This window comes from Strongylocentrotus purpuratus, unplaced genomic scaffold, assembly GCF_000002235.5.
Source record: "Strongylocentrotus purpuratus isolate Spur 01 unplaced genomic scaffold, Spur_5.0 spur5_contig_865, whole genome shotgun sequence".
In the NCBI taxonomy this organism is placed as follows: domain Eukaryota; kingdom Metazoa; phylum Echinodermata; class Echinoidea; order Camarodonta; family Strongylocentrotidae; genus Strongylocentrotus; species Strongylocentrotus purpuratus.
The window spans coordinates 1,000,141-1,288,498 of record NW_022145574.1 but is presented as its reverse complement, the minus strand read 5'-3'; the positions used below and the strand labels follow the sequence as shown (position 1 = coordinate 1,288,498).

Sequence of the window (288,358 nt, the reverse complement as noted above, 5' to 3'; positions counted from 1 at the left end):
ATGGATAGCGGTCCTTATGAATAGCGAGGTAAATATTGTCTATGGTTTGTTCGCTATTTATAAGGGCCGCTATTAAATAAAGGATCGCTATTCATTTTGTAACGAGTTATATGAATAATGGTTCTTATGAATGGCGGTCCTTATAAACAGCGAGGTAAATTGTCTATGGTTTGCTCGCTATCTGTAGGGACCGCTATTCATAAATAAGAACAATTCATTTTGTCGCGCGTTATGGATAGCGGTCCGTATTAATAATGGTTCTTATGAATGGCGGTCCTTATAAACAGCGAGGTAAATTGTCTATGGTTTGTTCGCTATCTGTAGGGACCGCTATTCATAAATAAGAACAATTCATTTTGTCGTGCGTCATGGATAACGGTCCTTCTGAATAATGGTCCTCATGAATAGCGGTCCTTATGGAGGAGGATACTTTGGATGGAGAGTCTGCAGAAATAGTTGGAAGGGAGAGGAGTGAAAGAACTGGGAGTGGTACTAATAGAGAAGGCTAGGAACCGAGGGTTGTGGAACAGCATGATTGCCAAAGTCAATCGATATGGCACTTTGGAGAGAGAGAGATAGAGAGAGAGAGAGAGAGAGAGAGATGGATAGCGAGCTTGACCCGGGAATACGACGGGAAACAAAACTTTCACTTTGCCAACCTCTGACGCAGAAAATCCCCCTTTCCGTTCGAAACGCAGCAAACCCTGAAACCCTGGGGGTGACGAAATGTGGGGCATTTACCAAATCATATTCCCCCTTCCTCTCCCCCAGCGCTGATTACCTCAAAAATATTGGATTTCGATAATTTATCTCAGCATACGGATACGAGGTGTAAATTGACAAGGGCTTAGCCTTGATCCGTGACTCAACGCATATATAGCACATCTTCATATGTAGCCAGCATGAATCGGCATACATGGGACACAACAAGAGAATGACTGTAACTTTTTTATGGGGAAAAAATATGCAAAGAGTTAGCGGGGTCCATAGAGGGACTATACTCATTTGTTTTACATTTAAAGGGGGGTTCCACCCGGATATTTTCTTGTTTAAATAAAAGCAGAAAGATGAGAGACATCAGTAAAAGTACGAGCAGTATCAGATTAAAATAGGAAAGTTTTGATGTTGTTTGAAGTTTTCATCAGTGAAACACAAACTGGCAATACTGTGACGTATCGTGTGAGCTACTCTTCCAGTTGCGCTAAATACAGATAATGTCATAAGTTTGTATTGTCTCAGTTATTTAAGACGTAATAAACTTTATACAGGGGTTGTATTAAAAAATTTAAAAAGATATTAAGGCAAATTTGTGACTTGATTGATCGCACCATGCTAAACTTTCTTATTTCGAATAGGCTTTTGCTCAAACTTTCACTGAGCTGTTTCTCTCATTTTTCTGCTTTTTATTAAAACCAACTTAATATCAGAGTGGACTTCCACTTTAAGGTGAATTTTTATCAATGATAGAAAGTTTAGTCTTATGTCAGTCGCTGACACTTCTTTTTACCGAGCTGATTTGAGGATATTTAAAATAGTTCCTTTAAACAAACTTGTTCCAGAGTTTGTAGTTGCAACAACCTTCAATACAATTTTTAGATAATGTTTGTATATTTATCTTTATAAATCATTGCTATTTACTGTTTCACTATGTATCCATGTACAAGTTGTGCGTCCGAACAGATTATTTCAAACAATAACTTGAAGAAGTTTCTTTAAACTCTTGTGCTGGATAATATTAAGTGTTATTTGATGAATATTATTCTTTATGTCTGAAGACAAACATAAGTGAGAGCTTTAATTGTCCTTAGCGTCCGGACACACAAACCGCAATTCTTGTTGGCGCTTTGCGTTGCCAAGTTGGATGATTTTCGAATAAAGATCGTCAGTTCCTGATCGCAAGTTGGATGATTTTCGAACAAAGATCGTCAGTTCCTGATCGCAAGTTGGATGATTTTCGAATAAAGATCGTCACTTCCTGATCAGAAATTTGCACAATACAATACATTAAAAAAATAAACATGAAATTGAAAGGGAAGGAGGGCCGACTAAAAAGCAGAGCTTGTAGGTTGTAAGCCCCCCTGTAAAAGTAATTATTATGAATTATTATTTTATGAGAAAAAAACAACAACAATAACAATAACTGATTCAGTAATACAAAAAATCACTTTTAAACGCAAAACATTGATAAATACATACATGTTTATAAAAAGAAACAATCAAAGTTGCATAAAGTCACACTACAAATTATATTTGATTGGGGAATGCAATAGCCTATAGTAACTATTCAGAAGAAAGCTTTTAAGTCCCCTTTTGAAAATTTGTATCGAATTACACTGTATAATATCATTTGAAAGTGAATTCCACAGTTTATTCCTTTAAACAATCTTGGTCCGGATTTGATGTTTGTAGTTTCAGCAACCTTTAATACAGCTCTTAAATCATTTTTGAATATACAACAATGCTATTCACTGTATCGTTAGGTATTCCTTTACAAGTCGTATGTCCGAACAGTTTATTTCAAACAGTAATTTGAAAAAAAGTTTCTTTAAATGCCTATGTTGGACAATATTGGGTGCTATTTGATGCCAGAGACAAACGTTAAGTGAAAGCTTTGATTTTCCTCAGCGTCCGGACACACAGCCCACTATCCTCTTAGCGCACTGCGTTGCCAAGTCTGGATGTTTGTCGAATGACTCGATCATCATTTCCTGCCAATGCCCTCGATCTGGGTGAACATTTGAGGTTTCACTAGTCTCAAGGAATTAGTCATTTATTTCATCTTGTTCTGTGCTCCGAAGTATTCTGAAGCAGACTTTTACGACACAACACACACATACACACGCACATACATATAACTCATGCACCTCCCCCCCCCCCCCCCCCCGAAAAAAAAATGAAGGTTGAAGAGTTGTCCAACTGTCCGTTAATAGGGACCTTTAGATTTGCACGCCGACATAATGGACTGCTACGTGTGACATCCTTTTAAGGCAATGTGACGTCTGTTGAGGTCTTAAAGTGTAACATGGTCTTAAAGTGTAACACGACTCCCTAGCTCCTGAAAAAATAGTCGCTGCGTGCGCGCGGCGCGTACGCACAGCTGTAGCTAGCTAGCTGTACATGATTGTATGTGTAATGCTCGCTCTCGCTTATGCTACGGTCACAAATGGTTCGTACGAACGATAATTTTGTACGAATCTCCCTGTTTTTCCATTGTCTTCTCGAATTTCCATTGTCTGAAAATCGTTCGTAATGGCATTTGTGACCGAGGCTTAAATTGGGCTAACTAGCTAGTTGGCAGCAATAATTCAACATCTTAAAAAAGAGGGGAATAAAGACCGATCAGAGCACATAGTTCCATGAGTAGGTATTTTTTGTTTATCCCATACACAAAACGTTGCCAATATAGGAGGGAAAATGAGATAGAAAAGAAAAGGAAGAATAGAAAGAAAGTAAAAAGAGTTAAAAAAACGAAGACACATAATTATAAAAAAAAAATTAATGGAAGAAATAAAGAATATGGGAAAAACGAACTACGAAAAAAAAGAAACATGAAATGTTTTATTAAAGAAAAAATGAAATGAAAGGAAAAGAAATAATATGAATGAAAGGAAGACGACAGAAGAAGGGAAACTATTCTTTTTATTTTATTTCTTTTATTCATTTTCAGTTCTGAATACAAAAAAACATCAGTATACACTAAAACATACATAAAGAAATATGAATATATTTTAAACAGAACTGGCCAGTGCTCCAAGATAAACAAATGTTAATGCCTTGTGAGCGCTGACAATTAAGTAGATGTTCAAGCAAAATGCATACATTTGGGAGTACCTGATAATGCAAACATACAGCAAACAGATTAAGAGAAGAATATTAGGTAGAAAGAATGAAACAAAATGCAAATGGCAAAGGACGGTGTTTCAAGTGCTGTGCAGAGCAGTGATATAACGAAATCTTTGCTATATAAGGTATAAAATTGATAAGAAGACGAAGGGGATGGAAGAGAATTGGTTTGCGTCAAAAAAAGATTATAGATAAAAGTAGGAATAATAAGCAGGGCCCAGGGAATGACTTCAGTAAGGATGCGAGGTGCTGACAAGCAAGGAAAAAGTAGGAAAAACACAGATCCTAAGATAATAGGTCCTGTAAATTTGCCTGAGTGTGAAAAACGAAAACAAGTCATTATAAAAAAAAGGAATTATATAGAAAGAGAAAAGGGTCCTCGTCTCTTGACAAACGTAGGCCTAAAAAGAGTTTCTAATACACTGGCCAGGATAGTAATGCAGCTGTTCGATGTGCTAGCTAGCTAGGTTTCAAAGTACAAAGTGCGTCTGCGAGCTCCACGTACGCATGTTCAACACAGGGACTATTTTTTCAGGAGCTAGGGAGTCGTGTTACACTTTAAGACCATGTTACACTTTAAGACCTCATTAGACGTCCTTTTAACCCTAATAAGGCCGGGGGGGCCATCATGCCCCCCCCCCCCCTCCACGATTTTTCTGATTGTTCGTGAACGCATATGGGTGGCGCCCCGCCGCTCGCTGACTTTTTTCTTTCGAGTCTAGCGCAACTTTTAAAACAATTTTTTTGAAAATCGGCCCTACGGTTACAAGGTCACGTGACCTTTTGTCTTTGCATGTCAGCCCGAAAATCGTTCATTTTCATGATTTGTGTACAAAACCTACGGAAAAGTCAGTTTTCCTAATAATAGATCAAACATGGGTTATTGGGTCTTGTTCAAAGTTTAAGTGGTTGTTTTGGCAGTCAAAAAGTTGCATTGTAGTTAGAAATGAAATAAAACAACAAAAACAATGAAATACATAAGTTAAAAAAACAATGAAATACATTAGAAATTACCAAAAAAAGAGATAACATAAGTAATAAGCTCGCTCTTCCAATTTTTTGTTTTGTATTATTATTCCGAATGGTCTAATGAATGAAAAAGAATGCTTAAATATGAATAATATATGATTTATGGTTAAAAATATGATTTTTATGACCTTATTAGCATAAATTACCATTATGAGTAAATTTTTCAAAAAATTGAAATTTCCATAGACATGTGTGCAATGCCCCCCCCCCCCCCCCCCCCCCCCCGGCCGTACTAAGACCTCAAATAGCCCGGCCTTTTTATGGTTTAGGCACTGCCGGGCACTGGGCAGTGCCTTAAAAGGATGTCACACGTAGCAGTCCACTATTTCGACGTGCAAATCTAAAAGTCCCTAATAATAGGGACTTTTAGATGTGCACGACGAGAACGTGGACTGCTCGTGTGACATCCTTTTAAGGCAATGTGACGTCACTGCCAGTGCCTTAAAAGGACATCACATTGCCTTAAAAGGATGTCAGACGAGCAGTCCACGTTCACGTCGTGTAAATCTAAAAGTCCCTATTAGCTCACTAATGATTGACGGATGCTGTCACAAGATGAATGAGATCCGGGGCATTTTTTGAGGGTGGAACTTAGCAGGTCTGAGAAAATTGCTTTAAAACATATTTTAGAATCTATGAAATATATTTAGATGTTTGAAAAACAAGATATGAGTTGTATGCAGCCCTACACATCAACAGGAATCAACTTATATTTGGAGGTCACCCGACCTTTACGAAAGCCAAGGAATCGCAAACTTTCCGAAATGGTAAACTGGTATACAGAATTCTGAATAGCAATGACATGAATTATATTATTATTATTTTGCCCAAATTTATACAAACTCCTAGATCCTTTATAATGTTGCACTCAACAATGGCTGGGCTTTAGATAATAGCGGAATATGATCGCCAATATTTTCGACAATTTCAAGCCCGGTTCAATTTCGAAACATTCCGGTTAATCCTATAGAAATAACGTTCGGATTACGTAAAACGTCATTGTCAGGTTCGCATTGTTCACGCAGCGCTATTGAAATAAGAATAAAGAATTTGAATAAAATTACATGTGGTAGCGTAGGACAAACATTAGAGACCACTCTAACCCAACTAACATAGCCTTTCAAAACATTAATACGCATTTTCTTATTAATATTCCAGCCTCTGATGTTTCAGAAAATCTCTAAATTGACAAAAAATGATAATAACCATCCATTCTTCACAGATCTCACGCCTGCTGAGCTACGCCCCTTGAAAAAAGGGTAATAGTTATTACGGTCAAGTGGCTTGATGACGCATTTGACGTCATTGCGGGAATATCCGATTTTTCCTACAAAATAGATCTTACGATCTCATTAATTAGGAATGGCGAAATTGCCAGAAACGTACTGGGATTATCAAGTGCATATTATTTTTCGGATGAATGTTTTTTTTCTTCCTTCAATTAATATCATGGTTTGCCTTTTAAAGAAATGTTAATGCCTAAATAACCCTCCTTTTCACCGGAGAGTCTCCTGCAGTGACGTCCTATGCTATTGCGCAATACAGCCACGAAACTGGACTTTTTTCTGAGCGTTCTGAGTCGTCATGTTTAAAGGTAGATTCCAGAATTATTTATAATTTCTAAGAAAATAATTGTCACGTTCGGAATCTCCGTCATAAATTATTCTAAATGTTTTTGTTTTTCCCTTCATTTTGTTAGCCTGTTTTGGTTAGAGTGGCCCTTTAAAGGCCCACTGCACTACTGGTAGCTACTTGCGCCCTCAATTATAACAAACAATGCCTAATCGGTGACCATTAGTCCCCCATGATCCTCTTTTTCTTATGTTAACTGAGAGCTGAGTTGATGAGATAACCACCTGTCCAGTGACCTTGCAGAGCGGTCTAATCCCTCCTGTAAACTACGGCAGATAAGCTTTAAGGCTTGTCTTAGCTAGCATCAATTATTGAATACAATATTATTCGTAACAGGTGATTGAAACGAGGCACTTATAAAAGTGTGCATTAAATTATACATTTCAAAAATGGTCTATTACATTACTTGATTATCGAAACTAGTTGTCATCGTGTTAGTTATTGGCTTGGCATCAGAAATGGCAAGATGAAGGTTGAATTCTTGAAAAAAAGACTTTTATGAGCTGGTTTGATTTCCGATCCAGCTTCCGTTGGGAAGCACACCAAAACGGATATAGGTCGAAGCGTTGTATGACTACTGCTACCTAAACATTATCATTCTTGGAAGTATATAATATCACGCGATATAATTCTGAACATTGTTCATACCTGTGCCATAGGTCTCCATGCAACTGATGTCACAACCGGTTCAGAACTGTTTAGTATACATTTTTTCTGGATATAAATCGGAACTACGGATATAAAGGTTTCAACGTGATCAATAGACTAGCGAAATGGAGAGACGCCTTAATACGATGAGCGTTAATGAGTGTTTTCAAATTTAGTTACCAAACAGTGTCTAAACAGTGTCTAGTAATGCCCTTATTGCATTGTGAGCGGCTTCATTCTGTTTGAGAGGATCTTGCTTGTATATTAACATTATTTTGTGATTAGGAACATGCCTAGAGCGAGGAGAACTTCGTTCACGTCAAGTTTAGACGTGAATTCCTTTTCTACCGATGTTTACACTTTGGAGAAGACCGGGCGGGAGGTTGCCCGAGGCCGGTGGATCACAGTCGAACCTCTGCTGATTCTCTCCAACATGGCTAGCGCCGGTCTCCTGGTGACGAGGTTGCAGTACCTCCGCGCCCGCATCGCGCATGATAAATTCAACCAGACTTCTGATTATGGCGCTAACGAGTCATCGGAATGCGACGCAGCCATCCAGAATAGCAGTAGTATTCAACTGCAGCAGGCGATTCAAGTCGAGTTATCGCTTTATTCGCTGATCTTGAACGCACTTAGTACTTTTCCCGCCATTTTCTCGACGATACTCCTTGGATCACTCAGCGATCGCATTGGACGGAGGATCGGTCTCGTCGTGCCGATCATTGGTCTGGTCATTCAGTGCGCGCTTTACGTCACCATCTTCTACGCGCATCTACCAATATGGGTGTGTTTTGTTGCTGATACGTTACAGGGCCTTGCAGGTATATCATGCATGCCTTCATTTTCTTTGTAACTATGGTAACAATGAACCAAACAACATTAAGGCCTTTTCAGACTTTTCGCATATCTTAACAAGCGCGTAATAGCCAACAACAATTTTTTTAATAGTAACATTGTGATATTCTGATTTCAGCCATTTTTGAATGCCTAAAACGCTTCAACTTTCTTCGCCCCCCCCCCCCCACCCCAAACAAAAAAATAGATGCATGAATGAAAAAAACAATGACGTCTTCAGCTAGTATACAGGGTGGCCAAAACAAGAACTCTACACCAGAGATCTGCAATTCCAACGTCATGATTGGCACAATGTCATCGATTTATTAATTTTGGAAGGAAATTCGTTTCCAAACAAAATGACACCAAGATCAACAATTTGGGGTAAGGCGATTTGAATCTATGGCTATTCTGTTGCTACCTTCTTTGCAACCGTATATAGTCATGCTTCAAGCAGGGAGAAATTTGCGCAGGATGACTACCCACACGATCAGCTGTGGTGATAAGCAGTGAGTCATTATACAGTGCGTCCCAGAAACAAACGAAACCGAGAATTTGCAATGTTTTATCATAACTTAATCACAATATAATTAATAAATGACACATATTTGTAAAGGTTAGATCCTCCTCTTTCATTTTGTAGCAACAGACACAGTCTTTCGTCAACTCTGTTTGTTGCTACGGCAGGCAGCCAATGAACGCGAATTCGTTTTTAAATCAAATTATGTAAATGCAAGTATTACCTTAAACAAACAAAACTTTGTTATTCCTGGCTCATTTTTCCTGATTGAGGTGTCATCTGAAAGGGCAAAAAATGAACTTACTAGAAGTGTGATTTTCTCTCTGAATTCAGATACAGCTCGCCAAATGACGTTTTGGTCCTCTCTTCAAATTGTTTTTAATCATTCATGCATGAAATATGCATCACTTGAGTTGCATCATTATGAAAGAGGAGGAGTTAACCTTTATAAATATGTGTCATTTTTTAATTATATTTGCGATTAAGTTATGATAAAACATCGACAATTCTTGGTTTCGTTTTTCTGGGACGCACTGTATATCGTTGAAATGTGTAGATCTTAGGTGTTGCCGTTTTTTTTTTTGCCCACCCTGTATATGTCTGGACTTTGATAAAAGGAAACATAGATCGATCATGGGATGTTGGTTTGTTATTGCCAAATTAATGTAAAAGAATTTCACCTTAATCAGGAAGGGCATTAAAGATATTTTATCCCTTTTGCAGCCAACATCAAAGTCTGTAGAACTTTGCGGGAATTATGAATATATCTGTCCTAACTGTGAAATTTAAACGTTAGCAGTTGAAATTATGCAAGGGAACCCGTTTAGTTGATTGCAATCACTTTTGTTGATTCGACAACTATTGGTCATTATTTCCCCACAAAAAGCCATTTTCAAACCCTTTTGTTTTGAGAGAAGTTCTAAATAATTATTGTCTTTCAAATGCCGTTGGAATTTAATCTTTACATTTTGATGACATGCAAATGGAACATAGCACCTTTAAAGATGGTTTTCTTTTAATAACGGTAACAAAATTATGTGGCGGAGTATCCCCATTGTATGTGAAGTCATGGTTGAAATATTTCTTCATCCAAATGGATTCCTGATTCAACTCAGTCTAACTTTACATGAAATTCTCATTCCAATTTTAAGGAATCGTCCTTTTTTCGTTATAATAAACAATTTACAATTTTGTAGTTCAGGAATCATAGACTATATTTTACTTTAATGAGAATAATAGAGATAACCTTTCAATCATAGATATCATCAAACTACATGAATTGTCTCAAAGCAATTGTGTATAAATATTTCACATTTCACCTGTCTTTCAACAACGTTCAGCAAAATATTTGTAGAAGATCAGGCATTAGGGACTTTTAGATTTGTACGAAGACAATGTGGATTGCTACGGTCGACGTCCTTTTAATGCACTGCCTTGAATGGACGTCACACGTATCAGTCCACGCAAATCTAAAAGTCCCTATTCATTTCCATACCCTCCCTTTTCTCTTAGAAATATGGTTAAAGAACTTTTTTGCAACGATCACCTCAAGGGGACCGGATATTCTTTGTCTATGTGAGATATAATATAACAATCTTAAAATATCATGAACTTCCTCCCGAAATGTTGCACTTCCGTCGAAAGGTTAAGCCGTCATTTCACCTGGGACTCTACATCCCCTTTCCTTCTCCCCTCCCCACCTACCCAGGCCCCTTGAAATATCTGCGTCAGCTGTGAGTCGAAAGTTTCCTCTTGAAATGGTTCGCTTCCGCCAAAAGGAAGGCTATTTCATGACCCCTTGACCCCACCCCTCAAAAAAGAAGAAGAAAAAAAAAAGACCTTTAGTTTGTATTGAGACCGACTAGCAAAACTACAAAGATGGAAGCATTAATGTAGAACGTATATACAAGCGTACTAGCGTACAAGCGTACTAGAATTAAAGTATTATCATTTAACTTAATCATAGAACTTGTGAGAAATGTAGAGAAACTGGATGCAGTTGCATGGGTTGTTCTTTTATTTTGTTAACTCGGCAGAGGCCACGGTCATGTTCAAGCATTTACGCTTACGACATGTGGTCTCCTGCTTTTCCTTTTGTATGAAACTTTTATTTCAACTAGAAACAAATTTTGTCAAACTTACATGTTATTCATTATATTTATTTGTATTTTTCTTTGTATTGATATGAAAAAGTGGAAATAAAACAAAACGAAACAAAAACAAAAACAAAATATTAGCTCCAGTCAGATATAACGCTTCTCATCCTCGTTGCGATGGTCATGTGACAGCATTTCGACCAATCGCACATCAGTATCGATATAGACAATTTAATATATTAAAATGTTCCATGTTTAATTGGCTGATTATTTACTTTAAAGACCAACCACTTGTCATTTCGCTGATCTCGCGTTCAGGTGGATATGGACTTTTGCTCAGTACAGCATCAGCATACATCGCTGACGTCACTAGTGTGGAGCAGCGAACATGGCGTCTCGTCATTGCGGAGGCGGCGCTTGTTCTAGGCTCCGGAGTTATCCAGCCAATCAACGGCTTCATTATACAATACTGCGGTATAGGCGTGGCCTTCTGCACTTCACTAGGCGTGGCGTTGCCAGGGTTACTTTATGCTGTTTGTCCATTGACCACGCCCGAAACGGTAGAGGAAGATACAGAGGAAACTTTGGGTGAATACATCAAAGGTGAAGAAATTGATTATCCTTATTGCAAATTTTCTCTTATAGTGGATACGTCGCCGGACTGCCGATCACAAGGTCCGCGGTTCAAGTCCCGACGCTGCACTAATGTCCTTTGGCAAGACATTGATCTACATTTGCCACACTCCACCCAGGTGAAGTAAATGGGTACCTGGTAGGAATGTATTCCTTGAAACGCAGCGCGCGTAACAGCTGCACTAATAAAGCCAGGGTAATTATGCTGCATTATAATTGTAGAGCGCTTAGAGACTTCTGACAAAGTAAGTGTTAGGCGCTATATAAGCACTGTAATTATTATTATTATTATGTTTTTGTGTGTTATTTGAATTGAATTTAAATATGGAATTCAATGTTTTCTATGTCATTATTTTCAAACATGGATTTTTCTATCCAAGAATGTAAATTTCATACTATTTTCTATTAATTGCAGTAAATGATTTGAACATGTACGTCTACATGATCAGATGAAATTAATTTTAACATTTTGAATTCATACAAAACATAACTGAGATATAAAAGGGTTACAACGTGTGTCCATACCTGAAACTCGATTATTTTGCTTACAACCCTTTTTGTTTTCGTTCTTCCAAAGTTTTTAAGTTTGTATATTGATGAATTATCGGAAACAGTGGACTCTGGTATAATAGAAGTGGCTGCTGAGAAGTCTGCCATCCATACTTTAAGTATATACTTTAAGTATGGATGACAGACGTAACTTGCGTAGCCCGTAATGTCTGTTTACAACAATAATTTGTGTATGATTATGATCACCAACTTCCTGGCGACTAGCACTGATCATTAGTTTCAACCAACAACAATATATAATGACATTATCTAAAAAATAAAATTGTCTATCCAACCCCCAAAAACTTTTCTTGATCATAATTTAAAAACTCATGTTGATCGCAGAACCCCCAAGCCACCCCCCCCCCCACAAGTAGTAATGATAAATAAAAATATATTTATGAATAAATTATATATAAAATCCTAATAATCGCGATTTGCATGATGGTTCATTTTTATTTCATACAGATATCTTTCGCGGGATTTACCGCTTGCTTTCCATCAACGTCAACGGCAGACGTTGGAAGATCGCTTTCCTCTTTATCGCCGAACTCTTCTTGAATACCGTGATCAACGGGCTTCAGATCGTCCCCACCTATGGGCTCGGTCCACCGTTCTGCTGGGGCCCGAGTATTGTGGGCTATTTTACCGCCGCTGTGGCTATCTTACCCGTCATCGGTACTACATTCATTTTATTTTTCAATAAACTAATAATGAATTATAATGGATGTATTTTTCTTTCATAAACACAAAAAGGGATGTTATTAATGTTTATTTACATGTATTATGAATATTTGTTCATTCTTTAAAAAACACAACTTCATCCTGTGTATCATAACCGATGTATAAACGAATAATGATTGCATAACTTTCATGATAAATGTACCCAGCATTCGTAATTTTCTTTTCGATGTGTTTTTCTGTTTTATACAAATTGTGTTTATTTCCCCCATCGCAGATAGTATATCCGAAATGGTTTCGGTTTAAAAAAATACTAATCAACAGAACTAGCCTGCATCACAGCTACACAATTCGGAAAATCTAGCTTAAAGGAAATCTATGGTAGCCCAAAAGGGACACCATGAAATTGCAGATAATTCGCGACCAAATTCAAAACGTGGCAAATTTTAAAATTCGCGACGAAATACGCGACGTCGTGAGTTTCGTCATGAATTATTCGCGACAGAATATGTCGCGTCGCATATTTCGTCGCGGATTTCGTCGTGAATGTTGTTCGTTCATTTGGTATTCTATTACTCTGTTCTCTTTCTCTCCCTCTATCTTTATATTTCTCACTTTCTATCCCCTCTTTCTCTCTCTCTCTCTCTCATTCCCTCTTATTCTCTCTATCCTGGTACATTTTGGAATGTAACGATTTAGGATTTAGCGCCTGTTGAAATTATACTCTCTTCCTTATTTGTTCTCATCCTCTTTCGAGGTATTCGAGGTAACATAAAAACAAAATCAAAGTTTTACAGCAACCATTGAACTGTACTCTATATCTTGCCATATGCACAGGTGTAACAGTAGCTGTGAAACTGTTCGGAATTTGTATGGATGATTTGTGGATGATCTTTTGCGGAACGCTGGCCATGGCAGCCTCCTGCGTGGCGACAGGTGTAGCGCCCTCTACGCCGTATCTATTCATAGGTAAGAGTGAATTTGTCGTATATGTGTTTATTTGTTTATTCCGTTTTGGTAAACGAATATACAAGAATAACAAGATATATAAATCAAATAATTTACATAAAATGATGTAATAAGTTTGTATCAGAGGCAAAATAGAATTATGACGAAGAAAAGGTTTTGTTGAATGGCTGCATCTTCCACTGACTCCTTTGTGCCTGCACCTTTCATCTTTTATTATTATTATTATAATTATAATCATGGTTTCCTTCGGAAACATTAAATATATTGAATAAAGGTAACTACTCACACAAGATACTAATACTTTTTATCATTTGTTTAAAAAATCTTTATATAGCACTGGTTCCATACAGCATAGGATGTCTCATCTCGCCTGTTATGAAAGGAGTCCTTTCTAAACTCGTGGATGAGCACGAACAGGGTAGGTTGGCCTGATAGGAATTAGAGTGATATTTAAAGAAGAATTTGTCTGATGGTGATGAGGAGAAGTTTTTTGATGATCATAATGACGACAATGAAAGGCCTATATGATGATGAGGATGGTGATGACAATAAAGAAGACGATATTGATTGATGACGATGGTGGTGGTAGTGATGTTGGTGTTGGTACAATTGTAGTGATGATGATGGTGATGATGATCGATTTGACAAAAAATGCTTAATGATAAAAGTAATGATCATGTATTGTGGCAATTACGAAAATGAAAATCAAGATGTCAAGAAAATTAAGTTGATAACATTTATGATTATGATCATCAATAGCATGATCATGTTGATGATACAAATTACTGTAATAGTCATCATGATGAATTTATACTTTACTTTCTAATTTCTCATTCATATCTACAACAGGGTCTGTCTTTGCTCTGGCTGGTTGTATGGTGAATATATCTCAGTTCGTTGGACCGGTTCTGGCAAACGCCCTTTACGCTTCAACAGTGTCATTCTTTTCGCCTCTAGCATTTTACGTTTTGGCTGGACTATTGATTTTTCCTACAATTCTGAACGGGTAAATTCCTTTCTCTTCTAGTTAATCACCTATAAGGCATACTGCAATTATCATGCAGTACCTTTTGATGGTTTGAATTTATCGAGAACAAAATAATGATGATAATGATAATGATAAAGTGCTAATATAAAATGTATTTAGTCTCAATAAAACGCCGGGTCAAAACGGCTTTCACGACCACAATATTGCATAAGATTCCCTGTCAATATAATTCCTCATATCTCGTCAAATTTTGAGCGTAATTTCTCATCGGCACCAATATCAAAGATACCTGCTCATAACTCTTTCATCGTTTTTCATGAAGTGATTGTGAGAACATTATTTATTCTTGATAGATAAAGTTTATTTCTTCTCAGAACTGAATTAATGAACTGAATCTAAAGAGTCATAGAGATGATCACTAAAGTTCTGAGAAGATATAAACTTTATCTATCAAAAATTAATCATATTGTCACAATCTCTTGATGTAAAAAGCTAAGAAATAATCATTCCAAGTTGATGTGCAACAGTATATATTAAATTTGAGGCCATCTTAGAAGGCTGACAGTCCAAGAGGCCGACATCTTAAGAAACCGACATCCCATGAGATCGACAAAACAAAGTTAGACATAAGCGATTTAATATAGAAAAATAAATGTCAGTTTTATGGATCTTTGTTCTAGTGCCTAGCTTTTAAGTAGGTTCACTTTTCTTTTCCGTAGTTAATGATTAAGAGAACTTTCTTTCATAATTATTCATTAGTATAATTTAATTCAATTTAATTCCATACAATTAAGACATTTTTTATCTAAACAAGTGTTAGTGTTTTGTAAAAATGTATTATGCTTTGTCATTTTAAATGGCAAAATTCTGCAACCAATCAATCATTTAAACAACAGTTGAACCATCTGGAAATGGCTAGAAGGCCTACGAGTCTGATCGTCGGTCTCTAGGGCTGTGGCCATTAAAGCCTCCCTATTCATGAACGAAAAAATCACAAGACAGTGCATGATGGTTCTCCAATTAAGAACGTTATAATATACATCTTTCTTCGTTGTACTCTTTTGCAGGATTGTTCAAAGTTATGGCACGGAAACTCACCTAGGCTACACGCAAATACCAGGTGATGACGATGGTTGATAAACAGAGACAGCGTTCAATTCGGATGGCATCCACTGGTTTCCATAGTAATCAGGAGCATCATCAGCATCATCGATGTCAAAACAGAGCTCATCAATTTGTGTCAATTTAGTGCATCCATCTCGGCCTCCATGTTGGTTTTTGGATGGATTCCCTAATCTCTTGGAGAAGAGTTTTGTGGATACATCATTTATCAAAAATTACGTTTACATCTTATTGTATAATGTAGCTCCGGTAGTCACGGTGAAAGTTGCCCGATGCGCTCCAATATTAGTCGGCTCCAGCTAGGCTACTGATTTTGGTACTCAATTCAACACCTTAGGTGGAGAGAGCAGTTCAAAGGCTAGGCAAAGTTAAAGGACCCTAGTGACGCGTGGGGGCTCGAACCCAAGACATTCGTCGCACCTCCTGTATATAAACCACTCGACTACGACGCAATATATCAAGAAATATATCTTTTTATACTATTTATACATACATTTATACTTAAAAGAAAGTTTTTAAAAAAGGAATAGCGCTTGGCGTAATATATTTTTTTTAATGGGGTGCTTGGGTATAGCGCTCATATCTGTCAGACTTGACACTCCTGGCGCTCCCGATTATAACCATGGCTTTGGCGCTCTAGCAGTTCAAGGAATTAATTCGTGCCAGGGACCTATTTGCATCACCTGGGTTGAGCGTGGCAAATGTAGATCAATGTCTAGCCAAAGGACATTAGTGCCGCGGCTGGACTCGAATCGTGGACCTTGTGATCCACTGTCCAGTGACGTATCCATTTGACCACGACACCCTCTATCCAGACCTAACTTTGAACCTTATATGATCATTATTCTGAAGGTTATGTAGGCCTTTAGGGCCCAGCCTAAAACTGTTTCGGAGATTTTTCATATTTGATTATTGTTTAGTAACATTGTTTCGCGAGTGCCGTATTTAACTCAACCGTTGGCGCCCCCTTCTATTAAATTGTCTAATTTCGTGAATAGCTAAGTCATTTATTTGTAGGAAACTATACAAATAATTCCACGCGTCTCTATCCCCCTTCTCAAACGCACACTCAAACGCACGCACATACAATCATATACACGATATTTCCTCACTCTTTCTCTATCTACTCATCTCTCATTCCCTTGATCTCTCTCTCTCTCTCTGTCTACTGTACTCATCTCTCTCTCTCTCTCTCTTTATCTACCACTCTCTCCCTTGCTCCCTTTCTATCTACACATCCTCTCTTTCTCTCTCTCTCTCTCTCTCTCTTCTCTCTTTTTACCCAGCGCTCCTTTTCAGGACTTCCTCCCTTCTCACATGTGAAACCGTAAACCAATTAAACATTGATGCAGTATCTATCTCATTATTCAAGGACATTTGATTGTCCTCTAAATGCGTCCGTCTCGAAGACTGATCAACTGGTATTCTTTCATACATGAGATATAGGAGGGTTACAATGTTTGCCTATACCTGAAATAAACTTGATTTGCTTATAACCCTCTATTGTACTCATTGTTTCAAAGTTTGTAAATGTATATATTTGATGACAGAGAAGAATATACAACAAGCTCTATTTTTGTTGTTGTTGCAATCTACACGTTTTATTCAGTACTGCTACATGACATGAACATAATGAAGTGTAGAGACATAAATTATTTGAGTCCCTGAAACTGAAAAAATTATGACCTCATGGCGAGCATAAAATCATAAGAAGTGACGGTGCTAGATTTACTAAGAATTAAATACTATTTTGCACTAAATGCTTCATGCACTATTGAACCATTAAAAGCAATACATGTCATCTTTTGACTGATAAAAGTCTACAAATCAAAATTGTACATGTACTCAGTTTCTATTGCTGTATAATTTAAAGAGATATATCTTGTATGGTGCTCATGATTTTGTGCAGTTCATCTCACTCCGTGTATGCGAATGTAAAAAAATTACAAATTGAAATTCTGAATACAATGATTATGTAAAAAGATGGACGTACTTATCATTTTTCTTATCGCTTGTATGTAAATTTCACCTTTTCTTCCTCTTTGTTTTTGTTTGTTTTTTATACATTAAAATTGATGAAATGTTCAGCAAATTTTCAGCTTGAAAATAAAATTCCATGTACTAAATACAGACCCGTTTTTTCTCAAAATCGTACAATGATTTCTTTTCAGTGTTATTTTCCTTAGCCCTTCATGAATATAATAAGTACACTTCAGCCTAAATTTCTACATTGATCAATTTACACTTTAAAAATAACCATTATCATATAAATACAAATAACATGCAAAGTACAGGCATTCATAATAGTGAGAGAATTGTATTGCTAAGTATCTAATGAATATACACAAAAATAGAAGGATGGAATTTAATAGAAAAAAGTAAAATCCTGAAAAAAAATGAATGTTTTTCTCAGCATTCTCAGCCACAATTAGTATTGAAATGAACCTTACCTCCCCTTAAATAAATAACAAAATAAAACACATGGTTTGTTGAGAGAAAGAAGGGTGTTAACTCAATGTCAAGCCTGTGTTACAGGGTATAAGTCAAGGCCCTTTTGGCTCTGAACAGTTGTTGTATCAGCCTAAGATTCAGCCTGAGAATTCAGAAGTAGAAAGACATTTCAGCAACTCTTGAGCATATAAAAAGGCAAACTCCCCCCCCCCCCCCAAAAAAAAAAAATGAATTCCCAGATTCCAACTAATTAGTACGGTAACCAATGTCAATAGAAACAGAAAGCCTGTCATTTCTTATCAGATTGGTCAAATTTAAAAATAAAGAGAACAAAGGAGCAATTCCAATGGGAAATTGGAATAAAAGAAAGATAAAAAGAAATTTGTTGGTATTTTTTAAAAGGAAGATGTGACAAAACCGGATGTATTTTGAAAAGCTACAAATGATGCAAAATATAAATTGCTATGAAGTGAATTATAGTCTGAGTTTGTAAGATATCTAGAATTGGGTAAAAAGGGGAAAATTCATAGTTAGGAGGCAAGTCTTTCTACTTGTTTTTACAAAAGAAATGTGATAGGAAACTAGACCTAAATTGTATTTGGTAAAATATGATATAAATAGGGATGCCTTGCATTTGAATTGCTGACAGAAATCAAAATGGAACATATTTTTGTATCCATGAAAATTTAGTTGCAGCAGTGCATTGGGGCTTGGCAAGTTTCAATTTATTAAATGGAGAAGAGAATCGCATCATAAAATTGTTAAAATTCAATTAATATTGGTAATTACCTTATGAATAAAAAATTAAAGCATTAAAAAAAAAATAATTGGCTGCCCCGTATACTCAATAATTTAACTTTCAATCATTTATGGACATAATCTTGTTTGGCGAGATTTTCATCATAAAAAAAGGCCAGTGAATTGACATTTCAAGACAATTTGTTGTCCCACCGAGGTCTAAGATATCAACTTCAGTTTCTAGACAGGCATTTTCCAAGCACATTCAGCAATTGAGTATCACTGAAAATTTATTTTACAGATGTGTAGAAGACAAGTTACTTATATATGAGATTATTTTCATCAGGCATGTTCAATAGCCTTCATATAGAGGTTAAATTCCAGGTAGAATTATGCAAATAGTGCTTCTCAGAAGTTCCCTTGAGAAGAGAAAGACCTAGATTATTGTAGAGTGGCCTCTAGAGGGAGCTGTTGTCCTTATAGACGCTTGCAGAGGCACAGTGCACAGGCCATTCCCATCAACTGCAGTGAGAGGGAAGGAGAGAGAGAGAGGGGGAGGGAGTGGAAGAGGGTTAGGGAGAGGGTGAAAAGGGGAGAGAGAGAGAGAGAGAGAGGGGGAGGGGAGAGAAAGAGAGGTAGAGAGGGAGAGATAAAAAGGTCAGAGATACGAGACATAGAAAAGAAGAAATGGAGACAGAGAGAGAGAAGAAGGAAATGAAGGAGGGGGAGGGAATAAAAAAGGGGAGAAATATTAATTAATTACATGAAATAAAACCAAGCAAACATGTATCATTATAATAATGACCGTTAAGGTAATTCATACACATATTAAAACAGAAATTCATGTTTACCATAACGAAAGAAAGACAGAAATAAAAATCATTGTTTCACCGGGTACCTGACAAATGGGCTTAAGCAGGGAACTCTCTACCACTTCTGTGCCAACAAACCATTTTGAATGAAACGTGCTGGGGGGGGGGGGGGGGGGGTGTCTGACCAATTCGCAGAATAGTTAGCTGACAATTTTCGAAATGCGGTCAAGTTATAAAAAAATACAGTAGTCTGGTTTTCATCTTTGCAGACATTTGTCCATATCATTCTCTCACAGCAAAAAAAAAGGTCCTCAAGTTCTTTATATTCCCCGACGGCCTATAAAATTGTTGACTTTGCCGACAGAATTTTTTTAATGGGGTGTGTTGCATCCTTACTTCTGTTGGTCAATACCCAATTTCTTTGGTGAGTTTTGCCAGCCATGACTGACGCCTTTTTGTCGGGCACGTCACCTTTTTTTTTACTCTAAAATTCACTTACCTGAATGATGGCGACAACGATTCCCACGCCACCGAGAACAGTTCCATATTGTGCAACTTTATTCTTCACGCCTTCAGAACAACCCTGAGATAAAAGAAAGGAAATGATTAATTAAGTCCGACTGCACTACTTATAGCTCCTTGCGCCCTCTATACAGCAAACAATGCCTAAGTGGTGACCGTTAGTCCCCCATAATCCTCTTTTCCTTATGTTAATTGAGAGCTGACTTGATGAGATAACCACCAGTCAGTGACCTCGCAGGAAGGTCTAATCCCCCTGGTCAAACTAGTACAGACGGGCTTTAAGGAGGCATGATGGCTCGGTGGTAGAGTAGTGGTGTCATCAATGGGAGGTCCCGGGTTCAAAACCAAGTCAATGCGCTAGTGCCCTTTGGTAAGGCATTGATCCCCATTATCAAGCCACTCAGAGCAGACTTACAGCTGTCTGTCCCCTGGTTGCTTACTTGCAAGCTAACACATGCTTTATCAACAAACCAAACAAATTATAATGATAAGATTGATAATATGGATAATAATATTGATAGCATACAGAAGCCTGAGAAATAAGAAGAGAAAATAATTATGATAATATGATTCATAATTATGATGAAAGCATCACCAAATCGGAGACATTAAGAAAGATAATCATAATGATAAGATTGATAATTATAGTATTAGTATAAACAACCCTAAGACATAAGAAAAGAATTTTAATGAGATTAATTATCATGGCAGCATACAAAGGTAGTATATGGGGGATGTTTTTTGTGAATATTGAATTATATGTCATTACAAAAAAAGGACCCTTTTATGAAAGAGGGAAAAAATTGTTAATAAGTGTCATATTCTCAAGACGATCCAAACAAATGAAAGTTTTTGTTCCCTTTTTCACCCCAAAAAAGGGTACCGGTACTTTAAGAAAATGTGTACTTGATAGGCCCAAAATAGGGCAATATTTAAGGCCACTTTGTACCTTTTCACGCAAAACGGGTCATATTCTTGGAAAACGTTCTTAAAAGTAGGCCACATACGAGGTCATTCTTGATTCTGTTAATGATCAGGGGGGCGTTTCACAAAACTTGTCATCAGTGACAAATGACAATTTTTGTTATTAGCTACTGAAATCCTTGCTTCTGATTGGTTATCAGCATATTTGTCACTGATTTTTGTCATTTGTCATTGAAAAAAGGCTTTGTGAAACACCCCCCAAGAGTTAAACTTTTAAAAATGGAGCGTCATTTTTAGGCATCTTAGATAAAGCCAGTAATCATATGGGAGTTCACTATTATTATCAACTTCATTAATTTGATTGCAGCAAATTGTTATTCATATATTCATGTATCAGACTCTTACAATTTCCTTGACTTTGTATACTACCATGGTTATCTATCTGTTTTTTGTTATTTTATTTGAAATTCAACCTCAAGTTTTGGTTCAAAAAAGAAATAATAATAACATTTAAAAAAAAAATAGTGTGTGCGATTGGGTTTTTACAGAGGTGTATCAATCAGATATGATTAACTACATCTGGGGGCCGACCTTTTAAAACGTCACCATCCAACGCGACTCATTTCGAACCGGGGTCGGCGTGAGTCCATTTGACCTACTCACATCTCCCTATTGATTCCCGCTTTTTTCCTCATTAAAACAAGCACAATGTTATACTTTCTAAACATTAAAGATAAAGTTGAGTTCTGGTCATGCGATTTCATTGTGAAAGAAACGTTCTGGAATCATCAAAATGATAAAAAATTTGGCCCAGTCTTGGTAAAGTTACAAGCACTGTACACAGGAAGATGTATATGGGACTACACAAACATGTGGCGTCAAATCTGTCCCGATTTTGTATGGTGTACATGCCATATTTAGAATACTAAGGCATTTGAAGAGTCATACTTTTCATGGATCATTTTTTATCTGATGTTCTTCCACACTTGCATAATACAATGAAAACGCTCACAAATTGTTTTTCACCTCTTCCCAGAACTCAACCTTCTCTTTAAATCAATAGTGTACCTGGTTGTAGATGTACGTGGCGTAGTTGCTTGTGGCCTGTTGACATACATCAAGACTGTCTTGGTCCATGCAACAAGATGCAGGCACGATATTTTTAGGTGAGTCAGTCTGGTTTTTGTACCACGTGGATTTCTCATAGAGGGTCACAGCTGAAGAGGCATTGCCCATTACTCCGCAGCATTCAAACTGTTGAAGAGAAAATACAAGTATTAGAACAGGTTAATAATAATAGGCATTTATATAGCGCCGTCTATCTAGACAATTCTATTCTGAGGCGCACAAGAAAAATGGAAAGAATAAGAGAGTTTGGATGAGTGTCATAGTGTCATTCATCTTGAATTTAAAGGTCTCTAAGGAAGTTATGATTCTCAAATTAAATGGTAAATTATTCCAAAGAGAAGGTGCTGCAGCTGAAAAGGCCCTTTCACCACAGGCTACTTGCGTCTTGGGGATCTTAAGCATATGCTGGTGTGATGATATTAGACTACGAGCTGGTGTATAAGGCAGGTTCTCATTAATGAAGGATGCAAATATAGATTTTATTATAATAGGGATTATTGATATTATTATCATTGTTATCATTATTATCATTATCAGTACAATTATCATCATTATCATAAACATTGTCATTATCATCAGTATCACTATCATTGGTATTATTATTATTATTATTATTATTATTATTATCATTATTATTATTATCATTATCATTACTATCTTTATTATTATTTTAATTAGTATCATTATTACTTCTACTAGTAGTAGTAGTCGAAGTAGAAGTGGTAGTAGTAGCAGTATTACTAATATGATTACTATTATTACTATTGTTATCTATAGTATACTGCTAGTACTTTTGGCAACTCAAGAAATAGCATTTCATGTTAAAAACTATTCTTCATAATTAATGAATGAATATTTTAAAAAGAGCTTCAGAGAATATAATAATGTGATTATCAAGAATATTACCATAACTATTATTATCATTATGATTATTATTCTATTTTTAAAATTTAGATGAAACAATCAATCCATTTTTGTATATACAGAATGGTATATAAACAGGGGAGTGTTTCACAAAACTTGTCATCAGTGACATATGACAATTTTTGTTATAAGCTACTGAAATCCTTGCTTCTTATTGGTTATTAGCAGATTTGTCACTGATTTTTGTCATTTGTCATTGAAAAGAGGCTTTGTGAAACAGGCCCAAGGACTTACTGAGGATTGGATGAAGTCCCAGGAATTTGTGATAGCCACGTCTCCACCATCCTCCCCTCCATAGTTGTTCGTCAATGTCCTGTTCAAGTCCTTCACAACATCAGTCTATAGAGGGCAGCAAACATATGTTATATGATTCAGGGAAGGGAAGGAAAGAGGCTCAAAGGTAATGGATACAAGATTTGAGTTACAGTCTAACTGTCTATAGCGAACCCCCCAGGGAAACACAAAGTTGTCTTTATAGACCGGTGGTCTTTGTCAGACAGATTCCTTTAGTACGTATTTTTCAATTAAAAGCCATTTTCATGGGAAACAAAAAATATGGTCTTTGTAGACAGGTGGTCACTAAACTTGGTTTGAATGATTGATATGATTTGACTGCGTTAGAATTCAGTATTGCAGCTAAAACATTATAAAATGCACAATGTGAAATAAATAGATAAAGTACGATACATTTACTTTAAATGCACAGCTAAACAATGGCTAATTGATGAATTAAAAAATGGACTCATACTTCAGCTATAATAATACTTTTGTGATAAAAGAATCTCAGGGGAGAATGAACTACAAAGCATTAATTATTAAAATATTATAAATATTTACCATCAAATCCATGGCTTTTTAAAAGTACACACTATGAACAAGTGACATGATATAATTGGCTTATTTTATTTATTATGTTATGCACATCTATAGAAGCTATTTATATCAGCCAAAGTTCAAAACTGATTTCCTCTCTTCAGTTAGGGGGGTCTGGGGTGTGCCATCCCCCGCTGAAAGGCCAACAAAATATCCCAGCCATTAAAGATAAAGGGAGATGGTCTTCGGTTTCCATGTGCAGAAGGCCATAATTCGCTGACACCAGACTAGGTGGAAAAATACCATTAACAGGTGTACAAGTCTTTGCACAGCGAACCTGTGGGCCAATCAAGAAATACACCCTAGCTAGTCTCCTGGAGGGTCTTCCGGGGAGGGAAAAGTCACAGCATTACGTAAGGTCTCTTATAAAACTGAAGGCTAATCCTGGTGATTGACAAGTGACGACACCTGTTATTGGGTAAACACCTGAACGGTATCGAATCCTCAGCCCACCTCTACTAGCATGCGTCTTTAATATAGAAATCTACTTCTGACCTTAAACGGCAATCCAACCTTCATAAAAATTCCCTTTTCTTTTGGAGTAGGGTTGGATTTGCCTTTCTATAACGTAAATTGAACAATATAGCACTGACCTTGACGTAAAAATAGAGGGCGATGCAGCCAGCAGCCAGCTCAATAATGAAAATGACAACCAGGAAGAAGACGTACTGTGGATAAAATCAAAGAAATAAATGTCAAAGTCGACGTAAACCCACTGTTTTCTATATTGGAACACAGGTGGTATCGCTTTATATTGTCTTGCATGACAGAAAGAAATTTCACGAAGAAAAGGGGTAATTTTCAGGAATTTTAACAAAGGTTTGGAAACAACAATACCTACTGTACTTTTTCATGGTTCACTTTTTCACTTATGGTTAACCTTTTATGTGCCAGCAAGTTCCCAAACACTTATTAAAAAAAACGTATCAGGCTGTATGTAAATTTTGGTCTCATTTTTAAAGATTTCACAATAAGTATCATCCATATACATAGCATGTAGTAGTAGTAGTAGTAGTAGTGATTATTTTACCTGACTGCTAAGAAAGCACAAATGCTGGTTAGTAAGCAACCAAGAACCGACGAATGTTTGTATCCTTTTGCGAATTTGTACCACCACGAATTGAGCAAAAACAATTTTTGTTCAAAATTTATATTAAACGCTTTTTTACATTCTTGGTCTTCAATTGCGATGAAACAGATTAACTTCCCATAATTTGAAATAAACGATGACCTACCATTCCGAGACAGCATTTATTTTCCATCTTGGCCCCGCAGAACCCAAAGATGGATACGATCATGACGAAGACGCCGGCGATGAGGAGGATGTAGGCCGCGGTGTGGTGGAGGTTGTCGGTCAAGATGGCGGTCAGATGCTTGGAGTCCTTGTCAACCAGAACCCAGATACCAAGAGCCATAAGAATGACGCCTCCTAACTGAAAGAGAAAAAAAATGGAGCAATAATAATAATAATAATAATAATACATAACATTTATTAGGCGCTTAATACAGGTGTTTCTAAGCACACCATTGTCTGACTTAAAATCACCGACTAAAATTTGTAATAAACACAAAAAATATAATCTGTTCTTTATTCAATAAATCATGCATATATAATAACAAAAATAAAAATGAGAGCAAACATAAGGTCAAACATATGATCAAACAAAAGATCAAACAAACAAAGAATAAGATTGTGTGCACCTCCTTTGACCGACTTACAACTGCAGTATAGCATTCATGAATTCAAAAGGTGGAAGTCACAAAGAATGATGACTATGATTTGGTATCGTGCACATTGTAATTGTTGTGGTACTATATGAACAACACCAATAGTTCATGAGACCGGGATTTGCGGAGGGATACCAGAATAAGGCACTTTCAAGATGGCAAGTTATACATGGACATTGTTTACAACGATCTCTTATTTATCTGTCCATCTGATCATTCAACAGTAATAATGGTCTATTTTTGTATAGCGTGCATCATATGGGAATCTGGCTGCAGTGCATGCGATGGGGTTTGTCAGTCAGATTCGCAGTAAAGGTTTATTATTATGACCATTTGTTGTGTGTTTCTGAGGGATCGTTTATCCAAAGGTTCATAATTCCAAAAGTAAAATAGGGTTCATAATTCCAAAGATTCATAATTTTGAAATGACAAAGGGTTCATTGATCCAAAGGTTCATAATTCTGAAAAAGAAATAGGCTACACAATTCCAGAAATAAAATATGTTTGGTTATTCTGAAGATTCATAATTCCAAAAAATGATAGAGCCTCCTCTGTCATTTTTTGTAATTACGAACAGCTTCTGGTATTACTGTACAGATATAGTGAAGTTATTATTTCAAGGGTATTTTCAAAGTGTGTATTTTTATGATACATACTATAGAGGACCCATATACTATTGGCAATTTAATTTAAACTTACCAAGAAGAAGAAGTTGAAGAAGCAGAGAATTCCGCGGCAGAAGTTTCCGCCCCACGAAAGCTTTTTCTTCAGGTCACCCATGATTTTGATAATTCCTCTCCTTCAAGAGCTTGATAAAAACTGAAGAGAAAAGAGAGAAAAGAGAGTTAAGAGACAGCAGACAAATTAGCAATTATAGTTTATTTTATTAAAGGTAAAGACCAGTATTGGAAACGCCCCAATTTCAAAAAATGAAATGGAAGCTCTCATTACCAATCATGTTGAAGAATGTTTTGAATAATACATGATCATAACAAATTTGCCGGGAAACCGCCTACTAATTCATATATTTGGTAAATTTGTTTCTCTCATGGTCTGTGAGAGATATAGGGTAGTCCCATATACATCTTTCTGTGTATAGTGCTTGTAACTTTACGAAGAATGGGCCAAATTTGTTATCATTTTGATGATTCCAGAACCTTGCAGATGCTAGATGCTAGATGATCAACCTTTTCTGATCGATTCCACAACGTTTCTTTCACAATGCAATTGCATGACCATAACTGGTCTTTACCTTTAAAGCCTTGCTTTGAAAATGGATGATGAGGGTTGTGTTTCCGGACACTTAACAAACATATTAATAATAATAATAATAATAATAATACTCAGTTTTTATATAGCGCTTTTTAGAATCGCTAAGCGCTTCCAAACTTGGAGATTATTACCCGGCTTTAGCTGTGCTGCCATTGCGGCGCTCTAGCATTTCAAAGAATTAATTCCTGCCAGGTACCCATTTACATCACCTGGGTTGAGTGTAGCAAATGTAGATCAACATTAAGGCTGCACAACAGTGTAATGAGGTACCCGAGTACACTCCCAAGCTTCCAAGCGAATACTCGATTATATTCGGAAGCCATGTTTTTTTTTGATTTTTTTGAATTTTTTGATTTTTTGATTTTTTTTTGCTGCCGAATATTCGAGTACGAGAAATCGTACTCGAGTAGTTGTCAACAGTGCGGGTACTCGAGCATTCGACTACTCGTCGCAGCCCTAATCAACATAGAGACTTCTCTTTTGCCTTCTGATTTAGAACAGAAAATATAGCACTAACCATCATGAATATTTGTCCTTCATTACATTGTCCAACATACATGTATGTCTCAGGAGATTTATGAAATATTGCTTTTTCAAATCAACTGTCCGGATACACAACCTGTTGGAACATACAACCTCCAGGGTTTACACGAAAACGCTGCAGTTGCCGAATCATTCCTGAACAAGGCCTAAGGCTAGGACCTATCAAGTGGAATACAAATCCTAGTGAAGACGGCCCTCTGTTTTAGATGCTGCAAATACATACAATGGAAGGGTATTTTCTAAAAGAGCATGAAGGCTATCCACACCAGCCCCTTGAAACGTTACCTCAAAGCCAGGCTATATGTCTTTTGAATCTTGGAATATTTTGAGTATTGATCTTTCTATCAAATTAAATTCATGACTATGATATCTGGGACCTGTTTCATAAAGCCTTTTTTGCAATGACAAATGAAAAAAAAATAGTGACAAATCTGCTGATGACCAATCAGAAGCAAGGATTTCACTATGTATATAACAAAAAGTTGTCATTGTCATTTGTCACTGATGACAAGTTTTGTGCAATGGGGCCCTGATCCATAGATATATCATGTAGCCTGATGATGGTCACATTAATCAGCAAGAATGTCTGGAAACTATAGACTACATGAATGAAAAGATGAACTACATCTCATCAGCACATGATACAAGGCCATTGAAACATTCATCTTTGGTTACATGGCTTCTATGGTATGCTGCTGGGACCAACCAGTGCAGTATCAAATTATGATACGGTTGTGTATTAGTTTATCATTAAAAAGCTAGTATCACCCTGTACATTTATAATCATGAGGCATATACATGTATAACTGAATACCGTATGTAGGCCTTAATAAAAATTCCCACTGTGACTCTTAAAGTGGCACGTTCCCGCCAGTGTAGTTATCGCTGCTCTAGTCATCGCCATCTTGGTTCCGAAGATCGACTTCTAATTTGCATACAGCTGTCAATCAAAGTACCCGCGGCCTGGCCTGCCTTCGCCAAGCCAGCTGATCGCTGACGATCGCGACGTCACGAAAGTGGGCGGAAACAGCAGCCGAATCTTAGAGTCGAACTGCGATTGGCATTACTTCGGCACATGTATGCGATAATCGGTATTGTCCGGGCATTCGGAACATGCCATCTGCGTAAGAGCCGTATTCTGTTGGTGTCAATAGGCAGCTAGCACCGTCCGCCAGCGGGTACGTATTTTGAACGCCCTCTGGAATACGGGGAACATGCCTCTTTAATTCTCTCACATCAATTGCCCCCTCCCGTTCAACCCGCCCCCACTGGCCCTCCCCCTCCCTTCCCCCCCCCCCCTCTCTCTCTCCCTCTCTGTCCAGGGACGTCTCCCTGTTCTGTCTTTCTCTCTGTCTCCTTCTACATGTATCTCTCTCAATGACTCTCAATTCCCTCCCCACCCCTCTTCTCTCTCTTTCTCACTCACTCTCTCTCCTCCCTCCCTCTTTCTCTCTCTCACCAATAATCCACCACATGTGCACTGCCAATGCTATGGTGTTAAAATCAATTCTATCAATTGCTCATCCAACTCGATACGGCTAAGCACAATGTACATGTACAGATGTACATCATATTTTCTATGGAGGATCTATGTACACATGTGACATTATCACTGTAGAAAACCTACGTACGTGTAATGAACAGGAACACAATACGCTTTTGAAAACGTGTGAATACAGAACTACACAGCCTTACATGCATCCTTGAAATATGATGGGACAATAATATTCAGCTCTTTTGAGTTAGAAGCTTGAGTACATTTTCTCACTTGTCTATTTTGAAAGGGTCACGCTACCCATAACAAAGATTGTTATGTTTATTGAAAATACATGTACCCTGGATGTGTGGCAACACTCAGAGCAGTTCAAGTTTGGGTCCTCTTTTCACATTTTCAGCACAAATATTGTTTCACTGTCACAGAAAGACTTTAGAGTTGAATATCACCTGGGCTTTTTTCGAGCATTATCTCGATGCCCTGCACAATTAGAATTGAATTTTTCCAAGAGTCCAATACATGTATGTGTAAATACGTGTAGGATAGTACCTTTAAGTATTATAAGAATTCAATGACAATTTGCCAACTACTTAATGAACGAAGGAAAGGAAGGGGAAAATCATTTCCTGTCTGTGTCGTAATATCATGTAATTATTGGCAAGTTGACCCAGGAGTCTGTTGATGCTATAAAGTATGGTATTAGAAGTTTCACATGTCACATACACAGGTTATTTTCAAATGGTTACATAAATTATAACCATTTTAATAATAATGTCCTTGTTTTAAGGAGAAAAAAAGGGAAACTTGTAAAAAATGTACAGTAATCAACTCCTGATTATGGCCATCCATGCAGTGTGTTGGCTCAGTCAGTAGAGCGTCCATCTCACAACCGGGAGGTCGTGGGTTCGAACCCCGGCGGTGCATACCAAAAGATGTTAAAAGACGGGAGTTGCTGCTACCTTGTTTGGTGTTCAACAATAAGGGATAGAGCAACGTCGATCTGACACTGCTCAGTGGCTGCCGGGCTCATGATCAATTGGGCAACAAGAATTTCCATTTTCGGTTTAATAAAATTTGGAGTGGACTTTAAAAGATTATTATTTTTATTATTATTATTATTATTATCAGTGGAAGACAAGCCAAGACATTCAATTACATCCTGTTGGTGTCACCCACTTCATGTTTAAAGGGAGAACGCATTGAATTGATTACCGTACTTGAAATGCTAGAGTGCCATAATTAATGGCAGCCATGCTAAAGATAGATTAATAATTGTGGAGTGTCCAATCTAAACAAGAACCCACCATCATGATCATCATTATCATGATGTGCTCTAAATATAACCTTATTTGGGCGTATCGAACAACATTTTCCCTAAATGTACTCTATTTGTCTTATGTTACACAAGTTGCAGGGTTCCTCTGTGAAATAAATTACTCTTCTTTATGAGATTTCTTGCTCTTTACATAAAATATAACCTTTCTTGAAATCCCTTAACATTGAAATGTTTGCGGACATCCCCCAAATTTACACTTTTTGTGCAAAATTTCTAACTACCATGCATACATGTACACCATGAAGAAGCAACACCTGGATAATGATATTCAAGTACCTGCACTATTTGTAATGGCAATAATTAATAGTCTGTTAAGCTTGACAGATTATATACGAAGCCATCGGAAGCTTTTGAAGCTCAGTCGAGAGGTGATGGCATGATTGGCATCAAACCAATTTTAACCCACATTGATAATTTGAATACTCTCTAATTAATGGAGTAGTCTGTTACTGGTACCTGCAGTAAACTCAATAATAGCAATCCAGTGCTCCATAAGACTCTAGTTATTCCACATCAATTAGGAGGAGATAGTTTAGGCCTAGCCCTACCCCACCGGATCGACACACCTCCATATCCCCTTCCCGTTTAGATCATGATCGGATGTAGAGAAATATCACCAGGACGGAAAAGAAGAAGCTACATGTATGTCACAAAAATAAAAAAACAGAATAACAAGAATATACGTTCTTATGCCCAAATAATCCACTCATTATCATTAACACTATTATCCCTACCCGTTTAGAATAGTTCATGATAGGATGTAGAGAAGTATCGCCAAGAAGGAAAAGAAGAAGCTATGTTACAAAATAATACTTCTTACGTTCTTATGCCAAAATATTCCTCTTTAACATGGTCATCAAAGCAATTACAATAATATGATTTCTATGAAGAAATATACTCACAATCAATCACTATATCTACTCGCAAGGTACAATCCAAAAACACGCTCCGATCTGCAAGACACCCTTTTAGTACGACAGCCACTACACATCTGTTTACTGCTCACACTATACTATCCGCGATCACTAGAGCAACACGGACTGAGGCTGCTTTGGAATTTTGTCAATAGCCCATCCCACTTAAAGGGCTATACTCCAATGATATCCTATCATACTCCTTTCATTTTAATGGCCCCACGTTCGGTTCATTGTATCTCCTACGCACATGCTTATGTGTATTAGCTGGTAGAGTGCCTAGTCTGTTTTTGCAGACTTTCTCCCATTACCTTTGTTATTGGAGGGTGATGTGATAAGAAGATGTGAGTTGGTCTAGGGGTAATGTTCATTTTGTTGTTGTTATTCTTATCAGTAGTAGTAGTAGTAGAAGTAGTAGTAGAAGTAGTAGTAGTAGAAGTAGTAGTAGAAGTAGTAGTAGTAGAAGTAGTAGCAGTAGTAGTAGTATCATCGTCAAATATCTTTATCATTATCATTATTACTATTACTATCACTATCCCTATTTATACTATTATTACTATTTCTTTATTGCAACGAATAATGAAGGTTGGATTTCAAATAAAAATGAAAATACAAACATATATAAAAATGGTATAAACTAGTTACACAAGTCAAAGAAAATGTAGAGTTTGATACATAAATGGTCAGCTCTCTGTGACTTTGCCTACAAACCAACTCAGATCGGACCCATCTGGTCTGAAAGTGAGTCACGTCTTTCGGATGGTGGTGTTAATGTTTGTTCCACACGTAAATAGTCATATCTAATTGCGTCTGTAAAAATCCAATCACACACACACATACACACTGTCACACTTTAGCACAGGTTATCGCAGGAAATACATTCTAGCAGATTCAAACTGAACTTACACTGAATGTTCAGATTGCAAATATGATTTGTGCCAAATGATATTTATCAATATTCAAAGCTGAGTAATAAATAGAAAGAGGGAGAAATTAAGCTAATAGTCCCAACCATATATTGAAGTTTCATATTGTGTTTGTACTATATGTTCAAATTTGAATTGTGCATCAGTGATTTTTCCACCATTTTCCCTTGATTTCATGAAAGTTTGCTGCTCCAAACGTCATGTAGGCGCAGTAGGTCCAGTATAATTCCGACTCACTTTAAAGGAGTTTTCTCTCGATAATATAATTACAATGCCAGAACTGTAGAGTGGAGATTAGATTAAACAGTCATGGAATTTTCCAGGCATATTGTGGCTAGCAGATTGGCAAGGACATTGTAATAATTGGTATAAACCAATAATTGTAGTATCTTTTTTCCCTCAATCCTTTTTTATGGCTACAGTGATTGGTTTTTATCTAATCTTCAGTTTTGTTGAATTTCTTATGATATTTACATTAATAAATAGTAATAATAATAACAACATTTATAATGCACACATATCCACCCCATGAGATGCTCAAGGCGCCTAACAAAGTAAATACATTAAGCCTAAGAAAGTACATGACTTCAATGAATATAAGTGCAAGCATATGTATGTATCTTTATTTACTAATTTAAATATATACTTCTGTAAATCTCTTCATTATTAATTGTAAAGTGCTACAAGACAATTGGTATTAGATGTAAGTGCTGTAAATCATACATGTATTAATATCATCATCATCATCATTTATTCCATTTTTTCTAATTGGTATTTCATTATTATTAATTATTTATTTAATTAGTAGTACAAGTAGTAGTAGTATTAGTCGTAGTAGTAGTAGCAGCAGTCGTAGTACATTTTCATAATTTTCATCATCATCATCCACCATCATCATCATCACCATCATCATCATTATCACCATCATCATCCATCATCATCATCGTTATCAATCACTTCTGAGGGATTTTCTCAAAATTTAAAGAGTTCCACTAATGACCCAAATAAAACCCCTTAAACATTACTTTGTAGGCCTACATGTAGGAACAAGGAGTTATTATCTAAACTTGAAGCTACTATACATGTGTATTAAGTAGGACATGATCATTGAAGTAGAACTACATGCCTCAGAAGCTTCCGTTAGGCGTTACCAATACCAGACCATGTATGACTCATTTTGCCATATCAAATGTCATCTAGATTTACAGAACATACATTGCCCGCCTACTACTCAGTCAATGACTATATTAAATATGATATAGATATACACTTTTTTTAGTACATGTACAGAGGCTCCATGAGTGAATGTGTCTAATTTCTCCCCCCCCCCCCCTCCCCCTCCCTCTCCCCCTAAAAAAAAGAAACATCACAAAAACATGAAAACAATCAATCTAGCATACCCTGTTCTAGAATACAGAATAATAAAATAAAAAATGTTTCAACTCTCTTGCTCTCTCCTTCTCTCTGCCTCTCCCCCTCTCTCTTTGGTCCTTTCCCTTCTAGATCTGTTTGTGTGTGTGTGTGTGTGTGTGTGTGTGTGTGTGTGTGTGTGTCTATCTCTCTACATATTACACTTCTTCATTAGCGTACAATGTACCAGTAGATAATAAACCATATACATGTAAAATAGACATCTTTCAAAGTTCAAACAAAGATCATACTATGGATACAGCATCCGGAGCATTTTACGAATGCAATTATTATTTTGTGAAATACAATTATTGTTTATTGAGCATAAATCATGTTTGTTTCCTACAAATAGCCTGACCTACAAATAAAAACCTAAAGGGGATTTCTAATCAATGACATTTTCCAAATACCTACCCTTTAAAAGATCAGTGGAGCATTTAGTAGGGATAGTAGTACACAATGAGTGGGAGAAAGTACTAGTCTTGACCATTTTAGACTCAGTTTAACAATTTTAATGAGAGGGGAGACAACTCGTCATTCATATTTAGCCTGTAATTTGGCTGAAAAAAGGAACCCACGAGATAAAGCCGAGAAGCACATGCATGCACAATATCTTTTTGGTAGCGCACATCATCAGTTGATCATTAATCTGCTAGAGAACAGTGCAGTAACACCCAGTGTTGTTTCTTTTTTAATTTAATTCATGTAGGGCTTGCTTTTATATCTACTTGCTTTTGTGTCATGCGATACCAGCTTTCTCCGATATAAGTGTACACTTTAATACATTGTGAGATCCACAAATTTCTTATGGTACATGTGTTAGAAATGTCTAGTTTCTTTATATTTTTAATGGATCAGTGCAACATAAAATCATCTGAACAATTTGATTGGCCAATTGGTGACACTCCTTTATACAGGAACTGCTGGTGGGCCAGCTGTCATCAATAATTATCTGTTGAAACCTGAACTGGCTGTTGTTTGGAATTACATTATACATTGAAATTTAAATAAACTCAAAGCAACTAGTTAGATTACCTGAAAGATTCTCCATTGCTGTTATAGTGTAAAACCAGAATTGATGAAAAAAAATTACAATTTGTGAATTGAAAAAAAAAGTGTTGTGTTTAAAGGTAAAGACCAGTTATGGTCATGCGATTGCATTGTGAAAGAAATGTTGTGGAATCGATCAGAAAAGGTTGATCATCTAGCATCTAGCATCTGCAAGGTTCTGGAATCATCAAAATGATAAGAAATTTGGCCCAGTCTTCGTAAAGTTACAAGCACTATACACAGAAAGATGTATATGGGACTACCCTATATCTCTCACAGACCATGAGAGAAATAAATTTACCAAATATATGAATTAGTAGGCGGTTTCCCGGCAAATTTTTTATCATCATGTATTAGTCAAAACATATTCTTTCACATGATTGGTAATGAGAGCTTCCATTTCATTTTTTGAAATTGGGGCATTTCCAATACTGTTCTTTACCTTTAAGCTATTTTTTCTGCAGTCAATTTTGAGAATCTTGACACCTGGACAAAGTGTTTAATCTTTTGTTTGTTGTACAGCAATTCGAATTGCTGATACATTTGTTTTCTCCCTTCCTCCCTTATTCCCTGCCCCCTTCCATCTATCTCGCTCTCTTTCTTCTATAGATGAACACATGAGCCAATGATAGGTTGAATGTAATCCATATTCCTGGAAAATGACATGTTTAGATGTTTTCATTGTTTTTATATCTCAAATATTCAATACTTTACACATACACTTACATGTATTTCATATTATGAACAACTTTTACAAGTATGTTTTATTGTGAATTTATATGTTATTCATACAATAATTCCCCTCCTGTGAAAAGGCTTGCCCAAGAGTGAATCCCATCTGCAATGGCCATAAAAGCAATTATCTTTATACATTTTTCACACTGGTTTTGCTTAACCCCGTACTTTGCTTAGCCCCACTATCCTTAACCCCGGACTATTTTTTTTTGCTTTTCACACACGTTGTTTTTAGTCCCGTACTAGCGCCTATTCCGGAATAAGAAAATTCATGCTGTTCTCAATGCAATTCTTAGCCCTAGACTATATGATTAGACAGTGGGCTCCTTACTTCGCATCTGGCCAGCTGCGATACGCTCCATTGCGTAGTACCGGACTATTTTTCGTTTCTGTTCTCATTCATTTGCTTGGCACCGCATTTGCGGGGCTAGCAGGAGTTAGCAACACAATTGTGGAGTTAGCCCTGCTATTTTGCAGGGTTAGTTAACCCCGTACTATAGGTGGGGTTAGCCCACTTTGGTAAATACGAGTCTGAACAGAAAGTGGAATAGGCTTAACCCCGGACTATAGGTGGGGCTAATTGTGGAGTTAGCCCTGCTATTTTGCAGGGTTAGTTAACCCCGTACTATAGGTGGGGTTAGCCCACTTTGGTAAATACGAGTCTGAACAGAAAGTGGAATAGGCTTAACCCCGTACTATAGGTGGGGCTAAGACCCCCCCCCCCCCCCCTTAACCCCACCTATAGTACGGGGTTAAGCAAAATTTTGCCAGTGTGAAAACAGTATTAGAGATTACTGAGTAGCTTAAAAGAAAATGAGTACGTACATTATGGCCAGGTATACACTCAATTACTCATAGTGGAGACGTTTGTTCTTGTCTTTCTCAAAAGGTTGCCAAAATGAAAAGCAAACACAGACAACAATGAAAAGAAAAAGTCTTTTATGGTAAAAGTTGATGTTCTATTTATCATTTTATTTGACTAAGGGGTTAATTAGGAAGGACACATCCACAAGCTTGTGTGCCAACAGTAAACACACCATAGAGAATGTGTGAACTATGAACTGTTTCTTTTCTGATCTAAGTTTCACACAATTCTAAAACACATATATGCTCCGGTCATAGTTGCTCTGCAGACAGCCTTTATGACATTAAATTTCATATTGTAAGACAAACAAAGTTCTTTTTGTCAACTCTGGTCTTTAACACTATAAATAAACCGGTACACACACGATAGAAAAGGTGTGAACTAGTTCCTTCCCTGATCTCTAAGCTTCACACAGTACTACAACACACAAACTCTGATCGTAGTTTCTCTGCAGATCGACAGCCTCTATGCCATTAAATTTTATTTTTGTATAAAACAAACAAAGTTCTTATAATCAACTCTGGTCTTTAACACTACCAGTACATACATAAACCCTCACCTTAAATTTTAACATCTCTCTCTCTCTCTCTCTCTCTCTCTGTTTTGTGAAAAGGAGGGCAGAAGGATCGAGTTTAAAACAGAAATGATTACAATTGAAACAGATAACGAACCTACTACCTAGTTGATCCATGCTGATGTGCAGACATTTCTCTTTTTTCATTACAATAAATCCTCAGGAACCATAAGGAAATGAGCTTTTTTGGTGAAAGGTAATGAAATACATTAAAATCACTGTTACAAAATTTCAATTTTCCACCTTTAAAAGTATTTCCATTTCCACACTACTGATGATACTTTTTATAATGAAAATACTAAATCCACAAATGAGTTCAGTATATGCTGGCATACCAGTAAATATCCCATTTGATTTGAGCAATCTCACTTTATTGTACTTGGCTCTCATTTCAATGGTGCAGCATTACTGAAATACAATTTAAAGGAAGTGGGGTTTGTTGGAAAGGTTAGTTGTAAAGATTGTCATTTTCTCAGATTGTATTTGTATACAATTTTGCAAAAAGCTATCCCTGAATGGCAGTTTTATAGTGGGAAATATAATTTTCTCTCTTCTTTGTCAATAAACTAAATACATTTTGAAAATACAGTGAAAACTGTATATGTTATAAAAAAACACTCAAGGGAGACCAGAAAAGTGGTCTTTATAGGCAGGTACGGTATTCATTGTATAGAGGTTCCTTTAGTACAGGTTTCTATGGAAACCATTGTCAAGAGAAACAAACAATGTGGTCTTTAAATACGGGTTGTCACTATTAAAAGCGGGTTTCTCTGTAATATATTAACAGTGAGGCCTGTAACTCACATTCATGACTTGTTCAAGGATACAACTGATGTTAGTGGTTATTGTGGGGGCTATGTAGGTGTATTAAAGTGTAGGCCTGTACAACACAAACCATTGACGGGGGTACTTGTTATCGTTACCATATAATAATAATAATACATTTTGATGTAGAATGCAGCAGGAGAGGAAACCGCTAATACCAGATCCTACAGAGTTTACAAGCCCACTCTCCGAATTACTCATCCCTCCCGACAATCTGTATTCCAATCAAAACCTCAAAGCTGGATTTCACATCACACATATACCAACACAAGAGGCCCGTCTTCACTATCTCGAGATTGCCAAATATCCAGCTATTTGAACTATCCCGATCGCAAACTATCCAGCTAATTGCGTCTTCATTAGAACGAAGTAGCAAATTAGCTGGATAGTTGGTCGGGATAATATCCCAAGATATCTCGGTCTAGTTTGCAAAATATCCCACTATTTCGCAACTAGCGGGATAATTTGCGACCGTCTTCATTAGACCGAAGTACGGAGTCAAATATCCCGATCCCATCATGCACCGCTGAGCGGTATAGATCGCATGTGCGCGCGCGCTAGTACAGCTAGTTAACACGGAAAACCGGAAATCGTTGTGCATGATGGGATCGGGATATTTGACTCCGTACTTCGGTCTAATGAAGACGGTCGCAAACTATCCCGCTAGTTCGAAAATAGTGGGATATTTTGCAAACTAGACCGAGATATCTTGGGATATTATCCCGACCAACTATCCAGCTAATTTGCTACTTCGTTCTAATGAAGACGCAAATTGGCTGGATAGTTTGCGATCGGGATAGTTCAAATAGCTGGATATTTGGCAATCTCGAGATAGTGAAAACACGCCTAAGGAGAAAAAGGAGAGAGAGGTGGAGAGGGAGTGGGCGAGAGAAGGTGAGAAAGAGGGAGAGTGGGATAATGAGTGAGAGAAAAAAATCAGAGGGACCTTGTTTAAAGGATAGAGAGGGGTTAACAGAAAGGAAAAAGAAAGGAAAGGAAAAAGAAAAGGAGAGAAAAGGAGATGACTAGGTTGTAGATAAAGGAGCAAAGCAAAATACAGAAAGGCAGGAAAAGAAAAAGAGAGGAGAGAGAGAGAGAGAGAGGGAGAGAGAGAGAGAGAGAAAGGGGGACGAAGTCACAAAGAGAGACCAGGGCCGTGTATTATAAAGAGTTATGATAGATCTTAAAGGCACACTGCCATACTTGTAGCTACTTGCTCCCTCTATATAGAAAACTTCCCCAATCGGTGCCTGTTGGTCCCCCATGATCCTCTTTTTCTTATGTTAAATGAGAGCTGAGTTAATGAGATAGCCACCTGTCACATTGACCTCGCTGGCTCGCTGTGTGGTCTAATCCCTTCTGGCTCAGTAGTGGTGACGGTCTTTAAGTTTGATCAATGCACGATCGAACCATAGACTTATGCTCAATATTAACCTAGTGATCAATCAAAAGGCTCTATAATACATGGCCCAGGGTTTGAGAGGTAGAGAGGGATAAACAGAAAGGAGGAAACAAAGAAGGAAAGAGATTGACAACAAGAAAGATACAGTACATGTAGAGCAACAGATAAAGAGACAGAGATAAGAGAGAGAGGCAGAGAAAAAAAATGCAGAAAGACAGAGAGGAAAGGGAAACTGAGAGAGACAGATATGGAGAAAGCCAGAAAGAGAGAGAGAGAGAGAGACATACACAGAGAGACACACAGAGAGGCAGTGAGACAGAGAGAGAGATAGAAAAGGTCATGATGGTCAACTGGGAAAGGGTGGGGACGCTAACTCAGCCGATGTAATATATTTCAACCTTTTTTCAATACCAATTTGGTGTAAAAACATGGAGTGATTTTTACTGCATGGAATTGGAGGAAGACTTAAACAAGAATTATTTTTTTTAAGTCAACTAAAAAATCAAATTAAGATATCACTACCCACTAGAGAAAGGATTATACCTAAAGATCTGACTGAATCTCTTGAGTCCAAGTAAAAAAGAAAATAAAGCAAATTGTAATGAATAATGTAGAATTTATGAACCTCTGAACTATAAACTGCTTAAAAAAACAAAGTGACATCAGATTTACACAAAAATAAAAAACATTGAAATCAAGAATCCAGAGGTGTTATTAGTACAGTACACAAGCACATATAAATGGAAATAGTGTATAATGTAATGCACAGAAGTGTAAAATATTGTTGTTGTTATTATTGTTCTTATTATCATTATCATTACTATCCTCATTTTACTGTTCTTTTTCTTCTTTTTAATTTCATTATTATAATTATTATTATTATTTTTAGTATTAGTATTATTTTTATTATTAACATTATTTTTACCTTCATCCTTACGAATATCACCATCACAATCATCAGTATCACCATTATCCATACACATTTACAAGTCTACTAGAGTAATACAAAATTTCCCCAGGGCAGCTAGAAAAGATGATGAATTAAAGACTAAAAATGATTTCTTTGTGAATACCGATGGTATCCTTCAGTTTTTCTACTCAGTTTTCCAAACGAAAAGATGCCCGTGCATTTATATAATCATTTTACCACAGAAGAGAATTTTTGTTGTTGCCATGGTTAAACCGAAGAAAAGCTGTCAATTTTTAATATCTCCATTCACAATGGATGATAAAACGTGTGATAAAAACGTGTGGCAACATAATAACAGACGTGACTGAACACGATTCCTATTCATAGTATTCTTTATGCAGTTCATGCTGCATTACTCTGTAACGACTTCCTTTCATCATAAAAGAAATTTTCTTTGATTTGTTCAGCTGAAACACATTTACCAGAGTCTTTTATAAATTTACAATGCTGTGAATTCATCAAGTATTATTGGAATATATTTTAGACATGAATGAATGCATGAATGAATGAATTATCATTCAAATATTTAATAGAAATATCAGTGACAAAGAGGAAATAAAGGCAGATTGTAAACCCTTTAGCTCTACAAAGCTGTAAGAATGCCATGGTAAAAAAAAACTGAGCTACATTAGTGTCCTTTTTTTAAGAAATGGAAATAATGCCCCTAAACAAAACCATAAATATACATGTAGATCATGTGAAAATGTGTGAAAATGCATTAAAAAATGAAATGTATTACTTTTTGATGAATGTTCAAGTCATTTTAAAGGATACTAAAAATTGTTCTACTACTACGCTGTAGGTATGTACATGTATATTCGGGGCTCCACTGCCCTTACTTTTGCTTTGAATATCAATTCAGTAAAATATATATTGCGATTTTCAACAATTTACGGTATAAAAACCATTGTCTTTCCTTGTTTATCATTTGACTACGGTATATGGTTGATAATCTTTATTGATGCTTTGAGATGATTTTCTTCCTTATCAAATTCTGTCACTATTCACAACCATGTCAAATATCGTTGGTGTACCACGCTTGAATATGTGAAATGAAATTTGTAGCATCTTTCTTACTAATCATTTGAATATCTGTTTGATAATCATTATTGATAGTGATACTTAAAATAGTTTATTTCTTCCTAATCAACTACTTGTTTCTATTTTCACAAAGTGACGGTAGTGAGGACAATCCTCACGCAAACTGAATGCGATTTTCCTCACTACCGTCACTTCGTGAAAATAGGGACGTACTATTCAAATATCAAAGGTGTACTACCTTCAAAAATACTTCATCATCTGATCCTCGTTAATCATTTGAATATCTGATCGATAATCAGTATTGATACTTTAAGGGATTTTTAAAAATCTGATCAACTACACTGTACTGTACAATTCACAACCATTTTAAGTACTAAATTGTGTATGGTGTACTAGATGTGAAATGAAATCCATGATCCCAAAATGTCAAGGTCTGAATACTATACTATGAAAGTGGGTGTCTGAGACTGAGTGAAGGAAATTGAACTTCCTCCGCTACCCACTCATAACAAAACAAACACTCCAAGACGAAAATGTGAAAAGGAAGGGGCAACTTTTGATGATCCGAATTAAGTGCCAGGTTCTAATTTCCTAAATCCTCTTCAAATTGATGTGGAAAACTAGACCTTGATCTACATTGCATTAAATACCCCCTCCCCCTCCCCTCTTCCTCTGTATACTATACGAGAGGCAAATCTGCCGCAAAAAAGGAAGATTAAAAGACAGGAGATGTCTTAGCTCTACATAATCTGTTAACTGTTGAGGAAATCTTGTTATAATTGGAATTAGAACACTTCACATGTAACACGAATGTAACTAATTTGCTCAAAACAACCAATAAGTGTTTTCTATGCAAGTTATGGATTAAAAGGATATGCAAATAGACTGAAAGTCGCTGAATAGCAACATTTATATTTAATTAAATATAATAATCATCCTCAATGTCAGTAAATAATACATCCTACATGTAGTATATCACCACATAAAGTTAATATTTTCATTCCTTATAAAAAATAAATCTTACAACAATATCAAGTCAATAAATTGTACGTGTACAAGTAAATTACACTCCTATTTCCCGAAATATGATAAGAATGTTTCTAAAATAAATAAATAAGATATTTCATTTTCAAACGAATCAATAAACATGAAGTCCAAAACGGCCCTTGACTTAATAATTACCCAGTATCAAATAATATATTTTCACTTTTCAGCATTTTTGTTTATTTGTATAGATCTTATTCTTCATCTTAAGACAATAGTTATACATCCGTAACCTTTTTCTTTTTAAAAGCATATCATGTCCATTTCCTGGTACTCTTTCTTTTTTCTTTTTTCTTTTAAAATATCCATTAGCCTATCAGAGTGTCCACACACAAGAATCGTCGTATAAATAATCATCGTATAAATTCCCGGATGTCCACACACAGAAGAAAGTAATCCTGAAACTCTACAGCGAAATGTCGTATAGGTGCGCAGTTTGCTACTGCGATCATGAAATGGAAGCGAAAATGAGAGGTCTGGTCTCCTTTCGCTCGAGGTCACGTTAAGCCCCGCCCAGTTAGTTACACTCCCCCTGTCCACACACAACATTTCCATGATTAGGCGTGATTAGGCATGATTCTTTATTGAGTTTCAGTTCGAAACGATGCCCAAACCTGCGTTTCGTTAGACTAGTTTCGTTATACGACGTATCGTTAGTGAGCGTCCACACACACAATTTTCATCGTAAAACTATCGTGAAACGGTATAGCTAATCACGGAAAATGTTGTGTGTGGACAGGGGGTATGATCTGTTCAGAGCAAGAGGGTGTTAACTCTGTGTTTACGGTAATAAAGTGAGTGAATTACATTGCAATATCCTTCTGACTCTAAAGAGCACTCTTTTGCACTCCGACTATTAAATTTGAATCGACTATTAAATTTGAATTGCCCATCAGACTTAGATTACACAACTCCGGATTTATAGTGATTGTGCCTTCTCTTCGTTTGCTTCAAGCCTCTAGAACTCCCGTTCTTTGAAACACTGACAAGCTAGAAAGCTTTAAAGCAGGCCTTAAAACTTTTTTTTCTAGCAAATGTGAAGTCCATAACTATTGGAGGAGCGGGTGCCTTTGAATGTTTGAAACAGATAAATGGCGCCATACTAGTGCTGTGGATCATTGTCATCATTATCATCAAATGATATGTAAATAAATTTGTAAATTTGTAAAATTGGAGATAATTGTTCTCAGCTTCTCCATTGTTAGATATAAAAATCAGTCTGCTTGGAGAATTTTTCAACATCTTTTCACTTTATTAATATTATTTGACGCTCAACTCCAAGAGGAGAGGGACTCGATAAATCCAGACATAGTTTCAGTGGAATAGGCAAAGACAGATTTTTTCGATCTACTCAATTGTGAAACTACAGGATTATAATCACATCAGATAAAGCTAAACATCCCTGATGGATATCTACTTCATTATACACTTGATAGTACGAGTCAAGGATGTTACACTTAATTACTGTTTACGACAGCGTCTAAGTGCTACATAAATATTACAAGAATTGTCACCATGCAACAGCCATATCAATATCATATTGCTTTTCTGCTTTTATTTATTCATGCATTTCATAAAGAACAGAGTGAGGCAGAACAGAGTGAGGCAGACTAGTATCAGGCAGACTGACTGAGCAACTCTAAAACAGTTTCCAGTTACTAAGATGCCCTCTCAATTACATTCAGGTAGCAGGTGGAGGTACATGATCACAGGATCATGTATTACAGAAGAATTTGGTGTTGGGAGGAAATTCTGTGGTAGGGGACACCTAATATACTCTCTAACAAATACCCTTGTTGAAAACTTGAAATTGTTTAAGATTTTACCTGACTGCGAAGAAAGCATGTGTATAATGCATTTAAGTAAGCAGTTAAGGGGCTGACGGCTTTAAGTCCTCTCCGAGGGACATGATAATGAGTCTTAATGCCTTAAGTTACCAAAGGGCACGAGCGCATCAAATGGATTTCGAACTTGGGACCTCCCGGTTACGAGACCACTGCTCGACCACCGAGTCACTGACCCATCGGGCCTCACCCTATTTTATATCAAAATATAGCAGACAATTATTTCTGTCTCATAACATCCTCAGTTATGATACTGTAAACATCACAAAACCAAAATGGCAAAAGCAATTGACCTCGAATCGAAACATACACGTACATTCCAACGCTCACTCTCCCTCCCCTCAGCTCCGCCAGATCAGAAGGCACAGTCCACAGTCCACAGTCCATGCACTACACCTTTCACTCTCGGCCTCGGACCTCACAAATGAAACTCATCGAGTGACAGATTTTGAATCATAACAAGTCTAAAACACTCTCTATCTGTCTTAATTGTTGATAAATTACTGGTAACCTAGACTTAGATGGTAACACACATCGCATATCATCACAAGGAGTATCAAAAAGTGGATTCTTACCTTGATTATATATAGAGCTGCTGACGAGATAGTCTAGATCTTCAAGTACGCCACTCTCCGTTCGTATACTACAAGTGTGTGTCTTTTAACACCTGTCGTGATGCGTTCGATCGTGTGTTTTTTGTTGGTATCAGCGTGTATTTTTTTTTTGAAGTCTCTAGCGTCGCACGTGTCAGCTGTTTTTTTTTTGTTTTGTAATATTCTTTATTGTATTCACTCAATAAATAATATTAATTCATACAAATTGTAATATATAACATATTGAAACCAATTACAGAGTACAAAATACAGTAATCTCAATTATATTGAATGAATTAATATTGTTATAACCCCCCCCCCCTCTATATTTTGTTCTGTGTTACTAGTATCCCTATTACATATTATAATTTATAACATATTGGAACAAAGTACAGACTACAATCAACTTAGTTATATCAAATGAATAAAGTTTGTTAAATCCCCTACCCCCGTTAAAAACAAAACCAACAACAACAAACACAAAACAAAAAAAACAAAAAAACAAAAAAAAAAAAAAAAAAAAAAACAACAAAAAAAAAAACAAAAAAAAAAAAAAAAAAAAACGATACAAGAAGACGTGGGCAGTCTATGGCAGTCGAGACCGGTCAATCACACACAGCTGTGAACCGGGCAGGCCCCCCCTTTCCTCATTCCTTGCATTTTCTTGCATATTATCCATGTTTACCTTGAGATGTTCCCATTTTTTATAGTGGAGCGTCAACGTATTTCGTTCAGTAGCACTCTTTCTTTCTTCCCGTTTACTTTTGAATATTTTCTCTCTTATTTCTTCAATACTTGGAGGCTTCTTTTTTTCCCTACTAATAAATATCAAATATTTAATTAATAAAACCACGTGATTAATCATTTGCCTATCTTCGGTTATTTCGTCTAATCCAATGTGAACTTCCTTCCAGCTCATATCTTTAAGGATTGGAATATCCAAACTATCACTACATTGATCCCATAATTTTCTCACCATTTCGCATTCAAAAAATATGTGCCTATATGTTTCCTCTTCTTTTCCACAAAATGAGCATTTATCACTTAATATGAATTGAAACCTGTATAAATAACGATTGACATAAACAATTTTATAAAGCAATTTGAATTGAAATTCTCTTAGTTTATTATCTAAAGTACTAATTCTTGGTCGGACAAAACCTTTTCAATTTCTTTAACCGACAGATTGTATGATGAATGTAAATTCTGAAAACTGACAGGGACGTCTTGCATTTTTTGTATGCATGCCCTGTACAGATTTTTCGAACAAACCGATTCAAATTGGAATGTTTTTTTTTGTAAATATAAATTCTATTTTTAGATCATGAAATGAAATTTGCCTCTTTGTTAATTCGATTTTCCATTCCTTTGGTATATTACCATAGATTTCTTTAAGCATTGATATTTCCTCTTCCTCTAGTCCCATACATCTGAAATAAGTTTCCGACTTTAATGTTCCTTTTCCATCTATAATATGGTACAATCTATAAGTATTTTTTAAGAAAAGATTTTCATTGAAGTATGTTTTTCCACTATTGTGTATATACCTATTATTTAAAAAAATTTCATTCCCTTTGTGAGTTGTATCTTTTTTAATAAAATCATTCATATCTAACCAAATGTTTATTAAATCCCGATAGTATTTTGGTAATTGTATATCGATCTTGTTAGGTAAATAGTTACAGTAAAAAATAAGATTTCCTCCGAAAGGTCTCATTAAAAATTTGAAATACTTTTTCCATTTAACTCTCTGGTTTCCTGTTACAAGTCTTTTAATCCACATCACTTTTTGTACTTTCACAAAAAGTTGAAAGTTGAGCATTTTTAATCCTCCTTGCTTGTAATCAAAATACATCGTACTTTTTTTAATTTTGTCTTTACCTCGCCATAGAAAATTAAAACAGATCTCATCAATTTCTTTTATAACCCATTCAGGCACTGGAGTCAAAGAGCTTACATAGATTAGTTTTGAATATGCGTATGTTTTCAGTAAATGAATTTTTCCTATCAAAGTAAGATCTCTTTGTTTCCACCAATTTAACAATTTCTTTATTTTGCTTAATATTTCTTTGTAATTCATCTCTTCCGCCACATTGGGATCTAATGTAAAATATATACCGAGTATTTTTAAAATGTGTGCCTCCTTTCCAAAAGGATACACAGTCGCAGAGCCAACAGAAGATCCTAAGGGTAAAATGAATGTTTTATTTCCATTAATCTTTAGTCCTGATATTTTCCTAAAATTTTCCATGATTACCTCTATTCTATTAATCGAGTTTATGTCTCGTACAAAAATTGACATGTCATCTGCATATAAGATCATCTTTATTTCTGTTTCTCCAAAACAAATACCTTTTACCAACTTATCATTTCTAATGCAGTGAGTTAAGCATTCTATGCATAAAATAAATAAATATGGAGATAACGGATCTCCTTGTCTTACACCCCTTTGAACTTTAAAATATCCGGTTGATTTACCCCCATTAAAAACACAACTTTGAGCATTGGTAAGTAAAATTGTAACCCATTCACAAAACATTGGCCCAAACCCGAAAGAAATGAGCACTTTCTGAAGAAAACTATGTGAAATCGAGTCGAAAGCTTTTTCATAATCTATTGCCAATAGGTACCCTGGTTTGTTAAAACAAGAAGTATGAAAAATCATATCATTGATTAATCTGATTGCATCACCGATGTTTCTATCTTTTAAATAACCTACTTGATCGACCGACACAATTTCATTCAAAACTTTTTTTTATTCTTTTAGAAAGTATTTTGGTAATAATCTTATAGTCTACGTTGAGTAGGGAGATAGGTCTATAATTACTAATGAAATTGGGGTCTTTACCATCCTTATGTATAAGCGTTATGATTGCTTGTTTTTGAGAAGGCGACAATTCCTTGAATTTCATGGTATCGTTAAATGCCTTAAGAACTAAGTCACCAACTACATGCCAGAATGTAATATAAAATTCTACATTTAATCCGTCATTTCCTGGGGATTTATTTAACTGCATTTCTTTTAAGATTTCAATACACTCTCCCTGGTTAATTTTTCCTTCACATAGCTTCCTCTGATTTTCTGTTAATTTGGGTAAGGTTTTGGGGAAAAAATTAATATTTTCGCATAATCCTTCTTCTGATTTAGCATACAGTTTAGAATAAAATCTTCTAATTTCTTGTATGATATCTTTTTCATCATCAGTTATATTTCCATCTACTTGTAATTCTTTAATAGCACTTTTTTTCTCTTTGAAATCTATTAGTTGCTTAAAATATGCCGTTTCTCTTTCTCCACTTTCAAACCATTGGGCTCGAGATCTGATTTTTACCCCTTCACTTATATAACCGTAAAGATTTTTCAATTCCCTTCTTTTCTTTTCCAAATCGTTAATCAAAGAATTGTCATTCACCTTCGCTGGTATTTGTAATTCTTCCTCTAACTTTGAAATTTCTTTTTCCAAACCAACAATCTTATCCTTTCTTTCTTTGGCTTTTTTCTTACAGTATTTTCTTGTAAAACTTCGTATCTCCATTTTAACATAATCCCATAATATTCTATTATCTATTATCTCTTTGGATAGATTGAGTTTCAACCGTGTTATTTCTTCTTTCATACTTTTCACATAATCTGCATCGTTACATAAACTGTTATTAAATTTCCAATATCCTGCTTTTATTACAGGATTAGTAGAAGAATGTAGTTTAATAATCAGTTCTACTGCTGAGTGGTCCGGTGAAATTGAAGTTAATATTTTGCAGCTAAATACCATATCTTCTATGCTCTCCGAAATAACCCAGTAGTCCAATCTACTATGCATTTTAGGATTCTGTTGGTGATATGTAAATTGTTTCTTTAAATTATTTTTGACACGCCATATGTCTGTGGCATTATAGTCAATTAAAAACTTTTCAAATTCATAGCTAAGCTTAGACTGTTTTTTATTAACATTATGTCCACTGTAATCTAAATGTACATCTCTAACCATATTAAAATCCCCTCCAATAATGAGAGGTTTATTTTTGAATTCATCTTTTTCCAAAATATTTCTAACTTTGCCCAGAAACTCCAATTGTTCCAACTCTTTGCTCCCAACAGGGAAGTAAACATTTCCGAATATTACCTCCTTATTCTGCAGAAAACCAACTGCAAAAATGTATCTGCCATTTTCATCGATAACTGTGTGTCGTATCTTAATATTTACTCCACTATCAAATAGTATCATAACCCCTTTACCATGATTAGTACCGTGGCTGTATATACATTCGCCTTCCCACATCGAATTCCAAGTATTAACTATATCTTGTGTGCTAAAGGTTTCCTGTAAAAAAATAATATTCCCACCTTTTTCTTTGCACCATTTGAAAATGCTTCTTCTTTTATTTTTCTCCCGAATACCTTTTACATTTAAGGATATCAAATTGCAGACGGAAATTTTAGTGTTACTCATCATGTGCGTGTTGAGTATATAATATAGGTGGATGAGAGATGGAAAGGTTGTTGCCCACATTCAAGCCATATAAAACTAACCAGATCAAAGGCTGCCACAAACTGTCCCCATTGAAAAAAAAAGAAGAATACATTAAACATTTACGTAACATATAACACACACAATAAAACCTATGTAGAAAAGACATGTCTACAAATAAAGTTGCACCTATTTCTCCTCCGCTTACAACCACCGCCTCCCCCCCCCCCCCCCCCCCCCCAGCTTCTATCCTTTCTACTACCTTCTTTATACAATCATTCCAATACCGGTTACATGCATGCGCTTCATTAAACCTAAACATCTTTGTATGCAGTAACCACTTCTGTAAATGAATGTCAATGAGCATCTATGTGTTTGACCAGCACAATGAACTCTTTCCTTTTTCTCTATATGAAGAAACCAAAACAATCATTAAAACATCTAGTATGGAGTAACCAATTTTATAAATGAATGTCAATGCATGCGTGCACTTCATTAAATCTAAACATCTTAGACTAAACTATCCTATTCCATCCCGGGCATTCTTTAATCGTCTAAAGAATCATTAGACCTTGGCATTCTTTAATCGTCTAAAGACCAATGTCCAATGGCTTCTATTGGTAAATCAATAATGATCAATCAGAATCGATTTTAGCAACTGTCCACCAAAAAAAAGTATGGGCGTGGTTTTTGATTGAAACGATCACCTTTTTTTTTATCACAAATGCAATGTGGTGGAAAGGTCACACCCAGGTATAGTTTATGGCATGGGCTATATTTGTACTCAATAAATTACTTCTAAAGTCTGTCTATTTTTATGAGGGGACATGTAGAAATAACTTTGATCTGGTAAATCTTTTGTAAATTATAAAGAGTAGAATATTCCAATAAAAGTTGTGTTTTGTGGTTGATCGAATTGTCATTTTCCTATAATCATGTACGTGCGATATAGCATTGCATTTTCCCCACAAAAGGGATTAGGAGTCATCAACCTGATTATCATTTCAAAAGTTTTCTAACCTACATTTATCCAACCTAAACCACATTCACTTCATGCAATTTCAACTTCATTGCATTTTTTATTTCTTAATCTTCTTCACCTTAATGTCTTTCTTTATTTCTCCTTCTGATTATGCTGATTATAGACCAAAAGCAATTCAGTCTCTCTATAAATTATCGTCGATTGTTCCACTGAGACTACGTCTGGCTCCACTAGACCTCTGTGTATGGGGAATGTCAACAAATGTCAGTTTTATTAAATAAATGACCCACACCAGACGGTTATTTCTGTCTACCTTCTGCTATGCATTTTCCGTTCAGGATATTCACTCTGTAATTTTCAATAGAGAGATATGTATAATTTATTTTCCCTTCTCTCTCTCTCTCTCTCTCTCTCTCTATCTCTCTCTCCAGGCTCCCCCTTTAAAAAAACACACCCACACACTATCTCTCTCTCTCCACTTTCCTTATCCCCCTTTTCTCTATTTTCATTTATATTCACGTTCATATAAAATATAGAACTAATTTCCTCTTAATTAATCTTCTATCTCGATCTCTCCTTCCTCTCCTCATTTCTATCACTATTCTAGTACTACATAATTAAAGCACTAATTATCTCTCAATTCCCTCCTTTCTCTCTCTCTCTCCCTCCCCTCTCTATTCTTTTATATTCATGTTATATAATTATAGCACTAATTTCCTATTCATTAATCTTCTCTCCCTCTCTATCCCTCCCTTCATCTTTATTTATATCATTATTTATATTCAATGTCATGTAGTACTACATCCTCTCTCTCTCTCCCTCTCTCTGTTTCTCTGTCTCTATCTCTGTCTCTCTCTCTGTCTCTCTCTCTCTCTCTCTCCCCTCTCTCTCTCTCTCTCTCTTCTCATCCCTGACAATATCTCCATCCTGCCTGTCCATCAAAGCTGACATCACAACATCCATAACAAAAACAGTGGAAAGGAAATGATGTATTATTGCAAATAAAACACCATATATGGCCATTTTAATATGTCTCATTCTTGATACAAACACAGACCGCTGATGTGAAGACTATTCTCATACGCAGCCTTCAACAACATACCATTTTATCAACATTCTTTGTTTTTGTTTTAGTACGTAATACATTCAAGGCACAAAATCATAAATGGGCAAAGTAGCTGTGTATGCTCATAAATTCAATATTCTACAAAATTGCATCTAGGAAGCTGAACTAACATAGACAGAAAATCAACAGATCAAACTAAACGAACCCCTTCTCCTTTTCAAAAAAATGTGTTTGGCAAGGTCTGGAGTTAGTAGTATGAAGACTCACCCCCTACCATCTTTCAAAGCAGAGGGATTAGTCTGCCTACTCCAGACTCGGCCAAACGCATTCACTATAAACATGACGGACAAAGAAAGCTGACAAAATATACAGTTCCTCATTCTACCCATAACAATTGCTATGGTAGACAAAGGAACATCCCTTCACTGCTATTATGTAAAAATGTGTAGAACAGGTGAATATGCATGTGACACCTGTTCTACAGATTTTTACATAAAAGCAGTGAAGGGATGTTCCTTTGTCTACCACAGCAATTGTTGAGGGTAGAATGAGGAACTGTATATTTTGTCCGCTTTCTTTGTCAATCATATTCATAGTGATTCCTGTAGAAAGCGTGTAAATTAATTTAGCCTGTAACACTGGTTTGAAAACGAACATTCAAACTCGTCTTAGTGGCTATCGCACTATAAATGCCACCTGTCCATAAAGGTCACCTAATTTTTTTCTCCTTCTAGGAAGAAAAAAAAAACTTTCAAAAAAGGACATCTGTCTTCAGTGGCCAATTTTCTGTTCTCTGGCATGGCCTTCATAGACAGGTTTGCCTGTACAAGCAACATATACAAATAACCAGGAGAGCAAATTTACAGGCACAACTTCCTAACTAAACCATTGAGCAAACAAAAATATTCTACCCTTGACAAATTATGTTTACCTTGTATGAAATACATTTCCCCTCTTCTCATTAATTTTTCTGTATCACTTTCTTTTTGCTCATCTTCCTTTCATCTCTAGTTCCTCTATCATCCCATCTTTCAACTCTTCAGACCTTCTATCCTTCCCTGTTCATTTCTCATTCTCCTTATCCATTATACTTTCTTTTCTACCTTATTCACAACTTAATAATTTGTACCCTGTTCTTCCCCTCCATCTAAAAATGATGAAAATATATAAAAATATGTTTTTTAGTGAATGAGTCCCCTGCATGTTTTTGTAACATTTCAATTTTATTTGCTTTTCCAAACTTTATTGTTGTTGAAACTTTTTCTTTTTGTTCCTCTTTACTTTTACTTTGCATCCCCCATTCCCTTTGTAAAAGCACTTCCCCTGTACAACAATATGCAATATTTGTGCAACTATGCAATATATGTGCTCTAACACACACACAGTTACTTGAATCACAAATCAATTGTGACAATCCACAATAATTTATCCATTGAGAGCTTGAAGGACATTAATTAACTCTGTGTAAAAGTATATGAGTTTAACACCCCTTCTGGCAGTCAACAGATAATATATACAATTACATTAAAGTCACATGACCATAAATGCAAACATAATGATATACATATTGAACACCAAGACATGCATTTAACAGTATTCATAAACTTTCTGATAAGGTCAAAGGTTATACAGTAATGACAAAAATCAAAAGGGATAACGAGATGATTTCTTTCACCTCAATTTCCTTGAGCTAATCTAGCAATACTGATCGTGTGTACGCATTTCTTAAATAAATCACATAAATAAAACCTGGGCCCAGTTTCACAAAACTTGTTATCAATAATTAATGCTAAATTTCTATGACAAATTTGCTCTCAGCCAATCAAATGCCACAATTTCAGTAGCTTATAACAGTTGTTGTTACTTGCTATTGATGACAAGTTTTGTGAAATGGGGCCCTGAAGGTACTCAAAACTAGGCAAAACTAACCGTGTTATTTCTAGAATATGGATGAGTTCAACAGACCATACATAATTTGATATGGAGAAATATGAAATTTGAGAGAAAAATGATGATTTGTCATCAGATTAAGGTTCCTTACAATTATAATTCACAATAGTTCAACAGACCATAATTCATTATAGAGAAAAGTGAGATTTAAGAGGAAAATTAATGATTTGTCATAAGATTAAGGTTCCTTACAAATTATAATTCACCACAGTTCAACAGACCATAATTCATTATAGAGAAAAGTGAGATTTAAGAGGAAAATTAATGATTTGTCATAAGATTAAGGTTCCTTACAAATTATAATTCACCACAGTTCAACAGACCATAATTCATTATAGAGAAAAGTAAGATTTGAGAGAAAAAAGGAAGATTTGTCATATGATTTAGGTTCCTTACAAATTATAATTCACCATAGTTCAACAGAACATATTTATTATAGAGAAAAGTGAGATTTGAGAGAAAAAATAACGATTTGTTTTGTGATTTAGGTTCCTCACAAATAATAATTCACAATAGTTCAACAAAACATATTTATTATAGAGAAAAGTGAGATTTGAGAGAAAAAAGGAAGATTCGTCATGAGATTTAGGTTCCTTACAAATTATAATTCACTATAGTTCAACAGAACATAATTTATTTTAGAGAAAAGTGAGATTTGAGTGATAAAAATGATGATTTGTCTCAAGATTCAGGTTCCTTACATATAACTCGACATGATATACATGTATGAGCAAAATAAATCAACTGTCCATATGTAGAGGCTATATTTATACAAAATGCAACATTACACAGTCTGTGCACACTTTTTATAACTTGAGTGTAAAGTACAATGTATATGGCCAACTCTATTGACCGTCATGCAATGGTAAGTATGCATAAACACCTACAGAAAACCAATATGAATATATTCAACAAACATTCCAAGAAATCATGTCTAAAGGAAAAAGAATATTTAGTTATTCACAAACTTACTTGCCCTATATGAACCACACGGCCCGCTCGATTACAAGAAAGTTTGAATGATTACTTGAATTTGGGGGATTTATACTTCTGGACAAGTCATATTCATGATCAAATGAACACATGAATGTTTCACTTTGTAAAAAGTTTTGATTTCATCCAGAATTGCCAATTTACTTGTGCTAACAACTTTTAATTTTGTAGTTGCTTGTTTGACTTACGACATATTACACATATATCTTTGACTTATCTCACCTAAATATTTATGCAACATTAAGCCTTTCAATTCAAATTTTCTTTTCAATAAATTTAATTCCATGTTCATTGGATTCTATACAATTTGGTTTAAATCATCGTTTTGATTCTCTTTGCATAGACGTTCTCGTCTCCATCAAATATACACAATTTACATTTGTAAGGAAGACCCCAATACAGCTGACATTTCAAATTTTCTACTTCAGTCCCATACATTACAAATAGTAACACTATTTGCAATGTATGGGACTGAAGTAGAAAATTTGCTAGTAATCTTTTGTATAGACTATACATTAAAATATCAAAACTTTTTAAACAGTTATCATGAAAGTAGAGCATGCCCTTCTCCCGATGGGGAAAATTCAAATCAGTTTCAGGTAAGATCATTTTGAGAGGAATTTTGACTTGCTGATACTTTTCAGGGTTCCCACAGAAATATGAAAACTAAAGTCCATGACTTTCCATGACACCTTTTTGCCTTTTGCTGTAACAAGACAATTTCACTTTTGGTATGGATTGCAGCATCTAAATACCACGCCCATTGTCAATTCAAACTTAAAGGCTGCTATAGCCACACACGGCCCACACCAACAATTAATTCACATGAATTTGGGTTTTTTGTTTCATGTTTTTCCATCACCATTGAAACCCTGACAAATCCTTCCCTACAATAAACAGACAAAGAGGTACACCATAATGATTAAGGCAGTGCATAACCGTGTACTGAGGTACTCGAATTCACTCCCATGCTTACAGGCAAATACTCAAATACTCGGAGGCCATGTTTTTTGCCTAAATTGTTCCGAGTATGATAAATTGTACTCGAGTAGTTGTCAACAGTGCGAGTACTCGAATATTTGAGTACTCTTTGCAGCCTTAATGATAATGAATGTTTCCACGTAGAAGGCTCGATCAGTTAACACGTACTTCACAATTTTGGCATTTCTGTAATGTCTCCCCGTATTATTTTCTACATAGTATATTTTGGCATGTTTTTTTTTTGTGCAAGCTTATAACGTATGCAATTGTAAGATGGATTTTTACAGCTAGAAATCTAGACCATAACGATGTATCTTTCCGCATGGAAGGCTCTATCAGCAAACATGTGTTCAGCGATTTTGGCATTTTTTTTTTTCCTCTACAGCTAATTCCTAAAAGGACATTTGTGCGTGGTGGTCTGCCATGCTCAACTTTTGTCACAAGTACACTGTATGTATAACGAGTATATATGTTTTTATATACTCTGAACAATGCGGCAGTATAGGGTTTTGCTCTACAGTGAATGTAGAATCAATTCCCTTTCAGCTCTAAACTGACAATACTATAACGTCTGTTTGGAGCCAGAAGGACGTTAAGTCTCTGTTAATACTTTAGCAACTGAACCGCCCGTCCGTTTACATCTGTTTTCAACGTGCTGTAGTATCTGATCATGGGGTCTACCATGACAATGATAAACGTGCGTGATCCTTACGATGTCTACAGTAGGATTCTGCATAGAAAAATAGCGCATGTTTCATATTGTTCAGAACAATATCAAACTGCTCTCAAAATGAGAGTAATATTGCAACATCTTCCAGTGAGTAATGGGCCATTTTTACAAAATCTCTAGTTGCTAATGGATTAAAGTTAATGAGGTAACGTCCTTCCCGTTCAAAACAGATGATAATCTACGCAATATAATCTACATGCTATAATCTATACAACTAAACTACAATTTTCGCGATCCTTTCTTGATCGGCACCTCCCCGACGGTGTTTAATCTCGGCCTCGGGAGGTCACCGAACATCTCCGTCCCGTCGTTAACGCTAAAGGACAGCGCCCTCATGCTGGCAACCATCCGATCAGGCTCCGGCATCGGCACCTAAAACAAGATAATAATAATAATAATAATTCGTTCTTTTATAGCGCATTTCAGGACCACAGGCCCTCTCAAAGCGCTTTACAGATGTCTTATTACCCCGGTCATTGGATTCAATACTTGCCTACACACTTTGTGTGCACAATCTCCACTCCCTGGGGAGCATTCCAGCCAGGTGTCATTTTTACAAGCGCACACTTGCTAATCTAAGCACATTAGCTTTCACATCCTACAGGGTACCTAATTAACACCTGGGTGGAGAGTGGCAAATGTAGATCAATGTCTTGCCAAAGGATATTAGTGCCACGGTGGGACTTGAACCGTGGACCTTGTGATCCACAGTCCGGTGACATATCCACTCGACCATGACACCTCTACACATACAAAGTAGATTATAGAGCTCTGGGTCTGTAGTATACATTACAATTTTCTCTTTCCTAACTCTACAAACACACTTTAATTCTTCTTGAGATACTGATCAGTGCTCTTTTACACATAGCTGGTCAAAGACTTTGGTATTTGGTATTTTATGACAACTTTTTCCTTAAATGTGTTTTTCCCACAATTTGAAGAGCCATGCTTTTCAGGGAACATGTCTTATCTGATGTTCCACACTTGCATAATAACAATGATAACGCTCACAAATTATTGTTCACCTCTCCCAAGAACTCAACCTTCATTTTAACAACGTCAATATTTGAATCCATACCTTCTCCTCTGCTACCTCTTCAAATGAGTGCTTCTCCTTCTTCCACATCGGCATGGAGATAGGGACGGAGGTTGCGTACTCGTGAAGCACTCTGTCTCTCGTCATGGGCGGGGCAAGGTTCTCATCATTCAGCGAGTTATCTGATCAGCGAAGCAAATAGAGGTGTCTTGGTTAATTGGTTATATCCCAACATCACTATTGTTAAAGGCATTGTTTATCAATATTTCCAGATTTGAGATCTGAGATGCATGGCCCTATGTGTTATCAGTGTCTGTGATATGGTGTAAAATTGAAGCCCTTAAAAAAAATGTGCTTCAAAGTGATCATGAAGTGCATCAAAAAAGTAAAAATCTTTGAGTGACCGGTTTTACCATACTCATTCTCCCCGGTAGACTGTAGTTATTAAAACCTTCTGCATCCACCTGGGTGAGGCCAGATGCTCTCATATATTTTTCTATTCTATCCCATGTTTTGTGTGGTCTGCCACATGGGCTTCAGCCAGGCAACATTCATTGCTTTCTGAAGCCAATGGCTTTGCTGCTTTCATCTGAATACCAACCGGGGGGCGGGGCCAAATGTCAGGGGGCAGTTATACTGTAGAGAGTAGGAGCAGGGGTCAAACTCTCATAAGGTCGGATTGTAGTTTTTCTGATACGATTCTTACCATTCGTATGGCTTTCATATGAATACCACCCTAGTAGAGGGAGGGAGGCATATGTGTGGGGGTAGTAATACTGGGTGGGAGGGGGGGGCAGACTCTCAAGGGGTCAGGGTTGTGGCATTTCAAATCCGATTCTTACCATCTGTATGGCTTTCATATGAATACCACCCCAGGGGGCCAAATGCCAGAGGGCATTTATACTGGAGGGGAGGGGTGTAAGGGGGGGGAGGGGTGCAGGGGGAGGGGTGTTGGGGGGAAGAGAGGTTGTGATATTTCTAATACAAGTCTTACCATCTGTACTGCTTTCATCTGATTCAAAGAATGGTTCTTCATCTTGGGTGAACCCCTCCAGATCAAACATGGCTGAAAAACAAAAGAAGTTGGATCATTTCAAAATTCCATTAACTGCACAATTGATATTTAACCGTGTTGGCATAAAATTTGAACTGGCTTTATGAAAAATTTGTGTTATATTAAAATAACATCAGATTTAACAGGTTAACTCCAGCTTTTATATTTCGTTTCAAGACCAAATTTGCAATAAATCAACGGAATAGCCAAATGAAAACTTATAAAGAATAGAAAAAGACACTATATCATGTTTATTTACATTGAATAAACAAGAAAAACAATCAACAATAAATGGAAATTTCTCCACATGCTTTGTACATAGTGCAAAATCATAGGAATATGAAATAATGAATTAGCGATAATTCCAAACAGTTTAAGACATGGAACATGTGTTACAAGATGCCCTATCCATGTGCCAAATAAAGAATTTTTCGTCACTCCCATGAACTAGATCAGAAAGGTCTTGGTTTTGTCACTCCATGACCAAGATCAGGGGGGGGGGGGGGGCATGGAATTCACCCTCTCTCTGGCTGAAAGACCAACAAAATAACCCATCTTTTCTAGGGCTAAGGCAAGCACACAGACAGCTTGTGATACGAGTGGCGCAATCCCTCTATTGAAAATCTGGAAAAATGGGAGACACTTACTATCTGCATCTGAGCTGGTTCTGGTGATATCTCGGTGTGCAGAATGGGCGGGAACGGATCTAGCAACACTGCTGTGCTGTAAACAGATAATGAAAAAGACAATGTCATAACTATTTCTGTATATGAACCTTCAAAATCAGAATTTCCTACCACCAGCATCATCATCCCCAACCCCACCACCACCGTCATCATCATCATTACCATTATCATCATCATCAACATCATCACCATCATCATCATCATTACCATCATCATCATCATCATTACCATCATCATTCTCATCACAATCATTATCAACATCATACGCATCATCACCAAAGTTTTGTGATCATACCTGCACTCTACGAGCTCGTTGTAAGATAAGACTGAATTCAGGCCTTGATGATAGCATAAAGTTACTGATACATGTACGTAGACTATCAAACATCACCTCCACCAATACCAACTCAGCACAATCACCATCATCATAATCCTCGTCGTCATCATCATCAACATCGTCATCATTACCACCACAGTATCTTGATCATACATGCACTCTACGAGCTTGTTGTGGGATAGGTCTGCTCTTAAAGGGATCGTTTAACAATGTTAAATCTGAGATACACGGCCCTACGTGTTATCAGTGTCTGTGATATGGTGTAATATTGAAGCCCTAAAAAAATCCCGCTTCGAAATGATCAAGAAATGCCTCAAAAAGTAAAATTCTTTGAGTGACCGGCTTTACCATACTCGTTTTCCCCAATAGACTGTAGTGTTATGAAAACCGTTCGGCGAACGGTTTTCAAAATTTGTAATTCCAATCATAAATATCTTGATAATCAGACAGGCGATCGACTTGTAAAAGTCATGGGGCTCTTGATTGACCTCAAGCTTTATAATTATCATTGCAGCATGAGCTAAATCCAGAATTTTGTTTAAGAATCTGAGACAAAGTTACCAGATCCCTTTAATAGGCATGGACGGACCAAAGTTACTGACAGATCGTTGATCATCATCATCATCATCATCATCTAACTCCACACTCATCACCACCACCATCATCATCACCAACACGAACACCACCACCATTACCATCACCATCACCATCAGCATCATTACCATTACCATCACCCTCACCGCCACCACCACCACCACCATCACATCATCACCAAAGTATCATGATCATACCTGCACTCTACGAGCTTGCTGGGGGATAGGTCTGCTCTTAATAGGCATGGACGGACCAAAGTTTCTGATAGGGGCTCTCGATGCTGGTACGGATGAGGCAAGTTTATCTGATGCTGCAACTAAAATAAATTTCACAAAAATCAGCACATATTAAAAACAAAAGATATAAACAGAGACTAAACAATAATCAAATAATAGGAGATAAATGTAAAACTGTAACTGATGCTGCAAGCTTAATGAGATAAACACAAAAATAATGAATACATTAAAAAACAATACTAGATAAACAAAAAACGCAGAAACTATATTGCGCATGGAAACATAACAACACCTTCAGGTTCTTAGTCAACTTTTTCCCCTAAGGAAATGAAAATTATTAAATTTGTGTTCGCAAAGTGTTATAATTCTGAGAAGAATACTGTTATACCAGAAATTTTCATTAATTTATTCATTATTGACTGTTTTGTGCTATTGAAACTTTCATGAATTTCAAAATTTCATCTAGTAATTGAATTGTTTACCACAACATAAACTTTAACAAACTCAACCACTCAAAAAATTTGGTGAAACTTTCTCTTCTCATTCTCACAGAGGCGGCGCGATAGCTCAAGCGGTAGAGCAGTGGTCAAAACCAAGTCGATGCACTAGTGCCCTTTGGTAAGGCATTAATCCTCATTACCAGGTCCCTCGGAGAGGACCTAAAGCCGTCGGTCTTCTGGTTGCTTACTAACAAGCATTTATTGCTTTCTTAGCTGTCAGGTAAAATAACCACCACAGTACTTGATTTCATGATATAATGACTCACATCTGGTTTGCACAGCCCCAGGCCTTGTAATTGGCGTGGTGGGTGGGGTTAGCGTATTATCCAACATAGCATCTGATAATGAATCTTCCAGGCTCCTCTCTTCAGCATTCAAGATGACACTGTAATGAAACGATAAATAATAATATTGGGTTTTTGTATAGCACTCGTATCTGTCTGACTTGACACTCCTGGTGCTTCTGATTATTACCCTTGCTTTAGCAAGGTTGCCATTACGGCGCTCTATTATTTAAGGAATTAAATCCTGCCAGGTACCCATTTACATCACCTGGGTTGAGTGTGGTGAATGTAGATCAATGTCTTGCCAAAGGCGGGACTCGAACCGCAGACCTTGTGATCCACAGTCCGGTGACGTATCCACTCGACCAAGACACCTCTACGATGAAAACCTACGTGTATTTATAAAGCACACCTTTTTAAGGTTAGTTGCGTTTCAATCTGTGAATTAGTCTTGACTGGAATTTCTCATCAAAGGCGAGCACACCTATGAGCCTCCATTCATTCAGTAGAATAAAAGAGCAAGAATGTTGATAAGCAACCCCAGAAAATGCAACAAATACAAACTCCCACTCGGTGAGACTAAGGAGCAAATTGCTGGCTACTATGATACAAACAAATGACACAATAGCCTGTAAATTGCCACAAGATCATAAACGTCTAGATCCCATCAAATGAAAGATATTGCACTGCGATGTTGGACTATCCCACTCACCCAATGCAATGCACTTGGTTATGATATAAACCCTGTACTCTCAAACCAATGAGGTCATGGTGAAAACATACAAATTCCTGCTCTTTACTGCTCTCTTACTTCTTACAAAAATAACAAAATACAGTTTTCCTCTCTTGGCCACAAGAGGGCAGCACATACGAAAAGTCATTAGATCCTACCATAAAACTAAAACAAATCACCAAGGGCAAAATGTAATGCTTTACTTGATTCTATCAGTTAGCTGGCAACCAGAGTTCTGGGCTATCCCAGAAAAGGTGCTGGAAAGTGCTATTCAACTTTCTATTCTTTTACACCTAGTACTTTTGATGCCTTAATGCACTATAGATTGTTATCTAGCAGAATTCTACATGTATTCTCTGTCTCTAGTTCCTACATGTAAATGGCTTTCAAGTGGACTACCTTACATTCTAAGAGCTATCCAATGTTGACGCAAACTGTCCATTCTCTATTTCATCATTTCAACATCAGTTTCATCCTCCAAACTTACCCAACCATGACATTCTTATCCTGGTATGCTCTCTTCTGCAGATTGCTGAATGCTGCTTTCTGCTCCTCGCTGTATCTCCTGAAAGAGTGAAATATTGAGGTGAAATGATAATATTCCGTTCTTGTAGAGCACTTATAACATTATGATATAACTTCTCCATGCGCTTCCAAAGGACCTAGGATATCTTAACCCTGGCTGGCAACTGTAATAATAATAATAATAAATATTTATAACGTGCACTTTTCTAATTAATTACTCAAGGTGCTATACAAAACAAAATACACAAATCTCTCTCCAGAATTTTAACAACATAATATCATTTGTAACTCTGAATAAATAAAACCGTTTTAACATGTTTCTGAAAGGTTTCTAGGCATTGAATGTAGTGCTGAGTGCATTCACCGAGTATCTTAAAGTTTAAAATAAAGTATGTATGTTACTCTGGACAGGTAAGACACATTTAAGTGAAGAAGAGTGATAAAATACGAGCTCTCCATCCAATAAAACCAACAAACCTATATCTATCTCTTCAAATTGGAATATACATGAAAGGCCTGTTTCAACAAAGAAGGGTGTATTAATATTAGCCCTTTATCCAAAAATACCAAAAAAATCACTAGTGTCTCACAAAAATTATGAAAGAAGTATGAAACTTAAGGGCTCTTTGAATGCAGGAGGGTGTACTTCTTAAAAGCAAAAAATCTGGAAAAGGAGGGACCCGTTTCACAAAGTCTTTTTCCAATGACAGTGACAAATCTGCTGATAACCAATCAGAAACAAGGATTTCACTAGCTTCCAACAAAACCTGTAATTTGTCACTGATGAAAAGTTTTGTGAGAAGGGGCCCATAACTGAGGCAATTTGGATTATTCAGACTTACACGGGCAGGTAGTCCTCAAACATGAAATGCTCCGAAGCCATATTAGACCTCAACATCCAATGGTAGTAACTCAAATTTAATTGAAGTTGCATGTAATCAAATGACAAGGAGTCCACGTATATACAAGATGTCACTCGCCTCCTGCAATCTACATGTACATGTACACCTATAACTATGCAACATACACATAACTATGCAACATACACTCCTCAATGTCAACAACGGAAAACTACCCTCTTCAAACTCCAAATTCCCTGCTCCGATATGAAAAAAACAACTTAACCACATCATCACCAGAACTTAATGCAATATACACTCAGTCAATCCAGAATTTTGAATCAAGGTGATGTGAGGGTTAATATGTAGAAGTTCTGTCAAGATCTTTGTTTGTTCAGATGACAATGCAAGTCTAGACATAACAAAATGCTGGGAATTTGAGATAATAAACAAAATGTTTTCACCAGATGCTAATGATAGCATGTGCAGCATTTTGATGCGTACATGAACATGTGTATGGAGGTGAATACCGGTCACAGGAATTTTGTAAACAACTAACAATAGATCATGTACATGTACATGAACATCAATAGGCCAGTTGGCACAATGCCTTCAGATTTTAAACATACTGCTCGACAAAAGATGCCGTTGACAACCGAAAGCTTGTATCAGGGACTTGCCTGACATTGCAACAGATCATGTTGACAATGTGGATTCTGTCCATACAAATACTGTCGTTCATAACATTTCAATACATATCTCAGCATCAAGGATTCTCTGAGAAAAAACAGTCATTATAACTCAACAGGTATACTTTTTTAAAGCTCACAAATTCAGTAAACTTTTTTTTCTTTCTCACTTGTTCTACATTTGATGGCAGCTTTTCTGGGCTTTCCTTTTTTTCTTTCTCTCTTCGTTTGTTTTATTCTTTCTTTCTTTAGTTTTTTCTCTCTCTCCCCCCCCCCCCCTCTCTCTCTCTCTCTCTCTCTCTCCCCCTCCGTTGCTCTCTCTCTCTTACCTTATTTCTTTGCTGATATATTTCTTGAGATGGTCTTAAAGCTACGCTACAGTCCTTCAATCTTTTCAAGTCCTACCCCCCCCCCCCCCTTTCCACATCCATCACTGGCCCATTTTTTTCTTTCTTTCTTTCTTTCTTTCTTTCTTTCTTTCTTTCTTTCTTTCTTTCTTTCATTCTTTCTTTCTTTCTTTCCCTCTCTCTTTCTCTTTCTCTTACCTTATTCTCTCTTCCATGGCTAGTTTTTCTCTGCTGATGTATTTGTTGAGATGATCTTGCAGCTGTGCTACGGTCTTTCTTATGACCTCCTGGTTCCCTGTCATCGGATGTACTGTTAAGAAATAAAAAATAGTTAACATCAATTATTTAAAAATGATATAGAGCCCAAAATGAAAATAAATTGCATTTCCTTGCAAAAATCTAAAGATACCCCAAACAAAAGGGTAAATACACATCTGATCCTACCAACATCATTTCCCTCCAAGTCATAAGACCTGCTAGACTTACGTACATAGAAGATTTAATTAACGCCATCTTAAACATAGGGCTTACACCTCTACAATAACCCCACCCCCCCCCTTCGACCTTAGCCACACTTGTCTTATTAACTACTTTTTTGCCATGGCACCTCCCCCCGACCTTTGCCGCACTTCTCTTAATGACTACCGATTCTCCTTAGCCCCCCACCCCCTCCCCTTTCTAATACATGTACCTCCGCCCCTCCCCTCTATAGCCCCCCATATAAAGTTATAATTGTTGCCTTAGCCGCACTTTTTTTATTAACTACTGATTATACTTAGCCCCCCCCCCCCCCCCTCCCTTTCTAATACATTTACCTCCGCCCCTCCAAAGCCCTCATATAAAGTTACAATTTGTTTCCACCCATTCCCACCATCCACATCCACATTCACACACAGACCGAATGCACTAACCTAATAACAATGCAGAGCTGCCAACCTGTCATTCTCAAAAAACATATTATTCAACTTGAAAAAGCATATTTTTAGGTGAAAAAACATATTTTGCCTGTTTTTAATTTTTTTTTGTTATTTTCCCTGTAAAATACTATTGCAACTATGTTTCTTTGATTAAAAATGTGTTCAATCATTGACATCTGAAAATAAAACGCTAAGTCAATGAATATGAGGGTCGAATCAATTTGTACACAAAGTCAATGCATCAGCAGGGTCCGGTGTTTGTTTTTCATTTGACTTTTTGAAGATACCATCACATTCGAAGGGCTTGCGATAATCGAAAAAACTTGTAATAAAATCACTGATTTCTTGATTTTTAGCGCTTTTTTGGAGAAACTGTTTCTTATAACTGGGCTAAGCCCCCGCATGCTTTGGAAATATGGCTCTGATTCCGCATTTTTGACGGCAAAATTTGGCTTTTAGGATGGATTTTTGGAAGTGACAACGGGACTTTCTTGTACTAGTTAGTGAGTGACAATGTGTGTAATGCATTGGTATGTATTTTGCGTGTGTTAAGGATATGGCAATTGGATTCGCTGGCTCGATACTCGGTACATGTACCGTACTGTATGCATGGACTGGGGAAATGTGCATGTCTTTGAGTGGTGTACATCCCCTGTGTTGTGTGCAATGCGGATGCGTGCGCGCTGCAGGAATCGCCAATACAAAACAATAGCACAACTCTGCATACGCTCGTTCTCACAGCCAGCCACGTTTGCACAGCCATACTCGAAACTTTCGAAAAACGTATTTTAGCACAGCAAAACGTACAAACGTATTTTACCCCCCAAAAACGTATTAATACGTTAAAAACGTACTACTTGGCAGCTCTGACAATGTAGTTATAATTTTTTCTACCCGTTCCCCTCTTCACCCCCCCCCCCCCTTCCACCACAATAATAATAATAATAATAATACATATGATTTATAAGGCGCCAAATCCACTTGACAGTCAAATGCTCAAGGCGCAGCTTGTGCAAAAGATGAAATACATACATGATACATTTATACAAAGTGCGATAGGAAAGGTACAGACATGAAAGGTAATGGTAATCAATTATAAGCTAAATCACATTAACACATTAACTAAATGCACTCACCTAATGATGAGCTGTTAGATTTTTCTCCGCTGTCGCCCAAGACCACCTTGTACAGGGATGAGAACGTATCCAATGACTGGATACTCTCCTGTCTCCTTTCATCGCTCTGTGAGGAAATAAAAATATATTACAAATGCATTCAAACCTATCGTAAGTCATTCGAGACAATGGACCACATTGTGTGGTTTGCCGTGTTTACAAGAAAACTAGAACATATGTTGACCTTAGAGTTTGTCAGACTCTGCAGAAAAATATTAGCCAATCAAAGCACTCTTTTAAAAGACCCATTAATTTAGTTGTTTCATTCAAAAACTGTACAAGCTTCCATTAACATTCATAGTTGGTATCATTATTGGGATACTTTATTTCATATTCAATTTAGGTTGTATAGCTACCCAACCTGGCCAGATTTCTCTTATATGCTTTTATGTTTAAGTAACGTTCAGCATTTAATGGATAAATGTCTATCCACTTGAGCATTCCAAAAAACATGAGAAGACTACAACAAATTCTTCCTCTCCTTCCGCTACCTATAGATCGAGGGAGTAGACTTACATGTATGCACACTCAAGAACTAAAGTAAACTCATTTTTATTTAGAAATGATTTCATAAAGTCATATCTATAAATAGGACAGAACATAGGGAAAGGCAGGGGGGAACTAAACTCCTGAAACAAAATGTCAACAGGATTTCATATTCCTGCGAAAGAAATCTATAAATAATGAGATCAACATGCATACGTTACTTGAGGTAGCAATGTTCTACACTAACAAAAAAAAGTTTGTCACAAAACACCTTGTTTTCTGTAAACACACTGCACGTAGACAAGAAAGAAAATCTAACCAGGGTAGCTGCATCAATAGATTTTGTGTTCATTATATTTATCAAACAAATATTGATTGCATGCAGACAAAACAAGTGATAAAACTACATCCATAGACTTGAAATGAAGAAAAGCAGGCACCATTTTATGTACCAGAAGAAGCTCTTTAATCCAGTGTTGTACTCCAGTCATATAAACAATACCTTTACCAGGTCTACCGACAACATACCTAACAGGAAACAAAACTAAATTTACTTTCTAATGTCTAAATGGCCAAGATAGATAGGAGTCAGTTTGGTGATAGGACAGAGATAATACAACAACATAGATGGGATGGATAGCAACTTTTCAGTGATTTGACTACACATGCTTAATGCTCAATTGCAACTACTCTAGTTTAGTCATGGCATGGAGAGTACGACAGTGTATTGCAGTTACTGCAGGTCCCAAAACACCACCAACTGATACTCACGATGTGAACAAACACCAACATCACACCAGCTCAGTAATCGGTGTGTTGACTCATCACTCAGAAACTAGAACACTCAAATTTTTCTGTCATCTTGGTTTGATTGTAATCTTTCTGATAGTTCTCAATATGTAGTTTCTAATAATAATTCCACCAATTTTTCTTCTATTTCACAGCGTACCACAAGGTTCTATCCTAGGTCCTCTACTGTTTTTTAATTTACACTAATGATCTTACACATTCAGCTGCACCTCGCAGTTAATGAAATGAAAGGCCTTCCCGCGTGGGTTTTTTTAAACAGATCTGGCTTGCTGCCGACAGAGTCGTTTTTAGTTTTTTTTAGGTCGAAAAAGAGGGGTGCGGTTAATACACGAGGGCGGTTTATACACTGTTAATTACGGTAGTTATACACCAATCATTGACACTCATTTTTTTTTTTTAAACAAACACCAACATTACACCAAATCTAAGCTTTATAGTACATACTTGTACAACTTACCACAAGTCTGGTGTTAACTAACACCCTCTCCAAACCCTTAGTAGCATGGGTAGCATATGATGGTGTCTTGCAGTTAACACAGGTCCTGATACACCAATCTCCAACTGTAGACTTGTGCACCAGGTACTTCTGCTCCTGTAGTGTAAAAAAGGTGTATAAAATTAATTAGTGTGCAAATAAAATAAAATAAAAGAATACAACAGGCTACAGTGTAAGCCGATTTTATGGCGTATGGATATGTTCACAAATTATAGGCCCAAAGACATTTTGATGACATGCTGTGTTAAATTTGCAGTCCTGAGAGATTTACAAAACTCAACCCCCCCCCCCCCCCCCCTGAAAAACAGCTTTAATATACACATACAGCATCTAAGAAACACTGGTTAAGGAGGTTTCAACCATTTGCAAGTTACATTAATCTAAAAGCTCTATACATGTTATAACAAGTGTATAATTTCTTCAACATAATCATGTAGCATGTCTGCAATTTCAGAACAAAGAGCACTTTAGAAGTAGCCTACCAGACATGTCAAAAGTTGAAAATGAAATTTTCCATACAGCAGCCCGAGCAGGAAGAGGATAACAGCTATAACAGGCAGGAAATATGTTTCACAGTTGGACATGAACACATGTGGCTGCCTGGTTAGCTGGTATAAAACTGCATGCCATTTTCTACTCCCATAAAATGTACGCTGAAGGATTTGTGTACTCATTGTCCAACTAGTTTTAAAAGAACATGTACTGTACAGTAGATCAACTACACATAACTTCTGTATGAAACATGTGTAGTCCAAAATGTACATTAAAATGTGAGTTTACACACAATTGACAAAATGATAATCCTAAACGAGGGAAGCGCTTCAGCTCACATGATTGGGGATACTTGATAACCCTATAGTCCAAGTTTCATTGACTAAGGACTTATACTTTCAAAATTATATCAAAAATTCAAAAACTTAACCTTAGGTTAAGTTTTTGATGTTGACGCCGCCGCCGTCACCGGAAAAGCGGCGCCTATGTCTCCCTTTTTTGCTACGCAGGCGAGACAAACACTAGACTTGTATATTTACTATCTGAAATGTGTAGTATATCATATATAAAATAATGTAGGTTTACACACCAGTTAATGATGAAACTATTTTCTTTTCAAATCTTACAATTTTATATGAATAGATCTGATACATGTGTAGTCCCACGTGTACACTTATGCTAACTGGAACACGAGATATGTTAGCAAGACAGAGATCTAGAACTGAGAATCCATGATGCAAATATTAGGAAGAAAAAGCATCTGAAGAGTTTTTTACTGACAGAAACCTTTCGGCAATGGCTCTCCATAAACTTTCTGAAAGTTTGTCACAAGGAATTTCTGAGAGGAAACATCCCTTCGTGAACTGCCTATCCTTTATCCAATAATCCTCCATCATCAAAAATAAACCAGTTCACGGTTAGCACTTGTCCCAAGTGAACCTGAATATCCACAGATATTTGAAAAATGAAGAGGTCCCACTTTGTACATTTTGAAATAATCACTCCTACAGCGATGGAGGTGCTACATAAATAAACTTTGTTTCCCCTGTGTATCATGGAGTGCATAAATGAATAATGATAACATAACTTTCATGAGCACGTATCCAGTATTTTGTTTCTGTGTATTTCAAATTTGGTCTGCAATGACCTTTATCTGCTCATGCTCAGACTGCAACTATGAACCAGCGTATTTACCTCTGTGACTCCACCCAGATCCAGCTGCACCTCGGCGATGTCCCGTTCAAAGAAGGGCTCCCTAAGCTGGTCGATGGATAGACCCAGGAGGGTGCGGTCCAGGGGTTGGAGGTCTTCTCCCTTGGTGTGGATGTTGATGTTGAGACACTCACATGTCAGTTTGCCCATGATCTACAAGCACACGGGGAAACAAATTGTTTCACGTAAAATGTATTACAAGACAAAACACTCAGGGGCCTTTCACATAGGTATTAGATTGATTGTGTGATACATTTTTACCATGACAATGAGAAAATTCTGTTATTATGTTAGAGAATACATTAATTTATCTTTGTAATGTATTTTTCTTTCGCTCCTATATTTGGTATACTATTAATGTTATTTTCAACCATCACTCATGTAAATTATTCTTTTTACTGTATAAATATGTTTCATGTTATATTTTATCATTTTAATTGTAAATCATGCAAAATTCAACTTTATGTTGCGACACATGATTTATTAATTTCTTTGAAATAAAAAACATTTTTAATGAATGAATTATTCTCCTACATGTACACTAATCAAATTGCTAACTTCAGCCCGGACCTGATCCCAATGCCAACCCTAAAGTTTCCTAAACCCAACTTAAAACCTAACTGCAACCTAACCCTGGACATTTGACGAAATAAAGCCCAGAGCAATTGTAGCCAGAGCAAATGAAAGAGCACTGTAGAGATAATATGAGAAAGGTATGTGCTTGGAGTGTCGCTAAATACATTAATCCCTATTGTCATCAGCATCCAATTTGCAACGCATAATCAGCCTTTCCAATTTTTACACCGGATCATTACTTGCATTAAATTCTGGCAATGCATGATCAACATCACAAGCTCTTGGCAGGGGTCAATGTTTATTTTCTTCATGAAAATCACATGTCAATCACATGTACCGAAATTAACGGTGTATAAAGCGCACCTTTTTGCCGCCAAATTTTTTTTTTTTTTTTTTTTTAAAGTTTCGATTTATGCCCCTCCATCTGGCGCTATGCCTGGCAATGTCTCCCAGCTCAGTAATGGTGTGTTGACTCACCACTCGGAAACAAGAACAACACTCAAATTTGTCTGTCATCTTGGTTTGAAAGTAATCTTTCTGATACTAGATTTCAATATGTAGTTCATAATAATAATTCCTCCAATTTTTCTTCTGTTACATGGCGTACCACAAGGTTCTATCCTAGGTCCTCTACTGTAAAAGAGGGGTGAGTTTAATACACGAGGGCGGTTTATAAAACGTTAATTACGGTATGTCTTGTCAGTTAACATAAACAGGATTTACAAGCAAGATAAGCAAAGCCCTGTGATGTGACTGTAACAAAAATTGACTTCTGTTTAAAAATCTGTTCACCGACTTTCAACGCGTGATGCATGAATGGATTTGGCCGTTAGAGAGAAGAATCGATTACGAAAAGTAATCTGCAAGGCCTGTGTGTAATTACAAATTTACAATCATATTTTTCATGTTCATCATTTTCATGTTTTTGTAGTGATTCAGCCAGAGCCAATACGGCTCTGGCGGTTATATGCGCGTAAGTCCCGCATTCGGGCGACACCCGCGGTAGTTTCCGCGGTCGGGTCGATTATTGGGTACATCAGATTGAACCTGAGACTGCACGCGACAAACACTGTTGATTGCCCGTCTCTTCTGTCTCTTCGGTCTACTACTACTAGCGACGGTGGAGCTCCACTCAACGAGCAACACTTCAAGCGCTTCTTGAGACAGACTTCAAGCAGTATAGTATACAGCCTATGGTAGGATAAATCCTTATTATAGTCGGTTTTGTAGTTATAGTTAAGATTTAGGCCCAGTAAGTTATATTCCGCTCCGTCACTACAATGGCGTAATCGCTCTTTTTCGGACCTGTAGGGGCTAGTTTTTTTTTATCGCGCACGTTTTTGAGCCGCCATCTTGTCGGCGTTCACTCGTGTGTTGAAGGGATTTTCTATTTTCGTAATTTCATTCGTAGGGCCTTGTAAGCTTGTTTATTCCCTATTGGTAGTTGATTAGTGCTGTAGATTAGTATTTTAGGGACTCGTAGAGTATTTTCAGTGCTGTATTCCGATTTTTGGGTACTCATTTCGGTGTTTTGGGGATAATTTTTTGTGGTCGCGCACATGTCCGAGCCGCCATCTTGGATACGTTGACTCGTGTGTTGAAGGGATTTTTTATTTTTGGAACTTTTTTCGTAGGGCCTTATAAGCTCATATTTTTTCATTTCTTGTCTACTTAGGGTTGTAGGATAGTTTTTTAGGGACTCGTTGGTATTTTTACGGCCGTATTTCGATTTTGACATCGGTTTCGGTCAGTTTTTGTACTTAAATTTGCTCGTTTTTTTTTTTTTTTCTACTCACTAGACTAGTTGTACAGCCGTTTTTTGTCGTGCTCGTAGTTTTGATCCTCTCGCCAGAGTTTTATACTGTGGAGATAATTCCACGGTGTTCTTTTTCGGTGAGGTATAGGGTCGGTTAAGTAGAACTTAGTAAGTAGGGGTAGGCTCTATTTAGACTAGTTTCAACCCTCTTGCCGAAGTATTATTACCGTGGAGATAATTCCACGGTGTTTTTTCGGTGAGGTATACCATGTATACTATGGGTATAGGGTTGTTTAAGTAGGAGTAGAATTAGTGAGTAGGAGTATAATTAATTTAGTTTCAACCCTCTCGCCGAGGTATTATTACCGTGGAGATAATTCCGCGGTGTTTTTTCGGTGAGGTATACTATGGGTATAGGGTTGTTTAAGTAGGAATTTTTTAGTAAGAAACTAAGTAAGATTATGAAAGAAACTAAGTAAGATTTTGGAAAGAAACTAAGTAAGTTCTTACTTTTTAAGTAGGCAATAGGTCTTTCCTGTAAGAAACTAAGTAAGAAACTAAATAAGCAAGTATTTTCCTTTAAGAAACTAAGTAGTCTAAGCAAGAAGTATTTTCCTTGAAGGAACTACGTACGTTAGTAAGTAAGCAAGAAGGAAGGATTGGGTAGGTACCTAAGTGGCATTTTTTGACTGTCAGTCTTGTTTTGGATATCTGTGGATTTTGGGTTAAATCGTGGGTGGTATTTAATTTCATCTTCATTTCATCATTACTAATATTGTACGGCCATCTCGCCGAGCATTATACCGTGGAGATAGTTCCGCGGTGTTTTTCGGTGAGGTATATTGCCGGTTTAAGTGTAGTCCTTTAGTGTTACTTAGTAGGGTTTAGTTTTGGCCCGCTCGCTGAAGCTGTTCACCGTGGAGATAATTCCGCGGTGTTTTTCAGTGAGGTTTAGGGTTTCAGTATTTACCTGTCAAGCACTTAGTAAGGAATTAGGAAACTAAGTAGGGTATTATTAAGTAAGCAAGAAGGAAAGAGTGTTTGTGTATTTAATTTTATCATTTGGCTATTTAATCGTTGCTGATTTAAAGCCGGTTATGGCCTCAGAGAAGGTTAAAGTGAATTATGGGACTGAGGAGGCTTTACTGGCCGTTGTCGATAAAACAAAGTCTGGCAAAATTATTAGTTGGAGGGAGCAATGTGGTAACTTAACAGAGGAATTATTTTTGCAGTGTCCCCGTCTCCATGAAGCCAAGGAGCTTTTACGTTTATTTGATTTTGAGCCTTATCAGGCTAAGATAGTTAAACCTACAGATGGAGGCCCAGCTGGGCCTGTAGCTAGTTCTACGGCTGAGCAACAGCAGGGGAGGAGCTCGCCGCAACCGGCCAGCTCCCCAGCCGAGCCCACAGCCGAGTATCGGCTTAGGGCCGTTGACTGTCCGCCGTCCCGGGAATCCCCGCCCGACAGGTCTTATCCTCCTAGGGAATCCCCGTCCAGAGAACCCCCACGTAGGGATTATTGTTATCCCTCTTCTAGGGATTTCCCTCCTAATAATCATGGTCCATCTTCCAGGGAACCCCCCCGTAGGGATTATTATTATCCCCCGTCTAGAGAATCCCCTTCTAGTAATTGTGGTCCGCTTTCCAGGGAACCCCCACGTAGGGATTATGTATATCCCCCTTCTGGGGAATCCCGACCTGACATTCAGTATCCTCCCAGGGAATCCTCACCTGTGGGTCAGGGAGAGTACCGGTCGCAGGGGCGCCGGGATTGGCCCCCCCGTCTGCCGAGGTCACTTAATTACGATGGGCGAACAAGTTGGCATTCCTTTCTCAGGAAGTTCACCAGTTATGCTGTATCGTGTCAGTGGAGTCCAAGCGAGTGTTTGGATGCGCTAGGCTGGTGTGTGGAGGGGTCGGCCTCAGATTGTTTTTCGAACCTTAGGGATATGGGCACTAATTCTTATTACCATATGTTAACAGCGATGGGGCGTCGGTTTGGGGCTACCCGATTTCCGGAGGAGGCCATAGCCGAATTTCGAACGGCTCGCCAACTCCCGGAGGAGTCTCTCCTTGGGTGGTCCGACCGGCTCCAAGCATTGTCCTTTGAAGCTTTTGGGTGGGACCAACGGGGTGACAGCACTCAAATGGTATTGCAGTTATGCCAGGGTTGTACGGATAAGGCGGCGGGTTTAACAGCTCTCAATACGCGCCCGAAGTCCGTCGAGGAGGCCCTGGAAGCCATCAGGTGGGCGCAACATACCCAACGTGTTGTTTATGGGAGCGAGGCTCGCCGTACGTATTCGGCTTCTCGGCAGCAGGTGCAGCAGACTTGCATGTACGATCAGGAGGTGGACAGGTATGATACGGTAATTTATCATCATAGGCAACCCCATCCCCTAAATCGTTCCCCAACAGTTTCCAAAGGTCAAGATGTTCCCCGTCCGGCTCCTGTGGAGGACCGGGGGAAGGTCACAACGCCTTTTGAAGTTCAGGCCAGGAATGACATTGGCTATTTAAAAGAGGAAGTCGCCAGTCTTAAGACGCATGCGTACAATACCGATTGTATGCTAGAAGAAATACTGAAGACTGTTAAGTCTTTGGAGTTTTCTATGCTTTCCAATGCCCGCCCTCTATCTCCCGTGGCTACTGGTGTTCCGGAAAACCTGGAGGGGTCGGAGAGCGAGGCCGATCTCCGATCTGGAAACCGAGAGGCCTACAATCGGTAAATACTGGGGTAGTTAATGTTAGTGACCCGCCGGACTCTTCGGTCGGTCCCTTGGACAAGGTAGTTAATGTTAGTGACCCGCCTGACTCTTCGGTCGGTCCCTTGGACAAGGTAGTTAATGTTAGTGACCCGCCTGACTCTTCGGTCGGTCCCTTTGTCAAGGTAAATAATGTTAGTGACCCGCCTGACTCTTCGGTCGGTCCCTTTGTCCAGGTAGTCGCTAGGACGGCCGTGGTGCCTCCTTCTAGTGGGAAGCGGGTAGGATGTAAGGTTGTTGGGAGTCCAGGGCTCCAGAGTAAGGACCTTTTCCTTTTCCAGCCCACCCACAGGCTCCCATTTTGGATTCCTCGGATCGTGTTTGATCGGGGGAAATAACATGTTAAGTATATATATTATGGTTCATTATCAAAGCCATTCACAACGGCTCGTCCGCGAGGACATGGTGCCTGTTCCTGTTCCTGGGAAATAATATGTTTGTCTTAAATATATATATTTTAGTTCACTTTTGTTTACACTGTTTAATTTCATTGTAAATCGTCCATTCTGAGTTCCTGAACTTTAAGTGTTGATGTTTTTAAACTGAATAGATAACAATTAAATAAAACTGAAAAGTTTCTGCTTCGGTTAGCGGAGTTATCTATGCTGAATTAGCTGCTCCGCTTTAAGAGCTGACTAGGAAGCATTCTTTCCACAGGGAGACAGAGCACTCATGTGTGTTCGAGGCCATAAAACGGCCGGCTTTTGATATCTCCCAAGTGACACTACGTGGTACTGGTTCCAATAATAAGTCAGAATATGATCATGTTTTGGGGGAGTAATTCCTCTGGAGTAATTCCTCTGGAGTAATTCCTCTGGATCAACAAAAGCCTTTTGAATTTGCTTGATGGTGTTACGGGCCTGGGTGCCCTGAATGATATCAGGAACTTGCCGGCAGTGGCTATTGTGCCCCCGGGTGCCGAGTGGCCCAGAGAATGTAATCTTATTTTGTTGGAAGTGTTTTCACCTTCTATATCATTTTCCATCTGATTTCAGTGATCTGCTTTTATCATTCTAATACTTCCTATATGCACCGTTTGGACTGCCTGTAGGGAGCCGTTTGGCTCTCATGTGGGACTGCCCAGTTTCTGGACATTGTACCATCCAAACTGCACTTGGGGAATGGAGAGCCATCGGGCTCTTCCCCTTTTCTGCACACTTATTGCCATTCATCGTTTATGTTGATCACTCACACTTTCATGCTCGGTCACCTTGGGAATTTAATGTAATGCCCCGGTTAATCCCTTATGCCTGTGCCAGGACGTTTTGCAATTTGTCATTATGTAATATGTATAACCGGCACGGTAAGGGTTAACTGGTATATTTCTGTTTCTTTATGCCTGTAATGCCCCGGTTAATCCCTTACGCCCGTGCCAGGACTGCTATTCTTTGTCATTTACACGTGACACCGGCACGGTAAGGGTTAACTGGTATATTTCTGTTTCTTTCTGTTCTTGATCCCTGGGACATTTCCGGGACTTGAATCCTATTTAGTACTTAAATATACCAAATTGTGGAATACAGTGCATTTTACATTTTACAGTGCATTTTACCTGTACTTTAAATAATATTTCCCGTACCAAAGTTTGGAATACAGTACGTTGTAAGGTATGATAAAGGCGCCCGCCCCCTGGAAAGACCAAGACTTCACTGGTGCTGGCAAGGAGGGTCCTTGACCCATCCACCAGCGGGAACGGCGTGACCCCGCACTGCGGTACGGGAGTAGTTTTAAGTTAGTTTTAGTTTAGTTTTAGTTAGAAGTAGGCTTCAAACTCATTAAGTGGGGAATAATGTAGTGATTCAGCCAGAGCCAATACGGCTCTGGCGGTTATATGCGCGTAAGTCCCGCATTCGGGCGACACCCGCGGTAGTTTCCGCGGTCGGGTCGATTATTGGGTACATCAGATTGAACCTGAGACTGCACGCGACAAACACTGTTGATTGCCCGTCTCTTCTGTCTCTTCGGTCTACTACTACTAGCGACGGTGGAGCTCCACTCAACGAGCAACACTTCAAGCGCTTCTTGAGACAGACTTCAAGCAGTATAGTATACAGCCTATGGTAGGATAAATCCTTATTATAGTCGGTTTTGTAGTTATAGTTAAGATTTAGGCCCAGTAAGTTATATTCCGCTCCGTCACTACATTTTCAAAACTTTTGTTTACATGTCTTTCCACACAGCTGCATGCAGGTACTACAAGTATGCATGCCAGACCCAAACAAGGCAAGTCTAAAGCTGGGTGATATCAATATCATATTTCATAACTGCTCCCATCAGCAAGCCTGTAACGTATTGCCTGGAATCTGGATGACAAAATCTAGCCTAGGCCTAGCTTGGCTTGTCCTTTGCCTTCACTGGCTTGTGCTTGATTTTTAAACAAAATTGGACTCACCAAACTGAGACTCAGTGACACTGACAGTAAGTCAGCCTCACAGTCACAAACTCAGTTTCACCTACACCAGTACTGGCAGTAGTACGAGTAATTTAGATCTCGATCAAACCATTTGCTCACTCTCACTGAAGTCAATGATAACTCTCATGCATGCAGATTCTTTAGTCATTCCGTCTGAGTGTGTATCACTTTTTCTATCACCAGCTCAGCTCAGTAGCTGATCACTCCCAAAACAAAATTAGTCAGCTCAAACTCAAAGTTAGTTAGCCTCAGCAGCACTCACTGTTTATTGCTCTTAAGTTATACAACTCATTCTAGCTTCATAATTATCAAATGCATTATAAAGATGATCATAAAACATGAATGCTTACCCTTTCAGCTTGCTGATCTAAGTAAATTATTGATAAATAAATCGCACTTCCATCAAATTTTGTCGTCAACACTGCGCTCGAAGTCTCAGCTGATTTATTTCGTCAGCAAAGGTACTAAACATTTCGGCCACAGTATTTACGGCCACCATTCAAATATTCGTCATACGTTATCTTACAGATGAATTTTTGAGAAATTCTGTATAAATATGTTCAAAATTATATATAATTCATGAAAATTGAGCAAAAGTATAAGTACTTACGCATTTATTTTTTGCGGGGGGGCAAACAAAACAAATATTTTCACTCAGTAAATGTTGTTGGCGAATAATTTATTACCGAAACCTTTTGTGGCGAGATGTTTGTGATCTCGGGGCATGTGAAGAGATTGCGAAACTTGTGTACACGGTTCATGCACGTATTTCTGAGGTTGAATCATGTGATACAGACACAACTCGTTTCTTTGAAAAATAAGCGGCGCCAAATGCTATTGAATATACAGTTTATTTACTTCAAGTATGTGGCTACTATCTCGTATTTTTGTCGCGCTCGGGTCGCAGGAAATTGAGCAGCGCACCTGTCGTCCTGTCCTGGGATTCCAGGCATTACAAAAATGCCTTGACCCAAATAAAAAGAATGGGTCGATATCGCTGTGACAAACTGCAAAAAATTAATAAAATCCACAGATGAGTGATCTTCAAATAGTCCAGTTCATAATCTCCTGACTAAGTTCACTGTGTCACAAGAAAACTTATCCATGTTGGCTTTGAATGTGTTCTTCTCGAAATAATTTTCTTATACCGATCGAGGTCTCGTCTTTCTTTATTCTATATTGTACTGTTATGATATATTACATTTTGTTACATGTGATTTCTGGAAGACAAATACACTTGATACTTGATACTTATTATTATCCAATCCAGTCGGGTACTTTGAAGAATAAAAATTATAATTTTCATAATCTTGCTTAATTATAAAGCCCTGTCTTCCGGCGAGTTTTTGATGCTGATAATGAGGGGCCGTATTTTGAAAATAACTTGATCAAGGTAAAAAGTATATACTTAGGCCTAATATTATTGTCATAACAAATTTAAACTGAGTGGATTAAGCATTTATTGGTGTTCTAGGTCTATATTTAGGCGTGTTTTGCAGTCATTAGACTCTATACTGCATGGTTCAGATTTGTTAGACAAACCATAGACCTACCAACACCGTAGTTCTATGGACAAACATATTTATCATGCCAACTGAAAAGGTAACATTATTTTCATAATATTGCCTCTCCAGTATAGGCTATACATGAACTCACTTCGCTATTTTACTAATCATCAAAATGTTGCAATTTAGAATGGGACGCTCTTTTATTTTGTGTGTTTGGTCTAGCCTGCATTGTTTTGTTTTTATTTGTGCTTTATATTTTTGTTTGTTTTTAATTATATATGTTTTTCTTTTTGTTCAGATGTCCTCCGTTATGGAGTCCTCGATATCACATTTATAATGCTGAACTGAACTATAATATTGACCATGTTTGGCTTGAGTCCAGAGAAAATCCAGTAATAAGTTTAAGTACAATGAAAAGTATACGTGTGAAGGGTCTCACCCCCACCCCCGCCCCTTTCCCGAACTTATGCCCTTTCCTCTTTTGGCATTTTCAGCAGGGGAAGACCTTGAGGCCGATCAAAGCCGTATGCTTTTGAAACAAACTATCTAATAAAGTCTACTACTACTATAGTATTATTCAGGCGCATACACAAGGGGGGGGGGTTGGGGGTTAACCCCCCCCCTTTGGTATTTTGTTGTGTGTAAACCCCCGGCCCCCCCTAACCCCCCCCCCCCCCCGCTTATTCAGCGGTGGGCTGAGTCGTTGCGATTTTTTGGGGACAAAAAAAAAAAATTAAAAAATGTCCTCTTACCCCCAACCCCCCCCCCCCCCCCCCGCTAATTCAGCGGCTGGCTGAGTGGTTGCGAAATTTTCGGCCCGATTATAAATGTTAACCCCCCCCCCCCCCCCCCTTGAAAAAATCCTGCGTACGCGCCTGGTATTATTTATACTTTCAACTTATTTCTATTATTTTCTGTCTCCCTTTCCCCATTGGAGCTGTACTGGCTGTTATCAGGTAATGTGAATTAACTGTACTTTACTGTACTGTGATTACAACTCAACAATTATTGATTTCTATCTTCGGTTTTGTCTGATTTTGTTAAAACTTTCACCAGTTTGGTTATCATATTTGTTATTGGGCAGTTTGATTCCCCTTAAACTATAATTAAAGTCTAGATATCATCTATGAACGAGACTTGAGTTAAATCATTTAATGTGATTGCAATCAATTCAGTAGACATAAGTAACTGTCTTAAATTACATGACTAACAAAATTGGGGCTGACAATTCGCATAACAAGGATTCTTTTTCTCTTTCGGTGGATACAATAATAATTGTTAATGCCACTGGTGTCGTCTAACATAATTTTACTTGAACATCACGCGCCGGAATGCCTCGAGGACTGTAGAAGAATATTTACGACCAAACCTATCTGTCTTAGCGGTCATCTATCTATAGGGCCACCTCATGTATTTTGCTTCTCTTGAGAAAGAAATATGGGGTAGAACCAAATGCGGATCCACGCCTCCCCCTTCTCTCCCCCTGGCATAAAAAAAACTTTAAAAAAGAGACGGGCCTCCACACCCGCAGGCACGTAACCATGGGGGGGGGGGGGGGCACGTGCCCCCTAAATTTCCAAGATCGGTTGTACTTTGTAGACCCCTTTTTTGACATCGATCGATTACATGTATGTGCCCCCCCCCCAAACATCAAACTCTGGCTACGTGCCTGCACACCCGGCCCCCATGCACTCAGAGTTATTTAGGGTACGCGTATGCGTGTTCCCAACAGCCCCCCCCCCTTTCAGCATAAGTCCTGTGTGTAAAGTCAATACGGGTAGACCTTTTTCTTTTGTTACTAGCCGGAGATTTTTGGAACACGCATGTGCGTACCTCCGTTTCCCGTAGTGTGAGGGGGGGGGGGCGGTCCACCACGCCGGCCGCGTCTTATTTTTTCGTATACAAAAAAATAAAACGCCCCCGGCCTGGCCTGGCCAAGGAAAACGTTTAAAAAAAAGATGGTTACCACAAATTTACTTTTTTGTGTGCTCTACCCCCCCCCTCCTCCGTTGAGCGAAAATAATGGTCTGCTCGATTTTCAAATTTCTGGCCCCCAGTGGATTTTCTCTGTTTATATAATGGCCTACATAGGAAGGTTGGACTGAAATATAAGTATAGAGGGCGACATATCCAAAGCAAAGAAGCTTGCAAAATTGAAAGAAGGCCAGTACAATTTCTATTTCAAATTTCAAGTACGTTGTCTGGACAAAATGACCCATTAGGGCGGCACCCCCGTATGTCTTACTATGTGAGTACCCCCAGTGTTTGACACCCCGCTCCTTTCAAAAGCTCTATCAACGCCCCTGCAGAAAATTTATTTGGAGGGGGGGGGGGGGGACTCAATCTGTTCACCCGATGCAAACTGGTGACCCGGCCTCTCGGGGGAATCTAAAGGCGCGCCCCTGAAATATAAGAAAGAGATGTGCAACAATTATTTATATTAAAACAAGTTTAGAATCACTGCATCATAGTGCAATAAAATTAGCCTGGTGAGCAAAATTTGATAAAAATTATATAATGACTATAAATACTGTATAATTTTTTTTATGAAGGCCGATTGTTTGCTTTGGAATTGTATTGAATGCAGACTTAGTCAAGATAATAATTTTTTTCGATAATATATATTTTTCAAAAAACCTGAACTGTAACAATTACAACAACAACAAAAAGAATAATGTAGTATATTGTGGCGGCCGCCCCCGCCTCCGTCTCCAACCTCGACCTCTACGTCGGGATTATTCTCTTTCCCAGCTGGGGAAACTGATTCTTTATATCTGTCAGGATATTCGTCAGCCGACATTATTTATAATGTCCGAGCGGTTAGAGTAATTAGATCTTATCTTTTATTTGAGGAAAGACGGGGGAAGCTACAATACTTATTTACGTTCGTTTCGTCGAAATATACGAGTCACTATGAAGGAGTACCAGTCAAGAAGAAAGACAAAGTGTTTATAGACTCATAATTTCAGTTTCAAGACAAAAGAAAATGGTCAATTTTTATTAATGCATGTACTTCAAATATTTACAACATCTTTATATCACCACTGTCACAAATACCTTGTGCTCATATAGTTATACTTAATGAATTTATACGATTGTCGTTATTATATTCGGATACATGTAATAAAGTAAAGGCAATGATTCATTGGGATTTATGGGACTTGGGAGTTTTCCTCTTAGTTTAATTCCATAGCGACATAGGGGGAGAGGTGGACTTAGAATATTCCTGCATCTTAATTATAGTGGTTCATTAATTCCAGCATCTTAATTCCAGCTTCCTTGTGTACCTTTATATTCCAGGGAGGGAGAGAGATCTTATGTGTGGTACCGGTTCCGACGAGCGCCCAATTCCAATACAAGTCCTTAGGTGGGGGGGATTTCCAGGGAGAGACTAATAGTTCTGATTCCGACGAGCGTCCAATTCCAACTCCTCGCGTTTCAGAAATGTTACGGGTTATAAAGGCATAATGCGGACGTGGGGGAAATCGATGCGCTAAGCGATCTTGGAAAGCACACGCGCAGCGAAAATGGACTTAACATGAAGACTGTGCTAGTTCAGAGCAAAATATCTAAGTAAATCTCTTATTTTCCCATTAATTATATACAACACTCTGAATGACATAGTTGCAGTAAATATTAACAAGTTACATTGTCTAAACAACTTTCCATCCAAATTCATGTGATAGATTGATAAACAATTACAGTATAACATCTTAAAGCATCTCAATAATGGATCCAAATGTCAATCGCTCGTATGCAAATTATTAACGTAAACATTGTGCGTCGGTGTATGATGACGCGCTTGAAAACAACAATCATTTAAGTTAGGCCTCTTTGTTACGTCACGACCGCGGAGCGGATCGTTACACAGCCCTCCTCCTTACAAAATGCGTCCTCGCATTTAAGACATTAGGTTTTCCTGGGCGATAACTTGTTACGATGCAACCTTGTCTAATTTCGATTGCAAGTATATACAAAAACAACAATAACTTCACTCAATATTATTACCAATAAGGTAGGTGACATTTGGAAGAAAACACTTGTCTTATTTTGCCCACTTTAATCTTCTCCTTCTCTGTTACATCACAATCTCTCTATCAACACCAGCATCAATCAAATATACATCTACAACATAAGACATCTGCTTTTCTTCCAAAACTTGTCAATTCTCTGTTCCTATGCAACATGGAACGTGCACTTATATATTCTTAAATTTTCATCGCCCTAGATTACCTATCACAAATAAATTCTAATTCTTAAACCTACTCAGTGGTGTTACAATGTCAATAATGTACATGTATATACAATACAAGCAATGGAATCTGTATAAGAAAGAGATATAGATGAGAAAACAGAGTTGAATAGAAGAAAGAAAGAAGTGAGATAGAAAGTTATAGAGAAGGAAAGAGGAGAAGGAAACAGATCCAAAGTAAAACAAATATTATTCTAAACTTTATTTCCACAAAACCATTTCTAATAAAAGAAATGTGCGGGTCTTCTATTCCTCAGTGGATAGCGTCGAGTATCTTCTTGTCTTCTATTTACAGTCACGTCAGGCGTTGAATCTTGATCAACCTCTTCAGAGTTGGACTCCATCTCTCTGGCATCACTTCCAGCGTCTTCCCGTCTAGTATGAGCTGTCTTCCATTCCATTGGCTCGTCTCCTTCACAAGGTTCCAGGGCTCTTTTGGATTCTGTATGTCACATCAGACAGCTTCGTCTTAATCTTGAATGGGCCATTCCATCTGTAACTTAGTTTGGGACTGATGCCTTTGTGTCTCTGATTATTTCGTAACCAAACGAAATTTCCTTCTTCGTAACTACTTCCAGTAATCTTCTTGTCGTAGTTTCTCTTCTGTCTTCGGAGATTCTTCTGACTGTGCTCAGTAATCCTTGTATAGACTTTATCCATCCTGTCTCGTAGTTCCTCGACGTAGTCTGTTCCAACTTCCATATCTGGTTGGATCATGTACTGATCTGAAAGCATTTTCAGTTCTCTTCCGAACATCATCATGTTTGGCGTTTCTCCTATTGTCTCATGAACTGAACTTCTGTATGCCGTTGTAGCTATGTGTACATACTTGTCCCAATCTCGCTGATTCTTTCCAGGCTCTATTAGCGTAACAAGCATATCGAGCAATGTTCTGTTGAAGCGTTCAATCATACCGTCTGATTTAGGGTTATATGCCGTCGTCCTTGTCTTCTTTATTCCCAGGATCTGGCAAACTTCTTTAAACAACTGTGACTCAAAGTTCCTTCCTTGGTCTGTGTGAATCTCAGTTGGAACCCCGTATCTACATATAAACTCTTCAACTAGTTTGGGTGCCACAGTACTTGCTTTCTCATTAGGTATGGGATAAGCTTCTACGAACTTAGTGTAGTAATCGGCTACTACCATTATGTACTTGTTTCCGTCATTCGTCTCTGGCAAAGGTCCTAGTATATCAAGAGCGATCCGTTCCATCGGACTTCCACTTCTTCTCTGCTGTAGAGGTGCTCGTCTCTTCTTACCAGCTGACTTCCGTCGAGCACAAGATTCACATTTACGGATGAAAGACCTCACATCTGCCTTCATTCCTACCCAGTAGTATCTCATCTGACTACTCTTCAGTGTCTTAGTTGCTCCCAAATGACCAGCTAAAACACTACCATGAAGTTCTTTCAAAACTTCATCTATTTTCCTTCCAGGTAATACTAGTCGCCACTTCACTTCTTTGCCATCTATTGATTCCCATCTACGGTAGAGTATTCCATCTCTGATTTCAAGTTGTTCCCAATGCTCTAACAAGACTTTAACTTTCTTAGACATTGCGGAAACTTCTTCCTTTGGTGGTCTGGTCTTCATTTCCATAGCCTCTAGCACAGGCTTTATATTTGGGTCGTCTAGTTGATCTTTCCTCATCTCAGACAGTCTCTTCTCATTTGTCATCATTATTACACGTGCTTTGGCTGTTTCTTCCTTGAACTCGCACTCCAGTCCTCTTCCACACTGGCCACATGGTCTTCTCGACAATGCATCTGCATTCCCATGACTTCTACCAGCCCTGTGAATGATCTCTATATCATAAGCTGCGATGACCTCAAGCCATCTTGCCAGCTGTCCTTCAGGGTTTTTGAAATTTGTTAGCCACCTTAAAGCTCCGTGATCCGTTCTCACCGTTACATGTCGACCGTAGAGATATTGTCTGAAATGCTTCAAGTAAACTACAACTGCAAGTAGTTCCCTTCTTGTAACGCAGTAGTTCCGTTCTGCCTTACTTAGCACTTTACTTCCGTAAGCAATTACTCTTTCCTTTCCATCTTGTACTTGTGACAACACTCCTCCAATCCCATCCTTACTGGCGTCTGTGTCAAGAATGAATGCACCTTCCGTATTCGGGTATCCCAGAATAGGTGCAGTAATCAATCTTCTTTTCAACTCTTCAAACGCATCCTGACAGACAGAGCTCCATTCGAACTGTCCGGCACGGCGCTTTTCCGTGAGTTGATGAAGAGGTTTGGCTATACTAGCAAAACCTTCAACAAAACGTCTGAAGTAGGATGCAAGACCGAGAAAACTTCTAACTTCCGTCACATTCTTCGGCGTCGGCCATGTTTTTACAGACTCAACCTTCTCTGGCTGTGTTGAGACTCCCTTGCTTGATACTTCGTGTCCGAGATAGGACACCTTCTTCCTGAACAGAAAGCATTTCTTTGGTTTTAACTTTAAGTTGGCTTGTCGTAGTCTATAGAATACTTGACGTAACCGTGAAAGTTCCTCTGGTATCGATTTACCAAAGATAATCAAATCGTCTAAGTAGACAAGTAATGTCTCCCAATGCAATCCGGTTAGTACTTTATCCATCAATCTCTCAAAAGTGGCTGGGGCGTTACAAAGTCCAAAAGGCATCACGTTCCATGAGTAGAGTCCACCATCAGCTACGAAAGCTGATTTTTCCTTAGCATCTTTGCTTAAGCCTACTTGCCAGTATCCACTTGCCAAGTCCAGGGTTGAAAACCACTGCGCTCCTGACAAAGCATCCAATGTTTCGTCTATACGAGGTAGGGGGTAGGCGTCCTTGATCGTGGCAGCATTCAGTTGCCGATAATCCACGCAAAATCTCTGAGTTCCGTCCTTTTTCTTTACGAGTACAATGTTTGAAGCCCATGGACTATCAGTTGGTTCAATAAGACCTTTCTGTAGTAGCCCTTCCACTTGCTCCTTGATTTCGTCTCTCAGCCCAAAAGGGTGCTTGCGTGGTCGTTGTCTAATTGGTCGCTGAGTTCCAGTATCTATCTTGTGTTGTACCAAATTAGTCCTTCCAATATCATCATCTCCTCTTGAGAATACATCCTGAAATTCCGTCAATAACTTTCCAACGTCTTGGCGATACTGATCTGGTATTCCTTTTGTACTTCTCTTTAGCAAATCCCTTAAATGTTCCGGAACTTTTCCATCACCAACAGTGGTGTACTTAGGGACTTCCTGTACTTCACTTGTATCTATAACGGTCATCATAGCGATTGGTGTGTTCTTCTTTATTACTTTGTTGGAAGTAGATGGGTTGAATACTCTAACAGGCACTAACTCCTCCCCTGTCTTGATTAGAGTTCTAGCTGTAATGAGTCCTTTCTTCACTAATTGTTGTTGAACATTTCCAGCCTCTATTAAACCTAGGGTGTTAGATTTAATTCGATCTCCTTCCTTCATTGATCCAAGTATTACAGCTTCATGTCCTGCGGGGATTGTAGTAGTTTCTGACGCAGTTATGCGGCAGGATAGTCTTTCTCCACTTTCATTCTTGCACTCTACTTTGCCCCATTTTGTGGTGAGTTGGAAATTAGTCAGATCAATGCTAGCCCCCATTCTTGTTAGATTGTCCAAGCCGAGGATTCCATCACTACTCACATCTGCTACCAAAACCGTAATTACTCCTTTATTTGGTCCTATATTCATCTCATGAGTTATTGCTTCATAAATGGCTAATGGTGAACCATCTGCTAATTGTGCACTTATGCTACGATGTTGCAGAGGGGGTCTATCTTTTTCATCTAATTGTTCATATGATCGTCTAGAAATGTAAGAATCTGAAGCACCAGTATCAACTAGAAATTTGTATTCCTTGTCCTGAATGTGCACTGGAACATAAAGACCATCAACATTTTGATTTATACTGGGTATGAAACTTGTCTTTGTTTTGCTAGTTTGGGTCTCAATTAATTTTGGACGATTGGCCGCGCCACGACCCTTTGGGGCGACCACTTGTCGTTTGACTGACGCTGGTATCTTTGTCTTGACCAGTTAGATTCATCACTTGGATAGTTCCTTCTTCTTCGATCCATTTGTTTCTCACGGCATTCCCTCGCGAAATGGCCAGGTTTCTCACAATAGAAACATGTTTGGGTTTTCACATCAAATCTTTCTTGCGCTGTTTGGCTTGGTCTTTGATTAGTTCCTGGTTTTTTCACATATCCCTGACATCTTTCCTTGTTAGGTTGACTTTCCATAGCTTGGCCTAGGACTTTGTTGACTTCATCTTTGATCATCTTCTCTAGATCCACTTCAGAGCCGATTCCTCTATTGTAAGTAGGCTTAACCTTCCATCCATTCCTCTCAGTCTCCGTCTGTAGAAATGTCTCAGTGGTTATTGCTGCTTGAATCACCTCATCTAAGCTTGTTGCCTTAGCATGAAATATTCCCATACGAATCTCACTACTACGAATAGCATCAGTAAAATGAATCCTAGCTAGTCTATCGACCCCTTGACTTTCAAAGTTTGGATATGCCTTATCAGTTAGTTCCCTAATATGACGTCCTAGTTCCTGGAGTGATTCTCCTTGTCGTCGCTTACGATTCCTCAGTTCCAACAGATAGCTTTCTGCCTGTTTGGCAGAAGAGAACCTAAATGACAGTTTACTCTGTATTTCTTCAAAGTTCCACTTGGTGCCTCTTTGTTCTTCTAGTAATCTCAGAGCTTGACCTCTCAAGCTAGCAGCTAGATACCTGGCAGATTCCTCATCTTTCCAGTTGTTGATTTCGCAACAAGATTCAAAGTGCGAAGCGTAATCTTTCCAGTCGGTACTTCCATCATACTTGTCCGGCATGATCAGTGGTCGATGAGTAGCTTCCCGAATTCTATCTTCTTTGGCATAGCGAATATCATCATTCTTCTTTTGTGTTTCCATCTGGTTAGTTTCTTCATTAAGTTTCCTCGTCTTTGATTCTTCGACATGAGATATTCCTTCCTCGTCTCTATTTTGGACTTTCATTCCTTCCAGTCGTCTATTTGGTTTGGAGTTGAATTCCACTTCATCATCTGAAGAATCAGATAGTTCTTCCGTGGAGGAGTCTGAGCCAACACTCCTCTTCCTAGGTTTCTTTGTCAACTTCATCATTTGCCCCATTAACTTCGTTAGTTGACTTAATATCCGACTTTGTAATTTCTCTGACCTACTCTTCTTTTTCTTTGAACTTTTTGTACTAGACATTGTCTCATCTGAGGAGCAACTTAGCTCATCTATTTCTTTCTTAGACTTTGGTACCTCCGCCATATTAATAATCCCACTTCTGACACCAAATTTGTGGCGGCCGCCCCCGCCTCCGTCTCCAACCTCGACCTCTACGTCGGGATTATTCTCTTTCCCAGCTGGGGAAACTGATTCTTTATATCTGTCAGGATATTCGTCAGCCGACATTATTTATAATGTCCGAGCGGTTAGAGTAATTAGATCTTATCTTTTATTTGAGGAAAGACGGGGGAAGCTACAATACTTATTGTGACGTGAGACCCTCCTCACCAAACTGGTAAATGCTGCCACCACATACTTTTATAGGGGTATGAACCCTCACAGACGATCTGATAATCAAACCGACTGTACGGGAATACAAAGTGACGTAAGACAACACATGAGCTCTGCGATTACAAAAAAAAGGGGGGGGGGGGGGTAATTCACTAGGGGCGAGGGTAAACTGAACACTGCACTGCGCATGACACACAATCAATCATACACACATCTGACTACTCAACTGCTCTCTACCGGACTGACCACCTAATCCGACCACGATACATCATCTCTTTCCCACTTGACCAGCACGTCAAACATCCAGGACATGACTGGTAAGTTAACTATTAAGTCCATCTAATATCTCAGTTACTAAGCCTAATTGAATACTAACTGGCCACATCAACATTCAATCAAGTATACATCTCAGCTCTCATCCAAGACAACGTACAGTGTACTCCGGCCTGCACACATACAACTTGTACAGTGTACAACATGCACTCTCATGTGTACGGCGAACATCTCTTGCATAAGTACAGCGTACATGGGCGCGCACGTGTACAGTGAACACCTGGCCTAACAACGGCAGTTGTTCAGTGCACTCGTACTCGCACATGAACAGTGAACATCATCAATCAGGCAGTGGTTCAGTGAACCTCAATCATTCAACAATAACACAGACGCTCAGCTCATCTCACATACTTCTGATTCCCACTCATTCTCGCCTCCTGTCTCACGAGTAGCATGGTAAGAATATTCTATTGTCGAGCGTCGATGACGGGAACGTTTGTTCGAAATATACGAACTCTCTTATTAAGTTACTTAAGTTACTCAATCACATCAACAGTCATATTCAGTTCATTCAGGCATCTGTGCAACTAAACCAGGCCTAAGTAATTTCTCGTTTTGGAAACCATAAATTCGGGTTGTACCCAATTCAAAACATTTATTAATGTAAACAATCTTTAACTAGGGTGTCTGATCGCGCACCCGATGTTGTGTGCTAAAATTCTTCCCATAGAGATTACACGCATCCCTATGCAGCCTACGTGCATTGCGCGACCATGCAAAAAAAGTCAATTTTTTTTTTTCAAATCGAGATTCAAACCTTTATCAGTTGTGATCCTGAAGGTGATAATCAATGAATGAGGTGTCATATGAAAGAGCAGGTGAATTCCAATATTTCCAAAGGGGCGTAGCCCCCGAAATTCTAAAAATATCTTGGTCAAAACAGCAATTTAAACATTGTGTCCTGGCTAACTCTGAGGTTTGTCACTTTTGAGATATGACGCCCCGATCGATAAGTAGTCCCAGTCCTAAGGAACAATTCTATGTGATTATATTTTCGCTAGCCCCCAGGGATCACAACTGATAACAGTTTAAAAATACCCTTCTCGCTATTTGGTGGATCAGCTAATTAGGAGGCGTGCGCTCCGCTCAGTCCAAACCATGGTTACATCGCGTAACATCTCCGCGCACGAACGAAACCCCAAATTCAATTACACATTATAGTGACTGAAATTATGGTTGGCAATTCCCTCGATAAACCCGGAAGTGAATACACGTTATAGTCAATGGCAATATCGCGGAGACAACGTGTGTTGTCTCCGCGATATTTCCATTGACTATAACGTGCATTCACTTCCGGGTTTATTGTGCGACGAACGCCAACCATACTAGTCAATCGCACATGTCGCGGAGACAGCGTAGCTCAAGCTGCAAGTCGCGGATTGGCTTAGCAGCATGCGTACGATATGCATACGCTTGCATATCGCGCGATACAGCTGTTTGGCTAAATTTAGCAAAACAACATCACTCTGCGTGGACGTCTTTTTCGTCGATTTTGACCAAAATGATATGAATATACCAGCGTGTTGGAGGGGCTGTAACTTTTGATAGAAACATCGGTGAGACTTGAAATTTGAAATGTATTATTCTGATAACATTTTTTATTCAAATATCAAACAAAAATGGTGAAAAACGATCCCAAATTGAAAATTGAAAAATCGTTCAGACACCCTACTTTAACATTGTAAAACTCAGCAATTCAAAACGCGTGAAGAGTAAAAGTGACCTGTTCGATCATAACTATTTATAACTTAGTATTTACATGTACATGTTTAAACTACGATCCTAGGTTACATGGATGTCCTTTAGAAATAAGTACAGTGTATAGCGACAATTTAATCGTCACTAAATCTACTATGCGTACAGTGTACACTTATTAGTTTTACATTAACTAACTTTACGGTTTGCCACTACTTGTCCAGAAATGACTGGGATAAGAGCAAGTGTCTCAAATGTATAAATATTAATCTTCCAATACCAGTATCACTAACAGATCCAAGCAATATATAAGTGTAGACCTTTGTTCTATTCTATTCTTCTCACCCTAATATCCTATGCCAGCATAGCGGTACATTCCATTCCCTAATAAACTTCTCAATCTGGCTAAGCATCCCGCCAACTCCGCCACTACTATGTTCCTGGCTCTCTACCACCCCGGCCTCTTTCCTGCCCCGAATCTACGTTGTAATGAAATAGCCTCGAGATTTTATCTCCTATAACATTAGACTAACAAAGTCTTAATATAAGCTTGTTCAACTGTTAACAACATTTTACGATAGAAGTAATAAATACAATAGGATACATGTGTGTGGTCAATAAATGAGTTACAGAAATAGGAAATCTAAAGGGGTCATTAAAAGGTAGGCTCGTAAGGTACATGTAGGCTCACGGTCTCGATCATAACATTCGTTCCTTATTCAGGATTGAACTGTTGCAGGTAGCAAGCTTCCATATCCACCGTAACGTTCTCTATTCGAGATTGTTACGGTGGATAGTCTCCAACCACAGCCAAGCAGAAATGGAAAGGGGGGAGGGGGGGGTAACATTCATGCACAATACAACTTCTCAAAAGTTGTAATAATCTACATTTATGTCATTACCATTTCGTATAACATTATAATCTAATCATGCAATAATATAAGTAGCATAATCCAATTATTATCTAGTGTAGATGTAGGCCTACACTTAAAAACTTATTGTACAGTGTACTTTACTCATGTTCAGTGTACTTCGTATATAACTTGTAAGTACAACATTCTACTAGTTACTGTCCAACTCGTACAGTACAATTCTTCAAGTACAATTCTAATATCTACAAGCTACAATTCCACATTCTACTGTCTTTAAGGTCTACTTATTATCTAATATAGTACAAGTACAATTCTACGAGTACAACTCAAGTCTTCAAAGCTTATTGTCTAATATCTACAAGTACAGACTACATTATTTATGAGGCACCCTTGAGTGACTACGTCACTCCTATTTCTTTCACTCTCTCCGGATGTTTCATTTTGTGTTCTTTTTGTTAAACTTCGTAATGAATAAAAGGGAATAGAAATAAACAAAATTCTGCTTTAGTTCCTTTTTTTTTGGTACCGCATACATTTTTAAAATCAGCCAGCGAATAATAACATTCGATAATAATTCCCACTCCATGAAGCAATTGATCAAACAATCAAATACAAAGTCGGGCTTAACCCCAAATAGATTCATCATTAATATTCTTTGTGGATAAATTCTCTAAATTTCCCTTTATATAAAATAGGAATAGATATTATGCAATAATATAACAAGAGATGAATATTAGAAATATATTTCATAACTCACTCTTTTTTTCTGTCTGGAACGAGATGGAAAACGAGATGGAACTTGAAATTGAACTTGAAATTGAACTTGACTAGGGATCGTCTTACAATGTTGAATTTGAGATGCAGTATAATATTTGTTACATTTTTCATCCCCTTTTATACTGGGACCCCGGGCCGTAAATCGGCTGAGAAAAATACTGCAGCCTCCCGCAATTTTAATTGGTCAAAAGTTGGTGACGTCACTATGCGCGAAGTCCAAAAATACCGGCTAATCCATTTTCAATAGGTGGAATTCACTTTTAGTGAACTAAATTACATTATTTAAGAAGTAGTCTTATCAGAAAAAGGGAAAATATGACACCAAGCAACTATTTAAGGAAACATTGACAAGGTAAGTGATTACATAAACGAATTATTCACCTTAGTTCAACATCGCACACGATGTTTCAGATACCCGGTCCCACATAGCAAATTCTGTGTATTTGAATGAATCTAAAAATAGCACTAATCGGCTGCCGTTACTACGCTCATTGATCGCTGTAGTAAACAATCATTTACGCCTATTTCATAAAAGATAAAATCAGGCTAGTCCTGGTATTGCTAAATGACAAATATAAAACGAAAATTAAGGGAAAAACAGGGGGGGGGGGGGTATTTCTTCACATTGTCCCCTCTCTTCCTAATCGCTGTCCCAGCGATAAAATTCTAAGAGTGCATTTTTTTTTAATTTTTTTTTTTTTAAATTAAATGCATTCCATATTCTAATTCATGCAACAACAACAAAATTATTAATACATGTACATGTGTATAGATTTTGCTTTGTTTTGTTAAATACACTTATCCTTAAACTTCAAGCTTACGTACTAATGCCAATAATACATGTTATTATTATTATTTACTTATTTTTTTTATACAACTTATTCAATCTTCTTCAATGAGCCCCTCATCAAAGTAGTGGATAGACTTTTTTTCCTCATGCAACCGCTTCCTTCCCTTGGTCACGATATACGTGGTCGTATAAACTTCGACCCTCGAAATTTGAATGTATCCGTGGTTTGGCCTTCGCACCTTGACCACGACTTCCAACGGCTCTTTCTTCTCACTGTCAATCAATACTGATGCTGGTTCTACCGTCTGTTCAACCTCGTCCTCTTGCTCCACTTTCTCCTTCACCGTCTCAATCGCCTCGTCCTCTTGCTCCACTTTCTCCTTCACCGTCTCCATCGCCTCGTCCTCTTGCTCCACTTTCTCCTTCACCGTCTCCATCGCCTCGTCCTCTTGCTCCACTTTCTCCTTCACCGTCTCCATGGCCTCGTCCTCTTGCTCCACTTTCTCCTTCACCGTCTCCATCGCCTCGTCCTCCTCTTCCGTCTCTGGGTGTATTTCGATCTCAGGAGCTTTCTGTAGCTGGTCCTTCCTTTTTCTCTCCAACCCTTCCTTCAGCTTTCTCTTCTCCTTTTCCAGTCTCCTTTCTCTCTTATGTTTCCTCTCCCTCTCGTCCTGTTTCTCCTCCTCCTCCTTCCTCCTTTCCCTCCTTCTTCTCTCTTCCTCCTCCGCATTTCTCTCGTTCACCTTCTCTAGCTTCTCCTTCCTTCTCCTCTCGTCCTCCTTCCTCTTCTCTAGATACCGCCGAGAGGCCACCTTAAAATTTAAATACTTGGCCTCTCCTCTGTGACTTGGGTGGCTCCTACCATAGTGGCGTGCCACCTCCGGTCTTCCCAACGTCTCAAACGTGCAATGAGTGCAGCTCAGTGTCAGCTCAGTTTTGTGTGTAAGTGCCATGTGGGCATCCAAGTCGCTCGCCCTCTCTCTTGTTGCGCTGCAAACAGTGCACTTGAACATCTGTGAAAATATTGGAATAAAAGGAATGGCACGTTCATGTGTTAGTAGCTTCTCTACTCCCGAAACCTATTTGGAGGTAACCTCACTCTACCCGGATTTCTGCGAGGTGGCTGTGGATTGTTCATTAACCAGTTGTTAAGTTCGGGACCAGTGTAGGCTTTTAAACGATCAAGATGAACCACCTTGGGCTTACACTTGGCTGATTGCTGTATGCGGTACACTACATCTGATAATCTATCCATAACCATATAAGGACCAGTCCACTTAAACATCAGTTTTGGGCATACCCCTCTTTTGCGCTGCACACCATGTAGCCATACCCAGTCTCCTTTATTAAATCTTCTAAGTGAGGTATTACGATCGTACATCCTAGCCTGCTTCTCGGCAGCTAACTCAAGTTTACTCCTAGCCATTTCGTGTGCATCTCTTATTCTATCTCGAAGTTGTTCTGAGTAATCCCCTCTCTCCTCTTCTCTCTCGACAGTTGACGGCTGAGTGAAGATGACATCTACCGGCAGTGTTACTTCTCTGCCTAACATCATCATTGCGGGAGACTCGCCCGTGGATTCTTGGACTGCTGACCTATACGCCAACATGGCATATGGAATTCGCTCATCCCAGTCCCTCTGATGGCGGTCCGGATCTAGAATCGAAGACACCATGGTAATTAAAGTTCTGTTAAATCTCTCTATGAAGCCATCACTCCTTGGGTGCAGTGGACATGTTCTAGTCTTCTTGATCCCCAACATCTCGCACACTTCCTTCATGAGGTTAGACTCGAAATTCCTCCCTTGGTCTGTATGTAGCTCCCTAGGAATGCCATATCGACAGATAAACTCCTCAACCACAACTCTTGCTACTGTCCTGGCCTCTTGATTGGGAAGTGCATAGGACTCTATCCATTTGCTGAAGTAATCACCTATTACTAAAACATATCGATTGCCTCTGTCAGTTTCAGGTAAAGGACCTAGGATGTCCATGGCTACTCTTTCGAGGGTGGCACCAATCCGGTACTTCTGTAATGGGGCTCTTGATTTCTTGGGTGGATTCTTCAGTCTCGAGCAGACGTCGCACTTCCGCACCAGTGATCTGACATCAGCTGCCAATCCCACCCAGTAATACCTCTGCTGTACCTTGTGCAGCAGCTTGTTTACTCCCAAATGACATGCCGTCTTGGAGCTGTGTAGTTCTGTTAGCACTGTATGACGAAGTGAGTGAGGAAGCACTACTTTCCAGCTGATCTCCTTTCCATCGCTGGATTCCCACCTCCTGACCAGAACGCCATCTTTCATCGTCAATAAGTCCCAGTTGACCCAATATGTTTTTGTGGCGGAAGACAGACTCGATACATCTTTCCACTCCGGCTTTTGAGTCAATTCTTCTTTCCAATTAAGGACATGTTTCACATCAACATCATGAAGTTGTGCTTCTCGTATTTCAGGATTAGTTATGCTTGGTGAAAGGCTGATTGCCTGAATTCTCTCCACCATGTCAGACTCCATCCATCAGTCTCTCTACAATGATTAAAAAATATAACACAACATAGAGTATTCCTACTGTAACTCTTAAACTAATTCTTCCTCTCTATTTGCAGATATCCTCCAATCTACCGCACTGGGAGCAGGGGCGACGCGACAATCCGTCTGCATTCACGTGCACCCGTCCAGGACGATGAATTAAGGTAAGTCTATACTGGCTAACCACCTCTAACCATCTTGCTAGTTGACCTTCTGGATTCTTGAATTGCATCAACCATGTAAGAGCTCCGTGATCTGTACGAACTGTTACCTCCTGTCCATACAAATAGTGTCTGAAATGTTTCAGAAACGTGACAATAGCAAGCAACTCCCTTCTGGTCACACAGTAATTCTGTTCTGCCCGGTTTAGAGTTCTACTTGCATATGCTGTTACTACTTCCTTGTCATCCTTCTCTTGTGATAGAACGGCTCCAATCCCAAACTTGCTTGCATCAGTGTCCAGCAGGAATTTAACACCTATCCTTGGGTATGAGAGTATGGGTGCTGTAGTTAGCCTCTCCTTCAGTGTAGTAAATGCAGCTGCACATTCTTCTGTCCACTCGAAAGGGCGATCCTTCTGAGTGAGAGCAGTTAAAGGCTTAGCAACATCTGAAAACTTCTTAATGAACCTCCTGTAATATGAAGCTAGACCTAGGAAACTTCGAACATCAGTTGGGTTGGTAGGTGTAGGCCAGCATGACACAGCTTCAATCTTTGCTGGATCCGTGCTAACCCCTTCTTCTGACACAACGTGTCCCAAGTACAACACCTTTTTCTGGAATAAGTGACATTTCTTCGGTTTGAGTTTCAGGTGAGCCGACCTCAGTCGATCTAACACAATTCTCAGTCTCTCCACCACTTCGTCTGCTGATGACCCGAAAATTATGATGTCGTCCAAGTAGATGAGAAGTATTTTCCACTGCAAACCAGAGAGCACTGCTTCCATCAGCCTTTCAAATGTTGAAGGTGCATTGCATAAGCCGAAAGGCATTACTTCAAACTGATACAGGCCGCCGGGAACTACGAAAGCAGATTTCAACTTCGCCTCTTCATCTAGGGGCACCTGCCAATAGCCTGCTGCGAGATCCAAAGTGCAGAAGTACTTGGCTCCATCTAGAGAGTCGATTGATTCGTCTATGCGGGGGAGGGGGAACGAGTCCTTGACTGTATGCTTATTGAGTAGTCTGTAGTCTATACAAAATCGTTTCGATCCATCCTTCTTGTTTGCTAGCACTACAGGTGAGGACCATGGGCTGGCTGATGGGATAATTATACCTCGCTCGAGCATGTCATTCACTTGTTTTTCTATTTCTCCTCTTTGACCCATAGGTGGACGCCTTGGACGTTGACGGATTGGTGCTGCACATGTTGTGTGAATGCTGTGCTGTACTTTATCAGTTCTACCAATGTCATGGTCTCCCTTGGAAAACACATCTTCATAGGCGGTAAGAAGTTCAATGATTTGATTTTCATGTCTCTCTCCTATGCTGCTCTTTGTTTTCTCATAGATGTCTTGAAGATGATCTGGCACTTTAGTGAGTTGGTTGACAGCTGCTGTTCGATGCGAAGACTTGAGGCTTTCTCCCTTCCGATCCGTACATGAGACGATTTCATTGTTGATTCTAACAAACATCTGATTACAGTTGATACTTGCATCTTTCTCTTGTAGGAAATCCATTCCCAGGATGCCATCATGTTCGATATCTGCTACCACTATCTTGACTCTGTGAAATGATGTCCCAATTTTCATCACAAGGAACGCCACTCCAATTACTTCAATAGGTGTGCCATCAGCCTGTAGCAATCTGACATTTGTCTCACTCAGCTGGATGGATTCTTGCATCCTGTTGTATGCTGTATTGGATAATATGGTGATTGTTGACCCAGTGTCTATAAGTAGCTGTAACCTCTGATTCTCAATAACTCCTGTTATGAACATGCTCTGATCAGTCTCGTTGATAGTACAAATTACTATATCATGTTGAAGTGAAGATCTTATACGTTGACCTATACTCGTGGACCTTGTCTGAAATTCGGCCTGGCCGCAGTCCGTCGGGAAGACCGGTTGTCGTTTCCCTGCCTTGTATTCACATGAGGGCACTCCCTTGCAAAGTGACCTACTTCTTGACAGTTGTAACACGCTCTGTCATCCTTGTTTTGGGTTCGATTAGTAGCCATATTTTCGATCATAGTAGTGAGCTGTCTCATGTTCATCTTCAACTCCTCAATTTCCTTTCTTGTTTTCTCATCCATAGGTGCTGGCTGGGCGTTGGGGAAAGCGTCCACTGCTCGAACATGACGAGAAGTTCTATTTCGCTCTCTAGCTCTCTCGGCCCTGAGGAAGGATTCCGTCGTCAGTCCAGCTCTGATAGCGTCATCTAGCGTCTGTGGATGGGCTCTGAAAATACCGGCGCGGGTCTCTGGATCGTCTATAGCGTCCGAAAAATGCCCCTTTGCGAGTCGATGTCTAGCATCTGTATTGAGTTCCGGATATGCAAGGCAAGTGAGGTCGCGAATGGCCTGTCCAAGTTCTTGAAGAGATTCGTCTTTATGTCTACGTCTCATTCGTAGTTCCAGCAGGAAATTCTCTGCTTGTTCACCAGGGCCAAATCGACTCTCCAAATGCAATACCAGCTCACTGTATGAGATGTGTCCACTGACTGGAAAGTTGCTCAGAATCCTCAACGCGGGACCTTGTAGTCTTGTTGCCAGAAACTGCCCAGCTTCTAAATCAGTCCAACCGTTCAGCTGCATGCAGACCTCGAAATGTCTCTTGTAATCTCCCCACGGCGTCTTCCCTCCGAACTTCTCTGGTAGAACATCCTTCCGATATCCAGAGCTGCCTTGCCTCACATCAGTCTTTCGAGTACTGGAGACGTACTTGGGATTTTCTCTGAATCCATGCGGCGTATAGACTTGTCCACTATTTTGACGCATATCTCCAGCTTCTCTAACGGCTATCTCGGGATCATCCGTCTCCACTGCCCAGCGTGATGGCAAGGCTGCTTGATCACCACCAGCTGCTAGCTCCAACATAGCCTCAGCTGCTACGCTTCCCTGTTCGCTATTCATCCTGAGCTTCTAAACTTAATGTTTAAGTTTTTGTAGCGTAAGATTTAGAAAATAGCCAGGAAGTTTTTGTTATCAAAAGTTGTTTTATTTTTTTTTTTTTTTTTTTTAAGTGCCAAGGGTACCTCTCACAAACTAAAGTATAGGAGTATATCTCCTTAATTACCTTATTACTATTCACTACTTCGTAAGTGTTTCTTATTAATGTAAGCTTAGGTACTACTACTGTAAGACATGTCACTCTTACTTTACGTTCGTAATTGAATTTCTAATTGATCTAATGCCTGGTTTACAAAGCACACATCCACTGTAACTGATTTATAAGACCGAACTCGACACCCAACTTCAAAGCAGCCACAGATCACCATTTCACTGTACTACTTGAATTTAACCTAACTTCAGACAAACAGACTCTTACTATTTTCCAAAGAAAAGTTCCAACCTTGTCGATTCAGACCCATAACATCAGATTCACACTTGCGGAACTAATTCCTCGCATTTAAATACTAGCTCTGTACCCAGCTAAAAATCGTCATGATTCTACCATCTCCACCAGAAAATGTAAGTTTACTGGTACACTTCAAAAAGAGTTTTATCCACCACCTCTGTCAGAAAATGTAAGTTTTCTGGTACACTACTAAAAAAAAAAGACAGAGAATCCCACCCGGCTGCCACCAAAATGTGACGTGAGACCCTCCTCACCAAACTGGTAAATGCTGCCACCACATACTTTTATAGGGGTATGAACCCTCACAGACGATCTGATAATCAAACCGACTGTACGGGAATACAAAGTGACGTAAGACAACACATGAGCTCTGCGATTACAAAAAAAAGGGGGGGGGGGTAATTCACTAGGGGCGAGGGTAAACTGAACACTGCACTGCGCATGACACACAATCAATCATACACACATCTGACTACTCAACTGCTCTCTACCGGACTGACCACCTAATCCGACCACGATACATCATCTCTTTCCCACTTGACCAGCACGTCAAACATCCAGGACATGACTGGTAAGTTAACTATTAAGTCCATCTAATATCTCAGTTACTAAGCCTAATTGAATACTAACTGGCCACATCAACATTCAATCAAGTATACATCTCAGCTCTCATCCAAGACAACGTACAGTGTACTCCGGCCTGCACACATACAACTTGTACAGTGTACAACATGCACTCTCATGTGTACGGCGAACATCTCTTGCATAAGTACAGCGTACATGGGCGCGCACGTGTACAGTGAACACCTGGCCTAACAACGGCAGTTGTTCAGTGCACTCGTACTCGCACATGAACAGTGAACATCATCAATCAGGCAGTGGTTCAGTGAACCTCAATCATTCAACAATAACACAGACGCTCAGCTCATCTCACATACTTCTGATTCCCACTCATTCTCGCCTCCTGTCTCACGAGTAGCATGGTAAGAATATTCTATTGTCGAGCGTCGATGACGGGAACGTTTGTTCGAAATATACGAACTCTCTTATTAAGTTACTTAAGTTACTCAATCACATCAACAGTCATATTCAGTTCATTCAGGCATCTGTGCAACTAAACCAGGCCTAAGTAATTTCTCGTTTTGGAAACCATAAATTCGGGTTGTACCCAATTCAAAACATTTATTAATGTAAACAATCTTTAACATTGTAAAACTCAGCAATTCAAAACGCGTGAAGAGTAAAAGTGACCTGTTCGATCATAACTATTTATAACTTAGTATTTACATGTACATGTTTAAACTACGATCCTAGGTTACATGGATGTCCTTTAGAAATAAGTACAGTGTATAGCGACAATTTAATCGTCACTAAATCTACTATGCGTACAGTGTACACTTATTAGTTTTACATTAACTAACTTTACGGTTTGCCACTACTTGTCCAGAAATGACTGGGATAAGAGCAAGTGTCTCAAATGTATAAATATTAATCTTCCAATACCAGTATCACTAACAGATCCAAGCAATATATAAGTGTAGACCTTTGTTCTATTCTATTCTTCTCACCCTAATATCCTATGCCAGCATAGCGGTACATTCCATTCCCTAATAAACTTCTCAATCTGGCTAAGCATCCCGCCAACTCCGCCACTACTATGTTCCTGGCTCTCTACCACCCCGGCCTCTTTCCTGCCCCGAATCTACGTTGTAATGAAATAGCCTCGAGATTTTATCTCCTATAACATTAGACTAACAAAGTCTTAATATAAGCTTGTTCAACTGTTAACAACATTTTACGATAGAAGTAATAAATACAATAGGATACATGTGTGTGGTCAATAAATGAGTTACAGAAATAGGAAATCTAAAGGGGTCATTAAAAGGTAGGCTCGTAAGGTACATGTAGGCTCACGGTCTCGATCATAACATTCGTTCCTTATTCAGGATTGAACTGTTGCAGGTAGCAAGCTTCCATATCCACCGTAACGTTCTCTATTCGAGATTGTTACGGTGGATAGTCTCCAACCACAGCCAAGCAGAAATGGAAAGGGGGGAGGGGGGGGTAACATTCATGCACAATACAACTTCTCAAAAGTTGTAATAATCTACATTTATGTCATTACCATTTCGTATAACATTATAATCTAATCATGCAATAATATAAGTAGCATAATCCAATTATTATCTAGTGTAGATGTAGGCCTACACTTAAAAACTTATTGTACAGTGTACTTTACTCATGTTCAGTGTACTTCGTATATAACTTGTAAGTACAACATTCTACTAGTTACTGTCCAACTCGTACAGTACAATTCTTCAAGTACAATTCTAATATCTACAAGCTACAATTCCACATTCTACTGTCTTTAAGGTCTACTTATTATCTAATATAGTACAAGTACAATTCTACGAGTACAACTCAAGTCTTCAAAGCTTATTGTCTAATATCTACAAGTACAGACTACATTATTTATGAGGCACCCTTGAGTGACTACGTCACTCCTATTTCTTTCACTCTCTCCGGATGTTTCATTTTGTGTTCTTTTTGTTAAACTTCGTAATGAATAAAAGGGAATAGAAATAAACAAAATTCTGCTTTAGTTCCTTTTTTTTTGGTACCGCATACATTTTTAAAATCAGCCAGCGAATAATAACATTCGATAATAATTCCCACTCCATGAAGCAATTGATCAAACAATCAAATACAAAGTCGGGCTTAACCCCAAATAGATTCATCATTAATATTCTTTGTGGATAAATTCTCTAAATTTCCCTTTATATAAAATAGGAATAGATATTATGCAATAATATAACAAGAGATGAATATTAGAAATATATTTCATAACTCACTCTTTTTTTCTGTCTGGAACGAGATGGAAAACGAGATGGAACTTGAAATTGAACTTGAAATTGAACTTGACTAGGGATCGTCTTACAATGTTGAATTTGAGATGCAGTATAATATTTGTTACATTTTTCATCCCCTTTTATACTGGGACCCCGGGCCGTAAATCGGCTGAGAAAAATACTGCAGCCTCCCGCAATTTTAATTGGTCAAAAGTTGGTGACGTCACTATGCGCGAAGTCCAAAAATACCGGCTAATCCATTTTCAATAGGTGGAATTCACTTTTAGTGAACTAAATTACATTATTTAAGAAGTAGTCTTATCAGAAAAAGGGAAAATATGACACCAAGCAACTATTTAAGGAAACATTGACAAGGTAAGTGATTACATAAACGAATTATTCACCTTAGTTCAACATCGCACACGATGTTTCAGATACCCGGTCCCACATAGCAAATTCTGTGTATTTGAATGAATCTAAAAATAGCACTAATCGGCTGCCGTTACTACGCTCATTGATCGCTGTAGTAAACAATCATTTACGCCTATTTCATAAAAGATAAAATCAGGCTAGTCCTGGTATTGCTAAATGACAAATATAAAACGAAAATTAAGGGAAAAACAGGGGGGGGGGGGGTATTTCTTCACATTATTTACGTTCGTTTCGTCGAAATATACGACTATGAAGGAGTACCAGTCAAGAAGAAAGACAAAGTGTTTATAGACTCATAATTTCAGTTTCAAGACAAAAGAAAATGGTCAATTTTTATTAATGCATGTACTTCAAATATTTACAACATCTTTATATCACCACTGTCACAAATACCTTGTGCTCATATAGTTATACTTAATGAATTTATACGATTGTCGTTATTATATTCGGATACATGTAATAAAGTAAAGGCAATGATTCATTGGGATTTATGGGACTTGGGAGTTTTCCTCTTAGTTTAATTCCATAGCGACATAGGGGGAGAGGTGGACTTAGAATATTCCTGCATCTTAATTATAGTGGTTCATTAATTCCAGCATCTTAATTCCAGCTTCCTTGTGTACCTTTATATTCCAGGGAGGGAGAGAGATCTTATGTGTGGTACCGGTTCCGACGAGCGCCCAATTCCAATACAAGTCCTTAGGTGGGGGGGGATTTCCAGGGAGAGACTAATAGTTCTGATTCCGACGAGCGTCCAATTCCAACTCCTCGCGTTTCAGAAATGTTACGGGTTATAAAGGCATAATGCGGACGTGGGGGAAATCGATGCGCTAAGCGATCTTGGAAAGCACACGCGCAGCGAAAATGGACTTAACATGAAGACTGTGCTAGTTCAGAGCAAAATATCTAAGTAAATCTCTTATTTTCCCATTAATTATATACAACACTCTGAATGACATAGTTGCAGTAAATATTAACAAGTTACATTGTCTAAACAACTTTCCATCCAAATTCATGTGATAGATTGATAAACAATTACAGTATAACATCTTAAAGCATCTCAATAATGGATCCAAATGTCAATCGCTCGTATGCAAATTATTAACGTAAACATTGTGCGTCGGTGTATGATGACGCGCTTGAAAACAACAATCATTTAAGTTAGGCCTCTTTGTTACGTCACGACCGCGGAGCGGATCGTTACAATATATTTGACTAATGAGGAAGTTTAATCTTTGCCTCCCGAAACCACACGCATAAACCCATACCACACAACAATCATAAAAAGTCCTCTAATTTTAAATGACAATATTGCTAATAATGAGATTTTCCGGCGGTTGCATCGTTAGGGTTCAGTAGGATGTTAGATCATGGACCGATCAGCACATTATGTAAACAAGAAACACGCGGCGTCAATGGAAAATTTTCAAGTGTAAGGGCAACATGTTGAGCAAACAGTGTAATCGCTCCGCGTAGTAAGCATTTAGCAACCTTCTTATCGAGAAACTAGTCTTTTTTCAGTCAAATCCATCGATCATTGGTTACATTTTAAATTGCACGTTCGCCCAATTTTTAAACTGGTCGTAATAATAAAACTCTTTTTTATTTATTCAACGGCCTATTAATAAAAAATATTTCAGTCTAGCTACTGTTAAATTATAGATATAAATTTCGAAGTTTCAAATAATTTGTGTCTGCGATCTAGAATAGCTGACATCACGGTTGGAAGGTTTTGCCGAGGGATATGTCTGGAAAAAAGAGGTGTCGGCTCTATAATGAGGCTTTGTGCCTTTTGATTGGCTGCTATCTTGGGGGCTCGTCAATACGTCACGATTGCCTGTCTGCAAGTTTATTACTATTTGATTTGGCGGGTTATCGCAAAGTAGACAAAAGTGCATGTTTGGTAAAAAAAAAAAAAAAAAAAAAAGAGAGAGAAGGACGAAAAAAGTAAAAGAAGGGAAAAATGAAAGGAAATAAAAGAATACAAACTTAAACGAATGAAAATATAGTTCACACTGTTTTTTCGCAGTTTCTCGTACAGACTTTTTTGGGGGGGCATATACCAATGCTCTGAAATTCTTTTCCCACTCCATCCCCAGGCTCCCACCCCCTCTCTCTCTCTCTCTCTCCCTCTCTTACTCCTCCTTTCTCTGTCTATATCTCTGTCTTTCTCTTTCTCCTCTCTCATTGTATTCTCCCTCTCTCAGCTCTCTCTCTCTCTCTTATATATCCGTCAATCTCAGTCTCACGCTCATCTTTCTCTGTTACTTGATCTCTCTCTCATTTGTTAGTTTCTGAATCACATTATGGGCATATTATAAATTATGGGCATATTAAGTTAGGCCTATTATAAAATATTTTTGTGTCATTACAGTGCACTTGGTGAAATCTTCTAAGTTCTAGACAAGCGAGATAGTTTTATCGATATTTAACTGAACAAATCAATCAACCAAAATAAGCTCCAGACCAGTATTCATAGCGATCGATTTAAAAAATCAATTGGTCAGTCAAGCGAAATGCAAGATGCTCAAAATGCCACCTGCATTTTAATGTGAATTTATCTAAATGGAGCCCTTTGGAAATTACAAGAAGAAGAAGAAGAAAAGAAGAACGAGAAGTAGAAGTAGAAGAAGAAGGAGGACTCGGGAGCCTGAAGGAGAAGAAGAAGAAGAAAAAGAAGAATGAAGAAGGAGGAGAGGGAGAAGAAGAATAAGAAGAAGAAGAAGAAGAAGATGCTGAAGAAGACTGATAAGAAGAGAAAGAAGAAGAAGAAGAAGAAAGAGAGGAAGAAGAAGAAGAAGAAGAAGAAGAAGAAGAAGAAGAAGAAGAAGAAGAAGAAGAAAAAAAAGGGAGAATAGGTCTACACGACTTTAAAAGAAAATATATGCCCATGCAGACCCTCTTAAATTTTTTCTCACCAACTTACTTCATGCCACATGGGGAAAATGTCATCATAGAAACATAGGATTAGGCTCACTAATTTTGTTTACATAATTTTTTAGAAAATATTTATTTATCCCATCCGTATTAAAATCCTGTTTCGTGACCACATGAACTGAAATAGTATTGCGTCACAGATGATGTCTCTCAAGTACGTGTGCCGTTCGTTCAAGTTATACACACACACACAATTCACAGTGCAGCTAGCTAGCTAGCAGAGAGTACCCGGTACCGGTTTACACAGAGATCCCGTATAGCTAGCTACAACTTTCGTTCTCGTGCGATATCACGTCTACGTTACGTCAACAAATTGATTGGAGATCTAAGATTCCGACTGTTTATCATCGAAATGGCTTTCTCCAGTGTGATCAAATCTATTGGAAAGTCAGGCAGACAGGTATGTATGATGTGGATAATGATTACAAGATAAATGTGGTGTTTGGTGAGTTTTTATCGTGGATGAAAAGTGATCAGATGCAAAGTCAAAGACCGGTCATAGCCGTGGAAAGTTACCGGCATCATACCGGTGAAACTGAATGCCACTCTGCTCAGCTCTGCAGCTGCAGCGCAGCAGTAAGAAGATGACGAACTCGATACTGTACACAACATATCCGCTGACAATGTTCTTTTCAATGTTCATGCTCTCGTATTTTGCCACACGTATCTCAAATATACCTTGATCTGATTTGAATGGTTTACATGTATTTATGTTTGATTTTAAAGCTCAAGGCAGTTAAAAAGACTAGGCCCTATGGCCTATGGCTATGCATTGAAAGTTTGACCTCCAGTTAAAAATTAATTTGTGAGCAGCCTTTTCAGCCTTTTCAGCCTTTTTAGGAGGCCCGGAGCTGAGGCCGAGGATAATCCAATTAGAATAGATTATTAGAACCTGGAGCCTGTTTCTCAAAACCGCCATGCCCATGACGGTTCCGAAACATAGATACATCACATGTGTTAATTCTAAAATAAAACATGTTTCAAAGTCTAACTTCATGGGCATCCCATTGAAACGTGTGCTACTAATACTATGCATGGGATGTCCACAAACTTAGACTTACATGTACTGTATGACGGTGTTAAGAAACTAGCCCAGGCCTAGGGCATGTTGCCATTGGGAGGTATGAACTATGATATTTTTTTCTCAGGCAAACTGACGTAGACTATTCATTGCTAAATTGACCTGCAACTATTTATGGAGAGTCGAACTCTAAACACTTTATGAAAATGCTACCCTGTTTGGCTGTGCTTGTGCAGTTGTATAGACTGTCAATCTGTACGGTTTGTTCATTTAATGTTATAATTATAACCTCTTAAAGGCAGGCTTTACTACTTCAGCTAGAAGGGATTAGACCACCCAGCGAGCCAGCGAGGTCACTGTGACAGGTGGCTATCTCATTAACTCAGCTCTCATTTTACATAAGAAAAAGAGGATCATGGGGGACCAACAGGCACCGATTGGGGAAGTTTTCTATATAGAGGGAGCAAGTAGCTACAAGTAGGACAGTGTGCCTTTAATATATATTGGATGAATTTACCCTGAAATTAGTAACTTTGCGTGTCACATTTATAGTTACATGGCATTGCTGCCAGATTTTGTTCAGACTTTTTAAACAATTATTCTGTAGAATATTAAGAATAATCCACACTGTAACTGTAACAATTAATCATGTTAAAGTTCCTCTAAAGTGTTGGGAGCCTCCACAATTTGATGGTAAAATTACACTCAAATTGTATCATAATGTGAAAGAGGATGTCATTCATTTAAGACACATTTCCAAATGGATCTTCAACACAAATGTGTTTGAAGTCTCATGTTTTTCTGTGTACAACAGAAAACCCAAATTACTGTTTTATCAATATTTGTCTTCAAACACTTCTTCTTCTTTTTTTTTTTTTGGGGGGGGGGGGATATTTGCAGAAGTGTGTCTTAAATTACATGTACATGTACATCCTCTTTCTCATTATGATGAAATTTTGCCATAATTTTTTTTGCAAATTTGGGTCTCCCAACACTTTAGAGGGGCTTTAAAGCCTGTAGGTCACTGTAGGTCACTAATATATATTTTACAAAATAACAATTTACAGCCCTATCATGCCTACCGTAGACTTAGACTTAGACTTAGAAGTGGCAACCAAAATAGACTGTTTTAGCAACAAAAATTAGTCATTATAATAAGATGGAAAATTTCAATGCTGAAATGGTTTCTTGCAGAGCAACCAATTTCTAAGAAACTTATGTTTACCAGCCTGCAGATTTCTCAAAACGTCTTACTCATACTATTTCCTGTTGTAACTTTATTTACATTGTGTTCTACGACATGTGAGTCCACTTGTTAACAGGCCAATTTCTTGTAACATGTCCTGTGCAAACATAGACCATCAAATCTGTGGAAACTTGTGGAGATCCTGTGATTGCAGCTGATACAAATATAAATCATTACAATGGGGGGGGGGGGGGGGAAGAAGAAGAAATTATGAATGTAAATCTCCAATGAGCCCTGAATACACAAGGGGGGGGGGCGTTTCACAAAGATCCTAAGTAAAACTTATCTCTGAGTTGGACTTCACAATTATGGAAAGCCATTATCATCTTTGAAAATATTTTGTAAAAGTTATTTTAAAAGGCATAAAATGTTGATTCAAATCATTCATATTTTCTATTATCATGGGAGATTTCATGTTCTTGATGTGGAATTTATGAAAAGTCTAAAATACTTGAATTTTTGCTTTTGAATATATTTTAAGCCTACAAATGGCTCTCCATAAGTTTTAAGTCCAACTTAGAGTTAAGTTCAACTTAGAATCTTTGTGAAACACCCCCCTGCATTCTGTACAAGTAGTCACTCCTACAGTGTTTTTATTATTAAAAACAGTTTATTGATTTTTTTTTGTTAAAGTCAGTAAAGGCTATGTGCTGGCTTCATTGGCTGGTATGCCGAATAACAGATTCTTCTACAATTTGTAGATAACATTTGTAAAATAAATACAAAAAATAAAGTACCGGTAGTACAAAACTATTATAAACCGTATGGTACAGTACATAAATTCATTATACAAGATTTAATGCCTTCAGGAATCATGAGATGTAAACTGAACATGTACAATGTAGTTGAGTTAAATTCTGAGATACCGTATTGCTTGGGTTCTAAACCACATTCAGCTTTGAAGTGGACAGTTTATGTATGTATGCAGGAATGAGGTTTCTCTGCGTTCCCTCAATCTAAATTTAGAATAGACTGCATAACAATGAGCATTCGATGCAGTAGAAACAGCTTGTGAATAGACTGCATGGATATAATTGTCGTACTGTGACCTTGTCTGGCAGAGAAAACCACGACTGCAATAAATGTATGTTTTGGGGAGGGGGTAAGGAATGAAAGGGAAACCTGTTATAAACCAGATGTGTCGGCCAATTTAAATTAAATCCAAAATCCAACGTGTAACAAGTTTTTCTCAGTTGCTTTCCTTTGTGACTTTTATTTTCTATTTGATAGGGTTTTTGTTTTAGACCTTAGGAGACTGAGGGAAAAATTGTACATGTACCGGTACATAGATAAATTGAGTGGGAAATTAACCATGCTTTTGTCGAATTTTGGTCGAAGTGAAAGCATAAAACTAGGCCGCTAAAACCCAAAGGAACAGTATTTGAATGTTTGGAACAAAATGGATTCTGTAACATCCCTTTTTAATTTGAATAATCTGTTTTGTTGAGTCTTGAAGTATCTCACATTTGCTCCACTTAAATTGTTAGTTTGTTTCTACTTTACTAATTGTTCTTGTTTGTGTACTGCCTTGTATGAATTATTGCAACCGTTGTTATTGTACATGTTTTCTACTTCGTAATTGAAACTCACTGTGAACCAACAAACTATTCCTTCACATATTATTACATGTACATTGTACATATTGGTTCATCATGAACTTTTGGCACTTAAACCTTGAAATCTTAATTATGAGTGTACCCTGCATGTACAAAATGTAGATTTGATGCTAATAAATGAGCTGTACAGAGTTGATGACCTGTTGAAGAAAGAAACAAAGCAGTAACTTTTACAGCTCTGAGGTTATCAATAAAGAATTTATTCAGATAAAATACCTTCTACAGGGTCTTGAAGTATTTGTCAATATTTATTAGTGATGTTTACATAATGATAACGAAATTCTCAGCTATCAGCTGTCTGTATTTATTCGTCAGGATCAAGTATTTGATAGTCATTCTGAAGTAAACATTGGCACTCGTGACTTGCATCAATGGAATGATAATGATGCAATCCACTGTGGTATTCTCCAGCCTGATTGGTCAGTTGTTATGCTAATGAGACAACGCCCACATATCCTGCGCTGTGATTGGTCCAGCCCAGAACGCGCCCACAGGATGTAATCGACGCTATATTTCCTGGTTGTTTCCTGAGGATAGTAAAGCTGCCCTATTAAACTGGTGAATTTGCAGAGTCATACATGCCCATGCAGACAAAAGGATGTGCTTTTCTGTATGTTTCTGTTTCTTTATTTAGCAATGATTGTGATATTTAACATGATTTTGCAATACATGTACATGCTTTGGTTCAATGCACACCCTATTTAATGCAAGTATGGTACGTAGGCGTGCGTCAAGTAATTATTAAAGAAGAGCTTTTTAGAGTTCACTGGGACTGTATTATCTTTTTGTAGAAGAAAAAGTTAAGAAGACATTTTTAAAGTTCACTGGGAGTGTATTATCTTTTTGTAGAAGAAAAAGTTAAGAAGAACTTTTTAGAGTTCACTGGGAGTGTATTATCTTTTTGTAGAAGAAAAAGTTAAGAAGACATTTTTAGAGTTCACTGGGAGTGTATTATCTTTTTGTAGAAGAAAAAGTTAGGAAGACATTTTTAGAGTTCACTGGGAGTGTATTATCTTTTTGTAGAAAAAATATTTGAAGCTCACAGTTTGGTTATGTACTGTATAGCAATGTAGACCCAAGAGCAAAACAGTTTTTGCTCCACTTTAACTCACAAATTTTTGGTATTTTATCACTTTATTGACACTAACAGACATCCGGAGCTCATGGGCAACCAAATCTAAGTCTGGACCCCTGAAATCTTGATGTTTTTACATCTAGGGCTCATGGAACCAGACAGTAAAAAGTTCTTTCTGGAATCCCTTTTAATAGTTTGTTGATATGGAGCCCTGTTGTATGACTCCAAAGGGCTCTGTTTCTTAGTAACGGGGGAGGGGGGGGGGGGGGGTATTCACATCTTAAGACATACAGTACAGGATGTGCCGCTCTAATGGGTCTCTTTTTCACACAAAAATCCCTAAACATGGGTCCCATTTTTGACAAAAATATCACTAAAGATGAGTCAGTTTTCCAAAAATTTCAAAACAGTGAAAAATGCAAAATGGGCCTATATTTTGACAAAAATCTGTCAAAATGACCCTTGAAATCGGGTAGGAGTTTCAAGGCTTGAGCAGCGCACCCCCGTCCAAACCTAATCCGAGTACAGAATCCCGGGCTTGGTTAAAACTTGTTATCAATAGCAAGTTGCGATAACTGTTATGAGCTACTGAAAACGTTGCATTTGATTGTCTGAAAGCGAATTTGGTGTAATACACTGTAGAAATGAGACTTTTGTATTGATAACAAGTTTTATGATAAATGTCTTGTATAATGTGCATGTACAGTACATGTACACATGTAGTACATGGTACCGGTGACCCCTCAGCATTTTCTCTTAATTGCTCCTACATGTACACACTCTCTCCAGAACATACTGTACATAAACTATAGGGAGTGCTGCAATATTTGCTCAGGTGACAATTGTCCCAGGTGTTTGGTCTTTTTCCCATAAAAAGTGAAGGGTTAGGGCAAGACCATGGTTAGGGTTAGGGTTGCAGTCAGGTGTTAGGTTATATCCAGCGATAGGGTTAATACGTGAATACTGTTGGGTCCATGGTGGAGGTTAAGAAGGTAGTTTAGTGTAGGAAATTACAGTGGAGCAATTGGTGCTGGAGCATATGTGTTGTCACTGTTGTGTATCTACCCTTTGACTGAATTCAGTTGTGTTTTCACTTTGAAGAGTCTGCTGTACTGTCCTGTACACACAGACATTGTACAGATCCACTATTCGACAGCATGAGCTAACAAAAACAGTGCTCAAATTCAGCTGTCGACAGCTTTGGACCAGATGTTTTAGTGTTCAGAAAATTGATTTAGTGTGTACATAGAGAGCCTCTTAAAGTTAAGAATGGTGCTGTTATTATTAAGGGGTACATTGAAGTTTGCTCTGTGTGATGAGGTTCCATATCAATTGCTAAACTTCTGTACATCCGAAATATGAGCTTCACATATTACTTAACGTGTATATTGCAAGTTTAAATACATGTAGACTCCCAATAAACATCTAAGCATCATTGATGAAGAACCTGAAAAACATTACTGCCAGGCGGAAATAATCTTTTCAGATTGGACAGCCTAAAAACCAAATAACACCATCAACAAGTTAAGTGACTTGTCCACATGTCCACAGTAATCTGTCTCCTGTAAACATGTTTCTGCTTTACAATTGTTATCTCATATATAATAATTATTTTAAAACTCTTTCTGGAGCTCTCTTGGGTTTTTCCAGAGCTACCCTATCATGTGACGGTGCTCTACTTTCTGGTGCCCTCTGCATGTACATTGTATATGTATGACCTTGTTAGGGAGGAGCCCTTGTTATTGATAATAAAATAATTAATTTTTGGGGTCTTGCATCAGGAATTTAACAGTCGTATTCTACTTATTGTCTGCCATGTGTTTGATAACTGGGCTTATTCATTGGCTATCCAAATTTAGATTCCGCGGTTGCAGATTACTGTACCGTGATTTACAACCAATAGCGAACAAAACATTTATTTCTTTGCGTTATGGATGATTAGTGATATGAACCTCAAAATCGTGCCCTGCTTTAAAAAAAAAAATTCTAGATTAAACGTTATGTTGTAATAGCATTTGTGCCTAGCATTTCATTGGTGTACCACTCTCTTTCATAAAAGAGTTAATTATGGAATCTTGCATCAGTAATTCAGCAGTTGTATCCTTTTGTCTGCAATGTTTGATAAATTGCATATTCAATGGCTTGCCGATTTGGATTCCGCGCTTGCAGATCACTGCACAGTGATTTACAATGTACAACCGATAGTGAACAAAACATTTATTTCTTTGCGTTATGGATGATTAGTGATGTGAACCTCAAAATCGTGCCCTGCTTTAAAAAAAAAAATTCTAGATTAAACGTTATGTTGTAATAGCATTTGTGCCTAGCATTTCATTGGTGTACCAATCTCTTCATAAAAAAATTAATTATGGAGTCTTGCATCAGCAATTCAGCAGTGTATTCTTTTGTCTGCCATGTTTGATAAATTGCATATTCAATGGCTTGCTGATTTGGATTCCGCCCCTGCAGGACACTGCACAGTGATTTAATAATATCTTTACAGAAGTGCAGTGTACTATTTGAAGCTCATATTTTGAATATATATTATGACACAATGGAAATACTGACATTACTGACATTAGCCTTCAGTTTTATGATTGACATGCTTTAAGTAATGCATTGCATTTTTCATCCATTCCCCTTATGGTAAAGCCATTATTCTACTTTTCACTTGCCCAAGACTCTCTAAATTAAGGCCTGCATGTCTTCATCAGAGCGAAGTGCCAGAATAACCCTCTATTTTCAGATTCGAAATTGCGTGTACCGGTAGATGAAAACGAGCGCAAAATAACCTGCTATTTCCCAAATATTTGGAAACAAGACCAAGATTTCTCAGGATAAGCTGGCTAATTTGAGATCAGGCTACTGCTAGCTAAAATAGCGGGTTATTTTGCAACTTTGGTCTGATGAGGACAGGCCTCAAGAAACTAGGGGATATTTCTTGATAGGCTTATTGGTTTGCTGTATGCAGACTTGTACACCCATTAATGGTACTTTCCCCCAAGTCTGGTGTCATCGGTTTATGGCCTTCTGCACACGGAACCTGACTACCAAAATCCCTTTAAGCTTTCCAAAGCTCTTGCCATTTCTTGGCTCTCCCTTTATTTATATTACACCTCTATTTTTAACACCAGCTTTTGTTCTCTCTCTCATTTTTATCCCTAGATCTTACGGCTGACGCACACAAACCAGACAGCTGTATCAGTATGTGCTGTACGATGTGTTCACTCCAATCACGACAGTTTCAAGGTGAGATCACATTCATGTAACACTGCGCCCCTATGAACTTAAATGTAGCGTACAAGGCTAAATATACACGGGGGCGACGGGTGAATCAATTCTGTCTGACAGTGAAGTCTAGAAATTAAACGTGTTTCCTTGTAGAATTTGAATAATAGGGCACTGCTAACGTTTAAATTTCACAGAGAGGACATACGTGACATATTAATTCCTGAAAAGTTCTACAGAATTTGGTGTTGGCTACAAATGGGATATAATGTAGTACCTTTAAAGAGAAAGCCAAGTTCGTGGAAAGATGTATAATTCCTGAACTTTTTTATTCTTTTTAAAGAGTGTCATAGAAAAAAAGTCCCCTGAAAAGGATGGCTCTTCAAATGCCTTCATATTTAAAATTCATGTCTGACAAGTAATAGCTAAAGGTTGTGGACAACAATTTCATGCCACGTGTTTGTGTAGTCCCATATACACATTTATGCGTAAAGTGCAAATGATGTATAGAAAGACTTCGCAAATTTGTTATTATTTTGATGATTCCAAAATTTCACAGCGTACTACACACAAACGTGCTACATGATCAAATTTTCCCAATCGTTTATACACATTTTCTTTTACAGTGCAATCGCTTGACCTCGGTACTGTTTCATAAACCTTATTAACAAGTGGTAAATCCAATATGGCTAATAAGCTCTTAGCCAATGAAATGCCACAATTTATGTAGCTTATGACAGTTATTGTAACTTATTATCGATATAGCAAGTTTGATGAAACATGGCCCTGAACTCTACTTTGCCTTTAATCATGCATTTTTGGCATGTGTCATGAATTTGTTTTCTGAGGGCTTCAAGTGTGTGACCTCGACCCGTATTCCTATTCATTAGGCCTGTGTTCATCAGCTTGAGTTTACAAAATAACCCGCTATTTTCAGACTCAGGATATTATCCCAAAGCTAGAAATTGCATCTGCACCAGACTGAGGAGCTCATCACAAACTAGCTCGGACGGCGCAAATTAGCCCGCTATTTCCCAAACAGCTGGATATTCTGGAAACAAGACGAAGATCTCTCTGGATATTTTCTCGACCAAATATCTCGCTAATTGCAACTGCGGGCTGAAGAGGATGCAAATTATCTGGCAAACTCGAGCTGATGAAAACAGGCCTAAATACTACATGTAGCGGTGATGTTTGAACATTGTACATTCAATGTAGAATGCAAATAAATGGCAGAAAGAGTAAAAACTTGTTTAATTTCAATTGCCATTATGTATGCAGCTTTTGCATAAAGCACGCACATCTGTTGACGTCAAATGCAGTCGTAAACAGGAAGAGAAAAAAATTGTTGAAGTTGAAAAGTACATTCTTTTGGCGCACAACTATCTTGTCTGTGTATTTCCCCTCCACTAATGTCCGCATAATACCAGGAAACTTGTTGTGATTATTGTGAAGGAGGAAGGTTAATAGGATGAGGGAAATAGTTAGTGGTTTCACTTACATGTAGGTTTCAATTCAATGAGTTATGTAAATCATAGAAGTATGGAATAAATTGTGCATATTACAATTAATCGAGTTTGATAGTTTTCGCTGACTATTGTACATGTGTGAAAAGATGTAACAGTTTTCCTGATACATGTACTTTCAAACCATTTACACAATTGAACAAAGGACTAAGCCATTTTAATTTCATTTCCCCCCTCACTTTATATCCGTCTTAATTTTTCTGATTTATTACATACCCTGTACATGTAATTAATGATAAATGACTGAAATAATTTCCATTGCAAATCTTTCAAAGTTAACTTATTTTTTTATCTCTTTCTCTTAATATGTTCCCTACTCCCTTCTATCTCCCTCTCTCTGTTCCACTACCCTCTTCTATCCCTCTCTCTCTGTCTGTATATCTCTTCCTCTTCTCCCTTCTACCCCCTCTCTCTCTCTTCCACTCTCTCTCTATTTCTCTTGCTATCTATCTCTTTCTCTCCCTCTCTCCAACCTCCAGTATTCTGAGGTTCAGATTGAGCATTCCAAGGTGCTGAAGCCCAAGCCTGACCAGGACAACCTTGTCTTCGGTCACAACATGAGTGACCACATGCTGACCGTTCCGTGGACGGAGAGGGACGGCTGGAGTACCCCTCGTATCACCCCTCTCAGGAACCTCTCACTTCATCCGGCCTGCTCAGTCTTTCACTATGCCATCTGTGTAAGTTCCTTATCATGAGAAGCACCCAAAAAACAGTCCAACCTGATAATAGTGGCCACCTGTCTATAAAGACCACATGTATTGTTTCCATAGTAATGATGCTTCACTTTGCTATCTGTGTAAGATCCTAATTATGATAAGCACCCCGAAAACAGTCAAACCTGCTTTAGTGGCCACCTGTCTATAAAGACCACATGTTAAGTTTCCATTTAAATGATGCTACACTTTGCTATCTGTTTATAAAGTTCTTATTAATTATGAGAAGCACCCCGAAAACAGTCAAACCTGCTTTAATGGCCACCTGTCTATGAAGATCACATGTTCAGTTTCCATTGTAATGATGCTCCATTTTGCTTTATGTATAAGTTTTGAATTATGATAAGCACCCCCAAAACAGTCAAACCTGCCTTGGTGGCGACCTGTCTATAAAGACCACATCTTAGTTTCCATTGTAATGGTGCTTCTTTTTTCTCTCAAAAACCAAGTGTCAAAGGGACTCACTTGTATAGAAAGACTATCTGGGTGCTAAGACCTCAAAGTTTCACTCAAATTTAAAGGCAAAAAAAATGGAAAATAGAAAATAAAGAGGAAGAAAGCTTTTGATGCCTTTATTTTCTCTACCATTTGAATTTATATTTATTTATGAGCATAGGAAGCAATCGCAATGCCTGTAATAAATGAAATGATTTGTTTGAATTAATAAACTAATTTAATTATTAATCCTTTTCTATTATTTCCTTGCAGCTCTTTGAAGGAATGAAGGCTTACAAGGGGGAGGACGGTAAAATTCGCTTCTTCAGACCGTATGATAACATGGAACGTATGAACAACAGTGCTGAACGGGCTTCATTACCGGTAAGTTAATGAAATCAGGGTTTCCGGCTGTCCGGCTGTCCTGAAATTTGGGGAAACCTGGAAAATAAGTTTGTTCCTTTTTTTTATCCAGTCACAGAAAAATAAAGTATTTCATTGGCCCCAAAACATTGTAGGATGTGCAATTTGTTTCTTAAGACCATATATGTAAAGGAACAACTGTGCAGAACGGGCTACATTACTGCTATAAAGTAGACAGGGGTTGCAGCTACATGTATCCTGAAAATGAGGGGGAAATCTGACAAACGAGCCATTCATTTTTGCAGTCAGGGAAGAAGAAAAAAAAATCCAAATTATTTTGGCCTTTTTATTTATGTGCCTGATTGTCAGTTTGATACAAATATCTAGTACAGCCTTTTCTTGCAATTAGGTAATTAAATACATGTGTTGAATTAAGGGAAAGAGTGCTTGCTTAGTAGAGAGCTGATATTTCTAAATAATAACTTTATTCAATTTCAAGAATTTAACATTACTCTATGTGTGTTTTTCCACACAGAGATTCAGTGGTGAAGAGATGATTCGATGTATGGCTAGACTCGTTCAAGCCGACAAAGATTGGGTACCGGATAGCAGGACTAGCTCCCTCTATATGAGGCCCACGTTCATCGGAACCGAGGTGAGATAAACAAAATTCTTTATACTGTCAAACCTGCTTTAGTGACAACCTGTCTACAGAGACCACATTTTTTGTTTCCCTTGAAAATGGTTTCTCTTTGAAACATGTACTAAAGGAACCTGTCTTCAAAGACCACTTTTTGTGTTTCCCTTGGGCGGTCTTTATAGACAGGTTTCACTGTACTTAAATATGTTGATTTACTTTGGTTGCTATAGACAGGTTTGACTGTACAACGTTATTCAGATTAGGGAAATAGTAATTTCCTATTGTCTAGCTAAAAGACACTGGGGGACACATGTAGAGCATGTGCATCAGCAGCTCGTTCTTTGTGGAGTAACTTTCCTTTTTTCTCATCTCTTTAAAGCCAATAGTAATACCCTTCTAATTTTCAAAACCATACTGAAGACCCACATAATGTTTGCAAGTTACAATTAAGTTTCCCTTTTTAGAGTTCAGCTATTTGTTCATTGACTTCATATAGTTATGTTGATTTACTTTGGAGCTTTTGAACTAAAATCATTCTAAAAGGCATCTCCAGAGATGATAATAATAACAATAATCTAGATTTATATAGCGCTTAATATGGAATACCGTTTCTAAGCACTTTACAGATATTATTACCACCGTCATCAGATTCATTCACGCACAATGTGCACCATCTCCACTCCCTGGGGAGCATTCCTACCCTGTGGTCACCATGGGAGCATAGGCAATTACTGACACAAATGCTTTCGTCTTCCTACCGAGTCCCCATTTCTATCTTGGGTATTGAGTGGTAAATGTAGATTAATTCCTTACCAAAGGACATTGGTGCCATGTCAGGGATTGAAATCCACCCTCTTTAAATTTGAAGTCACATGCTTTACCATGTGACTATGACACTTCTTGGATAGATGGATATGTGCACTTTATGAATATTTCAACAAATGTTGTAAATGTTTATTATCGATTTGTAATGTTTTTTTGGAAACATAAATAAATTGAAATTGAAAATTGAAATTGAATTATTATTCCAGCCAACCCTTGGTGTGAACTACCCCAAGCATGCGCTTCTCTACTGCATCGTGGGGCCAGTTGGGCCTTACTTCGAGACAGGTACATTCAGCCCGGTGACACTGTACGCTGATACTGCACACGTCAGGGCGTGGCATGGAGGCGTCGGCTATGCTAAGATGGGCAGGTAAGGACCACGCCCTATAGAGGGTATTTCAGGCCTGATAATTACTCTGATTTAAATCGTTTTGCGATTAAAAAAAAAAAAATCCCCCCCCTCCCTCCCATTTTTTTTCTTTTTTCTTTCCGTTTTCTTCCACCATTTATATATTTATAATTATGATGTATCATGAATAGTTTAACCTTTTTTTTTATTTTGATTGTTATGGAAATAAAAACAAATGAACAAGCAAACGGAGGGCAGGGTGAAAAGTTAATGAAATGAAAAATATTGTCTGGCTATGCAGACTAGCTCACAATCAGACATTCTTGTGTTGACTGAACTGTAAAAAGGCAAAATAGAGGATAATATAATTGGGGGGGGGGGGGGGGGGGGGAATGGTAATCAATAATTGATATTAATAATATTAATAATGATGATAATAATGATAATCATGATAGTAATGATAATCATGATAGTAATGATAATCATGACAGTAATGATAATAATGATAATTATGATAAAATTGGGAGTAACACCTAGATAGAGCTTATGATTTAATACTAATGTTTGTAAGCGATGTACTGTTATTACTCCCAGCATTAGCCGAGTGGCTCTGATATTGCGCTCTGGTATTTATGCTGGTAGTATATAGGGTATGATACAAATGACATTGTGTGGAAAGAATTAAGGGATGTTATATAATAATACAGACAGGAAATATGTGCTAGTAAATTTAATATGAGATTCCATTTTCAGGGTTCTAGCCTCCTTACTAATCAAAACTACATGCGGTCATCATAGTTATGTGTGGTGAATATAATACAATATAATACAATATGATAAGATATAATACAATATAATATAATACAATAATACAATTATATCATATTCAGGTGAATCTCCAGTAAAAATATGGCCAGTCTTACAGACACAATGTTAAAAGAATTAAAGAGAATAAAGAAATTTCTCTCATGTTTCTGCTTTCATAGTAATGAACCCATTACAAAGATTGGATACCCTTTAAACCTACATGTCATTCCAACTCTTTTCATAACCCTATATCTTTGAATAGCAAAATAAATCCTGTTGGAAATGTAATTGTAGCATGTATCAGAACACCCCCTCCTCACACACAAACCTTTTTTACACTCCATTTTAAACAATTATGCTTGAACTGTGAATGCCCAACTCCACACTTGGGTCAATGGCTGCCAGCAACTTTGATAGCTGGGTTTTTATTTCACTTCCTAATGAATGGGATGGATGATTATGGAGTTGATCTTAACCACCTTAATGACCACTTTCCAATGAGAAGCACGTTTTTAATTTTTTAATTTTATTTATTTGAACAGTACTGTAAACAAATTTAAACATTAACAAAAAAAACCTTCCCCCCCCCCCAACAAAAAAGGAAAGTGGATATTAAGACCAGCTATCTTTAGAGAGTAATGTTCTTTCCATTAAGAACTCTTTTATTTTGACTATTCTCTTGTCTTTTTATATTACTATTATTATAATCATTATTATTATTATTACTTTTAATATTATCATTATCATTATGATTGATATTATTATCATTATTATATTTATTATTAATAGTATTATTATCATTATTATTGATAGTATTATTATCATCAACGTAATTATCTTTATCATTATTTTGTTGTTGTGCAGAATAAAAATGTTACATGTACATGTAGATAACGCACATTGCCTTCTCCTCTCATCTTCAGCAACTACGCCCCCACCATCAAACCCCAACACGACGCGGAGGCCAAGGGCTGCCAGCAGATCCTATGGCTGTACGAAGAGGAGCACTACCTGACTGAAGTGGGCACCATGAACATCTTCATCTACTGGGATAACGAGGCGGGCGAGAGGGAGTTGATCACCCCACCCCTCGACGGAACGATCCTCCCCGGCGTGACCCGTCGTAGCTTGCTTGATCTTGCCAGGGAATGGGTGCGTATTTCTATTCGATTCGATTCAATAAATGTTTATTTCCTTCACAAAAACAAAATGAACACCTCATGAATATTGATGATATTTACGATGTTGTGTTGGAAGGAGGTGAAGTTCTCTAAAAGCAGGAGGCTTGTGGTGGGGTCGCCGTAACAAAACTAAACCATTGATACATGTGACCAACATGTATGTTTGCATCTTTCTGCTAGGCATGCAAGAAATTTATTTCTATTTCTTATCCTGGCTGTGGCTTTTGTATAAGTAGCATGGTATGGTCCACTTGTAAATAAACATTTTATTATTAGAGAAAACTTTCATTGGTTGGAGTAGTCATAGCATGTAGTTTTATTAACCGGCTTCTACCAAACTCAACATTTATTAGACAAGCTTGGTATTAACACACTCCTGGTCAGAAAAGGTGAAAGAATCTGTCTGGATACAAAAAGATTAATCCTTCAATGAATAGGGACTCTGGCAATTCATCGTCACCTATCTTCGCTCCAGTGATCTCGAGGCTGCAGACAGCAATAAATTGTTTGAATAATCTTTCATTATTGCTTTATCTCTTTCTTCTAACAGGGAGATTTCAAGGTGACTGAGCGCAGGATCACAATGGCTGAATTCCAGAAGGCTCTCGCTGAGAAGAGGGTAAGTTACGTACGATGATCTACTGCTATAGCCATTTTCAGACGTGGCTTCCTCGTCGGCATAAGTTTTTCCCTGCAGCAATAAATGTTCCATAAATATTTGACTTACACCATTAGTTGTCCTTTTAAGTGAACACGACCTTCCACCGACCCCGTCTTACTCGGCGTAACATTCGGAAGGGGTGGCGCCCGCACAAGTTGACCTCAACCCAGCACTCACATCTAAACCCTGCTAAATTCAATTTTCATTTTATTCCTAAACCATTCAGAAAATCGCTTTAAGACATCAAAAAATGTGCATATGGTGAACACTGTAGGTTCGACCCCGGAAGTTTTAAAAGTTAGGTTATACAATCCTTGTGAAAGGTCACAGATTCTCCAAGTGCCAAGCGAGAGCATCCACACGGTCAACTAACGCTACCCTCAAGTCGTCTTAGTGCGTTACTCCTGTCAAAATCCAGGAGTAAATCAGTCAGCGTAAAGGTCGACGTAGCTAACACAACTATCGTTCAGATGGTCACTACCTCGACCTTACCATACTCACGCTAACTAGCTTTAAAGACGACCTTTATGCCGAGCACAATTTGTGATTCAATAAGTATATGTTTTCTCATGTCATACAGATCGTAGAGTTCTTTGGTGCAGGTACTGCCTGCGTGGTGTGTCCCATCGGTAAGGTCTTGTTCAAGGGAGATATGATTGATATCCCAACCATGGATAATGGAGCAGAGCTGTGCAAGAGATTCTACAATACACTCATGGATATCCAGGTATGTACTGTACACCCTCTCTTTATCTCTTTCTTTCTCTTTCTTTCTCCTTATCTCTGTCTGTCTCTCTCTATCTCTTTCCTTCTCACTCTCAATCTCTCTCTCTCTCTCTGCCTTTATCTCTGTCTTATAGATATTCAGGTATGTACACCCTCACTTTATCTCTTTCTTTCTCCTTATCTCTGTCTGTCTCTCTCTCACTCACTCTCTCTCTCTCTCTCTCTTTCTGTCTTTATCTCTTTCTTTCTCTCCATCTATCTCTCTCTTTCTTTCTCTCTCTGTCTCACTCTCTGTCTCTCCCTATCTCTTTCTAATATCTCTTTGGTAAGGCATTTATCCTCATTATTAAGTTACTTAGAGAGGAGTTGAAGCCATTGGACCCCTAGTTTTTACTTACAAGCATATACATGCTTTCTTAGCAGTCGGGTAAAACAATCATCAATAATCATCGTCACTATTATTTCTGTGTCTTATTCTCCCCACAGTACGGTAGGGTCAGCCACCCCTGGGCCATGGAGATCGACGAGCTGATCGACCTCGAGCTCAGCGACGAGGAGACGACCAGCATCAAGGTCAACTGAATAGAAGCCCCTCCTCACCCCTGGAGGTCACTGACCTTTGATGTCAAAGGTCGTCGAGATGGGTCCAGTCCTTGCCACGGATGACCGTTTGTATATCGATGTAGTAACCGACTTCACCCCTGATCCAACATCTTGTTATCTCAAGTGCTTCAAGTTCAGTCAAGGCTCGTTCTTATAATGTACTATGCAGTTGCTTCATGACTTGGTTGTGCAATCTTTTTAGACTATTTATATTTTCCCTCTCTGTATTCATGGTGATAGGTTCCTTTAACTTTATCGGTAATATTCGATAGTTAAGGCTTTGTTTTTGCCTAGCTGCTAGGTCAGGCAATCTTTACATTTTCATGTCATATCTTTCTTCCAAGTATTCAGGCTATAATGCTTCTCTAACTTTTTCTCTCAATCCTTCGACTACTGAATCCTCTAATTCACGTAGTGTTCATACAGGGTATACCATGGGTTAGCGGGTAAACAAAACGTCAAAAATCATTGAAAGTTGCGCTTCTCAAGGTGGAGAAACGTCGGTTAACACGTCTGCTTTGGCCCTTTCTGTTTCCAAGGCCCCACACTAACTTTTTTTTGGATGTGGGTCTCGATTGAAATTGTTAAAGTCCTTACGGATGGGCCCTATGTAAAAAATTAAAAAAATTAATAATCTTGGGGGGCTCCGGACTTACATTGTAGACGCCCTTGAATCCGGGCACCTGTTAGCGTCGAACCCTGCTTTATCTATTTCTGGATATCGTATTTTGTATATAAAACCTGAAATAGCAATAAAAAATTATGTGATATCACATGCATTCATGTTTCCATTCACCTTACGTTTAGTTCAGACCTTTTTTAGTGACATGGTACTGGTTTTAACTTTTACTATAAATTAAGCTCACTGTAAAGTTGTTGCACAAAAGAATTGTTTATATTCATTGGTTTTTTGTTTGCATAAGAGAATTGTAGGAAATGAAACAAAAGTTGTTACAAATTGTGTTCTTGCCCTCTTGAAAGTATTTAACCTTTTTTTTTTATTTGAAGCTGTTTATTTTCAGTTGGAGTCATAAAAGTTTTTTTTCTTTTTGGCATATTTTTTTAGTTTAGCTGTGGGATTCTTCCATATAAAAAAGAGAAAGGCAAAGAAAATTGCATGAATTCTGAACTGCATTGAGAGTAAGCAACGTGTTTGTATCTTAGGATGTATCCTGAGTGCCAGAAGGGTATTAAATCATTTCCTTTATCACAGAGTTAACACCCTTCGGGTTCTCAACAGACGGTATGTTACGAAGAAGAGAAGGAAAGAGTGATGAAATTGTAAAAAGAATAGGTGAAGGCGATACCAAATAAAAAATATTGTTCCTTATTTCATCCTGATGTGTAGGCTTATAGAATTTGGAACAAGATGAGATAAATTTTATTTTTATAATGTATTTGTGCTCTCTGCGTGCTGTGCATCTTTTTTTGTGTGTCTCGATCTATTTGTTGTAACAGCTATATAATGATTTAAATATCATTATTATAGTCCCACGTTTGACCTTTTTATTGTTTAAATATCGAAAAGGCCTTGAATGATGTCAAGTTTCATGCTTATTTCAGCCACAAATCCTTCTTGAGGGTTAGTGCTTATTATCACCTCGACATGTATGACTGATTCATATTTGAATCACATGTTCCCCATCAGCCAATCAGGATCGAGCTTTCAGCAGGTCAAGGTTGAAATCTCGATTGTAATTTGTTTTTGGGAAGCATGTGATCGGTAACGTGCATTTAAGAGACACGCCCAAAGGCTCGTTCAGACATGCCGAGGTGAACTGCCTCAAAAAAGCCAGCAGTACGTTTTTAAAACGTGTAAATGAATGGCAACTGCGTGTAAAGGTCCTGCATGTACCCACTGAGCTCTATGGTACAGTGAAACCTGTCTATAAAGACCACCCAAGGAAGACAAGAAAAATGGTCTCTATAGGCAGGTGGTCTTTATGTACAGGGTCCTTTAGTACATGTTCCAATGAGAAACCATTTTCAAGGGAAACAAAACTGGTCTTTGTAGACAGGTGGTCTTTCTATACAGGTGCTCGCTAAAGCAGCTTTGACTGTATAAGATACAGAAATGTGAAGTGTATTACCTCATCATATTACGTCATTAAAACAAACAAAAAGATTTTGATGCGCCAAATGTGAACGAGGCTTCAAGATAATCATGAGTTTTGGTTTCCCATGGTCTGAATGTGTGCTTTGAAAGAATGCAATTAGAGAGTCTAAGGTTTTCTAAATGTGCTAGAAACCCTTTTTTTCCTTCAATTGAGCATATTCAAACTATAACAAAAGATAAAGGAGTATTGTATCTGGCATATATACATGTATTGATTCCTTGGAAGGGCATACATTATTTATGATTGAATGATTAAACACACTTGTGGTATAGTTAATCAGGGAATTATTGAGAGAAATCATTAGAAATTTGTTTTTAAATGCATTAGTGTAGCTGGGAAGTATGCCTTCAATGGGAAAAATGGAAACAACAATATTTTTTTTTATTTTTTTTATTTTTTTGAAATTGTTTTGTTATTATTGTTATATTCTTTTTTACATATTCATTATCTTGCACATGTATATGAAAAACAATCAAACTGTTTCTTTTATGTAAATGTGATCAGCGGATGTCATTGTGTGCTTTGCTGTTTGTTTGATTCAATCAAATGATTTAAATACCAACACACAACATTTTGAAAAATGGCAGGATCTCTCCAGGGTGGTCCACACACAGAAATTCAAAACATGTACATTTGCACCTCGGAAGAAGTATGAAATGGTTCGTGTGCAGCAATGGGGAAATGGACGGTTATTCTCATTTGATACATTGAATTCATTTGTCCTTCATTTATTTAAATATTTGTAACAGTCTCATATGGTTTGCGTTACAATATTTAAGTCGCCTTATGCACAAATTTGTTTTTAGTGTAGAAATAAGGAATTATCAAATAGTAATATATGAGGTTATTCTTGTCAAAAGTATTCAAGGTGGTCAATATTCTTTGCTAGTACTATTTCTGCTATATATTTGTTGCTAAATTGATTGCACAGTGTATTCTTACAAAAATATTTTGGTGTCCTGTTTTCATTTTTGTTGAGTACTAGTAGGCAAATAATTTAGAAAATCAGATGTTTTCATACCACAAACGTTCATGGAAAATCATATAATCAATTAGGAATTCAGATGAAATTCTACAAATATTCTGTAAGTATGGGTAGAATCTAGGGCACATAAGCAATTCTGATTTTTCCTTTCAGATCAAATTACCGGTACCACAATATTTGATTCACATCTGGTATGATCAACTGTCATTTTGTTGTATTAGACTCTTTTTTTTGGGGGGGGGGGGGGGAGGGATTCCCCTCTCCCCGGGTTTGTGTGCTTTGTGGCTTGGGCAAAAGTTCTGCAAATATGTTCTCAAAAAAATTTCTTTGCACAGCTGATAAAGTTTTTAGTGTGAATAAATCAATTTACAAGCAGCTAAAGAGGTTAATTCAATATTTTTATGTATTTATTTTACTTGATGGCAGCTATGATACAGCAAAGATTTTGATCTGAATAACGTTTGTATAATCAACCTTGTGTGTAGTTATAAGTTTTAGATATGTGTATCTAATATTTGAAGGGGAAAAAGAAAACAGTGGTCATATGTTCACTTCTCTTCCTCTATAATAAATGAATTAAACATTTAGTTGAATTTTGACGTCTATTAAGAACCTTTTCATGGAGGAAACAATATAGAGTCTGGGAAATTGATTTCATATTTTAATTAAGTTTGAGCTGTGGGGACTTGTATCCAACAATAATGGTAACAGTGTCATTTTACAATTATATGTGTGTTTATATGTGCCTAATTTACTTTTGTTATTATTTTCATGGGAAACTAGACTACAGTGTATCAAAAAGGAATATGAATTTCTTCTCTTTTTGTTTTATACGTTAATGTGTTTATGGAAAGGCTGAAAATGGAGATAAACGTTACAGATATTTTAAAGCTATTTATTTAGTTTTGTAGGTTAAATATAATGCTTATTACATTTTAAACAAGAAACAAGAATAAATTCAGATGTTCGTCAGATTATTGGTATTTTTGTGTCTTCAACTGTAAAGTATAAATTTATTTTCTCATTTTTCTCTGATATTTGTAACGATATGCTCATGCTTTAGATAAGGTAGAGGGGTTTCAATTCAAATGAGCTTTGTTGGTTTTATTTGTGTGTGTGCACTTGGCTGTGGTGAGACAATAATGTGTGCAAAATGCTGTATCACATATGGAAATTTTGAAAAAATAGAAGTAGATATAGAATGTAAAAAATGCCAAATCCTTCAAATATATGGGTGTAAACAAATCTTTATTCATGTGCTTTGTCTAAGACTCTGCCTGACATAACAGCAAGAATGTATATATTTGTCAGGGATTATATCTCCTTAATTTATCGATGAGGTCACATATACATGTCTCAGACATTCAACCAATCCTTTCGAGGCTGATATTGTCAGAGGTTTAGCCTGACATATCAACAAAACACAACTGAAAAGTACAAAGTGGCTGACTTAATGAATTACAATAGGTGTTTATTTAACTTGAGCAAGTGATATATTTTTGTGTGTAATATATGACATTGTGTCCTCCTAGGTGAATTATATACCACTTGCAATACCGTGGTTATGGTTTATTATAATTCATATTTTTAGCACACACTTGGTATCTTACACGCATTCTGATGACTGTATATATTTTACGTTTGCACTGCTGTCAAATAATGTGAGGGATGTGAAAAATAAAGAATATATATTTAATGTCATGCTGTATGATCATCTTTTCTTTTGCGACATGATTTTATATTGGTAAGGACAGTGGATAGTTGCCATATTTAAGAAAGTAGCTTGAAATGGGGATAGAGAAAGAGATATGGTGATACAAAATAGAGAGAGAAAGGAAGGCAGAGAATGAGGTATAGAGAGACAGAATACAGAGAGAGAGAGAGAAAGGGACTAGAGAGAGAGAGAAAAAAGAGGGACAGACAGAGACAGAGAGAGAGAGAGGGACAGAGAATAGGACAGAAGTAGAGAAAGAGGAAATAAGAAAGAGACTTACTGGGACAGACATACAGAGAAAATATAGAATATAGAGACATAACACAAGATGAAATAGAGACGGACAAATCAAGATTTGCAGTAGAAAAAGAAAGATCGGCAGACAAGATATAGTCAGAGGAAGAACGGTAAATATGTGATTGGAGATATTGTTCAGAAAGAGAGAAAGAGATCAGGTATTTGTTTTACATACCGGTAGTTAAAAAAAGATATTTGAAAGCATAGATGTATATGACAGACCAAAAAGCACAACAGAATATAGCTAGCTTTTACCTATGTTTCTGAAATGAGGCCGGGCTTATCAATAATTTTCAAGGAGATAAAAAGAAAAATGGGGGAGACAGAAAGAATGATAGCAATAATTTTAGGCATAAGATATGAAATCCATCTTTTGTTACGTCATCATAGAGTAGCATGTGAAAGGAAGAAATGAAATATGAAGGTCAATGAACAATTTATAGGGGAGGGGAGAGAATTATCAAAATGAACTAAAAACTAAACTAAGCTACAATAAAATATAATCATGCACTATATCCTCATTAGCAAATCATTATAAGTATTCGTATTAAAGGAAGGGAAACAGAACAAAATGCAATTTTGTCAATATGCAAGTGCTCTCTGTCGAATCTCAACTCGTCCTAACAACAACTTAGAGCGAAACTGTGAAGGCGAATCTACTTTGGGACTAGAGCTTGGTATAGAACAAGGATGCGACGCGTGACGATTCGTTTTATACATGTTACGTCAAGCCGACGTAATTTGGCCAAAGTGTATCCTGCTAAAAAAAGAGGCCATGAAACAGGAACAAGGATCATCAGCATGATGCAGCAATTTATCTTTTGAAAGGTAGATATTTAGCCACTCTGTTATTTCTATATTTTTGTAAAAATGTATCGGCTAGCTTATGAACTGAGATTGAGAATGAGAGAGGGGGAACTGAGCTGCCTACAGTGCAGTGCCAGTGACTGAGTGATCTGAGCTGAGTGTGTGTGTACCATTTTCTGTAGCATTTACTGTAACAGCATGCAGCAGTCCCTTTTCTTCGTCTCGTCATTTAGAACTTTTTGAATTGTGGCAGTTCCATGGAATGGTTTGATTTCTTGAAAATAACGAAAATGAGATGTTCGATCATAAAATTTTAAGCGTAGACCTAGTTCCAGAAAGAATAGTGCCTTTAATTGTCAAGATTGTGAATGTGATTGAATGTGAAGGTGAATTTTTGACAAAACTTGTCGCAAGGATGTTTATTTCACTGTCCCACACTCCCACTGTTTCAATTTTCAGCTTTTTTTTTTTTTTTCTTTTTTTTTTTCTTTTTTCTTTCTCCCATCTTACTTTGGAGAGAGAGAGTGTGAGTGAGGGAGAGACAAAAAATGGAGAGTCTACTTCAGTTCCTATAATAGTTTCAAACTTTAAAAACTTATTCGGAGCTGATTTTTTCCCTGGTGAAGTTCCCAGGGGAAAATCTTGAATTTGAAATCTCTGAATTTGTCAAGCTCAAATCGGGGAAGATACAGATTACCAGTAGGGGTGCTGGTCAGAGAATGAGGATCGTCCGCATCAATAAGGATATTCTCGTAAAATCGGACAAAATGCTTCCTGAAAAATGAAGATCCTCCGACTTTTTTTTGGGGGGGTGCTCTGCGAGTTTCGGGTTTCTGATCCGCGCGCTGGTAATGCAAAAAACGGATCTGGCGTAATAAAATACCCCCAGTTCACCGTCTACTTTTATGGGTTATCCGTCTTCCCAAGGATTTATCGCTCACAACATGAAAGTCTCTGTACAACTACAAAGTCAATGTGAAATGCATCAAGAAATCACTGTGGAATCTATTTTTCGCATCGCCAACGCGCGCATCAGAATCGTCGGCAAAAAATGCGGACAATCCTTATTTTTGCGGACGCATCTGTCCGCATTCACAAAAATGATCCTCGTTTATGCGGAAGATCCTTATTCTCGGACCAGCGCCCCTACTGAGTACTGATTACAGGAGCACCTTTCCCTCTGACTTTAGAATAGTGTAAAACATGAAACATGCATGCATGTATTCTTAAAAGATTAAGAAGCATTGCTTTTAAACATTTTTCAAAATTCCTGTTTAAAATCAAATGTCAGATAATCCTGTCTGGACACACAATGTGTTACTATACTAAAATAGGAGTTACTTTGAAAATTTCCTTCACCATATTTCCCCTGTGACTTCATTTTCACTGTGACTTCCTAAAGTTCTCTCTTCTTTTTGCTTCAACAGATGTCTTTAAGCCTTTAAAGCTCAACATCAGCGTGGATAAACAAGAAACAGCCGTCTCCAATCATCCCCGGCATGCAGGGTCTTAAAGTGAGTAGAGGGGAGGTAGAGATGAAGATGGAGGGACTGAGCTCCACCATTCCCGAAGGTCACCTTGATAATGGGTGAAGGTCACTTACATGGATGAAGATCACTTAGAGATGGGATGAAAGTCACCTTCATGTAGATGGGTGGTGCTCATTATGGCCTTGCCTAAGGAGGAAGTCAATTTCTCATCGCCTGCAAGCTGATTTTCTTTAAGGCTTTGTTCTTTCTCTCCCTCTATCTCTGTGTCTCTCTCACTCTTTGTCTCTCTCTCTCCCTCTCTTTCTCTCTGTCTCTCTCTATCTCTCTCTATTTCTCTCTGTCTGCCTGCCCCCCTCTCTCTCTCTTTCTGTCTCCTCTCTCTCTCTCTCTCCTCCCTTCTCTGTTTCTGCTCCAGTTCTCTTCATTAGGAAAGAAAAAAGAAAAAGTCCCTGACACAAAATTGAAAATTACGTTTCCCTCCATTTCTAGTCGAATTAAATCCTGTTTGATTTTCCAGGTTTTTTGCTAGAAGATAAGTTTTCCCCCTTTAGGGCATTGTTTGAAACTAGCATACTGTAATTCCAAAACTCTTAGAAACTGTATCTCTAAAACAGGAAAACTGCAACAGCTACATGTAACAACTACATGTATATGGACCCTATCCCCCAATCTAGATTGTTGACACAGATGTGTGGTCAAGCACATGTATGAGGAACAAACTTTATCAAATTAATATCCTATTATGTTTACATTGTAAAAATGCATGTGGAATGAGGTAAGTAAAGGGATCTTAAACATACTGTAAACTAGAGCACTTTATTTTTCCACTTTTTGTAAATGATGATCTAACTTATGATTAAAATTAAAATTTGGGCAGTTATTATGAAGGGAGATTGCACTAATAAAGAGGATTTTTGGAGCAGGCAAATAATTTTTGACCAGTATTAGAGAAATAATAATAATACAACGCAAGTGACACAACATTTTTTTAACTGCTTAATATCATATTTCTAAGGGCATAAGAGAAGATATCCTAATGAAGACATAATTTTCTATTGAATAAACTATGAGGGAATATGCAGCAGAGGTGAATTATATTGTAATATCTTAAGGAATTATGGATCTGGACGCTATTAAAGTAGTTCTGCCTAGAGCACTGGGGGTTGTGGTTTTTAAAGGACTGTTTATTGAGTAGAGAAGGGCTTTACAGTGTAGCACACATGGGGATGAGGCAAGTGTGAGTTCCAGCAATATCGAGGAAAATAAAAAATAAATTCGGAGAGTCCGATAATAGTTGAGCCGTTTGTAATTTGAAGCGAAATGTAGGGACACCGTATCAAAAGAGGCGGAGTGCCTTTACCGTAAATGAAGCCGCGTCTACCGCCCGGAAATGTCGCGATTTCTGTGTTTGGCCGTTGACATATAAATACATGCTACACATGTATGAAGCGAGAAATGGTAGCTTCAAGCAGACTTTGTGCGGCTTTCTAAAGAAGCCATAGACTTACTCGAGAAGCCCCACAGGCATCACCCCTGACAGTTGTGATACATCGAGCTTCCTCGTTTCTGTTATTGACCGTTGGCAAAAAGTGTTTCTATTCCTGGATTTACTGAAAAATAAAAACATGAAACCGACTTGCTGCAACTTTCTGAGGAATTGTGGACTGCAGTACTTGTGCGAGGGTACAACAAGCATTCAACCTGTGATTCTTTGGAAGTACGCAGGGGGCTTGTTGGCCAATGGACAACCATTGAGGAATCTGGAGAAACTTATCTTTTGAATAGAACATTGGAGTGGAATAGTGAATGCAACTTTTTTTTATTCTGCTGATCTACGGACATGTGATTGCTCAAATTTCACCTTCATTCAAAAGACATACTGCAAAGAACAGTCACCAATACAAAAATGCTGATCAAAAAGAAAAAATGTGGCATAAATTTGTAAGTTTGCTGACGACAGGCATTGTGCAAGTGTATATATTTGTACATGTGTGCAGGATAAACAGCTATAAATTTAGCAAGATTAGCAGCTATTAGCATCTATTTGTAATGTCACATCTACAAGCAATCGATGGCCTTCTAAGCCCTTGTCCAGTGACCAAACATGATGGGAACTGCTCTTTGAAGCATTTTAAAATTGGCAGTAACATGGTAGCACATGTCCACAAGCAGTTACCTACCCCAACGTATTTTGAAGGTGGCCAACCATTATTTTTGTTTGAAACGTAAAGTTGAAATTGATCAGCATCTACCCCGAACTGACTCTGACACTGTGTGAAAATTGGCCCCGATATCGCCCAAGAATTTGGGACATTCTGCTCGCAAAACTGAATCAATCATTATCAGGAATAACCGTTGTTAGCTTTGCTTCTGATAGTTCCGGTCAACCATGAACAAGTATTAGGTCGGTCGTTACCTGAGGTGTGATATACGCGTGAGAAGACCCGATCATTGTTCAACTTCTATCATGATCATTTTTAATATTTCTTATTTTTGTGATGGACAAAGTACGCATAGATTGACTAGGCTAAAGTTCATGCTCTTGTAGAAATAGTCTACTTTTACTACTCGTTCGTAATAGCTCACACTTGCCTCCAGAAGAAAGATCTTACAAATTTAAGAGAGTGATTTTATATTAACCTTGCACATTTTGTGGGGCAATCAATATATTTTAATCGCATTATGAACCGGATATAATTGATAAGATACCGCAGGGAATAGGGCATCCGTTACGCTGAACAACGCATATGATGTGAATAATACGCAAGTGGTAAACCTGCCGCGGGATCTTCAGAGCAGAAAGTCTTTCTGTCGCTTGTCGGTTTTGCGTTCTCACATCCTCGTGTTCCGCGTGCGCCTTTTGTACATTATGCATGTACATGTTACTGGGAAGAAAACCGCGTGTAAGGTTCCTCTTGGATAAATCGTATATATTTGGGAACCTTCAAAATTTGGAAGTAGCGATTGCGTTTCATCAGGCTAATCTTGAGACGTGAATGCGGAATATCGGAGTTAAATGTGCATCTCTATTAGTCGTAGGACTTTTACTGCGTAGCATTGGATCAAGATTCTTCATCACCTGTGTGGGGACCTGCCTAGCTTTGGATTCAGCCTGCTCAACATTGCTTTAAGGATCAGCATAGTCTGGGATTTAGCCAGCCCATGATTTAGTGAGGATCCACAGATTCATTTTGGATTCACCCCCTTTCTTTATTTGAGAACCTGCTTAATCTTGGATTCAACCTGATTTAACTTTAATTTTTGATGACCTGCTAGTCTTGGATTCATCCTGTTCATCATTTCTTCAAGGACCTGTTTCATCTTGAATTGTACCTGCTCAACTTTGAAGTTACATCTTTATGTAGACTTCAACCATTACTGTGAAGTTCATCCTACAGTGAAGTCTAGAATTCATTTGGAGATTATGCAACTGAACTTCATATCCTTGATACAATATTCACCTAGATATCTGTATGCAGTTTGACAACTTGGTAGTCTTCAAGTTGGATCTTGACCTTAACTAGAACAACTTCATCTCATTTGCAATCGGTGATACAAAGATTTGAAATCCCTCCCCCCCCCCTCCTCAAAAAAGAAACGAAGGAGAAGAAAAAAAAAAGTATGTACTGAACTTCTGCCTTGAGGATTCATCATCTGCCTTGGTGAAGTTACAGAACATCCAAACTCTCACACATCTTGTATTGTGTATTGTGGCAACAGACAGCATAGGCAGCATTAACAAAGGAGAACTCTTACTGGTGCAACCGATCAACAACATCAAAAGATTTGTTTTTTAAAGGATACATTGATCTTTGGCCTTGAGGGTTCATCATCTGCCTTCGTGAAGTTACAGCACATCCAAACTCTTTACCATTTTTAATCTTCTAAGGTAACATCTGAGAGCATATACCACACTGGACTCTTATCGTTAACAACCGATCAACACTCACTGGACAGCATTTGTCACAGACTTTAATTTTGTTGTGGGAAAGGAAGGTTGCTGCCACATCTGGATACCACCATCTATCATCTTGTGGTCAATCGGTCAAGTTCTCAGATCTCCAAAGTTACGGACTTCAAATCGGCAATTGACACCTGTTACATCTTGTTCCTGTCGTCATTCAGCTCTGAGGAAGGCATCAGCAGCTAGTCACTATGGCTACTACAGGAGATGACTGCTACTACTTCTACTACTCTAACTGTGCAAAGGTGAGGACCAGTCTCAGTAACACTTGAATTGGAAGTACATTAGGTTTAAACAGCATTAAAAGGATCAGAAATTACAAAATGTTATAAGTATGTTCACATATCTGTACTGTAATGTAAGTACTGAATGTTAGTTGCCCATGTTTTCCCTATGTTTTTGTTTAGAATTCATCATTTTGATTTTTTAAAGAATTATCTTTTCATATTTTTATTTCCAAAAATATTTCCTTCACCATTTTAAAATTTAAAGTAAAAATACTAAAAATGTAATGCATGTAAAGATGATCTACATTGTATTATTGTGAGTACACATTTGATGCTTATTTATTTTAATGAGTTAAAAAAAAAAGCTTTTTTGCTTAGTCTGGAATGGGAAGTAATTTGTTTAAATGCACTGTGATGAGATTTCTTGCTCATTCCCATCGATGGTGTTGAAAAGAATATTCTTGCATGAATGGAATCCCCTTTAATTTCTTCTTGAATCTTGATTACTATCATGATTAACGATGATGATGATGGTTTAACTTTAAGGCGTTTTCATTGTGATGTCATGTACTTTCATTGTGATGTCATGCACTTTCATTGTGATGTCATGTACTTTCATATTTTCTATGTAAACTTTTCTGTTTGACTGTGTAGGGCCCAGCCTGTCCTTACCGTCATGTTGAAGAAGCTCGAGGCAATGAAGTGACCTGTCTCAACTGGAAGCAAGGCTTCTGCTACAGACCAAGCTGTGCCTACAGACACATGGAGATAACGGTAAGTTTCTGATAGAATGCTGGATTGATAAACAATGATAGTATTTGGTTCTTGTATAGCGCTCATCGGACTTGACACTCCTGGTGCTCCCGATTATTACCGTGGCAATAGCATGGCTGCCATTACGGCGCTCTAGCTTTTCAAGGAATCAATTCCTGCCAGGTACCCATTTACATCACATGAGTTGAACGTGGCAAATGTGGATCAATGTCTTGCCAAAGGACATAAGTGTCGCGGCGGGACCTGAACCGCAGACCTTGTGATCCACAGTCAAGGGAGGTACCCACTCAACCACGACACCTCATTGCATAAAATTTGATGTACATACAACATGAGACTTTGTTCCGTTTTTGACCATTTACACGTACTAAATATCAGAAAAAACTATTGGTCACTGGTCAAATTGAGAGATTCATTTTTAGATGAATTTTTTTTGCCCCACAAGGCCCCCTAAAATGCAACATGGAGATAACAGTGAATTCAGAGGAATAATCCTCCAGGCATTTCTATAGTACTTATTGTATTTGCTATGTCTCACAATTGCTTTTAGTTATTACTCTGGTTTCCAGACTGATCCTCATTGCCAGACACATTTTTTTTCCTTCAGAAATCTAATCAAATATAATAATTCTGATTCTATTTTTTTTCTTACAATAAAAAAAAAAGTACATTATATTTTGAAAATTGTTGTTTGCATTTGTAGAAGAATCGTTCTGAGATAGCCTGCTTCTGGGAGAGTCAACCGACAGGATGTCAGAAACCCCACTGCCCATTCAGACATCTTAAGAGACAAACCACAGAATCAGGACCGTCGGCCTCCACATCCCTTATCAACAGGATACCAACCATTGTTGGTCCAGGTAATGTGAACATGGACAATGTTATGTTTACATTGACTAGAAGATAACAAAAAATGTACTGGTAAACCTTTGTTTAGACTTCCTAATGTATTATTTGTTTTAGTTTGATATTTTGAAATGAATATGAAATAAAAGTCTTCAGTTTATGAATAGATGCTATTGAAAGAAAAGAATTAAAAAAATTGCATTGTAAGTAATGAAATAACATTTATTTTGGCAAGTCCTAGCTATTTTGTCCTGTATGTTATCACCCACATCTCAGATTTCAGGATATGTGATGACTGTGAATCAGACAAAACATCAATAAAATGATATTTGATGTCAATTTATATTCAGAATTTCATAATACAAATCAAGAAATCTCTTTAGGTTAGTAACATATAGGACATGCCATGGACTTATCCATATAATGAACAAAATTGCTAATTTTTTTTGGCAGATGATAATGTGCAAAAAAGTTGAAATAAATTTATAAAAAAGTGACATTTATTCATGTATTGTGTGTAGAATGTCATACTATATTTGGTCAGTTTCCTACAAATTTTCCTTATAAAGTCAAACTGAATGTTAGCTTTAAAGCCTGTCTGTACTTGTTTGGCCAGGAGGGATAAGACCACCCAGCATGGTCACTGGCTATCTCATCAACTCAGCTCTCAATTAATATAAGAAAAAGAGGATCATGGGGGACCAACAGGCACCACTTAGGCAATGTTGTATACTTAGAGGGAGCAAATAGCTACAAGTAGTACAGTGGGGCTTTAACTGTAACATACTTCATCTAAATTTCCCCAGTGACCAAGCCCCTCCCACCAGCACTCAGTCCAGCCACCCCTGCGACCAGAATGGTAGCACCCAGTGTCCAGGCTCCGGCCGTCCAGTCCCTGGATGACCTGCCAGCCCTGCCAACGGTCAGTCCAGTCGTGTTCCATCCGATGGACAGTGAAGGTGAGAAACAAACAAAAAGAACAAATCTAGTCAGAGTAATCTTGTGTGTTGTTTGTGATCCGACATTCCTCGGACCTTATCATAAGGCCTGTCTTCATCAGCTCGAGATTGCCAAATAACCTGCTATTTCAACTATCCTGATCGCAAATTATCCAGCTTATTTGTGTCTTCATTAGCTCGCAGTTGCAATTAGTAGGATACGTGGTCGAGATTGTCATCCCAAGATATCTTGAGCTAGTTTGCAAAATATCCGGTTATTTGGCAAAATGTCCCGCTATTTGTCCTGTGCGTCTTCACCAGCCCGAAGACTCACACTATGCGTGAACGTTGAGCAAAATATCTCAAGCTAATTTCGCAAGCTCGAGTATCAAGTTTCGCAGTCGAGTCTCAAGCTGATGAAGACGCGATTTGTAGCTTCGGCCTTATTTCCCAAATCAGAAATAGCTGGCTATTTGGCAATCTCGAGCTGATGAAGACCGAAAGAGGGAACCTTGAAATGTTTAACTCTACAATACACATTGATAGATTTAAATTCAAACCATATTTTCCAAGCCTTGCTCGTCTATTTATCACAAATTAGTAGAATTATTTAATATAGTATGTAAATGTTATGGCTTGGATTGAACTGTTTAAAATTGTTGGTACACCCCCTGTTTGTTGCCATTTATCAGCAGACATAAAGGAAAAAGTTAATGGATTTTTTGTTTGTTTACAGTTCACTAAAACCATACGATTTGTTTGATTGAACCCATGTTGTTTAGATGACGAAAGCCTTGGTACGATGAGTGTCGATGGGAGCCCCAATAAGAAAGTCATCATCTCCCCACTCAGACCGTCGCTAGGTCAGGAGAAGATCTCACCCTGTCGACAACCTATGATGAGACCCACCATCAAAGCAAGACCAGTCGCCAATCAAGGTTAGATAAACAACTTTTGTTTTAAATAAAAAAATGGAAGTTAACGTCTGCCATCATCTTCTAAATAAGCCAATGTCTGCAAGATTTTGCCAGTTTCAGCAGAGTACAGGCCAATTTCCTCCAAATTACAAGCTAATCTGTGCAAATATAAGCCAGTTTCTGTAGAGTATACACCAATTTTTGTAAAATAGCCAGTTTTTACAAAGTATATTCACCAGTTTCTGCAGAATACAAGCCAATGTCTTCAAAATACAAGCCAATCTGTGCAAAATATAAGCCAGTTTCTGCAAAGTATATATTGTACACCAATTTATATGAATTAGCCAGTGTTTACAAAATATATCAACAAGTGTCTGCAGAATAATGTGAATTTATGTGAAATTGTCTTATGTCTCAACTCAGAAAATAGGAATTCCCTGAGAGGAAGTATTTCTGTTACTGAGCTGTAATGAATTGAGATTTATTGAATGTAATGGTCCAACTTAAAAGTAATAACCAGCAAATAACATTTCAGTTTTTACCCTTGATAATATGGATAGCATATCATTATCCCAGGCATCCAAAGTTGCTTAATTTTGATAATTTTTAATTAATTAAGTTCTTAGATTGAGATTGTGATAACTCAAGCTAATGGGGAAAGTAACAGCAAAAACTCATTTCTTACTCCTTGTTGCTTCATGTCTAATGCTGAATTGGTTTACTTGAGCAGAAAAGCCTAGTTCGTTCGGCATCAAGACTCTGGCTGAAATACGCCGAGCGAAGAACTTGGAGAGAGGGCACGTGGAAGAAGAGGAGGAGGAGGATGTAGAGATGGAAGATGCAGAAGATATAGAACAAGAAGAAGAAGAACAGATGTTCCTTTCTTCGTCGAGGAGAATCATTGCTGTCAGTAACAACAGTAAGTCATCTGATTTGAGGATTGTTGCCAATTTGATTTATAGTAACTAGAAGAAAATTATTTTTGCACTACTGGAAACGTGGAAATATTTGCGGTACATTAATTTTCACAGATTTCGTGCTAAGATCGGCAAGCGCGAAGTTTAGAACTCGCGGAAATATAAGCATGTCATCTTATGCATGTTTTGAACAGGCTGAATTTAGTGCAACACAAATTTAAGAACCCGCGAATATGTTTTGGGGTCACTCAGCACGAAAATTTAATCACACAAAAATAACAACGTTTACAGTATGTCAGAAAGTGTTTATGCAGAAATATGAGTTACCTAATTACATCTCTTATCAAAAATGAGAGTTTATTAATTATTATTTTTATGCCTCCGCCACTGAAGGTGGTGCCGGAGGCATCATGTTTTCGGGTTGTCCGTCCATACGTCCGTACGTCCGTCCCGTTTGACCGTTATCACAATATCTCAAGAACCATTTAAGATTTAAACTTAAGACTCGGGAATAGTATTTATCACCATAGGAAGACGATCTGATTAGATTTTGGAGTACGTAGGTCAAAGGTCACAGGTCACAGAGGTCAACTTATGAAATTCCTTGTATTGAGTTTGTTATGATATCTCAAGAACCATTTGAGATTTAAACTTCAAACTTAAGGATAGTATGTATCACCATAGGAAGACGATCTGATTAGATTTTGGAGCACGTATGTCAAAGGTCAAGGGTCACAGAGGTCAACTTATGAAATTCCATACATTGAGATTGTTATCATGATATCTCAAGAACCACTGGAGATGTAAAAACTTCAAACTTAAGGATAGTATGTATCACCATAGGAAGACGATCTGATTAGATTTTGGAGCACGTAGGTCAAAGGTCAAGGGTCACAGAGGTCAACTTATGAAATTCCATACATTGAGATTGTTATCATAATATCTCAAGAACCACTGGAGATTTAAACTTCAAACTTAATGATAGTGTGTATCACCATAGGAAGACAATCTGATTAGATTTTGGAGCACGTAGGTCAAAGGTCAAGGGTCACAGAGGTCAACTTATGAAATTCCATACATTGAGATTGTTATCATGATATCTCAAGAACCACTGGAGATTTAAACTCCAAACTTGTTTAAATTGCTCTATGGCGGAGGCATCATTTTCGACTGCGCGCAGTCAAAATTCCATCTAGTTATATTTATTGTTTTATTGTTCTACATATTACGTAACAAGATTGTCTCATCCATGAAGTTTAACAAGAGAATGCATAAATAATGATAGACATGTGACATTTATGAGACATCCTTGGTACCGCTGATTTGTATGCACAAATTGTGTGTTTAATGATATAAGAATGGGTTTAATAAACTTAGCAGGCAATATGACCTTGTAACTTTGATAGACCTGTTATTTGACTGAAACAGACGGCACTTTAGACATTTGATATTCAGTTTAATCTGTTTATGATACTTATTTTCTTAAAGGCAAATATTTGGTGAGACTGCTTTGTAGAATTTATATCTCTTTATTTTCCCATCATTTTGTTGGTATAGGTTCTCGCAAAACAAAGATAGAGGAGCATTTGGTGAAACCTGTCAGTCAGAAAGTTGTGAGTCTTTCTCAGCGTGTCCAACAGCCTGGAGTGAGGAGTCTAGCCCAATTACGAGAGGATAGATTCAAGAGGCTGGGAAGCAGGCCAGACCAAGAGGATCAAGAGACAGTGGTTCCAAAAGTCGTGAATGTCTCTCAGCGTGTCCAACAGCCTGGAGTGAGGAGTCTAGCCCAATTACGAGAGGATAGATTCAAGAGGCTGGGAAGCAGGCCAGACCAAGAGGATCAAGAGACAGTGGTTCCAAAAGTCGTGAATGTCTCTCAGCGTGTCCAACAGCCTGGAGTGAGGAGTCTAGCCCAATTACGAGAGGATAGATTCAAGAGGCTGGGAAGCAGGCCAGACCAAGAGGATCAAGAGACAGTGGTTCCAAAAGTCGTGAATGTCTCTCAGCGTGTCCAACAGCCTGGAGTGAGGAGTCTAGCCCAATTACGAGAGGAAAGGTTCAAGAGGCTGGGAAGCAGTCTAGACCAAGAGGATCAAGAGACAGGGAACATCGCTAAGCGGCTTAAGGTACGAGTATGTACATGTGTACCCCTGTACAGTATCATTAACTTCAATGATTTTTGAGGCAGTCTGTAAACAGGTTTTGAGCCAGTATGCAAACAGATTCTATGCAACTGGCTGATGATGGTACAGGGGTGGAAGCATGAGTTTCAGTCTAAGTTTTCATTCATTAGTTTCCTACTGTTCAAATTTTAAAGATGATGTACATGTACAAAATTGTGCAAGGTTTTCAAAATATTTCAAATATTTATATGTTGAACTTGAGGAGGAAAATAACTTATACATGCTCAGAATTATTACAATCTTCTTTTTTTCTAAAATCAATCAAATTTGTTGAGTTTGTATGTGTGTTATTGGGTTTTTACAGACGTATCAATCAGATATGATTATTTACGTCTAAGGACCGACCTTTAATATCACCATCCGAAAGACGTGACTTAGTTTCGAACCTGCGTCCTCGGCTAAATCAGTTTGTAACTTCCATTGTTAGCTGGATTACCGGCACTTTTTTGCTGTGATTGGGTTCATCTCTTGCTTTCATTGTTGCGTTCTGTAGGTCTTGCGAAGAAACCCTGAAGCAGAGAAGGACCAGCTGGAGGAAGCCCCAAAGAAGACCTTGACACGAAGGGTTATGATGGGTGGAGGTGGAGAGAGGGTGCCAAGAAAAGATCCAGAGACCTCGGGTCTGGACTCCATCAAGATCAAGACCGTCGCGGAAATGAAGATGGACCGACTGAAAGACCGGCTGGGAAAGCGTGCCGAAAGCAACGACCGGGTCGAGGATAAGGTTTCCTCCTCAAGTGGCCCTACAGGGCGACTGTCAGCCAGATTGGGACACGTTGTAAGAACTGGTGAAGAAGACAAAGACTCAAAGACGGCTGTGCAGGAATCTTCTGCCATCAAGAAGACATCTTTAGCGAGTCGTTTAGGAAAGGTTTTCTCCGCTGTTGTAGCCAATGCAGCTGGCGATAGCTCTGTTGATCCAGCCAAAAGGAAAGGACGGCTGAATGCTAGGTTAGGCAAGCCACTTACTGAGGCTGGTGAGGGAGATAATCCCAGAGTTGGGATTACAGTCAAAAGTTTGGCGGATATTAAGAGGGACAAACTCTTGAGGAGGCTCGGAAAGGCCGTCTCGGACTCTGAAAGTGAGGATTGGGCTTCAGACAAGGAGAAGGAATCATCTTCACAAGAGCAAGAAGAGGAAGATGAGGAGGAAGACGAGGAAGAGGAGGAAGAGGAGAGTGATATTTCTATCGAGAGTGATGAGGAGAAGGCACCCAAAGAGATTCTGTAAGTCTTAAGAAATGTTTAGAAGTTGACTCAAAGTTTTTTAGAAGTGGAATATCAGGAAGTTGTAGACAACTGCTAAATATTATACATTTCAAGAAATCGGTAGAGATTACAATGCTGATGGTGGTGGTGATGGTGGTGGTGATGATGATGATGGTGATGGTGATGGTGATGATAGTTATGATGATGATGATGATGGTGATGATAGTAATGATGATGATGATGATGATGATGATGATATGGTGATGACGACGATGACGATGATATCTTTCCAGCTCAGTAGTATTGATTAACAATTCATATTTCAGGATCAAGACCCTTGCTGAGATACGACAAGCGAAGCAAAGCCGCCTACCAGTCTCATCCCAGTCTCGTGAGGCTCCAGACAGAGACAGTGTGCAAGGAGCTCAAAGAAAAGGAGTCCTGTCTGCTGCAGAGAGAAGGAATAAAAGGAGAGGAGAAATTGCTCTCTATAAGCCACCAGGTGCTGCTAGTGCTAGAGGTACAATATGAACTGCATTCTGTCTAGAGATATACATTTATACTTCATACTGTGTTGAAGATGAAAGAATGCCATGTCAGTATCATCTAAAAAAAAACATTTTAAAAAATCGTTTTGGTTTGATTTTTTTATACCAAAATGATATATCATTCTTAAAGGGAAAGTCCACCCTGAAATTAAGTTAGTTTTAATAGGAGTAGAAAAATGAGAGAAACAAGTCAGTGAAAGTTTGAGCAAATTCCGATTAAAAATAAAGAAGTTAGGATTTTTGAAGTTGTGATCAATCAAACACAAATTGGCAACTCTATGACGTATCATGCGAGCTCAACTTCCATTTGCTCAGTACTTAAAAAATCTAAAATTTTCATTTTCCCTCAAGAAAAATTTCAACCATACATGCACCCTAAATATAATAATTGCAAATATGTTTCTATACTCCCCCTGCAAGGAACAAATATATATTCCGTCATCAATAACGAAGAAAACATGATTTTATGGAATATTATGCACAAAGCAAATGAAGGAGAGCTCGTATGATAAGTCACAGAGTTGCCAATTTGTATTTGATTGATCACAACTTCAATAATTCATAACTTTCTTATTTTCATTCAGAATTTGCTCAAACTTTCACTCACCTGATTTTCTTATTATTCTGCCTCTATCGAAACAAACTTATTTTGGGGGTGGACTTTCCCTTTAATTGGACAATGGAGAGGATCGTACACCTCCATGTATACTTCCCCCCACATTTTTATTCATATAACGTGTGCATTATATTTGGCGTAAGATTGATAGAATAGCACTGTGCATCACCGTGTATTTTCACCCGTTTGTTTTCCTTGTGTAGAGGTATTTTAAGGAAATTTAAAATCAATATATTCATTTTGAAGAGATGATTGGTATCATAAAATCGAGGAATAGCAAGGAATACAGACATACTGAAGCTCTTCGTCTTCCACTCATCCGAGTAAATTGCACGAATGAACAGAAATATTGTCCGATTTTGGCTTTCTGTTTATTCTTGCGATCTATTATGAATGCAAGACGAAAAGCTTCAGCATATCTACAATTCTACATTCGTTTCTATTCTTTGTTTATCATGTTGTTATTCTGCAGGTTTGAAAGAGAACCAGGGATCTGTTATACGACAACGGATAACCATAGACAGCGGTGAAGACACTGAAAAGGTAAGAAGCTTTGAAATATACGATATTCATGGACCTTGATAAAGTTAGTCGAGAGAGTTCTGGTAACAAAATGGCATTGTTATGGCTCAACAATATGAGCTTATTTCTCCAGTTTTAAAGTTGGAGGGGGTAGGAGAGCAGTGATGCCATGGAGATTAAGACAATGTTCACATCTTGTAGTTAATGAAACACGAACTGTCCCCTCTGTCAAAGAAAAACAAACAGATGTTGCCGAGATTTATCTTCATTCATCAATTACTTTAATCTCATGAATTTTCACCAATTTTATGTGAATGAAAACAAAAAATTATTAATGCTTTCCGTCTGAAAATGTCTGTAGAGAACACTGCCAAAGGAATTGACTTAATCAACAAAATCTTGTGACAAAAGAATATATAGCAAAGATTTTGTTGGCCATGTTATTTGATCATTGTTGACTATGTTGGGTGACCATATTCATCTTTTAATTAATTTTGCGACACAGCCCCCCTCCCCCAAAAGAAGAAATAAATATATATATTAAACAATCAGTGAAACCTGTCTATAAAGACCACCCAAGGGAGATACGAAAAGTGGTCTTTGTAGGCAGGTGGACTTTATGTACAGGTTCCTTCAGCACATGTTTTATTGAGAAACCATTATCAAGGGTAACAAGATCTCACAAATTTCAATTTTCTTTTCGTCCACGTCTCTAGGTGAGTGAGAAGCCAGCGGTTAAAGTACGACGTCTGAACCTCTCTAAGTCGGTAGAGAATGCCAACAAGGGAACTGCCTCGGTCCTCAACGTTATCAAACAGAAGAAAGACGTAACCAAGGATGACGCTCCAGCAATCAAGGTCAGTAGATGATGCGTGCGTTGCTGCACAAGCAGGGTGTCATAAGGCCTGTTTTCATCAGCTCGAGATTGCCAAATATTCCGCTATTTGAGCTATCCCGATCGCAAGATAATTTGCATCTTCATCAGCCCGAAGTTGCAATTAGCGGGATATTTGTTCGAGATAATCATCCCGAGATATCTTGGGCTAGTTTGCAAAATATCCCGCTATTTGTCCGGCCAGTCTTCACCAGCCAAAGACTCGCACTATGCGCAAACGCTGAGCAAAATATCTTGAGCTAATTTCTCAAGCTCATATGAAATGTTGTATAAATCCAGATTGTTTATTATTATTTGACCGATCAGCTTGTACAGGTCCAGAATTTTCTAAAGGTTTGAAAGAAGCGGCTTTGCCAGTTCACATTAGTACCTTTGATATTTTTTCTCTCACTCTTACATTTTGACAACACAGTATACAATCAATGAACCGGTTCAAGTGAAATTGTGAAAAGCGAAATGCAAAGAAAAAGAAATTCAAATATGCATTGCCAATTTAGAGATTTTTAATGCATATATGTATATTCTTATTTAAATAGTTCACATTTGTGAATAGCAAAATATATTGCAACAGAAAGAGGCTCACATTTGTGTATATTGCAGCAGTCTAGATAAAAAATTAATGTACGATTATTGATATTTTTATGATTATTAGATCAAGAGTCTAGCTGAGATTAGAGCTGAAAAGCACAATATATTGCAACAGAAAGAGGCTCACAGTTGCGTATTTTGCAGCAGTCTGGATCAAAATGTGATGTACTATCTTTGTTATTTTTATGATCGTTAGATCAAGAGTCTAGCTGAGATCCGAGCTGAAAAGCAACGGCTCAGTCAAAAGGCCGACGTGTCCAGCGGAGACAGTGGAGCGTCGGGAAGCGAGGAGCAAAATGAGGAAATAAAGGAACAGGAGAGGAACAGGAGAGAGGCGGACAAGCGATGGGAGAGAAGATCCAAGATCTGGAGCCGCTCCCCTGAAAAAGCCAAGACAGAGGAGTCGCCAGTTAAAGAAAAGAAAACAGCAGCAAAAGGTATAGTATTAATGCCCCACTGCACTACTTATAGCTACTTGCGCCCTCGATAGCAAAAAATGCCTAATCAGTGACCATTGGTCCCCCATGGTTCCCTTTTTGTTATGTTCATTGAGAGCTGATTTGATGAGATAGCCACCTGTCAGTGACCATGCAGGGAGGTCTGATCCCTCCTGGCCAAACTAGTGCAGATAGGCTTTAAAGGTCTTCTATATGACATTATTGTTATTGTGGAAATTTCATGCAGTAGCTCCACCACAATGAACACGGAAGACTGACTATCGGCTATTTGTAATTTTGTTATTTGTCCAGCTAGTAGTATTTATTTTTGTTTATTTCTATTTTTGTGAGGTTTTTATTTTGTACACATATGGTTGATCAAGAAATATTTATGAAATGAAGAACATGCAAATTGTCCATGATTGCCCTATATGAATTGCATAAAATAAAATTGCAAAAAAAATGATTAAGAATGCAACAACACTGGGATGTGAACAAAAAATATGCTGTGGCCGATTAATGGTTCATGGTCATTTTCTTATTCATACATTGATACAACATTCCTAATATTAATCCTGGACCAAAGACTATACCTATCACTAGACACAACAAAGTTTAGAGCTCACTCTACCAATATAAGTATTCATAAATGAATGATACACATCAATAAAAACTAATTCAACAACAACAACCTGAACCTAAACTAAAATCTAAATGTGACCCTCTCTCTAACGAAGTAAAGCCTTGAATAATTGTAGTCAGAACTTAAGTTAGATCACTACTGTAAGATACAATTTGCATTTCCTCCTGTAAAAAATGGGCTTCATTTATTCTTACAATAGTCGAGGAGGAGATAAAGAGCCTGGATGAAATTCGCCGAGAAAGACGGGCGCGGTTATGGAACACGGCCTCTTCGTCGGACGACGCCCTCTCCAAGCCAATCGTTAAGCGGCCTGGTGGTCAGGTGACCTCGGGGGCAGACTCCGCCTCCGCCTCTCAGATCAAGATCAAGACTCTGGCAGAGATCAGGAGAGAGAAGCAACTCAGGGAGCAGCAGACTGGTGCCAATCAAGTCTCACAAGTTACTACACAGGATTCAGCACAGGAAGGTAGTGAGAGAACTGATAGTTTACCAGTCCATGAGCCAGAGACTGGTAACTTTTCTTCAGCTACATGTACTACAGGAGCGGATAGGGATGCCGGCTCAAGTTGGGAGTCGGCACCAGTAAACCAAGCTGCAAGCATATCATCAACCAACACAGGTAAGAAAAAGTTTTTAGGCCAGAATTGTTTTTTAGTTTTTTTAAATTCAATCAATACCCTTCATACAACTTTTGTTAAGCTAGAGGGCGTTTCACAATACTTGTCATCAGTGACAAATGACAGTTTTTGTTATTGCTTTTGATTGGTTATCAGCAGATTTGTCACTGATTTTTGTAATTTATCACTGATAAAAGGCTTTGTGAAACGGGTCCCTTGTCCACTGATGTAAATCCCAACAGTTTTATCCAGTTGAAAGTTGATGATTTTACAGGAGCTTTGCCTTTACTGAAAATTGCAAGCTACATTTTCCATTTCCATTGTGATATCATTCTTTTTTTTTGGTACTTAATTGCTCCAAACTCAAACTACTATTCATTACTACACACTTGCACTCTTAAACATTTTAAGAAATCAATTGTTTTTGTTTTCTTGATTTTTTAGGAACTAAGCTAACAAGAAAGCCACTACAGAGAAGGAGGGGAAGACAGGTGTCTAACACATCTCAGGGAAACATCCAGTCTTACCCTAACAGTACAGGCACTAATATACAGGTAAGAAGGGATAAGACTGGTGGGACTTCTGGAATATCTTAGTATTTTTTTTTTAGTATTTCCACAAAGAGAGAAAAGTGCTTCAAAAATCACAGTGGTCTAAAATAGAAGAAATAAAAGATGAGATGCATGTGATTGTATTGCATGTGAGAAATCTGTGTAGCACCCAGGGTAGTGTCTCACGAAACTGTCAAAAGTACAAGCTCACAAACATCCCATTAAAATGTGTGTATTAAGGTTAACACGCATTTCAAGGGGATGTCGGTGAACTTGTACTTATGATGGTTTCATGAAACGCTGCCCTGGTCATTAAGACATGATGATATTGTAACAAATACATACAAACATTTATGGCATTTTAAAGAATTCTAAATATTATACCTTTTGTTGTTAAGAAGGTGGTTTAACCGAGATGTATTCATGTGGGAATGATACTCAACCAATATAAAGTGAAACCTGTCTATAAAGACCACTTAAGGGAGGCAAGAAAAGTGGTCTATATAGGCATGTCGTCTTTATGTTCAGGTTCCTTTAGTACATGTTACAATTTTCAAGGGAAACAAATAATGTGGCCTTTGTAGACAGGTGGTCACTAAAGCAGGTTTGACTGTATATTGATGTAATAAATTGATGGTCAATCTCATCTCGTTTTTGTTTTTCTCCATGTTTAGTCCGTCCAACCAGAACCCCAACCTCAACCATCATCATCAGTACCGATCTCTGCAGCTGTCTCAACAACAACAGGAGAGTTCAGCAAAGAGCCTGAAGTTAGCCGACCAGTACAAGAGGAGAGCAGGATGAGCCAAGAAGTGTCTGAAGCTAGCAGCCTAGAAGATGTCTACATTCCAGAAGCCGTAGCTCAAGCTGAGCCTGACACCACATCAACTGTAACGCCACCTGAAGTTGTGTAAGTATTCCATCTTTTTAAATTCAAACTCCAACAATAGGTTAGCAAAATACAGTCAAACCTGTCTATAGCGACCGCCCAAGGGAAACACAAAAAGTGGTCTTTGTAGACAGGTTCATTTAGTACATGTTTCAATGAGAAACCATTTTCAAGGGAAACAAAAAAATATGGTCTTTGTTGAAAGGTGGTCACTAAAGCAGGTTTGACTGTACAACAGGCAACTTGTAAAACCGCTCGGACTGTCCTTCCACTACATGTTTACAATACACTCGTTCCATACATTTTCTAGATTGTTAACAGTGAGGTACAAATTAACCTTTTTATTACAAAACTATTAATTTGAAGATTATTACCAAAATTTGTTTGTGTCTTATTGCTTGGCAAACAGGAAATAGTATTCAATTGTGTTCATCTCAAACCGAGACAATTTTTGATCAATACTTACTTGTCCATGCTACCGCATTTACCGCCTTTGAAGCTACTTGACGAACTCATCTACTTAGATGCTGCTTGTAAGTATCGGCTTGCATGGTGATGTAGATATACAGTAGGCTTGCGGTGCACCATGTGAGAGAGAGAGAGGGAGGATTGAGGAGTTCTGAAAAGGACTCTCGGTAATCTTTCTTGAGGGTGTGTAGTCCTGAAAAGGACTGTTGGTGTAGTCTTGAAAAAGACTGTTTCTTAGCTTATAGTTCTAAGGAGAACTATAGCGCTTGGAGAGGATGAGTGGCGGGAGTGGCTCGACATTTTGAACAGGTTGACTATCCGTCGTCAAGAGTGAGTTCTCTTTATTTCTCATTTAATCTCTCTATTATCTCTATCATTGCTGCCTTACAGGATAACCCAAGCCAAACCGTCCATCGCACGTCTCTCCAGTGTCACAGACGCTGATCTCCATCTCTTCCTACAGGAGAATGATGATGATGATCTCGACAGCGCCCCGCCCGTAACCATAGCAACGCATCAGGAAGACGATGACCTCCTAAACGAGCTTGATGACTTCCTAAACAGTTGATGATCGCTCGATTCTAGTTATTTTTGTCTGTATCTTGTGGTTCAGTTTAGATGCAATTGCACATGAAATGTGTTAGCTGTATATAAAAGATTTCAATTTAGACCTTCTAAATGAGTTTCATGACTTTGCTAACTTGGTTTATGGTAACCAAAAGATGGTGAACTTTTATTTTTGTTCTTATGCCATGCTTTTTGTTGATATTCAATGTACATGCAATTAATTACATGTGAAATGTGTAAGTGTTTGGAATAAATTCCAAAATACATTTGGGTTCATGCATGTATTTACGATATTTAATCTTTAATCTTGAGTGCTCTAGCAAAGCAATTTGATGCTTTGCTGGTCATTTCATGCAAAGACCTGAATCTTTGTTTTACCCTTCTTTTACCCTCTCCCTACCCATCAGATGGCAAAAATCATATAAAATATGAAAGAAAAATGAAATTAAGACTTAAGAATTAAGTCCCCTCCAATGTCGTGCTCTTAGTGGGTGACCTCTGTAATTTGCATTTTAGCCATAATGAAGAAGAAAAAAAATAGACCAGAAAAAAAATATGAGAGAGAAAAAATAGTTTTGATACGTAAGATTTAATTAAAACTTTGTCTTCATCGTTGGAAATATATTTTTTATAAAAATAATGATGACGATATTGGTTTATTATTTCAAAAATATGCACCATAGCCTGGGGGCTGAATTTTGTGCTTCTGTTAGTACGTGTACCAATATTTGATGCATAGTTGCAAGATTCATTATTGCCAGGATTTTACTACTGCTTTGTATGTGACAGATACGTTGATATCTCAAGAATTTTTGCATTTTCCTTCTTTCGTTGAACCAGTATGGACAGTGAAGTGATGTTAAAAAAAAAAAGGTAACAACAGAGAATATTATAATAATATTAATAATAATGATAGCCACGTTTGTATAGCTCTTACTTCTACGTTTCTAAGCGCAGTACTCTGTAACTATTATTACCCCGGTCATTGGATTCCATTGCTAATCCACATATGACAGTGCACATACTGCGCTCCCTGGAAAGTACTCTGCCCAGACTTGAACCGCAAACCATGTGATCCACAGTCCGGTGACGTCACCACTAGACCACAACACCTCTACATATGATATATATAGCCACGAAAATTGATAAATGCAGTTTAAAGTACAGTGGAAACCGTTATAACAAGGTCCTTGTGCCCAAGGAAATAATCTTATTATATCAGGGTAAACAAACATTAGAATATAAAGAGCTTGGACCATCGAAATAACCTTGTCATAACAGATACCTCGTTATATCAGATCTCTTTATACCGAGGTTCCACTGTAGTTATTAAATGTATTCAAACAACATGAAGTGATATTTTGTTTAGCCTTTTGAAGATATTTTTGTATTATTGTATTGAGTTACAATACAAGGCATTACAACAGTAAAACATGGTTGACCTCTTATTTATGTTGATGTGGATTGTAAAGCATACTCTTCTAACATAAAGCGTATAGAGGATTATGAATTAATTATTAAGGCTCCTGTGTAACAAGAAAGGGGCTCACGGGCACCCCCCTATGGCTCTTTAAGGGTGGCAAAGGTGAAGTCCCTCTTCCTTCACGTCATGGAGACGAAGGCAGAAGACATTGAGACTGCCTGAGCAAGGGCAGTCGTTGCTATCGACAACAAAACCAGAAATTTGAGGAAGAAGATTTGGAAGGGGAAGAAGTTTTAATCAGGAGTAAATTCTTAATTAATTTGGCCGGCAGGACAGAAATAATTATTTAATTAAATGTTCACCAATCTTATTATCTTCGTCACTTACTACGTCCATGCACAAGTATTCTTCATGTACGTGTGTGCGGTTATGTTGTAACATACAGTTTACAATCGTATGGTACTTCAACAGTGTAATAGGGTACGTGTAGTTTACAGTTCTTACAAGGAGTTTTAAAGTGACTCAGTAACATTGCCTCAGATTCTGAACAAAATCCTGGATTTAGCTCATGCTGCAATCATAATGATACAGATTTAGGTCTGTCAGGAATCCCATGACTTTCACAAGCCGACCTGTCTGATTATCTTTGTACTCCAGTATTATTTTTTTGTCTCCAGGAGCTCTACCTTATTAAGCGTAAATTTCTTGCCTTATGAATATGTAAGACCAGGGGGTAATTTGAATAGTCCTTATGAATATGCACGGCAGGGGATAATTTAAATAGTCCTTATGAATATGTACGGCAGGGGATAATTTGAATAGTCCTTATGAATATGTACGGCAGGGGATAATTTGAATAGTCCTTATGAATATGCACGGCAGGGGATAATTTGAATAGTCCTTATGAATATGCACGGCAGGGGATAATTTGAATAGTCCTTATGAATATGTACGGAGGGGATAATTTGAATAGTCCTTATGAATATGCACGGCAGGGGATAATTTGAATAGTCCTTATGAATATGCATGGCCAGAGGATAACTTGTATAGTTCATATGTAGCTTGAAAGATTCACAGGTACTATGAATCAGCCAATCTTGGCATGTACATGTAATTTGAAAAATGATGTTTAGTATGAATTAACCAAGCAACTTTGCAGTCTAATGAGGACCATGTTGATATGCATGTACCTGTAACAATTTTGTTTGATATGATATAAAAAAAAAAAAAAATAAATTGTGACATCTCCATAAAGGTACCATTTTGAAAGGGTTACAACAGGCGTTGTGGTGTGCACACCTGTAATCCAGCTAAATATTGAAGTTACAAACGGATTCAGCGTAGGACGCAGGTTTGAAACTGAGTCGCGTCTTTCGGATGGTGACGTTTAAAGGTCGGTCCCCATACGTAAATAATCATATCTAATTGTTACACATCTGTAAAAACCCAATTGCACACACACACACCAGCTGTATTGGTCTTATCATCAACAACATGCAAATTTGACCAAATTGATTTGCAAATAACTAATACAATCTGTTTTTGTATCATATATTGAAAGAAGAAAAAATTAGGTAAAAATCAGTGTTGATTTTCCTTTGCATGAAGCACAAAATAGTATTCTCTCTGTAATTCACTTAAAAATCAATATGTACAGTTAAACCTGTCTTAATGGCCACCTCTCTTTAAAGGCCACTTGTCTATTTTTAGTCATCTATAATGCCTCCCTCTACAGGAAATGTTTGTTGAAGAACCTGTCAGGAAAGACCACCTGTCTACAGTGGCCACTTTTTGTGTTTTGCTTGACCGTATTGTGTTATGCATATGGTTACTTCGATCAGGGTTGTCTTTGCGAGAAACAAAAAAAGACTGAAAATTAGTATTGCATACTTGCTTGTTGTAAAAAAAAAATGGATTTTTGATGAGTTTTCAATTATTTGGGGTACTATTATTACTCTTTCTTTCTGTCTGCTAATTTTCATTGATTCTTTTTTGTAAAGAATGTGTTCTTTGTGAAATAATGTTCGACACATTACAGATTTGTAAATAAAATCACTTTTCAATGAAAAAAGATATCACTATGACTCGTGTGTTTTATCTTTGTTGTTTGCTTCTAGTTGTAAGGTCAAGTTTTTTTTCTTCCTTTTAAGTCCCACTTATAGGGTAGCATAATAAATATACATAATATACAAAACCGAAAGAGGAAATGAAAATGAGAGAAAAAGGAATGAATACCAGTAGAGAAAACATATATGGGCCATTTGCACCCTTTGTAATTTTCAGTTCAGATACCCAATTAGTTACATACTTTTGAAAAGTATGACAATAGGTTTTGTCTAAAAACTAACAATTTTCTGCAAGATGATAGGATGGAGTGTGCAAGAGTTCTGCCGGGTCCCTTCCATATCTTTTTCTCTCCCTCCCCAATCTCTCTTTCTTTACCCCGCTTTCTCTCTCTCTTCCTCACGCTCTCTCTCACTCGCTTTTTTTTGGGGGGGGGGGGGGGGTGGGGGTAGAACTAGAAATGAAGAATTCTCTCCCTTTTAGTATTCTCCAAAGAGTCCTTTTGAGGAAACAAAACCAAAAGTTAGGAAGAGGGGGAGTGTTAATACCACTAAATGTGATATATCTTTGTTTTCCTTGCTTTTTTATATATTACATAATACTGTTATAAAACCTTTTGAGTCAATTAGATGATAATTTATTGATCATTTGTAGGAGACAAAGAAAGATATATTTCCCCAATTCCTAATTTTGACAAAACACTACCAGTAAATCACAACATACACTCTAAAGCATAAATAATATTTTATAAAATATTTTAATGTAATAGAATTGTACAAACTTGTTCATACATACATGTATCTCAGTAAAATAAATGCATACTCTTATACACTCTTGTGGTGGAATGCTGATTACACATACGGGTAAGGACACAAGTTAAGGTATCGAGAAGAGAGTGCACATCATTTTTTTGGTGAAAGTCTAAAGCCAAAAATAAGGTTGTATTTACAACATATTTAGTTCCAATTTCTTGCAAATAAGTATCATTATTTTTGCTTCTCTCCCTGAAGGTATTGCATCTCTGCAATATTTGTTTGAGTGAATGTTTTGTATATTATTTATATCATGTTAACTTTTATTTTATAACCTTGACATTTATTGTATGTGCATTTGAAGTTTAAGCGAATTAAGAACATGAAATGACATATGATTTTCTTGAAAATACACGAAATTGAGGGACATTTCTTGACTCCACTAACGATTGTGTGTTACTAACTTTATATGAAGCAACACTAAAGGATTATGGCCTTATGGGAGATAATAAATGAAGGAAATTGTCCTAGCTTTACAAGTTGATTTCTTATCATTATTTTTCACCTTCATTACATTTATAAAATTGCATTCTGTGCTGAACAGAAACAAAAATAGAAGTACAGATGACTAAGATCATGGTTTCCATTTATAAGGCACTGAAAAACACTGTCGTAGTTTATTGAAATTTTCTTTAAATAATGTACAGATTCTGTCATAATTTTGTTTGAACGAGATCACACATTTCATCAAGAACTAAATCAAGCATTTATTTTGTGTCCACGTTGTTTAAAAAAAATCTGTACCACTGGTGAGCTTCTGTAACACTAATGTATTAACAATGTTGCACAGTTCACCAGGGGAGTGTTTCACAAAGACTAAGATCGATTTTAAGTTGGACTTAACAATGGAAGGTTGTTCATGCCACTAGTTACTTTCACCATTGGTATCTCAATTATGATCTTTAGATGATATTTTTTTCCTTCAATAATGAATAGTCAACAAATTTAAATTCTGTAGATTTGTGACCATGATTTGAACGTCCCTTGAGAGACCAATGCCAGTAAATGGTGATAGCAAACGGTGGCATGAACGGCCTGCCATAGTTAAGTCCAACTTAAAGTCGATCTTTGTCTTTGAGAAACACTCCCCTGGAAAGGAGAATATTGTTTTGCAGGTCCCACACGGCTTATTGCAATCTTTGTCACAGTACAGATCCTGTCATGATGTTTTCGATGATGGTTTCATGATGTTTTACTGAGACATTCTGTCCTTGCTGGTCCAAATTGTTTCTTTAAACCCCCGTCATTGTATAGACACTGTAGCGACGATGTCTTCACAATGTTGCACGGATCCTGTAATGACGTTCTCTTCATAATGTTGCACTTCATTGTTAACTGAGACACTCTTCTGCAGGTCCAAATTGTTTCTTGCAACCTCGTCATCCGATGGATCCTGGCACGGCGTTGTCTGCACAATGTTGCAAAGTTCTTGCGGAGAGACGTTGCCCCCGGTGATCACCACAACCACCTTCTTGCCCTTGACGTCGGGCACTTTATCAAAGAGAAGCGCCCCAAAGGCTGCGGCCCCCGCTGGCTCCACCACCAGGCCGGCGTGGTAAAGACGGGAGACAGAGGCAATGATCTCAGCCTCGCTTAATAACAGGATTTCATCTACGTATTTGGCGACGTGTCGATAGGCATTGTTACCTGATGATTGTGAAAGAAAGAAGTGTTAGTTATAAAGCCCCACTGCACTTCTTATAGCTACTTGCGTCCTTTATATAGCATACAATGCCTAAATGGTGACCGTTGGTTCACCAAGGTCTCCTTTTTCTTATGTTAATTGAGAGCTGATTTGATGAGATAACCACCTGTCAGTGACGTCACTGGGTGGTCTAATCCCTCTGGCCAAACTAGTGGAGGTGGGCTTTAAAGGTACTGTACATCCTTTAACTTTTAGATTTGTAAGAGAAACAAGACTAAATATAAATGACTGACAATGATATATTTGAATTAATCAAATTCCAGATGTTATTTCTGGAAGAATGGAATGATATCCACAACAGTTAGGTACCTCGATGTCAACAGAGAATTCTGACTCCTATATAGTGTGTATAGTGTATAAGCTAATCACATGAACTCACACTGAATATTCAAAGACTAATAAAAAGTAATGACATTTGCCCTAACATTTTAGAAGAAAATATATGGTAGCTGACTAAGAAGATAGGACACTGAAAAGAAAGGAATTCATGAAACCAGTAATCCGGCCCATGTTTGTTACATGCGCTTTTCTTCGTTCACGTGTGCAGTGTGTTTTGCCCCGAATTACACGTAGCAGCAAATTTCTGTAAGTCTGTTTATACCAAACTGGTACAAGACACCTGTTTCTTACATGTGAAAAACTCATTCTTATATTAAAAACAAAAATACCCAGCACTCAATACTACTACAGTTAACTCTGAAGAAGTCAAATTTATTGCTACCGTAAAAAAAAGTTAGACTTACGCGAAATTCAATTGGCTTGTAAAAAATTTGAATTGTTCGACCTTGAATTGTGCAGAATTCACCATCTTTTTAACCCATGACCTTTGACCTTCAAATGCAAATCAAAAGATTATTTCATTGGGTCAAACTTACCTGCATAAGGAGGAGCTAATCCAGAGGCGATGGAATGAACTGAAGGATTTTGCACAACCTTGCCTAGCTGCTTGCTCATATACATAAGACAGGCTGAAAGAAAAAAAGGAAAAGAATCAATAAAAGAATTAGAGTTAATGCCAATGTTATAGTTTAGGAAAGCTTTGAAGATTTTATTTTTCAAATTTAATTTGATTTCAGGAAAAGCTTCTGGACAGAATTACATAATTATGTGAAATTGAGTTCAAATATAAAAAGTAAATTCAAGTTAATTTAAAGAGGCCTAACCTTTGATTTAAAGCCCCACTGTACTACTTATAGCTACTTGCACCCTCTATATAGCAAACAATGCCTAATCGGTGCCTGTTAGTCCCCCATGATCCCCTTTTTCTAATGTTTATTGAGAGCTGAATTGATGAGATAACCACCTGTCAGTGACCTTGCAGGGAGGCCTAATCCCCCTAGCCAAACTAGTATAGACGGCCTTTAAAGGTGAAAATCTGAAAATATTTCATTTGATTTATTTTATTTTATTTGATAAAATGCAAAATACTATCTTTTGTCGCCAAAGTCTACGCACAAGGACAGCTTAAGAATTGTTTGAACCCAGTGACCTAAAAATGTTTATCTTACCTTGCTCCGGTTCCACCCCGTAGATCCTTGTATGAGATTTGCCTGAGAGTTTAACAGCAGCGGATATTCCAGCGAGTAAACCTCCTCCCCCACAGCATACCAGGATGACATCAGGGTCTGGCACCTCTTCAAGAATCTCTAAACCTGTGCTGAAAGCAAGAATGAGATATCAGGAAACAAGATGAACAGGACTGCATTTCAATTTCAAACAGTGAAACCTGTCTGTAAAGACCACCAAGGGAGACAGGAAAAGTGGTCTTTATAAGCAGGTGGTCTTTATGTACAGGTTCCTTTAGTACATATGTTTCAATGAGAAACCATTTTCAAGGGAAACACAAAAATGTGTGTCCATAAAGACCACCCAAGGGAGACAAGAAAAGTGGTCTTTATAAGCAAGTTGTCTTTGAGTACAGGTTCATTTAGTACATGTTTCAATGAGAAACCATTTCCAAGGGAAACAAAAAATGTGGTCTTTATAGGCAGGTGGTCACTATGTACCGGTTTCTTTAATACATGTTTCAATGAGAAACCATTTTCAAGGGTAACAACAAATGTGGTCTTTCTATACAGGTGGTCGCTAAAGCAGGTTTGACTGTACCTTCATCCAGGCTACTTATAATATATGTGTTCGTCTTGTTCAAAGTGAGTGTATTTAAAAGTGCAATACCCCTTTCTAAAAGTACATTGAAGCTCATAATTTAAATAAAGAACAGCCACATGGAACCCATTAAAACTTCAAACAATCTTTTTTGGGGTGATTGGTACACTTTAAAACTGCTCAATGGATAATATTTTGAACAAAAAATAAATAAATGATATTTATCATTAAAAATAATTTTAAAATAAATAATTACCTTCCATGACCACATATCAAATGTATATCATCGAAGGGATGTAGATAGTGCATGCCCTCTTCAGATACATAGCGATCAACGGTGGGCTGAAGTTCAATGCTGGGTAGTCTCTCAACTTCAGCTCCATAACCCTGAAGAAGAAAAAAAAAGAACTGCATAATCACGTCTTTACAAAATTTTTGCATATTGTACAAAATGCCAGCAAGAAACTTTCATGCGGTTTACAAAAATTCAGTGTTGGATTGCTCACATTTTATTTCTATTTTGTGGGCATTACAGGGCATTGCAGGGATCTGCACAGTGAAAAACTTGCACAAATTCAGCGTTGCATCGCTTTATACTGATTGCCCTAATTAAAATCCCTGTTCTGAAAGGGTTAATAGTCCAGGGGAGTGTTTCCCCAAAATCCTAAGTCAAACTAAACTCTAAGTTGGAGTTAACAATTATGGAAAGCCGTTAGCATCTTGAAAATATTTTGTAAAAGTTAATGTAAAAGGCATAAAATGTTGATTTGAACAAATCATTCATATTTTCTATTATCAAGGAGATTCCATGTTCTTGATGTGGAATTCATGAAAGTCCAAAATTACTTCAATTTTTGCTTTTGAATATATTTTACTTTAAGGCTACAAATGGCTCTCCACAATGTTAAAATCCAACTAAGAGTTAAGTTCAACTTATCTTTGTGAAACAGGCCCTAAAATCTGTTACTCTATGTACATGTACCTACCTTCATGGTATCCTCCCTGTTCTGTGGGGCTGTATCAGGCATGAGCACCCTCGCCTTATAACCAAGCTCATGAAGAGCAAACGAGAACGCCTTCCCATAATTCCCTGCTGACATAGTGACTAGTTCCAGTTGTCTTTTGGCCATGTACTGGGGAATGTGAGCCAGCTGATTGGCTAGACCTCTCACCTTGAATGAACCTGGTAATGAATATTCATATCAATCGATTTACATTTTAAGTGCTGAAACGAACATTACGGTGTATATTAAGATAATAATGATCAATGTGTCTCTTTCATTTTCATTTTCATTTGATTTTATTTCCAGGAACATAAAGGAATTTTACAATAACCAAGAATACAAGAAAACAAATTACAATAATATATAAAACAGAAAAAAGCCATCAACTTATGCCTCATTAGTTGATGCTCATGTATGACATTTATCCACATCAAAATCATTCATAATTCTCTTGAAATGACTGACTATTAAAATGGTAATGATACTAGGGCCCTGTTTCATAAAATTTGTTATCAATGTCAAATGTCACATTTCTTTAAAAATTGGTCGATATTGCTGTCCAAATCACCTGATTTGCTTCACAGTTATTCTTCTCCAAAAAAGAAATCAGCCCATTTGCTCTACAGTTCAAAACCCTGTTTCTCTCAGTTAGGAGTTACTCAAGTGCAGATAGATCGTATAATGAACTCACTCACATCTAGGATCTAGGAGAATCATTGTATAAAACAAATGGTGCATGTTTTCATTCGTACATTACAGTAGTTCATCACAGTAGTTCATTACAGTAGTTCATTACAGTTGTTCATTACAGTTGTTCATTACAGTAGTTCATTACAGTAGTTCATTACAGTTGTTCATCACAGTTGTTCATTACAGTTGTTCATGACAGAAGTTCATCACAGTAGTTCATTACAGTTGTTCATTACAGTAGTTCATCACAGTAGTTCATCACAGTAGTTCATTACAGTAGTTCATCACAGTTGTTCATTACAGTAGTTCATTACAGTAGTTCATTACAGTTGTTCATTACAGTAGTTCATTACAGTTGTTCATTACAGTTGTTCATTACAGTTGTTCATTACAGTAGTTCATTACAGTTGTTCATTACAGTTGTTCATTACAGTTGTTCATTACAGTTGTTCATTACAGTAGTTCATTACAGTAGTTCATTACAGTAGTTCATTACAGTAGTTCATTACAGTTGTTCATTACAGTAGTTCATCACAGTAGTTCATCACAGTTGTTCATTACAGTAGTTCATTACAGTAGTTCATTACAGTTGTTCATTACAGTTGTTCATTACAGTTGTTCATTACAGTTGTTCATTACAGTAGTTCATTACAGTTGTTCATTACAGTTGTTCATTACAGTTGTTCATTACAGTTGTTCATTACAGTAGTTCATTACAGTAGTTCATTACAGTAGTTCATTACAGTTGTTCATTACAGTAGTTCATCACAGTAGTTCATTACAGTTGTTCATTACAGTAGTTCATTACAGTAGTTCATTACAGTAGTTCATTACAGTAGTTCATTACAGTTGTTCATTACAGTTGTTCATTACAGTTGTTCATTACAGTTGTTCATTACAGCATCTTTTGCTGCTTTTGAGGAGAAGTGTCACATATTAGGGGCAGCAACCCACCTGTTTTCTGCATGTTTTCAAGCTTGAGACTCAGGTCGCAACCAACGTCCAGCCCCAGACAGTCTTGAGCGTGGTGCATCATGGGAGTCCGTACACAGAGGGCGCTGTCCTGTACGACCTTGTAAGCCTTCTCAATGTCATCCAGAGTGGCCTTGGGGCAGTTCTGGTTGTACCTGAACATCTTCTTCCGTTTCTTCTTCGGTTCCTAGCCAGATTGAAATCAAATCAAACATCACACTTCACACCACGTCCTTCTAAAAAATACAAGTGCAATTCTTGCAACAATGGGATTGAATCTTATAAAGAGCTTCACCTTTGATCCTCGCTCACTTACATTCCTTGGCAACGTTGCACAAAACTTACTAATAATGGTAACTTTGTCATCAATGGTAACTACCATGGAAACCTTGATTTTGATTGGCTGTTGAGCCCTGTTACCATGGTAATTGCCATTACCATTGATGGCAAAGTTACCATTAATGGTAAGTTTTATGCAACAGGCCTTTGTCTTTCCATAAAATCATTTTTTGTTAATGTTAGATTTCTTACATGTGCTATTATCAGGTGCAATTCTGTACTTTATGCATTGTTTTATATTCATTTCATTTCATTTATTTTATTCTCCATAAAAAAACATTAAAACATACAAACATAATATACAGATAAAAGGTCGATTACAAGAAAAATACAAAGGGAAGGGGCAAACAAAATCTTATGGGAATGTGGGAATAACAAAATGACAATTAGCCTTATGAACGTCGACCCCTTTAAAATTATACACTGTATACACTCATATTGATGAGAGAAATAATGAATCTAGAAGAAAAATTATGGCATCAAAATTTGGTCAGTGGGGAACAATTTCTCAACACATTTTAGAATATGAGGGCATACCATGTGCAATCTTTTACAACAATTTAGGAATACATATTGGACACAGATACTAACCTCGACTAGCTCATGCTTTGCATGTTCATCATCCTTTGGAAGCTTGATATAAACACGGATCTCTTTCTTCACATCCTCCCCCTCTAGCAGCTTGGTTCGCACAAGCTCCCTGACTTCTCTGCACTTTTTTGGTGTAAGTGCGTCCGCCTAGACCAGATGAATAGAAGAAAATAGTGTCAAAAAGCTGGTTTCTACCCTAATTAGACCAAATGATTGATAAATAGACTTATTGGAGATTAGACCAAATGGAAAATTAGTTGAAATGATGATTAGACCATATGGATAGTAGACAGGCTGGTTGTAGACCAAATGGCAATTAATCAAAGGTGGCTCTACCCTTGACAAGATAATGGACGGAGCCATTGCACCAATGTATACATATCTGTTGGGTCAGTAAAACTGTTAATTTTTTGGGGTACAGGTAGAAGTTTGAAATTTAAATTGGATTCAATTGCTACTCTGCACATGATAATGCTCAAGCGGTCAAAAATATAGATTAATGCCTTGCCCAAGGATTTTAGTGCCACAGTGGGAATCGAACCGTGAACCATGGGATCCCACAGTTTGGTGACACTAGACCAAGACACCTTTATATTGGGATAGGGTTAGGGTTAGAAGGATCAGAGTTAAGGTTAAGGTTAGGATTACATCCAACATGTACATGTAGGAACAGGGTTAGGATTAGGGTTACTTGTGAGATGGGGATTAAAAAATTGTTACAATGTCCTGGTAATGCCCTAGTGCTAAGGTAGGGTAGGATAAGGTTCTGGGTTAGGGTAAATGTTTGGTTTTCGGTTGGGGTCAAGATCACGCCCTAGGGTCACTGCTAGAGCCAATGGATTAGGATTAGGATTAGGGTTACACCATACAGTGTCACTTGTTGGATAGAGTTCTTGAATAGGATTATTGTTACTTGTGTGGTGGGGTATCTGCAATTTTGCCACCACGTGACCAAAATTCATTTAAGCACATCTGTACTATTTTACAGGATGGATTAGACCACCCTGCAAGGTCACTTGACAGGTGGTTATCTCATCAAATCAGCTCTCACTTAACATAAGAAAAAGAGGATCATGGGGGACCAATGGTCACTGATTAGGCATTGTTTGCTATATAGAGGGTGCAAGTAGCTATAAGTAGTGCAGTGGGCCTTTAATTTGTTCTTACCTTGAAGTCCGGGAGACGCACAACTTTCTTCATTGCAAGCATGGCAGGGCAGCAAACCTTTCTCGTACCAACTCTGTTTCTCCTCTTCGGTAGTGGGGTTCCTTCTTCTAGAAATCTCTACAAAACAAGACAAAGAATACAAATCAAGCCAAGTCTTAAATTAACGTCTAGCACTTGTTCACAGATGACTGGGTAGTAATATCTGTAAAGCGCTTAGAGACTGAATTCCGTATTAAGCGCTATATAAATATAGATTATTATTATTATTATTAGACAAATGATTATTCTTTACCTTTTGCTCTCTCATCACTCTTCGATTCCTCTGCTTCTCTCTGGAATGCCTATCCTTGCCGTAGACACAGGAACACATGAACCGTGACACGCTGAAGAATGGCACTCCATCGTTAGGGATCATAGCGTCCTTCCATATCGTATCGGAGAAACGAACCCTGTATGGCACCACTGGGGGAAAATCACAATATTTTCACATCATTAAACTGCAAACACAATGTTTTTATTTTTTTCTTGATAGATTGCATCTATTTCATTTTATTTTCAAGTTCTGTTTTCCCTTTCAAATTATCGTTTTTTTTTCCATTTCCAATCTGTTTCATGCAATCACAGAAAGACCCTTACCTAACACTTGACCTAGATATGCTGTTTGACCTTCCATGTGATTTTCTGTTTGGTTTTCTTCACTCTCTTCTTCTTTTTCGCTTGGTCATTCTCTTTTGCTTTTGATTTAGAACCATTAGACTTTTTTTAAACAATGACAAAGTCAGTATCATCCTTACCTAACACTTGACCTGGACATGCTGTTTCACCTTCTGTTTGACCTTCCATATGATTTTCTGTTTGGTCGTCTCCGCTCTCGTTCTTTTGCTTTTGACTTAGAACTTTTTGACTTTTTTTTTAACGGTGATAAGGTCCGTATCATCCTTACCTAACACTTGATCTGGATTTGCTGCTTCACCTTCTATTTGACCTTCCATATGATTTTCTTTTTGTTTTTCTCCACTGTCTACATTAGCTTGGTCCTCCTCTTTTGCTTTTGATTTAGAACCTTTAGACTTTTTAAAAAGAATAACAAGGTCAGTATCATCCTTACATAACACTTGAGCTGGATATGCTGTTTCACCTTCTGTTTGACCTTCTATATGATTTTTTCTTTCTTTCTTTTTTCAGCTCTCTTCTTCTTTCGCTTGGTCCTCCTTTTTTGCTTTTGATTTAGAACCATTGGACTTTTTTTTAAATAATGACAAGGTCAGTATCATCCTTACCTAATACTTGATCCGGATTTGCTGTTTCACCTTCTGTTTGACCTTCCATATGATTTTCTGTTTGGTCGTCTCCGCTCTCTTCTACTTTTGCTTTTGATTTAGAACCTTTAGACTTCTTTTTAACGGCGACAAGGTCAGTGTCGTCATTGCCGTCTGTGCTTCTCCACGGTCCTGTTTTCCACTCCGTGACGTATTTCATCCCGGTCTCGAATTCATACGATTCCCGTATGCTTTCCGCGGCTTCGGTCGAGGGCACCCATCCCACCAGACCATCTTCGCTGAGTGAGGTCCAGGTTTCTAGCCGTCGAGTTTCCCTAATGATTCCTGTCATGGCTGGTGGAATCACAGGAATGCTAGGGGCAGCACAGGAAGGTAACTGTATCAGAAAATACCAGTAAAAGAAAATCTGATGTCAATGCTTTAATAACAATAATAATAGTGTAAACTTATAGAGGACACACACCGTCCAGGGATGCTCCTGGCGCTAGCTCAACAACAGTTCTCTTTTACATGTACAAGTAAAGTAATAATCCTTTAACGAGTTTAATCACTAGTTTAGTAAATAGCTTACTAAGGCTGGATCCAAGTCACTTCTTCACCTTATCACTCAATACTCGCACCCGAGGACACTCTCTAAAGATTTTCAAGGAAAGGTCTCGTCTTAACATAAGGAAATGCTTTTCAGCAACAGAGTGGTGTCTGACTGGAATAGTCTCCCTCAAGAAATAATTGACTCAAACTCCATTGATATCTGCAGAGGTGAACGTTTTTGTCCTGGGAATCGCATGTCAACTCATTATCATTAGATGAATAGGAACATGTGCAAGATAAGCAAAATCATTAACACTTCAATAGCAAATTTCCTTCATTTTTAATTAAATTCCTGCGTCTCATGACTTGGAGTCTACTTCATTAGTACTTTACTTGGTTACTCCTAAAGATTCCTAGTGGAATTTAAACTGGAGGTCGTGGTGACGTGACTTGAGTAGAAAGATCAAACTTAAACTTAAGTTAAACTTAAAGAAGACTCATCCAGCAAACACCAAAAGTTACTCAGTTAGTTTGCAAGGTTTGTTGTGAATTGCGCGAGAGAATTCGAGAATGTAAAATGTGACTTAAACAATAGACCTATGCCATATCGCCGTCTGTACTGGCCTATTTTTTCACTATTTAAACAACAACAACCAACCTAAAAGATAAATATCAATTTTCATTGCAGAAGTTCCGCATGTCGCCAGGGTCACTACCAAGGTAGGTCTACGTTGGGGAGAGCACATACTTGCCTACACGCGCGCTGATCAAACACCCAACGCCACAGCTAGCGCTAGCGGCTTGAGCCCAGCCAGCGGACCCCGAGCTCCCCGGATCCGCATGAGCCTAGCCTCTGGAGCTCGAGCTCGGCGTGTGTAACGTGCAACTCATTATTAGATATATTTCCTACATGCTTACAAAGTATGACATCATTAATCAAATCTTTGCCATATCAAGACCTAACAAGTTATCACCAATCTGTAAGATCTAGATCTACTTACATTTTATTAAGAAAGACCTTTGCAAAAATAGTCAGTCGACTAGCTATGTGGCCTCCATACCATTCATGTATCAACAAATCAGAGCTAGCTATAGCGCTAGCGCACTACGCGCGCACGTACTCTTCAAGCGCTTTATTGCATGCTCTGTCGCGTCGCGTCGCGCCCCGCCGCGCCCTCGAAATGTTTTTTTTGGGATGTTCCCTCACGACTTTCACGAGCAGGCACGTAGCTAGAGTTTGATGTTTGGGGGGAGGGGGGATGGGGGGGGGGGGGGGGGCACATACATGTAATCGATCGGCGTAAAAAAAGGGGTCAAAAAGTTCAACCGATCTTGGAAATTTGAGGGGGGGGGGGCACGTGCCCCCCCGCCCCCTATAAAAAGAATAAACAAGAACACATAATTCAACATTTAAATTGGCTAATTATTCCACTTCATCGGAATCTCTGTATAATAATTAATAGTTATACGTTATATCGACAAAATATCGTATACGTGGGCCTATCGAGGGCACCCGCCCCTGGAATTATATCTACCCATTGGCATTATACTATGTAGGCCTACGTGAAAAGATGACACACTCCCCATTCGAAAACAAACTAAGACGTTACAAAAAATGAACAAATTAAAATCCATATAAGAATATGCTGTGATTTCGACAAGTCTCCGTGATCCATGATTTCAATTGTTTCCAATTGTTTCAGGTTTTGACTATAGATAATGAGGAGGAGGAGAAGAAGACGGAAGAAGAATTAAAGAGGAAGAGGAGAAGAAGAAAAAGAACAAGAAGAAAAAGAAGAAAAAGAAGAAGAAGAAGAAGAAGAAGAAGAAGAAGAAGAAGAAGAAGAAGAAGAAGAAGAAGAAGAACGAAGAAGACGAAGAAGAAGAAGAAGGAGGAGGAGAAGAATTAGAAGAAGGAGAAAGTTAAGAAGAAATAGAGTGAGAAGAAGGGTCGAGGAGGAGGAGAAGGAGAAGAAGAAGAGAAGACGAAGAAGAAGGAGAGACCCGTAAGTAATTGAGGTATTTTTTTTTAATGAATTATGTGTTTTTTCGTTGTTGAAGCGCATCGTATGATACCTCTATTTAAAAAAAAAGGGAACAAATTTATTTAAAAAGTAATCTACAATGTATAAATAGAAAGTAATTACAGAGCCTAAACGTCAACACCCGACCTCTCAGAAATTTTAGTTCAATGTAAGCCTATAGCTATCATTCAATTTCACATTAAAGTAATAATTCACAATTCAAGTTAGTACTACGTAGAGCAGTCAATGACTAGCCTAGATATATAGCAAGATTTTGGTAGAAAATAGAAAGTGTTAGGCCTATTTGTACTTGGAACATATAATGAGGAGTAGTATAATGTTCAAATTATGTGGCTTATATAGTTGGGGGATGAGGTATACAGAAGCGGATCTAGAGGGGGGGTTGGGGGGTTGAAACCCCCCCCCCAAAAAAAAAAATCCGGGGACCATTTTTTAAAAATCTTATCTTTTTTTAAAAACTTGTAATTTTATTTTATTCTATTTCTATGTATTTATTTCATTTATTATTATTATTATTATTATTATTATTATTATTATTATTATTATTTCTTTTTGGGGGGAGGGGGGGGGGGTTGGGCGAACAAATGTCACAGAGTCCCTTGCCCCCCCCCCCCATCAGCTTTTTTGAGGACACGGGCCACCGCCGAAGTGACAAGCTAGGCCAGCGTTGCCGATTCTCATCCCCAAAATCCCCACATTAAAAAAAAAAAAAAAAAAAAAAAAAAAGGAAAAAAAAAAAGAAAAAAAAAAAAAAAAAGAAAGAAAAAAGAACGCACGCTGGAGAGAAACCCTTTCAAGTGCAAATATTGTGAGAAGATATTCAACTCATCTGGTAACTTAACCAAACACATGATAACTCTGGATATAACTGTGTATTTAACTGTTACTTGATTTAAAAAGACGTTATCATGAACTGCTTTTTATGGTCTCCATTGTGTTAATAGATGCCAGGAAAACATCACTTACGGGGTTCAAATAAACACCCCAAAAAAATCGGCTCGCCGCTTCGCGGCTCGTGGACGATGCTCCGCATCGTCATTATTGGTCACCCCCCCCCCCTAAGCAAAAAGCTAGATCCGCCCCTGGTATAGGTATTTTTTCCTGGAGGGGGTTGCTGTCACTGCCCATGATGTCAACTATAGTTCTTGCACGGTGTTTACCTTCTTCAATAGTAAGCGTTTTTGGGGCTGTAAGTTCTCTTATGATTGACATTAATCAATAATTATGGCTACATAGCTTCGATGTTGGATTTCTATAATAATAAGTTGAAAAAGAGTATCCAGAAACAGCTTTGCCTGAAATTAAAGCCATTTAAAGCTTATCTGCCATAGTTTACAGGAGGGATAGAGCGCCCTGCAAGGTCACTGGACAGGTGGTTATCTCATCAGGCGCGTACGCAGGATTTTTTCAAGGGGGGGGGGGGGGGGTTTAACATTTATAAATCGTGCAGAAAATTTCGCAACGACTCAGCCAGCCGCTGAATAAGCGGGGGGGGGTCACTTTTTTTTTTTTTTTTTTTTTTTTGGTCCCAAAAAAAATCGCAACGACTCAGCCGACCGCTGAATAAGCGGGGGGGGGGGGGGGGTTAGAGGACATTTTGCTCCGTTAGTGGGGCTGGTAAGGTCAGCTTTTTTAGGTCAACCATGGGAATATTTTTTTTTTTTTTTTTTAATAAAAAAAAAAAAAAAATCCAAAGGGGGGGGGGGGGGGAGTTTTAGAGGAATTTAGGGGGGGTTTACACACAAAAAATTACCAAAAGGGGGTGTTTAACCCCCCAAACCCCCCCCCCCCCTGTGTACGCGCCTGTATCTCATCAACTCAGCTCTTAGTTAACATAAGAAAAAGAGGATCATGGGGGACCAATGGTCACCGATAAGGCATTTTTTGTTGTAAGAGGGCGCAAGTAGCAATAAGTAGTACAGTAGGCCTTTAAAGGTAATACAAAGTTTTGGTATGGGGGTCATGAATTTGGTTCAAATTAACATATTGGAAGCATATGCGATCCTACAATATTCAGTGATCGTTGTCACGGTTGAAATCGAGTCTAAAGTTATAAAATTGTAAATAATAAACTATTTATGTTGTATAGCTCCCTCTTAAGGTCAAGATGTTAATTAAGCTATAAAACAATGTTTCTTGACTAAAATAGACCGATTGGCTATATTCCCTTCTGAAACTTATGTATCACAACTACATATTCTGAGATTTTCATGGTCGCAGCTACCATTGTATGGCCGTAAGTCGCTATTTGAAATTTATCAAAATTTACCGGGAGCACCGGTAAATTTTGTATATTCCATTTTTCTCGAAAGCAGAAGTGATTTAGGGGCTAATTTTTATAGTGCTTATAATACATCCACAGGGGCATCCAAATATATCAAAATTTTGAAGAATCACTATCCAGCCAATTTTCAATATTTCCCAAAACTTTGTATTACCTTTAAGATCCTTCAAAATTCGGTCCTTATCCCGGGGCCCTGTCTCGTGTGCCTTTATGATGGCCATAGTGGATGGGGAGGGGGGGGGGGGGGGGGGGGGGGGGGGGGGGGGTTGAAGCGGAACTGTTAGGTCGGCAAACTTTTTATCCATTAACCAATTTTGACATTTGCTGAGTAAGCGCCATCTATTTTCAGATTCATGCCAACTTTTTTCTCATAGTGGTCTTTCTTTCTGTGATAAATCGTAATAATTACTATATAAAACACATATTTTTAAGTTTTTAAATACATTTGCATTATAAAATTATATTCTTATTGTATAATTTATTATCAAAAATATTCTCATTTATCGTCAGATAAACTTTGTGATAAAAACCATAAGATGTTTTTGATAAGTACCTGGTAAAACGTCTATCCTCCAATATTGAATCCGTTATATCGATCATTAACGATAACAAGTAGACAAGTAGAAGTTGTCATAATTCGTGGACCGAAAATGGAGAGAATGTCATTGGAAACTGGGCCATCATAGCAAGAAGTCTTGTAGTTTTTCATTTCTTTTTTAGTTGTAGAGTATACAGAGAACCATGACGTCGATTATCAAGAATCAAATCATCAAGCACTTGTCGAAGTAAGTGAATAAAATAATAAATATTCGGTAGTGACACGAAGACTGAGTGATGAGTGTGAGTGAGTGACTGCGGTGTATGTGTTGTGGACATGGGCATTGGAAGTTGACAGATGAGCTGAGCTAATGTAGACTAGTAGTAGTATGAATCAAGAAGATATGGCGAGTCTGATTCTGTGTTTTTCAAGATGGATGCATGAAGATCCATGCAGGGGAGAAATCGGCGCTAATTCAGAATCATATCCGTACTTTGACCCGTAACTCTGGCGTCGAGATACCCTTCTAAAACGCTTCTAAAACATACCATAATAAATTAATTGACTGAATCTTCATCCATTGTTCAAATGATCACGATGACATGATTTAAAGTTGTTATGTTTCTTACCTGTTTCTTGTCAATTTTCCTATCATTTTTTGAATATTTTTCCTAAAAACATAAAATGTTTCATGCAAAAAGTGTGGTGTACATTCGATTTCATCATCTCCTTTTTCTGAGATTAAAAAGCATTTGAAGAGAAGCTCCTTCTGATTTGTAATGTGTACAGTGTAGACTATTTTATTGGTAAAATCTATCAAATAACTCTAGACTAGAAAGCTAATGCTACGGTCACAAAGGTTCGTACGAACGATAATTTTGTACGAGTCTTCCTGTTTTTTCATTGTCTTCCCGACTTTCCATTGTCGTACGGTCGTACGGCGTTCGTAGCATTTGTGACCGAGGCTTTAGTTTAGATGAAGACAGAGTTTTAAAAAAAATAAAAAAATCATCAAATAAACAACTTTTTGATTTTCACATGCACCCTAAATATAAGCATTGCAAATATGTTTCTATTCAAGCCCTGTAGGAAAAAAAAAATGATTACGTCATCTACATGTCCATGTAGATATACAACAAAGAAAAATGAAAATTCATGAAATTTGATGTACAGAGCAAATTGGAGAGGAGCTTGCAAGATATGTCACAGTGTTGCCAATTTGCGTTTCACTACTTCAAAAATTCATTTATTTCTTATTTTTAATTGGATTTGCTTAAACTTGCGCTGACCTCTTCCTCTCATTTCTACTTTTATGAAGACCAACCTAAGGCCATTAAAAAAAAAATATATACATGTTTAACGTCCCTGCCCTGCTTCCTTTTTTGGGGCCGCCTCCTATCTTTTTTTTGAAATTTTTTGAATTTTTTGAATTTTTTTTTTTTAAATTGAAAAAAGTTGGCGGCCATCTTGAAAAATAGGCTGACTGTCAGGGAAAATGTACCCAGCAGCCATTTTGAGCAGCCATTTTGAAGGAAAGAAAAGGGCCTCCTCCTTCCTATTTTTCAAAAAAACAGGATGCTAAACATGTTTGTTTTTTATTTGGCCTAATATCAGACTAGACTTTCCCTTTAAAGGGGAAGATCAGCATACATGTACCATAGAAAATATTAGATGAACAAGTGTAAAATCAAGTGAATAAACCACAATCCCATAGGACTCCCACATTATGACCTTTCTTTAGGCCTTTTTTCATCAGACCGAAGTTGTAAAATAATAATAATAATAATAGCCTAATAGTCCACTCCAAATTTTATTAAACCGAAACGGAAATTCTTTTTGCCCAATTGATCGTGAGCCCGGCAGCCACTGAGCAGCGCCAGATCGACGTTGCTCTATCCCTTATTGTTGAACGCCAAACAAGGTAGCAACAACTCCCATCTTTTAACGTCTTTTGGTATGACGCGGCCGGGGTTCGAACCCACGACCTCCCGGTTGTGAGGCGGACGCTCTACTGACTGACTAAAATAATAATAATAATAATAGCCTAATAGTCCACTCCAAATTTTATTAAACCGAAACGGAAATTCTTTTTGCCCAATTGATCGTGAGCCCGGCAGCCACTGAGCAGCGCCAGATCGACGTTGCTCTATCCCTTATTGTTGAATGCCAAACAAGGTAGCAACAACTCCCATCTTGTAACGTCTTTTGGTATGACGCGGCCGGGGTTTGAACCCACGACCTCCCGGTTGTGAGGCGGACGCTCTACTGACTGAGCCAACACTCTATTTTCAGACAAGGCATATTTCCCCAAAGCCCAAAGTTGCGTTTTCACCAGACCGATACGCTCATCACAAACGGGCGCAAATTATTTTGGAAACAAAACCAAGAATTCTTGGGATATTTGCTCGACCAAATACCCCTCTAATTGCAACTGCGGGCTGATGAAGTCGCAAATTAGCTGGCTAATTTGAGATCAGGCTAGTTAAAATAGCAGGTTTTTTTGCAACTTCGGTCTGATGAAAACAGGCCTTACACGTACATGTATGTGACCTAATCCTATTTTGCTTTGATTCTATCCTCTTAGATTCGTCAAGAACCTTTCCTCGGACAAGATAGGTCTTAGCACACTTAAAGGGGAAGGTCAGCTGACCAATCTAGAATTAGATGAGCAGGTTTTGATGGACGTCCTGGAGTTGCCATCATGGATTGTCATTTCGAAGGTTACATGCAACAGACTCTCCATCAAGGTAAGTTGTTGTTTTTTGTTTATTTTTGTTTGGTTTACTGGAATTTAGAGACGAACTGACTTTTGGTCTGGTGACATTTCCTCCACGCTTTATTTCATCACATAAAGGGGTAGAGAGAGAGAAAGAGAGAGAGAGAGAGAGAGAGAGAGAGAGAGATAAGGAAGAAGATCTAGACAACGAGGGAGGGGGGTGAGAGGGTACATGTAGGTAGGGACGAAGAGAGAATGAGAGGAAGGGGAGGGAGGGAAATAATGGTGAGTGAGATGAAGACAAAATAGAGAGAGGGGTGGGATGTGGAGAGAGAGAGTTAAAGAGAGAGAGACAGACAGACAGAGACAGACAGACAGACAGAGCGAGACAGAGAGACAGAGAGACAGACAGAGAGACAGACATGAGTGAAAGGAGAAACAAGACATCATGTCAGAGACCGATGAAATATATTTTTAAAGCATTCTCACACATATTACCCATACTATTCATGTACATGTAGGATGAAAACAAATATTGCCATGGACATGCACAAGTACTGTATGTACAGTACAATGTAGCTCATAAAATAGATAAACATTACAATACAATGTGGATACTTGGCATTAGAACTGAAAGGGTGAAATACATGACCCTGGCTTATGTGATTTCCCCCCAAATCTTGCGAGAGTAACATGAAAATAGACTTGTTGTTCTGTTTGTTGTCTCTCCTGCCCTTGTCTGTTTGACATTGTGCCATCTGGCTAAGGAATCATTGCACTTGGAATGGAAGAAGTGTGTTGAGAGTAGATGTATACATGTATTTAATCCAAGAAATATTTAGAACTGATTTCCTGTTTAGTCCAGATCAAACTTGCACAGGTCTCGTTTTTTTTTTCTTTTTCTTTTTCTTCCATATACAAAAATATACAAATGAGCACCAACATACACTGTTAAATTATTATTTAAACAATGCAGCTCGATTGCCCTATTCAGAGCCATTCATTAAATGACTCTGTTCTTCCTCTTGGGAGGTCTACACTGTACAAATTGAAATAATATTTTCCATGCACATTGAATTGAAAGCAGCTGATACATGATCAATTTACTACAATTGCTACATGATTGACTACTGAGTTCTCCCATAGATTTAAAGAGGAGGTTGAGTTCTGGGAAGAGGTGAAAAATAATTTGTGAGCGTTTTCATTCTTATTATGCAAGTTTGGAAGAACATCAGATAAGACATGTTCCCTGAAAAGCATGGCTCTTTAAATGCCTTCATACTCTAAATATGTCATGTAACATCTTAAAAATCCAGGGTAGGATTTTTATGCCACGTGTTCGTGTAGTCCCATATACATCTTTCTGTGTACAGTGTTTGTAACTTTACCAAGACTTGGCCAAATTTCTTATTATTTTGATGATTCCAGAACCTTGCAATACACACAAAGTCTTATGCTAGATGATGGACCTTTTCTGGTCGATTCTAGTGCTGTAACATCACGGATATCTCCAATTCCGTTTAACCGCCAGTCAAAACCGGACGGTTTTCGGTTAAACGATTAAAAAAAAAAAAAAAAAAAAAAAAAAAAAAAAAAAAAAAAAAAAATCTTTTTTTTAATTTTTTTTTTTACCGACTCTGCATTTGCTTGTGAACTTGTCACAAATAATAGTAACAATGTTGTTTTTAGAAGAATGTGTAAGATCATTAATGTAAATTAAAAACAGTAGAGGACCTAGGACAGAACCTTGTGTAAAAGTTGGATGAATTATTATTATAAACTACATATTGAGATGATGAGATCTATTACAAAGATTACTTTCAAACCAAGATGACAGACAAATTGGAGTGTTGTTCTAGTTTTGGAGTGGTGAGTCAACACACAGATTACTGAGCTGGGAGACATTGCCAGGCATAGTGCCAGGTGGAGGGGCATAAATCGAAACTTAAAAAAAAAAAATTATTAAAAAAAAAAAAAAAAAATTATTAAAAAAAAAATTAAAAAAAAAATATTAAAAAAAAAAAAAAAAAAAAAAAAAAATCGGAAAACGAAACCGTCCAATTGAAAACGGAATCCGCCATGGGCGGTCGGATACCGGACGGTTAAACGTTTGAATACAGCACTAGTCGATTCTACACCGTTTCTTTCACAATGCAATCGCATGACCAGAACTCAACTTCATCTTTAATGCATGGGCCATCTGGTTCTTGTAGAGGGAATGGGTTAAACATTATGTTGGCATTATCACTCATATTTATGACTACATTGTACATGTACATGTACATGTACAGTACTTGGATGCAATGCAAAAATACTTGCACGTATAGATTGTGTACATTCACTGTACAGAATCTTTTTTTCATTAAGTATCACTCAAAATTAAGATATTGGAATATGTACATTGAACTTTGGACATTCTACAGGTTTGTACTGTAGCCTGTGGGAATGTAATCATTAATTTGTTGGTCTTTTCTGTTCTATACAGAAGATAAGATCGGAGCTGTCCTAACTATTGGCCTATTAAACTTAGAATGTAAGGAGTGGAACAGAGTTTGACCAGGTTATTTTATCTCTCATGTCAATATTAACTTCCTACATGTACAGTTTATATTGTGTAGTACACTGCGACAAGTATGTTTATGTGTATGTTAATATTGCATTGCCGATTGTTTGCCATGCTCACAAACATTTTCAGGACACATAACTTCTTTTCATTATGTACATGTACACTGTAGATTGCTTGTGTATATTGATGTGATAAAGGTTAAATACAATGGCAGGAACTGTTGAGATGTAATTACTGTATGTATTGACTGTTGGAGGGATGGGGGAGCAGTGTATTCATGTAGGGGGATGGAGGAAGATAAGAAGGAGAGGAGAAGAGAGGAGAAGAAAGGAGAAGAGGGAGAGAAGAAAAAGAAGAAGACAGTGATGATGATGAAGAAGAAGAAAATGGAAAAGAAAAGGAGAAGGAGCTTGGAGAACAGAGTAAAAGATGAAGCAGAAAAATAAGAGAGAGGGGGAGAGAGAGAGAGAGGGAGGAGGAGGAGGGGGGGGGGGGGGGGGAGGGAGAAGCAGATGAAAGATATTAAAGGAGCTACACATAGAAGATTACAAATGGAATAATAAGATTGAGATTATTAAAGTAGTAAGAGAAGAAAATGAAAAAGAGGCTGGAAGAAGAAGGAGGAGGATGAGGAGAAGAAGAAGAATGAGGAGGATAAGAAGAAACAGAATAAAGAGATAGATGGATACAAATGTAGGAGGAGTAGAGAGAGAGGGGGATGTGAGGGAAAAGAGGGAGGAGAATCAAGAAAGAGAGGGAGAGAAAAAAAAGGGGGAGTTTTAAGAAGACATTGCAGAGAAAAACAAGAGAAACAGGAATACTTGAATATATGGAACGAAACAAAAAGGGAAATAAATTAATTATTGAGAAAAAATGTAGATGACCATGCAGTGTACATGTACATGTGTGTACATCAACAGCCCTAGCAAGTGAAGAAAAATCAGATGAAAATAAAAAAAACAGTCAAATTACGGGAAGAGAAAAGCATAGATGAGTATAAACTAAATCTAAGTTTACAAACTGGTGTAATTACTAATGGAGGAGTGCAGGAGGTAGGAAGAAGATGATGAAAAAATGATTAATTGGAGCAAATATTAATCATTGCTTGAAGGCATCAATGTCCTTGTGAACCGGAGTCCAATATTCGATAACAGCATTGCAATGAGAAAAGTGAGTCAACCCACGTCATCCTCTTAGCTTCCCACACACACGTTAAGTCAACCACTCGTTTGTATTACCTGTTAAAGTAGATGCTACCACTGTACTATCTCAGTATCTGTGACTCATATTATTGTCCACAAATAATGATTTTCCACGTAACATCTCAAATTTCTGGCCTCTTAATGACTTTTGGAGTAGTAAGCCTATCATGAACATGTATACATGTACGTGATGATGTACAGTGTATATGTAGGCCTACCTTCAATAATAATACAAAATAATTTAAAGGCCGTGCTTATAAAGTGCTATAACAAACGGAATACAGTGACAAAAAATGATCTATTAAACCATGCTAGTAACTTCTTGATTAAACCACAAATGTACATTAACACTGTAAAATATGTGTTCTGATCAAACTCACAGAGAATGTCAGTCTAGCACCAATCACTAGCAGAAAATTGTCATGCCTGTGTTAATTTATATGCCCCCTCATTATAATGGCAGGAACATTGTGTTCCATGGTCATTTCAAGTTGAAATGTTTGACCTTGCGTGACACAGTGTGAGAGTGTCTACTTTATTCCAAGCAATACTGTACTTCATACTGTAATATTAATGATAGCACGATAATATGATAACAGTGCATTACAATGCGTATGACTGATCAAAGACAACTGGAGAATGTACATATTGGTCTACTGTATATCTGTAATTCTGTTTACATTTTTATATAATCTGTAAATACAGGGGCAATTTTTTTTTTTTTTTTTCTTTTCTGCCAAGTGCCAAGTAATTCTTGATAGTATGTCACAATACTTTAAACTTGACCTTTAATTTATGAAGGTAGTATAATGATATTAATGACAATGAATAATAATAATAACAATCATTTTAATACGTGAAGACGTACTGTATGTACAGTGTACATGTTTGGATGTTGTAGTTCCTACTTGTACATCACACATTTGTGTACATACATACATGTACAGGTGTAGTTCCCTGTCTGTTGTAAAATAGCTACACATTAACAACTGAAGTATCCATACCCTTAATTAACAAGTTGTGTAACTTTTAATTATTAAAAAGTATGTATGTGAACAAGAAATTCATTCATCCCAATTTATATTTCTTGAGAATGTGACATATAAGAGTATTCGACAAAGGCCCTAATTCAACCCGTCGACCCTTCATTCTCAACACCAAAACATGAAATAGTTTACAAGGATTATGAATAATTTAATTGTTCGTTCGTTCGTTCGTGTCTCCTTAGATCAGATTAATGTATCTTGTTAACTGAATATTTCTCAAATATTCCCCTGATGCACTTTACAGGTGTGCCATATTTACCTGCACACTGTATTATACAAATGCCCTACACAGAGTCTCACTGTACTTTGTAACTCTAGTGTCGACCATCTGTGAGGCACACTGCGTAATGCTATTACTACCTGTACATGTACATATGCACATGGAATAAAGATTAAAGGGGTTTGGTAACTTTGCCTCAGATTCTTAAAAAAAAATCCTGCATTTAGCTCATAATGCAGTAATCATAATCATAAACATTTAGGTCATACATGGATCCCATGACTTTTAAAAGCCAGTCGCCTGTCTAATTATCAAGATATCTACGATTGGAATAAGAAATTTCAGAATTTGTTTTCCTAACGGTTTTCATAACACTACAGTCTATTGGGGACAATGAGTATGGTAAAACCGGTCACTCAAAGATTTTACTTTTTGGAGGAATTCATGATCAAATTTAAATATATTTTCAATTTATACAGGCTATATTTACATCTAATGTACATGTAGATCAATGTATATATGATACTTGTTTTTTAAATATGGTTGCACAAGATAATAGCTCGGCTGATGAGATTAACTCCAAATCCAAAAATCGGGTTGAAAAACATGTTGACGAGCGTGATGTGGGTAAGAGATACTAGTGGGTGGAATTAATGAATCTCCTGTCCAAATTAGGTTTTCTGGCATTGGTGAAAAATGATTCATTGGAAAAGGTTACATGTACATGTATATCTAGTAAAATTAATTTGCCCAAGCTTTTTCTCTGATTGTGTCTCTATTTTATTTTCTGTCTCTGTCTTATCTCTCTGTGTGTCTCCCTCCCTCCCTCCCTCCTCCCTCCCTCCCTCCTCCCTCCCTCCCTCCACCTCCCTCCCTCTCTCTCTCTCTCTCCCTCCCTCTCTCTTTCTGTCTCTCACTCCCTTCCCTCTCACCTCCCCCCTCTCCCCTACCCCCCCCCCCCCATATGCAAGGTCTGGGCATGTACATAGTATGACTTTCTACATGTTACTTTTGCTTCCAATCTTGTGCGTTTTTTTCTGTCTTCATCCTTTCTTTGAACTACATTTATGTTAATAATGTTTTGTTATTCTACCTCAGGCAACTGACCTTTAACATACAGTATTCTACTCCAATTTTCATCGCTAGTACTTATCATTTAAATAACAAATATGTTTTTATTTATCAAGATACTGAACTGTATTCGATGAGTGAACCAGTGACATTTCAAAACTCAATATCTCAGAGATTTCTCCCTTGGGTAAACATTTTGTGACTATTTTCCCTCCAAAATTAGAAATTAGAAAGTTGTTTTTAGCAACCTCTATACACATATTGTACCATATTTAGGTTGAAGGTGGGAGGAAATAAAATAAGATGGAAATTTGGCAGTGGGAGAAATAAAATGGAAGAGGCTCCAACAGTCAGAGATTATCATTTCGTTGACAAGAAAAAAACATGCATTTTTCAATTAATATATTATATTGGAATATTTTTTTCTGCTTTAATGTCTGTGAGTTTCGGGAATAAATTCATCTTGCAAAAACTAATACTCCTTGGAATATTTTGTAATAAGATGTATTGGTGGTGGTTAAATATGTGTTGTGCATGAATTACCTCTTTATTTTCTTTTTAGTACTGGTTTTTTTTCCTTATAAACAAGCAATTTTTTTAAAGATTGCATCAATTTTTTTTTAGAATTAACAATTTTTTTAAGGATTGCATCTAATTTTTTAGAATTAAATTTTTTTAAATCATAAAACAAGTTAAATCAGGTAAAAGGTATTGACCCAAAGTTGGATACCCTGCAAGTCTGGAACACTCTTTCATAATAGCCCTTAATACCCTATATGCATTTAGATCATCATCAGCAATGAAAACAAGAACAAGAGAATCATATTAGAAATTTGTTTTGCAAAATCCTACTTCCGATGATGTTGATGGCACAATAAAGGTTTAACAAGCAGACATTAAATATCAAGTGATCTCATTATAAGACCACACACGCTCCCTTGTGAGGGCTATTCATCGATAATTCATTCCTGTCAAGAATTTTCTTGATAGCTGACGACCGAGAAGTCTGCTGCACCTAGTCTCCGAGTACAGGCTTTTACTTGTCACGTCATCACAGTACATGTATGTCATCGTGAGTGAAACCTAACTAAGCTCTCGGCTGACTGTGTGAAATTATATATTTCGCTTTTATAAAGCACTTTACATCGATGTCTCTACGCGCTTTACAGATATATATTATTACTCCGGTAATCGGATTCAGGCTTGCCTGCATACAATGTATGCACATTCTCCACTCCCTGGGGAGCATACCAGCCAGGCATTTAACAGACGCTCACAATGCTGAGCAAACTACATTAAATTTCGCATCGTACCGGGTGCCCATTTTGAAACACCTGGGTGGAGAGTGGCAAATGTAGATTAACATCTTGCCAAGGGACGCTATTACCGGACTGGGATTTGAACCCCGTACCTTGTGATCTGCAGTCAGATGACTTATCCACTAGACCACAACACCTCTACAGAAGTCGGGAGCTGCTATCACACAGGTCCAATGGGATACAGGATTTAGTCTCAGAATTCAAACCTTGTTTTATGCGCTATGATTGGCAAGGGTTTAAGCATGCAAACTATGAGCTGTGCGTGTGATTAAGAACATGATATTATAATGTGCTTGTATGCGTACGGCTGCGCTGCATTGGTCCCTGGTATAGCCAATACACCGGGGAGGGATATATTTAGAGGAATGAGTGCCGCCGAGACGATTCCAAACGGTGTCAGATTTGATGCGGTTTCTACGTGTTGTGAGCTCTCTCTCTTTCTAGTGAGCGGGAGGGCTCGTCTGCAGAGAATTGGGAAACAACAGGAGATTAAATGTGTTGTAATGGTGTGATGAGAGTGAGAGAGAGAGAAAGAGAGAAAGAGAAAGAGAGAGAGAGCAAGCATTCGACATCTATTTGAAAGAAAACATAACATCAAATTCCTTTTAAAATGCATTTGTTGATTTATTCAGTCTCGTACAATACATGTACATCATACATTTTATACATCTACAAATGATACCATCATTTGATACACAATTATAAGACTTCTATTAAAGTGTAAATTCTCTGTGAATGTTAACTATAAAGAGAATTTAGAGAAACTAAATATAACATTTTGAACGATCTTGTACAGCTATCTACTGAAGATGGTAACATAGCGTATATGTACAGTATATGTATGCAATTAATGAAAGGAGGCATTTCGAGGGACTGGTTAATAAAAGAGGAAATTACTGCTACATTTTTTAAAAGTGTTTACAATTTGCTTTATTTTATATTAAAACATGATTTAAAGTACCCCATAGACATGTGTGTTATAAATTGTATGTGCATTAAAAAAAAAAAAAAAAAATGGAATTTATTTTGACCTGAACATAATTCCACACATGCTTAAATTAAAAGACCGGTGGAGTAAAATCTTTGTCCACCCCGTCTCTCTCCTTTTGGACCTTCTGGACCTTCTGAAAAGTTATTCGAGAGTTCTAGAGATACCGCCGGCCTAAGAGGATAAAGCCCCTGAGACTGATATACATGTACATGTATGTTGATCTCAATCATCATCTGCACAACTTTCCTACAGTGTACATGTAGGAGTTTCACTAAACAAATATTGTCAATCTTGTGGACTGTTGGTCTGCTGGGATGATCCTGTTTAAAATCATGAAGTCTTCAAAACTTTTGATAATATGAGCCTTGTTGAAGTATGCACATGCTGTATTTTAGACAACAAACATGCACATGTATGTTTGCCCTATTTGTCAGTACATTGAAAAGGTACAACCTAAGCTGTCGCACATGTTGCATTTTGAATGTTTTTTTAAAACAGCATTTCATTTAATAATAATTTTGATGTTTTTTAATCACAACCATGGGATAGATTAACCCTGTGCAGATGAATTTCACACATAAAAATTGCAGGTACTGCAGTGTATGTAGGCGTAATGCCTTAATCTTTTACAATCTTCATAGTGCTGTGATTATCAATACTAAAGCCCCACTGTCCTACTTGTAGCTACATGTACTTGCTCCCTCTATATAGAAAACTTCCCCAATCGGTGCCTGTTGGTCCCCCATGATCGTCTATTTCTTATGTTATTTGAGAGCTTAGTTGATGAGATAGCCACCTGTCAGTGACCTCGCTGTGTGGTCTAATCCCTCCTAGCCACACTAGTGTTGATAAGCTTTAAAGGGCAATCCATGCCCTTGCAATATTAAAAAGTTCATTTATATGTTTGAAATATGAGATTACTATTAAAGTCTATGCAAATGTCAAATTGGCAGTTTGGTCAGTGGATTGTCACTTAGTGTCGTATAACTCTCCCATTCGTAGTTTACACAAATATAATTTATTTCTCTTTTCTCCTAAGTGCTTTCTCGCTTGGAGCACTACTCAAAATGTGTCATTGATAGCATATATATCTTACTATATTTTGCTTAGTCATTAGTCATTTAATAGTCATACATTTTTTTTAAGGGAATTTGTCCAGCACTACATCACAAAGTCATGCCCAATTCAGCCAATTTGCAGAGCCCATAACTATGGTGATTACAAGTTCTTCAAAAATCATAACTTTCTCATTTTTGGTCAAATTTCATCCAAAGCTCACCAGTCTACCTCTCTGATTTGTCTGCATTCTTATGATTTTTTTTGCTTTTCTCTGATTTTTCTGCTTTGCTATCAAGGATTTTCCTTTTATAGTGTGTGGCATTGTTGAATTTGTTAGATTTATGGTTACCGGTAGTTGTCACTGATCTGTGTGATTCATTGGTTAGGTGATTTATCGCAAATTGCTACGTGATTATAAACATTGTGGTGAGACCTCCAAATCCTCATTAACCACAATCTCATAAACATACAAGTATTAAAGAGGTAATTATGTACAGAAACTCCATACAAAATACCATATTACCAATGAGTTTTACCCAGTCTATAGACAATTGTAGACTGAAGACCATGGGCAATTCATGTATACTGTAGGTGTACAGTGTGGTACATATAAATAGTGAATTACACGGTGTACAAATGTTCATACATGAGTATAAAATGGAATGGCTTGAAGCACAGATGGGTGTACATGTATGTGTATGTGTACAAGATTCATGATTCAAGTTTTACTGTCCATAATAATAAAGAATTTATTTGGTGAAAAGAAACAAATTTAATGAGACTTCAACATGCCCCTGCAGCCATATTTCTAAAATCAATTTCTATAATCGCAGTGCTCTATACAATCCACTGCACTGAAAAGCCTAGTCTTCATCTATAATATTCAAGTGATTTGTAGCTCTATTCTTCTCCTTCTCTCTCTCTCTCTCTCTCTCTCTCTCTCTCTCTGACTGGATATGTCATGAATGTTAAAGTGTACCAAAACTACCAATATCCCCCCCCCAAAAAAAATAGTCATCCATTCCTATTGACTCGCAGTGCTGCATACAATCCACCTAACCAAAGCCTAGTCAGTGTTCATCTATAACATTCAAGTGATTTGTAGCTCTATTCTTCTCTCTCTCTCTCTCTCTCTCTCTCTCTCTCATCATGTCATGAATGTTAAAAGTGTACCAATCTCCCCCAAAAGCTTGTTTCATATGATTATGTATGCTGTACAATTGTAAGTATTCCAACTGAAGCACACTGTGTCATAAATAAACATTCATCATGGCAGTCGACCTGTAGGCACTCTGTGGTGTTTTCATATCGCATGAACTTTGCACAGGTATGCTAGCGATGACAAGATTGCACTCCAAATCATAACACACCCTCTAGAAGCAATTAATGCTGGCATGGGTGTGTGCATGTTGCCAATTATACATTGCTGTATAGAATGTGCCCATGCACTTTACGATGTGCACTTTTAATGTTTAATCATCATTATGATAATGTGATGATTGAAATGCTGTGGAAATCATTAATTAGAATTGAGATATTAACCCTGTATGGAATTTGCACAGGTATGCTAGCGATGACAAGATTGCACTCCAAATCATAACACACACTCAGGAGCAATGTAGGCATGAGTATGTGCATGTTGCCGATTATACATTGTTGTATGTGTCCATGCGTTTTACGCTGCACTTTTAATGTTTAATCATCATTATGATAATGTGATGATTGAAATGCTAAGGAAATCATTAATTAGAATTGAGATATTAACTGTGTATGGAAGCTTAGATGCCAAACAGATGTGGAAAATATGTGAACATCTCCCACAGTGAAATCTTTAATACTGATAACAAAAAACACACATCTAAATATAGAACTTCAATGAACAAGAATTCAATGCAAATCAATTAAATCAGATTTCAATTTTAATCCAATTTAATACAAGGTTTATTTCAACAATCAAACATTCAGTGACATAAAATATACATGTACAGGTTGTACATGTACATGGTCTGCAGCCTAAGGCTGAAATGAAAGTGTTTACATTAAAGTAAAAGTGTTAGTAAAAAGTGCACTTGACATACAATGTAATACATACTGTGCAGTATACTGTATGAGCACATACAGATACCAAAATAATATGGTGCTTATGAATAAATGGCTTTCATGTATTAGCAATATATTTGCTTAGTAAAGATCATTGGCAATCAGTGAAAAAATACACGGGGGCTCAGGGTGAAATAGCCCCCAAAATGCCTAAAAGAGCCCCCTTAAATTTGTATAGAGCTCAATGCAAAACAAATTTTAGAATGTTATTTTCATGCAGGCAAGGTTGAAAAGTAGCCCCCGAAAAATAAATATTAACTTTTTCCCTGTTGGCAATTATTTTGAACACATGGGGTTGGGGGTACCTCATTGACTGCACCAGACAAATCATTTCAAATTCCATTTCAGAGCTGTATGCATTCATGTACATGTATATTGATTACATTATACTGCAGACAGTTTACATTATAGATCTCTTCCAAGTCAGGATTTGATTTTTAGGGCTATATTGATCACATATTGTTCTTCAATAGGCAACAATAATACCTTTTTTTTCTCATTGCAACATTGGTTAACTGTAATGTCTCTGAAAACAATGTGGGCAATAATGTCATCAAAAAGTTGTAAAAATTGTCAATTCTGATTTTAAAAAATACAAAGATTTTGAATCTCTCAATGTGTTGCCAATTTAAGGAATTTAAATCTTATTTTCCTTTTTAAAATTCCTGGCATCGAACGCAATAAAGCTGTAGTCATGAAACAAAAATGGATGCAGTGTGTGCAGAAATATCAGCCCTTTCTACTTGTCATCAGTCATGTACAGTGTATCTGACATATTTGGAAAGGGCCTACTTGGAATCATCGGGTCATTGCGTCCGGTCGGGTTGTCATGTTACACGGCCTTTCGTGAAACGAAAGCGGAAGATGACACAAGATTTGTATTGATTTTTTCCGTCAGAATCAGTTGATGGGTGGGTTTAGACATCCAAATGCAATATAAAAATGTAAGCTGATGTCAGAACAATCAATCTCATTGACTGAATGTACACAGTTTGGACTGCTTTGGTCATTTTGATCAGTGGCTAGCGTTTTGCTGCGCTGCTCTGGTTGAAAGATGTCAACCCATGAGCTAAAAAATTGGCCTGTCACGGCTTGCCAGTGGGGTTGCTATTAATTGTGAATCCACCCTGATCCCTACCTCCTTACCTACCTACAGTATAGAGTTGTACATCTCACTTGAATGCAGTGATAAGCAATCAAGATCATTCATATTGAGGGTTCAGTGACATAAAGACGTAACTCCATATTTCGCCAAAATGATTACCGGTATTTGATATCAAAATGTTCAGAAAAATGTGGGCTTTCCAGGAAACACAACATCTTATAAACTCCACCCAACACCCCATTGAAGTCAATGGCTAGTGAAACATAGACTTAACTCCTTAAGGCCCAAGTGCTCTGTGACTTTAAACCACTTTTTCTCAAAATGGCCAAAAGGGAGTTACGTCTTTATGTCACTGACTGCTCAATAGTATAGTCTGGGATATCTCAAGCTTATTAGCGCGCTTAATAGCTCAGGCAGACGTCTTCAATTGATCCAATCTATTTACCTGCCAAGGAGCAGACAGATATTGACTCTATAAATGAATGCCCTTTTGGCTCTAAATAGATGATATAGGGTCGGAAAGGTCACTTTAAATGCATGGGTGTGAATTAGAAACAGACTGGGTGAACATCAATTTTAAGATGTTTATGAACACCACATGTGCTGTATTGCTTTATAGGGGGAACCCCCCTGGATATGTTTTATATGATGTAACCTTTTTTGTTCTTCTTTTAAATAAATGAATGCCTGTACCAAAAGACTATATGATCAAAATTATATTGCGTTAATTTGTTTGTATGTCAGTAGGATAGTCTATGACATGGTCCATACATGAGTTGGTGCTATGTCAGCTGAATTTGGATAATTGTACATTTATGTACATGTATAATCAGTTTTTGAATTTTGAAAAGCTTGAAATATCATGTAAATTAAATTATTAAATGTTCTCTTTATTTTCTCTTTTTACTTCTTTATTCAGATTCCATGGACAAAGCTAAAGACACATCCAATATGTTTGGTAGGTACATGTACATGTATTCATTAATATTATTATAGATTTACAATGTGAGTGCCTATCTATCATCAGTGTTGCGGTGTTGAGGCACAGGTGGTCGACAGGTGGCCTTTGTAGACAGGTTCTGGACTCATTTTTTTCCCCTCCATAAGTGAGAAATACACATTGAGTGACCACTATAGGCAGGTTCCTTGTATTTGACAAATGGCCACTGTGACAGGTTTCACTGTGTAAGTTGTGTGTCCAGACAGGTTGTGTCTACAAGCCTACAAGCAATCTTTCATAATTTTTCTAAGACTTACATGTATGTTGTATAATATTATAAAGGACATATTATATTTATGATGGTTTAATAGTCTATTTGATTAATATTTCGTGCTAAATCAGAAGGCAAAAGAGAATGCTTTGTGTTTGTTAAGTGTCTGGAAACCCTGATATCATGTGCAAATATTGATGGTACATGTGTTTGCAGTTATGGATATTTTAAGCACTTTGATCTTTTTATAAATGAATGAGTTTTTAATTTCTCACTGTCTGGAGATAATAGGTTGATTGATATATATTTTTTTAATCCAAAGGCAAAAGAGAATGATTTGTGCTTGTTATTGTTATTGTGTTTGTATTATTCAAACATTGATATCATATGCAAACACCGATAGTAAACATGCTTGCAGTTCTGGATAATTTAAGCACTTTGATATCTTATATTAATGAGTTTTTAATTTCTCATCGTCTGGAGATAATGGGTTGACACGTATACCACATGCGCCCTGTTGTTTTATCATGTCACTAATCATTAGTGAAGAACAAGCTGGTACTTGTATTAAGTATAATCATGGTCGGATCTTAAGTATGTTTGGAGCAGATCGTTATTGGGTATGAGCATGTGCGTTGTTCAACAGAGCAAAAAAAAGGTAGAGCAGTTTAGCTCTAAACATTTTTCCACAAAATCTCTACACCACCCAACAAAAAAGAAGGTATAAGGAAAGAAAGAGAAAGAAAAAATATGTAAGAAGTTAGAATGTCTTGTGAAAATTTTGCTTTGACAATATTAACAAATTTAACATTTGCGGGTTACAAGTGTAGCACTGAATTACATTAACTGTTTTGATAAATAATTGAAATAAATGTATTTGATTGGATGTGACCAAATTTTAAAGAAATAGATACTGTTCTGGGAAAAAAAAATGTCATGAAACAGCTAGGGCATGAGTTCAGTTCTTACTTGAAGAAATACTGCAGAAAGATTATCCGACTGCATACCATTTCCCGCTCTTCATTTTAAATACTAATTGAAAGTGGAGTAAAATGGGGTGTTTCGGTTTCAGGTTAGTCCTTGTTTAGGCGCTCTGTAATTCATTCCATATCCGGAGGGTATCTTTTGGTGTTGGGATTTGAATGATTGTTAGAGAAAGTATTTGAGAGTATGACTATGAGTATGAGTAGAAGAGGTGAGAAAGAGGAGGCAGAAGGGAGAGAGAGAGAGAGAGAGAGAGAGAGAGAGAGAGAGAGAGAAAGGGGAAGGGGAGAGAGAAAGTGGAGGCACAGGAGAGAGAAAGAGAAATGGAAATAAATGGAAAGTAGGAGAGAGAGAGAGATAAGAGAGAAAGTGTCGAAATGGATGAGGATAGTAATATTCAGTTAGTCTAGTTAGTCTTATTCATAATTATGATACCTAACCTACTGTAAATATAGATACATGTAAGTATACAATATGTACACAGGTTTCATAGTACTATGTATTTTGTTCTTTCAGTACCTGGACCAGGTTGAACTAGAAATGGAGACTTGTCGGGATCTCAGGAAGACGGAGAACAAGCAAGCTCTGCAATTGTAAGTGCTTCTCTCCAGTTCAAGTTCAAGTTCAAGTTCAATTTGATTAAATTCCAATAAAAGCAATATATACAGATAAAAATCAGAAATACAGCACAGATGCAAATAAAATACAATGTACATGGAGATGGAATCGAGGGTACCTTATTTTCTTTCCTGTCTTGCTATTTTCAACGAAATTATCTTTTTGTTTCACATGATACAAATTTATGCAGGAAATAAGAAAGATAGATGAGATATACAGCTAGATACATGTAGATTCATAATAGTCTCTTGCAAAATCAAAAGAAATCTGTAGTGAACAATAGGTTGCAGTTACAGGCCTGATAAAAACCCAATTTAAATCGGTTTCCCGATTTTTTTTATTTTTGCCGATTTTTTTCTTTTCTTCCCGATTTAAAAAAAAAAAAAAAAAAATCCAGATTTTTTTTTTTTTTTTTTACCAATTTTTTTCTTCTTCCCTTTGTTTATCCTGATTTTCCCGATTTCCCTCTTATTTTCTCTATTTATCCCTATTTTGCCCTATTTTTTCCCCCAATTTTCTTACTTGAAAGGGGGGAATGTTGTTAGATGCCATTTTTTTCCCCGCGAATCCTCTTTTTTTTTTTTTTACTCAAGGGGGGGCGTGGTTGAGGGGAAAACAAAAAACCTTTTTTTTTTTTAATGCTCACTATCACCCTTGAGTTAAAAGACAACATAAATCCCTACCCTCAATACTCTACATGTATGTACCGGTATTCTATTCGGCAGCTGATTAGAATACAATGAAAGAATGATTTTGTGTACGTTTATCATAAAGAAAGATGGCATTATTTTTTAGGAATGGTTGGCTTTATTTGTAAGTTTGAATTTACTGTAAATGAATTACCCTAGATATGCAACCATGCTCACAGACTTGTATATTAAAAGAAAAATATTTAGGATTGCATTACATACAATGTTCTTTCTGTAGTATGGAATTTAAAGGTACTAAACCATTTTGAACTTTAAGTTGAAAAGACATACTTTTCACAATGAAAAACTGTCAGATACTGTCACACTTTGGTTCTTTAAACTGTATAGTGAACTGAAAGTGTTGACCAAAGGGAAAGAAAATGTTTTCTTTTCAAAGCCAAAATTTCATTAACTTTCAGAGCAACTAGTAAATACGGGTTTCCAGAGAGAGTAGTGGATGGGATGTACGTACATGTGAACTCGATCATCGGCAAGTTCAAGTCGGACACCTTTCATGCTGATATACAGGTGGGTACCATGATCATAGAGGCGATGAGGCTGATTATGATGAGTGTGAGGGTGGTGATGATGGTCATGATCATGATGACGTCGATGGTGATGAAGATGAAAGGTGTTGATGGTGATGATGGTGAGATGGTGATGATGGTGAGAAGGTGATGTTAATGATGATGATGATGACGACGACGACGATGATGATGATGATGATGATGATGATGATGATGATGATGATGATGTTATGATGATGATGATGTTAATGATGATGATAATGACGATGATAATGATGGTGATGATGGTGGTGGTGGTGGTGGTGGTAGTGGTGGTGTTGGTGGTGGTGGTGGTGGTGGTGGTGGTGGTGGTGGTGGTGGTGGTGATGGTGATGATGATGATGATGATTGTAGTGGTGGTGATGGTGGTGGTTGTACTGATGGTGACGATGATGGTGATGACAATGAAGAGGGTGTTGATGATGGTGATGATGATGATGATGATCGATGGTGATGTTAATGATGAGGATGATGCTGGTGATGATGATAATGATGAAGAGTCAATAGTATATTGTTTTGTATCAGATTTGTATCAGGAGAACCGTTCCTTTATTTGTACGTGGTGTCTATACCCCCCCCCCCCATCCCCTCTACTCTTCACTCCCACCCTTCATCCACCTAACATCCATCCCGTCACCCTACCTTCAGCCATCATTATCCGTCACCTTTATACCAACATTGAAGGTGGCATGTTTGTGAAGCTGAAAGCCTTCTACTCATGTGTTATTCCTTTTTCACACGGCATCTCCGCCTTCAACTGCCTCATGTAATTTCATCCCCACTCTCATTGATCCTCATTAGCTGTGTCCACACTTCAACCTTTTGTATTTTCCAGAATGTATTACTCTGTAAGAAAACACGCGCGGCCTGTTCACACTCAGCAGAAAGCAAGGTTAAATACTCTATGTTTTAACCGCAATCACGATCTCACTTATTTGGGTGATTAGAAAAATCAAAGCCAACATAACAAAGCTAAACAAAACTAAAACAAAAAACAAAATCTCACAAATTGATGAGATGGTGTTGACATACATTGTATATATACATGTACATGTTATCCCTCTTTTCTTGAATTAACAGTGATGCGTTCATTGGTGATTGCTGTGCATCTTGTATATTGATGAAGTGAGCGCTTTTTTTTATAGCACAATCAAGGTCAGCATAAGTGAAATGATTCAATCAATACATCCCAAGTGTGAACAGGTGTATTCATTCAAAAAGTGATATTTGATCCCAACCTCGCTTTTTCCCCTCTTGTGTGAATGGCCCTATTGTGTATACCCTAGGTAGACTGCTTCATGTTCATGTACATTGTAATTCCACCCCCTAGCTCTCTCATTGGTCCTCATTAGCTGTGTCCACACCACAGCCTTTTGAGTTTCATATTTTCTAGACACCAACAAGACTGACACCAGGACCCCATTTCACAAAACTTATCATCAGTGACAGTTTTTGTTATAAGCTACTGAAATCCTTGCTTCAGATTTGTTATCAGCAGATCTGCCATTGATTTTTGTCATTTGTCATTGAAAGAAGGCTTTGTGAAACAGGTCCCTGGGCAGCGTTTCATGAAACCATTATAAGTACATGTACAAGTTCACCATCAACTCATAAAAATGCATGTATTATTTGTCAATGAACTTGTACTTGTGACGGTTTCATGATATGATGCCCAGATTGACAACGAACTGAACACAAAATTGCAATACTTGAAATAGCCAAGAATCTGTCACTTTGGAATTGGTGATATGTCTGTTTAGACAGTGTGACTGAGGTGCGGTACAATTTTCGCATACATGTATTTCTAAAGATACAAAGTAATAGATGAGATTCAGTCAGTCAGTATAACCTTTAAATTCTGGACTTTGGTTTAGTGAGAATTTGACGGCTGGAACGATTATTTTGGCGTTTTCGCATGTAGCAGCATCTAGAAAATTAAGGTCAAGGTCAAAAAGCTTCTTTACATACATGTACATGTAATGTGGGAGAAATTGGTTTCCCATTAAAAATTTGGCTCACTACATATATTGCAGGAGTGTCTTCCGTTCAAATGTTGTAAGTACATGTATTAAAGCAAGGCGGGAGTAACATTAAACTGGGTTGCTATTGATTGTATGCTGATTGCTTTAATAGTCTGACATCACAGACCCTTTTAGATGTATGATAATGTTACACATGGCGGCATAATACTGCTTGTCTGTAAAATATCCATATTGATGACAACCCAATACATCTCTGGTAGATGTCCCATGTAGATGACCAAAGTAGTCTTTTAAAATCGTTTGTCCACATTTCCCCGGAAAAGTTTATTTCTTTTATACACACACTTATTTCTGTTTCAGTTTCAGTTTAGTTTATTCATTTAATAAAAATCACATTACAAGCAAATAGCACTGTAAATAACATAAAAACCTCTCACTAGAATAAACATACTAATACGTCAAAATATGATACCAGGTAATGGAAAAAGGGAGGTTATAAAAACCCCCCAAAAATGAGTTTGTTGAGATATCTCCTAAAAAAAAATAATTAAACAAAATGTGATGAACATAATAAAGATTTGAATTTATGTTCATGTTCATGTATGTGCTTTTGATAATTTACTTAATACGTGTACATTTAGGTCTGCAACACTGAACTAACTAATTTAGGACGAGATGGTAGTCAGTTTCCATGTGCAGAAGCTCACAATTCCCTGACACCACATTTGGTGGAAATACCATTAATGGGTGTACAGAATAGGAATATTGACAATACAAAAACACGTCCCTGGTGAGCTAATGCATTTCGTTCAAATGCATGTCCCCCTGGATGCATTTACATATCTCTCTTTGTCTCTATCTCGTGTCTTGTCTTTGTCAACAATGTTAGCAAATGGAAAAGAAGTCAAGATTCGACCTAGAAAATCCTTTTAGGTACTTCTGATCGAATAACATCCTTACATGTAGCTCCTTTCTATCTCTTGCAGTGCATAATTTATTATCCTTTTGTAAAATCACATTTTTCTTTTCTTTAAAAAATGTTGCTGTTACTGTTAGTGCTCCTCGTTGCCTTCTACTGTTTTTCATTATCATTTGTATTCTTTGATTTACTTCTTTGTCTTTTCTCTCCTTTCCTTCCTTGGTGTCCCCCTTTCCTTACATATTTCTCCTCACTTTTTTTTCATCTCCTTGTTCTCCTCATTTGTCTTCTTTTTCTATATTAGATTCTTCTCCATCTTCTTATTTTTCTGCTTCACATTCTGTCCTTCTCTACAGTGCTCTTTGTCCTTCTCTTTCTGCTTGATCTTCTCCTCTTCTTTGTCTTCATATTTTCGTCTTCAAGCTACTTCATCATATTCCTTGACTCCTCCTTTTCCTCCTCCTATTCTTCTTCTTTCCCTTTTCTTCTCCTTCTTCTTCCTCTCCTCTTCCTGCTCCTCCTCCTACTCCTCCTCCTTTTTCCACCTCCTCCTTCTTCTTTGATCGATCTCCTTCTCCTTCGTCTTCTTCATCTTCTTCATCTTCTTCTTCTTCTTCTTCATCATCTTCTTCATCATCTTCTTCTTTTCCTCCTCCTTCTTCATCTTCTTCTTCTTTTCCTCCTTTTCTTCCTCCTTTCTTCCTCCTCCTCCTCCTCCTCCTCCTCAACCCCCTTCTCCTCCTCCTTCTCCTTCCTCCTTCTCCTTCCTCATGCAATTGCTCCTCTCCCTATTTGCTTTTTTTATCTTCCAATCAATGCTGTGTTTCAGACAAGCGTTCAGAATACATACAATGCTTGTCATGTTGTTTGGCTATACATATAAGAATAGACGCTGATATGGCCCTGCCCTTGAAAGCACTGTTAAGTGGAAATCTGAAACGCACTAACCGGGTGCTAGACATATGGGAACATGAGCAGCACAGTATACATGTCATGACCTATTCATGCTGTAAGGCTATAAGCCTCGTTCAGATACGACTCTGTAAAACAGTAGCGCTTTGATAAAAAATATAACAGCATAAATGTAACACTTTACATTGCTGTATCTTATGTAAGACGGAGCTCAGTTGATACACCTAGGACCTCTATTGCGCAGTTGCCATTCATAGATTTACACGTTTTAAAGCCCCTCTGCACTATTTTGGCCAGGAGGGATTCAACCTCCCTGCATGGTCACTGGCAGGTGGTTATCTCATCAAACCAGCTCTTAATTGACATCAGAAAAAGGGGACCATGGGGGACCAACGGGTACCGCTTACGCATTGTTTGCTATATAGAGGGTGCAAGAAGCTACAAGTAGTGCAGTGGGGCTTTAATAGAAACCGCCACGGTTTACCACTTCATATCTGAACGAACCTTTACAAAGAATCATGAGAGAGAGAGTAGTTAGTACATGGAGGCCTATAACACCACCATGGCAGCCTTGCTAAATCCATGTTGATGATTGTGGAGTGCCAGGAGTGTCAACTTCGACAGACATGAGCGCTGTACAAAAACCCACTATCATTATTATTATTAATAGGAATAAAGACAGCTTCTTCTGTTGTTCCAATGTCATCCTCACAGTAGCCCATTCACACTGTAATCATTAATTTAAGTTCTAGTATGAATGGGCCTACTGGCATTCATAGCTTTCCAATATTCATTTTCTCTGGAATTAAAGAGGGAAGGTGGGGTAATGTACAGGGGGAAATGATTGTGGAGTTTTCTCATCCTTTTCACTCCTAAATGGGTACAGGGATCTCTTACATGGAGATGCAATTTTCACCAAACAAAGATTGCTTTTGAAATAGTTGTATTTCTCAATGTGACATGTTAGACCGTTTTGATGTCACATCTTTGTGTTGTCCCACGTTCTTATATGTGCAAGATTTGGTCACTATTTTTAGAACTTGAATGATTCCACAACCTCTTGACAGTTGCACATCCTTGAACTGGTATTTGATACCAAGTTTACTATAGTATTCGGAAACTTACACTAGACAGTTTCTTTCCAAAGGTCATTGAATGATTACACATTCACATTGTCATTTAGATAATGGTCAGTCTCTCTTTTTTTTTCTTCTTCTAAATGTATGTATAAATGCCTAGTAATTAAGTTTTTATTTATTTTGCTACATGTATCTAATTTGATATGTACAAGCACAAGTTACTTCTTGAAGGTCCTTGCTTTCTATTTTTTATGTATTTATGACTTGTACTGTTTTTTATGATGCCAAATAGACTGAAATTGAAACTCATCACTGATTTATAATCACCATTATTGTTTGCCTTCTAGATTGCTCAGCTTATTGTGCAGAGCACGACTCCAGACTGGAAGCCAGCAGACCTGCGATACTCCAGGATAAAGGACATGAACAGGGGACAAGTTCTTACCTTCAAGGCAGTGGAATGGTCCACATTCAGACTGACAGTAGATGCAATAGAGAAAGGATCAGGTTCACCCACTACGCCAATTAGGTTAATCACAAATCAGGGAAAGGTAAATATTCATAAAAAGTTCTTACCTACAAAGAAGTGGAATGGTCCACTCTTAGACTGACAGTAGATGCAATAGAGAAGGGATCGGGCTCACCCACTACGCCAATTAGGTTAATCACAAATCAGGGAAAGGTAAATATTTTAAAAAGTTCTTACCTTCAAAGCAGTGGAATGGTCCACGTTTAGACTGACTGTAGATGCAATAGAGAAAGGATCGGGCTCACCCACTACGCCAATTAGGTTGATTACAAATCAGGGAAAGGTAAATTATTTTAAAAAGTGTTACCTACATTATTACCTCATTTATAGCTGAGCTGCCAAAGTAGCTAGTGCTCAAGCATATCAGATACCTAGGCCTTGATTAAAAAAATGATGGAGAGTGGCCGATGTAGATTAAGGTCTAACCAAAGGACGCAAGTGTCAGGCTGGGATCCGAACCCGCAACCTTACGATTGAGAGTCTAGTGACTGAACCACTATACCACAACATCTCTAAGACCTTTAATCCTCTGACCTCCATAAACCTGTCTAATTTTATCCCTCAGATCTGTATCACCATCAAGAAGAGACTCAACGACTGTTCGCTGGTGACGTCCAGACTCCAAGTGCTTCTGGATGACATCCTCTGGGTTCTCACAGACTCCCAGATCAAGGCCAGCATGCTCCACATGCGCAGTCTCAACCCGGTCATACAGAAAGCTGCAGCCCAGAGCAAAGTACATGCCGAGGCAGCAGGAGAGGTATAAAAATTATGTTATTAATTACCGCAGGTAGCTCTATCAGTGTCAAAACAGGGGAGTGTTTCACAAAGACCAAGATTGACTTTAAGTTGGACTTAACAATGGCAGGCCGTTCATGCCACTAGTTGTTCTCACCATTATAATCTTTAGAAAGTATTTTTTCCTTCAATAATGATCTATCAAAAAATGTAGATTCTGTAGATTTGTGACCATGATTTGTACGTCCTTTGAGAGACCAATGCCGGTAAATGGTGAGAGCAAACAGTGGCATGAACAGCCTGCCATAGTTAAGTCCAACTTAAAGACGATCTTAGTCTTTGTGAAACACACCCCTGTTCTGTGTTTAAAGGGCTCTGCAGTTAGTACTACCCCATCATTGCAAGGAACCCATGCAATACGCCTGGGTCAAGAGCTAGAAGGACCACTACTCTTGTATGAGAGTGAAGATACTTCACCAATATTCATCAAGCTCCCCTTGATGTCCCCTGAAATCCTGTTGATGTTGTGTCTACACATTTAGATTGTAATAATTGCAGTGGCTGACAATAAGGATGATTATTATAGTTTAGCATGAGTTTTTATAAATTTACTCACATTTTCATAGAAAACAGAATAGGAAAAAATAGTACCATCTTCCACGATTCCATTGCAAGAATTCTTAGAGAAATTAAAATATACTTGAACTTGAAAGCTCAATTATTAAGTCATAATTTATCATTGGAATTTGAGTACAAAATTTATTATGAGTTGTAGAGTGGTGGGTAAATTAATGCTTAATGCCTGAAAACTTGTTTTCATTGAAATTAAAGGTGAACACTGGTATCTTTCCAACCCCTAAGTTGTTAATCAAAATTTCCCATCATCTTTCCCAACCTGCCATCTTGTCGCAGGCTGTGAGCACCCCACATCCTACAGAAGACCCTGCAAACAGGCCTCAGAACGTCAAAACATCCAAGGAACTCCAGCTGCTGCAGTTCTTTGAGCGCTACGACGTCCCCGAGACATCCTACCACTTCTTCACCAAGAGAGTCGACCTTCACCTCTGTGATGAAATGAATCGACCCGAAACTGGTATGTATGTGTAACAGAACGGAATAGTCCATTTACTAAAAAGGGGTTTTTGTGGCATATAAAATAGCCGATTAGGAAATGGTACAACTGACAAGTGAGTTGATTTCTACCTCTGTGATGAAATGAATCGTCCCGAAACTGGTATGTATGTTTCACAGAATGGAATAGTCCATTCACTAAAAAGGGGTGTTTGTGGCATATAAAATAGCCGATTAGGGAATGGTACAACTGACAAGTTAGTTGATTTCCACCTCTGTGATGAAATGAATCGTCCCGAAACTGGTATGTATGTGTAACAGAACGGAATAGTCCATTCACTGAAAAGGGGGTTTGGTGTGATAAGATTTAAACAAAAGAATGCCCAACATGAGTTGATCTTCATCTCTGCTATGAAATAAATTGCCCCCAAATTGGTATGTACATGTATGTGTAACAGAACGGAATAGTCCATTCATCGAAAAAGGAATTTTTAAAAAACTTGCTATAATCCTTGCTCTGGCTTGCAACAAGTACTGCTAACATGAAATGAAAAAGAAAAAAACACAAAGAAAAAAAAGGCTTGAATTTATTTCTGTAGCTGACGTCTTCACTAACCAACCCGCCATATCATCACGTAATGATGTTCTGTTTTGTGCCTTTGCAGTATAGTCTTGCGCTCAATCACATGCTTCTATCATAACACTGTTGATATATGAGTTTTCATATTAACAGATAATATTCTTCTTTAAAAAAATATTCAGTTACGCAAGCTTTTAACTACTTTGATTCATATGAGTGGATTCAATAGCTATCATTTCTTTCACAAATATTTCTTGTGGGTATTTATCAATTCATTTTGTTGGGTTTTTGGTGGAGGTGTTCATTTCATTGTGTCTTGACTTTTCAGTCCTTTTTGTTTCTCATTTTGTTTTCACCATTCATTACAACATCATTCAGACAAGAATTCAGCAAAAGGTATTAAGTCATTGCAAATTGGATGCACTGTGTTTGCTGTGATGGTTTTATTACTCTTGTTTTTGTTGTTGTTACTGTGTTTCACATTGTTGACCCATCACCTTTTAACCTTTGACCTCACTTGACAGTGTTAGTAATGACCTCTAACATGTCAATATCTTATCAATAATGTTTTTCCAAACAAACACAGAATAGAATCGGAAAGAAAAAATCATCATTATTCTTTGATCAAGCATACAGTTGAATAGACTTGATTGCCATTTCATTTGCACAAGTCATGTCAAGTACAAACATCTGGTTGATATGTCATTACGTGTGGAGAGTTCACTTCCAAAACCTCCTGCGTGTAGATCAAATTTGTGTTCAATTTTGTCTTTACTGATTTCAGAAACCTCAAAAAAATATTCACTACTACCAAAACAATTCTTGTATGAGAAAAATATAACATAAATTCACAAGAAAATGAACCCCCTTCTCCCCCCCCCCCATTAATCCAATTAAATCCATATGTTTTCAAAACAGGTTACATTTTAATAAACAATGGTCTTCTAGGGAACTGACTAATCACAGAGCAGCATGAAATGCATGAATAGTCACATATTGACCCTAAGTTGCTTGAACAAAAAGAACTAGTTTGCACGGACCAGTGTAAAGGAGGGTGACTCCAGATATTTCTACAAAAACATGTTCAATTCTCATACACCTACTTCAAAGTTTAGTCAAAATTTAGTTCATCAAAAATATATAGCTTTAACTATTCTACAAACTGAGATAACTGAAGAAGTTAACTGTTTTATGAGTATCTAACATATATTGTGAAAAAAATACTTATGATGTGAACTAACCTTTTGCAATGTGTGCCCATACTTGTATGTATGTATGTAACCAATCTGTAGTGTGGAGTTGCCTACTACATGTAGCTTGTATCGAGAATGGATTTGTTCGATGTAGCCTAGACTAGAATAGATACAGTCAAACTTGTCTATTATGGCCACCCAAGGAAAACACAAAAAGTGTTTTAAAAGATAAACTTTTAAAACAGGTTTTTCAACATACATTTCCTTCCTCAGTTTGATATATATATACAATATACAGTTAACAAATAAATTATTCACACCCTTGTGAAAATTTGTGTCCCAATTTATGTTTCTTGAGAGTATGACATTATAAAAGCTTACATCTAAAAGTATTCAACAAAGGCCCTACCTAATTCTACCAGTTCACCTTTCATGCTCGAGTTACAAAAACTTCTAATTTACAACAGGTCTGAATAATTTAGTTGTTATCTGTAGGTGGCCTTTTTAGAGAGGTGGCCACTAGGACAGGTTTGACTGTAGCTGCATGTGATATTTTAACTTTGCATAAAAACTCACCTCTATTGTAACCCAGTAGAGTAGATGTACATGTTTTGTATTCATTTAAAATATGATCAAGCAATGCAATTGACATGCATGTATGTGATTTGTAATCGACAGGATAGGGTGAGAAATTCATGTTGTAAAACTATGTTCTGTATTTTTTATATTTATAAAAACATATACCTACAGAACACTTTGGAACCAGTGTACCTAGATGGTAACACTGCACACATCAATGAATGTTTCATCCTTCGACTTTTATTTGATTATTTGTGTGTAAGCACCACATGAAGTTTGTTTGCCTTTTGCTATAAAAACATTTGTTTTCTCTTTGTTCTTTGTTTGTTTTTTGCTTATTGTTTCTACCGGTATACAAATTGACATACTAGCACATGTAAGGAGCATGTCGCATTGTGGATTGGCAATGGAGGAACAGTATGCCTCTTGGTAGAATGGCTGCTATGGCGATTAAAGAACAATGTTTTGTTTTTGAAGGGGATAAATGAAAATGATTTATTATTATTGTTAAAGGTACTATGTCCCATTTGCAGGCCAAAAAAATGAAGAAGTTAAATTCCAACTGCATTTGAAAGATAATTCTAATTTAGAACTTCCCTAAAAAAGGTGGGGCTTGAAAATGTCTTCAAGTGGGAAAATAACGACTATTAGTTGTCAAATCGACTTTAGGGCTATAGAGCCCAAAAGTAATAGTCTTGATTTTCAGACAATTTTACCGAATGGTCATACGTTTTATGCTGCGCAAAGATTCAATCAGTTTAATCTTGGCCATCACAAGAAGTGGGTTATTGATGTAGACAAATGCTTATGTACCCTTTACAACTCTTCTCATGTATGTTATTACCAAAGAAGAAAAAAAGCCAGTCAGTCACTCAATAGTGTCTGACGGTGAAGTCTAGCAAGTAAACGGGTTTCTTTGCATAATTTGAATATGAGGACACTGCTAACGTTTAAATTTCACAGATAGGACATACATGACATATTCATAATTCCTGCAAATTTCTACATAATTTGAGGTTGGCTGCAAAAGGGACATAGTACCTTTAATGTTATTATAATTGTTACTGTCATTACTATTTTTAATATTATTAAAATATCCTTCATTTGAGGAGAGCCAGCTTGTCATCATGGCACAACAATACACTAAGCTACCTCCTATGTTAATGCAAATATTAGAAGCCATTTAACATTGTGGATATACCAATGAGGTAAGTAATTCATTCTTATATTTTACATGCAATTGTAATATGCCAGTAATGCAATCAAATCACTATTCACTTAGTCTTCACTATGTTCACTAAGTTATATGTACTGTACTACATTGTAGTTTTCATTCTGAATGATAAATGTCTATTTTTTTCACACCTCTTAGAATCGTTCAAAAGGAGAATAGAAGGAGGTGCTATGCAGATCTCTTTTACCGGTGTTTCGTTTGACTACTACCCTTACCATATAGCAAGTAAGTCGGAAAATTTATCACATATGATTTTGGATTTAGAATTCTTTTAACACCACTTTCATATTCACTGCTGAAGAGGGTTAAGTCCACACTCAGCCCAGAGTAATTTGTCATATAGGACAGGCATGTGTTTGTCCACAAAATGCATGACTGCATGTTGCTGAAGAACATCCATTGGCATAGTCTTTTTTGTTTAAAGTCCCAGGTACTCCAATTTATGTGTGGAGAAGGGGGGGGGGGGGGGAGGGGCTGTTGAACTTAACTCTTGTCACCTGTAATGGGAAAGATGAAATATTCATGAAACATTCCGTCACGGAACACCTGCTCCTTCAGCGTTGGGCAGTAAACTTATTGAACGTCCCTCATTATTTATACCTCTGCTGTATTCATAGAACTGTAACACTCTTTCCATATGAAACTTGTTTGTTTTGCAGGTAGTCCTCGGACCCATTGGCAATACTTTGATGATGCAATGAGCCTCTCCGATAAATGGATCCACACCGTCCTTGCTCACTTCAAGCAACAGTACGCCATGGCACGCAACGAACTCAAGAAACGGACAGCCCCGCCCACTCATCCAGCCACACCCCCTCCCCACCCTCCACACACAAAGACCACGCCCCCTGCGCGACCTGCCACACCCCCAACCAGAACTCAATCGCAAACGGGCAGGGAGCGCACGTCGAGCGCTAGCCATGGTCGCCCACCGGGACGCCCAGGGGGTACAGCAGCCCCGCCCCACGGTCAACCACGATCCGGTGCTATGCCCTGTCAAGGAAACCGGACGTCGGTCAAGCTGATGTCCAGCTGTCTAGTGTTTAGGATACGAGCGTTGCAGCTGAGTAACGTCGCGACGTCAGACCGGGGGGCCAACAACGAGGAGAACCTGCGCAATAATCTGTTCTTGATGTCGGACAAGAACACGTTCCACTTACCCCCTGAGATACCGTCCATACATGTAGAGTACATGTCTTTCTACTTCCCCAATGAACTTGACTTCCCTGGTAAGTGTTAACCCCTTAACTCTTGACCATTCTGATTTCCATAGACCTAATACAGGAACCATCAGGGCCCCATTTCACAAAACTTGTCATCAGTGACAAATGACAGTTTTTGTTATAAGCTACTGAAATCCTTCCTTCTGATTGGATATCAGCAGATTTGTCACCAACTTTTGTCATTTGTCATTGAAAAAAGGCTTTGTGAAACACCCCCCTGGTCCCTATGTGTTGATTAAGGCCTTTTCAGATGTTTAAAATAAGACAATTGAATGGAATAACTGTGCTTCTTGTTTCTGTATCTTATAACATATTGCTGGTGTGGAACTAACCCAAGTTTAAAATGAGTTTCAATGTCCTATTTTACCAAATTTTGTATAACAAATATTTCTTCTCCCTTTCGAAATTGTTCATGTTGTGATCAGCAGTCTGAAGTAAGTTTGTGATCAATAATTATCATCAATCATTATTGCAGAAGTATTTCTATGAAAGATCATTACAAGCAGCAGCAGAATTTCAATAAAGTGCTTGTGTTTCATTTTATCAGTGCCAGCCCCAGTGATCTATGCCCAGATCAACCCTATGCAGCTCAGATTGGACAATACAACCCTACTATGGCTCAACCAGTTTGCATTCAATGTCATGCAGACATTAGTAAGTATTATAAGACGATGATCAAATGATTGGTTGAGAGCGTACACATGACCAGGCATTTTCTTGCCTAACATGTAATATTACTAATGACCAGTAAATACTAATGACTCATGTTATAAAAATCATTTTATGAAACAAATAAAACATCATCTTATAAAACAAATAATACCCATCATTTTGTTTGGGCATTAGTAAAATTACCCACACTCGGTACCTTCAAAACAGTCCAAACACCCTTGGCTATCGCCTCGGGCAGGTTAAACCGTTCCAAAGGTACCTTGTGCCGGTAATTCGTACTAATGCCATCACTGCTTAATTAATGATAACTATTGCTGGGTGCGGACCTGGTTATCTCTATTGTCACTATTGTGCATAACTTTACTCTATGAATGTACACAACTTGCATGTAACCTATCTATCTACTTTGTACATCCGTGTTTTCATTTCGTTCAGCAGATATCATTTTATTTTCAATTTTGTTGAATGCTTTGAAATTTTTAAAAGTCGTATCCCTTTGAATTCCTGTGATACAATCAATGTGACAAAGATCCCTAGAACAGAGATGCCAACCGTTACGGTTTCGCCGTATTTGTTACGGTTTTAATGCTCTTGTTACGGCGTTACGGTAAACAATCAAAAGGTTACGGGGAAACGATAAATAAAAGTACATTATAGCAGATGCCGCTATTTATACATAGCCTCCGTACACAGCGCTGCATGTCACACGCATTTACTCATAAGTTCACTGAATTTGACTTCACTGGATGAGGCACTTTCGCGCACATTGTCCGTCCGTCCGCCGCCATCTTGTTTAATTCCGAAACAACACGGCCGTCGTCATTATTGTACTAGTACATGTAGTATGCATGCTACGTGCATTTTGGGGGGAGCATGGTGGTAGATGAACGTGCCTGCGGCGCCCGCAGTACCCATTCAAAGTATAGTAGCGAAGACTTCGGTGATTCAGTGGGCGCATTGCAAGTGCGGTATACGGTGTGTTGTTGTTCATGAACGCCGGCCCTAGCGGCCTGGGCTTGTGTGGCTGTGGTACCGGTGAGTGCATGCGTGCATGTGTAGGATACAAGTTCTGCCATTTGACTGTGGATTCGAATTTGATTCGACGCTTGAATGAGGTGTTTTCTTCCTGAATATCATCATGAATTCACTCAAAAGAGCGAGTACCCGAGGAGGAGATCCTCTGACTGGAAACAGATTTTTAAAAACGTTTTTATGCACATCTTTATTTTGGACTTAAAAATGGTAGGTTCGAAATGCAGTAAGAGTGATTGGGTGTTTGTGTAAGTTTTGCGCGAAAATTATGCTGCGGTGTCTTGCGTTCCGGAAAGACCCCCATTTGTTACGGACAAATATGGTAAATGTTACTGACAGCCATCCTATGGGGTTGGCATCTCTGCTAGAATTTTGTCAATGAAGAAAAAGATGTATTAAATTAACCCTGTTTTTTGTTGTTGCATTGCAGCCTGAAATAGACGAGATAGCTCCAGCTTCTCAGACGAGCTCGGGACAGGATCACATTGACATTAGAGTAGATGCACTTATGCAGAAGGTAAGGCGCCCTCTATTACTCATGGCTAATCCAGAAACTTTAGGGAAATTAGTAACGATTGCAGTTTTGCCTCAAGAACTTTTGAAAATTGCAAAAATCCAATCTTGTGCTTCAATTGGTTTGGGACACTGAACTTAAGTGTAACTTTACGACTCGTTAAATCTTGAAAGTTTATGTTTGTTTTGACTCCCAAGTTACACCTGGCATTTGGTGTTGTGTTGTGGAACTATATCTTGTTGTGTTTTTTTTTTTGAGGGGATGGAGGGGAGGTTCATTCTTTATTTGAGAGGATCATATGGACCCCTTTGAAAAACAGCTTATAGCTGACAAGGGCAATCCATCCCATGAGTGGAGAATAAATAAATAAATTAATAAATATGTGCTTTGACCACTCTTGGTGTTGAAGAAAAAACCAAGCCAAACCTTGATTCATCAGTTGTCTTCCTTTTGCTATTCAGGTACTGATTCCTGTTCCAGATCCTGTTGCCAACCAACCAGACCGGCCCAAGATCCTCCAGGTCCAGGTCTCGCAGGTGACTGCAACCAACTGCCGCGTCGGGACGAACTCCTCCAGACCAGACCTATCCAAGGTCCTGCAGAAGTTCCAGGGAGTCCAGCTCTTCCACACCACGACGTTCCCGAGCAACAAGACCGACTTGCAGACGTTGCCTGCCAAGTTCTGGAAGCACGCTTACGAACCCAACTTCCTCCTCCCTCCAGGGATGCAGGAAGATGAAAAGAAAGATTCCATTCACAAGAATGGAACGCCTCCTCAGATGAGGGAAGTGTCGGAACATTCTAAACCATTGCAGGATGTCAAGATGAAAACGTATACCTTCAGACCGAACGCGTCCGACGATGTCTGGGGCATCAAGGTCGATCAAGTGTGGGCGGACTTCGTCGGGGTGCCCAGCTCCCCAGACAGGCCGGTGCCATTCATCCAGCCACTGCCACTCGGCTTGTGGATGTGCTCAGCCAATAGCAATACATCGTTAGAGTCACGTGACCAAGTCTCCGGGAGTAGCCCGTCTCTTGCCAATATGCACTTGGTTGTAGATACGCCCTCGTTTGTGGACATCACCATCAACCACTATCAGCTTCTGTTCCTTCTTAGACTCCAGCAATCCTTACAACTCCTCTCCTCAAACATGGAACTAGACCAAAACCTCTTCGCCAAAGATGAACCTCAGGAGGCGATGCCTTCCATCGCAAGTCGCGTGATCTCGGTAGTCTTCCCTAGTATCCATGTAACCCTTCTCGGACCCCCATCGTCAGTTACAGACAAACAGGAGGATGAGACGACGTCGGTCAGCGATTTGACCAATGTCAAGGATGATGGGAAGGTAGAGGACAGTAGTCAGGACGCAGAAGCCGATAGTGGTGGTAACGTAGAAGAATCGTCGGTCATTCAGAAGACAGAGCTATCAGATTTAGATCAGAGCAGCTCTGAAGTCGTTACGGACTCCTCGTCACCGACGTCAGACTCGGTTGATCTCGAGCATGACGTCAAGAATGGTATATGCATTAGTGTTGTGAATGGAGATGGGGTTCATGGTTTGGATAGGAGTGATATCAAAGCGTTGAAACTTGATGGACCACCAGGTGCAGTGGTCATCACTGGAGCAACGCCCAACGGCAACGGTCATACTCACACCTCGCTTTTTAATAACAATGAACCAGTAGCAATAGGTAAGACTGCGCATCCTGTGAGCCAAGGACAGGCCCCAAGGAAGAACAACTCCGCCTCTGACCTGACCCAGTCCGGGAGCGTATCCTCAGAGACCAGCGGAGGCTCCTTGTCCAATCTCTCAGGAAACCTCCCAAAGAGCAGCAGCCAGAACTCCATCACCGTCCAGATGAACGCACTCATGTCGGCCAGCTCCATGGCATCGCTGGACGAGCAAGGAATGGACTTTGAGACGATATCTGTCAGCAGTGATTCAAGCGAAGGATTCACCATGGTGACTCAAGGCTCTAGGCTAGGAAGCACTGCAGACATCGAGTCAGAGAGTGGTTTAGGTGAGATGCCTGTTCTCACCATCAACTGTTGATGTTGTAACACAGTTTTATAGGATGCTCACAGATTTGTTTTCCCAAAGCACCCCAAATTTTGATATCACTGTTGATGTTGTAACACGGTTTTACATGAGGCTCCAAGATTTGTTTTCCCAAAGCACCCCAAATTTTGATATCCTTGATTTATGTTTTCCGAAACACCCGTAAAGCCTCCTTTAGATATGATATGGTAAACCGTGGCAGGTTTTTTAAAATTACAAAAGTGTAATATGCTTCACATTTCTGCATAACAGGACGAGTAAGGCATGGGCTTTAAAGGGATCGTTTAACAATGTTAAATCTGAGATGCACGACCCTAGGTGTTATCAGTGTCTGTGAAATGGTGTAATATTGAAGCCCTAAAAAAATTGCGCTTCACAATGATCAAGAAGTGCCTCAAAAAAGTAAAAAATCTTTGAGTGACTGGTTTTACCATACTCGTTTTCCCCAATAGACTGTAGTGTTATGAAAAATATCTTGATAATCAGACAGGCGATCGGCTTGTGTAAGTCATGGGGTTCCTGACTGACCTAAAGGTTTATAATTATCATTGCAGCATGAACTAAATCCAGGATTTTGTTTCAGAATCTGAGACAAAGTGATTCCAGCAATTCCAGTGAATATGCATTGGAACTTTGTTTTTAACATTTGCCATTCATTTACACATTATAAAAATGAAATGCATGTTTTACCACTTCAAATCTGAACGTGCCCTAAGTTTTTAGTTTTAAATATTGTGGGTCTGGTTGCAAAAGTATCCCTTAGCAGTTATGAAAGACCTGGGTCCTGTTGCATAAAAATCATAAGCAGTAACAACTACCACAATTCTATAATATATATACTCACAGCCAATCAAATGCCAAGTAGTTAGTAACTTATGACAATGATTGACATTTATTATTGGTAATAAGATTTATGACAGAGGGCTCCAAAGTTGTGTTTCTGGAGCAAGCACCCATGATGTAGTAATTATATTTATTTTTGTACTTTTGTTTCAGGGAGTGAGTTTTCTCAGTCGCTGTCAACGATTGATGGACCACAGGACAGCGTTCTTACTTCATCACCTAATCTTCTACCAGGTATGTATAATATTCATTGTCACCATCTAGAGACATCTCTCATTCTCTCTGTCTCTATCTGTCTTTCTCTCTCTCTCTCTGTCTCTGTCTGTCTATCTCTCACTCCTCTCTTTCTCACACCCCCTCTCCTAAAAATTCTTTCACTTTTTCTCCCTCTTTCTCTCTATTGCTCTCTCTCTCTGTCTCTCTCCCATGGCCATATAACCTGGACCTATTTTATGTTTTCCCTTTGTGTTTGTACAATAGATGTGATATTACAATAAATGAAATCTTTTGACAATCCAACCCAGGTTCAACCTCCACAGTTGACAGTAGCGCAGACTCGGTACCTTCCCCCGATGCTAAGCCCAAAGTGGACGACTTTGAAGGATGCATCCACAAGCTGCGTCAGATCTCTGTCCTGACCTTTGACCTGCACGGTGTCGCTGCCGTGCTTCAGATGTGCAATAAGAACGTGGTTCTGAGGGCAGCCGTCTTGGACATCAACAAGGAGGAGAAGGGCAACACTGACTTCACCAAGTACATGAATGTACTAGACTCGGGTATGTTTAATAGCGATATTGTTTTTGTATGATGCATGTGCATGTTACTTAGCCCCGGGGGATGTTTCATAAAGCTGTGTGTAAAGTTACGAATAACTTTTAAAATGATTTGATTATGAAGAGCCAAAAGGGATGCCCAAAGTTTTTCCTGATATTTTAACAAAGTATGACTGTATTTCCATAATCTTAATTAAATTGTAGCCAAAAATACTCTTTGCATTAAAATGCTTTGTTAATAATGATAAGGTTAATCTACATCTGCATATTTCAACTTAAGATTCTGTAATTAAAAGGATTTGAGAATCCCATTTAGCTCTCCATATTCAAGTCATTCGTAAAGTCATGCGTAATTTTACGCACAGCTTCATGAAACACCCTCCTGTTCAGATACGACATGGTACATTTGCCTTTAAACCTTGAGAGCTTTTGCCGCAGTAAACCGCCCTGCTTTAAACACGTGGGACTTAAGGGTTTTGCACTTCACATTTTTGTATCTTCTAACACACCAAGAAGTGAGTAGGCATAGGAAGTTTTTTGTTGTATGCAGCCTTGGGTTTACGGTGGATTTTTGTTGCTCTTAGAAACTAGCTACCCTCGCTATAGTTAGTTTTTTCTCATGTACCTTTTATACTCCTTTAAATTGTTTTATTTTCATCCCTTTGTTTTATTTTCTGTTATTGCTTTCCTTTGTCTTTATTTCTAGCCAAAATGGAATGTCACTGGTGTCATATCTGAGAGATGAATGAAAAAAGAATTAAAAATTAAAATGAAAAATGAGAAATTCATGTTTTACTTGTTGATAACGAGGCTAGCAAGGATAGCACATATTTCTTTGCATGGTAAAGTGGAAGGAGGAGGAGGAGGAGGAAGAGGAGAAGACAGAGAGAGAGGGGGGGGGGGGGGGGGGGGAGAAGAGAGAGAGAGAGAGAGTGGGTGAGGGCACAAAGTGTGGGAGTATGCTACCCCCCTTTAAACTATAACAACAACAAAAATAGGCTGATTATCTTATGATACATCAAGTTCAAATACAATGTAAATCACCAGTAAATGGTTTTGTGGTGGTAATGCATCTAGGATTAACGTAGTTAATTAGTAGTAAGTAGTGATTATGTATTGTCAACCCTTCATTGCGTGCTACGTGTTGTGTTATCGTTCTTTCGCCCCTTTTGTTTCTGACCCCTACAACCTTTAAGACCATGCCACACTGAAAGCATGTGTGACACGAGCATGTATAGAAGAAAAGCTAATGCTGTACACATGCACGCGAGATGATGTACGTTTTCTCTTCAACTTACCTGCTAGTACCGATAATGGTAAGCCCTCTTTAGCTACTCCTTCTTTACACCCTCTTTACACCTCATTTACACCTTCTTTATACCTTTTTTGCACCATCCTTACACTTCTACACCTTCTATACCTTTTATACCTCTTTGCTTCTTCTAAACCTCATTACACTCATGTAGCACTTTCCTTACACTTCTACACCCTTTCTACACATTAATTACAGTTTTTACACCCTTTCTCTATCATTCTTACACTTTTCATTACTGCGATAACTTGGGAACTGTTGACAGGATTTTAACCAAACTTGTATGGAGTATGTATGAACATGCAAGGACAAACTGATTAAATGTTGGGTGTAAGGGGTCAAAGGTAAAAGATCATTGGGTCATGAAAGTGTAAAATTCCAGAAAATATCTTATTACTGTGTTAATTTAACAACGAATTGAAAATCAAACTAATATTATTGAAAATATTATAGTGAAAGCAAAAAGTTTTTTTTTTAGGTCTGATATTAAAGGTCACAGGGATACTTGATCAATATGCCTCCATACTGTAGGTGGAGGCATATTAGGGATGCAGTCTTTAATATTTATCATGTTTCATTATTCTTTTTTGCACCCTTTTTTAAAACACTTTACACTCTTTTGTTTCTTGATCTTTTTCTACACCCTTTCTACACCTTTTTCAAACTGTACACCCTTTCTACACCTTTTTCAAACTGTACACCCTTTCTACACCAAGTGGTTTTTGAATACCACTTCATTCACACTTTGCTTCACAACAAACTTTTAAAGTAGTCTCCTACTTCTTCAACTTTTGTCCATCCTTGACAGGCGACAGCATGGGTTGTGGGGGTTTCTGAAAACTTAGCATGGCAGGTGCATAAATTAGTTAGGTGTTCGTTAAAAAAAAATTGCAATTATGCATGGAAATGGTGATGGGTAAATCCTCTTTCTTCATGTGGTACAATTTACAAATAAATTATTCATACTCGTAAATTTGATGTTTTTTGTATCTCAAGAATAAAACATGGACTGGTTTAATTACAAGTATTTCCTTCGTTTGAATATGTTTAGATGTAACAGTAAGCAGTAAATTTGTCAGGAAATATATATTGGGATAAATCAGTTTCTCCACCTAATTAAAAAATTAAAAAACTAGGTAGGGGTGTGAATAATTTAGTTGTTAGCTGTTTGTGATGCCATGTGAAAGGTAATTCCATGTAATACATCCCAAATGACATGTCTTTTATCCATTTACAGTAGCTGTGTCTATCTTTAAAAAAAAGGAAAAATCCCTTGATGTAACGGTAACCATTGACTGAATAGTGATGACACTGAGAGAAAACCCACTACTCAAATGTCATATCAAACGGGGTATTCATTAGCAGTTGATGTAAATGGTCTTATGTCGTATGAGACACATTGCACCGAATCACCCTGAAGCAAAGGCTGGGTCCTGTTACATGAAACATATTAAATGGATGAAAGTCTTATATCGTGTAGGACACATTGCATGGATCGACCTGAAGCAAAGGCTGAGCCCTGTTCCATTAAACTTATTTAATAGATAAAAGTCTTAAAACACGTTGCACCGAATCGCCCTGAAGCAAAGGCTGGGCCCTGTTCCATAAAACTTATTAAATGGACAAAAGTCATATGTCGTATGGGACACATTGGATCGAATCACCATGAAGCAAAGGCTGGGCCCTGGTCCACAAAACTTATTTAATGGACAAAAGTCTTATGTTGTATGGGACACATTGCATCGAATCACCATAAAGCAAAGGCTCGGCCCTGTTCCACAAAAATCATTCAATGGATGAAAGTCTTATGTCATATAAGACACATCACACCAAATCGCCCTGAAGCAAAGGCTCGGCCCTGTTCCTTAAAACTCATTCAATGGATTAAAGTCTTATGTCATATAGGACACATCACACCGAATCGCCCTGAAGCCAAGGCCTGGGCCCTGTTTGTTAAAACTCATTAAATTGATGAAAGTCTTATATCGTGAAAGACACATTGCATTGATCAACCTGAAGCAAAGGCTGGGCCCTGTTCCTTAAAACTCTTTCAATGGATAAAAGTCTTATGTCGTATGGGACACATTGCATTAAATCACCCTGAAGCAAAGGCTGGGCCCTGTTCCATAAAACTTATTAAATGGACAAAAGTCTTATGTCGTATGGGACACAATGCATCGAATCACCATGAAGCAAAGGCTTGGCCCTGTTCCACAAAAATCATTCAATGGATGAAAGTCTTATGTCATATAAGACACATCACACCAAATCGCCCTGAAGCAAAGGCTCGGCCCTGTTCCTTAAAACTCATTCAATGAATGAAAGTCTTATGTCATATAGGACACATCACACCAAATCGCCCTGAAGCAAAGGCTCGGCTCTGTTCCTTAAAACTCATTCAATGGATTTAAGTTCTATTGTTATATAGGACACATCGCACCGAATCGCCCTGAAGCCAAGGCCTGGGCCTGGGCCCTGTTCCTTAAAACTCATTAAATTGATGAAAGTCTTATATCGTAAAAGACACATTACATTGATCAACCTGAAGCAAAGGCTGGGCCCTGTTCCTTAAAACTCATTCAATGGATAAAGTCTTGTATCGTATAGGACACATTGCATGGATAAACCTGAAGCAAAGGCTGAGCCCTGTTCTTTAAAACTAATTCAATGGATAAAAGTCTTATGTCATATAGGACACATCGCACTGAATCGCACTGAATCGCCCTGGAGCAAAGGCTGGGCCCTGTTCCACAAAACTTACTATTGTAGCTATTGAATAAGTTGTACTAATCAATAATACAAGTAAGCTAATGAAATCATTACCTTCAAATGTAACTGTAATCCTGACTGTTACGTCTTTTTTGTTTTTGTCACGAACTCAAGAAGCAGTCGATGTTCTGAATATCTTAAACTAGGTTTTGTATTTCATGAATTTTAAGTTATGTATTTTATTAATTCAATTTGGTGCATGTTCAGAAATATTTATTGGATTTTGAAAGCATATAAGGTCTTTGTTTGGGGTCTTAATTTTAACATATTTTGTTTTGTTTAAATGCCTTTGACATTAATTTTTTGAGCATTTCGCCATACATAAAGATTTTAAATTTGTTTTATCGGTTTCGCCTTTTTTCATATTTTTGTTTCCAATACAAATTGTTGTTATTTATTTTATTTATGTGTTATATGAATGTTTGACCTTTAGGTGACCTTAATAGAATGAGGGAGAAAGAGAGAGAGAGAGAGAGAGAGCGTGTATGTATAATGCAGAGGAGAAATCGCACCATATACTTTTTGTTCTTCTTTAGGTCACTATCATAGAGTGTGGCAAAGGAAGAAAAGAATACAAATATATTTCAGTCTTTACATTTGTATGTTCTTTAAGGTGATTATCATAGAGAGAGTGTTAGGCAGAGGAAAGGAAAAGAAGGGAACAAATAAATTTCACTCTCTATATATTTATTTTCTTCCTTTAGGTGAATTGTATGGACAAAATGTTAGAGAAAGGAAAGGAAGAAAAAAATAAGAGATAATCAGTCTTTACATGCTTTTGTTCTTTTAGGTGACTATCACAAATAGAGTGTAAGGCAAAGGAAAGGAAGAAAAGAGAACAAATATATTCCAGTCTTTACAATTTTCTGTTCTTCTTTTTGGTGACTATCATAGAGAGCATAAGCAAAGGAAAGGAAAAAATAGAAGAGATCATCAGTCTCTGCATGTTTTTGTTCTTCTTGTAGATGACTATCATAGACAAATTGTTAGGTAAATGAAAGGAAAAGAAGAGAACAAGGATAAATTTCATTCTTTACGTACTACTGTTCTTTTTAGGAAAAAAAGTAGAGAACAAATAAATTTCACTTTGTACTTGTTTTGTTCTTCTTTTAGGTGACTATCATAGAGAAAGCATAAGGCAAAGGAAAGGGAAGGAAGATGGAGAGAAAGTAGAAGTGAAGCCATCCAAGGCATTGCTTAGGTTTACTAGTGGACCTTTAGCAGAGACGCTATGTGAACAGGCAGGGGAGAGGGGATACATGCAACTACAGGTAAGATAGGCTCTTTTACTCTCATTCTCTCTCTCTCCCCCCCCCCCCCCTCTCTCTCTCCTTATCTTTCTTTTTCGCTCTTTCTCTTCCTCTCTCTCTTGCTTACTCTCTCTTTCTTGTTCTCTCTCTCTCTTTCGTTCTTCCGTTCTCTTTCTGTTTTTGTCTCACTTTCTATCTTTCTGTCTCTGATTCTATCTTGCTTTCTTCCTCTCTCCATTTCTATTTTTCTCTTCCTCGCCATCTCCCTCTCTCACTTACTTTCTCTCTCTCTCTCTCTCTCTTGCTTACTCTCTCTCTCTTGTTCAGTCTCCCTTTCTCTTTTTTGTTTGCCCTTTCTGTTTCTGCCACACTTTCTCTGTTTCTGTCTTGCTTTCTTCCTATATCTCTCTCTTTTCTGTCTCTCTCTTTCTCTCTCTCACTGTTTCTATCTTGCTTTTGCCCTTTCCCTCATTGTTGTTCTTATTGTTTAGATTATTATTTTAAGTACTTACTTGTAGTAGTAGTAGAAGTATCATTATAGCTATTATTCATACCATGATATCATCATCAGTATCATCATTGTTATTAAGAATCGTCAATCATAACGCACAATCTAATCATTCCATTCGTATATTTACAGTTGAGTAATGTAGACCTCAATTTTGTCAAATCGTCTCTAACCAACCTGAGTTCACTCTTCCAGGATGAGATGGACTCTCTGCCCATGCTGCTAGACATTACAGTATTCAATACAGTAGTAGTAGTAGTAGTAGTAGAAGGATGCACAATCTACCGTAATAATTCTGTTTTTATATATTTACAGTTGAATGATGTAGACCTAAACTTTGTCAAGTCGTCTCTGACCAACCTGAGTTCACTCGTTCAGGATGAGATGGACTCTCTGCCCATGCCGCTAGACATCACAGTATTCAACACAGCAGTTACGTTACAGGTTAGTTTTACACCTACATATTTTTTTATAGAAAGTATGAGTATAATGATAATAATACAGTGAAACCTTGTCTATAAAGACCACCTAATGGAGATTAAAAAAAGTGGTCTTTAAAGGCAGGTTGTCTCTATGTACAGGTTCCTTTAGTGCATTTTCAAGGGTAACAAAAAATGTGATCTTTGTAGACAGATGGTCTTTTTATACAGGTGGTCACCAAAGCAGGTTTGACTGTAATAATGACTAACAGGTGCCTGGGAAACGTAGGCGCCTAAAATCTAAGTATGGACCCACAAAATGTCAATATTTTAAACATAGGGCTCGTGCATACTGACTTACATGTAGGTTAATTCAAAATATTTAGTCTGCAGCCCTGTCTACAAGAAAAATGCAGTTATAACAGACTGCCGCTCCCCCTTTTTGAAGAAGATAGTTACACATGGAGCTTTTTTGTGGGTCTTTTGAATTCTTTTGTATTTTGAATAAACAAAATACTTAGTCTGGAGCACTGTCTTCAAGAAAAATGCAGTAATAAATGCCCCCTCCCTCTTTTTGAAGAAGAAAATTGCACATAGAGCTATTTTATTTTGTTTGTCTTCTGAATTCTTTTCCCTTTCACTTTGTTACAGGACGATGCTCCTCTGGTCTACCCTGATACGGTCGCAAGCCCTCCCCTTCAGCTGAGGATACCATCGGTTAGAGTACATCGGTCACCAGATGGTGCTTTCCATGTCAAAGGTAATAGCTAACTGGCTAATGATTCCAGGGCACTTTGTCTGGCAACGTTACTCTGGGTTTTATTTAGTTAAAGATTACAAGTAAGGGAAGGGTTGCAATTGCAGGGTTATAGGTGTAGGGTTGGGGATATTATTGGGTTCCAAGTTTGAAGTTTGGGAATTGGTTAGTGGTAGGGTCGAAAGTTATAGGTTTAGATTTTGGTGTAGGGTTAGCTGTAGGGTATGCATGTACATGTTTATTGGTTCCAGGGTTGAAGTTTGGAAGTGGTTAGGGTTAGAAATGGATCTCTGAGTAATTGTCACCAAATTGCATGTGTCAGAGAATACATTGGGTTTTATTTGTGTGCTTTATTTTGTCAAAGCTAATGGGGCAGGGGAACTGAATTGGTTTAGGGTTGTAGTGTTACCTATGTACTGGTATATTCTTATAAGGCCATATCAATGTTATCTAGCCATGTGATTTTTCGTTTATTTAGAAGTATTGTAGGGTTACAATCATAAATTCACATCAGGTCATTTCACTTCATATTTTGGTCCAATCTAAGCTCTAACAGGGCTATTAATTTATAACAATGATCAGATATAGTTAAATCTTACTTATTCTTGGTTATGTAGGAGACATTATAGCTTGCACATGTCCTTAAATTAAGTACTACACCCTTAAGGCAACTGGTAAAACAGTTTGAATTCATTTCTCGTTACCAGGCATCCATCCCCAGGGCATCAGCTTAAAATCTACCGAACACACCGATCCTCCATCAACTGCGCACCCCAGCGACCACACCCACACAACCACGCCTCCACAAGATGCGGCCGCCAATGAGACGCTCAGCGACGAGAACGTGAACCTGCGCTCCCGGATGGCTCTGATGAAGGACGCCCTTGCGGTCCTGGAGAGGGAGAGGACGTCGTTGCTCTCGACGCTGGAGCACCTGCAGGAGGAGCTGCTGACGGCGGATAGAGAGAGGGATAAACTGAAGGAGCACGTGGTGGAGTTGAGTAGGAGAGTCAACTTGGGAAGATGAGACTCTGTTCGGTACTCTTGAGTTCTAGGGGGTGTTTCACAAAGATCCTAAGTTGAACTTATCTCTAAGTTGGACTTAGCAATTATGGAAAGCGGTATGCATCTTTGAAAATATTTTGTTAAAGTTATTTTAAAAGGTATAAAATGTTGAATCAAATCATTTATATTTTCTATTATCAAGGAGATGTCATGTTCTTGATGTAGAATTTATGAAAAGTCTAAAATAATTGAATTTTTGCTTTTGAATATATGTCATTATAAGGCTACAAATGGCTCTCCATAATATTTAAGTCCAACCTACAGTTAAGTTCGAATTAGAATCTTTGTGAAACACCCCCCTGGTGATGAATCTATGTAGATTTATATGAACTTTTTCAGAACAGGATGTATATTCAGGGCTAAATTGATCACGTATTGTTCCTTACATCATTGTATATCAACTAACTTCTTGAGGGTTTGATTTAAGCTGGTAATAAATATATGTTGATTTATTTGAATCTTTTCAGGACAGGATTTATATTTAGGCAAAATTAAATTTGTTTATTGCTACATTGTTAAAACAATATGTGATTGTTTTCATGAGAACAATATACATGGGCGTGAATATTGTTGAAAGTTAGACTAAATGGCCAATTTTTATTGAAAAATAATGATCTTTAATCTCTCAATGTGTTGCTAATTTCAAGATTTCAAAGCTGACTTTCCTTTTTAAAATTCCTTGCATTTTTAAATTTTGTGAGAGATTCATTTTTACAGTAGACTAATGATTCAAGATAAGTGACACTAAAATATGGCTATTTGTAGTGAGATTTTCTGTGATATAAAGAACCATTGTTTACATTTTTCCAAAAATCTCATGTTGCAAAAGTATCTGGTAGTACAGTAGTCAATATTGTAGTCAAGTATTATATTGAGTAAAGCTGGAGACCACCAGCCTTTTCCCCGATATGGACTACTTTTGACTTACCCAGTTGACCCTCAGTTACTTTATCATCCGTTCCTGTGCTTTTAATCTGAGATATTTCACATTCTATATCAAATTCGTTCAGCAGATATTAGTATTTGTATCCTTTCAACAGTCAATACCAATCATGTTGTACATGTACTTTGTAAGAATTTCATTTCTGCAATTACTATGTATTATTGAAATAATTTTTTGTTGTGGATAATTTTAAATGGAATCAAATTACCAGGAGTCAAGACTACCTAAATGTACCTTACAGTTAATATCCAAAGCAATAATTATGATGGTAGTAATGAAGAGACAAACAATATAGTACTTCTAGAAAAAAAATCAGAGATTATATATGAGAGTAGTGGGATGAAGCATGTTTAGATCCACCAAGAGTTGGGTTTAGTTCTAGTTTTAAAGAAGGAGCAAATCGACCGTTGGCAATAATACTGTCAAGACATGAGTGAATGAGAGACTAGCGCAATAAGTCACAGTTTGTAGATAAATTGTAGTAATGACATCTAAAATATAATTGGAAGGAAATGTTGCGAGTCAGTTGGTTTGTTGCTCTTGTTGGCAATCAAGTTGTATCCCTAGTCTGTAGAAGAATCCATTACATAGAGTTGTTTAAAATATAGGCCTGGATAGAGAGAGGCAATACTGACAAAGTGTCCCTATTACCCCATTTGTGGCTGTATAATAATAATGATCCGTTCTTGTATAGCGCATAACACATTATGATGTAACGTTCCTATGCGCTTGCAAAGAGCTTTGGGAATTGTTACCCTAGCTTTAGCTCTGACAGCGGTTATCAGTGCACCATGCATGTCAAGGAATAATCCTACCAAGTACCCATTTACCTCTGTATGACATATTTCAGCTTATTGTCCAAAGAGCTTTGGAAATTATTACCCTAGCTTTAGCTCCGGCAGCGGTTATCAGCGCATCATGCATTTCAAGGAATAATCCTACCAAGTACCCATTTACCTGTGTATGACATATTTCAGCTTATTGTCCAAAGAGCTTTGGAAATTATTACCCTAGCTTTAGCTCCGGCAGCGGTTATCAGCGCATCATGCATTTCAAGGAATAATCCTACCAAGTACCCATTTACCTCTGTATGACATATTTCAGCTTATTGTCCAAAGAGCTTTGGAAATTATTACTCTAGCTTTAGCTCCGGCAGCGGTTATCAGCGCACCGTGCATTTCAAGGAATAATCCTACCAAGTACCCATTTACCTCTGTATGATATATTTCAGCTTATTGTCTAATTATTGATATCCACTCTATACCTACATGTACCGGTACATCGATATCAGCATTATTCACACTTTCTGATATTTATGTTGCAATTTGTGGTTGTTCATTGAGGATCGTTTTAGTGCTCGTTTCAAACTCGTAAATATCAACCATTGGTCATTCTTGTGTGGATGTCCGAATGATTTCATTCCCCCAAAGAGTAAGCCATTTATAGTCCCGTATACAGAGAGGCTACGTTAACAAATTCTTTGCCACAGGAGAGGCAATCTGTTCCAAAACTATTTTATTTTGTATTTCTTTGTTGAGCAGTATTATCATTTTCAATCGTTGTTGCTTTCTTGTGTGATTATGTTGATCAAAACGCTTGGCCTTATTTTGTTACGTTGCAAACAGCTGCAGCTCAAAAGCAATAACTTTTGATGAAAGCTCTTTCAATTGCCGCAAAAATCAGATTTAATAGATTGTACATTAGCAAAATTTTACTTTTTTAGAAATATTTCATTTCAATTTTTTTTTTTTTTGGTTTTCGCAATATGTATAACAATTTTATAATTTCTTTTAGTCAATTTGTATTCATTACTTTACTTTATTAATCACATTTGGATGGGGAGATCGGGGGGGGGGGGGGAAGTCAAATTTACCGCTCTACATGAAACGTACATTCTTAAATGAACTTAGTTTGATTTAAAATTTGTTATAAAGAGTACAATTGAAATGAACAGGCTTTTCATTTTACATTTAGCTCCAGTGAATTTGTTTTTAATTGATTTGTGTTTTTCTTATCCTCTCTACTTTTTAAGAATGCGCTAAGAATATATTTGTATACCTTTATCTGCTTTATATACATGTGCTTTATTTTAAAGAGTACATGTTTGCAAATACATGTCTATCTAATTATATGTGTTTCATAAGGAAATAGGTGGCAAAGTACATACATATCTATTTAAAAAGTGTTGTTTGTTTTTGATCAGAAAACCGTTTTGTTTATTTCAAACATATTTGATTTATTTCACTGATCTTGTATGATATAGAAATCACAGAATTTTGAAAAAGAAATTATTTTAATGATTTTGCCAAGATGTATTTTGTGGAAATGATTCTATGTTATAAGTCTAATGGCATAATCTGTGGCAAGTGTCTGCATGTACCACTTAAATGCTAAGACTCTGTCACAATACTGCCGTGAAAATTATGAAGCAATTGATAAAAAAGAGATTATAAAAATAATATGGATATATCATGAAATCTATCTTAGTAATCCTTGGTGAACGTGCAATAGGACAGCAACTCCCATCAAAGTCATTTTATGATTTTATATCAGTATTTAATTCTTTATATGCTTATTTTCATATTTTCTCCTTTGTTAATTTGAGGTCTATAAGTAGAAAATTGATTATATTGCTCTGTATAATAGCTACTGCAATTTTGTTTTATTATGTTTTATGTGTTTTTAAAATTTGAATATATTCACTTCATGTTTTGTATCGATAGTTATTGTGCAAGAAGTAATACAAGAACGTAGGACATCCAAGGGCATCTATTTCTTCAAAATTGGCAATGCGGACAGCACATATATTCAATCTAGTTCTTACTAATCGAGCTTTTCTTTTTATTTTGTGCCAAAGGTTTTTGAGTCTTCCCTAGTCATTAAGAAACGATTTTGGTTCCAGTTTGAATCCTACATTTCCCCCAAAATAGGTATTTCAGGCTAGATGTTTACAATGATGATATTGATTGAGATATATTTTGGATTTTTATTTTTGCTTATATGCTTAATAGATTGTTTGCTTTACCCAACTGCTGAGAAAGCATGTGTGTGCTTGTAAGTAAGTAACCAGGGGACTGACAGCTGTAGGTCCTCTCTGAGGGACTTGGTAATGAGGGTTAATGCCTTACCAAAGGGCACTAGCGTTGTGACTTGGTTTTCAACCCGGGAAACCCGACTGCGAGACCCCTGCTCTAGCTACCACTGAGCCATAGCGCATTGAAAAATGGCTTTGTGAAACCGGTCCCTGGTTTTGAATACCAATAGACATGACATTTCTTCAAGTCGGTACAACAAAACTTTCCTTTTCCTTTCTTTTTGTAGCTGAGATCAGTGCATAGGCAGGGGCTGATATGACAACCCCCTCTCTACCATAGGAGCTTCAATTAAATGCAACCTTGTGGTACAGTAATCAAAGGCCGTGGATACCAAATCTTGTGTACAGTAATGAAATATGTGTGTGAAGAATTGTATTAAAGACAGATAAAAGGGTAATTTGGTGATAATAAATTATGAAGTAATCCTTTGTGAAGCTCGTACTTTTATCCTATAGATATTTCATATTCATACTCACAGAATGTGACGCGAGTATGAGGTACAGTTTCATATATACAGTTACATGGAGGGCCTTCTTTTGGTAGTTTTCATATTAAGAACAACCCTTTTTCGTGGATTCTATTGGCTATTTACACACTTTCCTGTAGTTGAAAAGAGTACCCTGAAATACTTTGTCATAAGCCGTCCCTTGTATCACTGATTTTTTAATAACCTTTTATATTTGATGTTCAGAATAACTATGTTTGGTTCAGGTAATTAGCAATTGGACACACAGTTTTGATGTTAAGTACAATGTATGCATATTGATCTGATGGTTTATTTTTCCTGACTGCTAAGAAGCATGTGTATGCTTGTAAATAAGCGACGAGGGGATCGATAGCTTTAAATTCGCTCTGAGTAACTTGATCATGAGGATTAATGACTTGCAGAGGGGCACTAGCAAATCCGTTTGGTTTTGAACCCTGGTCCTTTTAGTTAAGAGACCACTTCTCTACCACTGAACCATTGCACCTCATATTTCAGTGGTGTTCCATTGAAATGACACTGGTAGATTGATGGGAAACAGCATTTATTATATGTTTATACCTACAGAAACAACAACAGACTCTTTTGAGCAAACATTAATTCATAACAAAGGGAGAAGACAATATTGTGGTTCTTTTTCAACCTTCATGGCTACCAATTTTATGCTCTAATTTTAGTAAGTAAGTTAAACTTTTTATGGGCATTCTTCTTTTTTTAGTTTTAATTTTAAATTTTAAATTAAACATAAATGCAGAAATACATGTACATGTGAAGCTAGTAATGTTTATCTGCTTTTAAAGCCATATCACTTTACATAAATATATTGACTTATTACGGCCAGTCTTTTTTAAGAGTTGATAGTAATTCTTCTTTGCCATTGATTGGAGGACTTGCAATTGGTTTGGATCAATCGCAACTCTTTATAAAAACAGGGCTTGGCTCTGTGTTAAAGTATTTGAGTTAACATTCTGGCTACAAACTTAAATGAAGAGTGTGATATTCATTTGTCTCCCTTTAAAGCCATGTCCCTTTACATAGAGTCCATCTGATTCTTAACATAAATATTAATACCTTCTAGCTTTAAATACAGACACCTTCTGGGCTCTGGCTCTCAGCAGACGATTTTCATTTGCCATTAGAACGCCATACCTGTAGCTTTATCATATGCCACTTCCGTGTTTAACATGTAGCCAAGGGCTATAAATCATGCTTTAATATTAATACATGTTCACTGTACATGTAGTAAAAAATCTCTGATGTCAGAAAGTGATTCGTATAAAAGTTAATGTTAACATTAAGGTAGTGGTTAGGCCCCCCCTACTCTATATTTATTCTAATGACATTGGACTCCTTCATGAAATGTTGTTGTATCTCACTATCTTGGTCATGATACTATTATAATTGTTATTATTCTGCATTATGTTCAGTACTGTGGATGACCATGTGAAAATTGAATGTAAATTAGAAAGATGATGAAAATTATTAAATTTATGTACCGAAAAGTACTGGAATGTGTGCATCTCGTTGTGTTGTTATCACGACTCTCCATTCTTCATTTTCACCATCGTTCTCTGTCTGTTTACATGTATCTCTCATCTTTTAAAAAAGCTTTATCCTTTCTCTTTATTTGTCTTTCCCTTCTCTATTTATTCACTTTTTAAACATCAAAACAATTCAATAATCGTTTTATTAAAGCCATACTGCACTGCTTATAGCTACTTGCACCCTCTATACAGTGTGTCCCGAAAAAAACTATACACTTTTGAAATGGCTGCCAAATAACAAATATATGATTCTAGGGGAAAAAGTTATATATGTATGGAAAGCTCATATACTCAACTTTCATATGACACCAAAAGTTGCGAAAATAATTCATGCTCGGGTGAGTACTGCTCACTTTTGTAAAGGGTATGCAAATTTGGTTGCGCAGGAATTAGCCTTCCAATTTGTGAGAGGTAAATCCTTTGGAGCTTACCGAATTGAGGATGATATGACCAATTTATGATCAATTGTGATAAGTTTGGGTTTGCTGAGTGAAATGTTTGGTTTATGGGATTAACATTTTATGCATGAGTTAACAGGAATTGCATTTTTTATTGTAGCACTGTAACTTCCCTGGTAGACTCAGTGGTGTGTTCATGGGAGTCAGGATGGGGTGATGATACATGTTGTAATTTCCATGTTACAAACTGTTATTCTCTTACATCTGTGACTTTGAATAAAAACCTTCACCCCACATTTCAATTATTGTAAGATTAGTTGAACATCTCATTGATTTACTCAATACCCAGGTAGGGATAATGTAAATTGAATATTCAAATACGGTTTGTTGCAAAAGGAATGTCCAAGATGTCGGCTACTTATTCTTCAGGTAAATGGTAACTGAAATGTGGGGTGAAGGTTTTTATTCAAAGTCACAAATGTAAAAAATAACAGTTTGTAACATGGAAATTACAACATGTACCATCACCCCATCCGGACTCTCATGAACACACCACTGAGTCTACCAGGGAAAGTTACAATGCTACAATAGAAAAATAAATTCCTGTTCCGGGCATAAAAGTTTGGTTTAATAAACCATGAAATTCACTCAGCAAATCATGAATGTATCATATCACCCTCAATTCGGTAAGCTCCAAAGGATTTACCTCTCACAAATTGGAAGGCTAATTCCTGCGCAACCTAATTTCCATACCCTTTACAAAAGTGACCAGTACTCACCCAAGCATGAATTATTTTCAAACTTTTTGGTGTCATATGAAAGTTGAGTTTATGAGCTTTCCATACATATAAAACTTGTCCCCCTAGAATCATATATTTTTTATTCGGCAGCCATTTCAAAAGTGTATAGTTTTTTTCGGGACACACTGTATAGCAAACATGCATAATCGGTCACCATTGGTCCTCCATGGTCCCCTTTTTCTTATCTTAATTGAGAGCTGATTTGATGAGATAACCACCTGTCAGTGACAATTATGCAGGGAGGTCTAATCCCTCTTGGCCAAACTAGTGCAGAGGGGCTTTAAAAAACAATGCCTCGCAGCCAGAATGCTGAATTGTGCATGTTAACAAATACATGAGCTCCATAATCCATTGCATGAAATCATATTTTATTTGTTACAATCATTCAACGGCATTAATTGGTAATACTTAACTTACTCATTTAAAATCAATCACTATATATCATTTACATTCTAAAACTATATTAAAATTCACAATAGTAATAACAATAATTGATTAAAAACAATACCGGTAAGTCAAAAAGCTAATACTGAAATTATTGCACCTGTGTCCTTAACAATTAATATTCATTGAAAATTGAAAATCAGCAAAATATTGCTCTATGTTGCCAGTTCATCAACAGTAAGTACATAAATATATATCGATGGTTTTGTACAAACATAAACATTTTCCAGAGTGGGTTGTAAAACCTATAGTTTCTTACGTTAAAAATAAACTATAGTTGGATGCATGTTAAAACATGAAATAATGATAAAAATATTAGTCAAATATTGGAAATATATATATATATATATATTATATAAAAATGCATTCCAATTATTCATTATTTAAAACAACTATAAGGTATGATAACATCTATAATGGTAATGGACTCTTTCTAAATCTGCTAGTATTGCACTTGTACTGGGTGTACTTTGTTGTTTTCCTCGAGCAGTAGCGACTTTTCTGTCTATTAACTAGCCGATTCGATAAAAAAGGACTTTCTTCCACACTATGAGCAAATGTAAGACATTATTATGTGTTTTCCTCTTTTTTTTCAAGAGTCACTAGACCTAAGTTACATTTTTTCCAATGCCACATTGTATGATGTACTACCCAGAATTATTCTACATGCCCTCTTTTGAAAATTTAAAATACGGGAATCTTGGCATGCATCATTCATTAGTATAAAAATAATAATGGTCCAAGCTTTGTTCCTTGTGGAACCCCTGTATTTATGACATTCTATTTTTATTTTTTCCCATTATATTTGACACACTGCAATAGATTACCCAAAAACTCATTATCCAGTTAATAAGGCATGGTCCAACATCAAGCTTTAGGAGTTTGGGACTAAAACAATGTGTTTTAAATTATGCTTTCAAATAATCTGCAGTCAATATTGTTGATGTAAATTTCACCTTTTCTGCTTTCTCCAATATCTGGTGTACTATCAAATCAATGAGGTAATGTGTCGTCGATACGCTTTTACGATTCCAAACTGATTAGGATCAAGAGTTTTGGTAATATCTTCTAACAGCCAATTGACAATATTAGCTTGTCAGGGCTATTGGTCTAAGGTCCAAAAGGGTCGGTGGGTGGACCTTAGGAACAGGAACTATTTCTGCTCGTTCCATTGTAATGGAACTTCAGATTGTTGGAATGATACATTAAGAATATCTGTAAGTGGGACTGACAATTCATAGGCAGATTCGCAAATGATATAGTGGATACCTTGTCAAAAGATGAAACAGATATGAAAATATTAAAATCACAATAACAGTATAGCCACGTGTTCAGAAAAAAATAAGCAATGACATTACAAATTTGTAAATTATACAAGAATAACAAAATTTTAAATTTTAAAATAATTCACCCCACTGAGAGACAGAAAAGTGGAGAGGAGAAAAGAGGGAGAGAGAGAGAGACAGAAAAGTGGAGAGGAGAAAAGAGGGAGAAAGAGAGAGAGAGAGCAGTAAAGAGAATGGGAAAAGAAGAGAAAAGAAAGGATCAACACAATGAGATGGAGAGATGGAAAGAAAGAATTAGGGAGAGAAAGATAAAGGAAACAGAACAGAGGCAAGAGAGAGAGATAAAGAGAAATGGGGTCAAAAGATTGAAAGAGACATCTAGGGAAATATCAGAACTAGGAATAAGGATACCTCTCTCATAGTCAAACTCTGCCCCCCCCCCCCCCCCCCACAATCAACCTCTTTATCCTCCAACTTTCCCTGTCCAAATGGACCTTTGTTTCAACCTAGAAAGGCACCTTCAAGAAAATCAAGCAGTAAAAATGCGCAAACGGAAATAGCTCTGGTGTTAGATTGACCAGGCCGGTGGTGTTCACAAAGACTAAGATCAATCGACTTTAAGTTGGATTTACCTATGGCAGGCCGTTCATGCCACTGTTTGCTCTCACCATTTACTGGCAATGATCTCTCAAATTAAATCATGCTTGGTCCAAATCTACAGAATTTAGATTTTTGATAATTCATTATTGAAGAAAAAAATATTATTTAAAGATCATAATTGAGAGACCAATGGTGAAAGCAACTAGTGGCATATGGCCTGCCGAAGTTAAGTCTATTAAACTTAAAGTGGATCTTAGTCTGTGTGAAACACTGCCCAGGTATTAGACTGCACCAGATATGGCATAGCGATCCTAGCCCGGTACCTCCAGAGAAGGCTGATAATGTCCTCAAAGGTGACCTTCTCTTTCAGTGTGATACGTACCTTACAGAGTGCAAGTGGTCATCTTGAGTGCCTTAGACCCATAGCTGCCTCAGGCGATCAACACTTGGTCTTTGGAATCTACAGCAGCATAATGAAACTCATTTTCACCGGTTGTCTTTATAAAGGAACCCAGGGCGCTGTTCTTGCCAATGCCAAAGACAGTCACGGTGCTTGGTGTGATGTCACAGGTGGAAACGATGATCACACCACTGCTTGTGACGGCCACCTGTCTAGGCCGGGTGCTGGATATCACCAGCAGTGTGGATACGTTCAGAGTTCACTGTATGCCCCACCTGAAGGATGGCGATGTCTGGTTCTTTTTTCCACGTACTGGTAGTCATCTTCTGGGAACCCAAATTCATCACCATCGCATTCTAAATTGTCCACGCAGTCAGCTTCCGTGAACCCACATTCATCATCATCGCACTCTGGGACTTCCACGATGTCAACTTGGTTGAACCCAAACTCATCATCATCGCATTCTGAACTTTCCACGGAGTCAGCTTCCGTGAACCCCCCATATTCATCACCATTGTAATCTGGATGGAGCTCCACGACGTCCTTGAACCCAAACTCATCATCATCCTCATCGCATTCTAAATCTTTAACGTCTTCATTAGCTTCCGTGATTAACCGACATTCATCATCACATTCATTAATTCTGTTCACATGAGACCACGACTGCCAGGCGCCATTTTCAACCTTCACCGGGCTAGGACTGTCCTCCGATTGCGCTGCCAACGCCAAACGCGACAGCTGAACATCCCTTACAACTTTCATCTTCTTCTTGCGAGTCTTGACCATACCAAGATTCAGCAGCCCGTCTCCGAATGGGTGGAATGTTGCATTCATCACGGCCTCCTTGGAGCGCCTTGTGACATCTGCATCAGTTTTGGCAAGGACTTCGTTAAGGAGTTCATCCAAGTCGTTGCACACCATGGTGTGACTAGCCAGGCTGTCCGCTTCCAAGCTTCCCAGATCCTTGACTCTGATCACCGCCAAGGCACGGTTGATATCCTGAACAACCTGCTTATACGGCATTGTGTCGACATCAATGCTGCTGTCATACCTTCTCTGCAACGTAGAGATTTCCTCCAGTAAGGAGGTTGTATTTTCCTTCAAAAGCCTCCGCTTCCTAGCATACTCATTCTTGATACAACGCTCAAGATTGACCACTGCAGAGGCCACTTGTGCTTTCGGTGCCTCGGCAGATGCGATCACTCTCTCCATGTCTGCTTTCTTAGCCTGGCCACGTTCCATGAGACAGTCTACCTTTTCCTTAATCTCCCTCTCAAAATCTTCTTTAGTTTTCATCTGGTGGTTCAGATGCCCGGTGACCACGCATCTTATACAGATGTGCACTTTGCATTCCTGGCAGAAGAATTCCTTCTCATGCTCTTTGTGGAAGGGGCACGCTTTCGCTGAATTGAGAGACTTCTGGTAGTCATCCGCAAGACTGTTGATGATGACATTTCTGGGGAGTCCCTCGACACCCTTCACGGTTAACGTTGTCTTTGCTCGACACACCGGACACGACAAGCGAACTCCGGAGATATAGATCTCCTCTAGACATTCTCGACAGAAGGTATGACCGCAATTCAATATAGTAGCGTCTTCGATGATGTCAATGCATACTGGACACACCAGATGATCTTTTTTGCTGCTTGCCATGGCTTATGCTTGTCCGTTGTCTGAATGAAAAAACAACAATATTGGAGAATGGAGTGATTATACCGGTCTGCATTACACCTAACATTTTTTAAGCATGAAAATATCATTTACATCGCAAAATGTCTGTAAAAATCAACCTGTACCTGTTAAAATGTTAAAATGTCAAATCGTCATTCGTTGAAAAACAACATTTTGCAATTAAATTAGAAGATATTGCAGAAGTAGAATAGTTAAAGATGACCTGTGGACAAAGAATGATAATCATACTATGAAAAGGGTTATTCAGATTAAATTTTCTTTTCATTTCTGAAGAATACGTCCTACTTAATAATGGATTAGCACTATACCTGTTCGTCTCCGCGCTTCAAACATGCACCGGCCGTGTCAACTAATTGCCTCGATTAAAAACATATATATAAAATATGCCAACTTTCTAAATGCTCAATACACTCTCGGGTGATCAGATAAATCGATAAGACACTGCTTTGCTTATCCAACAAACGCAACAATACTATTTGGACATATGTGATCCGATGAAGTACGTATGTGCTATATAGCTGCTATATAGCATGAACGAAAGTGTTCTTGGGATTCCCCAGTATATGACGTCATTTTTCCATACTAGTAGTCTAGGAATAAAGACAGTTTAGCCGATATAACGGGGGGGGGGGGGGGGGGGCGCCATGCATCATGGTTTACTCAGCTTGGGTTTGGGGGGGGGGGGGGGGAGCCCGACGGGCCCGGACCCCCCTGTTTTGTTTTGAATAATTAAAAAAAAAAATGGTGATATACAATTTTATTTTGTAAGTGATCACACAACCCGCCCCCCCCCCCCCCCCCGCCCCCTCCCCACCCTACTGAGCAAAAATCACGGTCTGTACCGATTTTAAAATTTCTGGGGGCAAAAAAAAAAAAAAAAAATTGTGCTCACTACCCTCTGGTGCATACTGCTGAAGCGTACTCTAAACCAATACCCATTTTTAAGGGTGATTTTGGCAAAAATTAGTGTAACCCATTATAAGGGACTTTGGATGAAAAAGCGAAATGATTTTTAAAAAATTTTGCCGGATTTTGCATATGGAATTTTCACTTATGCAAGATTTTGGGCGAGATATTACCCTGAAGAAAATAGTTAGTAACCCATGTTTAAGGCCAAGATCTGAAAGGTATGGGCACTTTTAGGGGTTCAAATCATTTGATTGTGTATATGAACCACTGGTACATTTGAGTGTAGGATGACAACTGCGGAGAGATTTTCGCTGGAGCATGCATGTGTCGTAAAAGCTCACCTCTTCTGCCTTCTGTTTGCTCTCTCTCTCTCCCTTGCTCTTCTTCCATACCCCTCTCTCTCTCCCCACTCTCTCGAATTCCCTCCCTCCCTTTCTCTCACCCCACTCTCCATCTCTCTCATTTTCTCCCTTCCTCTCGCTCTCTTTAGCTCTCTCTCTCTCTAATTCCCTCCCTCCTTTTCTCTCTCCCAGCTCTCTCTCTCTCTCTCTCTCTCTTTCTCATTCCCTCTTTCCAATTCTGTCTCCCGCCTCTCTCTCTCTCTCTCTCTCTCTCTCTCTCTCTCTCTCTCTCTCACACATACACACACACACACACACACTCTCTCTCTCTCTCTAACTCATCACTATGATAAATCCCAAGTATGACAAAGGCATTTAAATCTATATACTGCGCAAAGATGTATATTTTATAATACTTCTTGTGTGCAGTGGCGTAGACAGGTTCGTACACCTGGGGGGATGACTGGGCTGCCAACGCTAGTGAGGGCGCGAAGCGCCCGAGCGAGGGAGCGAAGCGACCGAGCGGGGGGAGGGTGTGGGAGGGGGTATCCCCCCTCCCACGGTAGGGAGCTTTTGCAATTTTGAACTTGAAATCGTGCAATCTGATGCATACTTAATGAGGTAAAATAACACACACAAGCGTGCACGCACACACACACATACACACGCACACGCACTCACACGCACACACACACACACACACACTCTCTCTCTCTCTCTCTCTCTCTCTCTAACTCATCACTATGATAAATCCCAAGTATGACAAAGGCATTTTAATCTATATACTGCGCAAAGATGTATATTTTATAATACTTCCTCCGTGGGAGGGGGTGTCCCCCCCCTCCCACGGTAGGGAGCTTTTGCAATTTTGAACTTGAAATCGTGCAATATGATGCATACTTAATGAGGTAAAATACACACACAAGCGTGCACCCACACACACACTTACTCACACGCACACGCACACACATACATACTACGCCTTGAATGGACAGACATACATCGACAAGATCTACACACCGTGGCATACGAATACAGAATGGACTGACACATAGTATTGCATATTGAACCACACTACGTATTTATTTATTTCTGTGAATTTTGCTGTTACACCTCTTCAGAAAAAACCCCAATGTCAACTGTGTACACGCAGGTATAGTCTTTGTTGTCTTGATAGGAGTATGTGGTTATGAATGAAAACAGCCTCTGTGGCCATTTGTGAATAGAACACATAAACAACAAACAAATAACGATTAAACTTTGAACAATATATGTCTGTTCATTATAAAGCATAATGAATACGTACATACTATGCTTTTTTACCTCAAAGAAACAGGCATAGTATCCATAGATGGATATTGGCTGGCGGCTCATTAACATACAGATACAAAAAACATAAACAGTATCACTATGACCCATGGAGTAACAATACTGCTTTGTAAGTTTGTGAAGAAATCGGAACCATAACGGCATTGCATCGTTTCAAATTAGGGCATTATTTACTTCTATTTGATCTCAGGCTTAAAATAATACTAATACAAATAATAATGCTAATACTAATAGGTTCCTTTTATCTCGCATTTCAAGACAGGGTAAATTAACACTGCGCTTTACATGAAACCCCGGCCCCCCACTCAGTGTTATTTAGGGTACGCATATGCTCGTACCCTTTTTTTGAAAGCACCCCCTATCTGAGGACTGCCAACATTTCCGAACCCCCCTTTCGCGGGCTTTTTGCGTGCTTTTCCTGCCTTGGAGACCCCCCTAAATCAGGAAAAATGCTCAATGTACCCCCCTTAATTCGAATAATTTATCAGGAGTCCAAAGAGATGAGAGAAAAAAAGAAAAACACCCCCTTTTTAAAGAAATCTCCGGGTGAAAAGTCAAATACACCCTTTTTTTTACAATTCTCGGGCCGGACTTTGTTGCACGAAAAGTACCCCTTTACCGGACATTTTGGCAACACGCATGCGGTCATTCCGACCTCTGAGTGGGGGGGGGGGGGGGGGGGGGGGGGGGGGGGGCGGGCATGAAACAAACTTCTTTAAACATTTCAAACTTATGTCTTCATGCATCAATCAACATACTTTAAATGAATACAAAACAAAGTGCATCTTAAATAAAACAAAATAAATAAATAGTTAACAATACAGAAAAGATGGAGCTGCTGCAAGCTTAAAAACAAACTAATGTATACCAGTCAGTCCTGATATCAGTATTAGTGTAACAATAGTCATATAGTGGGAGCATGAAGTTGAAAAATTCATGATTATACATAATTATATATGTTTGTTTGAATAATACTTGTTATAAAGATAGTAGTATGGTAATCTCTGTCACGAATTATTATGTATACTGTTGTATCACATTCATTTTCTATTCTGTTTCAGAATTGGCTTTCACCGTGTGAATGCGGCTAACAATAAACACAATTACAAAAATGATGAGGATTATTATTATCATCATCATAATTATTATTATTATTAATATAATAATTGTTATCATTATTATTATTACTATTATTATCATCATTATGACTTATTAAGTAAGCAAATATCATTCCCCAAAACATGGGGGGGGGGGGATGATTGTACATGCCATCCCCCCACCTTGTGAGGTGGGGGATGCATCCCCCTCATCCCCCCCCCCCCCCCCCCCCCCCCCCGTTGTCTACGCCCCTGCTTGTGTGATAAATAATATGAGAATGCAATGAATACAAAATATAACTGCTGTGAAACTATGAGAAATGCAAAATAATAACAAAATTAAGACTTGTTCACATATACATGTACCACTGTAAACATCAAATGTTTTGATGAAGTACATGTACTATAGCATGAACGAAAGTGTTCTTGGGATTCCCCAGTATATGACGTCATTTTTCCATACTAGTAGTCTAGGAATAAAGACAGTTTAGCCGCTATAACGGAGAAGGGGGGGGGGCGCCATGCATCATGGTTTACTCAGCCTGGGTTTGGTAGGGGGTGAACATGCCAGGCGCGGATCCACGGGGGGGGGGGGCAACGGGCCCGGCCCCCCTGTTTTTTTAATAATTAAAAAAACAAAAACTGTTGATATACAATTTTATTTTGTAAGTGATCACACAGCCCGCCGGATTTTGCATCTGGAATTTTCACTTATGCAAGATTTTGGGCAAGATATTACCCTGAAGAAAATAGTTAGTAACCCATGTTTAAGGCCAAGATCTGAAAGGTATGGGCACTTTTAGGGGTTCAAATCATTTGATTGTGTATATGAACCACTGGTACATTTGAGTGTAGGATGTTAACTGCTGAGAGATTTTCGCTGGAGCACGTGTCGTAAAAGCTCACCTCTTCTGCCTTCTGTTTGCTCTCTCTCTCTCCCTTGCTCTTCTTCCATACCCCTCTCTCTCTCCCCACTCTCTCGAATTCCCTCCCTCCCTTTCTCTCACCCCACTCTCCATCTCTCTCATTTTCTCCCTTCCTCTCGCTCTCTTTAGCTCTGAGAAATGCAACATAATAACAAAATTAAGGCTTGTTCACATAAACCACTGTAAACATAATTTGTTTGGTGTGTGTGTGTGTGTGTGTGTGTGTGTGTGTGAACTACATGTTAATGTGTGGCATGCAGGAATGATAAAGGTAGCTTCATGCAAGAAAAGTCCTATGTGAACTCACTCATCTGTGTGTTAAGATGTACAAAATAATGTGAAGCGCAGTACGCATAAGAACGCTTTGAAAAAATCCCAAGGTCAACCATTGCATTCATGAACAAGCCTTTATAAAGCATAACATTGAAACTATACTTCCTACAACTTTTATACTTGTACATAGTTCATAAGTAAAATGAAAATATAATCTCTTTGTGTTACTGAGCTATTAAACAAAAGTAATAAAAGCAAGGATATTTTTCAACTTCACAATATATCCTTACATGCATTTTTCCATCACCAACCCTCAAGCAAAATGATTCAAAAACTGAATTCTGGCACCAAAATGAAACTTAAGCTGATATAAATTGAAGTTTGAAGTACACATCATATGTAAGGTATAAAATCAAGGTTTAAGGAATAACTTAATGTTTGATTAACCCTAGTTGGTCCTATGCGCCACTAATCTTATGCGCCAATGGTCCTTTGACCCAAGGTACTATGCAATATTGGTCCCAATACACCAATCAACCAATGTACCATTGGTCTGTACCACTGGTATTATGCTTCGATCTTTCTATTACCGGTTATATCACTGGTCCAATGCATCAATGGTCCATTGCACCAATGGTCTTATGCACCAATATTCTGATGCACTGATGGTCCATTGCACCAATGGTCTTACATGTATTGCACCAATGGTACAATGTACCAAAGGTCAGGTGCGCAATTGGACCTATGCATTAATGGTCCTATGCACCAAATAGTCTGATGCATTAATAGTCTTATGCACCAAAAGTCTGATGCATCAATGGTCTTATATTATACACCAATGGTCTTACATGTATTTCACCAATGGTACAATGTACCAAAGGTCAGATGCGCCATTGGCCCTATGCATTAATGGTCTTATGCACCAACAGTCCGATGCATTAATGGTCCTATGCACCATTGCATTGGTCCTACTCTAAACATATTCACTTTTTGCATTGATAATGAGTTAAAGAGCTAGGGGTTGTTGCTAACCCTAAACGTAATAACCCTGAACCTCATGGTTAAAAAACACTTTTCATACAAGGACCAATATGTACCAATACGATGTCAAAAATGTTTAGCTTTGTTCTAAATTAACTTCATTATATTCAAAAGAAATAAAGAGAAGCTTTTGGAGTATGATGAAAAAGTAGAAAACAAATTTTGTCTGTTGCAAAGTACTCCGTGTTCATTTCTTGTACTGTGACGAGAACAAGGTAAAATTTTTATTCAGTCAAAATGACCCTAAATGGGTTCAGAGCAAAAAGGAATCACGGTTCTATAATTCGAATTTATCTACGATATACACGACAGATATACAGCATAAACATGTTTATATGAACACAAAACAAGTACTGAGTGACATACACTTGCTATTTGCTAAAGTACAAATACAACAGATACTATAAAGAAAATAAATGAATACCGATTCGTACATTTTTTTGGAAACATCTTTGACATTCAGCTAAGATGAGCTAACACAAGGAACACTTCATGCTACTTTTTCATTTTGACTTTTTCATGTACATGTACCCCTTCCCTCCCCCATCAATAACGATCTTAACCTAAAAAGCAAATTTTCTAACAAAGAAATATAATCTAAATCATGTAGTGTCACGTTGTAATGTTTTGAAGAAAAATAAAGAGGAAAAATGTCCCCAAAGTCAACAGATATCATTTTGTTACACTGATGCATCGGTACTTGGAATGCGTCAGTATGTCTTTCAAGTTGTAGACCGTGACAGTGTGAGCTCCGTGGGACACAGCTGATTGTCAGTAGGATAGTTTGGCGATGTCCCACATTACCTCAATGTCAGCTTCCTTGTACCCAAATCTATCATCATCACACTCTGAAACTTCCTTGTATTCATTTCCGTGAACTGAAATACATCATCATCGCATTCTCAATTTTCCATGCAGTCACCTTCCTTGAACCAAAGTTCAACATTCACTGTGTCCTCTGTGTTTGCGCTGCCAACCCCTCCGCCAAACACGGCAGCTGAACATCCCTCAAGACTTTCATCTAATTCTTCTTGGTCTTGACCATACCAAGTTTCAGCAGCGCGTCTCCTAGCGGGTGGAATTCTGCATTCATCACGGCCTCCTTGACGCACCCCGTTACCTCAGCATCAATTTTGGCAAGGGCTTTGTTGAGGAGTTCATCCAAATCGTTGCACACCATGGTGTGACTAGCCAGGCTGTCTGCTTCCAGGCTTCCTGGATCATCGGCTGTGATCACCGTCAAGGCTCGATTGATATCCTCAACAACCTGCTTATACGGCATTGTGTCGTCATCAATGATGCTGTTATAGCTTCTCTGCAACATATGAATTTCCTCCAGTAAGAAGGTTTCATTTTCCTTCAAAAGCCTTGATTTCCTGGCAAATGCATTCTTGATACGATGCTCCAGATTGACCACTGCAGAGGCCACTTGTGCTTTTGGTGCCTCTGCAGATGCGATCACTTTTTCCATGTCTTCTTTCTTAGCCTGGCCACGTTGCATGAGACAGTCTATCTTTTCCTGGATCTCCCTTTCGAAATCCTCTTTAGTTTCCATTGGATGGTTCAGATGCCTGGTGACCACGCATCTCACACAGATGTGCACTTTGCATTCCAGGCAGAAGAATTCCTTCTCATGCTCTTTGTGGAAGGGGCACGCTTTCGCCGAATTGAGAGACATCTGGTAGTCAGCCACAAGACTGTTGATGATGACATTTCGGGGGAGTCCCTCGATACCCGACCGGCCTTTAGTACACGTCGTCTCTGCTCGGCACACCGGACACGACAAGCATCGTCTGGCAACATTGTAGTTGATCTTTGCTAGACACCCTTGACAGAAGGTATGACCGCAATTCAATATCGTAGCGTTTTTGATGATGTCAATACATATTGGACACATCAGGTGATCTTTTTTGCAGCTTGCCATGGCGTATGCTTGTCTGTAACGCCTGAATGAAAAAGCAAGAATATTCGAGAATAGAATGATTACCGGTCTGCTTTATAAACTTACATTTTTAAAAAGCATGAACACGTACCGGTACATGAAAATCGCAAAATGTCCCAAAAATTAACCTGTACCTGTAAAAATCATCATCATAAAAATGTCAAATCATCATCAGTTGCCAAACAACCAACATCGCTTTTCCTTTCAAATAAGTGCCCTTTTCCCTTTTAAAATAAGTGCACCTTTTCCTTTGTAAAAAGTGCCTCCTCCTCCCCACACATTATCAAGTATTACAAAAATGTCCCTACCGGTATTCAAATCTGAGAAGAAACTCGTTATTTAATTACCTTGATACTTGCCCCTTTTCCTTTGTAAGTGCCCATTCCCCCCCCCCCCCCCCCCTCCCAATTTTTTTCAAGCACTCAGGAAATGTCCCTGTTTACATAGGGTAGCTAAGTGCCCTCTTTTACTTAACAAAAGTGACCCTTTTTCTTTCAAAAAGGTACCCATTCCACATGCTTGTAATTTACTGCCCCTTACCACCTCTGATAAGTGCCCCCTGTACCTCTGATAATTGCCCCTATTCAGATATGAGAGGGAACCCTTTTACCTTGATACTTGCCCCTATTCCTTTGTAAAAATTACTCCTCCCCATTTTTTAAATGCCCCATTTATTTTGACACGTGCCCCTTTTCCCTTTCAAATAATTCAACCTTTTCCCCTCTTTGTGAAAAGTGATTTTCCGCACTGCGACCTCACAAATCTTTAATATTCAGATCATCACACCAATCTGCAAATAATGATGCTTATAAGTAGCATCTTGGACCCTGTAAGTGCCGGAGTCGTGCATAAGTGCCCCGAGTTGTTCTTAAAGGTTAAGATCAGTTTTGGAAACGCCACCCTCTAAAAAAAAAAATGAACGAAAGCTCTCATTACCAATCATGTGAAAGAATATGTTTTGACTAATACGTACATGGTGATACAAATTTAGCCGGGAACCCGCCTACTAATTGATATATTTGGTAAATTATTATATCTATTTGGACCTGATAGCTTTCGCGCACGTGTCACGTAGTCCCATATACATCTTTCTGTGTACAGTGCTTGTAACTTTACCAAGACTGGGACAAATTTCTTATCATTTTGATGATTCCAGAACCTTGCAGTACACACCAATACTTATATACTAGATGACCAACCTTTTCTGATCGATTCCGCAACGTTTCTTTCACAATGCAATCGCATGACCAGAATTGGTCTTTAACTTTAAAGTCCTTTGTAGAGTTGTTTATAAACAACTACCGGTAGGCAGTTTTATAAAGATTTGAGTTGTTCGTAAGTGCAACAAGTCGTGCGTAACTTTACAACAGGTTTTGGGGTGTCCTTAAAATCATAGGTTGTTCTTAAAGTCCTGCGTAAGTGCTCATAGTCATAGCAACAAAATGGTTTCAAGAGAAAGGAGAGTCTTCCTGCCAAGAGAGAACCTGCTGCAAGATTTAAACAATGCTAAGATTCGGAAGGCATATCGCTTCACCAGGAGAGGAGTACAATACCTTGAGAACCTCCTCAGAGATGACCTCCAATATGCAACCCAAAGAAACTATCTGGGGTCATTGCTCCCATCCTCGGCAGCATCTACAGACTTGTGTACGAGACCGGAGAGATACCAGATGACTTGCACAAAGCAAACGTGGTGCCTGTCTACAAGAAAGGCCTCGGAACCAATCCAAGCAACTATCGCCGATCCCCTCACATGCACTACTGGGATTCGTCAGAGACCTCCACAAGAACATGGAGCTAGGACTGCAAACTGATGTCCTTGTCATGGACTTCAACAATTAAGCCTTCGACAAGGTCGGTCACCAGAGACTACTAAGCTGGACTACTATGGAGAGGCAAAAGCAACAGGTGGATCACCAACTTTTTTCACCATCAAACCCAGCAATTAGTTGTTCTAGTATTTAGGCCATGCATCACCTGGGTTTGATGAAGACTCAGGAGTACCTCAAGGCTCTGGATGTCCTGGGTCCCTCTCTATTCCTTTACTACTTCAAAGACCTGCCAGACAAGCTCCCCTCTCCGGTACTTCTCTTCGCCGACGATCTACCTAGGAATCAAGGGCAGACAAGAAACTCTCGAACTACAGGAGGACCTCAATAGACTTGCTGAATGGTCCTATGAATGGATGATGGAGCTCAATACGGACAAGTGCAAGGCCATCACAGTGTCCAGGAAGAGCGACACCAGTACATCCTGAACAACACACCACTGGAAGAAGTGCATCAGTCAAGTACCTTGGCATCACAATCACATCTGACTTGAAATGGGACGAACACATCACAAGTATATGCCAGAAAGCAAACAACACTTTCGCCTTCCTCCGACGAAATCTCCGATTCAACTCACCAGACTTGAAGAGTACTGCCTATATACAAAGCTAGTCAGACAACTCGTTGAGTGCAGTGCCACAATGTGGGATCCCTCCTCGAAAAACCACATCCACCAGATAAAAATGGTACAAAGACGGGCCGCTAGATTCACCCTAAATGGTGATGCTGTACAAGCCTCACAACAACCTGGTAGCACTCGACACAGCACCCTACATTAATCCTGTCACAAGACCCACCAGGAGTGTCCAAGAACATATACCAAGTCCCCCGTTCAAGAACTGAGCAACATAAGTAGTCCTTCTTTCCCAGGACTGTGAGGACTTGGAATAACCTGTCCTCAGGAACAATGTGTGCCACATCCGCTAATGTCTTCCGTCAATGCCTGATGGGAGGCTGCCATTAAGTCCGGGAACTTTTTACTTGCACCATGTTTAGGGGCACCAATTTCTTTTCATGACCCCGGGGGGGGGGGGGGGGGGGACGAATTGCAAGGGACGAGGGAGCAGTGGCGTAATAGGCAAAAACGTTTGGGGGGGTCAGATGTTACATGCAGGCCCCGCAGAGCGTTTTTCAAAGTGGGGGGGGGGGGGCTAAAGTATTCACAATCAGGTAGAGCAAAGCGAGCGAAGCAAAGGGAGCGTAAATTGGCCTGTGGTCCAGGGGCAAAGTCCCGGCGGGGGTCAAGGGGTGGAGCCCCATGAAGCTCAGGGGTTTTAGGAAATTTGGGTGCAGGGGGCGCAGCCTCTGGAAGCTCAGGTGTTTTAAGCATTTAATTACGGTCAGATAAGCATATTTTGATACCTTTTTTGTGACGCTGGCATGCAGGCCATTAATTGGTGTGGGGTCCAGAGGGCAAAGCTCTCTTAAGCTCAGGGGTCTTAGGCATTAAATTACATTCAGATGAGCATCCAGGGGCCGCCTAACCAAGGGCCTAGCCCCGGGAAGCTCAGGGGTTTTAGGCATATTTTAGGTTTTAGGCATATTCAGATATGAACCTTTTACCTTGATACTTCCCCCTATTCCTTTGTAAAAATTACTCCTCTCCTTTTTATAAGTGTCCCTTTTATTTTGACACGTGTCCATTTTCCTTCCAAATAAGTGCCCTTTTCTATCAGGCACTTCATTACGGTCGGATGAGCAACTAGGGGCCAGCCTTAGGGCCCTTGGTGGGGTCCTATGACTTACAAAAAAATGGAGAAAAAATACTGGAAAATCATATCATAACGGCAACATATGTAAATCACTGGTATCGAATAAGAAATACATCCCTCCCCCCATTACAGTGAAAAAAATACACGGGGGCTCAGGGCGAATTAGCCCCCGAAATGCCCAAAAGAGCCCCTGAAAATAAGAAAAGAGCCCCCATAAATTTGCATAGAGTTCAATGCAAAACAAGTTTAAGAATGTTATATTCATGCGGGCAAACTTGAAAAGTAGCCCCCGAAAAATAAATATTATTTTTTTCCCTGCCCCATTAGTACGCCATCGTTCAGGGGCTCATGTCTTCTCACCCCTATCACAAAAAAATCAAGACACGCTTTCCCATTCTCGCACAATATGTCCACGATACGCGCATATCGCTATTATAAAGACCTCCATTGATAAATACCGTAGGTGGCATGCGCAAAATTTAATTATTGTGAACTTTCCTTTTCTTTGAATGGAATTGTATATGTGATTTAATTCAGGTTATTAATATTGTTATGTTCTTTTGGGTTAAAAATACAAACCATGTTACTCCTTTACTGCTTCTTTGTTTTTTTTTGGAGGGGGGGGGGCGTTTTTGGGGGGCAAAAATGCTTTTTGCCCCCCACTTTTTTGATTGGGGGAGGGGGGGGGGCAACTGCCCCCCCCCCCCCCCCACTTCCGGCGCCTATGCACACACACACTCATCAGTCTGCAAGAATCTTCAACTGTGAAGGAGGCAGACTCCCATGCAGTAGACTCAACTCAAAGAAGAAAACTAGTTGTTGCAAAACTGCAGTCTAATATTAATGACTATATTAAAATAGATATCACTATAATCAAGATCCACTTAGCCAAGTCTATAGCTAGTTTGTTATGGCAATGCCCATATGTATTGGCCCGATATAGGATGGCATCACATTTATTAGATTCAGAAGACTCTTCCTAAATGGTACAAAACTTGGTAGTGGGGCGCGGGGATCAAGCACTTGCTAGACCGACCCGTTTCTCAGCCGGGCTCGCGGCAGTTTACCAGTCGGGCAGTCAGCAAGGTTAGCTAATTAAACACACACTATCACCACAGCCCCACTCGTGAGAATTTTACTTTTTAGTTATAGCACTTTCTCTATAGCGAAACTTACAATAACTTACGTTAATTTCTATTCTTAATGCAGTTCATCAAATTCCAAACTGGCGAGGATGTGGAAAGGGTACAGGACTTTTATCAAATTGCAGGATTCCCGGGCGTCTAGCTAGCTGGAGCGATATATTGCATGCACGCCTGGTGTTGGGTCCTCGACAGGAGAGAGCACTTGTTGGTGAACAGGGGCGGGTTCCTAGAAACCGTCATAAGTCTAACTTCTTGACTATCCTATTGAAACGTGTTTTATAGAATTAACACGCGTTTCAATTGGATAGTCAAGAAGTTAGACTTATGACGGTTTCTAGGAACCCGCCCCAGGACAATTCACACATTCTATAAATGTGCAGGTGCATGTGCGACCCCAATAGGTGATCACTAACGTTAATAGGCCATTTTCGTAATGTAACCAAATTGAATGCATCAGTCTTTGTGAAGTGCCTCAATACAAATTATTTCATTCACCTAATAAGAATAATAGTATTTCAATAGACAGAATCTGAACTGCATACATTGTTTGTTGCCAGTTTCAGGACAAACATAATGGCTTGACCTACGTGTACCAAGCAACACTTATGCAGTTTGCATTCTGACTATTGAAAGTCTTATCAGATGAATGAAATAATTTGTATTGAGGCACTTCACAAAGACTTTATGCATTACATTTGGTTACGTTACGTTACGTTACGTTATAACTTAGAACCAAGGTTCTTGCCTTTTTGTAAATATTTTGTTATATAATTCTTCATCTTTTATTTAGTGTAAAATACCAAAGCTTTGTATATAAGCACAGAACACATTTACCCTAGATGTAGAATAGTTTGTAGCTTAGGTATGAATTCACTAGTTATTCATATTTATTCATTACATTCTCGTTTATTGCTGTGATACTTTTTGTGTGTTAGTGGTACTAGACACGATTAGCATTAAATGCTATTTTCTGGTCCCATTTATCCTTTCAATGTTAATTAATCATTCACATTTGATTGTTATATTGATGTACTTTTTGTTTTGGATAATAAACTTCAAACTCACTCAAACTCACTCAAACTCACTCAAACTCACTCACGTACATTGCCTATTGTTGCGAGGAAGATGCCTCCCCCCCCCCCTCGATCCCCACCAAAACAAATAAATATAATTATATATGGTGTTTTCTCGTACCGCGGCCGGGGGGGGGGGGGCGGGGGGGGGGGGGGGGGGGGAGTCATCAGAGAGAGCACCAGATTATGAGAACCCCAAATTTATGACAATAAAAACAATACACGCTGGTAGGCCTATATATATATGTATTATATTAGCTGGGTGGAAATGGGGGAGGGGGTAATGGGGTGCATGCATTCTCATTTTCTTTGATCCCCCTTTTTTTTAGCAATCTGCCCTAGCCCCCCCCCCCCCCAAAAAAAAAAAAAAAAAAATGTTGAGACTAGTCTCAACACTTTGGGGGAAGCAGGGAAGGATCACTGGCAGTTCCATGATTTTCAAGGCTTTTTTTTGGGGGGGGGGTCGACTTTCATGATAAATGATAATAATTTGTTTATTTCAAATTGTTAAACGTCGAATTTCTTCCAGAGAGGATTGAATGGTAGTTATTTCACCCCTTTTCAGTCGCTGCTGGGCAGCTGGAAGCATTTCATTTGTGGGGAGGGAGGGGGGGGGGGTACCCGACAAAAAAGGGCATTTTGTAGACATTGGTAGGCCTATATATATTGTGATTACATTATCAGGGGTGATTTCAACATTTGTTTCTCTTTATACATCACGTAAGATATTGCTTATGGGTTGCAGTGTGAAAAAAAGTATATATAAAGAGGAAAACCCAATCCTGATAGGATAAGCACATTCTCATAACGGAAGACTGAAAAGACCTTTGATAAGTTACATTATTAAAACATCTATAACTACGAGCGAGCGTAGCGAGCGAGCGAGCTTTACCGTAATTGCTCTTAGTCGCTTGAAATTTAGGGCACGTTTAATGATGGGAGGAAAAGAAGATACTTATCGGAAGGGTTAATACACTTATTAGGAGAAAAAAAAGGAGCACTTGTCCAAGTACAAAGGCTAATTATCAGAGGTGAACTTCTTACACCTAAAAAGAAAAAAGAGGCAAGCACCAGGGATGTACAGGGATTTTATGCGAATGGTATGGGCATTTGTCGACGGAGAAGAGGCACCCATCAGATTTTGATAGCGGCATTTATAAAAAGTGAAAAGGCCATTCATGAAAAAGGGATAGGTTTCTTATTAGAAAGGGAAAAGGGGCACATATCATTGTTAAAATAGTAATTATCAGATGTGAAAAGGGGCAATTATCGCATCTGAAAAGGGGCACTGACCATACATGAAGAGAGGCACTTATGAGAATGGAAAAGGGCACTATTGAAAAAGGGAAACGTGTATTTTTTGTAAGGAAAGGGGCACCGATCGGATTTGAATAGGGGCATTTATCGGAGGTGAAAGGGGGCATTTATGAGAAGGGGGAAGTGGCTCTTATAAAAAGAAAAAGAGGCACATGTTAAAATAAACGGGGCACTTATCAAAGATGAAAAGGAGTAATTATGAGAAGAGGAAGGGGCACTTATAAGAAGGAAAAGGATCATTTATATAAGAAGGGAAAGGGGGACGTGTCAAAAAAAGGGGCATTTATAAGAGATGAAAAGAGCACTTATCCGGAGGGAAGGGGCACTTGTCAAAGTAAAACGAGTATCTCTCAGAATTGAATAGTGTCATTAACACTAAGAGAAGAAAAGGGGCACTTATGAGAATAAAAAGGAACTATTTTCATAGATGAAAAGGGGCATTTATGAGAAGTAAAAGGGGGCTCTTTTTTAATGGGGGCACTTATCATAAGGAAAGGGGCACTTATTAAAAAAGAAAGGGAGCACGTGTGTAAAATTTAAGGTGCGCTTATTCGTGTTCAATAGGGGTATTTATTAAAAGGAAAAGGGGTAGTTATTAAAAGGGAAAGGGGAACTTGTTAATGCGAAAGGAGAACCTCTCGGATTTTAATAGGGCAATTATCAGAGGTGAAGTGGGGCGCTTATCAAAAGTAAAAAGGGCCGCTTCTCGTACCTGAAAAGGGGAACTTACTAGAGATTAAAAAAGGCTCTTGGAAAATGTATACTTATTGCAAAGGAAAATGGGAATTCGTCAAGGGAAAAGTGGTACGTGCCAAAGTAAAAGGGGCACTTTTCCTATGTAAAAAGTGGCACTTCTTACAAAGTTTAAGGGGCACTTTTTTGGTACTTGAAAAAGTGGGGGGGGGGGGCACTGTGCCCCCCACCCTTCCTCATCCCTCTCACTCTCTCTCTCTCTGATTCCCTCCCTCCCTTTCTCTCTCCCCACTCTCTCTCGTTACATCCACACTCTCTCTAATTCTCTCATTTCATTTCATTTATTCAACCAGTACAAAAAACAATTTACAATGAAAATACAATATACAATATACAATATAATGGTTATAATTAGGACCCCTAAGAAGCAGAAATATGCTTGTAATCGGGGCCCTGCAAACAAACAAGATAATGCACATAAATTAACAATACAAAGTAAAGGACTTAAATAATACAAGTCCGCACCCGTACATCAACACACACACACACGTCCATAAAGAAGGTTACAGAGAAAGAATAGAAGGAAGCGAAAAATAGGGCAGAGAGAGATAAAAGTAGAAAAAAGATGGGAAAGAGAAGTACCTACTCCCTTTCTCTCTTTCTCTCATAATTCCCTCCCAACTCTCTGTCTCCCGCTCTCCTTCCTCACCCCTCTCTCTCTCTCTCTCTCTTTCCCCTTCTTTCTCCCCACTTTCTCTCTTGCTCTCGATCTCTCTCTCTCTAACTCATCACTTCAAATGATAAATTCCAAGTACAAAGGCATCTAAATCTATATACTGAGCAAAGATATATTTTTCATAATACTTCTTGTGTAATAAACAATATGAGTATGCAATGAGTACAAAATATAACTGCTGTGTAACTATGAGAAATGCAACAAAATAAAAAATTAAGGCTTGTTCACATAAACCACTGTAAACATCATTTTTGGTGTGTGTGTGTGTGTGTGTGTGTGTGAACTACATGTTAATGTATGGCATGCGGGAATGATAAAGGTAGCTTCATGCAAAAAAAGTCCTATGTGAACTCACTCATCTGTGTGTTAAGATGTACAAATATGAAGCGCAGTACGCATAAGAACGCTTTGAAAAAATCCCAACGGTGAACCATTGCATGTATGAACAAGCCTTAATAAAGTATAAAAGTGTAACTATACTTCATACAACTTTTATACTTGTACATAGTTCATACAATGTAGGTAAAATGAAATGAAAATATAATCTGTGTGTAATTTACTTAGCTATTCAACAAAAGTAATAAAGCAAGGACAGTTTTTGCTTCTCAATATATGCTTACATGCAATTTTCCTTCACCAACCCTCAAGCAGAATCATTCAAAGACTGAATTCTTGATCTAAAACTGAAGTTTGAGTACATATGTAAGGTATAAATATCAAGGTTTAATGAATAAATGATGTTTGATTACACCCTAATTGGTCCAACTCATTACTGATCTCATGCGCCAATGGTTATTTGACCTGAGGCACTAAGCAACAAAGGTCTGTACCACTGCATGGTATTATGCATCAATTGTCCTATTAATATCAATGGTACAATGTATCAATGGTCCATTGCACCAATGGTCTTTCATGTATTTCACCAATGGTGCAATGTACCCAAGGTCAGGTGCGCCATTGGCCCTATACATTAATGGTCTAATGCACCAAAAGTCTGATGCATTAATAGTCTTATACACCGATTGTCTTACATGTATTTCACCAGTGGTACAATGTACCAAAGGTCAGGTGCACCAATAGCCCTATGCATTAACGGTCCTATGCACCCAAAGTCTGATGCATTAATGGTCTTACATATATTTCACCAATGGTACAATGTACCAAAGGTCAGGTGCACCATAGGCCCTATGCATTAATGGTCCTATGCACCATTTGTCCCACTCTAACATATTCACTTTTTGCATCGATAATGAGTCAAAGAGCCAGGGGTTATTGCTAACCCTAAAACGTAACCCTTAACCTCATGGTAATACTTTACATTCTAGCATAGGACCAATATGTACCAATACGATGCCAAAAATGTTTAGCTTTGTTCTGAATAAAATTCAGTATATTCAAAAGAAATATAGAGAAGCTTTTGGAATATGATGAAAAAGTAGAAAACATATTTTGTCTGTTGCAAAGTACTGCGAGTTCACTTCATTGTATTGTGACATAAACAAGGTGATTTTACTAATTCAGTCAAAATGACCCGAGATCTACCTTTAATATAAAAAACTAGGACTAAACACAGCTTTCCAACTTTGAGAACAAGATAACCCTAAATATACAAACAATTTAACCTGTTGACAATTTGCAAAGATGAACACAGACAGAATACTTGAATATGGGAAGAACAAGTTTCTTTAAAGCACAAAAGTCATAGCAAAATGTAGCAAACCTCATTTAAAATCGCCTATAATTTGCCTTTAACATTAACATGCATACCTAAATGGGTTCAGAACAAAAAGGAATCATGGTTATATAATTCTAATTTATCTACGATATACACGACAGATTTACAGCATATATGAACACAAAAAAAGTACTGAGTGACATACACTTGCTATTTGCTAAAGTACAAATACAACAGATATTATATAGAAAATGAATGAATACCGATTCGTACACGTATTTCGAAACATCTTTGACATTCAGCTACCACAAAGAACACTTAATGCTACTAATGATCAATTTTTTTGAAAACTATTTCATGTACATGTAATAGGTGTTTCCATGGGTGTGGTCGTATTGGAATACGACTGGAAGACTTTGTGAATTATCGTCAGATGGTGGGAAAGTGGTGACAAAGGCGATCTGGAATACTTCCCGTTCACCACGTAGACACGGGTATTAAATCCTGGACGCAAATGAGGTTGTATAGAAGATTTGTGCAATAATGGATATACAAGTTGTACACGTTAAGAATTTCAAATGCATGCGATAGCGTAGCTCAAAAATCAAAATACAAGTACATGTATGAAGATACTGAAAATTGCTTAACAAGAACCTGGTGAATAACAAGATAAAGACATTCAGATAATAATTCTGTTGAAAATAAAAATATACTGTATATGTTGTGGTAAATTGTCATTTATAAGAAACATCTTATGCTAATAAAATAGCCATATATGTCTCTATAAAGACTTTTCCTTCAAAAGAGTTGCATTACGTAGAACTGTTCTTAATTATAAATGCTAAGCAAAGTATAAAATATAAAATTGTAACAAACAAAAGCCCTAAAGTACAGTCTAAAGATATTGATATGGTCCTTAAACATATTACAGTGTACATGTGTTGTATTGAAACATTTTAGTTTACATGTTACGCTAGATCCTATGGAACATAAATCTCTTGATTTGAATACATAAAGCACACTTATATGGCGAATGGAAATCTGACTCAAGCCCACCGAACACTATTAGACCCGACTACGATCCGACTACGATCCGATTTTGGAAGAATTTGCAATAGCATTTCATATAAACATTCAAATGATTCAAATGTGAATGATCGAGGATCTAAATAGTCTTATGATTAATGAAATCTAAATTTAATGGATTTCAAACTTCCTTGAAGATGGAAAACCTAAATTGGCTCAGAATCACAATAACATCAGGGACCCGTTTCACAAAGCCTTTTTTTCAATGACAAATGACAAAAATCAGTGACAAATCTGCTGATCACCAATCAGAAACAAGGATTTCAGTAGCTTATAACAAAAACTGTCATTTGTCACTCATGACAAGTTTTGTGAAATGAGCCCAGATGAGTCGTGTGATAGTCTACGATTTGAACCTGATTCGGCTTTTATTCTGACTAGAAACCTTACATGCAATCAAATTCAAAGTGTTAGTATTCTTATGATCTAGAACCTAACTTACGAAGATAATGTTTACCAGTATGTATCTAATACACTGTAGATTTGCCATTTTTTGAAAATCGGATCGCAGGAGATTGTACAATGTGTGGTGGGTTCAAAGTATATATGTACATGTACAGTTGTACATATTTAATTTGGTCCATCAATAATACATCCCCTGCATATGTGTTATACATGTACTTCACAATGATTACGTTTTCATGAGTTTTACAAATTACAGTAAATATTCTTATTATATGTCTCTGACTGCAATTCTTTTATGTTTATACTGGTTCTTTATTGAAGATTGACAATAAAGTGATACAAAATCAAAACATTCCTTGACAAACATGGGATGGCTCATGTATAGGCCTACAGCTACAGTACATGTCATGAATGGCTGACTTTGAAATTAAGTACTCGCAATGGACAATCTGGTTTGCCTTAAGTAACAGTCAGAACCATCATACGGTATTTTTCTCTTGAAGAACCACATATAAAGCACTAATTCCAACCAGATCAAATAGCCGCAATTGATCCAGATCGATTGGAAGTCCTCAAAATTCTTTGCACACTTAAAATAACATATCTCACTACTTACATGAACAGTTGCTTTTTCTTTACCTGGAATATCAAACTCCTTTCAAAGTTGTAATACATCTGAATCGATTGTCAAAGTACTAAATTTGATCTTCAAACAATATAATCATTAAAAATAAAATGACAAGGAAATTCATAACATACATGTAAATCTTATGTCCCTCTTCCCCAAAATATAAGATAATAATATATAATATCCCATGCACCGATACTGCTAAGCTAATAAATTTTACATGAATATTGTATACCACACCATAAATACATTTATCTATACATACATGTACATGTAGGTATTCAATGCTGTGTGATGTTTGCACATGACGCAGTGAATCACTTCACTGAAAAGCCCTTATGGTGAAATAAAACCACTTGGATGCTACTCAATAGCAATGTTGACACATGGTACAAAGAAGTACCAGTAATGATGTAGGCTTAACCATATTTTATTGCAAGCCAAACCTACTAATTTTACACTGCAAACATCTGAAATCTCATGAATACAAATTTGGAATCACTCGAAGCAAAATTTTGAATCTCTTATACAGCACATGCTTGTGCTGTGAGAAAGGAGAAGGAAAAAAGAGTGATAGGAATCTAGGATTATTACGGTATATTACTTTCAAAGGCCAAGTTTTTGGAAGGTAATTTACTGCCTCATGTGCAAGCAACCCAAATTCATTCAATGCATTTGTCTAATAATCAAATGCATTCATATAGCATTTTTCTTAAACATTTTGACATAAAACATGGCAAGATTTCACTTGTTCTTCTGAGTTTCGCATCAAGAACTAAAGCCTTGTCACAAAGATATATATTACATACTGAGAAGCAAAAGGGAGTAATAACTCTGTGTTTTAACTCATAGCAGTTCAAAGATTTCTAAATTCATCAGTTTTTCTCGTCAAATTGGCAACAATTATTCTAATTTTACACTCCTACCTGTACATAGTTTGAAAAAAAGTTTGCATTTTAATATAACCAATGTAAATGTAAATTGTAATATTAAACTGCAAAATTGCCAATTTGTACACAAAAATAGTGATTTAATATTTTACGTGTTGCCAATTTAGTAATTTCGATGATAAGTTACAATTAAATCATTCTTACCGTATTCGTCAACAGCTTAGACTAAACTTTTTCTGTGATTTTTGCTTTTTCTGCTCATGTATAATGTGTAAATCCTAGCATTGTACATCAAAAGATAATGCAAAAACCTCTCTAAAAGGAGATACTGCACTGCTATATGTACAGTATGGGTTGATAGGACAATTTATATTCCATCACAGAATCTTTTGGAGGACAGCAATCCAAGAATAACACCCTTCTGGCTCTCAGCAGTCCCTATGGTCTATAACATATGCAGCTTATTTATACAAAAATTTAAATATAATTCTTGAAATTTAATGCATCTGCTTTAAGTTTACATGGTCATTCGGCAACATGCATTCCATCTACAAACAGATACCATAAATAAGGCTCATTTCTGTGTGGAATGAACATTCTTTTTTCCTGATTAGATAAAAATGATTCCCGACACCAAAAAAATATGGACCCCCCTTATATTGACCCGATTACCGGCCAACTGGAGGAAAGGTCCATTCTGATAATAGGGGTGTCGTCTTAGCAGTAAGGTAAAATAATCACCACTACTATCTAACCAATAGGCTGGAGGCAACCTGCAACAGGTGGATAAATCCATTCTGATAATAGGGGTGTTATCTAGCCAAATGAGCTGGAAGCATCTTGCAACAGGTGGATCAATCCATTCTAACAATAGGCGTGTCATCTAGCCAGATGAGCTGGAAGCATCCTACAAAAAGGTGGGTTGTTCTATTCTGATAATAGGGGTGCCATCTAACCAAATGAGCTGAGGGCAACCTACGACAGACGGATCAATCCATTCTAATAATGGGGGTGTCATCTAGCCAAATGAGCTGGAAGCATCGTACAAAAGGTGGGTTGTTCCATTCTGATAGCAGGGGTGTTTAAAGCCAGTCTGCACTAGTTTGGCCAGGGGGATTAGACCGCCCTGCAAGGTCACTGACAGGTGGTTATCTCATCAAATCAGCTCTCAATGACCATAAGAAAAAGAGGATCATGGAGGACCAACAGGCACCGATTAGGCATTGTTTGCTATATAGAGGGCGCAAGTAGCTATAAGTAGTGCAGAGGGGCTTTAAACGAAGACGCCTTCAGGGTTGTCCGAGCTCGGTGCTTGCTTGAAGAGGTCTCTAGGGCTTTTGAGCATCTTACGCGCAGGATTGTTTCCAGGAGCTGAAAAAGAGAAAGTACGGGGCAAAAGAAATTGATAAGAATGTGCCTTCGATCTAATGTAGACTGGCCTACATCTGCTCCCATAATGCACTAGTGATGAGGTCATTAGCCTGTATGTCTTAGGGTTCTCTTTAAGAACAAGAAATCAAAAAACAGCTTTGAACAAAGTTTTGCATTCATTACAGTTAAACATATGAAAAACATTTGAAAATAATTGGAAGAAAAAAAAAAAAAAAAAAAAATAGGAGATAAGAATTAAAACTTAATAACAAAGTCAAGAACAATTAAGTCTTGGGAGAGATAGTCTGCAATACATTTATATAACATGGCATAAATGAACCATGTATGAATCTTGATAATTAAACTGCCATGACATGACAAGTCATTCAACCCACTGATTGGTACGACGTTTGTGAACTTTTGAAACCCGAATGATGGTGTCATCAAATTTCACCCAAAACTCTTACCCATTATGTATTTTGTGGCATGCACTTTCAATCACAATGCTTGTTATCACTGTTTATCTTGATAGAGAAACTGTCTCATGGAATCTTAGTTAACAACTCATGAATCTATTTATTGTCCAAACAAAAAAGAGGAGACTCTATATATGGTTTTCACACTTATTTTTTGCTTAGCCCTGTACTTTTCTTAGCCCCAGACTTACTTTTTTGACTTTTCACACACGCTGTTTTAGTCCCGTACTAAGAGCCTATCCAGGAGTAAGAAAATTCATGCTGTTCCCGGAATTGCGGTGTAAGCCTTGCTGTTTTGCAGGACCAACTAACCCTGTATTTTAGGTGGGGCTAGCCCACCTTGGTAAATTTGTGTCTGAACAGAAAGTGGGCTAAACTTAGCCAAGACTATAGGAGGGGCTAAGACCCCCCTTTAGCTCGACCTAAAGTTTCGGGCTAAGCAAAATTGTATCAGTGTAAAAAAAGCATTTAAGGGGATTAAACCGACTACAGTATTGGACAGATTAATCTGCCAAAGAATAACAATGGATTATTAACTACAAAAAAAGAAAGAAAGAAAGAAAAGATTATCCTCTTTCTTCCTTCACTGATATAGAAGCTTACTTGGATTTTTGATGAGTTCTCCAAGTTTCTTCTTCTCTCCATCCTTCTCTTGATCCTCTTTCTCCTTCTGAGCCGCCTCCTTTCTCTTCTCTTCTGCTACCTTGTTCTCCTCTTCCTTCCTCTCATCCTCTGCTCTCTTCCGTTCTTCTTCTGCCTTCTTCATTTCTTCTTTCTTTCTTTCTTCCTCCACTCTCCTTTCTTCTTCCAATCTCCTCCTTTCTTCCTTCGCTCTCTTTTTCTGTTGGTCTTCTTTTTTCTTCCTCTCCTCTTCGACTCTCTTATTTTCTTCTTCCGCTCTCTGCCTTTCCTCTTCAACAAATTTCCTTTCTTCTTCTGCTCTCAACCTCTCTTCTTCTTCTCTCTTCCTTTCTTCTTCCTGTCTTTTCCTCTCTTCTTCTTCCTTAATCTCCTTGTCGAGCTTCTTAATCTCCTTTTGCTTCTTCTCTAGGAGTCTCTCCACTTCCTGGATGTCCTCGTTGACTTCTTGGAGACTGTCTGCGTAGCCTTCGAGCTCCTTCTGGAACACCGTCAGTTCAACCTGGACAGCCTGTAAAAAAACCAAAAAAAAACCAACATAATTATGGATTATGGGTAGCTTAAAGCCTACTTATAGCTACTTGCGCCCTCTATATAGAAACAATGCCTAATCGATGACCATTGGTCCCACATGGTTCCCTTTTTCTTATGTTAATTGAGAGCTGATTAGATGAGATAACCACCTGTCAGTTACCACGCAGGGAGGTCTAATCTCTCCTGGCCAAACTAGTGCAGATGGGCTTTAAAGCGTCTAAACAAATTTACAAATATACATTATTACCCTGGTCATTGGACTCACGCTTACACATTCTCCACTCCCTAGGAAGCATTCCAGCCACTCCCCATTTTACAGACGCTCGCAATGCTGACCAAACTGCAATGTACAAAGACTTTCACTATTAGATACAGCTTCAAGACCTACATGTACATGTAGGTGTAGAGAGGCAAATGTGAATGAATGTCTTGCCTAGCGATGTTAGTGCCAAGCTAGGATTCAAACCATCAACCATCGGATTGAGAGTAGAGTGAAAGAACCTCTATACCACGACACCTCCACAAGACGCAGTGACATATACATGGACATGTAGGTCAGTTTGACACAATACCTGTCAATTCCGTAAAACCAGAAAGTTTTGGGAGTCTTGGGACTCGTTAATGCCATTGCCTTTCACAGGAAGAAACTTGTTGTGATTCGAACATACACAGGGCTGCCAACACTCACGCATTTCACTCAATTCTCACGCTCTCACGCTAACAATGAAATTCCTCACGCACTAATCTTAAATAACAAAAAATAATAAAAACAGATAAATTTGAATGAATTATGCCACCAAAATTAAATTTATCGAAGACGAAAGCCTCGATCTCATTTCTCGCGCGCGTGCGTGTGTAAGATCGGCGCCTATATAGCTAGCTAACCTGATGATGTACGTATCCTCGCACCGTACCCATATTCATATGCAGCTAACCGGGTCGGCCTAAGCCTGCCCCGGCCCCGGATATGGATCGGACGAACCAGCAGCGAGTTCGAGTACGTCATTAGTAACTGTTGACAATTCAATTGATCGAGAACAGCGAAGATTTCACGGTTCTGTGCTTTGTTTTTAAAGAGGGCCTAATATTAATTCGTACAGTAGAATAGAATTAGAGGGATTATACAAATATAAAGTGAGTTTTGAGAGTGAAAAATGACTTGTGATTAACAACTTAAAGTTGAACAAAAACTTGCTGTGGCTTTGTCTCAGAGAGTGAGCGTGTGGGGCCCTCAGCACCTCACTCTACACCTAGCCCAGCGGCCCACGTTCGTGGGTGAACAATCATTTCATTTTAATAATTTTCTTTATCTCTCTGTTAGTCTGTATGATTTTCTCTCTCCATAATGCCTTTAGGTATAATGTTAAAATACTCTATAAAGTATGCACCAGATCACACAATTTTACCTTGAAAAATAAAAAAACTCCACACTGTGGGAGGGGCATGGCCCTCGCGTACACAGATAACGCGTGGCGCGTGCGCCACGCGTTCTTTAAAAGAAAAAAAAAATTGTTGAAAAATCATAAAATTCTGGATTTTCTGGTCCTAGAAATCCCCCCAAAACAGAATATTCTGAATTATTCGTAAGGGTTGGCAGGTACGGTATTAAAAATTTATCAAATTACTTGTAATACTTGTAAAAAATAAATTTAAATTTAAATTTAAAAAAAAAAAAAAAAAAAAAAAAAAATCAAATTTTTACTTTTTTTTTTTTTTTTTTTTTTTTTTTTGGGGGGGGGGGGGGGGGGGGGGGGGGGGGGGGTCAAATTTTCCCTCGGGTCGCGCCACGCGTTTTTAATTTCTTGGCGAGAGGCCTGGGGAGGGGGGGGGAAGCGCCCCTGCCACACCCTCCCTCACGCTAACGCTTCTCGTATAATCTCAATCTCAACTGTTTTCCAATGTTGGCAGCTCTGCATACATGTATTCATTGCTGTATCAGATGTGACTGGATCATTTGGCAGCATCGTATAATGCACACAGTCAGTAGCCTGAAATGTATCATTCTAGAACACTGTCAGATCACCTTGCGAGCTTGCACATGAAAAGCAGAGACACATATATCAGTCAGAATTGAACTGCCCGAAATCTGTTAGAGCTCCACAAAGTTCTATGTAATATAAAGCTTGAAAGCCCTTCGAAAACCGTAGTGATAAGTCCCCAAATCAGGTTAGCCTTAAAACTGGCATCCCTGACCAGTCGTAAAATTCAAATGAACTCCATAATGTACTTTTTAAAGCAATAAGCAGTCACTTCAATTTGCACATATTGCAAACAAATTGAGTTATGCAGGTGGTCAAATAAATCATCAAACATCTATTAGCACCAAGGCTAATATTCATCATTGAACTCAATAAACAGGTTTAAACCCCAGCTCATGTGGCTTGAAGCAGGGCATTTTATTATGTGCATTGCCATAATGATAAAGGACATTTCTGGTACCTCACTGCTAAGCTTTTAATTGATCTACAAGTATACATTATACTATGTTTTAACAGGGTTTTCTCTCTTTGTTAACTAATACAAAAGTGAAAAATGGATTGTAACGACCAAACTTGAGCACATGTAGTTTTGTATTAAATATGCAAATAATTTACACTGGGCATTCAATATTAATGGCTTTCTGCTATAACACGCAGTAGAGCAGATCCAGAACGTTGCAGTGCGCTAATGCCCTTTGGCCCTCTGCAAGACAAACTACTGTACGATAAGTGGGTAGAGTTGTTCCACATATTCATAGAGCATAGAATGTGAGTATATCTTCATTACAACAAAATTACAATCAAACATGAACAAACTAAAATGGAAAACAACTCATGACAGTTTCCAGTTTAATATACAGTTAACAAACCATCATACCTGTAAACATGAACTGCTTAAAAGTTGGCACCAACTAATTGTACAGCACTGTAGGTAGGTATCGTAGCACCTTACAAAATACAGCAATCCGAAAAGGAATTCCTTTGTCCAGTGTGCACCATATAAGACTCAGTAACTGGTCAAAAGAAACACCTCTGTCACACTCTCAAAGAGAACCCTTATTTCCTCTTACCTCTCTGCTTCAAGAATTCAAAAGATCTGATTACAAAGGAACTGTCGCAGTGCAATTCGATTAATTTTCTTTTTTAAACCACCCAAATTTTGTTTAATCCCTAAAGAGTTAAATCCCATAAGAACCGCTTTAGAGGTGAAATTTTATACATTGAGCTGTGAATCAAAAACCGAAAAGTGATGTTTTGATTGACATTTTTCTCGAATATTGACCTTAATCTTTCTCTTCTCCTCTTACACTTTCTTTCTTTCTTTCTTTCTTTCTCTCCATCTCCCTGGGCGTCCTTTTTTAAAAAGCATTCTGTGTCTGTCTTCCTCTCTCTCTCTGTTTATCTGTCTCTCTGTCTCTCTCTGTCTGTCTATCTGTGTCTCCCTCTCTCTCTCTATCTCTCTCTCTCTCTCTCTGTCTATCTGTCTCTCTGTCTCTCTCTGTCTGTCTATCTGTGTCTCCCTCTCTCTCTCTATCTCTCTCTCTCTCTCTGTCTTTCCTTCACTCTACTTCTCCATGTTTCTCTATTGGTCTCTGCTTCTCTGTAAGTTTGTTTGTCTCTCTTTCCTCCTGTACTTCTGTGTCTGCCCGTGTCTCTCTCTAAATTTATCCATCTCTTCCTTTCTGCCCTTGTGTCTGTGTTTCCATAAAAATCTCTTCGTGCATTTTCTGTGTCTCTTTCATCCTGTCTTTTCTCCTCTATCTCTGTCTGTCTATCTGTATCTCTCCATAGATCTACATGTATCCATCTCTTTCTCCCTCCCCTTCTCTCTGTGTCTCCATAAACATGTAAGTTTCTGCATCTCTGTAAGGATTTCCGCATCTCTTTCCTCCCATCTTTCCTCTCTCTCTCTCTCTCTCTCTCTCTCTCTTTCCTCTCTCTCTTTCTCTCTCTCTTTCTCTCTCTCTTTCTCTCTCTCTCTCTCTTTCTCTCTCTCTTTCTCTCTCTCTCTCTCTCTTCTCTCTCTCTTTCTCTCTCTCTCTCTTACTATCAGAACCTGTTCCTCTTTGTCTTTCTCTATCTCTCTCAATGTATTCATCTCTCTCATTGTATTCATTCCTTGTCTACAACTGAAGATCTTCATACATTTGTTCTCCCCCTCTCACATTTCATTGTAAAAACTTTCTTGCACTTTCGCCCCTACCAACCAATCACAAGTAACCAATAAAAAGCCAAGCCCTTCCTCAGAGTATTAAAATAAAACTATGATTTATCATTCTTGGCTTTGGTTGTCAAAGCATATAAAATAACAAGATTTGAGGAAAAAAAACAGTAATGAAAATACATACATGCAGAGTAGAGTTACCTGTAAAGTTATTACCAACAAGGGAAAGAGAAACAAAAATCGAGGGAGTTTTATGATGCAAGTTTTATTGCAGGGATTGCTACATGCATTTGAACGTGTACAGGTCAAGCTTTTAGTTAACCCTCACGGCACCGCTTGTACATGTGTATTCGTGTTACCATGGTTACTTTGTCCCTCAATATACACTGAAATGTACGGTAATGTAAATCTAGTCAATGTATTTCAATGTAAAAAAGAAAGAAAAAAAATCAAGAACAAAAGGAAACAAATCAAACAAAGGGAGACTGCCCCCTTTGTTCTTTCATTGTTTCCCTTTCTGTGTCTCTACCTTGCTCTCAGAGAAAGAGACGGAGAGAGACGGAGAGGTAGAAACAGAGACAGAGAGAGGAAAGGGGGAGCAAGAGAGATTGAAGCTTCAAGTCAGATAAGCACATTGCTTGATGATGCTTAAATAAACCATTTAAAATAACAATAACTTAATATACTTTTGAAATTTCACCCTCCAGTGAAATCACACACTTGTGTTTCAGAGCTAAACAGGGTCAAAAGGTCACTTCACCAAAGTTCAGCCGACCTTGAAGGCTTCGGTGCCTGACATATTAATAACAGTTGAATGTCGAATACATGCTATAAAGCTATCAATCTAACAAAACAACACACTTTAATGCACTCTCTTCATCATGTCACCAGGTAATAACAACCTGGGGGCCAGTTTCTCGAAACCGTCATCAGTCTAACTTCTTAGAAATCTTAAAATCTTAAATTAAAACGTGTTTCTATGCGATGTCCACGAACTTAGACCTTTGACGGTTTCGAGAAACTGGCCCATGGAACCAATTTGGTTGCTTTGTTCCACTTCAGGGATAGCAGTGATTTGTATGTGATGTTGAGGCAATAGTTAACCTTCAACAAATCAATTAAGTAACTTAAGATACCTAAGTAACTGGTAAGCACTTTGTTTTAATATCAATGAAATTAACAGCTTTCCAGATTACAAGGAGGTGTGAGTCGGTTTAGCGGTACCTTCAGTGGTACGCTCAGCTTTCTGTCTTCACCTACAAACTAATGTTCCCCAGGGAGTGGAGAATGTGCATAAATTGTGGGCGGGTAAGCCTGAATCCGATGACCGGGTAATAATATATCTTAAGCGTTTAGACACATCGTTGTATCAATGTATTGGGCGCTATATAAAAGCGGAATATTATTATTATTATTAATTCAGATTCTAAACCAATTCACTTTCTTTCAGATGGTGGTGTTAATGGGTTGGTCCCTAGACTTTAAAAAACATATCGTTGATACATGTCTGTAAAACTCTAGTTATACCTCAGTCTCATCGCCAAACCAACTTTAGAACGACCGTTTCTTGGCCATAAAAGTAATTTTCGTTTGATCTGTTGTCGGTCTGATATCGGTTTCGTCGGTTTGATTAAGATATTACACACAATACATGCAAGTGAGCAAGCCAAACTGAGAAGAAGGATGAAACTACTTACATGAAGATCTTGTTTTGCTTGCTCATCTCCCTCTCTTTCGATCCTCTCTTCCTCATTCCGTATCCTTTCATCTATCTCCTCTATCTCCGCTTGTTTGACCTCCGTCTGTTTCTGACATTCGTGTACCTTCGCCTTCAACGTTTTCACCTGCAATAAATAAAAACATTAAAAAAATCATAGAATAGACTATAATGTCCTTTGGCAAGACATTAATCTACATTTGCCACACTCGACCCAGGTCAAGTAAATGTGTACCTGGCTGGAATTAATTCCTTAAAACGGGTAGAGCGCCGTTACGGTAGCCATGCTACAGCCGGAGTAATAATTGCGGAGCGCTAGGAGTGTCAAGTATGACAGATATGAGGGCTATACGAGAACCCAATATTATTATTATTATATAAAACAACGACTATTAAATTCTGGACCTCTACCTGATTCTCCTGTTTCTGACATTTTACTACTTTCTCCTTTAATGTTTTCACCTGCAACAAACACAAATCTGAGCCCTGTTTCATAAAATTTGTTATCAGTTACAAATGCTCAATCTAATCTGTATCATAATATAAAAGAAGATGTCATTAAGGACACTGAAAAAGGACAATGATTTAAAAAAAAAATATGTTTGAAGTCGAATATTGATGACAGGATACAAAATGTAGGTTTCTGCATACAATGGAAAACCCAAATTATGTATTCTTTTATCAATATTTGTCTTCAAACACATATTCGGGGGGATATCTTTGCAGAAGTGTGTCTTAAATGACATCCTCTTTCACATTATGATATAATTTAAGCGAAATTTTGCCATCAAACTTTTGGCGAATTTGGGGCTCCCAACACTTAAAGAGGTGCTTTGAGGTTAGATTTCTTCTTACCTCCTTCATGAGTCTCTCGCACAGCTGCTGCTCGATCTCCAGCTCGTTCTCCCAGAATTCCATCTCCTTGAGAGCGCTCCTGTTCTTCTTGACCGCCTGCTCAAACTCGATGATCTTATCCTCGATCTGGTCAAACTCCGGATCCAGCTCAAACATCTGAAGGGACAGACAGGCCTCCTCGATGTTGGTGAGTTGTGATATCTGCGTCTCAATCCGCTCCTGTTGCACGCTAACAATCTGGTTCAGCTCGTTGATCTTCTCCTTCTCCTTCTGTCGCTTCTGAGAAGAAATTTTTTTTAAAGAAAATCACCCAACATGGTACAGTCAAACCTGCTTTAGTGACCACCTGTCTACAAAGACCACCTGTCTACAACAAGCACATTTTTCGTTTCCCTTGAAAATGGTTTCTCATTGAAACATGTACTCAAGGAACCTGTCTACAAAGACCACTTTTTGTGTTTCCCTTGGGCGGTCACTACAGAGTCTATAAAGTACCTATTCCATAAATGGGTAAAATATAATAAACTGCTACGTATTTGATATTTGACTTTATCATCTATTTACACAATTGGATTATAGTTTGGTTTGAAATAACCTTTAATTTATGTAATATTTCAAATTCGTTTCTTTATTCTATTTACCCAGACAGTGTCTTGTGTCCCAAGATACCGGGTTTGATTTGCATTCATGCTATTTTCTGGTTCCTTTTAAACTTTTATGTTTTTGTATAAAACTGTTTATACCTATTTTAATGTGTTTATTATTTGATAATAAACCTCAAGTTCAGGTCAGTAAGGTTCAGTTCATGTTGTAGGATCCAAGAATTATGTTTTAAGTGGCCTTACCTGATCTTCGTCTTTTTTCCTGGCGACTTCTTTCTGTCTTCTGGCCTCCAAAATTTTGACCTTCTCCATCTCGATGCGCTCCCTTCTTGCCTTCTCCTTCTTCTGCAGCTCCTCCGCCCTTAGAATCTCCAACTCCTTCTGTCTCTCGATCTCCTTCAGTCGCTCTTCCTCCGTTCTCCTGGCGACCTCCGCTAACCTAGCCTTCTCAAGCTCCAAGGCCTTGAGCCTTTCATTCTCTCTCTTCTTTAATTCTTCTTCAAGTCTCTTTTTCTCCTTTTCTATCTCCTCCTGTTTTTGTTGTTCATTCTCGCGCTCCTCCTTCTGCCTTTGTACCACCGTCTGTCTCTCCTTCTCTGCCATCCTGACTTTCTCCCATTCCGCTTCCTGAAGTCTTAACTTTTCTCTTTTAAGTTCTTCATCTTTATGTCTTTGGAGTGCTTTTTGATGCTCAATCTCTTTTTTCCTTAATACCTCTTCTATTTTCCTCTTTTCTCTTGCTATATCTCTCTGCTTCTGTATTTCTATTTGACGTGCAATCTCGTGCTCCGCTATACGCTCCTCTTCCCTTATCTCAGTTTCTCTCCGAACTCTTTCTATCTCTAGCTTTCGCTCCTCTTCCTTCTGCACTTCTCTTTGCCTATCCTCCTCTCTCTGCTTTTCCAATTCCTTCCTCTTTCCTTCTTCCATCTTCTTCTGTTCTTCAAAAGCTTTTGCTTCTCTTTGTAACCTATTCCTCTCAGCCTCCCACTCCTTCTCGCGCTCCAAGGCTGCTATTCTTTCCGCCTCTTTTTTCTTCTCTGCTTCTTTCCTCTTCTCTTCTTCCTTCTGACGTTCCAACTCTTTCCTCTTCGCCTCTTCTTTCAATTGTGCTATCTCCTCCTCCTTAGCCCTCTGTTCTTCTCTTTGCCTCTCTTGCAATCTCTCAAGTTCATTCTTCTTCTCATCCTCCTTCTGTCTATCCTTTTCTCTCATCATCTCCTCCAAATGTCGAATCTTACGTTCCTTTTCTTCCTGCTCTCTCAGGTACTGTTGCCTCTGTTGTTCAAGTTCTCTTTGTTTCTCTGCATCTTTCAAACGTTCAATTTCCCTTATCTTCACCCCCTCCTCCACCCCTCTCACCTTTGCCTCCTCCTTCCACCTCTCTCTCTTCCTTTGTTGTTCCTTCTCGATGGCTAACGCATGCTGCCGTCCTATCTCTCTATTATGGTCCATAAATCTCTCCCTTTCAATCTCCTTCATCTTCTCAACACCTTGATCTCTCTCCATCTCCCTATTCCTCTCCTCCTCCTGCATCCTCCGTTCTTCTTCCTCCTTCCTCAGCTGGGCGTGTCTTTCTAGCTCTAGTCTTTGGAAGGCACCATGCTTCCCGCCCCCACTCGTCGACCCCTGATACGCCGCCACTCTCAAATAGTCATCATCACCGTCAACACTGAAATCAGCCAAGGTCATGAAGCGCTCTTCAGGACTAGACAGGTTGAGGCTCGTCACGGAGGACGGCCTACTGCTGTGCGGCGTCTGACTAAACGGCGTTGTTCCTTTCCGTTGGAGGTAGTAGCGGACGTTCTTGGACATGGGACCCCATTTCTCTAAGGCACGGTAAGGGCTCTCCTGCGGGTGCAGGATACGCTCTGTCTTTGGAGATTTCTCGAAGAGGTTGAAGCGCCCGACCTGACCCGTCGACTGGGCCAGAGCAACGACTACTTCCTGGCAGGTCGTGAATTCGTTGATCCCGCACACCACTCGCGGGAACCCGTCCACCCAGACCTTTAGCTCCACCATGGCTGGTAGAGGGCACTGTCTATTTATGAGGCCATTGTGATGTCATCGGGGAAGATTCATTATGACAAGGAGTGCTCCTTTATGCAGCAGTGGCACCTGGAAGAAAAGAAGATTAAGAACAAAAGTAAATTATGAGAATAAACAATATGTTCCAAGATTCCAAGATCAAAGTAGAACCATAAAGAACGTACCTTTTAAAATAATAGAATCCTGCAGTTCTGGTACATGCAACCTTGTTCAAAGTTTATCAGAAGATATGTTTGCCATTTCCATCTATACTGTTCCAAAATTGTTAACATACACAGCTTGGCAGATTGTACCTACCAAATAATGTTTATGTACATACATGTATAACAACAATAATAACATTTACAGTGATAATTATAATTAAGATAACAGTAATAATTAGTAATAATAGCAATGATGATGATGAAAACAACAACAATAATAATATTAAACAATAACAACAAAATACCATCTTCTTTCTCATCTAAAGAGTGTAATGTTTATTTTCGAAATGTAAATGTAGTACTTTGTAGACAGCATGTTTACATACTGTACATGTCAAAGCTACATTGTACGTATCGAGGAATCGTTGTGAGTATTAAAGGGAACACACCGTGTTAAAATACTCCAAGAAAATGTAGATATAATACAGTGAATTGTAGACAGCACATTGGCATGTATGTCAAAGGTACGTATCCAGGAATCGTTGTGAGTGAAAAGGGGAACACATCATGTTAAAATACCACAACATCAAGTACAGCCACTCATTCACGGACTAGTAAATCCTCTACACATGGACAGTACAGTAACGACCAGACAATCACGTTTTACAGCATGCACGCTATTAGCGATACGCCACGCCCCCGGGCTATTGCGGTGAGAGAATGAGAACAAAACAAAGTTTACTGACAGACATTCCAGTCATTCATTAGCATTCTTAATGGGCGATCCCCTTCAAAGGATCAAAAAGACTACTGTCAACGTAAATACATCTAGCCTAGCTTCAAGCACATATTATCCCCACTTTACTGTATTATTTTTACAACATTACTATTGATTGATTTAATTTCTTTCGCGAATGAAGATTGAGGAAGGTATTACTGGGCCTGTGCAAGCCCACTGGTGACCCACGAGCCCTATGTGGGTTTACACGTGTTACTATTATTATTATTATTATTATTATCATTACTGCTGTTTATGTTACTGTTATATCATCATTATTATCATTATCATTATGATGATGATGATGATTATTATTATTGATATTAGTACTACTGTACATGTCTTATTGCCATTGTTATTATTATAATTTCATCAATCATCGTTACTATTATTATTGTTAATATAATCATCATTATCATTATTATTATTATCAACATTATTATCATCAATATCAATATTAGTAGTAGCATTATCATCAGCATAATCATCACCATTATCCTCCAATTTTAAGGATGAAATTACTGAACAGTAGGCCTACATTGTAATTATTTATATAGGAGACTTTTGTTATTTTTCATTTTGAATCCACATATAACATTCCTGACATAACTACACCTTCAGACTTCTATAATACGACGATTAGAAGAAAACTTCAGTGCAAAATGAACGAAAGGGTCATTTCACTTCACTCGCTTTCCATACTGTTGGATCAGAATGGCAGAAAATATAGATTGGAGACAACACTAAAGATTTCAAACTAGATTAAAAACTTACAATAATCTACTTATGAATGTGCCTTGAGGTGAGTCTAGCATGACACTTTAAAGTCCTCTCAAATCTGATTACCTATTCATCTAGTCCTGGCACTGCTGAGATAGTGAGAATGATAATCTTAGACCTGGTCTATTGTTGATCTGATTCTTGCGGTGGGTTTTGAAAGAAGAACTTTCTATTTATAAAGCCCTCCTTGACAGCTCTCAAACAGAGATTGTAAACACTGCTAATAAATAATGCATGTAATCTTAGATGGATCTCAACTAGGGTCATCTGTTAAACTCCAAAGTATTTGAGTTACAACATCTAATAGATACCGATCCCATTAAGTAGGTCAGAATGACAAAATGACAGATAAATGTACAGTTTAAATCTTCTCAGAACTTTATTAATCAAAGTAAAGACTCAAAGAAGAAGAAGAAGAAGAAGGATGAAGGGGAAGGAGAAGGAGGGGAAGAAAGAAGAAGAAGAAGAAGAAGAAGAAGAAGAAGAAAAAGAAGAAGAAAAAGAAGAAGGAGGGTAAGAAAGAGAAGAAGGAGAAGAAGAAGAAGAAGAAGAAGAAGAAGAAGAAGAAGGGGAAAGAAGAAGAAATAAAAAGAAGAAGAAGAAATAAAAAGAAGAAGAAGAAAAGGAAAGAGAAAGAAGAAGAAGAAGAAGAAGAAAAGAAGAGAAGAAGAAGAAGAAAAAAAGAAAGAGAAGAAGAAGAAAAAGAAAGAGAAGAAGAAAAAGAAAGAGAAGAAGAAGACAAAAAGAGAAGAAGAAGCAGAAAGAAAAAGAAGAAGAAGAAGAAGAAAAAGAAGAAGAAGAAGAAGAAAAAGAAGAAGAGAAGGAAAAAAAAGAAGGATAAGGAGGATAAGAAGAAGAAGAAGAAGAAGAAGAAGGAGAAGAAGAAGCAGCAGTCATTAATATATATGCGAATCTGAAATTGAGAATTTGGTTTAATAGTGCTTGCTACATGTAGTTGTGAATGCTGTAATCAGGGACAACTCTCAAGTTTGTCATGTACACAAATATCAATTATTTCTACTTTCTTTATTATAAGTGCCATCTCCGTTGGGGCACTACTAAAAATAGAAGGCCCTCCTTATAAAAGTTAAAAACATTTTGAAAATTGAAATTTTAGTAATTTTGTGTGTTGGAACAAAGTGGAAAATTGTTCCTCCCCTACATCACAGTGACATAACGAACTGGGCAATGTGAATTACCCATACAAACTTCAAAAACTCATAACTTGATTATTTATTAATTTATTTCTGATATTTAGACAGGGTGACTCATTATCACCAATAATGGTGGGCTTCCATGAGGCCCTGTTTTAATGAGGTACATTATAGTTTAACTCCTTTTGTATGATTTTAGTTCAAGCTTTCAACATTCTGTGACTCTATTTTCTTTTGGCTTTTTTTTTTAGAGTAGTTTGCTACATGCATAAGGGTAGGATTTCCTTTCAAAATTAAAGGGATTGGGTATCTTTGTCTCAGATTCTGAAACAAAATCCTGGATTTAGCTCATGCTGCAATCATAATTATAAACCTTTAGGTCAGTCAGGAATCCCATGATGTTTACAAGCCGATCGACCGTCTGATTATCAAGACATTTATGATTGGAATTTGAAATTTCAAAAACAGTTTCCCCAACGGTTGGTATTAATAGTTGGTATAACATTGTACTATTGGGGAAATGAGTACGTACTACGTACTATGTTAAAGCCAGTCGCTCAAAGAATTTTTACTTTTTTGAGGCATTTCATAATCTTTTGTAGCGCAATTTTTTTCAATATTACACCATATCACAGACGCTGATAACACGTACATGTACATTGTAGGGCTATGCATCTCAGATTTGGCATTGTTTAACAATAACAACGCCTTTAAAGGACTGTCATGAGAACCGAACTTTTGAATTCCTAACCTAAATTTAACCCCAGGTGGGATTGTGCCGCCCACACAAAGGTAATTTAAAGAGATTCAACTGTCAATTATCAAATATATATCTCTATCTGTCATAACACCTGTCTGCGTGACCTTAAACCTGAATGATTTCTAGGTGAACTTTGTCTTTTGCTTCAAATTTGAATTTACACAGTATGGAGAGAGAGAGAGAGAGAGAGAGAGAATGATACACTTCTACGTCGGTACTTGACAGAATCAATCAGTCAGGATACAACATTTGCATACTAAGTTTATGTACACTGTATACTTGATAGGAGGCATGCTTACACTGTAAATGTAAATGTAGCCCTTCCCTATAATACTTTTAGGTTTATGTTTATGTTTTACCACTGATTTGTTTGCATGGCGATAAGAATACAAGTGAAGCTTGTTCACACGAATAAGCAATAAATGGACCTCCATGTCAGTCTTTCAAGATCAAGACGAGTTTGAGTAATGTACAATAAAAAAAAGTTAAATACATTACATGGGAATGAACCTGGATAAAATATATTGTGAAATATTACATCTACATGAACAATATACATGTACAGGTACACAGGGAATAATTTTCCTGGTATCGCATCGCAATTTGCTATGCATTTTTGCATGACTGCTATACAAAATATTGTTTGTGTAGCAGTTTTCTTCCATAGAAATGTACAGAATTTCATTTGAAATATTTATCCATCAGCTGAAATTGCTAATCAAAATATTTGAGGAAAATTATTCCCTGGGTACATGTACACGTATGTCAAGATTTATGTGAATTTTGAGCAACTAAATAGTATTACATGTATGTACTGTAAGTTCCTTCTCTAGAAAGTGTTTGCCGGCAGTTATCACCCGACATGTAAATCTCTTTTGTTCTTCCCTTTAACACCTCAGTTTTACCAAAGAGATACCAGCTTATTCAAATGTAATTCTCTACACACACTTGTTTCAATAAATTATCTGAATAAATTATTTCAGTAAATTATCTCAATAAATTATTTCATTAAATTATCTCAATAAATTATTTCATTAAATTATCTCAATAAATTATTTTAATAACTAATTTCAATAAATGATTTCAATAACTAATTTCAATAGATAATTTCAATTGATAGTTTCAATAAATTATTTCAATAAATTATTTCAATATTGGTAATTTTGCAAAGTCAATGTGTTGCACAAAGTGATCCTACCATCAATAAGTGGTGCCTACAGTATTGTCTGAAGTGTGCAAAATTGCACATGTGGCAAACGATGGCTGTGCAGAGAGGCGAGGAGAGCAACCAAATATTTAATTCAAACTGAATGCTACAGAGTACAGTGTATAACAGACATGTACTTTTATGTAAATCCTCTTTCCTGGTTACCAAATAATTTAAATACCAAGCCTTTGAATATAACTGTTACAGTCTCACAAATATTTGCAAAGCAGCGGGAAAGTCAACACAAATAGGATTATCTGGAGAAAATCTGTGAATTTTGAAGACACGGAAATAGACTGCACCTCACAATACATAAGAGGGAGGAGAATTAATACCATGCTAACTTTATCTGGACTGATAATCTGTTAAGGCTAAATTGACAACATTCTTTAACAAATACAAATGTAGCTGCATCTTTAAAGAAAAACTTGATTTCTGGTGAAAAAAGAAAATGAATTTTCACAGAATAAAAAGAAACTTACACTGCATGTTCGAGATCACAAATAAACGTCATTTGCCAAACATTTTTGGTAGAAAATGTACATGTATACTGGCTGAGTAATGAGCATAGAAAGATAAGGACATCAAGGTTAGTAGCCCCGACACCATTTGTGTAGTCCCATATACATCTTTCTGTGTACTTACAGTGATTGTTACTTTACCTAGACTGGGCCAAATTTATTATAATTTTAATGACTCCAGAACCTTGCAGTACACACCAATACTTACATGTACATGCTACATGATCAACTTTTTCTGATCTATTCCAGACCTTTTCTTTCACTATGCAATCGCATGACCAGAACTAAACTTTATCTTTACCGTAAGCCAATCCAATCTTATCCAGGAATTTGTAGAGTGCCAATATCTGGTTTCTTAATACCGGTAACTTCTGAATATGGAGTCCATGATGCATCTGGGAAAGACTAAGGTAGTGGCTAGTTTTACGCAACACCAACAGCCAACTATGCACACAGAAACTAATGAAAATAGGATTAGCTGAGAATGTGTTCATGTGACAAATGCTTGCGTGACTTGCTTGATTTTCTCATTATTCTTTGATTATTCACGGTTCTCAGCATTTAATGAAAACAAATCTCCTAGCTTTTCTACGATTGTCCATGACGGCGTTTCAAATTTTCAGGATCATTATTTCGATGTATTGCAATTAAGTCGAAACATCTTCCCAACCTCTTCAAAAAGTAGACAAAAACGAAATATAAGAGACTTTGCAACTGGTAAAGTCAATGATATATGAAAACTCCTGATTTGAGTGCTTTCCTCTATTCCCTGAGTTTTTCCCAAACGTGGAAAAAAGGACTTGCCAGATTTTCTCCAATTCCAGAAAACCTGTCATTACTCTGCAATTACAGTAGATACCTTATCTATGTGTACTTAATTTATTTTATACTTTTGGAGCCAAAAAAGGTCCGTTTTCATCAGCTCAAGCCATTATGCTTGTCCTACCTAGCAAAAATCGATAAAGATTTGTGCGTTAAATTTGGAATTCAGGAGCTGGCATGAACTCTAAAATAGGATGACCAATTTGAACATGTGTACGTCATCAGCACAGAATGTCACTGTCAGATCGGTAGAAGGCCAATCGTTTCAGTTCAGGTTGATAAAACTCCTCACGGGAGCAGAAAGAATTTGAGTGGTTGTAACCTCCTGGCCTTGTCTAGACCCACAGGGCACATTCCTAAACAACTCTAGGTCTACTGTTTCAAATACCTTCCAAAGTTCCAAGATGATTGGCTATGTTCAATTCCATTTTGGGTTCAATTTATACTTTTTCTCTATCCATCATAAATAGCAACAATGATGATGACATAAAAATTAAGATTGGGTGAGATTAGGGGAAAATGGAAACTCCTGAATAAAGTTTGCCAAAAACAAAAAAACAAAAAACTTGCGAGGCGTAGTTCCCAACGTACTGTGTACACAATAAAAAAAGAGTCAATACATGACAGAATTAAGAAAAGAACAAAACAAAAAAAGATCTAAAATGTAATGGTATTGATCTAAATACACATACAATAATGAAATAATTTTGTCTTATTAAAAGTTCAAACCCACGTCTGAATGACTTCATGCCTATAAATTGTGTGAACATGAGTCAGAATTTCAATGTAGTGTCATTTTTAAAAAGTCTACGATGTGATTGTTTCACTCAAATTAAAGCCTAGAGCTCTAAAGTGTTGGGACAGGGGAGCCTCAAAAAGTTGATGGCTAAATTTCACATAAATTGTATGATGAGGTGAAAGAGGATGTTATTTAACAAACACTTCTGCAAGGATCTTAAAAACAATTGTGTTATTAGTAGCCTAGTCATTTATAGACAAAAATGGATAAATGGATGAAAGGATACATGTACATACATGTATATACATGTACATGTACATGTACAAACTGAGGTTTTCAGTGTAAACAGAAAACCTAAATATGGTGTTCTTTCATTAATATTTTGCTCAAAAAACATTTGTTTTGAAAAAATCCTTGCAGTAGTACTAGTGTTTATTAAAATGACATCTCTTTTCACATCATTATAAAATATACATGTAGGTGAGTTTTTGTCATAATTTTTTTGGCAAATTTTGGGTTCCCAACACTATAGAGGGGCTTTAAAGCTGATATTCTAAGCAAATAAATGTCTCTTAGTTTGGTGCCTACGGCAAGCATACAGGTGTATGTTATTTATAATTTTTTCAGTTACTTAGTATATCACACAAAAATTCTTGCTACTCGAAATCCTTGATCGAAATGTCGAAAAATCCGCCTCTCTTTGCATAGAAAATCAGTCACGGCGCTGGTCTACTATATATGACATCACGTCCGGGAAAGAGTATATTCAAGTACCCGGATGTTCCATAGAAAGCATGTGCAGAGAGATACGATTTTCTGCTCATTTTTGTTTCAAAGGCTGAAAAGTCTAATAAATCATAATTCTATGTACAATTCTTTACCTTCCCATAATATTTCATAGTATTAATATCAATTCCCCTTTTAAAAATTATGACATACAGTATACATGTCAATGATGTGCTATTACCGGTAGTCGATATTTTTACCATGTAATTTTTTGTTTTGGTGTTGAAATCGGCCAAGGCACGGAGTGGACAATAGCTGTCTGGTAAGTGGACCGATGCACAGTTCATTACCATACAGTGATCTCCCGATGGTTTCTTCTTCCTTTTTCCCATGTCTTTCGCCTTTCTTGGCCCTTCATCTTCTTCCGGCCATGCTGTGCATTGTGCGAGATCTACCAATTCTGACACCGGTAGTCAGGAGCAAGTCTTTGTTAGTTGTTTTTCTTAGCTGCATGGTAACGTCGCTTTCATTCTCTTGCAATTGCCGATAAAAATACAGCGCACGTACGTTCCATCACAAGCAAGCCGCGCCTAGAGCAGCGGCCTGGTCTTACAACATGTACCTTCCGATTCTGCTCGCTTCACGAACGTTCGTGCAAGAGCTGCATCACTCGCAGATAAATATTGTTCGATCACTAGACATGATCTCGTGATCATGATCTCGTTCAAGTTTGATATTTTACAACATAAAATGTTTAACTGGTACTGTATCCTTTTTTGATGCAGTAACACACATCTATGATAAGTACTATCATGGTTCTAGGCCTATTCGTCATTTTACAAAACTGCTCCTGTACCTTATCTGATGACAAGATAATGCATCCGCCTATTCTTCATACGTGCATGATTTAACCTTGTTTCCCAAGCAGTAAATTCGTCTTAAATCTCTACCAAATAGGTGAATATGAGGATATAAAAAGAAATCAGCGACTGGAAAATGTTGCTTTGTTATTCTTCATTCAAATGAAAACAGAAAATCCATTAAATTTACTCATTAACAACAACAAATCTAAGCTCTGACAGGATAGCATTTACGTAGGGAGGTCACTGCTATTCACTCTCACTGAGCCCATGAGTCCCGTTTGTGACGCACAGATAGAGGCCCGACTCTACATGCACTTCCGGGTTTAAGACTTAGAAGTTTGGTAGAGTTTACTCGCATAAATTCACCATTCTAAACTTGTTTTTGTCAGTTGGACACCATTTAGTGTTATTCTGGGGGTTAAAAGCTTTCTATCAAGATGTTATTATCTCAATATTTGGGATTGTCTTAGAATATCAACTTTAAAGCCTACAATTAAAAACTGAAAAGGGGCAATCTGGAACTATAAAGAAGAAAGAAAAAAAACATTAACAAAACACACACCTACACAAAAAAATACTGGGGTAGATATTTAGAAAAAAACAAACAGAGCCAAACAAACCAAAGGCAAATGGGTTAAAGATAAACTTGAGTTCTGGTAATGCGATTGCATTGTGAAAGAAAAGGTGTGGAATGGATCAGAAAAGTTGATCATATAGCATGTAAGTAATGGTGTGTAATGCAAGGTTCTGGAGTCATCAAAATCATCATAAATTTGGCAGAGTCTTGGTAAAGTAACAATTAATACTCAGCCAGTATACATTTTCTTCCAAAATTGTTTGGCACATGACATTTATTTGTAACCTTGAACATTCAGTGTAAGTTTCGTTAGATTCTGTGAGAATTCATTTTCTTTTTTTACCAGAACTCAAGTTTAGCTTTAATTGGGTACCTGGCAGGATTTAATTTCTTACAATGCTTGACCCTTAATATATTTAGCAGCCATGCTAAAGCGGGATAACACTACAGTGTACATGTAGGGGAGTGAAGGGAATGGCAATTTGCCAGATGTCAGAGACGTGAGTGCTATAAAAGACTCCATCATTATCAAAAGTTTTGAATTTTTTAATTATTCTTTTTAACACTAGATCTAGTAAGTTGAAAAAAATTTATTTTACTGCTATTTAGGTGTCATCAATGCAACTGTCACTAAAGTACCGATATTGAGTGAAATCAGTTGAGTTTTGTACAGTGGTGTTTGAAATGCTGTGCTTTTGATTCTTAACATTTAAATGTTGAGAATCAAAAGCACAGCTTTTCTACACAGCCAGGATAGCGATGCAGTCCCAAATACCGCATCTATCTACATCTAATAATAGTAGATCTAGACCATATCTAGACTAGATGTAACTTTATAAATTATTAAAACATATAGATTTATTATAAATCTAGAAACAATTGCAACAATGAACATTTCGCAAATTGTAAACAACACTCGATCCATCACATCCATCCATGTTTACATGTAGATCTAGATCTATTTGCAATCACGATCACTGATCAAATTTATTAACACATTAGTTTGTGTCAGTTGTCATATTTTAGGTTGTGTTATTCAATAATTTGTGGCATAAAACTTAAGTGATTACAAGTCAATCACAAATTCGCAAATATTGAATACCGGTAGGCATGCAAACGTTCTGCGACTGAAAAGGAGACAGACAGACCCTCTGTGCACCCGAGCGAGGGCGAGCGACCGCGAGTGCAGAGGCGCTGTTGGCCATAGCGCTTGGCGAAGCCAGGACTGCTTGCTGTGCCGAGAACTGCTCTAACAAACGCCGTGTCCAGTGCAGTGAATGCCTATGCTTGGTATGGCTTCAATTCGACCGCAACAAACAACAGTCCGAAAAAATGAACACACAAATAGGATTCTACTACAGGTAAAATATTGACATTTAGAGTAACAAATTATCACAGGCACCATGAACATTAAGTTTTGCGATATTCTGAACTTACGATTAAGATGATTTCCTCCTGCAAATAGCCAATTTTGGGTAGTTTTGCCACGCCTAACTTCTTGTTCTGAAATCCTTGTTTACGATACAACTTTTCATGCTTACCTTTAGTCAAGGCTTACGGCTTTTTTTTCTCTCTCTCTTTTAATATTATTTTCTTATATTTTTGTTATAATTTTGTTTTTGTTATGATGATGAATTCTATGTTGTCACTGTTGCTAAATATTTACGTTTTTATTGGTTTCGACGGAAGTATAATTTAAAGTGAATTTGCCTTATATTTCTGCGGCAAATACTTTTTGTTGTCGTTTTCTGGTAAATGCATATATAGAATTTTATCCAAAATATAGGCCTAAAGGACTACAAACATAAACAATCGAAATGCACGCGATGAATGTAATAAAACTACTCAATAATGTTGTAACATAAGTTTGACAAACTAAACTTTTTTTACTTTTGACTTTTCATAATTTTATTTTATTTTTGTTTTATAAATCTGTAAACTCATATGCATTATGCATCTCAAAGAAAATACCAATATAAAGAAAATCATATACCACAATGATGAAGAATACAACAGTGCATTTCGTGTACTATGCTTGAAATTATTCGGTTCCTGGGGGGGGGGGGGGGGGGGGGGGGGGGGGCAGGCACGTAGCCAGAGTTTGATGGTTTTTTTTATTGGGGGGGGGGGCACATACATGTAATCGATCGAGGTAAAAAAAAAAAGGGGGGTCCAAAAAGTTCAACCGATCTTGGAAGAAAAAAAAATGGGGGGGGGGCACTGGTTTGACACGGAAAAGTAAATGTGCCTAGCTTAGAGATACAATTGTTGCGGAAGGTATATGTCCAGGCGTCTTCTTACCTCGACCCCCCCTCTCTCTCTCTCTTTCTCTCTCTCTCTCTCTGTCTGTCTGTCTGTCTCTGTCGCTCAAGGGGGGGGGGGGGGGGGGGGGGGGGAAGTGCACATTTCGTGGGCCAAAAAAAAATGTGCAGGCACGTAGCTAAAGTTTTATGTTTTTTTTTTTTGGGGGGGGCACATACATGTAATCGATCTTGGAAAAAAAAAATGGGGGGCCCCCCCCCCCTCCCGTGACTACGTGCCTGGGGGGGGGGGGGCACTGGTTTGACACGGAAAAGTAAATGTGCCTAGCTTAGAGATACAATTGTTGCGGAAGGTATATGTCCAGGCGTCTTCTTACCTCGACCCCCCCCCTCTCTCTCTCTCTCTCTCTCTCTCTCTTTTCTCTCTCTCTCTCTCTGTCTGTCTGTCTGTCCTCTGTCGCTCAAGGGGGGGGGGGGGAGGGGAGAGGGGGGGAGTGCACATTTTCGTGGGCCAAAAAAAAAAAAATGTTCACAATCCCCTCCCCCCACCCCCCCACCCACCCCCCCCCCACCCACCTCCACCCCCCCCCCCACAACACACACACTGATCGAATTTTCGGCCGGCGCGATTTTTAAGATTTTCGGAAGCAAAAAAAAAAGTGCTCATAAAGATTGGCTCCCACCCCTAAGAAATCTTGGATCCGCGCCTGCTGTCTCTGTCTTTCTGTATCTGTCTCTCTCTCTCTAGCCCTCTCTATTTGTTTATTTCACCTCCCCCCCCCCCCTTTCGTTCTATATTTTCACTACTCGAATGTATCTACGCTAATTTATTAATACGCAGATCTTAATTTGAAGATCTAGACCGAGAAAAATCGGCAAGGGGTCAGGAGAAAGTGTGAATATTATAGAGGGAGTCGAAGTGATGGCTTCTAGAAGAGGGGAGGGAGGGAGGGACTGAGAGAAAGAGAGAGAGAGAGAGGAGAGAGAGAGAGAGAGAGGAGGGGGGGGGGGGGGGGGGGAGGGGAGGGAGAGTAGAGGGGGTATAAAGAAAGATACGAAAGAGTGCCGGATCGGTAATTAATATAGCAGTAGAGCAGGGGTCGATGGGATGGGTTTGGTCTTGATCTCTTTCTTTCTCTCAGTCATACTTAGTCAAAAATTTGTAAAGCTTAGTCAACCCGGGCGACACATTGGGGGGGGGGGGGGGGGCTGCTTAGAAACACAGCGGGGAAGGGGTGGGAGCTTCTTCTTCTTCATTTTATTTAATTAAATTCTATTTCTCCTTAATAATCCTGATATTGGCACATGGGATTTACTTAAATTTAGTTAGGCCTATTATTGTTGAGAAATTTTATCAGGAGTATTAATTTTTCTTCGAACTCCTACGACACGTGTTGCTATGTTAGTTAAACCTCAGATGGAACAAGCATTTGGGGAATTGGGGCCCAAGTATAGCTGGGCCCCTAATACAGTCAAACCTGTCTATAGCGACCGCCCAATTATAGGGAAACACAAAAAGTGGTCTTTGTGGCAGGTTCCTTTAGGACATGTTTCAATGAGAAACAAATTTCAAGGGAAACAAATTGTCTTTGTAGACAGGTGGTCACTAAAACAGGTTCGACTGTATAGTAAGAGAAGTTGCGCCATTTTTGTATAATCATATTTAATGCACACATTATATTTTATATCAATAGTTAGTTTGCCAAATTACAAACATTGCCTGTTGTTGTCACTACGGTAAAGAATGCAATCATTGTTCCAACCTCTATGAAATTTGCCTTCTGACTCATGACGGAGATACAATATGAATTACCTCGTCTCTGATTGCTTTATTATATCAATTTGAAATGGTCTATTGCCAATTTCGGTAATGTAAGAGAAGCGCCCCCATGATTGCAAAGCCCGCTATGAGCAGAGTGATATCAAAACAATGGCCCCGGTTAGTAACATCAACGTTTCATTTTTTTTTTTAAATTGTAAGTTAATATACGAAATTCCTGGCAAATCATCCAAAGATTATGAAATGACAAATGAGGATTTTTTTTTAGTAAAAGGCTATATACAGTGGACGATGTAACGTACGATATGCGCTCAATCGTATTTGCAACATGATAATAAATACAGTATCAATTTATCAAAATTATATACAAGTACATTAAAGCCAAACAAAACAACGCAAATTAATTATTCGTTTATTTCAAGCTTATTGCGAAATTATATGGAAATTAACAACACTGAATTTGGAAAATCGGATGACTAATAAAACCCTGTCCATGTTTATGTCGAGCGTCATCTCTTGTTAAAAACATTACAGTGACAAAATATATTTTGAATGCTTTTTATTGAGCTCATGTATGTAAAAACATAAACTTAACTACATAACGGTCAGTTTCTGAAATAATTTTTCCACGCTTATTGTTTTAAGGTATAATTCAATTGATCTGTACTCTATGCCGATTTCATTATTTCGGTATAGGCACCTTGGGATTATATAAAGATTGTGTGTTCAATTCAGTCTTCAAGCTCCGATGAGTCTTCTTCTTCTTCTTTTTTTTAATTTTTTTTTTTTATATATTTATGTTTTTATTAAGAAATCAAATCATAACATATACAAACTTTCCAAAAAAAATACAAATGATGTGTTACAAAAGAAATTAATGACAAATTAAGATATTTACAAACGATTCAGATGATCTGGGGGAAAAAAAAGGCAGAGTACACGTAATAGAAATAATCAGAATTATAACAATTACAAGTACAAAAGCAAGAACCTCGAGATAGCATTGCATCAGAAACTGAAAATTTCGTTGGGCCCAAAATGAAGAAAAGGAGTAAAAATAAGCCAACCACAGGTACAATGGCGAACTCCAGACCACAACAGGTTGGAGGAGCAAAGTCGAGGAATGAGACAATCCGCTCTACCCCCCCCCCCCCCTCACAGGCGCGGATCCAGGATTTCTTAGGGGAGGGGGCCCAACTTTTTTTTTTTTGCTCCCGAAAATTTGAAAATCGCGCCGACCGAAAATTCGCTCAGTGGGGGGGGGGGGGGGGGGGGGGGGGGGGGGGGGGGGGGGGGTAGTGAGTACATTTTTTTTTGATCCTCAAAATTTTTTCAATTTGCACCCCCCCCCCCCCCTTGAGCGCCAGGGGGGGGGGGGGCCAAACCCCAAAAAAGGTAAAAATCACGGGATTTTACATGATTTTTTTCTCAAGGGGGGGGGGGGGGCCCGGGCCCCCCGGGGCCCCCCCCTGGATCCGCCACTGCCCCCTCACACACACACACACACACACACACACACACACACCATCAACACTCTCATACTAACACTCAAACACACAACCGCCCCTCCCCCCTCCCCCACCCCCACCCCCAACACACACAATCCACACGCAACATGCGGGTAAGACAGATCCGCCTCACACCCCGACCCCGCCCACTCCAGACACCCAGTCGGCGAATTGCGCAGACAGCGACTGAAGTGATAAAAAATACAACGCATTCCTGAATAGGCAATAAGGAAACACGCGTGACCAAATTCGATGAGTTTTCTTCTTCGTTTTCTTTCGAGATAGGAGTCGTTGGTGGAAGTGGCCCCAAATTGTCTGAATAATGACTGAACACAGAGTCCAAAGGATGGTTATCAATCATAATTATTATCCGGGGGCGGATCTAAAAGGAGAAAGCCGGGGGGGGGGGGGGGAGAGAAGGAAAAAAAAAAGAAAAAGAAGAAACAAGTAAAACAGTAAAACGGCGCGATTTTGGGGAAATCTTGGATCGCGGCCACATGGTTGTAGCCCAAACTTTAAAGTGCGTTTGTGATTCATTGCTCTTATAAAGATGTAAAGTTGTATACAGCAAAAAATAACATTTTCTCGCTCTAATTGACCTAGTAAAATACAATTTAAATGGACGTTGCTCAAATGCGTACATTTTGGAAAAATAAGTGTAGCCTTCTTATTTCGGATGACGATGCAAGGACGTCCCTTGGTCTGAAAGTATAGGATTAGACCCTGATATTAAAAATAAAAAAACCTTCCGAATCTAGCTATATGGACGTCAGGAGATCGGGTGAGGGTGCAAAAAGAAAGAAAAGAAAAGAAAAGAAAAGAAAAGAAAAGAAAAGAAAAGAAAAAAAGAAAAAGAAAAAAGAAAAGAAAAGAAAAGAAAAGAAAAGAAAAGAAAAGAAAAAGAAAAGAAAAGAAAAGAAAAAGAAAAGAAAAGAAAAGTAAAGAAATGAAGAAGAGAAAAGAGAGAGAGAGAGAGAGATGAGAATAGGAAATAACCAAAGAAAAAAAAAGGGGGGGGAGGAGAGAAAAATGAAAAGAAAAGAAAAGAAAATGAAGAAAAAAAAAAGGAAAAGAAGAAGAGAAAAGAAAGAGAGAGAGAGAGAGAGAGAGAAATGAAAGGAAAGAATAGGAAATAACCAAAAAAAAGGGGGAAAAAGGAGAGAAAAATGAAAAGAAAAGAAAAGAAAATTAAGGAAAAAAAAAGGAAAAGAAGAAGAGAAAAGAGAGAGAGAGAGAGAGAGAGAGAGAGAGAGAGAAAGAAAGGAAAGAATAGGAAATTAACAAAGAAAAAAAAAAAAGGAGAGAAAAATGAAAAGAAAAAATGCAATTCAGAAGAAAAGAATAATGAAAAGAAAAAGAGAAAAGAAATGAAAATAAAAGAAGAGAAGATAAGAGAACAGAAGAGAAAAGCGAAGAGAAGGGAAGAGCTAGAGAGTGGAAAAAAGAAAAGGAAAAGAAAAGGAAAGGAAGGCTCATACCATGCATTTGAATGAATCATGCTTCAGTGAATTTTTCCAGGAGCAAAATGAAATGGAAAATAGTTTACATAAAAACTATTTATAGGTATTGCACAATACACGGAATACAAGAACCAAGCGAGTCGAGTTTAGCCATAGACATTTAATAGACAATCTACTCTGACTTATTTTCGTAGTACCTCCGTGGAGATTACTATACTATAGCAATAGCGCTAAAGAATCTGTAGCTCTCATGAACATCCGCCTTAGCTTTCACTTTAGCTTTCACCGATAAATTAAGGTAAGTGTGAAAACTTTCAAGCTTGTAGCTTATATCAATTTTAAATATATTATTTTCATAAAATGTTAATAATGGCATCATTATACATTATTTCATAAGTTTTTCTCTTTAAAAAAGCTGTCATTAACTTGAAAAATCCTTTCTAATTGACCAGTCCAAGTCTTGCAAGGCTTCGCGCACAGTTATTTATGGCAGGAAATGTGGTCCCATGTATTGCTTTGTGTGTATTAATTTAAAATCTATCTACTGTAACTTGCATGAACATGATGAATTTCTAATCTTACTTTGGTTTGGGTTTGACTCAGTCAAGAGTCTAGCAGATCTAGTCAGGCGCAGTGCCGGTTGCTAGTGGTCCGAGAATAAGGATCATCCGCAGAAATGAGGATCGTTTTCGTAAATGTGGACAGGTTGATGTGTCCGCAAAAATAAGGATCGTCCGCAAATTTCGATCCGTGCGTTGGCGATGCGAATTTAGAGTCTAGGTTCTGCGATGATTTCTTGATGCACTTTACATGACTTTGTACAGAGACTTTAATGGACGATAAATCCTTGGGAAGACGGACAACCCATAGAAGTAGATGGTGAACTGGGGTTATTTTCTTATGCGGAATCCATTTTGCGGATCACCAGCGCGCGGTTCGGGAACCCGAAACCCGCAGATCGTTGATGACAAAAAATGTTGGCGAAAATAAGGACGATCCTTACACGTATTTTTAGGACGCGCCCCGTAAGTCGAACTTCAAAAGCTGACAATCGTCCTACAATAATATTATTAAAAATGTAAACCTTAACCATGCATGATGAATATATAAATTTCATTACATGATTAACTCTGTGGGAAATGCTTCCATCAACGATTCTCTCTGCCGCATGCAGAAATTCGCAGTGCCTTCTTGATTGTAACAGCACACTCTCCCTTAAATCATAAATTAAAGACTAGAAGTAGAATGTGGAAGAGACATTGTCTCTGTGAACCATTCAATGTGATGTCATTTCAAAACCACACTCCTGCATAATTTAATAATATGGGTTCCATGAACAGGCGATGGAGCATCATCAAAGCAAAGCTTTTTTAATAAAGATGGCAAGAAGAAATGCTTTTCAAAACTAAATATGGTATACATGTATATTCTTCACCTCGAATGAATTTTGAACAATCCTAAGCTCAGAAAACACTGTAAGATTTGTTCAATCAAATATACTGTTTTATCAAGTCTTTTTCTTCATATAAATACTACCGGTATGTTGTTTTGGCCTAGCGCTTTAAATCAAAGGCGCAAATCCTTAGAGGAAGCTCTAGCCCTGCAGACAAATATCCTCTTATCTACCCCCCCCCCCCCCCCTCCCTTTCACCCCCTGTGTGTGTACATGTATGTGAATTGTCATGTTTTCTTTCCTTTTGCTTTGGAGATTTTGTGTGTAGTTTGTTTATTGAACAAAATAACATGCATGTGCCTCATTGATTCTGGTGACGGTTTGGGAAGAATACTGGGTACTTACAGTAGAGGGATTTAAACAAATCTATAGTAGAACTAGACTAACTTACATGTACATGTACATGTAGTTGTTGCAGGCTATTAATATTGGCAACATGGGATGCCCTGTGTAGAGGAGAATCACCACCTTTGCAGGTTGCGAACCCACTGCACTATTTGTATAAGAGTAGGGGGAAACCCCTAGTGGTCCACCTGCACACCCCAGTATATTGTATACCAGTACTTTCTTTTGTCCTTCTGTGAGCTGAATACAAAGATGGTTTTATGAGACTGTCTCCCACGTGGGAATTTCATTCACATACATGTAGTCTCCAAATTGGGTCATGCAACCGTTGGTACATGTACATGTACATGTACTTTTGGATATCATGAAAAGCATTCTGATTTTTCATTTATGCCATCCAGGACCTGTCTTATAAAGAGTTGTGATTGATACAAATTGATTGCAATTTGCAAGTCCTCTAATCAATCACAAGTTTGTGCTTTCCTACAGTATCTCTTACGTGCATGAGTTGTGATTAATCATAACTGTTTACAAGACGAGGCCTAGAAAAGACGAATCACTCATAATGGCAATACATGTACAGAGGTGTACCGTATTTGAAATACTTTTTCTCAAGCATCTTTCATTAGTTCATTATTTGTATGATATAAGTCCAAGCTCAATGACCACTGGAAACTGAGGTGTAATAATTTTGAACCTAACTGTTTGAACTAAATTTTGACCCTTGAGGATTGATTTGATGAGCTTTAACTGATTAGGGATCAGACCTGTCGAATGGCCCTCTACAATTCTTTAGACTTAATGTGCATTATGATATCCAGGTAATATACATGTAGGCTTAGAAATCTCAAAAGTCAATATTTTCAGACAAAGAAACCTCCTGTCCTGTATTGTGATGTACATGTATTCCTTTAGGCTTACTTTGTTCCGTCAGGTCTGTTAGTTGTGTTGTAACACAAACTTTTGTGAAAATATACCTCCAATGTCCATACTCACTAAAGGTTGGGTAAAATTAATGAAAATAATCACGATTTTTCCAAAGGTGGGCCATCAGATACATGTACGTGTACATTTGTGAAAGCATGCCCATCCAATCAGAAAACGATGAGGTGTCAATCGCTGGCCTTTTTAAAAATAAACTCTTGTAATTATTTATCTTAAAGTAAAAAGTGTCCAGTTGAGATTAGACTTTTTCGTAGATTTGCTGTATCATAGATTTTCAGAACTTTTTGGGTAAACTAGACCCAATATTTTGGCGATAAGAGGGGCGTATTTCTCAAACTATGTTACATCCAATTTGTGGGTAATTAGGGTTCGTGGAACATGAAGACGCGAAGACCTGATTGAACAAAGTAAGCCATTCCTTTCATCATCCTCATTTTACATTGTATGTTGTAATCCACAATTCCACATTTTCCTATTTCCTATTTCATATGTACATGTAGAACAACATAGGTGATTGGCTGATCTTTCTTCTTGAACTTTGACCTTGCTCGCTGATTGTTCATCTAACTTGCCTGGTGTTTTGGATGCAGGCTTCTGCAAGTTTTCTTCACAGATCTATCCTACATGTAGATTGCCCTAAATGCATGTCTGACACTGCAAGTTCATTCACTGTTTGCCAACTTTGCATGCAAGCCCAATAACTGACCATGGGCGCTAGTAGTAGCGTGCACAAACACAAAAAATGTAAAGGAAGAATCAGCCCAAATACCCCAAAGAGCGGAATAAGCAGCGAAGACGGTAGTAACCATAGACAGGAATGTGTGGTACAGGATATTCCACAAAAACGGAATCAAGATGGCGAAAATCAAGAAGTGACTACCAAGAGCAAATCTACGTCTCCACAGGTTGAAGGCCCTTCGGCACAGGATTCACAGGTTGGGATGGAGAGACAGACGGAGCGTTCATCAAGCATGGAACCCAAGGACCTCATGATCAGTTACAGCCATCAGGACAGGGACAAGATGAGGTTGATGATAGGTGAGTTTATATCTGATCATGAATGATACTACTTCTAATAATAAGATTGCTGATGATGCTGCTGAGGATAATGGTTATGATGATGATGACGCTTGTGATGAGGATGATGACAGGTGAGTTTCTATCATGAATGATACTACTAATAAGAGTGCTGAGGAGGAGGAGGATGTTGATGGTGGACTTGGTGATGTTGGTGGTGGACTTTGGGGTGGTGGTGATGCTGATGATGTTGATGATGAGGAGGATGATTATTATGATGTTGATGATAATGGTAATGATGGTGATGCTGATGATGGTGATGATAATGGTGGTGGTTATGATGCTAATAATGACGACGATGTTGATGATAAGGATGATGATGATGATGATGATGATCACAGATGATGATGATGATGGTGGTTTTGATGATGGTTATGAAAAATGATGATGATGATAAATGATGATAAGTAATGGTGATAAATATATTCAGTGATAAGGATAATGGAATTGTAAGGTTCTAATCGTAAATGATGAATATATATATGTTAATGTATTACTTCATAATCAAAGGGGTTATGCATGATCATTAGTCAAATACAAAATTTACCCCTATTTGTACTTTGAAAAACATTTCTTTAAAAGATAAGACCCCTGTGTGAGAAAAAATGGGTGCAAATGGTCTCTAGATATGTGCATAACTTTTCTTTTGTTCGTATCAAGTACACATTTCACAAAATTTACCCTACATGTACTTTGCAAATATACATAAAAATGCATTCTGACATAGCGAAAATCTGAACCTTAAAAAGAAAATATATTGTGGTGATAGTGGTGGTTAGTTTACCTGACATCAAAGAAAGCAATAAATGCTTGTTAGTAAGCAACCAGAAGACCAACGGCTTTAGGTCCTCTCCGAGGGACCTGGTAATGAGAATTAATGCCTTACCAAAGGGCAGTAGCGCATCGCCTTGGTTTCATACCCGGGTCAACGGGTTACTAGACCACTGCTCTACCGACTGAGCTATCGCGCCTCTTCTATTGCTGTTCAATGATAAAACTGCAACCTTTTACTAATATTATCTATATGTTTCATGTAGATGCCCTAGAGAAAGCTGGTATCTCTGTATGGGTCGATGAGACGGGTCTGAAGGCTGGCGTCGAGTTCCTGAACAAGATTGGACAAGCTATCATAGATGCCAAGGTATGTCTCTTATTCCCGCTACCATGTGTAAACCCAAAGCAATTTACGGTCACTTTTTAGCAACATTTTATTATTTTTAATCTTTTGATCCAGGATGCACAGAATTACACATGCTTAATTAGGAGAAAATGCAAAAATTGCAGGGAAATTTGAGTTAATTTCTGTGTCAGTACATTGTGCCATTCATGAATAAGAGCGATTTGATCAAAAATAATCATTGACATCTCTAAATTGGCAGTGCAGAGAGAGAGAGATGTATAATCACTGTTTCTGTTTTTTTTTACACAATGGCTGTTTCATGTTGATTTAAAAACAAAAAATTATTCGCACCGATTCAACTGATTACGGTATACATTTTAACTACATGTATGAAAAGAGTGGAAATTACAAATAATTGTTACGCAACTTGACGAGGAAAATCCAATTTATTTTGACCTTTGAAAAAAAAAATTCTGCTATGGGTTAAATTACATGTAAACCTAATCAAGTGTTTAATAGCGTAGCATAAGCCCAACAGTCAATGGGAAGTTCACCCTGATATTAAGTCGGTTCTAATGTCAGCAGAAAAATGAGAGAAACAGGTCAGGGAAAGTTTGAGCAAAAAGCAATTCAAAACAAGAAAGTTATGAATTTTGGAAGGTGCAATTAATCAAACACTTTTTTTTTGCTTAACTACTGTGCATGTACATATTGTACATACATGTCTGTACCCTTGTAGCTAAATTTTAGGCCACTGCTCTTTATCCAATGAAGACAAGTGGCATCCGGTCTGGTACATATTTTTCTTATTAAAATTCTGTGATTTCAAGGCCAAAAAAATATAGCAGACTCATGATCAGACGAGGCAAATATTTGGCCTACTTTTGGGTCATTTTTTTGTTACAGTTGAATAGTCATTGTGCTTTACGTGTAAAGTAAAATTTGCTTAGTCAATAGAATGGTGTGTAAACAAATTGAATGGTGTGTAAACAAATGCCTGAAACTCAAAAGAAATTGCAATGTCAATGCATTGAGAGGCAACGGGAATTCCACACCTAATTTAGCAAGCTAGGGTACACTAAAAGAAAGCAGAAATGGTGTTAAAGAAATTTCTGTAGGGTTTTTCATAAAAAATTGTAACAAGCAAAATCTCCTTTGAACAGTAAGAGATAGAAAAATGTACAATAGTTGTGTAATGTTTGAACACTGCTTCCCCTGTGTGAAAAAACACAATACATTTCGGTACTTCTAAATGCGTTTTTCTTTCCAAGTGTATCTTATGTGCATGGATCCAAGAGTCCAATGAACGAGCTCGTTCATTGGACTCTTGATCCAAGGGTTGAGGGTTCAAATCCTGACCTGGCACTAGCATGTGCATCCTTTGGCAAGACAGTAATGCACATTTGCCACTTTCCAGCTGGGTGTTAATTGGATACTGGGTAGGATGCAAAGGTCATTGTAGTTTGTTCAGCACTGTGATCGTCTGTAAAGTGGCGTAACCATTCAAGTCATTGTATCTGTTCATCTTAGTGCTGCATACACCATTCCACTCTCTCCATTGCTGATTTTTGAACCCCCCTCTCTTCCCTCTCTTTTTGTCCTTGCCTCCCAATCTCCACTCTCTTACAATGATCTCAATCCCCTCTTTCTCACTCTCTTCTCTCCCCCACCTCTCCTTCGTCTCTCCTTCATCTCTCTCTCTCCCCTCCCCATTTTTCCTCTGTTGATATCTAGCTATCTTTTGTCCTCACTCTATTCCATCTCCCTTTCCCCCTCTCCCTTCCCCCTCTCCCTTCCCCCTCTCCCTTCCCCCTTCTCTCTTCCCCCTTCCCCCTTCCTTTTGTCCATCTCTCTTGATATCTCACTTTCTTACGATCTTTCTCTCCCCCTACATGTACAAATGTTAAAGGCTTATATTAGTGTGTTCCAATGTGGAATTGACATCATTTGGGTTTTTCCCCAATATAAACCGTTGTCAATCACTAAGAGTGGACTTCGATTTTACAACTGACAGGTCTTACATGTATGTAATGTACTCTACCCTGAACCTACTGTCATTATGATAATGAATTCTCATCATCATAAAATCTCCCTCACCCTCGAGATATTAAGGCAAGCTGGAGTATTTTCTGGTGGGACAACGGGTTCGCTGCCTGAGAGACCTGTTCAAACATTAATTGGTACTTCAACCCAATCTGGTATTAACAAATTATGATGCATTGCAATTGGACACTGACTACTATGTACTAGGTACAGGCCAGTTTTGGAAACGCCCCCCTCTCAAAAAATGAAATGGAAGCTCTTATTACCAATCATGTGAAAGAATATGTTTTGACATATTTGGTAAATTATCATATCTATTTGGACCTGACAGATATCGCGCATGTGTCGTGCACGTGTCGCGTGGTCCCATATACACCTTTCTGTGTACAGTACTTGTAACTTTACCAAGACTGGGCCAAATTTCTTGTCAGTTTGATGATTCCAGAACACACCAATACTTATATGCTAGATGATCAACCTTTTCTGATCGATTCCACAACGTTTCTTTCACAATGCAATCGCATGACCATACACTGTAAGTGGTCTTTACCTTTAATTCTCCATTCATGCACTTCGTCGTCAATTCGATCATATTTGTGTCTCATCAGAATGTACCCTCTCTCTCTCCATCTCTCTCAGCTCTTCCTTTCACTCCTCAGTACCAGGTCTGCCACCTCCAAGTACTGCAAAGACGAGTTGGCCTTGGCCTATGTCTCCAGCAAACCCATCTACCCTTGCATGATACAACCTCATAAGCAAGTCACTGAGGTCATGGATTTTGGCATGTAAGTAGGGCTCGTCCTAACAGCATATGTAGGCCCAAAACAGCAGCCAAACAATTGGGTGTTTAGATGAGAATATGATGCTTCAAACTACTGACAGCAATCACAGATATAGGCCTGTTGTGACGCTTGTCCAAACAGCATAGGCCCAAATCATGAGCGAACCAATTGGGTGTTTAGATGAGAATTTATTCTTCAATCTACTGACAGCAATCACAGATATGGGCCTGTTATTAGGGTCCTCTGAACAGCATAGGCCAAAAAGTAGCAACCAATTATGGTAGTTGGGTGTTTAGAATTACATTTAACAAACTTTGCCAATATCCAAATTTGATACCTGACTGTAGCTCAAATTTTGATCCTCATGTTTTCATGCAATTGTTCTACATTAATTTATTTCCATTTCTCCATTATACTCTTCTTCTGTCGTTGAGCAAGAAAATGCATGTAGTTTCATTTTCATATTTCCAATAATATTTGTTGTAAGTCTTAGTCTATTCACATAATTTGCTGATTGAAACCCCTGATCGACTGCAAGATAAACAATTCAGAATTAACTTTAAACAGGGTAGTCTTGACATTTGGTTTCCCTTCCAGAATTTCAAGACCTGAGCAATAAAAGGCTCGTTCAGATATGCTCTGATAAACAGGAGCAAAAAAAAAAAATTAAAAAAATCAAAAGCTGCAGTTTTGTATGTGTGAAAGAAAGGCAACTGCACGCAATAAGGTCCTACTAAGCTCTGTGTTATAACATGAATATTGTGAACCCTTTTACACCGACTTCATAAAAATACGCCGCAGTTTACTGTATCATATCTGAACAAGGCTTGTGCTGCAGCAAAATAGTGCATACCCTGTTTCGATTGACTCTACACCTTTCAAACACTATGATGCAACCAGTCCTTTATTATGCACAGTACACATGGCATGACCAAACTGCTTTTTTGCACAATTATAACTAATTGGTTCTTTTGATACTTGATCTGTACAGTGTATATTTGTGGTTGAAGATTGCTGCTTAATACTGGTGTGGTGAACTGTAAACTTGATCTCATATCAATAGTTTGCAGTTGATTAGTTAATCTTATGTGGTTTTTCTTCTTCCGTGTGGTTTCACTTTCATATCCGGTTTATTGAGAAGCCTGTGTGGAGCAACTGGAAAATGGTTGCTTATGCAGTACACTCTGTACATATAGTTAACAACTAAAAGTATTCATACCCTTGCCAAGTTTTTTAGTTTTCTTACCTCTTTTTATTAAATAATTGTGACAATATTGTTTATCCTTGATAGATAAAGCTTTGTGAATATATAAACCTTTAATATCCATCATGAATAAATTATATTGTCAAAATCATTGAATTAAAAGTTTTTTTAGTTTTCTTACCTCTTTTTATTAAATAATTGTGACAATATGGTAATATCCTTGATAGATAAAGCTCTGTGAATATATAAACGTTATCCATCGTGAATAAATCATATTGTCAAAATCATTGAATTAAAAGAGGTACGAAAAAGAAATATTCCTATTCCATGGGCAATAGTGTATTTCAGAAATTTGAGCTATATATAAACAGTCCCTTTTGAGGACTACACACACTCAAGAAAGAGAAATTTCGAGAGTCCTTTTCAGGACTTCCAATCCTACCTCTCTCTCACATGGTGCAACCGCAAGCCTACTGTAGATAAATATTAGTTTCCAAAAAGAGATATTAAAAGTTTAAACATACTGTCAGTGAAACGAATCAACTTCATGGGCAAAAGTGTAGTATAGCAACTTTAAAGGGATCCAGTAACTTTGTCTTAGATCCTTTAAAAAAAATCCTTGATTTAGCTCATGCTGCAATGATAATTATAAACCTTTAGGTCAGTTAGGAACCACATGACTTTTCCAAGCTGATCGCCTGTCTGATTATGATTAAAAATCGACATCAAATTTTGCGTTTGCCAAACGGTTTTCATAACACTAAAGTCTATTGGGGAAAACGAGTACTGGTATTGTAAATACCGGTCACTCAAAGGTTTTTACTTTTTTGAGGCACTTCTTGTTATTTTGAAGCGCGATTTGTTGAGGGCTTTAAAGGCCCACTGCACTACTTGTAGCTACTTGCGCCCTCTATGTAACAAACAATGCCTAATCGGTGACCATTGGTCCCCCATGATCCTCTTTTTCTTATGTTAACTGAGAGCGGAGTTGATGAGATAACCACCTGTCCAGTGACCTTGCAGGGCAGTCTAATCCCTCCTGTAAACTACGGCAGATAAGCTTTAATATTACACCTTATCACAGAGCCTGATAACACGTAGTATCGTGTATCTCAGATTTAACATTGTTAAACGATGCCTTTAAGCCTCTTTAATATATGCAGCTCAAAATATTTTGTTGATGATCGGTACACATCTTTTTTGTAATGTACAGGCGTCTCCAGCTGGCTCCAATAAGATGGTTTGATTTCTCCGATGAAGATGATTTTCAGGGTTCCTTTGATAAGCTTGCCACCTGCATCAAACAGAAGCTCGCAGAGATCACAGATGAAGCCAGTAAGTCCATAAATGTACTGTATACCCTAAAAAAACAAAAAACATGGTAATACCATAGTACTACCATGGCTCTACATGTATATATTTAGTGTACCGTATAAATAATGTCACTACCATGGTAGTACCATGGTACATGTAACATGGCCAAATTACTGTGTACCATGGTAATTTTGTTATAAGGGTATATAAAGCTGTTATTTTTGCATGGTTTTATTTCGTGAATTTCGTGAAATACTCACTGATTACAAATTTAGCAAGATAAGAGAATATTGCCGCCCTTAAACGTTTTTTCTTCTTCCCCCGCAGTAGGGTTCCGTCTGGAGCCTTAGATATGTACATGTTTAATAATCTTCAGTTCTTGTATAGCACATCATAAATTATGAAATTACATCTCTATGCACTTCCAAAGAGCTCTTGGAAATGATTACCCTAGCTTTATGTATGTGTGCAGTGCATTGGCAGTCATGGAGTACTGCAAAACATGGATGTATCGTGCAAACCCAGTAACATCATTTGACTGAAAATCACAAATGCACAATTAAACAATCTGAACAAGCATGTGAAACAAACTGGGAAAGTGATAAAAAGGAACTATACACCTTTTTTTAAAGCCACACTGTCCTACTTGTAGCTACTTGCTTCCTCTATATAGAAACTTCCCCAATCGGTGCCTGTTTGTCCCCCATGATCCTCTTTTTGTTATGATAATTGAGAGCTGAGTTAATGAGATAGCCACCTGTCAGTGACTCGCTGTGTGGTTTAATCCCTTCTGGCTGAACAAGTACAGCCGGCCTTTAAGAGACCTTTTTTTTAACTTAAAAAATTTGTTCTCATAAAACTCTTCTTTCTTTGTTAGACCGTACTGAAGGAAGTGCTAAGAAGCACAAACAGATCACGAGAAAAGAGACGAGGACGAGACTCAACGTCCATCAGATCTTACCCCCGACAGAGGCCATCATGAAAGACTTCTGGGCTGTCCATTTCAAGAACAAAGAAACCGTGCCTTTAGAAGAGTAAGTATGGCATTTAATCTCTCTATCTGAAGGCTTACAACCCAAGCCCTTTCCTACGTTAACTAGTCTACTCAACAAAACGTTTTCCTGTTGACTGTGAATGTATTAAAATTGCAATATATCTTTGTAATGGTATTATTTGAAGCTCATCTTTTGAAAAAACAGTATAACCACATTGAACCCCTTACCTCAAGAGCAATACTAATAATACTAAGCTCGAAGAATTGTTGGAAATACTTTAATTTTTATTAATGTTATTTTTCAATCAATCAATCATTGAGTAATTAATGTAAATATGTATTGAAATTATGCAAATAAAGATCTTGCTTGAGGAAAAGAGGAAAAAAAATCAAGAGCAATACATTTTTTGGTGATTAGTACACTTACACATTCTTGTTCTTTTTTTTCTTTTTTTTCCCCATAGGTTTATGTCTGCCTTTAAGAATGACTGCACAGAAGAGTTGTCTAAGATTGGTGTAACCTTAGAATGGATAATACCTGTCTTAAAGGAAGAATTAGATGAAGAGCGTGATGATATCATCACCAAAGAGAGCTATGAATGTAAGTGTAAAGATCAAGACTTACTAAGGGCTCCACACTACATTTTTCCATAGGGGATTTATTAATTATAATATATTGGGTTCTTGTATAGCGTTACGTATCTGTCAGACTTGATACACCTGGTGCTCCCGACTATTACCCTGGCTTTAGCATGGCTGCCAATACGGCGCTCTAGCATTTCAAGGAACTAATTCCTGCCAGGTACCCATTTACATCACCTGGGTTGAGTGTGGAAAATGTAGATCAATGTCGTGCCAAAGGACATTAGTGCGACGGCGAAAATCGAACTGCGGACCTTGTGATCCACAGGCCGGTGACGCATCAACTAGATCACAAACACGGGGTGTTTCTTGATGGGACCACGGGTTTGCTGTGTGCGAGACTTGTTCACCCATTAATAATGATAATAATAATAATACAAAACATTTATATAGCGCTTGTGACATAATGGGTAGACATTAGTTCCACCAAGCCTGGTGTCAGCGAATTATGACATACTGCACTAAAAATCTGACTACCATCTCCCTTTAAAATTGTACATTTTCGGAGATCTGTCCATTCTGGCTACCCATGTGTCTATGGTGCCTGCTAATGCCAAGCCCCTGCTTACCTTTTTATTGATGACATTGAGTTAGGAAAGAAAGTAGATGAAAAGTGTGAAGACTGCAGAAATGTTGCTATAGCATCATCTGTTGCTGTCTTTAAAGTTTCGTTGAAGACGCACTTGTTTTTAAGAGCTTTTGAATAGTTTTTTTTATTGTGTGTCTATAAAGTAGCACTGTTAGAAGTTTTGTTTTCATCACAGCGCAGTAGAGTATATTTAAATAGTACATGCACTATAAAAATTGATCTCATTATTACTATTATTATACTTGTGTTATTATTTTTGGACCATTCTGTTCCATTAGATTTCTGTACTATTGATGAAGAGCGGCTTGACTTTTGGGATCGAGTAAAGGAGCAGGCGTTGGAACGCTACACTATGCTTGAGGTCTTCAGTATGGACTCGACCGTCAGGATTGATGCCATTCAGAATCTGGGTAAGAAACTCTTACCTTTGGCACTTCTTTAAAGCAGGACTGCACTACTTATAGCTACTTGCGCCCTCTACATGTACATAGCGACCAATGCCTAAGCGGTACCTGTTGATCCCCCATGGTTCCCTTTTTCTATGTTAATTGAGAGCTGCTTTGATGAGATAACCACCTGCCAGTGACCATGCAGGGAGGTCTAATCTCTCCTGGCCAAACTAGTACAGATGGGCTTTAAAAGATCCGTAGATATTTTGGGGTCATTTGTAAGTACTATAAACTCCAAGCTGGTCTATTGCTATTTGTTTGAATGCAGCCAAGTTCCACACCCGGTCTGTCATGGAGGCCATGATGGATCTCTGTGCCGACAAAGATGACAACGTCAGGGCCGTGGCGTCGCTCTCCTTGGCCCGCGTCGCGGACGGCAAGAACCTCCGCGTGATCCGCCGTCTGCTGCGCCTGCTGAAAGACCGGGACCGCCTCGTGAGGCAGAGCTGCTGTCTGGCCCTGGGACACATGAGGGCTAAGCAAGCTATTCCAAGCTTGGTCCAACTATGGTAAGCTACTGGTATATGTGTACCCACCTGATGAAATAGATATATAAGTTCTCTACCTGGGCCCGTTGCACAAAACTTACCATTGATGGTAACTTTGCCATCAATTGCAACTACCATGGTAACAGGGCTCAACAGCCAATCAAAATCAAGGTTTCCATGGTAGTTACCATTGATGGCAAAGTTACCATCAATGGTAAGTTTTGTGCAACAGGGGCCAGGTCTGGTCCAACTAGCTATATGTGTACCCACCCTGGCTCAACTAAGATACAACTGAAAGTATCCCATCAGATG

General features: G+C 38.0%; 14 protein-coding genes and 1 long non-coding RNA gene across 24 annotated transcripts in view; 7 read left to right on the top strand and 8 right to left on the bottom strand.

The window, feature by feature from the left end:
* Positions 1-7,326: 7,326 nt before the first annotated feature.
* On the top strand, positions 7,327-16,009 carry LOC585144 (proton-coupled folate transporter). The gene is made up of 7 exons (XM_030973682.1): positions 7,327-7,973; positions 10,921-11,205; positions 12,253-12,462; positions 13,303-13,434; positions 13,769-13,852; positions 14,284-14,440; positions 15,490-16,009. The coding sequence occupies exons 1-7, from the start codon at positions 7,442-7,444 to the stop codon at positions 15,557-15,559; spliced, it is 1,470 nt and encodes a 489-aa protein (XP_030829542.1). The 5' UTR covers positions 7,327-7,441; the 3' UTR covers positions 15,560-16,009.
* A 1,108-nt stretch (positions 16,010-17,117) lies between these two features.
* LOC115918325 (tetraspanin-11-like) lies at positions 17,118-44,585 on the bottom strand. Of its 2 annotated transcripts, none has more exons than XM_030973516.1 (8): positions 44,466-44,585; positions 26,344-26,463; positions 25,152-25,349; positions 24,510-24,584; positions 23,278-23,382; positions 22,060-22,245; positions 20,045-20,128; positions 17,118-19,255 (listed from the first exon to the last, which is right to left on the bottom strand). In XM_030973516.1, exons 2-8 carry the CDS (start codon positions 26,422-26,424, stop codon positions 19,211-19,213), a joined length of 774 nt encoding a protein of 257 aa, XP_030829376.1. In that variant the 5' UTR covers positions 26,425-26,463; positions 44,466-44,585; the 3' UTR covers positions 17,118-19,210. The 2 variants fall into 2 exon arrangements, with proteins under 2 accessions (XP_030829376.1, XP_030829377.1); XM_030973517.1 differs by lacking the exon at positions 44,466-44,585 and adding an exon at positions 31,193-31,323.
* A 10,526-nt stretch (positions 44,586-55,111) lies between these two features.
* LOC105436529 lies at positions 55,112-77,015 on the bottom strand. 2 transcript variants are annotated; one of them, XM_030973505.1, is made up of 12 exons: positions 76,963-77,015; positions 69,085-69,255; positions 67,360-67,494; positions 65,568-65,673; positions 63,713-63,824; positions 61,602-61,679; positions 60,364-60,482; positions 59,559-59,677; positions 58,392-58,467; positions 57,685-57,756; positions 56,733-56,872; positions 55,112-56,026 (listed from the first exon to the last, which is right to left on the bottom strand). In XM_030973505.1, the coding sequence occupies exons 2-12, from the start codon at positions 69,250-69,252 to the stop codon at positions 55,874-55,876; spliced, it is 1,278 nt and encodes a 425-aa protein (XP_030829365.1). In that variant the 5' UTR covers positions 69,253-69,255; positions 76,963-77,015; the 3' UTR covers positions 55,112-55,873. The 2 variants fall into 2 exon arrangements, with proteins under 2 accessions (XP_030829365.1, XP_030829371.1); XM_030973511.1 differs by lacking the exon at positions 76,963-77,015 and adding an exon at positions 76,592-76,611.
* On the top strand, positions 72,003-76,262 carry LOC115919494. The gene is made up of 2 exons (XM_030973494.1): positions 72,003-74,171; positions 74,223-76,262. Exon 1 carries the CDS (start codon positions 72,532-72,534, stop codon positions 74,161-74,163), a length of 1,632 nt encoding a protein of 543 aa, XP_030829354.1. The 5' UTR covers positions 72,003-72,531; the 3' UTR covers positions 74,164-74,171; positions 74,223-76,262.
* Positions 77,016-86,316: 9,301 nt separating the features above from the next.
* On the bottom strand, positions 86,317-102,304 carry LOC115919687. The gene is made up of 2 exons (XM_030973659.1): positions 101,911-102,304; positions 86,317-87,870 (listed from the first exon to the last, which is right to left on the bottom strand). The coding sequence occupies exon 2, from the start codon at positions 87,793-87,795 to the stop codon at positions 86,317-86,319; it is 1,479 nt and encodes a 492-aa protein (XP_030829519.1). The 5' UTR covers positions 87,796-87,870; positions 101,911-102,304.
* On the bottom strand, positions 92,301-93,232 carry LOC115919671 (protein Ycf2-like). The gene is made up of 2 exons (XM_030973658.1): positions 93,196-93,232; positions 92,301-93,025 (listed from the first exon to the last, which is right to left on the bottom strand). The coding sequence occupies exons 1-2, from the start codon at positions 93,230-93,232 to the stop codon at positions 92,460-92,462; spliced, it is 603 nt and encodes a 200-aa protein (XP_030829518.1). The 3' UTR covers positions 92,301-92,459.
* Positions 102,305-104,845: 2,541 nt separating the features above from the next.
* LOC115919491 (branched-chain-amino-acid aminotransferase, cytosolic-like) lies at positions 104,846-122,279 on the top strand. The gene is made up of 10 exons (XM_030973487.1): positions 104,846-105,032; positions 112,756-112,839; positions 114,824-115,024; positions 115,769-115,879; positions 116,394-116,513; positions 117,530-117,693; positions 119,403-119,631; positions 120,211-120,279; positions 120,902-121,048; positions 121,534-122,279. Exons 1-10 carry the CDS (start codon positions 104,985-104,987, stop codon positions 121,627-121,629), a joined length of 1,269 nt encoding a protein of 422 aa, XP_030829347.1. The 5' UTR covers positions 104,846-104,984; the 3' UTR covers positions 121,630-122,279.
* A 5,188-nt stretch (positions 122,280-127,467) lies between these two features.
* On the top strand, positions 127,468-130,935 carry LOC115919489. The gene is made up of 2 exons (XR_004061875.1): positions 127,468-127,591; positions 128,998-130,935. It is a non-coding gene; the product is annotated as an uncharacterized LOC115919489 (long non-coding RNA).
* A 1,818-nt stretch (positions 130,936-132,753) lies between these two features.
* On the top strand, positions 132,754-149,237 carry LOC586837 (zinc finger CCCH domain-containing protein 11A). 2 transcript variants are annotated; one of them, XM_030973475.1, is made up of 16 exons: positions 132,754-133,269; positions 133,906-134,025; positions 134,729-134,885; positions 135,678-135,830; positions 136,592-136,747; positions 137,457-137,645; positions 139,201-139,769; positions 140,320-141,053; positions 141,362-141,547; positions 142,670-142,742; positions 143,438-143,578; positions 144,401-144,641; positions 145,484-145,903; positions 146,346-146,455; positions 147,127-147,362; positions 148,200-149,237. In XM_030973475.1, the coding sequence occupies exons 1-16, from the start codon at positions 133,216-133,218 to the stop codon at positions 148,375-148,377; spliced, it is 3,717 nt and encodes a 1,238-aa protein (XP_030829335.1). In that variant the 5' UTR covers positions 132,754-133,215; the 3' UTR covers positions 148,378-149,237. The 2 variants fall into 2 exon arrangements, with proteins under 2 accessions (XP_030829335.1, XP_030829326.1); XM_030973466.1 differs by having other exon boundaries at positions 141,362-141,555; positions 142,672-142,742.
* A 4,494-nt stretch (positions 149,238-153,731) lies between these two features.
* On the bottom strand, positions 153,732-164,150 carry LOC764115 (putative threonine dehydratase). 3 transcript variants are annotated; one of them, XM_011667284.2, is made up of 11 exons: positions 164,062-164,150; positions 162,530-162,905; positions 161,542-161,711; positions 161,250-161,366; positions 160,083-160,229; positions 159,135-159,339; positions 157,473-157,669; positions 156,743-156,873; positions 155,889-156,037; positions 155,256-155,348; positions 153,856-154,322 (listed from the first exon to the last, which is right to left on the bottom strand). In XM_011667284.2, the coding sequence occupies exons 2-11, from the start codon at positions 162,858-162,860 to the stop codon at positions 153,919-153,921; spliced, it is 1,944 nt and encodes a 647-aa protein (XP_011665586.1). In that variant the 5' UTR covers positions 162,861-162,905; positions 164,062-164,150; the 3' UTR covers positions 153,856-153,918. The 3 variants fall into 3 exon arrangements, with proteins under 3 accessions (XP_030829312.1, XP_011665588.1, XP_011665586.1); XM_030973452.1 differs by lacking the exon at positions 164,062-164,150 and having other exon boundaries at positions 153,732-154,322; positions 162,193-162,621; XM_011667286.2 differs by lacking the exons at positions 162,530-162,905; positions 164,062-164,150 and adding an exon at positions 162,044-162,184 and having other exon boundaries at positions 153,732-154,322.
* Positions 164,151-168,003: 3,853 nt separating this feature from the next.
* LOC762633 (UHRF1-binding protein 1-like) lies at positions 168,004-213,469 on the top strand. Of its 3 annotated transcripts, XM_030973422.1 has the most exons (21): positions 168,004-168,174; positions 170,512-170,674; positions 184,242-184,280; positions 186,034-186,110; positions 187,244-187,352; positions 192,630-192,833; positions 193,377-193,571; positions 194,462-194,642; positions 195,579-195,596; positions 198,345-198,431; positions 198,866-199,435; positions 199,977-200,083; positions 201,564-201,650; positions 202,109-203,669; positions 204,704-204,784; positions 205,075-205,326; positions 206,520-206,639; positions 210,518-210,675; positions 211,478-211,606; positions 212,233-212,341; positions 213,046-213,469. In XM_030973422.1, the coding sequence occupies exons 1-21, from the start codon at positions 168,131-168,133 to the stop codon at positions 213,363-213,365; spliced, it is 4,611 nt and encodes a 1,536-aa protein (XP_030829282.1). In that variant the 5' UTR covers positions 168,004-168,130; the 3' UTR covers positions 213,366-213,469. The 3 variants fall into 3 exon arrangements, with proteins under 3 accessions (XP_030829282.1, XP_030829285.1, XP_030829295.1); XM_030973425.1 differs by lacking the exon at positions 195,579-195,596; XM_030973435.1 differs by lacking the exon at positions 206,520-206,639.
* A 9,959-nt stretch (positions 213,470-223,428) lies between these two features.
* Positions 223,429-225,062, bottom strand: LOC115919625 (tripartite motif-containing protein 26-like). Its single transcript, XM_030973656.1, has 2 exons — positions 223,711-225,062; positions 223,429-223,621 (listed from the first exon to the last, which is right to left on the bottom strand). Exons 1-2 carry the CDS (start codon positions 225,048-225,050, stop codon positions 223,429-223,431), a joined length of 1,533 nt encoding a protein of 510 aa, XP_030829516.1. The 5' UTR covers positions 225,051-225,062.
* A 6,448-nt stretch (positions 225,063-231,510) lies between these two features.
* On the bottom strand, positions 231,511-237,896 carry LOC581048 (E3 ubiquitin-protein ligase TRIM31). Of its 2 annotated transcripts, none has more exons than XM_011667970.2 (2): positions 237,665-237,896; positions 231,511-232,951 (listed from the first exon to the last, which is right to left on the bottom strand). In XM_011667970.2, the coding sequence occupies exon 2, from the start codon at positions 232,927-232,929 to the stop codon at positions 232,027-232,029; it is 903 nt and encodes a 300-aa protein (XP_011666272.1). In that variant the 5' UTR covers positions 232,930-232,951; positions 237,665-237,896; the 3' UTR covers positions 231,511-232,026. The 2 variants fall into 2 exon arrangements, with proteins under 2 accessions (XP_011666272.1, XP_003730049.1); XM_003730001.3 differs by having other exon boundaries at positions 237,675-237,895.
* A 6,346-nt stretch (positions 237,897-244,242) lies between these two features.
* Positions 244,243-269,126, bottom strand: LOC580810 (trichohyalin). Its single transcript, XM_030973404.1, has 6 exons — positions 269,030-269,126; positions 256,717-258,591; positions 255,872-256,150; positions 254,997-255,143; positions 248,587-249,133; positions 244,243-247,507 (listed from the first exon to the last, which is right to left on the bottom strand). Exons 2-6 carry the CDS (start codon positions 258,493-258,495, stop codon positions 247,410-247,412), a joined length of 2,850 nt encoding a protein of 949 aa, XP_030829264.1. The 5' UTR covers positions 258,496-258,591; positions 269,030-269,126; the 3' UTR covers positions 244,243-247,409.
* Positions 269,127-274,797: 5,671 nt separating this feature from the next.
* LOC577369 overlaps positions 274,798-288,358 on the top strand; it is a 14,365-nt gene continuing 804 nt past the window's right edge. The window contains exons 1-9 of one of the 2 annotated variants that reach the window (XM_794862.5): positions 274,798-274,899; positions 277,845-278,382; positions 279,459-279,562; positions 282,224-282,369; positions 284,784-284,905; positions 285,762-285,918; positions 286,343-286,479; positions 287,388-287,519; positions 287,827-288,067. In XM_794862.5, coding sequence (XP_799955.4) covers positions 278,052-278,382; positions 279,459-279,562; positions 282,224-282,369; positions 284,784-284,905; positions 285,762-285,918; positions 286,343-286,479; positions 287,388-287,519; positions 287,827-288,067 — 1,370 coding nt within the window. In that variant the 5' untranslated portion in view covers positions 274,798-274,899; positions 277,845-278,051. The remainder of the gene's footprint in view (positions 274,900-277,844; positions 278,383-279,458; positions 279,563-282,223; positions 282,370-284,783; positions 284,906-285,761; positions 285,919-286,342; positions 286,480-287,387; positions 287,520-287,826; positions 288,068-288,358) is intronic. The other variant, XM_011685859.2, reaches the window with a different exon arrangement.

Coding starts and splice junctions, on each gene's coding strand:
- LOC585144 (XM_030973682.1), top strand. CDS start 7,442: ATGCCTAGAGCGAGGAGAACTTCGTTCACGTCAAGTTTAGACGTGAAT. Junction 11,206..12,252: donor TTTGGGTGAATACATCAAAG/GTGAAGAAATTG, acceptor TATTTCATACAG/ATATCTTTCGCGGGATTTAC. Junction 13,435..13,768: donor TACGCCGTATCTATTCATAG/GTAAGAGTGAAT, acceptor ATCTTTATATAG/CACTGGTTCCATACAGCATA.
- LOC115918325 (XM_030973516.1), bottom strand. CDS start 26,424: ATGGGTGACCTGAAGAAAAAGCTTTCGTGGGGCGGAAACTTCTGCCGC. Junction 24,585..25,151: donor ATAAATGCTGTCTCGGAATG/GTAGGTCATCGT, acceptor TTTTATCCACAG/TACGTCTTCTTCCTGGTTGT. Junction 23,383..24,509: donor CCCTCTATTTTTACGTCAAG/GTCAGTGCTATA, acceptor TGCCCTCTATAG/ACTGATGTTGTGAAGGACTT.
- LOC105436529 (XM_030973505.1), bottom strand. CDS start 69,252: ATGGGCAAACTGACATGTGAGTGTCTCAACATCAACATCCACACCAAG. Junction 59,678..60,363: donor TGGGGCTGTGCAAACCAGAT/GTGAGTCATTAT, acceptor AATTTATTTTAG/TTGCAGCATCAGATAAACTT. Junction 56,873..57,684: donor AGATGAAAGCAGTACAGATG/GTAAGACTTGTA, acceptor TTCGCTGATCAG/ATAACTCGCTGAATGATGAG.
- LOC115919494 (XM_030973494.1), top strand. CDS start 72,532: ATGGCCTCAGAGAAGGTTAAAGTGAATTATGGGACTGAGGAGGCTTTA.
- LOC115919687 (XM_030973659.1), bottom strand. CDS start 87,795: ATGTCGGCTGACGAATATCCTGACAGATATAAAGAATCAGTTTCCCCA.
- LOC115919671 (XM_030973658.1), bottom strand. CDS start 93,232: ATGGTAGGAGCCACCCAAGTCACAGAGGAGAGGCCAA. Junction 93,026..93,195: donor AGTCACAGAGGAGAGGCCAA/GTATTTAAATTT, acceptor ACGAGAGGGAGA/GGAAACATAAGAGAGAAAGG.
- LOC115919491 (XM_030973487.1), top strand. CDS start 104,985: ATGGCTTTCTCCAGTGTGATCAAATCTATTGGAAAGTCAGGCAGACAG. Junction 117,694..119,402: donor GGCTATGCTAAGATGGGCAG/GTAAGGACCACG, acceptor TCTCATCTTCAG/CAACTACGCCCCCACCATCA. Junction 119,632..120,210: donor TTGATCTTGCCAGGGAATGG/GTGCGTATTTCT, acceptor TTCTTCTAACAG/GGAGATTTCAAGGTGACTGA.
- LOC586837 (XM_030973466.1), top strand. CDS start 133,216: ATGGCTACTACAGGAGATGACTGCTACTACTTCTACTACTCTAACTGT. Junction 141,556..142,671: donor AGGTGCTGCTAGTGCTAGAG/GTACAATATGAA, acceptor GTTATTCTGCAG/GTTTGAAAGAGAACCAGGGA. Junction 147,363..148,199: donor GTAACGCCACCTGAAGTTGT/GTAAGTATTCCA, acceptor GCTGCCTTACAG/GATAACCCAAGCCAAACCGT.
- LOC764115 (XM_011667284.2), bottom strand. CDS start 162,860: ATGACAGGAATCATTAGGGAAACTCGACGGCTAGAAACCTGGACCTCA. Junction 161,367..161,541: donor GAGTGATGAGAGAGCAAAAG/GTAAAGAATAAT, acceptor CTTGTTTTGTAG/AGATTTCTAGAAGAAGGAAC. Junction 156,038..156,742: donor TTGATATGTGGTCATGGAAG/GTAATTATTTAT, acceptor TCTTGCTTTCAG/CACAGGTTTAGAGATTCTTG.
- LOC762633 (XM_030973422.1), top strand. CDS start 168,131: ATGACGTCGATTATCAAGAATCAAATCATCAAGCACTTGTCGAA. Junction 198,432..198,865: donor CTACCCTTACCATATAGCAA/GTAAGTCGGAAA, acceptor TTTGTTTTGCAG/GTAGTCCTCGGACCCATTGG. Junction 199,436..199,976: donor CAATGAACTTGACTTCCCTG/GTAAGTGTTAAC, acceptor TCATTTTATCAG/TGCCAGCCCCAGTGATCTAT.
- LOC115919625 (XM_030973656.1), bottom strand. CDS start 225,050: ATGGCAAGCAGCAAAAAAGATCATCTGGTGTGTCCAGTATGCATTGAC. Junction 223,622..223,710: donor TTCCCAGAAGATGACTACCA/GTACGTGGAAAA, acceptor GGTGATATCCAG/CACCCGGCCTAGACAGGTGG.
- LOC581048 (XM_011667970.2), bottom strand. CDS start 232,929: ATGGCAAGCTGCAAAAAAGATCACCTGATGTGTCCAATATGTATTGAC.
- LOC580810 (XM_030973404.1), bottom strand. CDS start 258,495: ATGGTGGAGCTAAAGGTCTGGGTGGACGGGTTCCCGCGAGTGGTGTGC. Junction 249,134..254,996: donor AAGCAAAACAAGATCTTCAT/GTAAGTAGTTTC, acceptor GTTTTTTTACAG/GCTGTCCAGGTTGAACTGAC. Junction 247,508..248,586: donor AGAACTCATCAAAAATCCAA/GTAAGCTTCTAT, acceptor TCTCTTTTTCAG/CTCCTGGAAACAATCCTGCG.